Genomic DNA, 288,358 nt, shown 5'->3' with positions numbered 1-288,358 from the left:
ACCACCTAGCCAACATTAGCATTTTCCACCTAAAGTCAGCAACCCAAAAAAAGAAACGGCCCTTTTTCAGGACCTTGTCTTTCAAAGAGAATTCGTAAAAATCTAAACTTCACAGATCTTCATTGTAAAGGGTTTAAATACTGTTCCCATGCTTGTTTAATGAACCATAAACAATGAATGAACATGCACCTGTGGAACGGTCGTTATGACACTAACAGCTTACAGACAGTAGGCAATTAAGGTCACAATTATGAAAACTTAGGAGACTGAAGAGGCCTTTCTACTGACTGAAAAACACCAAAAGAAAGACATTCCTTAATAGGATGTCAGTGGGCGGAGCTGGGAGGGTCGTCAGCGAAATGGGATACACCTGGGTCCAGGTGTGTTCCGGATTTAAAAATACACCTTTTCCCCATTCAATGAGGAGACTCTCTCCATGCAGAAACACTGTTTGATTTTGGTTGTGGCATTTTTGTGGCTTGCTTTGGCATCTTGCAACACTCCTCATTATCACATCTATACACGCAACCACTCACTGACACTACTGATTACTGACTACACACACCATTGTTTATTTGTATATAGGTTAAAGGTTACCTCAGTTAATAAATATATCTTTGTTATTCCTTATCTCCACGTCTCCCTTTTTGTTACGGGCTTCAAGCCGGGTCGTGACACATATGAAATGTAACATGGAGTGTCCTGGCTTTACATTTACTATGTTATGTTTACTCCTGAGTCTAGGTTGCAGCAGTCACTTTGCCCCTACCTCAATTAGCATACTTTGTACCCTTGCACATCGACTGAGTACTTGTATTCCCTGTATAGCCATGTATAGCCATGTTATTTTTTCTTGCAATTTTTTCTTATTTTTTTTGCTATTTCTTATTCAATGTGTATTTACTCTCCCATGACAACAGTGTTTTTATCCCATGATATCCCATGACAACAGGATGCAGGACAGGGAGAGTACTGTAAACATTTATATCAAGCTAGCTAGTGAAATGTCAATGAATGTTTCATGTGTTTCGACCTGTCCCCAAATTAATATAGTTCAGAGTTCGTTTTGATATTTCAACCTATGTGTCTTGGATCACGTCTGGTGTGGATGTACAAAATCAACATGCGCACGTCTAGACAGCATGTACCCCTGCTCTAGAGTCTGCGCGGAATGGGCCAAACCACCACATCAAAGCCAACAGTTACAGCTCTGACGTAGCGTTCAGCCTGGGCGGTTCCTGTTCACTCGCCTCAGGTGAACTCATTGTTTGCATTCACAACACTCCCATTCCACTGAACCAGACGGAGCAGTGCTGCACATTATTATCATTTGTATTTGAGGATGAACATTGAGTATTTGTCCCTAATGGGCACTGTACATTTGACAGCACAATTCCTTTTTATTTGTATTGGATGTCGAGGGATTGTGTTAATGAATGCGTGCACTATGTAAGGTCATTCAAGCACACCTCAAATGAGGCAGACACCCCATCTCCTAATCTGCTCTTTGCAAAACTAGTGGGGCTTACAGCTCATGTTCAGGCCAGGGCTGAGGCTCAGACAAGGCCCAGAGTAGGACCCTGCGGATATGCCTGGAGAGTGAAAGGTTCTCACTGTTTGTGTGGCTGTCGAAAGGCCTAACAGGCAGCTACTACTAGAGGATAGACAGGATATACATTTTGGGAACAATTACTTATTTTACTATTGTTAATTGATGTTCTATAGTATGAAATGTACGGGATAGCACCACATCTGACAGCAAAGTGCTCTTTTACACACCAACTAGAATGTTGTTCTTTTCAAACCATTCCCATGAGAACACAGTGAAAACATTTGAAGCTTTGTACTAAATATATAAATATCCTTCCTCACAACACAGCCAAACTCCCTAAAAATACAAACATTCAGGAGGACACATTGAAGAAGTATGCAACAATGAAGAACAAACTGAGGATTTCTAGCACAAACACGGAAACTTAGGTCCGAGTGGCAACTCCAAAGCCCCTCCCAAGCCCTTTCATTCAGGAACATTCAGCATAAATAAATAATTTCAGGATAAACCAGAAAGACTGTCTATTCAGGAAACAACCACATATACTGTAGAGTGTGTTACTTTAGGAATTATCATTGTTCAAGATAACAATTAGCCATGTCCTTCCTACCATCTATTTTTAAACCCCTTTGAGGAAATCCAGACTGAATAACACTGAGAACTGCCTCACCCAGCAGAGAGGAACGTTTTTAGTCCTGAATTTTGTCAATATAGTATTTAGTCACAGGTGAATATATAGTGTTTATGTTTTTCAGCTGGCCAAGGAAGCATGCAAAGCTGTTTGATTCTTAATATTGCATCTTTGCTCACACAAAGCCACAAAGCCACACACACATGACATGGTCTTTGTCCTTCGTTGCTTTCCTTCCTTTTTTTGCTTTCTAAAGGGTCATTCTTATTTTGATCTTTTGAATGTCTTTTGCAAAACAGCAACATTGGTACTACTTTATGAATCCAACAAATACATAGTTAAAACGAGTCCAGTTTTTACTTGGTTTAAGTGGACTCCAGTGCGAATTTCATGAATGACACTATATGGATGTTGACCTTACAGTATGTTGTCTTTTTTTTCAGTAACGCATTCTTGCAGTGAATCTATCAGTCAATGAAAGATTCATTTTGAGAATTAGAACTCACTGGGCCCAACAAGCCATGCCCTCTATGTCAGTATGACCAAGATGAAATCTGTGGTCAGAAGCTGTTTGTAACATATGGACCAAGACACAAGTCCAAGGTCCTTAACCAAAGTATGAACAGCAACAGACAGATTTTTTTTATCTGATCAAACCAAATAAATGTTGCTCAAATTAACATTAACAGTTTTTCTTCCTATTAAAAGTAACCAATTTCAGCCTCCCGGGTGGCGCAGTGGTTAAGGGCGCTGTACTGCGCCAGCTGTGCCATCAGAGTCCCTGGGTTCTTGCCCAGGCTCTGTCGTAACCGGCCGCGACCGGGAGGTCGGTAGTTTCTGTTTGTCCTTTTGTCCTTTGGTAACCTCTCAGACTGTCCACCCACTGTCCATCCCCTAACATTGGCATTTCAAACACTTTGTGTCCTGCCAGAAGACCTCACACCTAGCTGACTCAACTTCACGGTGAAGGAAGTTTCTGATGAACTCCACCAACAACGTTGAGTAGAAACCAGGCTTTGTGGAATTCAGGTCTGACTACATCGATTCGACCAAGGTTAATACTTTTAAAAAAAATATATATATATATACATATATATATATATATATATATATATATATATATATATATATATATATATATATATATATATATATATATATATATATATATATATATATATATATATATATATATATATATATATATATATATATATATATATATATATATATATATATATGAAACACGTACCTCGTACCTATGTTTGTCCTCTGTAGCTGCATGCCTATCTTTGTTTGCTGAAATCAATACTTTTTCAATCACCAACTCGTTGCTCGTTTCTGTTTCTCGAAAATGGCAACTCAGCGAGAATGTGCATGTGCCTAGGTCTCCAAATGCTCATTGTCCAATCAAATCACACAATCTAAGCCTACGTCATCTGAGATTCAGTTGGCACATGCACATTCTGCAGATTTGCCATTTTTGGGAGTCTTTGAAGAATTGACCATGTGTGAATTGATATAGTCAGAGCTGAGTTCCACAAAGCCTGGTCTTTGCTCAACTCCATATGTGTGGTTCATCAGACACATTGTTCACCATGGAGTTGAGTTTAGTCAGATACCTCACACCCAGCTTTCACAAAGCTCCCAGCCAACACAGTGCCTCCTCTAGCTAAGCTGTCTTTACAGCCAAAGCCCAAAGGGCCATCTTTTACAGGCACAATGATTGATTGTTTGTCATGTACTGTGTAGTGGTAGTCCTCAGCTGCCATGCAACTTCAAACCTTAGTGTCGTGAAATAATATAATGTTGTGATGTTACTCAAACTGTTGATCATTTTCTTGATAGAATACAGAGCCCTGTCATGTCCATAATCATCATTACTTATTGTCATCATCATAATTACATTCATCATCATCCAGTTTGGTAGCTAACAACATTGCAGTAACATGTTGTTACATATAATTTAGTAATTGCGTTGTAATAGCATAGTGATAGCAGTTTTGATACATTGTATATTTACAGGCTCTATGACCTGGCCATGTAGCTGGACATTCAGTAGCAACCTTGACCCTCCATGCCAGACAAGATTACTGTCTGCAACACATTACCAGGTGAGAGCAGGAGCTTACTCTGGGGTAACCTGCAGAGCCAAAATAGATATGCTATGAGGACAGCACTACCCTCTGTGATATGTGACACATTTTTAGTTTGATGGGTGATGCACAGTGACCAACAGAAATGTCAAACTGACTGGCACGGTCAGAGTGGAATTCTGACTAGCAGAGCTCACAGTGAGTTCAGGCCAAATGTTTTTACCCGCCCATATCAACTTCTGTTACAGTTGTAACCTATACTAACCAGTCAAATCTGTCTGGTATTTACTATACATACAGGGCATTATTTCTGCTTTCATACCAAACAATTATCTTATTACAGGAATGCAATCCTTGTCCCTCATCATTGACTCTCTCCTATCAACACAGTGTAGGGCTGTACTTTGTTTCCGGATTCTTACGCTACCACAGAAATATTGTTTAATGAATTTCTCCAACTTTTCTTTTGTCACGCTGATCTCTTTGACACTCATTCAATAAAACATGCATCACTCATGCGTCACCCTTTAGCTACTGCGCTATAATACAAGGGACTGCAAAATCGAAGTTGAAAGATATTCACTTTAAAGTAACAAGTTCCATTAAACTAACAAGTTCCTAAAAGGCTCAAAGACACTTGAGGTTGAGCTGTCAGAGGCTGGGTCTCCGTGCTGTTGCTCTCATTTCTCTACTTCTCTCAGATGTGCAAATTACCTCCTACGTCCATTCTAATTTTTTCTCTGAGTCATGCAGTAGTGTAAACCTGGGCAGCCTCCGTCTCACTCTCTCTAAACCTGTCAACCCACAGAGGTTTAAATCTAACACTCGCTGACATTATATGGCTACAGAAGTGGTGCAGATTGGGGGTTGGAAAGGAATGCTAATTTGTACAGTGCCTTGTATTCATCCCCCTTGGTGTGTTTCCTATTTTGTTGCATTACAACCTGTAATTTAAGTGGATTTTTATTTGGATTTCATGTAATGGACATACACAAAATAGTCCAAATTGGTAAAGTGAAATGAAAAAAATTACTTGTTTCAAACAATAAAAATAAATAAAAAACGGAAAGTGGTGTGTGCATATGTATTCACCCCCTTTGCTATGAAGCACCTAAATAAGATCTGGTGCAACCAATTACCTTCAGAAGTCACATAATTAGTTAGATTGCACACAGGTGGACTTTATTTAAGTGTCACATGATCTGTCACATGATCTCGGTATATATACACCTGTTCTGAAAGGCCCCAGAGTCTGCAACACCACCAAGCAAGCGGCACCATGAAGACCAAGGAGCGCTCCAAACAGGTCAGGGACAAAGTTGTGGAGAAGTATCTAATATTAACTAGTACTATTATTCAGAAAAATCTTTTTTTTTAACTAGTAATATTTTTTGTTGTTATTGCCTTGGATTGAATTAGGACATATCATGATCAATAAATGTCTCAAGTTTTTAAAAATATATATTTTTGGGATGGGACTGCAATTTGCATCACTTCTGTAGAATCACCCATATACAGCACTTAGTGGGAATAGACGCAGACATTAAAATGACACTATAAGCCTGGATCAGATTGGTGTGGCATCATGTAAGAAATGCCATGTTAACTTTTTTCTTTGGGAAGTGTCTCAGGTTTCTTGTAAACTCTAGAGCAGTTTCGGAAACAGGTGGCCCGCGGGCCAAAACCAGCCTGAGAGTGATTTATTTTGGCCCCCAAAGTAAAAAATAAAATAAATATAAACATTTTAGTTTTGGGTAAAAAAAAAAAGACAGGAATTCAGTAACAACAAAAAATAATTTAGGAAATATGTTCCCAAGTATACCCACAAATAAAATAAGAGATATGTGATCGAGATCCACAGATGACGCAATCTCTATTGCACAACATACTGCCTTCATCCACCTGGACAAAACAAATACCTACAGAATGTAAGAATGCTGTTCATTGACTACAGCTCAGCATTCAACACCATAGTCCCCTCCAAGCTCAGGACCCTGGCACTGAACTTCTCCCTCTGCAACTGGATCCTGGACTTACTGGTGGGCCACCTGCAGGCAGTGAGGGTATAGGAAACAACACATCTGCCACACTGATAATCAACATGGATGCCCCTCAGGGGTGTGTGTGCTTAGTCCCCTCCTGTACATCCTGTTCACCCACGACTGCGTGGTCGCGCACGACTTCAAAACCATCATCAAGTTTGCGGATGACACAACGGTGGTAGGACTGATCACCAATGACGATGAGGCAGCCTATAGGGAGGTGGTCAGACCTGGCAGTGTGGTGCCAGGACAACAACCTCTCCCTCAGTGTCAGCAAGACAAAGGAGCAGATTGTGGACTACAGGATATGGAGGGGAAAGCATGCCCCCATCCACATCGATAGGCTATAGTGGAGCGGGCTGAGAAGTTCAAGTTGCTTGGTGTCAACATCGCTAAGGAATTAACATGGTCCACACACACCGACACAGTTGTGAAGAGGGCACAACACTGTCTCATCCCTCAGGAGGCTGAAAAATGTTGACATGGGCCGTCAGATCGTCAAAAAGTTCTACAGCTCCACGATTGAGAGCATCTTGACTGACGGCATCACTGCTTGGTATGACAAGTGTAAGGCACCTGACCGCAAGGCACTACAGAGGGTGGTGAGTACGGCCCAGTACATCACTGGACCGAGCTCCCTGCAATCCAGGACCTCAACCAGGCTGCGTCAAAGGAAGGCCCTAACGTTTTTCAAAGACTCCAGCCACCCAAGCCATAGACTGTTCTCTCTGCTATTGCATGGCAAGAGGTACCAGTGCACCAAGTCTGGAATCAACAGGACCCTGAAGAGCTTCTAATCCCAAGCCATAAGACTGCTAAACAAGACTGCTAAATAGATCATCAAATGGCTACCCGGACTACCTGCACTGACCATTTGTTTTCACTAACTCTCTTGCACAGACTCTATGCACACACACCAGACTATGCACACACACCGGACTATACCCACACACTCAAACATACTTACACTGACACCCTAACAAACAAACACACACAACATGCACCCTGACGCCACACATACTCACACACATGTTCACACTCACCACATACTGTATGCTGCTGCTACTTTTGCTTATCTATCCTGTTGCCTAGTCACTCAGCCTGATCTCAGACTAGATGTTACATAATAAATGTAATTAGTATGGTTACATAAGACAGAAGGTTAAGGCAAACACAAAAGTAGGGTGGATGGATTGGTGTATGATGTAAATGTCTAGCAACCCAAAGGTTGCGTGTTTGAATCTCATCACGGACTACTTTAGCTAATTAGCAACTTTGCAACTATTTACTACTTTTTAGCTACTTTGCAACTACTTAATGTTAGCTAATCCTAACCGTAACCCTTTAACCTAACTCCAATCCTAACCTTAAACTCTAGCCTAGCTAATGTTAACCACCTAGCCAACATTAGCATTTTCCACCTAAAGTCAGCAACCCAAAAAAAGAAACGGCCCTTTTTCAGGACCTTGTCTTTCAAAGAGAATTCGTAAAAATCTAAATAACTTCACAGATCTTCATTGTAAAGGGTTTAAATACTGTTCCCATGCTTGTTTAATGAACCATAAACAATGAATGAACATGCACCTGTGGAACGGTCGTTATGACACTAACAGCTTACAGACAGTAGGCAATTAAGGTCACAATTATGAAAACTTAGGAGACTGAAGAGGCCTTTCTACTGACTGAAAAACACCAAAAGAAAGACATTCCTTAATAGGATGTCAGTGGGCGGAGCTGGGAGGGTCGTCAGCGAAATGGGATACACCTGGGTCCAGGTGTGTTCCGGATTTAAAAATACACCTTTTCCCCATTCAATGAGGAGACTCTCTCCATGCAGAAACACTGTTTGATTTTGGTTGTGGCATTTTTGTGGCTTGCTTTGGCATCTTGCAACACTCCTCATTATCACATCTATACACGCAACCACTCACTGACACTACTGATTACTGACTACACACACCATTGTTTATTTGTATATAGGTTAAAGGTTACCTCAGTTAATAAATATATCTTTGTTATTCCTTATCTCCACGTCTCCCTTTTTGTTACGGGCTTCAAGCCGGGTCGTGACACATATGAAATGTAACATGGAGTGTCCTGGCTTTACATTTACTATGTTATGTTTACTCCTGAGTCTAGGTTGCAGCAGTCACTTTGCCCCTACCTCAATTAGCATACTTTGTACCCTTGCACATCGACTGAGTACTTGTATTCCCTGTATAGCCATGTATAGCCATGTTATTTTTTCTTGCAATTTTTTCTTATTTTTTTTGCTATTTCTTATTCAATGTGTATTTACTCTCCCATGACAACAGTGTTTTTATCCCATGATATCCCATGACAACAGGATGCAGGACAGGGAGAGTACTGTAAACATTTATATCAAGCTAGCTAGTGAAATGTCAATGAATGTTTCATGTGTTTCGACCTGTCCCCAAATTAATATAGTTCAGAGTTCGTTTTGATATTTCAACCTATGTGTCTTGGATCACGTCTGGTGTGGATGTACAAAATCAACATGCGCACGTCTAGACAGCATGTACCCCTGCTCTAGAGTCTGCGCGGAATGGGCCAAACCACCACATCAAAGCCAACAGTTACAGCTCTGACGTAGCGTTCAGCCTGGGCGGTTCCTGTTCACTCGCCTCAGGTGAACTCATTGTTTGCATTCACAACACTCCCATTCCACTGAACCAGACGGAGCAGTGCTGCACATTATTATCATTTGTATTTGAGGATGAACATTGAGTATTTGTCCCTAATGGGCACTGTACATTTGACAGCACAATTCCTTTTTATTTGTATTGGATGTCGAGGGATTGTGTTAATGAATGCGTGCACTATGTAAGGTCATTCAAGCACACCTCAAATGAGGCAGACACCCCATCTCCTAATCTGCTCTTTGCAAAACTAGTGGGGCTTACAGCTCATGTTCAGGCCAGGGCTGAGGCTCAGACAAGGCCCAGAGTAGGACCCTGCGGATATGCCTGGAGAGTGAAAGGTTCTCACTGTTTGTGTGGCTGTCGAAAGGCCTAACAGGCAGCTACTACTAGAGGATAGACAGGATATACATTTTGGGAACAATTACTTATTTTACTATTGTTAATTGATGTTCTATAGTATGAAATGTACGGGATAGCACCACATCTGACAGCAAAGTGCTCTTTTACACACCAACTAGAATGTTGTTCTTTTCAAACCATTCCCATGAGAACACAGTGAAAACATTTGAAGCTTTGTACTAAATATATAAATATCCTTCCTCACAACACAGCCAAACTCCCTAAAAATACAAACATTCAGGAGGACACATTGAAGAAGTATGCAACAATGAAGAACAAACTGAGGATTTCTAGCACAAACACGGAAACTTAGGTCCGAGTGGCAACTCCAAAGCCCCTCCCAAGCCCTTTCATTCAGGAACATTCAGGAACATTCAGCATAAATAAATAATTTGAGGATAAACCAGAAAGACTGTCTATTCAGGAAACAACCACATATATTGTAGAGTGTGTTACTTTAGGAATTATCATTGTTAAAGATAACAATTAGCCATGTCCTGCCTACCATCTATTTTTAAACCCCTTTGAGGAAATCCAGACTGAATAACACTGAGAACTGCCTCACCCAGCAGAGAGGAATGTTTTTAGTCCTGAATTTTGTCAATATAGTATTTAGTCACAGGTGAATATATAGTGTTTATGTTTTTCAGCTGGCCAAGGAAGCATGCAAAGCTGTTTGATTCTTATTATTGCATCTTTGCTCGCACAAATCCACAAAGCCACATGGTCTTTGTCCTTCGTTGCTTCCCTTCCTTTTTTTTGCTTTCTAAAGGGTCATTCTTATTTTGATCTTTTGAATGTCTTTTGCAAAACAGCAACATTGGTACTACTTTATGAATCCAACAAATACATAGTTAAAACGAGTCCAGTTTTTACTTGGTTTAAGTGGACTCCAGTGCGAGTTTCATGGATGACACTATATGGATGTTGACCTTACAGTATGTTGTCTTTTTTTTTCAGTAACGCATTCTTGCAGTGAATCTATCAGTCAATGAAAGATTCCTTTTGAGAATTAGAACTCACTGGGCCCAACAAGCCATGCCCTCTATGTCAGTATGACCAAGATGAAATCTGTGGTCAGAAGCTGTTTGTAACATATTGGCTCCCCCTTGTGGACCAAGACACAAGTCCAAGGTCCTTAACCAAAGTATGAACAGCAACAGACAGACTTATTTTATCTGACCAATCCAAAGACATGTTGCTCAAATTAACATTAACAGTTTTTCTTCCTATTAAAAGTAACCAATTTCCATGTAACTTTTGCCATACAGGAATAATAGTCACATCTGGATACATTATTTAATAGACGGTGACCTCTGAGTTCTTCTGGATTTGGGATGACGGTAGTACAATAAAGTAGTATAGCGTAGTGTAATAGTCTAGTGAAGTAGTATCTGTTTGTCCTTTGGTAACCTCTCAGACTGTCCACCCACTGTCCATCCCCTAACATTGGCATTTCAAACACTTTGTGTCCTGCTAGAAGACCTCACACCTAGCTGACTAAACTCAACTTCACGGTGAAGGAAGTTTCTGATGAACTCCACCAACAACGTTGAGTAGAAACCAGGCTTTGTGGAATTCAGGTCCGACTACATCGATTCGACCAAGGTTAATACTTTAAAAAAAATATATATATGAAACACGTACCTCGTACCTATGTTTGTCCTCTGTAGCTGCATGCCTATCTTTGTTTGCTGAAATCAATATTTTTTCAATCACCAACTCGTTGCTCATTTCTGTTTCTCGAAAATGGCAACTCAGCGAGAATGTGCATGTGCCTAGGTCTCCAAATGCTCATTGTCCAATCAAATCACACAATCTAAGCCTACGTCATCTGAGATTCAGTTGGCACATGCACATTCTGCAGATTTGCCATTTTTGGGAGTCTTTGAAGAATTGACCATGTGTGAATTGATATAGTCAGAGCTGAGTTCCACAAAGCCTGGTCTTTGCTCAACTCCATTGGTGTGGTTCATCAGACACATTGTTCACCATGGAGTTGAGTTTAGTCAGATACCTCACACCCAGCTTTCACAAAGCTCCCAGCCAACACAGTGCCTCCTCTAGCTAAGCTGTCTTTACAGCCAAAGCCCAAAGGGCCATCTTTTACAGGCACAATGATTGATTGTTTGTCATGTACTGTGTAGTGGTAGTCCTCAGCTGCCATGCAACTTCAAACCTTAGTGTCGTGAAATAATATAATGTTGTGATGTTACTCAAACTGTTGTTCATTTTCTTGATAGAATACAGAGCCCTGTCATGTCCATAATCATCATTACTTATTGTCATCATCATAATTACATTCATCATCATCCAGTTTGGTAGCTAACAACATTGCAGTAACATGTTGTTACATATAATTTAGTAATTGCGTTGTAATAGCATAGTGATAGCAGTTTTGATACATTGTATATTTACAGGCTCTATGACCTGGCCATGTAGCTGGACATTCAGTAGCAACCTTGACCCTCCATGCCAGACAAGATTACTGTCTGCAACACATTACCAGGTGAGAGCAGGAGCTTACTCTGGGGTAACCTGCAGAGCCAAAATAGATATGCTATGAGGACAGCACTACCCTCTGTGATATGTGACACATTTTTAGTTTGATGGGTGATGCACAGTGACCAACAGAAATGTCAAACTGACTGGCACGGTCAGAGTGGAATTCTGACTAGCAGAGCTCACAGTGAGTTCAGGCCAAATGTTTTTACCCGCCCATATCAACTTCTGTTACAGTTGTAACCTATACTAACCAGTCAAATCTGTCTGGTATTTACTATACATACAGGGCATTATTTCTGCTTTCATACCAAACAATTATCTTATTACAGGAATGCAATCCTTGTCCCTCATCATTGACTCTCTCCTATCAACACAGTGTAGGGCTGTACTTTGTTTCCGGATTCTTACGCTACCACAGAAATTTTGTTTAATGAATTTCTCCAACTTTTCTTTTGTCACGCTGATCTCTTTGACACTCATTCAATAAAACATGCATCACTCATGCGTCACCCTTTAGCTACTGCGCCATAATACAAGGGACTGCAAAATCGAAGTTGAAAGATATTCACTTTAAAGTAACAAGTTCCATTAAACTAACAAGTTCCTAAAAGTCTATCTACCCTATATTGGAATATAAGTAGCCAACATTGACAAAAGTCAAAGTATAAATGGCCTACCATTGCACATTGAAATAAGGAGGCTCTTACCTCAGTAACATATGGCCCCTTCATCAAGGCTGTTTTCTCGGTGGAGATGATCTGCATCTGTTTAACCCCATTGATAACAGTCATCCTCAAGAGTCTGTTACCATAACAATAAATACAACAGAAAGACCATCTGTTATAGGAGAATACAGAAACAGACTTCTGAATCTATGATCCTGGTGGCAAAAGAGAGACAAAGAGAGGAAAAAGAAAGTTAGCGACTGTCAGTCAGTCCCAGCCTTCCACAGATGACTCACTTATCTACACGAGTCCCTCTTTTTCTCCCCTCTTCTCATCACCTGACGCACTAATGCTATGATGCTGTTAGCTTTTCAGGGAGACCGCCAGCCCATCATGGGGTTTCAGCCATTTTCACTATATACAAGGCCATTCAGTGAACATGTGGCAGTAAGTATCTCAGGTTTATGAATTGAAATAACAACTAGGCCACCTCTCAAATCTGTGAGAGCAGACTGAAGATAGTGTGCCTCTGTGATGGTATCTTATGACTTCATAGCTCAAGCTATGAAGTCTTAAAATGCCATCTCTGAGGCACACTATCTTCAGACATTTTTATCACATTTTGTTTGTATTATGCTGATTTTTATTTCTGCTTTTGGTTGGTTATGTGTTCCATGTAGATTGAATGTAATCATTGTAGAGATAGGGTACCACATCCTGATTAATGCAGCTTATTTTTCCACCAGCAGGTGGCTGTATTATTTTGATTACAGAGAAGTGTGATACTTGCTGCAGCTCATTCCATATGCAATGAGTCCATTCTCTACGAACTCCTCACATCTGGTCAACAACAGTACCACAACACAGAATCTGTTTTATTTATAAATGTTTTATTATTATAACATGTTATTCCAACTCTTCTACTCACAACAGTATATATAAATACATCCATGTCGGCTTAGTTTCAGATCTAGGACGACAAAGATATTCCTATATACGGGTAGCAGTTGTTGTTCAGGGTTAACTGCCTCGCTCAAGGGCAGAACAGCAGATTTCTTTCACCTTGCCGGCTCAGGGTTTTGAACCAGAGACCTTTCGGTTACTGGCCCAACGCTCTTAACCGCTAGGCTACATGCCACTGAGGGAGCCATCATTAATATTTCATTATGATTCTCATGAATAATACACACTCCATTATTGTTCATGATATGGTGTAAACATGAGTTTTGAGACTCACTCTAGTCAACCAGAATGGTGTATTGAACACACCTCATCATGGTTCATTTGAGATACTGTATTCTATTGCATTATCCTGCTGCCTGACTTTTCAGCTCATAATAACAGGTCTTTTGGGAATAACCAAGTTACTGGAATGTCCCGTCTATGAAGGTTCTGGGAGCTGGGTATCAAGGGGCTATGAAAGAGCAGATAATTAACTCATGGTCCAACCAAATAAGTCATATTCTGATAAATGATTCAGCATTTGCAAGCCAATGAATACACTTCATCCTCGTGTTACAGGAAACACAATAGGGTCTCCCTGAAACATTAGCAATTCATCTAGTCTATGTCCATATTATTATCATAGGTCAACATTTTGCCTCAGCCCCATGATTCAAAGTTGGTGAATAAGGCTTTGATGTATTTTTAAGAAAGGTAGAAAATGACATCTTTAGAACATTTTAGATTTTTAAGAAATAGCCTGTCTGTCCCTTGGAGATGTAACACACAAGCACAATGATCATGTACAATACTTGCTGTTCTGAAGCTGACTGTAATACATGTTACTTTTAGCAGTAGCTGGCATGAGGGAGGGTGATGAATATAACATTAGATTCAGAAATGTTGTTTGGGTTAATGAGAGAAAAATTATGGAGAATCTGGCAACTGTTCAAGCTCACTGAGGCTTTAAATAGGTGTCTGCCTGTACACAGCCCCCTGAGGTCAAGGATAAGGTTCTGTGCCACACATGCCCCATAATGAGGTTTCCCAAAATAAATGACATTTTATGGCACCATATGGACCATTACATCTGTGACCAATCAACATTGCCCCAGAGCCACAGAGCCTAGTGCATTTTCATGCACTGTATTTATGATAGCCCTGACATTTGAATACATTTGCATGCATTGCAGCCCCTACCCTCTGACATATAACATGGGGTTCCAACCCTTCCCCCACCCCTGAATTCTACCTTGGACTAGTATTGCCATAATTTAGTGGAAGACAATAACAGTTCGCATGTAATTGTGGTTTTATATGATCATTTTGAAAATGCCAATTTTGACTTATTTTTTTCAGAATTGATGCTGACCTCAGATGAGATATTTAACAATGCAACTTTCTTTTTTGCTCTCCCTTCCTTTTTGATCATACGGTATTTGCAAACACTGCGCTGTCTACATAGCTACCAATTTAAAGGCATGAGCCAATAAAAACCGGACAAGGGTTAAATCCCTATGTGTTGCTATGGAGACCATGACAGGTTCCGTAGTACGGATTTGACAGGCGCATGGAAGGGTACCGGAGGGACCGGGTCTGAAAGGGAAGGGGGAGTGCCAAAGAGGTACACGTTCTGTCCATTGGGTGAATACATGTCACATGTTCTATTTCGGAACGCTAATGCATAGTTTTTTTTCCTCACACCCCTGTTCCTCCACTCTCGCTGGTTTATTCCAAGTGTATCGTATTCAACAATATCCAATAATGGTGTAGCTAGAATAGCAGGAAAGAAGCACGAAAGTATTTCCAAGCAGGGAAGTACAAGGCCTTCGTGGAAGGTATGGCAACAACATTTTATTTCGTTATGAAAGGCCGTTCATGGCCTCGGTCTTCTAGTTGTACTTCTGCGGTCAATGACCGTGTTAGTCTGAGCATGTGCATGCTAGTCGTGAGGGACCTTTTTTGAGCTGACAGCAACCTTCCGTGTCTGACTGACAGAGCTGGCTGGCTAGCTACTAGCTAGACAAGAGGAACTTCAGTGCATGCGTGCAATAAACAGGAACACACATCAGTTAGAAGGCCTACACGGAACTATTTTGTGGATTAGATTAAAAAATGAATTGGTTTTTAAAAACAGATGCAAGGATGAGTTAGCTGGTGCTCAGCTCTTGCATGCTCATTTGCATGGGCTGCACACCTACGAACACAGCGCTTCCCTCCCTGGACACTTTTGGGGGGGATAGGTCGGTGCCTTTTGAGACCGTGTCCCTTGAGTCACAAGGTCGCGAGGGGGAAGGGTTGGTTATTTTGACAAGTGCAGCATGTCTGAACTAGAGGCCTTAACGGGTCCAAAACGTTGGACCCGTTGCGAAATGGACCTGGGGCTTTCCCATCTGGACTCCATATGCATAAATGTATAATTTGTTAATATAGAGACCCGTTCCTGAACGGACCCAAGGACTACCAGACCTGGTCAGAGCCGTTTCGATCCAAGTGAGGGAAGCAGCAGAAAAGTCAATTTTGAAGATGGTTTATTAACTGGAGTTGTTAAAGCATGAGGCAGAGCAAGGTGGCGCTCTTAGCAGGGGCTGTGCTGTGTGTAGGCTACTGTGAGTGTGAGCAAGTGACACTGGGAGGAGAGAGGGAGCGAAGGTAACAAACCAAGCCAACTTGCGCCATAGTAGACTAATAGCTGCCTTAGCTAGGTTATGTGTCATCCAATATGATTAACATTACTACTGGCCTTGCCTGCATGAAACCGGGAGAAGCGAGTTAAGCTAGCTAGCTAGGCTAATTGAGGCTGCATGCGCATTCTCGTTTTACAGTTACAAACCACATCTCCATTCAGAATATAAAGTAGCAGCCTACCTGTTGGCTCTTGGTCATTGTAGCCTATCCTTCTTTAATTAACTGATTAGATATCTTCTAACTTTTGCCCCACATGGAGGCTCTATGACTGTAGCCTATTGCTGCTTTGGTAACTTATGATTGACCAACAACAAGCAGCAGCATAAATTATTTTCTTTCCTTCTTGCAGAAGTCATGTTCGGATCTGTATTGGTACTTCCGGACAAGTCAGTTAAAATTACACATTCCCGTGACCGGTGACAATCAGATCTGACCCGTGACATTATTTCAAATTCTGGATCCAGACCCTTATGGGTCTTGAGTGTTTGGGTACAGGTGGATCTGTGTAGACCTCTAGTCTGAATGTTCATTGTTGTAACAGGCTAGTTATAGTGTCCTTGGCTCTTTCAGTGACCCAAATGAGACCAACAAGGTAGGCTACATGACTACCCGACAACTCCGTTCAATGTGTATGTTTGTGTATGTGCATATTACATACTGTGCCTTCAGAAAGCATTCATACCCTTTGACTTATTCCACTTTTTTTTTTTACAGCCTGAAATCAAAATGGACTAAATATATTTTCTCACCCATTAACACACTATATTTGCATGTTACATATTTTTGTATTTATTCTTACAGCTCTGTCAAGTTGCTTGTGATCATTGCTAGATAGCCATTTTCATGTCTTGCCATAGATTTTCTAGATGATTTGAAGTCAAAACTGTAACTAGTAACTCAGGGAAATTAAATGTCTTGGTAAGCAATTCCAGTGTATATTTGGCCTTGTGTTTTAAGTAATTGTCCTGCAGAAAGGTGATTTTTTTTTTTTTTTTTTTTTTTTTTTTTTCCCAATGTCTGTTGGAAAGCAGACTGAAACAGTTTTTCCTCTAGGATTTTGCCTGTGCTTAGCTCTATTCTGTTTCTTTTTATCATAAATAACTCCATAGTCCTTGCCAAGCATACCCATAACATGATGCAGCCACTGCTATGCTTGAAAATATGAAGTGGGACTCATTGATGTGTTTGATTTTCCACGAACATAACACTTTGTATTCAGGACCTAATGTTAATTTCTTTATTTTCATTTAGTGCCATATTGCAAACAGGGTGCATGTTTTACTTTTTTCTGTACAGGCTTCCTTTTCACTTTGTCATTTAGGTTAGTATTGTGGAGTAACTACAATTTTGTTGATCCATCCTCAGCTTTCTCTTATCACAGCCATTAAACTCTGTAACTGTTTTTAAAGTCACCATTGGCCTCATGGTGAAATCCCTGTGCGGTATCCTTCATCTTCGGCAAATGAGTGAGGAAGGATGCCTGTGTCTTTGTAGTGACTGAATCTAGGCCTATTCATACACCATCCAAAGTGTAATCAACAACTTCACCACACTTAAAGGGATATTCAATGTCTGCTTTTTAATTTTATTTTGACCCATCTAACAATGGATGCTCTTCTTTACGAGGCATTGAAAAACCTCCCTGGTCTTTGTGTTTGAAATTCACGACTCAACTGAGGGACCTTTACAGATAATTGTATGTGTGGGGTACAGAGATGAGGTAGCCGTGAGAAAATTATTTTTAACACTACTATTGCACACAGTCCATGCAATTTGTGACTTGTTAATCCAATTTTTACTCCTGAACTTATTTAGGCTTGCCATAACAAAGGGGTTGAATACTTATTGCCTCAAGACATTTCAGATTTTCATTTTTTATTCATTTGTAAACATTTCGAAAAACATAATTCCACTTTGACGTTATGGGTTATTGTGTGTATGCCAGTGACAAAATATTTAATTAGTTTAAAATTCAGGCTGTAGCACAACAACATTTGGAAAAAGGTGTAAATACTTTCTGAAGGCACTATACCAATAGTCACTATGTTAGCTGTCAAACTGGAGAAAAGTATGCTCTATTACAGTGAAGCGCCTAGAATTTCCTCTAGGCTTTTGAGGTTAATTGTACTGGGACTCTCTTTTATTGCTCAGTATGACTGAACATTATTATGGATAGAGTATCTCCCCTTGGACCCCAGGCCACAGTGCTCTGGGAGAATCATTCGGAGTAGTGTGTTCAAATAGTACATTCTCAATTTACAGTCATACCCATCATAGTGTGCGTTAGTGGCAGGTTGGCATTTATTGAGATGACTCATACTGGAAGCAGCTCTGCAGTGGTCACTAGCTGGCACAGCCACAGTCAAAATCAGATTTGAACCTTATCCCTAACCTTAACCACACGCCTAACCTGAAATTAAGACCAAAAAGCACATTTTTGTTTCTATTAATTTCTACGATATAACCAATTTAGCATTTGCAGCTTGCTCATCCAGTGGAAACTGCTCAGTTCTGCCTCAAGGGCAAGACTCATGACAAAAAAACTTCTGTGTGTGTGATTCTCAACACACTCATATTACCCAACCTAAGCCAAGGCACTGATTCAATTTCATTCAAGGCTTCTGAAAGACTTTTGAAAGATGCAAATCTATGCTGTTGGAATAAAGTAGCATTATTTTATGGTTTAGATCCTAATCTGTAAATAAGCAGGAGGGGGCACTGACCTTAACCCTTGGCTTGCCCCTGTCCCACCATAATGCCTCATCAAATATTTGTATTTATTTACCTCCTTATGGCGAGCTAATCCTTTCCCCACAGAGATCATCATTTTGGGGCGGCAGGTAGCCTAGTGGTTGGGGCAGTAACTGAAATGTTGCTGGATCGAATCCCAGAGCTGACAAGGTGAAAATCAGTCGTTCTGCCCCTGAACAAGGCAGTTAACCCATTGTTCCCCAGTAGGCCGTCATTGTAAATAAGAATTTGTTCTTAACTGACTTGCCTAGTTAAATAAAGAAAAATAAAAAATAAAATCCCCCACAGGGAAGAGACCTGGTCATGGGGGGGATTGGTTTCTGCAGACTTTAGCTGTATGAACCCACCAGCCCAGGCCTCTTGTCTTCTACCAGGGAATACCAATTAAGCCTAGCTCTCCACTGCATCCCAGGGAACGAGGGATAATTAAAGACTGTTGCTGTCATGGCAGTCTGGGCCCCTTTGTGGATGGACGCTTGGCGTTAGTTTGAACCAGGAGTGTCAGTGAGTGTCTGCTGGCTTGTAACTGAAAAGTAATATTTTTTTCATCCACGACTAAACAAGATTAGTTGTTGATTTCACTTTATTGACTGAAACTAGAGTTAGTTCAAAGTAAGAAGTGAGACAGTTCATGTCTAAGGGCAGGCTAGCCTATATTTACCATTATGACACTGAGGTGTCACAGCACATTGTGTCCCAGCGCAAACATTTCTTAAAACATTGAGAATGGTATCAGAGCAGAACATCCAGCCAAGGGTTTTGGAAGACCTTGGGAGACCCTGACTATCATGACAAAACAAGGGCATAGCAGGCCAGTCACCCAGCTGCATCGAAGATAGTTTACTGGTAAGGAGTCAAGTCAGTCAACATCTGGTTTTGCCAGTCTTGTCTAGTCCTCCAAGGGGCAGGCTGGCCCACAGCTGGCATAGACATGCTAAATGTCTTCTGATGAGGCCAGGGCTTTCAATACTCTGTGCTCACTACCAGTGATCATGCCTGACCTATTTCTCCCTTTGTAGGGGAATGGTTCTTTTGAGATTGATTCATAGAATAGTGTCTGGGTTGACGCATATTACTAATCTGCGGCTTTGGGAGTGCTGTTTGATACAGGTATTTATAGAGTGAAGTAAATGAGGAATGTTCGGTATGGGATGAGATACTGTGGTTTGTTATTTAGGTTTACAGGGGAGTCAGCAGGATTTTAACACGTAACAATTAGGCTAAAGGCATCAGCATGTTTCAGTTCGGGAACAAGTGTGCTCTCATACTCTCTTAAAAGACCTTCGCTTGAAGTACCGCAATAGTATGGTTTGTTCGTTTTGAGACGCCTTAGTCAGTATACACTTCCTCAAAATAGTCTGAATTAATCTAAGAAACAGATTTCTTGAGTTATTAATTTTGATGTTTTTGCCCGGGGACCTTAGTCGTGCAGTATTTCACAATTAAAAATGTGCATGAAAACAAGACTTCTCTCGTTGAATGACACCAAACACTTTATTGAAAATTCCTTACTGTTGACCAATCACTGACGAAAGGACATAGACTTCGGCTCTGGACTTAGGCTTTCCTCCAGAAAAAATGTGTGCCCGAAAAAAAAAAAAAACTCTTCCGAATTGTTTTGTCTGGAAAGCATGCTGACGCCTTAAGTGGCATTCTATATTAAGATGTAGAGAAGAACAGAGAGAGCAGGCAGGTCCCTTGGGGTACATCTGGTGTGGGTGTTGTAGTATGCCCCACACTGCCTTAGGGAATGGGCCACGTGTGGCGGAGTGTCAACACTCACACACATACGCACAAGACACCACTGCCATGCATCCAGTACACACACCTGGAAGGGGGCCAGACTCTCTTTGTACTACTCAGCTGTGTAAGACAAGTCTATCAGAGGCAGACGGCTCAATTACACCTCAGTCCTTTCGGGCCTCTGGATCAAGGGAGACTTTCTCGCTCTCGTTACACACTCCAACAAATGTAGTACACTGACTGTCATTTTGGACAGTACTCATTGACCATTCTACAACCTCAAGGGATGGCCTACATTCGATTTCCATGGAGTGAACAAAATCGACAGCATGAACTTAAATTGTAAGTTTATTAGCATTCTCACAAATCAATTTCGTACTTCAGAATCTCTTAAGAACCACACGATGGCATTTCAACATTTAATTACTACAACATTCTACATTCTACAACTAAATTAATTCATAATGATCAATAAGAATTCAGTCGATGACCCGTGGATTCTATGAGATGCCACCAAAGGTTTTATAAAAAGGAATGTCACTGCATTTGCATCTGGGTTGAATAAATCACAATGAAAGAAGATATTTGAAATGTTAACTGTTCTCAGCACACTTTTCAGACCAGGTAGCTGTTACTTTTTCCAAAGTCAAGACATAACTTTAATTTATTGATAAAACCAAGCAGAATTTGCCATCCATTTGGGTTAGATTCAACCATTACTTCCATGGTAATCGTTTGCCATTTACTGGCCAACAAGCTATGCAGTAATGATTAGCTGATATAGCAACTATTGAATCAGTAATTCCCGTTTCAATCGGAACCCAAATGAATCAATCAAAGATTCTACTGGTTCTTCAAAGAACTGTAAACCTCTGATTGTAAATCCACATCAAGCCAGACAAAGTCCTTTCTAAAAAAAATTAAGAACCACTTATCTCAGAGGAAGCCACCTTGCTGGGAGCCCAAATCTCTCTCAATAAATTTAAAAGGGCATTGGATACCATAAATAAAGGCAAATCACCTGGCTGGGACGGTATTCCTCCTGAGATCTATTTAACATTTTGGAATCTGTTATGTTCACTATTGCTCAAAATTATTAGCTGAGCCATTCACGAAGGGTTCATTTGTGAGCGATGTGAATACAGCAATAATTTTGCTTTTATTTTTTAAAAAAAATGTAAGGATGCCACCTAGTGTGATCACCATCACCCACTCACTGTCTTTTGATAAACACACATTGAACTGTTTTCCAAAATGTTGTCCCATCTAGAGACTTTCTTACCCAAATTTATCCACAAGGTTCAAAGCGGGTTTGTTAAAAAGCGTTCATCCTCAGATAACCTCAGACTGTTACATATCTTAGAAGCTTCATCAGAAACAACAGCTCCTTAGGCTGTATTATCCCTCCAATGCAGAAAAAGCTTTTGATAAACTAGTATGGTCATATCACTGGTCTGTCTTTAAAGACATGGGAATTGACTTTAAAATATACTGATCACTTCATATACATAGACAATATTTTATTATATCCAGACAATGTATCTCAATTGCTTCCAAAAACAATGAAGATCGTAGATATATTTCAGCTTCATCTCAAGTTATAAAATGAGTCTAACCAAATCAGCCGTACTGCCTCAAGACCCCGATTGAGGCCTTTCCCATTTTAAATATTTGGGAGTAGATATATTTCCTCCTTTTAGATGAAACCATTGCCAGAAACCTTTTAACATAAGCTCAAATCAGTTTAATCTGACCTCTGTAGATGGAATAATATCCTAGTTTCTTTAACTGGTACAAATATCAGCAAAATTAATATATTGCCACGGCTACATTTCTGTAGTTCAATGCTTCCCATGGTTCCCCCTTCTGGCTATTGGGATGAAATTCATAGTGCTGTTTCAAAATATTCTGTCTGGACAATCGGCAGACTAAGTTCAAATAATTGTATTTAACATTCGTGACAGACGGGATGTATGTTTCTGTCAATGGAAAAAAGTGTGACGATGCTTTCAAAGCAAGGGATAGCCTCAGCACGTCGGGGCTAGCTAATAGGTAGAGAGCATGTTGTAGTTCTCATACTATACTGAACAAAAATATAAACGTAACATGCAATGATTTCAAAGATTTTTAGTGAGTTACCGTTCATATAAGGAAATCAGTCAATTTAAATACATTCATTAGGCCCTAATCTATGGATTAGAGGTCGACCGATTATGATTTTTCAACGCCGATACTGATTGTAGGATAAAAAAAAAGCGGATACCGATTAATCAGCTTTATTTATTTATTTATTTATTTATAATAATGACAATTACAACAATACGGAATGAACACTTATTTTAACATAATATAATACATCAATAAAATCAATTTGCCTCAAATAAATAATGAAACATGTTCAATTTGGTTTAAATAATGCAAAAAAAAAGTTTGAGAAGAAAGTAAATGTTCAATATGTGCCATGTAAAAAAAGCTAACGTTTAAGTTCCTTGCTCAGAACATGAGAACATATGAATGCTGGTGGTTCCTTTTAACATGAGTCTTCAATATTCCCAGGTAAGAAGTTATAGGTTGTAGTTATTATAGGAATTATAGAACTATTTCTCTCAATACCACTTGTATGTCATATACAGTGCCTTGCGAAAGTATTCGGCCCCCTTGAACTTTGCGACCTTTTGCCACATTTCAGGCTTCAAACATAAAGATATAAAACTGTATTTTTTTGTGAAGAATCAACAACAAGTGGGACACAATCATGAAGTGGAACTACATTTATTGGATATTTCAAACTTTTTTAACAAATCAAAAACTGAAAAACTGGGCGTGCAAAATTATTCAGCCCCTTTACTTTCAGTGCAGCAAACTCTCTCCAGAAGTTCAGTGAGGATCTCTGAATGATCTAATGCTGACCTAAATGACTAATGATGATAAATACAATCCACTTGTGTGTAATCAAGTCTCCGTATAAATGCACCTGCACTGTGATAGTCTCAGAGGTCCGTTAAAAGCGCAGAGAGCATCATGAAGAACAAGGAACACACCAGGCAGGTCCGAGATACTGTTGTGAAGAAGTTTAAAGCCGGATTTGGATACAAAAATATTTCCCAAGCTTTAAACATCCCAAGGAGCACTGTGCAAGCAATAATATTGAAATGGAAGGAGTATCAGACCACTGCAAATCTACCAAGACCTGGCCGTCCCTCTAAACTTTCAGCTCATACAAGGAGAAGACTGATCAGAGATGCAGCCAAGAGGCCCATGATCACTCTGGATGAACTGCAGAGATCTACAGCTGAGGTGGGAGACTCTGTCCATAGGACAACAATCAGTCGTATATTGCACAAATCTGGCCTTTATGGAAGAGTGGCAAGAAGAAAGCCATTTCTTAAAGATATCCATAAAAAGTGTCGGTTAAAGTTTGCCACAAGCCACCTGGGAGACACACCAAACATGTGGAAGAAGGTGCCCTGGTCAGATGAAACCAAAATTGAACTTTTTGGCAACAATGCAAAATGTTATGTTTGGCGTAAAAGCAACACAGCTCATCGCCCTGAACACACCATCCCCACTGTCAAACATGGTGCATCATGGTTTGGGCCTGCTTTTCTTCAGCAGGGACAGGGAAGATGGTTAAAATTGATGGGAAGATGGATGGAGCCAAATACAGGACCATTCTGGAAGAAAACCTGATGGAGTCTGCAAAAGACCTGAGACTGGGACGGAGATTTGTCTTCCAACAAGACAATGATCCAAAACATAAAATCTACAATGGAATGGTTCAAAAATAAACATATCCAGGTGTTAGAATGGCCAAGTCAAAGTCCAGACCTGAATCCAATCGAGAATCTGTGGAAAGAACTGAAAACTGCTGTTCACAAATGCTCTCCATCCAACCTCACTGAGCTCGAGCTGTTTTGCAAGGAGGAATGGGAAAAAATTTCAGTCTCTCGATGTGCAAAACTGATAGAGACATACCCCAAGCGACTTACAGCTGTAATCGCAGCAAAAGGTGGCGCTACAAAGTATTAACTTAAGGGGGCTGAATAATTTTGAATTTTGAAAATTTGAAATATCCAATAAATGTCGTTCCACTTCATGATTGTGTCCCACTTGTTGTTGATTCTTCACAAAAAAATACAGTTTTATATCTTTATGTTTGAAGCCTGAAATGTGGCAAAAGGTCGCAAAGTTCAAGGGGGCCGAATACTTTCGCAAGGCACTGTACCTTTGACTATTGGATGTTCTTATAGGCACTTTAGTATTGCCAGTGTAACAGTATAGCTTCCGTCCCTCTCCTCGCCCCTACCTGGGCTCGAAGCAGGGGCACATCGACAACAGCCACCCTCAAAGCATCGTTACCCATCACTCCACAAAAGCCGCGGCCCTTGCAGAACAATGGGAACAACTACTTCAAGGTCTCAGAGCGAGTGATGTCACCGATTGAAATGCTATTAGCGCGCACCCTGCTAGCTAGCTAGCCATTTCACATCGGTTACACCAACCTAATCTCGGGAGTTGATAGGCTTGAAGTCATAAACAGTTTAATGCTTGAAGCACAGCAAAGAGCTGCTGGCAAATGCACGAAAGTTCTGTTTGAATGAATGCCTACGAGCCTGCTGCTGCCTACCACCGCTCAGTCAGACTGCTCTATCAAATATCAAATCATATACTTAATTATAACATAATAACACACAGAAATACGAGCCATAGTTTCCGGATTTGACCATATTAATGACCTATCATTTCGAAAACAAAACGTGTATTCTGTGAAATACGGAACCGTTCCGTATTTTATCTAACGGGTGGCAGCCCTAAGTCTAAATATTGCTGTTACATTGCACATCCTTCAATGTTATGTCATAATTATGTACAATTCTGGCAAATTAATTATGGTCTTTGCTAGGAAGAAGTTGTCTTCACACAGTTCGCCATGAGCCAGGCGACCCAAACTGCTGCATATACCCTGACTCTGCTTGTGTGGAGCGCAAGAGACGTGACACAATTTCCCTAGTTAAAAGAAATTCATGTTAGCAGGCAATATTAACTAAATATGCAGGTTTAAAAAATATTTACTTGTGTATTGATTTTTAAGAAAGGCGTTGATGTTTATGGTTAGGTACACATTGGTGCAACGACAGTGCTTTTTTTTCGTGAATGTGCTTCTTAAATCATCATCATCACCCGTTTGGCGAAGTAGGCTGTGATTCGATGAGAAATTAACAGGCACCGCATCGATTATATGCAACGCAGGACAAGGTGGATAAACTTGTAATATCATCATCCATGTGTTAACTAGTGATTTGTTAGATTCTTTTTTTTTATAAGAAGTTTAATGCTAGCTAGCAATTTACCTTGGCCTCTTGCTGTACTCGCATAACAGGTAGTCAGCCTGCCACGCAGTCTCCTCGCGGAGTGCAATGTAATTGCCCATAATCGGTGTCCAAAAATGCAGATTATCGATTGTTATGAAAACTTGAAATCGGCCATTCTGATTCATCGGTTGACCTCTACTATGGATTTTACATGACTGTAAATGCAGATATGCATCTGTTGGTCACATATACCTTTTAAAAAAAGGTGTGGGCGTGGATCAGAGAACCAACATTTGCCTCATGTAGCGTGACAAATCTCCTTCGCATACGCTATTGATTGTGGCCTGTGGAATGTTGTCCTACTCCTCTTCAATGCCTGTATGAAGTTGCTGGATATTGCCGGGAACTGGAACACACTGTTATACACGTCAAACCAGAGCATCCCAAACATGCTCAATGGGTGACATGTCTAGTGAGTATGCAGGCCACGGAAGAACTGGGACATTTTCAGCTTCCAGGAATTGTGTACAGATCCTTGAGACATGGGGTGTTATCATGCTGAAACATGAGGTGATGGCGGCGTATGAATGGCACGACAATGGGCCTCAGTATCTCTGTGCATTCAAATTGCCATAGATTAAAATGCAATTGTTTCGTTGTTCGTAGTTTATGCCTGCCCATACCATAACCCCACCGCCACCATGGGGAACTCTATTCACAACGTCGACATCAGCAACCGCTCGCCCACGCGACGCCATACACTTCTGCGGTTGGATCTACTACCAATTTCTCTACAACGACCCTGCAGGTGGCTTATGGTAGAGCAATTAACATTCTATTCTCTGGCAACAGCTCTGGTGGACATTCTTGCAGTCAGCATGCCAATTGCACGCTCCCTCAACTTGACATGTGGCATTGTGTTGTGACAAAACTGCACATTTTAGTGGCATTTTATTGTCCCCAGCACAAGGGGCATCTGTGTAATGATAATGCTGTTTAATCAGCTTCTTGATATGCCACACTAGTCAGGTGGATGGATTATCTTGGCAAAGGAGAAATGCTCACTAACAGGGATGTAAACAAATTTCTCCACAAAATTTAAGCAACACTTTTTGTGCGCATGGAACATTTCTGGGATCTATATCAGCTCATGAAACATGGGACCAACACTTTAAATGTTGTGTTTATATTTTTGTTTAGTTTAGTTTGCGGTCTTTCCAGCTTCAGTTTGACGTGATTGTGTTAGAAGTGTAGTTGGCTAGCTCCTATGAACAGTGTCCTGACAAAGCACAGTCGACCTCTAAATTGTGCATCATTATCTCAAATCAAATTTTATTTGTCACATACACATAGTTAGCCGATGTTAATGCGAGTGTAGTGAAATGCTTGTGCTTCTAGTTCCGACAATGCAGTAATAACCAACGAGTAATCTAACCTAACATTTTCGTCATCAGCTACCTTATACACACAAGTGCAAAGGGATGAAGAATATGTACATAAAGATATATGAATGAGTGATGGTACAGAACGGCATAGGCAAGATGCAGTAGGTGGTATAGAGTACAGTATATACATATGAGATGAGTAATGTAGGGTATGTAAACATTATATTAAGTTTCATTGTTTAAAGTGGCTAGTGATACATTTTTTACATGTATGGCAGCAGCCACTCAATGTTAGTGGTGGCTATTTAACAGTCTGATGGCCTTGAGATAGAAGCTGCTTTTCAGTCTCTCTGTCCCAGCTTTGATGCACATGTACTGACCTTGCCTTCTGGATAATAGCGAGGTGAACAGGCAGTGGCTTGGGTGGTTGTTGTCCTTGATGATCTTTATGGCCTTCCTGTGACATCGGGTGGTGTAGGTGTCCTGGAGGGCAGGTAGTTTGCCCCCGGTGATGCGTTGTGTAGACCGCACTACCCTCTGGAGAACCTTACGGTTGTGGGCGGAGCAGTTGCCGTACCAGGCGGTGATACAGCCCGACAGGATGCTCCCGATTGTGCATCTGTACCAGTTTGTGTGCTTTTGGTGACAAGACGAAATTCTTCAGCCTCCTGAGGTTGGCGCTGCCGCGCCTTCTTCACCACACTGTCTGTGTGGGTGGACCAATTCAGTTTGTCTGTGATGTGTATGCCGAGGAACTTAACTTTCTACCCTCTCCACTACTGTCCCATCGATGTGGATAGGGGGGTGCTCCCTCTGCTGTTTCCTGAAGTCCACGATCATCTCCTTTTGTTTTGTTGACGTTAAGTGTGAGGTTATTTTCCTGACACCACACTCCGAGGGCCCTCACCACCTCCCTGTATGCTGTCTCGTTGTTGTTGGTAATCAAGCCTACCACTGTAGTGTCGTCTGCAAACTCATTGGATGTATTATGTATCTAAGTAAATGTCACTACAAAACAGATTAAGCAAATGCAACTGCTTTGCTGTTATTCTGGCTGCAATGTTTGACTTGACTGTGTTATCCGTAGTTGGCTGGCTAGCTAGCAAGGGATAAGAACTTTGCCAGCATGGCAATGGAACATTTAGAACAAACGTCTGGGTCGCCTCCATAGATGCGACACAGTCATTCGGTCTTTCTGTTCTGTGTCTCTGGCAACCTAACCAATATAATGGACGACCAGCCGGCTTGGGTAGCAACCCTAGATTTGTGTCGGGACTATATCTTGTGGAAGGATGAAATAGTATGAATAAATTGATCAAAATTTTTATATGAAAATATGTCAATTATTTGAATATGTTTGTAACCTGTTGTATAAAACTGTTAATGCCCTTGAAGCCAGTGTTTGCCGGCCCGAGACTATCCCTGCGCCAATATACCCTCAACTCTGGCTTCTCTGGCATTATCACTTAAATATGGGATGCATTTCAAACTGTGATACGTTTTTGATGCACAAGGAATAAGCCTGGATGTGCATCAAAAGCATATCACAGTTTGAAATCTTCATCCAGGCTTATTCCTTCTAAATTAGGCCCACGAGATCATTGTTAGATATTTTGGAGGATGAATATTCTGCAGTACCCTAGATACAGGAACTGTGAAAGGAATTGGTTCATGCCAAAGCTGTCCCACAGAAGAAGAAAAAAAACGAATATGCCTTCTAAATATAGATGAGTGTTTTTTCCTTTTAGAGCCCCAGAAGAGCGTCTTGGAATAAGAAATGGGCATATTGAGTTGTGGACCACACCATTAACTCCACACCTTTTTAACTCAATATGCCCATTTCTTATTCCAAGAGGCTCTTATGTGACTTGGGATGGCCAAGAGACAGGAGGTCCAGACAAACAGTGGTAGGGAGGGTTTGTGGGGTAGGCTAGACGCCAGCCTTTCTCAGAGGACATGTTTGTTTTCCAATACAAACAAGCCACACCATGGTCATCCCAAGCCCTGGGCTGTCTGTCAGACATTGCATGAAAACAGATCTGACTCATGACAGCCTTCCCGACCCATCCCAGTCCCCAAGCTCATTTTCCTTGCTTTGGAACTCAAGGTTCATGCTTTCTCCTCCACCGGCAGGCAGCTAGGCTAATCTATATGCTAATGAGAAGATTATAATCAATAAAAGCTATGCCTGCCAGGCCCCAATCAATACGTTACGGCAGCAAACCACTGAACTGTTTGCATTTCATACAGCCAGGCATGTTATAAGGTGTGATGGTCATTGGTGTTTTTAATGTGGTGCCATCATCAAGCAGCTGATTACACATGTCCGTCTATTATTCTATAGGCAATGCATAGGCCATAGTATTTTTTTTATATAGTGACGTTTGAATTCCACTGAAACCAAAAACCAATTTTAATTTTGCTCATATCTATAGTCCTCTTCAATTATCTTTTCAATTAATGTGCGCTATAATGAAATGCCTCTTTATAATTGTGTGGCTCTTTTTCATGTTTCTGTCAGATTATCATTTAGATAATTAATTTGAGAAATATCCTCAAATCTTTCAAACAGACCATAATACCCAATAATATTGCATATTTTTTTTCCAGTTCCTATTAGCTTATTTGCTAGAGGATTCCCATGACTAGCATATATGATCCTATCCTGAATGTTTGTGGTGTGTGTGTGTGTAGACTATAATAATTAATGATTATAGACTGTTATAACCCATGTCCTAATGCAATAATAACAGATGGAATCAAATTTTCTGTAATAAAAAAACAAAAAATATATTTAAATAGATACTATACATTTACAGATTGGGTTTTGTACTTACCCAATATGGTTTTGATGCTGGTTAGAATATTATGTGGCTGAGGCTTCATGCTACCAAATTCAGTATTCTGGCAGGGGGAGGGTAGAGGGTGAAATCATTACCACCATCTATATTAGAGGGGGTGCATGCGACCAATCGGCATGCTGCACTGCATGGGGATTCCATAGGCACCCTGTTGGTTGTCGCTAGGATACCACATAATCAGGAGGAAGGCAGGGGATAGGTTGGTGGGCTGTGTCTGTGTTGATGCTGGGATGGGGAACAGAGCAGAGTGTTCGTAGGGGATAGAGAGAGAGGCTGAGGTTTGGTTGGCTCCAACACACAGACACAGTCAGACAAAGAGGAGCAGCATCCTACAGGACCAGGGTCCCGGGGGATGGGGCATCACACTCCCGCAGCGCGCTGGGGGGGCCAGAGGAGGTAGGAGCATCATGGGCTTTGTCTCTGTGGCACCCCTCTTTCTATTATAACCATAAGCCTTGCTGTAAAGCCATTAATGTACATATCCTATGCTCGCTTCCTATATTGATCATGGTTTTTGACTGTGTTTTGCGGAATATTTTTATTGTGTGTCATTAAAAATTGGCTAGAGCTCGTTACATGATGGGGGCTCTTGTCCTTGCTGCACTCTTTGCTCTGTATAGACAGCCTGTCTGTCTTTAAAGCTCTTGTCCTCTGAACTATATGCAGATCTTCAGACATCAGACAGATGGTTATTTTAGTCTTGGAATGACGAGCAATCCCATGAATCAAATATAATTTATTTATGTTAATACTGGATGTAGGGGTTTGTGGGCCATGGATTTGTAACATCTTGGTGTGTAGGGGCTTGGTTTATGATACGATACTGCCCACTCCTAGTTTAGCCCCGTGCTCTAATCAACCCATTGCAGAATTCCTGCTGCCTGGCAGCCGAGCAGGTCGAGTGGGGGTTCCATGACTGATGGATGAGTGATTCCTCTTGGAGAGATGGGGGCAGCAGCGTTGCCAGAGGGGAATCCCTCCCTGCCTAAACAGGCTTTAAGACCCAGGCTGTTCCTGTGGAATGCTTCACCATGATGAGGAGGACAAGGCTTTGTTCGAACTAAAATCACTGTGTAACCAGACTAGATGTCAGGCATACATTTCTCACTGGGGCAGGCAAGTTAATTATAGGGGGGACATCCAGATGTGAAGTAATACTCTCAATGATTGGAATTATTGGCAGGAAAAGGCTTTTGTATTGTAGCTTATAGCCATGGATAACCAGTAAACATATGGCACCTATTAGCTAGTCCAGTTCTGCGTGTGGTAGTACACACTACCAAACTTTACGGGGGAACAAGGTGAGGTTTGTCTTCACTGGATGGTTCTTAACCTACCGTGCAATGTAGGCCTAGGCTGTATCATATGACACCTTGCCTTAACCCACTGAAAATATAATTAAGAGGGGAGAGGAAATAGCTTAGGAATTGCTGCATAGCTACTACAGACCTTTTTAATTACTTCCATCGCAACCCTACCCCAACCACTCACACAGTCAAAATCCACAATCCATTCCAAACACTCAACCTGAGCCCTATGCCCCCTCTCTTCCTCCAAGCTCCCTTAACCCCTCAGCTGTTCTGCTCTCTCAGCCACTCCATCTCATCTGCCCAGTGTACTCTGAACCTCACGTCCTCTGCTAATGGAACAGTATGGCACTAGGGGGACAGTCAGTCACTGGGATGCTTCTGCTGCTCTAGAGTCCACTACTAATCTGATAATTGTCACCTGTTGGAGACAGAAAGGGTTCAGTAGCCAAACGCCTAATATGAGCCTCATAGTAGACAGTTTCAGTATCGGTGTACTTTAACTTTGTTGAAGTCATTATCACACCAGCTGTGATAAGATACTTTTATTTAACTTAAATGTGTCACTGGAATTCATTGTCTTTCAGAATGTACTCTTCTCCCCTTATTTGACATCATGCTCACCATTAGACATGTTGAAGAAAGTGAGTTGTTGCTATGGTAATCTGAGAATGGTGGGGAAAGTTTATTTAAAAAGGCCCCTGAAACTCAATTCCTTTTCTCGGTTATGTATTTCAATGCAAAATCAAACAAAGCTGAATGGCTTCGTTCACTAGAGAGCTCACGCATAGTGTGATGGGGCCTGTGATGATGTGGACTGCATCTAGGCCTAGCTAAAGTATTGGGTGACATTATATATTTTTTGTCTCTGTACTCCAGCACTTTGTATTTTAAATGCTACAATGACTGAGGTTAAAGTCCGCACTATCAACTTTAATTTGAGGGTATTTTCAATCATATTGGGTGAACCATTTAGAAATTACAGCAGTTTGTGTACGTAGTCCCCTCCATTTTATGGGACCAGAAATATTGGCACATTCACTTCTATATGTGTATTAATGGTGGTGGAAGATTGTTTTATTAAGGCAGTATGCTAGGGCTGTCCCCAACTAAAAAAAATATTGGTCGAACAAGAGTCATCTGTTCCTTCGACTGGTTGAAACATGTATTTTTACATATATAGACACACCCCATGTGTTTTAATAAAATCAACTATATGTAGGCTATTGTCGGATGCTTTAAGCACACTGTAATTTAAATAATCAAGACACACAAATGACTCGAGCCAGAGAAGGCCTAACCAGAAGGGGAAAAAAAGCTTGTTCCCGAACAAACCACCTCCCACTGCTGTTGGCCTTCGCAGATTCTATCATTACGCTTCCGAAGTTGATGGTCGTAGGCTACACCAGGGTTCGGCAACCTTTTTCATTTGGAGTGACAATTTATCTTAACATTTGTACCAATCCACGTGCCAGTTATGATTTTCATATGCACCTTTTCATGGAACAGTTAATTTATTTTATAATAGTCTTCTCTCAATAGATGTCATTTTTATTAATCACGTGACAAATTATCTAAATGAAAATTATACAAATCAAAAAGTAACTTCTATTGCCATTGCCAACTATGTTATGTACTAATACATTAAGCCTACAAATAAACATTGCAGCCTGCAGGTAGAAAATATTCTGATTTAAAAAAATTTAAAAAAGATATGTATTTAAAAATCATGTTGGCTATGCCTCTCCTGTCTGCAAGGAACTCAAAACATTGTGTCAACTTAGTGCAAGCTTGAGGCTGGGCCAACAAATTTGCAACATCGTATAAAATATTCTGGGTTCTCAGTTTCCAGAGCCAGTGAGCTCCAGACAGACACAGCTGTAGACTATTTGTGCAAGGGATAAGAAGTAATCATGTAGGCCTATTTTATGAGTTTTTTTTCCCTTTCACATCGAGTGGTTATCAAAAGGGAGAGTGCTGTAAAGATTTTTCCAAGTGGGCTAAATTGAGGATCTATTGTCATTCTCAATGGATGTAAAAACAGGCTTTGTTTACTTTCTGTTTTGAGGTAAAGAAAAAATTACTTTGAGAAGCTCCACAGCTCATTAGTTGAGTTAAGACAATCAGAAATACTATCAGATCCCCAAATGGGCACATGTATAAGCCTAAGCTTACTCAACATTGACAGGAGCACTCTAAACAAAACACAATTTAATAAACTGACAACCTGTAAATGGAATGAAATAAACCAAAACTTGTTCATCACAAGTGTAGCTTAGGTTGTGCGAACAATATGTCCACTCCAATATGTTGAATGCATTAACAGAAGTTACAGTAGCCGAACAAACATTGTAAATCAAATCAAACTTTATTTGTCACATGCGCCGAATACAACAGGTGTTGTACCTTACCGTGAAATGCTTACTTACAAGCCCTTAACCAATAATGCATTTCAAGAAAGAGTTAAGAAAATATTTACCAAATAAACTAAAGTAAAAAATTATAAAAAGTAACACAATAAAATAACAAACGAGGCTATATGCAGGGGGTACCGGTACCGAGTCAATGTGCAGGGGTACAGATTAGTCAAGGTCATTTGTACATGTAGGTAGGGGTAAAGTGACTATGCATAGATAGTAATCGGCGAGTAGCAGCAGTGTAAAAATAAATGGGGGGGTTTGGGGTTGTCAATGTAAATAGTCTGGGTGGCAATTGTATTAATTATTCAGCAGTCTTATGGTTTGGGGTAGAAGCTGTTAAGGAGCCTTTTGGTCTTAGACCGCTTGAGGAAGCAGAGAGAACAGTCTGACTTGGGTGACTGGTGTCGTTGACAATTTTCAAATCAAATTTTGTTGGTCACATATTGGTCTGCTAATCAGCAGATGTTATTGCGGGTGTAGCGAAATGCTTGTGCTTCTAGCTCCGCCAGTGCAGTAATATCTAACAAATTACGCTACACACACATCTAAGTAGGAATGAATAAAGACTATATACATATGGATGATCAACGTCAGAGCAGAGCTTACTAAGATGCCATAGAATAGTATAGAATACAGTGTATACATATGAGATGAGTAATGCCAGATATGTAAACATTATTAAAGTGACTAGTGTTCCATTCCTTAAAGTGGCCAGTGATTCCTAGTCTATTCCTATAGGCAGCAGCCTCTAATGTGCTAGTGATGTCTGTTTATAGCAGTCTGATGGCCTTGAGATGAAACACATTTTGGGGGTTTCCTCTGACACCGCAGATTATATAGGTCCTGGATGGCATGAAGCTTGGCCCCAGTGACGTACTGGGCCGTACGCAATACCCTCTGTAGCTCCTTACGGTCAGATGCCGAGCAGTTGTCATACCAGGCGGTGATGAAACCGGTCCGGATGCTCTCGATGGTGCAGCTGTATAACATTTTGTGGCTCTGGCGACCCATGACAAGTATTTTCAGTCTCCTGAGGGGGTCAATGTGTTGTCGTGCCCTCTTCACGACTGTCTGGACCATGATATTTCATTGGTGATGGGGACACCAAGAAACTTAACTCTCAACCCGCTCCACTACATCGATTTTAATGGGGGCCTGTTCGGCCCATCTTTTCCTGTAGTCTACGATCAGCTCCTTTGTCTTGCTCACATTGAGGGAGAGGTTGTTGTCCTGGCACCACACTGTCAGGTCTCTGACATCCTCCCTATAGGCTGTCTCATCATTGTTGGTAATCAGGCCTACCACTGTTGTGTTGTAAGCAAACTTAATGATGGTGTTGGTGTCGTGTTTGGCCACGCAGTTGTGGGTGAACAGGGAGTACAGGAGCGGACTAAGCACACACCCCTGAGGGGCACCTGTGTTGAGGATTAGTGTGGCAGATGTGTTGTTGCTTACCTTAACCACCTGGGGGTGGCCCGTCAGGAAGTCCAGGATCCAGTTGCAGAGAGAGGTGTTTAGTCCCAGGGTCCTTAGCTTAGTGATTAGCTTTGTGGGCACTATGGAGTTGAATGCTGAGCTGTAGTCAATGAACAGCATTCTCACATACAGTGAGGCAAAAAAGTATTTAGTCAGCCACCAATTGTGCAAGTTCTCCCACTTAAAAAGATGAGAGGCCTGTAATTTTCATCATAGGTAAACCATGACAGACAAAATGAGGAAAAAAATCCAAAAAATCACATTGTAGGATTTTTTATGAATTTATTTGCAAATTATGGTGGAAAATAAGTATATGGTCACCTACCAACAAGCAAGGCTCTCACAGACCTGTAACTTCTTTAAGAGGCTCCTCTGTCCTCCACTCGTTACCTGTATTAATGGCACCTGTTTGAACTTGTTATCAGTATAAAAGACACCTGTCCACAACCTCAAACAGTCACACTCCAAATTCCACTATGGCCAAGACCAAAGAGCTGTCAAAGGACACCAGAAACAAAATTGTAGACCTGCACCAGGCTGGGAAGACTGAATCTGCAATAGGTAAGCAGCTTGGTTTGAAGAAATCAACTGTGGGAGCAATTATTAGGAAATGGAAGACATACAAGACCACTGATAATCTCCCTCGATCTGGGACTCCACGCAAGATCTCACCCCGTGGGGTCAAAATGATCACAAGAACGGTGAGCAAATCTCCCAGAACCACACGGGGGGGACCTAGTGAATGACCTGCAGAGAGCTGGGACCAAAGTAACAAAGCCTACCATCAGTAACACACTACGCCGCCAGGGACTCAAATCATGCAGTGCCAGACGTGTCCCCCTGCTTAAGCCAGTACATGTCCAGGCCCGTCTGAAGTTTGCTAGAGAGCATTTGGATGATCCAGAAGAAGAGTGGGAGAATGTCATATGGTCAGATGAAACCAAAAATATAACTTTTTGGTAAAAACTCAACTCGTGTTTGGAGGACAAAGAATGCTGAGTTGCATCCAAAGAACACCAAACCTACTGTGAAGCATGGGGGTGGAAACATCATGATTTGGGGCTGTTTTTCTGCAAAGGGACCAGGACGACTGATCCGTGTAAAGGAAAGAATGAATGGGGCCATGTATCGTGAGATTTTGAGTGAAAACCTCCTTCCATCAGCAAGGGTATTGAAGATGAAACGTGACTGGGTCTTTCAGAATGACAATGATCCCAAACACACTGCCCGGGCAATGAAGGAGTGGCTTCGTAAGAAGCATTTCAAGGTTCTGGAGTGGCCTAGTCTCCAGATCTCAACCCCATATAAAATCTTTGGAGGGAGTTGAAAGTCTGTGTTGCCCAGCAACAGCCCCAAAACATCACTGCTCTAGAGGAGATCTGCATGGAGGAACGGGCCAAAATACCATTTGCAAATAAATTAATTAAAAAATCCTACAATGTGATTTTCTGGATTTTATTTTCTTCTAATTTTGTCTGTCATAGTTGAAGTGTACCTGTGATGAAAATTACAGGCCTCATCTTTTTAAGTGGGAGAACTTGCACAATTGGTGGCTGACTAAATACTTTTTTGCCCCACTGTAGGTGTTCCTTTTGTCCAGGTGATAAAGGGCAGTGTGGAGTGCAATTGAGATTGCTTCATCTGGATCTGTTGGGGCGGTATGCGAATTGGAGTGGGTCTAGGGTATCCGGGATAATGCTGTTGATGTGAGCCATGACCAGCCTTTCAAAGCACTTCATGGCTACTGACGTGAGTGCTACGTGGCGGTAATCATTTAGGCGGGTTACCTTAGTCCCTGTGCCCAACAACACTATGGTGGTCTGCTTTAAACATGTAGGTATTTCAGACTCTGTCAGGGAGAAGTTGAAAATGTCAGTGAAGGCACTAGCCAGTTGGTCCGCGCATGCTCTGAGTACACATCCTGGTAATCCGTCTGTCCCCGCGGCTTTGTGAATGTTGACCGGTTTAAAGGTCTTGCTCACATCGTCTACCGAGAGCGTTATCACACAGTCGTCCAGAACATTTGGTACTTTCATGCATGCTTCAGTGTTGCTTGCCTCGAAGAAGGCATAAGCATTTAGCTTGTTTGGTAGGCTCACGTCACTGGGCAGCTCGCAGCTAGGTTTCCCTGTTGTAGTCCGTAATAGTTTTCACACCCTGCCACATCCGACGAGCATCAGAGCCGGTGTCGATTAGAAATTATGGGACTTAACGGTAAATGTAGTACTGATGATACTGGTGTGCCATCCCCGCGGCCTCCGCAATGGATTAGTACACCGAGACAGCAAGACATGAAATAATTATTATTTAAATATTTTTGCAACTGCTCGACTAAAAAATGTTTGGTCAACCAAACAATCGTCCGGTCGACTAAATGGGGTCAGCCCTACAGTATGCATATTTTCCCAGTTTCTTTCCACCAACGAGAGATTTAAATCGAGTTAAGGAGGAAACTGACGTCTTTCTCGGTGCAAATCATAATCCATGGTTCGTTTGTTTTAGCATTTATCAGCATTTTATAGTTTACACATTTCTGGCTCACTACAATTCAGTAGAAAACACATGGCAGTTACCAAGCTACATTCATTGGAAAATATGTTTACATCCAAATATTATTAGCATTTTGCCATTGCATTTCTTAATTGTTAAGCACGTTTGTTACTTCCCGGTTCTACTGATGTTTTCCTGCACTCTGCCAAACGGCGTCCTTGCAGAGGAACACACTATTATTGATTGGCATGACATCATTGGGGAAGACCATTTGGCCTAATATTTTATTATTATTATTATTAATGTTATTATTATGGTATGTGTATTTGAAAATATGAATCCAGTAAATATTTACTGGAAACGCATAGAGAATTCCTGTTCACCCTATGCATCATGCCAATAGGGTTAACCCACTTTGTGGGAATTGTAACGTGGCTGAAATAGAGATGATCGCCACACTGCCCCTTCCCAATGGGAAGGCACGCCCTCGTGCTTCAACTACTCAGCCCCCTCACACGTCCAGGCTGTGCGTTCAGGTGCATCATGCAAATAGGGTTAACCCACTTGGTGGAAATTGTAATGTGGCTCATATAGCGAGGATCGCTACTATGTCTATGCCCAGTGTCTATGCCCAGTGTCTGTGCTCAATTATGTGTCCCATGTTAGCACAAGTGCTGAAATGAGACAAGTACAGTATGTATACATGCAACATTTTGCATCATCTTAGGAAAGTCATGTCATTCTTATACAGGCTTATAGGCTTTAGGGTTGCTTCATGAAGTTACACTGAATAGGCTAACACAGTGACTGCACATGACATGGTTGGACATGGCCCAATATGTCTGAGCCCTATGGCTGCATTGTAACTCTCCTGTTTTGTAGGTTCAGGAGAGCTTGTCCAAAGGGCAGCAGGGGAAGGGCCAAACGAGGAGAGGGCACCATGGACAGTGAACATGTGCCTCCAGCCTCCAGTGCCAGCAGCACTGGGACCACTGCCTCCAGCACAAGTACCACCAGCAGCAGCAGTGCGGGGAGGCAGGCTGTGCCTCACATCTCTGTGTACAGCGGGATTCCTGACAGGCAGACGGTTCAGGTAAACTTCAGGGTAAAAAGAAACATGCCAGTCCAGTGTGACACACACATTCACATGTTTTGCATGAACTGTCTTCCCATTGCATTCCCTGCAATAATACAATTCTTGTCATTACCCTACTGCCATCTGCTGGTAAAACATGCATGTACCGTAAACTGCCCAGTATTGCACTTAGCTCACTATAGAATTTTGGAACGCTATGGAATGCTCATAATAAATGACTGTGCAATTTTATAATTTTATCTCATTGCATGATGCCAGTGTACTACATCGAATAAACAATCTGTCAATACTATTGACAGCTGATCAGTGTTGCTATGTTTCCACGTTCCAGGCTCGGTCATCTGCTATTTGACCCTTGACTGATGTGAAACCCAGCCTGAATTAGACTGTCAGCGTTTTGAAGGGTGACAAACTGGTCTTAGGTCTCTTCTATCCTTTACCCTTTCTCTCATCTGCATGCTCTCCTCTGCCCTTAGCAAGAGAACTAGCAGCATTGTCACTACTTGCCTACTCAACATAGTGGACTCCTGGTCCTTTGGGCTCAATAAGAGAAGTGAATGGAGGTTTCCATCACAATCACCACCCTCTCTGCCCCCTGGAGGCTTAGGTCAGAGAACCTCTATTAGGCCATGTGCCCTGGGTCAATCCCTTTCTCCTGTTGCCTTAGCAACTGTGGTGAGGTTGTCAGTCAATTTGAGTCATGAATAAAGGATGTGCTCAGGGACCGAATGACTTGGCATTGGATGAGAGAATGCATTGGTGAGCCTACTCTCCCTAACAGGAGGAACACATTTCCACCCAAGGAATCTCTCTACCTGCTTTTAATGGATGTGTAAAAACAATGTAAATGGGAATTTATTTTACAACCCTGTAAGTCCCCTTTTAAAGCCTGTTGTTGAGAATATTACCCCAACCGCTAACCTGTTTCTTTCTCCCTGTGTACTGAAGGTGATCCAGCAGGCGTTGCACCGGCAGCCCAACACGGCTGCGCAGTACCTGCAACAGATGTACGCAGCGCAGCAGCAGCACCTCATGCTGCAGACAGCAGCACTCCAGCAGCAGCACCTGAGCAATGCACAGCTCCAGAACCTGGCCGCCGTACAGCAGGTGAGCAGCGGAGACGTAGGGAACTGTTAAACTAGGGAATGAAACAGGCCTCCAACAAGGTTGTGGGCTAGTGTTAGGGTTTTGACAAAGATGAGAGATGAGGCCAGTGCTGGGGTTTGGTTGGTCAATCAAACAGTTATCTTCAGATGAAGAGGAATTTAAGTGTTGACCCCTACATATTCCCTTAACGGTTCTCACCTGTCATGTCACAGGCCAGTATTGCGGCAGGAAGGCAGAGCTCCACCCAAAATGCCACTTCGTCCCAGCAAACAGGATCATCCCAGACCACAGTGAGTGCAGTGAGTCATGTCTAGTAACTAAGGGGTTGGGTTCCAAGATGTGTAGTGTTTTTGTTGGTGAAGTTTTTTAATCCTTCCTGTCTTCCCTGTCCTGTCCCCAGATTAACCTGACCACGTCCCCGGCTGCAGCCCAGCTGATCAGTAGAGCCCAGAGTGTCAGCTCTGCACCCGCCGGCAGCATCTCCCAGCAGGCCGTAATCCTGGGAAGCCCGTCCAGCCCCACCACCCTCACTGCCAGTCAGGCTCATATGTACCTGCGTGCACAGATGGTAAGCCCCCAGAAGCATGCCGACTGGCACACACACTAGCTGGCTCAGCCGCACTTCTGGAGGCTTTGTGTGATGAAGGGCAGTGTTGGGGAGTAGTGAACTATATTTTGCAGTAGCTTGGTGGTAGTTGAACTAAATTCAAATCTTGGTAGTGTTTTATTTTGCGATGTAGCTAACTACTGAAACTACACACCACATAAAATAGGGGTGAATTAGGCAAGGATTTCCTTTTTTTCGACATCAGACCTGCCTAGTTCTCACTTGAAACAGTTTTTGTGTTTAATAGGCTAAATTACACATTCTGTTAACATCTGACTCCAGAACACAGGAGGTTGGTGGCACCTTAATTGGTAAGGAAGGGCTCTTGGTAGATGAATCAGTGGAATGGTATCAAATACATCAAACGCATGGTTTGATGCCATTCCATTTGCGCCGTTCCAGCCATTATTATGAGCAGTCCTCCCCTCAGCAGCCTCTACTCCTCCAGAGTGATCTGTTCTTCCAATTTTTTTGTCTATGATATTTAGTTATGGTAATTTATCATGAAGTAGTGACCTTTAGTTAAGTACACTTATATTTCTCTTAAGGGTAGCTTTAGTGTTGCTTACCTTCTTCCAATGTGAAGTAATTGGTAGCTTAATAAACTATATATTTTCAGATAAGCTTCCCCAACACTGAAGTGTGTGCTGTTTGTGTCGCCACTGTTTATTTTTATTTTTTACATTTTATTTCACCTTTTATTTAACCAGGTAGGCAAGTTGAGAACAAGTTCTCATTTACAATTGCGACCTGGCCAAGATAAAGCAAAGCAGTTCGACACATATAACAACACAGAGTTACACATGGAGTAAAACAAACATAGTCAATAATACAGTAGAAAAATAAGTCTATATACGATGTGAGCAAATGAAGTGAGATAAGGGAGGTAAAGGCAATAAATAGACCATGGTGGCAAAGTAAATACAATATAGCAATTAAACACTGGGATGGTATATTTGACAGTAGATGAGTGTGCCAAGTAGAAATACTGGGGTGCAAAGGAGCTAAATAAATAAATAAATAAATAAATAAATACATTAGGGGAAAGGTAGTTGGATGGGCTATGTACAGGTGCTGTGATCTGTGAGCTTCTCTGACAGCTGGTGCTTAAAGCTAGTGAGGGAGATAAGTGTTTCCAGTTTCAGAGATTTTTGTAGTTCGTTCCAGTCAATGGCAGCAGAGAACTGGAAGGAGAGGGTGGATGCTGCTATGGTGACCAGCGAGCAGAGATAAGGTGGGACTTTACCTAGCAGGGTCTTGTAGATGACCTGGAGCCAGTGGGTTTGGCGACGAGTATGAAGCGAGGGCCAGCCAACGAGAGCGTACAGGTCGCAGTGGTGGGTAGTATATGGGGCTTTGGTGACAAAACGGATGGCACTGTGATAGACTGCAACAATTTGTTGAGTAGGGTGTTGGAGGCTATTTTGTAAATGACATCACCGAAGTCGAGGATTGGTAAGATGGTCAGTTTTACGAGGGTATGTTTGGCAGCATGGGTGAAGGATGCTTTGTTTGCGAAATAGGAAGCCAATTCTAGATTTAACTTTGGATTGGAGATGTTTGATGTGAGTCTGGAAGGAGAGTTTACAGTCTAACCAGACACCTAGGTATTTGTAGTTGTCCACATATTCTAAGTCAGAACCGTCCAGAGTAGTGATGCTGGACAGGCTGGCAGGTGTAGGCAGCAATCGGTTGAAGAGCATGCATTTTTAGTTTTAAGTTTTTTAAGAGCAGTTGGAGGCCACAGAAGGAGAGTTGTATGGCATTGAAGCTCGTCTGGAGGGTTATTAACAGTGTCCAAAGAAGGGCCAGAAGTATACAGAATGGTGTCGTCTGCATAGAAGTGGATCAGAGACTCACCAGCAGCAAGAGCGACATCATTGATGTATACAGAGAAGAGAGTTGGCCCAAGAATTTAACCCTGTGGCACCCCCATAGACTGGCAGAGGCCCGGACAACAGGCCCTCAGATTTGACACACTGAACTCTGTCGGAGAAGTAGTTGGTAAACCAGGCGAGGCAATCATTTGAGAAACCAAGGCTGTTGAGTCTGCCGATAAGAGTGCGGTGATTGACCAGATTGCATAGCGGAGAAGGTACGGTGGGATTCAAAATGGTCGGTGATCTGTTTGTTAACTTCGCTTTAGAAGACCTTAGAAAGGCAGGGTAGGATAGATATAGGTCTGTAGCCGTTTGGGTCAAGAGTGTCCCCCCCTTTAAAGAGGGGGATGACCGCAGCTGCTTTCCAATCTTTGGGAATCTCAGATGACAAGGAAGAGCGGTTGGATAGGCTAGTAATAGGTGTTGCCACAATTTCGGCAGATAATTTTAGAAAGAAAGGGTCCAGATTGTCTAGCCCGGCTGATTTGTGGGGGTCCAGATTTTGTAGCTCTTTCAGAACATTAGCTGACTGGATTTGGGAGAAGGAGAAATGGGGAAGGCTTGGGCGAGTTGCTGTGGGGGGTGCAGTGCTGTTGACCGGGGTAGGGGTAGCCAGGTGTAAAGCATGGCCGGCCATGGAAAAATGCTTATTGAAATTCTCAATTATAGTGGATTTATCGGTGGGGACAGTTTCCTATCCTTAGTGCAGTGGGCAGCTGGGAGGAGGTGCTCTTATTCTCCATGGACTTTACAATGTCCCAGAACTTTTTTGAGTTTGTGTTGCAGGAAGCAAATTTCTGCTTGAAATAGCTAGCCTTGGCTTTTCTAACTGCCTGTGTCTATTGGTTTCTAACTTCCCTGAAAAGTTGCATTTCATGGGGGCTGTTTGATGCTAATGCAGAACGCCACAGGATGTTTTTGTGTTGGTTAAGGTCAGTCAGGTCTGGAGAGAATTGTGCATGAGCCTGCTGGAAGGAGTGTGAAGAAGTGTTGTCCTGCATGTCAAACTGAATCAGTTCAGTCTGATTAGATTACATTTTATTCCCTTAAAGATTTGTTGACGCACTATGCATAGTAAGAGTGAGCTTGAGAGAGTGTGAGAAAGCAACAGAGGAAGATCAGCTGTTTACAGTATAATTTATCTCTACCCAAAACCATGGAGAGATTATTTACATATACTGTATGTTGGTGTGATTTCATTTTTTTTTTCAGGCACAGCAAAGTAACCTTGTGCAAGTAGCTAGGAGCCTAGGCCGTGCTGTTCCGTTGTCCCCCCAGCTCATCTTCACACCTACGGCCACAGTGGCTGCAGTCCAGTCTGAGAGCTCCACGCGGTCCTCTGGACAACAGTCCTCCTCACAGGTACACTATTATTATCTCAACTCTATAGGCTAATGCCATACACACATCGCTGCTGTAGTAACCTGGAGCAGCACTAGAGGGCATAGATGATCAACACAAGTCACCATAATTCAAACGAGGGGTATAGCCAAGGGTTAAAGTTATCCGTTCACTGCGACAGACTTCCATCATGATGATGCATGAGTTTATTTTTTGGGATGAGGGTGGGGGGGGTTAAACAATCCTGGCCACACTTGAACGTCTAAAACTAGATAGAAAGTATGTAGAAATGCTAATGGACCTATATATTTTAAAATCAAATTTTTCTGGCCCGTAAATCTTTTGTTGACTAACAAATCGGTCAAAAAATAAATCTGTGCGGCCCTCCATTGAACTTCGAAAAATCCAGATGTGGCCCTCGAGCCATAGTTTGCCCATTGATTTGACATTGACTTAAGGTTCATTCATGGGATTTTTTGTTGTTGCTTTAACCCCTAGCTGTAGAAAATGCATTAGGTTTACAGTAATGCTGTGATACCTCATTTAATCTAAAATGTATTTCTCACTAATTCTGCAGATGGCCTGTGGGTGGACCCTTGACTGTGGTGCTCCCCACCTCTTCTGCCCTAGGCCATGTCTCATTGCCTCCGGGACCTGACCTCTGTGTCTTTTCAGGTCCAGAACCTGGCTATCCGTAGCCAGCAAGGGGCGACCACGTCCTCCTCTCAGACACACAGCTTGCAGGCCCTCAGCCTAAAGCAGAGCCCTATCTCCATCCAGCCCTCTCCCCTGATTAAGAACCCCATCCAGGGGAGCCAGGGCGCTGGGGGGAAAGGCAGTCGGCCCGACGGTGCCTTGGACGGGAGCAAGAAGGGAGAGAGCATAGTGACGGAGGTGCACGCTATAAACATGAGTCGCAGTGTCACGGCTGTTAGTGGACAGCCTCTCAGCACTCCAGGTATGTATCCAACCCTAATGTTAGCTAGCTTTTACAGACACAGGCTAGACTCCTATATTAGGATTTCATGAAATTGACACCATTGCACCCTTGGACAATTAGGTGTGTTTGCTCAAATGATGGAGAGTATTAGGATCAGTACTGGCTATTGTGATAAGGGATGGGTTTTTCTCCACTCTATGATGATGCTGAATATTCTGCCCCTGTGACTGAGCAATTTAGTCTGGAACATTAATCATGCCTCCAGTAGCCTGACAACGGTGCATTCCTCATGCCTCTTCTGGAACACAACTACATTTCAACAACTCTGTGTTTGTCAGGGATATAGTATCTTCAACCTAGCTTCCTTTTCCCCTGAACCGGATAGGAGGCCCCCGCTCAGGCGCTTCTTTTACGCTTCTATGTTTGGTTACATTTCAACCAGTCAAATTATGTTACCAGTGTTGCTACTTCCTGAGTTTCCTGCTTATGGAAACCTGACCCTATGTTTACAGTAAGCTAAGAATAGAGTTGTAAAAGTCTACTAGTTATTTTTGATTGATTTCTCTACTGTATGCAGGGGTTGTCACCGATGGATTTCAGTCATTTAGATTATTTTTTTTATAAATGTTTTTTTTATAAGGACTAGAATTTCAAAATGAACCTCTTTCCCCACAAGCATGATGGCCATGACTTTTTTTATTTATTATGTTTTTTACATGAAATGGGAGGTTAACTTGGCCCCCCGCAGACAATTGAGTTTCAGTCATGGGATTTATTTTTTATTTTTTTAAACCCTGTGTTCGTGGCATGTTGAGGCCTGTAGCGACCACACTGTATTCACTACTACAGGGGAGAACATGGGCTCTGCCTCCGGAATAGTCAAGCTGGTTTTTCAATGAGAAGCCATGGAGGGCTCTGTGCCACAGTTGTCTTTCTAGACCACTTATTGTGTGGTCAGCAGCTGGATGGTTTTGTCACAGAGAATGGCTGCATCTATGCCAGCAGTTGAACAGAATAACTCTGACTGTCTGCGAGTGTGTGTGTGCGTTGTGTGTGTGTGTGTGTGCTAAGCACTGCATGGCTTGTGTGTTGTGCCAGACTTGATGGATAAGCTGCGCATGCGACTGCACAACTGTGTCTTTGTCTCGCTTTAAGTAATGGATTCAGATGAAATGAAAGGGAGGAGGTATCTGAAAACCTGACTACATAATAGTGTAAATGTACATGCCCTGGTAGTGGCCATGGGGGACAGACAGGTGTGCCCTGGACATGTGAGAAGCACTCTGTCAGTTCAGAGGATTACACTAGGGGGAGATGGAGTAGCAGCTGCGGTGGCTGACTGGGTTTATGGTTGGATAGGGGCTCCCACTGATCCTATGTGCACTGTCATCTACTGGGTCATAAATGATGCATGTTGATTCAGTCATTTTGAAGAAGGAAATACTTGAATGAAACAATTCTAATCAACACCTCAATAATAGGCTACATAACAAATGGCTCATGTAGTTTTATTTTCGACATCTGAGAGAACACTGCCACAGGAATAGGCCTAGTTAATTGTCTATTTTCGTACTGTGTAGTAATTGAGCCTCCAAGAGAAGGAGAGAGCAGATCTTGTGGGAGCAGCCGTGTGTCTGCTTCTCCTACCACAGACTGGCTGATTTTTCCTCGAATGGAGATTGGCTGGAAGCAGCTGTTCCGCAGTTGGGTTCATTGTGTACTTTAGTCTTTTCTTCACCACCTCCTTGACAGAGAAGCTATCCCAGCACCCTCCCTACTACTAAACCTACAGCACAGTACCAAAGACCACCTTGCAGACTTAGTCTCATTCTATGCCCCTGCTAACTGCACAGTTGTGTTCTGTTTTCTCATTTTTTTCCAAACTTGGCGTGCAGTTCCGTAAGCCTAAAAGGATCTCCCCATTCCGTTACATTATCAAGCTATTGTATGGTTCCATGTGTACATACATAGTAGCTCCATTGCAAGTACTTAAAACACACAACGTATTGATATGTTTGGTGTAGTTTTTATTCTCAAGCTATATGTAACTGCCAAAATAAAGGAAACGCCAACATAGGGTCTTAATAGGGCATTGGGCCACGATGAGCCGACACCTTCAATGCACCTTGGCATAGGTTCTACAAGTGTCAAACTCAATTTGAGGGATGAGACATCATTCTTCTATGAGAAATTCCGTAATTTGGTGTTTTGTTGATGGTGGTGGTGGTGGAAAACAGTGTCTCAGGCACCGCTCCAGAATCTCCCATAAGTGTTAATTTGGGTTAAGATCTGGTGACTGAGATACACCCTTTAAAACTCTCTATGCTCCTTTGAGACCCCTCTTTCAAAGTCACAGAGATCTCTTCTTCTGATCATGGTAGCCAAAATATGTACAAGGCCCGCTATGACCTCCGTAGAGTCATCAAACGAGCAAAAGGACAATATAAGATTAAGGTGGAATCATTGCACAGGCTCCGACGCCCATCGCATGTGGCAGAGGCTACAGTTACAGATTACTGAACTGTGATCTGCCCAACGATGCCTCTCTACCAGACTAACTCGATTTGTTTTATGCATGTTTCGACAACAACATCGAGCCGGGTGTGAGGGCTGTCACCAACCCAGAGGATTGGGTGATCTCGCTCTCCGAGGCTGACGTGAGAAGGGTCTTTAATCAGGTCGAAACCTCCCAGGCCGCGGGCCCCGCCGGTATTCCAGGGCGCATTCTCAGAGCATACACAGAATAGCAAGCAGGCATATTCAAGGTCCTTGTCCCAGTCTGTAATCCCCTAATTTTAAGATGACCACAATCCTCCCTGTTTAAGAACTCTAAGGCTTAATTCCACAACGACTACCACCCTGGAGCACTCACTTCTATAATCATTAAGTGCTTTGACAGGCTGGTTGTTTCACACTTGCATACCGCCCCAACAGATCCATAGGTGACTCAATCTCAATTGCTCTCCACACTGCCCTCAACCACCTAGATAAGAAGTATACCTATGTAAGAATGCTGATCATTGACAGCTCAGTGTTCAACACCATTGTCCCCTCCAAGCTCAGGACTCTGGGTCTGAACATCTCCCTCTGTAACTGGATCTTGGAGTTCCTGATGGGCCGACCCCAGGTGGTGAGGGTAGGCAACATCACCTCCGCCATGCTGACCCATAACACAGGGGCCCCACAGGGGTGTGTGCTTAGTACTCCCTGTTCACCCACAACTGTGTGGCGACGCACAACTCCAACACTATCAAGTTTGCTGACCACATGACAGTGGTAGTCCTGATCACCCGCAACGATGAGTCCACATACAGGGAGGAGGTCGGTGACCTGGCAGTGTGGTACCTGAGCAACAACATCTGCCTCAATGTCAGCATGACCAATGAGCTGATCTTGGACTACAGGAAACAGGGGGAGGCACACCCCCATCCACATTTGCAGGGGAGCAGGTCGAGAGCTTCAAGTTCCTCTGTGTCCATATCACTAAAGACTTAAAATGGTCCAAACACACGCACAGTCGTGAAGAAGGAGCGGCAGTGCCTCTTGCCCCTCAGGAGGTTGAAAAAGTTTGGCATGGGCCCTCAAAAGGTTCTACAGCTGTACAATTGAGACCACATTAACTGGGTGCAGCGCTGCTTGGTATGTCAATATCACTGCCCTCGATTGCATGGCGCAACAGAGGGTTGTGCGGACAGCCCAGTACATCACTGGCATCCAGGACCTCTATATCAGGCGGTGTGAAAAGAATGCCCGGAAAATCGTCATACTCCAACCAACCAAGCCATAGACTATTTTCTCTTCTGCCGCACTGCAAGAGGTACTGGTGCATCAAGTCTTACACCAACACGCTCTTGAACAGCTTCTATCCCCAAGCAATACAGCTGATAAATAGCTAACAAAATAGCTACACAGACTGTTTGAGAAAACGTATGTATTTTATTGACTTTTTATTTCCGTCTTTACACTGTCTCTATGCACACTCACACACACTGTCACTCCATCTCACACACACACACACTCACTCAATCCGTTATTTGCGCACTCACACATAATATGCACATTTACAGTGCATTCGTAACGTATTCCAACCCCTTAACATTTTCCATGTTTTGTTACATTACAGCCTTGTTCTAAAATGTATTAAATTACTTTTTTCCCTCATCAGTCTACACACAATGCCCCATAATGACAAAGCAAAAACAGGTTTAGACCTTTTTGCAAATGTTTTACAAATAAAATAACTGAAAGGCCCTTTTACGTTAGCAGCAATTACAGCCTCGGGTCTTCTTAGCTATGACGCTACAAGCTTGGCACACCTGTATTTTGGGAGTTTCTCCCATTCTTCTCTGCAGATCCTCTCAAGCTATATCAGGTTGGATGAGGAGCATCTCTGCACAACTATTTTCAGATCTCTCCAGAGATGTTCGATCGGGTTCAAGTCTGGGCTCTGGCTGGGCCACTCAGGGATATTGAGACTTGTTCCGACGCCACAATCATTCCTGGCTGTGTGCTTATGGTCGTTGTCCTGTTAGGTGAACCTTCGCCCCAGTCTGAGGTCCTGAGAGCTCTGGAGCAGGTTTTCATCAAAGTTCTCTCTGTACTTTGATATGTTCTTCTTTCCCTCGATCCTGACTAGTCTCCCTGTCCCTGCTGCTGAAAAACATCCCCACAGCATGATGCTGCCACCACCATGCTTCTCCGTATGGATGGTGGTAGGTTTCCTCCAGACGTGACGCTTGGTATTCAGACCAAAGAGTTCAATCTTGGTTTCATCCGACCAGAGAATCTTGTTTCTCATGGTCTGAGAGTCTTTAGGTGCCTTTTTAGCAAACTCCAAATGGACTGTCATGTGCCTTTTTACTGAGGAGTGGCTAGCGTCTGGCCACTCTAGCATAAAGGCCTGATTGGTGGAGTGCTGCTGAGATGGTTGTCCTTCTGGAAGGTTTTCCCATCTCCACAGAGCAACTCTGGAGGCCACTGTGTTCTTGGGGACCTTCAATACTGCAGAATATTTTGTTTTTGTCTCTGAGCTCTACAGACATTTCCACCAACCTCATTGCTTGTTTTCTACTCTGACATGCACTGTCAACTGTGGGACCTTATATAGACAGGTGTGGGCCTTACCAAATCATGTCCAATCAATTTAATTTACCACAGGTGGACTCCAAGTTGTAGAAACATCTCAAGGATGATCAATGGAAACAGGATGCACCGGAGCTCAATTTTGAGTGTCATAGCAAAGGGTCTGAATACTTATGTAAATATGGTATTATTTTTATTTTTTTAAACTTCAAACTGTTTTTCGCTTTGTCATTATGAGGTGTTGTGTGTAGATTGAAGGGGGGAAAAAATATTTTAATCAATTTTAGAATAAGGCTGTAATGTAAAAAATAAATTGCAAAAAGGAAGGGGTCTGAATACTTTCCATATGCACTCTACCTGTTTGTTATGAAGTGATTTACAGTGATGTGTGGGTGAGGTTTCTAAACTAAAGCAGCAATAGTAGATTGCAGAAACTCCGGTGTTTTCCAGTCTGCTATTGAAACCCCATAGGGAATGTGCACTGAGTCCTTTCCTCTAGACATTCTGAAACAACACACAGGTATGGGGGAGTGGTTGCTTAGTGAGGCCTTAATCCAAAAGCCTTGAGGGACAAAAGGCATTTAAATTAATCCCCCTTCCTCTCCTTCCAAGACTTTTCTCTGTTACTCATTACAGTGCTTGAGAAAGCTGTCGAGCAGGACTGAGTTTTGTTGCTTGTATCCGGTGTGCAGTCGTTCGGAAATCCACTCATCTGTTCACACAAGTGCTAGGCCTATCTGCTGAATTGATAGCCGTTATTATACAGCCTCTTTTACATTTATCCTTAGTGAGGGCTGGGTGGTAGGTAGATCTTTTACTATGTTATCATGTAATTGAGAGTATCCGTCAAAGGCTTTTATCATGCTACTTTCTGAGAGATGTCAGTCTTCACCCTGTACTTAGTGAAACTATAGCTAACCACATGCTGTGGGTTTCATAGAGTTTTGCCACGTGAAAATCAAGCACTTTCCAGAAGATCCTGTGGTATAAATGACTAATGACATGCAACTCTGCCGGATGGAAACGTCTCTATTTTCACAGCAGGGTAGACTGTGGTTACCGCGAAACAGAGAAACATTCATACCAGATGGAGCCTATCCCACACAAAATATACTAAAAGAGGGGGGGGGGGCAGGGAGGAACCCTAATATCTTTGGCATCAATCCTTCATAATCAAAAGAGATCCACGAAGGTTAATGTTAGACTCCTCAGACACTGTTAGTTTACTAAGATCATCTGAGCGAAGCTACTGTAAGACCCTAGGGCTTACACCTGAGACAAACAGGTTAACAGCTCCTAGGAGAGATGATTCATGAGAACCTCCTAGGTAATGATGAGGGCCAGATCCAACCTCATTGTTTCCTTGGGAGAGTTGTTTGGGAGTGTTTGGGCAACTGAAGGCTTGGGGGATTGACTCACAGATGACTACATACAGCATGTCATGGAGCATTGGCTTCTTCTTATTTCCCTCTGGCTTTCCTCCTGCATATGTTTGGCCCAAGGCTACTCTATGACTGTTGCTGTGTAGAGCCCATTTCACTGAATGACAGTACAATACATGAATGATGAGTTGTGTCCCTGGGTTCTGGGAAGTTAAGTCCTCAGGTTGTAATTTTGTCAGCAGAAGCCCTGTCAGGTGATGACAGACCCTTTGGAGACATTAGTGAGTAATGGCTGGTCAAACCCTCGACAATGGTTTAAGGCAAGTCTGCCTTGTGCTTTTCGACAAGGTCTTTTGACAACAAAAGCAAATAAATGAATTCCTTTTTAGAGGTCCACTATTCGGGTTTTTTTTTTTTGTGGGAAGAGTCGATTTTCCTTTTGTGTACATGTACTGACTTAACTATAAGATTTTTTTATGTAATAAAATCCTCGATTCTTGTTCCAGCATACACCCAGATCCAGCCCCACTCCCTGGTCCAGCAGCACAAACAGCAGCAGTTTGTGATCCAGCAGACCCAGGCTTCCCAGAGGACCCAGGGCCAGCTACTGCAAACTGCCTCCATCCAGCCACACCTGCAGACTACCTCTCTGGTCCCCCATTCTCCCAGCCAGCCAGGCCCTATCCCTGTGCTGCCCAAACCCACCTCTCACCACCAACCCACTACACCCAGTCAGCAGGCAACCATCTTTCACTCAACCATCAGCCCACATGCTCTCCACTCCAACCTGAGCCAAGCCAAAGCCCAGCCAGTACAACTCACAGCCATTAACCTCCAGATACAACCAGCGCCCTCACAGGTTAGTACACAGCAGTCACAACAAGAATTATGGAAATGGGAGAGGATTACTCTGTAACAATGTGTCAGTATGCCTAAAATATATAATTAGTCAAATATGTTTCACTAAACTCTCTCTCCCTTCTCTCTATATTCAATTACGTACTCTCAGGCTTCCCGATTGGTCCAGGACAGTAAAGGGCAGGACAAGCCCACGTCATTGGTGGTCAGAGAGCGCTGCCCAACTACCAGAGTACAGCAGCAGTGTACCCCATCTGCCCAGTCTCCACCACAAGCCACCAAGCCAACAGAGCAGCCAAAGACTGACCCGGTCACACCCATCAGCCAACCACAAGGTAGCAGGACATTTGGTTTTAATGATTCATGTTAACAAGCTTGTATCACCCCATCTCTTAGTTATATTTCCTAGAGACAGGACTGGGGGTGGTCTATTGTTATCATATTTACAACCAATTACAACTTTGGAAAGCCAGATCAAACATAAGCCGCTCTGCCATGTACTGCTCTCCGGGGGCCTAATTTATCAAAGGTGTGTGCACAAGAAAGACTCTTTCAACCTTGCGTGTGCCAGTTTTCCCGCAGGTTGGTATTTATCCATTTAGAACTTGACGGTAAAGTGTGCGTATCTCACATACAGCTCAGACCAATGCGTACGCACAACTTCTAGTGGTTGATCAATTCTATTGCAAGAAAATATTGTTCTTCTGGGGAAATGTTTTGTTTGATGCACAGGAATTATAATGGTAGGCTAATAAAGACTTTTGAAACGTGATGATAAAACCGATGCATTTGATGTTGGTAAGGAGATCACATAGCAGTATACAGCCTAATATGGTTCTTTGACTTTTATTGTATAGGCCTATGGGTCATAATCATATTTTCTAACATGACTGGTTTATTCCCGCTACTCAACAATTATTAGCCTACCATTTATCCATTGCTCATTCAATAGATGTCGTGAGGTGCGTACTGGCGTCAGAGAAGTCAGGCGCAGGAGAGCGAAAACTGATTTACAACGGTGTCGTTTAATATGCATTTACCACCGTTAACGTCTTTGGGATAGGGGGCAGCATTTTCACTTTTGGATGAATAGCGTGCCCAGAGTGAACTGCCTCATACTCAGTTCCAGATGCTAATATATGCATATTATTATTAGTATTGGATAGAAAACACTCTGAAGTTTCTACAACTATTTGAATGATGTCTGTGAGTATAACAGAACTCATATGGCAGGCAAAAACCCAAACAGGAAGTGGGAAATCTGAGGTTTGTAGTTTTTGAACTCAGCCCCTATCGAATACACAGTGGGATATGGGTTATTTTGCACTTCCTAAGGCTTCCACTAGATGTCAACCGTCTTTAGAACATGGTTTCAGGCTTCTACTGTGAGGTGGGAGAAAATGAGAGATGTTTGACTAAGGGGTCTGGCAGCAGCCTCGTTCTCAGTCACGCGTTCACATGAGAGGTATCTCCGGTTGGAACATTATTGAACATTTATGATAAAAACATCCTAAAGATTGATTCTATGCATAGTTTGACATGTTTCTTCGACCTGTAATAACTTTTGTAACTTTTCATCCGACTGGACCTGAACAAGTGTTTGGATGTGTTTACCAAACGCCCTAACAAAAGAAGCTATTTGGACATAAATTATGGACATTATCGAACAAAACAAACATTTATGGTGAAACTGCGGTTCCTGGGAGTGCATTCCGATGAAGATCATCAAAGGTAAGTGAATATTTATAATGCTATATTTTTGACTAATGTTGACTGCGCAACATGGCGGATATTTCTTTTGGCTGGTTTGGGCTCTGAGAGCCGTACTCAGATTATGCTTTTTCCGTAAAGTTTTTTAGAAATCTGACACAGAGGTTGCATTAAAGAGAAGTGTATCTAAAGTTCCATGCATAACACTTTAATTTTCTAAAACATTTATAATGAGTATTTCTGTGAACTCATGTGGCTTTCTGCACAATTACCGCATGTTTTAGAACTACTGAACGTAACGCGCCAATGTAAAATTTGATTTTTTGATATAAATATGCACTTTATCGAACAAAACATACATGTATTGTGTAACATGAAGTCCTATGTGTATCAAGATCATCAAAGGTTAGCGATTAATTTTATCTCTATTTGTGCTTTTTGTGACTCCTCTCTTTGGCTGGAAAAATGGCTGGGTTTTTCTGTGGCATGGTGGTGACCTAACATAATTGTTTGTATAGCTTTCTCTGTAAAGCATTTTTAAAATCAGACACTGTGGCTGGATTAATGATAATTTTATCTTTAAAATGGTGCCTAATACTTGTATGTTTGAGAAATTTGATTTATGAAATTTCTGTTGATTTGTATTTGGTGCCCTCCAATTTCATTGGCTCTTTGCGAGGTGTTCAGTCCTAGGCAGGTTAACAGAACAATACAATAAATGGGTCAAACAAAACCGGGTAAATACCAGCATACCGTGCATAAGCACTACAAGAAACAATTACCGACAAGGACATGAGGGGGAACAGAGGGTTATATCCACAACATGTCATTGATGGAATTGGAACCAGGTGTGATGGAAGACAAGACAAAGCCAATGAAAAATGAAAAGTGTATCAGCGATGGCTAGGTCGGTGACTCCGAACGCCGCCCGAACAAGGAGAGGAACCAACTTTGGCAGAAGTTGTGACAGTACCACCCCCCCCCCCCCCCCCCCCCCCCCCCTGACATGCAGCTCCAGCAGCGTGTCGACACCAGCCTCGGGGACGACCCGGAGGGCGAGGCGCAGGGCGATCCGGGCGAAGACGGTGGAACTCCTGCAGCATTGAAGGGTCCAACACGTTCTCGCCCGGAACCCAGCACCTCTCCTCCGGACCGTACCCCTCCCACGCCACGAGATCCTGAAGGCCCCTCGCCCGACGCCTCAAATCCAGTATGGAGCGGACGGAGTACGCCGCCCCCCCCCCCCCCCCCCCCCCCCCCCCCCCCCCCCCTCCGATGTCTAGAGGGGGCAGAGAAAGCTCCCGCACCTCAGACTCCTGGAGCGGGCCAGCCTGAGGAGAGACACATGGAACGAGGGGTTAATACGGTAATTGGTTGGAAGCTGTAACCTATAACAAACCTCGTTCACTCTCCTCAGGACTTTAAATGGCTGCACAAACCACGGACCCAGCTTCCGGCAGGGCAGGCGGAGGGGCAGGTTTCAGCAGGCGTCACGGCCTGCTGAAGGTGAACACGGACAGCTTCCCATATCTCCTCCACGCACCTGAACCAGTCGTCCACCGCAGGAACCTCGATCTGACTCTGATGCCAAGGCACCAGAACCGGCTGGTACCCCAGTACGCACTGGAAGGGAGAGAGGTTAGTGGAGGAGTGGCGAAGCGAGTTCTGTGCCATCTCGGCCCAGGATACGAACACCGCCCACTCCCCCGGCCGGTCCTGGCAATAGGGCCGCAGAATCCTGCCCACATCCTGGTTCGTTCTCTCCACCTGCCCATTAATCTTGGGGTGAAACCCTGAAGTAAGGCTGATCGAGACCCCCAGATGTTCCATGAACGCTTTCCAGACCCTAGACGTGAACTGGGGACCTTGATCAGACACTACAGTGCCTTGCGAAAGTATTCGGCCCCCTTGAACTTTGCGACCTTTTGCCACATTTCAGGCTTCAAACATAAAGATATAAAACTGTATTTTTTTGTGAAGAATCAACAACAAGTGGGACACAATCATGAAGTGGAACGACATTTATTGGATATTTCAAACTTTTTTAACAAATCAAAAACTGAAAAATTGGGCGTGCAAAATTATTCAGCCCCCTTAAGTTAATACTTTGTAGCGCCACCTTTTGCTGCGATTACAGCTGTAAGTCGCTTGGGGTATGTCTCTATCAGTTTTGCACATCGAGAGACTGACATTTTTTCCCATTCCTCCTTGCAAAACAGCTCGAGCTCAGTGAGGTTGGATGGAGAGCATTTGTGAACAGCAGTTTTCAGTTCTTTCCACAGATTCTCGATTGGATTCAGGTCTGGACTTTGACTTGGCCATTCTAACACCTGGATATGTTTATTTTTGAACCATTCCATTGTAGATTTTGCTTTATGTTTTGGATCATTGTCTTGTTGGAAGACAAATCTCCGTCCCAGTCTCAGGTCTTTTGCAGACTCCATTAGGTTTTCTTCCAGAATGGTCCTGTATTTGGCTCCATCCATCTTCCCATCAATTTTAACCATCTTCCCTGTCCCTGCTGAAGAAAAGCAGGCCCAAACCATGATGCTGCCACCACCATGTTTGACAGTGGGTATTTTATTTATTTTTATTTATTTTACCTTTATTTAACCAGGCAAGTCAGTTAAGAACAAATTCTTATTTTCAATGACGGCCTGGGAACAGTGAGTTAACTGCCTGTTCAGGGGCAGAACGACAGATTTGTACCTTGAGGGGTTTGAACGCTCTAACCACTAGGCTACCCTGCCGCCCCGGGTATGGTGTGTTCAGGGTGATGAGCTGTGCTGCTTTTACGCCAAACATAACGTTTTGCATTGTTGCCAAAAAGTTCAATTTTGGTTTCATCTGACCAGAGCACCTTCTTCCACATGTTTGGTGTGTCTCCCAGGTGGCTTGTGGCAAACTTTAAACAACACTTTTTATGGATATCTTTAAGAAATGGCTTTCTTCTTGCCACTCTTCCATAAAGGCCAGATTTGTGCAATATACGACTGATTGTTGTCCTATGGACAGAGTCTCCCACCTCAGCTGTAGATCTCTGCAGTTCATCCAGAGTGATCATGGGCCTCTTGGCTGCATCTTTGATCAGTCTTCTCCTTGTATGAGCTGAAAGTTTAGAGGGACGGACAGATCTTGGTAGATTTGCAGTGGTCTGATACTCCTTCCATTTCAATATTATCGCTTGCACAGTGCTCCTTGGGATGTTTAAAGCTTGGGAAATCTTTTTGTATCCAAATCCGGCTTTAAACTTCTTCACAACAGTATCTCGGACCTGCCTGGTGTGTTCCTTGTTCTTCATGATGCTCTCTGCGCTTTTAACGGACCTCTGAGACTATCACAGTGCAGGTGCATTTATACGGAGACTTGATTACACACAGGTGGATTGTACTTATCATCATTAGTCATTTAGGTCAACATTGGATCATTCAGAGATCCTCACTGAACCTCTGGAGAGAGTTTGCTGCACTGAAAGTAAAGGGGCTGAATAATTTTGCACGCCCAATTTTTCAGTTTTTGATTTGTTAAAAAAGTTTGAAATATCCAATAAATGTCGTTCCACTTCATGATTGTGTCCCACTTGTTGTTGATTCTTCACAAAAAAATACAGTTTTATATCTTTATGTTTGAAGCCTGAAATGTGGCAAAAGGTCGCAAAGTTCAAGGGGGCCGAATACTTTCGCAAGGCACTGTATATCCTCAGGCACCCTGTAGGGCCGGAAGACGTGTGTAAACAAGGCCTCCGCAGTCTGTAGGGCCGTAGGGAGACCGGGTAGAGGGAGGAGACGACAGGACTTCGAGAAACGATCCACAACGACCAGAATCGCGGTGTTTCCTGTGAGGGTGGCAGATCAGTCAGAAAATCCACCGACAGGTACGACCAAGGCCACTGTGGAACGGGTAAGTGGTGTAGCTTACCTCTGGGTAGGTGCCTAGGAGCCTTACACTGGGCGCACACCAAGCAGGAGAAACATAACCCTCACGTCCTTAGCCAAGGTATGCCACCATTACCTCACGCTCAAATAGCTCACTGTCCGACCGATCCCAGGATGACCAGAGGGTGACATGTAAATAGACTGGTAGCCTATTTAAAATATTTGATGGTATGGGTAGGCTACAGTATTGCTGTGTGGTAGGCTGTGATGTAGCTCTCCTATTTAAACTCAGAGCCTATACCAAGACAGGAGATAAAACTGTTGATTTCACAAAATATTGAACCATAATTAGAATTTTGCATAGAAGTGTGGGCTGTAGCATTTAGTCTACTTTTAAATTGTTCAAATGGACAATCTTGCGTAATGCTCAGCCAGTGTTTGTTTGGGACTCGCTGTATAAGCAACAGGCATTTTTAGTCAGAAAAAGTCCCTGTAAACATTCTGCCCACACCTCTACAGAAATGTGATCAAATTTGCCTTTGTACTTTCTTTTAGAAACTGACATGGACCAGTTCCAACATTTCCGAATCATACAGCAAATGAGGGCATTTTTGTTACCATAAAAGGGGAATGGAGGGAGTTTTCCAGCCGGGGTTGTAGCGCTTGTTCACGACTCTGATTTATCAATGTAAAAATATGTATACAGTACCAGTCAACTTTGGACACCTACTCATTCTACATTGTAGAATAATAGTGAAGACATCAAAACAATTAAATAACACATGGAATTTTTTATTTCACCTTCATTTAACCAGGTAAGCTAGTTGAGAACAAGTTCTCATTTACAACTGCGACTTGGCCAAGATAAAGCAAAGCAGTGCGACAGAAACAACAACCCAGCTACACATGGAATAAACAAGCGTACAGTTGATAACACAATAGAAAAAAAAGAAAGTCTATATACAGTGTGTGCAGATGGCATGAGGTAAGGCAATAAATAGGCTATAGTAGCAAAGTAATTACAATTTAGCAAATTAACACTGAAGTGATAGATGAGCAGATGATGGTATGTAAATAGTGATACTGGTGTGCAAAAGAGCAGCAAAGTAAATAAAAACAATATGGGGATTAGGTAGGTAGATTGGGTGGGATATTTACAGATGGACTATGTACAGCTGCAGCGATCGGTTAGCTGCTCAGATGGCTGATGTTTTAAAATTAGTGAGGGAAATGTAAGTCTCCTGCTTCAGCGATTTTTGCAATTTGTTCCAGTCGCATGCAGCAGAGAACTGTAAGGAAAAGCCGGCCAAAGGAGGTGTTGGCTTTGGGGATGACCAGTGAGGTATACCTGCTGGAGCGCGTGCTACTTGTTGTTATCGTGACCAGTGACCTGAGATAAGGCGGAGCTTTACCTAGCATAGACTTATAGATGACCTGGAGCCAGCGGGTCTGGCGACGAATATGTAGCAAGGGCCAGACGACTAGAGCATACAGGTCACAGTGGTTGGTGGTATAAGGCGCTATGGTAACAAAACAGATGGCACTGTGATAGACTACATCCAATTTGCTGAGTAGAGTATTGGAAGCTATTTTGTAGATGACATCGCCGAAGTCAAGGATCGGTAGGATAGTCAGTTTTACTAGGGTAAGTTTGGCGGCGTGAGTGAAAGAGGCTTTGTTGCGGAATAGAAAGCCGATTCTAGTTTAGATTTTTGATGAGTGTGGAAGGAGAGTTTACAGTCTAGCCAGACACCTAGGTATTTGTAGTTGTCCAAGTATTCTAGATCAGAACCGTCCAGAGTAGTGATCCTAGTCGGGCGGGCGGGTGCGAGCAGCGAACGGTTGAAAAGCATGCATTTGGTTTTGCTAATGTTTAAGAGCAGTTGGAGGCCACAGAAGGAGTGTTGTATGGCATTGAAGCTCGTTTGGAGGTTTGTTAGCACAGTGTCCAAAGAAGGGCCAGATGTATACGACGGACAAACAAGCTAAGTGTCAATATAGAGACAAAGTAGAATCGCAATTCAACGGCTCAGACACGAGGTATGTGGCAGGGTCTACAGTCAATCACGGATTACAAAAAGAAAACCAGCCCCATCACGGACCAGGATGTCTTGCTCCCAGGCAGACTAAATAACTTTTTTGCCCGCTTTGAGGACAATACAGTGCCACTGACACGGCCCGCAACCAAAACATGCGGACTCTCCTTCACTGCAGCCGAGGTGAGTAAAACATTTAAACGTGTTAACCCTCGCAAGGCTGCAGGCCCAGACGGCATCCTCAGCCGCGCCCTCAGAGCATGCGCAGACCAGCTGGCTGGTGTGTTTACGGACATATTCAATCAATACTTATCCCAGTCTGCTTCAATACTTATCCCACATGCTTCAAGAGGGCCACCATTGTTCCTGTTCCCAAGAAAGCTAAGGTAACTGAGCTAAACGACTACCGCCCCGTAGCACTCACTTCCGTCATCATGAAGTGCTTTGAGAGACTAGTCAAGGACCATATCACCTCCACTCTACCTGACACCCTAGACCCACTCCAATTTGCTTACCGCCCAAATAGGTCCACAGACGATGCAATCTCAACCACACTGCACAAGAGGAATACCTATGTGAGAATGCTGTTCATCGACTACAGCTCGGCATTTAACACCATAGTGCCCTCCAAGCTCGTGATCAAGCTCGAGACCCTGGGTCTCGACCCCGCCCTGTGCAACTGGGTACTGGACTTCCTGACGGGCCGCCCCCAGGTGGTGAGGGTAGGTAACAACATCTCTACCCCGCTAATCCTCAACACTGGGGCCCCACAAGGGTGCATTCTGAGCCCTCTCCTGTACTCCCTGTTCACCCACGACTGCGTGGCCACGCACGCCTCCAACTCAATCATCAAGTTTGCGGACGACACTACAGTGGTAGGCTTGATTACCAACAACGACGAGACAGCCTACAGGGAGGAGGTGAGGGCCCTCGGAGTGTGGTGTCAGGAAAATAACCTCACACTCAACGTCAACAAAACTAAGGAGATGATTGTGGACTTCAGGAAACAGCAGAGGGAACACCTCCCTATCCACATCGATGGGACAGTAGTGGAGAGAGTAGTAAGTTTTAAGTTCCTCGGTGTACACATCAGACAAACTGAATTGGTCCACCCACACAGACAGCATCGTGAAGAAGGCGCAGCAGCGCCTCTTCAACCTCAGGAGGCTGAAGAAATTCGGCTTGTGACCAAAATCACTCACAAACTTCTACAGATGCACAATCGAGAGCATCCTGTCGGGCTGTATCACCGCCTGGTAAGGCAACTGCTCCGCCCACAACCACAAGGCTCTCCAGAGGGTAGTGAGGTCTGCACAACTCATCACCGGGGGCAAACTACCTGCCCTCCAGGACACCTACACCACCCGATGTCACAGGAAGGCCATAAAGATCATCAAGGACAACAACCACCCGAGCCACTGCTTGTTCACCCCGCTAGCATCCAGAAGGCGAGGTCAGTACAGGTGCATCAAAGCTGGGACCGAGAGACAGAAGCTGTTTTTCAGTCTCAAGGCCATCAGACTGTTAAACAGCCACCACTAACATTGAGTGGCTGCTGCCAACACACTGACTCAACTCCAGCCACTATAATAATGGGAATTGATGGGAATTTATGTAAAATATATCACTAGCCACTTTAAACAATGCTACTTAATATAATGTTTACATACCCTACATTATTCTTATCATATGTATACGTATATACTGTACTCTACATCTACTGCATCTTTATGTAATACATGTATCACTAGCCACTTTAAACTATGCCACTTTGTTTACATACCCTACATTATTCTTATCATATGTATACGTATATACTGTACTCTACATCTACTGCATCTTTATGTAATACATGTATCACTAGCCACTTTAAACTATGCCACTTTGTTTACATACCCTACATTACTCATCTCATATGTATATACTGTACTCGATACCATCTACTGCATCTTGCCTATGCCGCTCTGTACCATCACTCATTCATATATCTTTATGTACATATTCTTTATCCCTTTACACTTGTGTGTATAAGGTAGTAGTTTTGGAATTGTTAGTTAGATTACTCGTTGATTATTACTGCATTGTGTCTGGCTATCAGAAGTAGAAGCACAAGCATTTCGCTACACTCGCATTAACATCTGCTAACCATGCGTATGTGACAAATAGCCATGAGGAAAGCGTGGCCAGCTGTAGAGAAATGCTAATTGAAATTTTTTGATTATCATGGATTTATCGTAATGACTGTCATCTAGCCTCAGTGCAGTGGGCAGCTGGGAGGAGGTGCTTTTGTTCTCCATTGACTTTAGTGTCCCGAAACTGTTTTGGGTTAGAACTACAGGATGCAAATTTCTGTTTGAAAAGCTAGCCTTTGCTTTCCTGACTGACTGTGTATATTGGTTCCTGACTTCCCTGAACAGTTGCATATTGCGGGACTATTTGATGCCATTGCAGTCCACCACAGGATGTTTTTGTGCTGGTCAAGGACAGTCAGGTCTGGAGTGAACCAAGGGCTATATCTCTTCTTAGTTTTATATTTTTTGAAAGGGGCATGCTTATTTAAAATGGTGAGGAAATTACTTTTAATAAACGACCAGGCATCCTCGACTGACGGGGTGAGGTCATTATCCTTCCAGGATACCTGGGCCAGGTCGATTAGAAAGGCCTGCTCGCAGAAGTGTTTTACTTCTGCGAGCAGGACAGTGATGAGGGGTGGTCGTTTGACCGCGGACCCATAGCGGATGCAGGCAATGAGACAGTGATTGCTGAGATCCTGATTTGAAAATAGCAGAGGTGTATTTGGAGGGTGATTTGGTCAGGATAATATCTATGAGGGTGCCCATGTTTACGGATTTAGGGTTGTACCTGGTGGTTTCTTTGATAATTTGTGTCAGATTGAGGGCATCTAGCTTAGATTGTAGGACTGCTGGGGTATTAAGCATATCCCAGTTTGTCACCTAACAGAACGAACTCTGAAGATAGATTGCCCCCCAATCAATTCACATATGGTGTCCAGGGCACAGCTGGGAGCTGAGGGGGGTCTATAACAGGTGGGAACAGTGAGAGACTTATTTATGGAGAGATTAATTTTAAACATTAGAAGCTTGACATGTTTGGGCATAGACCTGGAAAGTATGACAGAACTTTGCAAGCTATCTCTGCAGTAGATTGCAACTCCTCCCCCTTTGGCAGTTCTATCTTGACGGAAAATGTTGTAGTAGGGGATGGAAATCTCAGAATTGTTGGTGGCCTTCCTAAGCCAGGATTCAGAAACGGCAAGGACATCAGGGTTGGCGGAGTGTGCTAAAGCAGTGAGTAAAACAAACTTAGGGAGGAAGCTTCTGATGTTAACATGCATGAAACCAAGGCTCTTTCGATTACAGAAGTCGACAAATGAGAGTGCCTGGGGACACGCAGGGCCTGGGTTAGCCTCCACATCACCCGAGGAACAGAGGAGGAATAGGATGAGGGTACAGCTAAAGGCTTGCAAAACTGGTCGTCCAGTGCGTTGGGAACAGAGAATAAAAGGAGGTATAGTGGAGGTTAACCCAGGCACTGAGTGATGATAAGAGAGGTTGCATCTCTGGACACGCTGGTTATACTGGGTGAGGTCACCGCATGTGTGGGAGGTGGGACAAAGGTATCTAAGGCATGTACAGTGAGACTAGGGGTGCCGCAGTAAACTAAAACAATGATAATTATCCTAAACAATAGTATACAAGGCATATTGACATTTGAGAGAGACATAAAGCGAGGCATAAAGCAATCACAGGTGTTGATTGGGAAAGCTAGCTAAGTCAACAACGAGTGAGACAACAACCACTAATCAGGGAAGACTACAACAGGTAAAATGGCAATGAATGGGCAGAGAGGGTCGGTTAACTACATACAGGGCCTGAGTTCGGGGCTAGTGCCAACAGGTAAACAAAGTGGAGTACCGTGATAGTCCAGCTGGCATCAGCTAAGTAGCCAAGTGATCATAGGGTCCAGTGTACAGCAATAGATGAAACAGGGAAGCCGCTAGGTAGTTGTTACTAAGCTAGCACACGGAAGACACGCCGTTTAAAGTTAGCAGTCCGGGGTAAGTAGAAGCGTCTGCTCCGTCGTCCGGCTAAGGCCGGACAGCTGATGGAATTACGTCTGCGGACCAGTCGTGTTGGTACGGAGGGGCACCGTGTTGACGAAGGGACCGGGCCAGATGGCGAAAGAGGTATTGTAGTTGTGATAATTTTGTTTGCTAGCCGGGAGATGCGCCTGGCTCAGGGCTAGCTTCGGGGCTAGCTAGCTGTGATGATCAATGGTCCAGGGTTTACGGCAGGAATCTGGCGTTGTAGTGGAGAAAAACAGTCCAAGGCTGGCAGGTATTATCCAGGCTAAAAAAAACGGCTGGTACCTGAGCAGAGGGTAAAGGCCGCTAGCAGTGTTTTAACAATGACTAAATAGCTAGTAACTTAGCTAATTAGCTGGCTACCTTCTGATGAAAGTTTTTGCTATAGGGTCTAAAAAAATAGCGGATCCTTGTCAGATTGAGAGAGGCGGGTTACTGGAAGGTATATTTAATTTAAAAATGGGATTGAAAAATAAATTGGAATATATACAAAAAAGACAAATGCAAAAAGTAAACGAGAGGACAACAAACCGCATCTGCACTGCTACGCCATCTTGGATTATATGTATAATCGTGCAATAACCAAAAAAGTGTTGCAAATCAAAATATATTTTAGATTCTTCAAAGTAGCCACCCTTTGCCTTGATGACAGCTTTCCACACTCATACTGTATGTTCCATGGGATAAATCCCAATAATGTTTTGCACCAGAAAATCCTAGAATCTAGACGTAACCGACCGCCTTGATTCGGTCTTATGTAGCAACATTTGAAAGTTGATAAACCTGTAACTTCACTTTTGAGAAAATGGCCTTGAACGTGTTGGTACCTACTGGAGAGCTCTTCTTTTGTCTACACCCATTCAGCATCGTTCACACCCTTTTAAGTTTTAGCCCCCACCAATACTCAGATTATTTTACTCAACCTGGTAGAGCTGGTAAAGGTTTTTTCATGTTATCCGGAGCGTCAGTGACTGTACTTCTTGCAACAATTGAATTACGCTTTTTCTGCCAACATTTACTGACACCGGTCATATTCAACGGGTGTTGAGTGTTTGTAAATTCACCAGTTATTCTATGCTGTGGCACACAAGATTGCTCTGAAATCGAACACACCGAAATGGTTACTTGCATAGTGGCAAGCTAGCTAAACAATGAACCATAATCACAACTCATGACGTTACTACCCTGCATGAATCTGCAGGTAGCTAACCAACCAGGTTCAATGTTAGCTAGCTAACATTAGGCTATAACTGGCCAAGCAAGTGGTTCTGAGATATGAATAATAAGATCATACAGGTAATGTTAGTTAGCGAGCCAGCCAGCTAACGTTAGCTAGCTAATAGTACACTAACTTGAAATGAAACCACTTTCTGTCAAAATTAGAAACGTGTAATATCTGAAAATGTAGCTAGCTAGGCTATCTTACCCGTATATATCATGGATGTATGCGTCTCCTGTTGGATGCCATGGTTGCCCTTAGTTTGAAGATGTAATCAGGAGACGGTTGTTTTCTCCATCTCCTTAGCTATCATACTCAAATTCCACTGATTTCACAACCCGGTCCTCCATAAAGTGGAGAGCAACACTTGTGCAGTTTTACTACGTGGTGAAAAAAAATTAAAGCTGTGTTAAACAGGATTACCTAGATATACTGACCAGCTCAAATGGACAGACGCCTGCTATATGGCAGACCAATCCAAACTCGTCTCTCGGCATGTCCAGCCCACTCATTCTCAGCCAATCATGACTAGCGGGAAGGTTCCTGCTTTTTCTGTTGCTAAACCAACTATGCTTGTAATTTAACAATTTTATTCGTATATACAGATGGTATACACGTTTGTTATTAAGACACATGAAAGTTCACATGTTCGAGAAGGCATTTCTGCCACAAAAAAACACATTTTGATGAAAAAACATTTTTTAAGTTCAAACGGCTCTCCTGTGACGTAGTGACCCGCGATATACGCCTAGTTTCCTGAAACGGGTCACATATGCCCTAATTTAGTAAGACATTTACACACAGTTGATAAATTATGCACCAGGTTTGGAGGCAGATCTGTTCTTAATGTTTGTCAGCTGTGCTCGTGGCTTTGGTCAGGGATGAGGAATCTTGTCCGGTTATCCCCAATGGAACCATTGAGGAGCAGTGGACACGGTGTTCCTGTCGGGGAGAGTTAAATGTCAAATTTGTTATGGACAAAAATATTGTGCTTTAATCTTTTAGTCAAATGGAAAATGTGTTTTATGATGGTAGTAGTCTTAAACTTTCGCTCATTCAAAATGCTGAACATGCAGATCATATTAAAAGGTTCCGTTTTTATTGCTACTGTTCTTGTAAAAGTGAAATATGTAAAGCCACAAGGCTCTTTTTTTTATGACTAGTGCTTGGGTGTGAATGCATAGTCGAGGTGCTCCGCTTGCCACTGAGGTTCAAAATAAACAGACCGTCATCTTTGATGTCTAAAAATAGAGGCAGGACCTCTGGCTCTCTGCTTGGACCAGATTGCAACACATTCAGAGCCTACTGTGTGGTTGAACATAACCCAAAGTTGCAGAATATAGCCAACTGCTCCTGGTATTTATTATGCTTACTTAAACCATATTTTGTGCAGTATCCTGTAGTATGTTTCCTTATAAAGAGAATGAAGGTTTCTTTTGGTTTGCAATTGTGGAATGTTATGCTACATTGGGTCACAGGACCTGCATTTGTATAAAGACTAAAGAGTGGTTCCTGTGTGTCAGTAGTTGCTCAGATAGACTTGAGCCCTGTGAATTAGCAGGGCTGAGATTATTCACATGAGAAGAACCAGAAATGTCTGTCGACATAAGTGAAGTGTTTTTATTTTCATGTGTCTAATTGTTAGAGTATAAGTGCAGAGTACATGTCTATGGAGGAAAAAGAGAGGGCGGTACCTTTTTGAAGTATTTAATTATTCTGCTCTGCCCGCCTCTCACCACTGGTGCAGGGCTCGATCGAGCGAGTGTCTCTGTTCTGTATTGCGTGCTTTGTAGTACAGTTATTGCTTTGAAAGAGAGAGGCAGGCCATAGCGCGTGCTTGTGTATTGAATCGGATAAAAGCACAAGTGAAGCGGCAGGAAGAATTTAGGTGAGCCAATTCTTATTTCCCTTTTGAAATGGAACAGTTGTTGAACTTTATCAGTACTTTTAAGGGTTTTAACATTTTTGCAAACAGCCACGGAAGTGTTTGTTGTTTTCATGCATAGGTTACTACTTCATTACGGTAGCCATAAGTATTTTTGTGGCGGCCGTTTTCGTATTTTGATATCCTGATATATTTTCATCAGTAACTAATGTGTATCTAGTGAGTTAAATTATAAACGCTTGGTAATGGAAGTGGGCCCCTTACACAGGATTTGACAGGTGGATGATCGATATAATTATTTACATTAGTACTTGAATGACTAGAGAAGACAACAGTAGTACACACCGTGAAATAATATTGTAGCTCAATTAGTGACATGAATACATTCTAAAACATTGAGTACAAATGTGGGCCACATCATTGAATGATGCAATGCGTTATCTGCTCCTTTTTAATTTGTAATTGGCAGGAGTCACTACTACCAACAGGGTGAATGCTGCACCTGGGACTCCACCTCCAGCCATGACCTCGGGAAATGAGAACGAGGCGCCCACTCTGACAGGGAGCATCCCACAGAATGGGGAGAACAAGCCACCCCAGGCTATCGTCAAGCCCCAGGTCCTCACCCACGTCATTGAGGGCTTTGTCATCCAGGAGGGAGCTGAACCCTTCCCTGTAAGTGCCTTCTCCCATGGTACTCCTTAGCAGCTAGGAGTAAACAACATGCCACTATCTCAAGAGTGATTTCCCACAGGGGCATATTCCTAATAGCAACAAACACAAACAATCCTGCAACGTCACTCTCTGTGCTAAGCAATGACAAAGGGCAATGTCTTACTATTGTTTGCCTTGGTCATAAATTCTAATAGCCTTCTGTAGTCCAAAATATTGTTCCATACAGAGATGTCTGTGAAAGAAGGCACACAGATGTTAAGACCACAATTAAGTGTTATTTTTGAGAGAGGTGGGGCGCAAAATGTTGATACACACTTGAGTGACTGTGCCTATTTGACTTATCAATTAACAACTCCCTGTTTCCTAGTGGATGTTTGCTGCACAGGCTTTATTATAGCTTATGGACACAGCATTGTTAGTTTGCCATTGTATTGCTGTCATAGGGGTGGCAGGGTAGCCTAGTGGTGTTGGACTGGTAACCGGAAGGTTGCAAGTTCAAATCCCCGAGCTGACAAGGTACAAATCTGTCGTTCTGCCCCTGAACAGGCAGTTAACCCACTAGGCCGTCATTGAAAATAAGAATTTGTTCTTAACTGACTTGCCTAGTAAAAATAAATAAATAGCTTGGAAAGAGTGCTATTAAGCCATCACATGTTGTCTTCCCCAGATTGAGCGGTTGCCTGTGATGATGGACAGCCCAAAGAAGCTGCATGAGCAGCTCTCCTCTGACCCCGACAAGACTCCTGTTAGTAACCCCACCAACACCACAGACTCTGAGACAGAGGAGCTGACCACTCAAGGTAAGGGACGTCGTGATTAAAGCCATCTTATTTGGCAAGCAACACATTTACTTTCTAAGTGCTACAGCTCCATAACGTAAGCTTTCATGGAATTATTTTGATTTGTCCACAGAATTAAAAGACCAAGAGGATTCAGATTCTCCCAAACTGAGCTGTGAATTCTGTGGCTGGGTGGACTTTGCCTACAAATTCAAGGGGTCAAAACGGTTTTGTTCCATGGTGTGTGCAAAAAGGTAATTCACATTTGGGGTACCATTTCTAATCAATCAAATGTATTCATAAAGCCCTTTTGAGCTGTGAATTCTGTGGCTGGGTGGACTTTGCCTACAAATTCAAGGGGTCAAAACGGTTTTGTTCCATGGTGTGTGCAAAAAGGTAATTCACATTTGGGGTACCATTTCTAATCAATCAAATGTATTCATAAAGCCCTTTTTACAAAGAGCAGATGTCACAGTGCTTATACAGAAACCCAGCCTAAAAACCCCAAACTGCAAGAAATGCAGATAGATGTAGAATGTTTAGATCCTTTCAGTGGATTAAATCCATCATGGTCAGAGCTCCTCAGCAGTGTTGCTTTGAGATGTGGGATGGGAGTGGACATAACTATTATCCTTGTTGTGGAACAGGTATAATGTTGGTTGCAGGAAGCGGATAGGCCTTTTCCATCCAGAAAGGAGCAAAACATCCAACCGCTGGCACAGAAGGTCACACAACAGCGGCCACCAAAGTATCGATTCTAAGAAGCAGGTAGGATAATCTCCTACTTCTCCACTGACATCACAGGTCCTCTGTGAACAAACATGCTCCCCTCAGTGACACCAGAGCTGACTCATGGGTTTTGTGTTTCAGAAGCTGTCCCCTATGCCTCAGCAGACCCAGGGGGGTTCAGTGTCCTCCCCAATTCCCTCCCAACCCAGCCAGGAAGAGTCCAGCCCCTGCTCTGACATGTCCAGCTATGAGGAGCCTCCGTCGCCCCTGTCAGCAGCCAGCTCAGGGCCCCCAGCACCCCAGGCGGTGTCACTCCTGGCAGGGAGAGGCTCGGACCAGGAGTCCCCCCGGAGCCGAGAGCTGCCTCTCCTCACTCAGCACTTCCTGCCCAACGACCCCACCAAGTGGAATGTGGAGGAAGTATACAAGTTCATTCTCTCCCTTCCAGGTAAGTCTCATAAATACAGTATTTAGCTTAGGCCTACACCATAACTATATTCTTCTGTAGGCATGATGATGTGATGATGATAGTAAGCTTATTTCCCCTCTGGGGATCAGTAACATTTATTAATTCCTCAGTGGATTGTCTTATGTAGACAGTGTTCATGCTTGTCTTTGACGTTAGATCATTTATTTAATGGGTTCGCTGTGGCTTGTTCCTAGGCTGCCAGGAGATAGCAGATGAGTTCCGCACTCAGGAGATAGATGGGCAGGCCATGCTCCTACTGAAAGAGGACCACCTTATGAGTGCCATGAACATTAAACTGGGCCCTGCACTTAAGATCTACGCAAGCATCAACATGCTCAAAGACTCTTAGCCATGATGGATCGATATGGTGCTGATGTGTGTGCATTTGTGTGTATGTCTGTGTGCGTGTTAGTCTGTGTTTGGTGGGAAGGAGTCATACTCTGGGACAAGATTAAACATGTCGCCATCGCACTGATGACTACCTTACCTCTGCACTACCATTTTTCATCCCACCTTTGGATTGGCTCCTTCATGGTACATTTATCCATGGCCTGCAGACAGGTGGACAACTGATCATTCCATTGGTTGTCAAGGAGAAGTTTCCAGGGAAATACTTTAATGGACTGACTGCGTTAGAGTAATGGCACAAATAGTGCTAAAAGCACTGCAAGGATATATTTGAGCTTGTAGGAAAAGATGTGAAAATGTGGGTATATCTGCATTACTTTCTTCTGAAGTATAATTGTGATTTTTAATTATCATTGTGGTATGTTTTATTTTGGTGCTGATCTGATGTTATTGACAGCCGTACGTGTACAGTATGTTTGTCAGGGAACAAATGAAAGCCAGTCACCAGTTTGAGTCTTATACAACAGATGCTTAGCTCCATTTCATAATGATCAGCAACTATACACTGCATGGCATTTCACTGTGCTCAGAGCAGTTTACGCTGTTACTTTGTGACATTGATACTTTCTCTGTACATTTTACGGGCTTAGAGAGACGATCTTCTTTCCAAATGCGATTTACCAAGATGCCATGCCTTTATTTATTCCTGGGTCAGATTTCACATCCTGTGAGGTCTTCTATGACTGTAGGGTTGACCCATGCTATCTATGGGTTGACCACAAGGCTGAAAAGATGCTTAACTCAATGAACTCACTGTGGATGTTCACCATCATACCTCTTTTATTCCACTAGCACTTAAAATGATTGGTTCTCTTCTCCATAGTTTAAATTAATACAACCAACATTACTTGATTGGGTTTGAAATTCAAATATTTGGTTTGGTGAGTTGTCAAGATCTGTCTAAAGCTACCTTTAAGGAATTTGCTTTTAAGTTATCCATAATGTTTTATATAAAAATTTTTAAGTATTTTGAAATATGCAAACATGTAAATATCATGGCTTGGGGAAGGTGTCTTTTTAGTGTTTTTATAAAAAAAATATTGTATGCTTGTCATGTGATGAATGGTCAATTGTGTTTTTAATTGTTTGAGATGATGCGTTGTCAAATGCCTGTATTTATCGAAGTACTGAATTTGTTACACAACATTTTTCAATGATAAATCTGCAACATAATCAGTTGTATGTTTTTATTTTTGTGTTAAAATCTATATTTGCTTGAGTTTGATATTATGGCATGTCGGTACAGTAGCAAGACCAGTAGCTTCACTGATCGCACATAGTCCTTTGGGTGGATTGCAGTTGTCTCCAGAACTCCGAAAGATCCTCCTTCCTTCCTGCTGTCTTGTATCATTATTACATGGGACATGTATTAGTGTAAGTACATGGTAACACATTTATCTGAATTATATTGTCACAAATGTAGCCTGTCCTCTAGTGGTGCTTAAAGGGTAGTGATTGTACAACAATTGAAGTACAGTGGGTTTGAATATTGAATAGGTTGGTGTATTGAATACGTTAATAGTGGCTGCTTTCAATTATAATATATGCGATTGAATAGTTAGGATATGTGGCAGACAAACGTCACCATTCAGTGCGCGGGAAGAATTGATCAGTGATTTGGGATTATTTTAGTCCCTAGTGTTATGATTGGTGAATCATTTCCTATCACTCAAAAAGTGATGTGTGGTCTGGGGTTTTGCTTTTAGGCTTAGCCATAGTCACTTCTAAACTCAGCAAAAACAGCAACTTTTTCAGGACCCTGTCTTTCAAAGATATTTTGTAAAAATCCAAATAACTTCACAGATCTTCATTGTAATGGGTTTAAATACAGTTTCCCATGCTTGTTCAAAGAACCATAATTAATGAACATGCACCTGTGGAACGGTTGTTAAGACACTAACAGATTACAGACGGTAGGCAATTAAGGTCACAGTTATGAAAACTTAGGACACTAAAGAGGCCTTTCTACTGACTCTGAAAAACACCAAAAGAAAGACGCCCAGGGTCCCTGCTCATCTGCGTGAATGTGCCTTAGGCATGCTGCAAGGAGGCATGAGGACTGCAGATGTGGCCAGGGCAAGAAATTGCAATGTCCATACTGAGACACCGAAGACAGCGCTACAGGGAGACAGGACGGACAGCTGATTGCCCTTGCAGTGGCAAATCACGTGTAACAACACCTGCACAGGATCGGTATATCCGAACATCACACCTGTGGGACAGGTACAGGATGGCAACAACAACTGCCCGAGTTAAACCAGGAATACACAATCCCTCCATCAGTGCTCAAACTGTCTGCAATAGGCTGAGAGGTTGGACTGAGGGCTTGTAGGCCTGTTGAAAGGCAGGTCCTCACCAGACATCACCGGCAACAACGTTGCCTATGGGCACAAACCACCGTCGCTGTGCCAGACAGGACTGGCAAAAAGCGCTCATCGCTGACAAGTCGGGGTTTTGTCTCAACAGGGGGATGGTCGGATTCACGTTTATCGTCGAAGGAATGAGCGTTACACCGAGGCCTGTACTCTGGAGCGGGATCGATTTGGAGGTGGAGGGTCCGTCATGGTCTTGGGCGTTGTCACAGGCTATCTCAACGCTGTGCGTTACAGGGAAGACGACATCCTCATGTGGTACCCTTCTTGCAGGCTCATCCTGACATGACCCTCCAGCATGACAATGCCACCAGCCATACAGCTCGTTCTGTGCGTGATTTCCTGCAAGACAGCAATGTCAGTGTTCTGCCATGGCCAGCGAAGAGCCCTGGATCTCAATCCCATTGAGCATGTCTGTGACCTGTTGGATCGGAGGGTGAGGGCTGTGCCCCCCCCACCCACCCCCCACCCCCAGAAATGTCAGGGAACTTGCAGGTGCCTTGGTGGAAGAGTGGGGTAACATCTCAAAGCAAGAACTGGCAAGTCTGGTGCAGTCCATGAGGAGATGCACTGCAGTACTTAATGCAGCTGGTGGCCACACTAGATACTGACTGTTACTTTTGATTTTGACCCCCCCTCCATTGTTTCAGGGACTCATTATTCCATTTCTGTTAGTCACGTCTGTGGAACCTGTTCAGTTTCTATCTCAGTTGTTGAATCTTGTCATGTTCATGCAAATATTTACACATGTTAAGTTTGCTGAAATTAAACACAGTTGACAGTGAGAGGACATTTCTTTTTTTGCTGAATTTACATGCATAGAAGCTTCCAGGTTTTTTCAAGGGTACAGAGTTTGTAAGTTGCATTTTCTCCCTAATTTGAAACATTTGTTTCTCCATTGAATAATGTATTTTAGCCTACCTTAGTTAGCCATATGAAAATAATGCATTTAAAAAATGCATCAGTTTTTTCATATTTTCTGTTCTAAATGTCTGCTAGTCGGGGAATATGACTTTGTACACTCCTTTGCCAGTCCCTGGGCTAGTCTTTGTGACGAAGAGATGCAATTAACTCTCATAGAATATATTGTCTGCCAGCTCCGTCAAACTCTCATGCAAGGAATATGCCTCAAGACAAAATCAAATACCTTAAGAATAACATTTTCCATTGTACTATTTAATTTCAGGTATATTTTGCTTTTAATTGGAATAAATAAACATCACATAATCATTGACAAACTATACTCTGTCCACAAATACATGGGCATAGCATTATTATGCTGGTACAGTAGTGCTACATTTGATGAATGTACTCTCGCGTTGACTCTCCTAGATCCTTACAGTAACAACATGATTATCTCAAATAGACCTAAATCAATAAAAATTGTCATTACTGGCCCAACATTAATTGTCTATACTCTGCAGATTACAGTACCTACTTGAAGTAAGGAGTGGAGGTAAAGACAGTCAGTGTGAGGCCAGGGAGGAGATTTCAGACTGAACTTTAGAGATAGGAGTGAGAGACAGGCCCTGCCATGCCCAGTTGAGACAGACAGCTAGTGTAAGGTTATCCTTTATCTGTTACTTTGTATTCAGGTGAGGTTGTAGAAGGCAGCAGACCTTATCAAACAGTCACTCCTAGACCCGCTGCTTGTGTCTCTGTTAGTCTCTCTGTCTCTAGTCTACACACGCAGACACTCACATTGGCTGCTCCACTTCAACTCACAGCTTGGTGTCCGGAAACTTGAACGCTGGAGTGAGCTACACAAGGAAAACACTGGTGTTAAAAAAGACAGAAACATGCACAGCCAAATCATGCCACCACATTGTGTCTGCTTAAAATAGCTTCTGCTCTCTAAAATGTAAGGCATTTATATGCACCCAAACCAGAGCAGGTTGAATGTGTCTTCATGATTTCAACATATAACAGGGAGGAACATACTTAGTGCACAAGAAATGACAATGCTGGAGAATGTAAATGAGATGAGGTGCTGTATTTGTGTTATAATAATGGATAAAGTAAAACAAAAGGCAAATGATATGAAAAAACTAAACAGACACTGCTACATATGTACACTTCAATGGGCCAAGTGCATCAGAGGACGAAACACAAATACTGCCACATGCATCAGTGGTAGCTACAGTATCTGTCAGAACAGAACAACGATGAGACACAGCTACAGTATCACACAGAGACTGTCAAGTCTTAACACTCATTCTCCAGTCAGCCATCCTGTGCCATTTGGAGAGAGGCTAAGCATAACATATCCTGCAGCAGGGGACACAGAATGAGGACAGCGGACAGAGACAGAACAGGCCATCCTCACAGGAGGACACAACACAAGGCAACACAGCACACAAAATAGGTTAAGCAAAACACAAGTAGATAATACCAACAGATAGCTCCTGTAGACCTACAGTATTAGACACAGCGAAAGGAAAAACAAGAATGCAGTTTCAAATATATTTTCAACCCAAAGTAAATTTGCATAATAAAACCATATCTAATTACATTTAGATCCCTCAAATTTAAAGTTCAAACTATGAGTAAGCCTGAATCCTTGGCACTGTTGTTCATTTTCTAGTGACACATTTTACCTCATGCTGAATCAGTGGCATCAGGAGTCCGGCAACACAACCTGCCTTGCCTCATATAAAAAGATTTAAGCAATGTTATTGGGAATATCTTATACCTTTCACAATGAATTGGCAAATTAAATTATTGCCATCAAATGTACCTTCATGAGGTGTTTTGGCAACTTGTCATGAATTTGTATTTGCATTATTTTACTATGGCAATACATTGTGGTGTTGCTACGATTTCCCTTGGTTTCTCTCAGTAAATACATTTCAGGAATCCCAGTTATTTTTAAAAGCATTCATTATTAATAATTGTTAAACAAAATACATACCGTATAATTTTTGAAACAAACAAAAAAGGTTTTAAAGGGGATAGTGCCATGTTTTAACACAGTGTTCTCTGATGAGCCGCCGAACAGTCTCTCTTGGTAATAAAATGACTGGTGAGGCACCATGCACACTGTGGAGCTACAGAGCATCATGTACATTATTATCTAGACAAACCTGTACCATTACAACACCTTCACTGCAGCTCAGCCAAAGTGTTCATGTGTTGTCAACTCAAAAGTGTTGTAAGTATTTTAAACCACGAAAGATGCGTGCAGCAGTCAGCAAGTGTGGAGAATGTGTGATGGTGGCAAGGATGCTCAATTGATTACGTTTAGATTTAAACTGATAGATTGCCAGATTGAAGTAAGGCTACTACTGTTCTTGGCAGAGTGATGGAAGAGTTGTCCTGTCCATTTGTGTACAGAATCACACAGGAAATTGAGGTTCAGTTTTTGATCCATTATACATGGAAAGGGAAGATTCCTTGACGATCCATCATTGTACGATTAAAAATGCATAGAAAAAAGTTTGATTGTTTTTTGTCTTATAGATTTCTGTCCTTCATGCATCCCAGGCTAGATATGTCTCCTCACAGTGGTAGATGCCTGGTAAGACAGGACAAGCTACAGATAGGGAAAGAAATATATTAAACTTGAGTGGGAAAAAGTGAAATACAAAAATAAACACATTAAAAAGATGAGAAAAATTGTTAATCCCTTTGGGAAGGGGATAAAATATTGTTTATGACTGAGGAGGTTGTTTGGGAAGGATAGGCTGAGTTTGGGACATGATAATGTTCTTTATTCCACTCTGCATGGGACCAAAACTCTGTGGATAATAGCCCAAGAGCAGTACTCCTTTGGTATTAGATAAAGAGGAACTTATGAAGGTTTGCAATTTTCTTGATCACATTGGCAGTACAGCCAATGCAAATCATGTTACTGTCAGGTAAAAAATACAACAGGTAGCTCAACAGAAAAAAAAGTCAGGATTGTTTCGACTGAAGGGAGTCACTTGGAAAAAGAATAGCATGACAGGAAGAGGACAAAAAAGCCACAATCTCTTCAATGATGATAAACGTAATAGGGGTGGATGCAGATGAGTAGTTGGGGGGAGGAGGAGGAGGCAATTTGGTTGAGAGAACAGGGCCATTGTAGGTTCACACCAGGTCCATCCACAAGTCAAGGGGCCCCATCAGCGGCTGCAGCAGTATCAGGAGGAGTAGGGTAACGGGCTGCCTAGGGGTGAGAACAGGACAGGAGAGAGGGCTGCAGGGATGTGTGATGTCAGAGCAGTGCAAGGTTTGTGTAGGTCAGAGCAGGGCAGAGGAGAAGGGGCAGCCCAGAGGGATGCTACCATCACAGTGAGAAGGCACAGGGCTCATGAGACAGAGAGAGAGGGCGGTGGAGGTCAGGGGGCAAACTGGGTGCTAGGATAGGGTGAGGTCGGTGCAGGGGATCCAGCCTCAGAATATGGTGGTCTCGTACTTGGTGCTGACAGGGCGCTTGTTGGAGTCTCTCTGGTTGAAGAGCCAGGTGGCGCTGCCCAGGGATTGCATGTCTGCGTCCATCTCCAGAGGGTCAATCTGCCGGGGGGAGGGGGGACGAGAGACGGGCGTAAGACTGCAGGAGTGGTGGAGGCCATTGCACACTCAAGTCCTCAGCCCACGTGCAAGTGGATTAAAGGCACAGTCCAGTGATATTGGAATCACAGACACCAGGGCTCAATCCACAACATAGAGATGTCTGATAGCAAAACAGGCTGCTGGAGACCTAACAGACCACACACAGTCCCATCTGTCTCTTAATCTGGGTTTTAAATGAAGTGAAAACGTGAAAACACCATAAGGATCCAAACATGCGCTCATAACATGCTCTCACCCAAACAAAAGTCTCTGTTAACACATGAGCAGCCATACACACGTTATAGCTGTTCCATGTGAATAAATTAATTTCAATTAGTAGTCCTGTATATCTAATTACATGAAACACCACTGATACACCCCAAATTAAGAACATTGTGGCAATGAAAGACTCGGGTGTACAAGGCCATCATTCAATTATAGCTGTCCAATATAAGACTCATCAGAATGCAAAAGCTTAGTGATATAGGAGGATTAACACTCAATAGGCCACCTAAAGCATGTTGCTATTTATACTGATCACACAGCTATGCAATTAAAGCACTAGATCATTAGCAGCAGAACTGCAAAGCTATGAATCTTCCATAGATGGTTAAGTCTAAGCTAAGGTATAGCCTACTTATCCTCAGGCAAGAATAATGAGAAAGAGCTTCTTATCAGCTCAAATGGAATGACTATGAGAATATGGCAGAAATTCAGTGTAGGCTATGCCATATCAAAAGGGCAAATATTGTGTGGCTAGATGAAGTGCCTGGAAGCAAACCAAAAAGTGGACATGGAATGATGAGAGAGTTAGAGGCACGTCAGGTAGGTAAGCAGATGGATGATGAAGGATAGCGGAAAGGAGGAGAGAGCAGGACCTGGACTCCAGGGCTAACAGAGTGCAACGGGAGGAAGGAGGGGCGGTGGGTAGTACACGTGTGACAGTAACAGCAGCGGCATTCTAGCAGAGGGGCACCCTGGGAAACAGGAGGACCAAGAAGACAAGAACAAAGAAATGTTAAACAGGGAAATAGAAAGACAGAGCATTTATAGTGGCACTGAACTGACCATAGTGGTGGAAGATATAAAATCTAGGTAATTTATCACAACCTATTAGGTGTAGACAAATAATATTATAAAGATTTATCACAGAAAAAAATGTATACTTGACAGCAGCTGGCATAGCAGGGCTTTATCACATCTGTCAACTAGACTGGACTGTACTAGCAAGGCTCCTCCCATATCTAGACACAGCCAGTACAGCACAGTACAAAGTGATCAACTGCACAGTGATTTATGACTTCTTTAGACTAGTTCAGAATCTGGATCATCAGCATTTGTGGGTTCATTTACAGGCTCAAAATGGCCAGAAACAAATAACTTTCTTCTCAAACTCGTCAGTCTATTCTTGTTTTGAGAATTGAAGGCTATTCCATGCGGGAAATTGCCAAGAAATTGAAGATCTCGTACAACGCTGTGTACTACTCCCTTCACAGAACAGAGCAAATGGTCTCTAACCAGAATAGAGAGAGTGGGAGGCCCCAGTGCACAACTGAGCAAGAGGACAAGTACATTAGGATGTCTAGTTTGAGAAACAGACGCCTCACAAGTCCTCAACTGGCAGCTTCATTAAATAGTACCCGCAAAACACCAGTCTCAACTTTATAAGAATTTTTTGAAGATAAATACACAATGCAGAGGACGAGAGGACTAAAATCTAGAGTATTAATGCTCAATAGAGAATTGTAAGTACGAGTTGGGTTTCAGTTCAACAGCTGTTTAGAATCTGTGGAATGTCACTCCTGAACTCAGAGCTACGTGTGCTACGTTCTGTACATTGAGTCTGGAGCAGGATACTGGTTATTTGGCCATTGGCCCAGTTGTACTGCAAGGACTTCTAATTGGTCAACCCCAGGCTAGGTGGGGGGTTGTAAATGGCATCATGTTCCTTTGTTATGTGGAGAAAAGCTGAGGACAGGGGAGACTGAACATCTACCTCCCAGCATAACATCTATGATTTGTCCTTATCAAATAAACACGTTTTTCTCCCCTTGATTTGCTTTGTAGTTTGTGTTATTGAAGAATAACATCAACTGCAAACAACATCAACAGTGAAGAGGTGACTCCGTTAGCTGGCCTTCTAGGCAGAGTTCCTCTGTCCAGTGTGTGTGTTATTTTTTCCATCTTAATTTTTTCTTTTGATTGGCCAGTCTGAGATATGTTTTTTTCTTTGTAACTCCGCCTAGAAGGCCAGAGTCGCCTCTTCATTGTTGGCGTTGAGACTGGTGTTTTGTAGAAACTATTTAATAAAGCTGGCAGTTGATAACTTGTGAGGCGTCTGTTTCTTAAACTAGACACTAATGTGCATGTCCTCTTGCTCAGTTGTGCACCTGGGCCTCCCACTCCTCTTTTTATTCTGGTTAGAGCCAGTTTGCGCTGTTCTGTGAAGGGAGTAGTACACAGCGTTTTGCGAGATCTTTAGTTTCTTGGCAATTTCTCGCATGGAATAGCCTTCATTTCTCAGAACAATAATAGACTGGCGGGTTTCAGAAGAAAGTTATTTGTTTCTGGACATTTTGACCCTGTAATCGAACCCATAAATGCTGATGATCCAGATACTCAACTAGTCTAAAGACGGCCAGTTTTATTGCTTCTTTAATCAGCACAACAGTTTTCAGCTGTGCTAACATAATTGCAAAAGGGTTTTATAATGATCAATTAGCCTTTTAAAATGGTAAACTTGGATTAGCTAACACAAGAGTGATGGTTGCTGATAATGGGCCTCTGTACGCCTATGTAGATATTCCATAAAAAATCTGCAGTTTCCAGCTACAATAGTCATTTACAACATTAACAATGTCTACACTGTATTTCTGATCAATTCTATGTTATTTTAATGGACAAAAAAATTGCTTTTCTTTCAAAAACAAGGACATTTCTAAGTTACCCCAAACTTTTGAACGGTAGTGTACATCGGACCAAAATAGTGCATAACTGGCAAAAATGAAAGGACATCGAAAAAAATGACAGGTCATCTCACAATTGTAAAATGAATCTACATTAAAAGCTTCAAATGGAGTTGTCTTGTTCTAGATGTTCCTAGAATTCCACTGCCTAAAAGTAGATAATAAATACTGCCAACCCTGTACATTATGCAGCGAACTGATTACCTCATTATGTTTATAGCAGATAATAAAGCATAGTGATTTGCGTGGACGCATAAACATGTTGAGCAGTGTGCATGCACGGTCCAGACGGTCCAGCTTTCTCAGGTGACTGTGATCACTGAGTGTTCATTATCCAGGGTCCTGAAAGGCCAATACATCCATAAATGGCCCAGGGCATACGTAAACATTTATGTAACATTCTCAATCAATATCCTGGGAATCAGTGGAGGGGCCGGGTGACCAGCAGAGAGACGCACAGTTCCCCCTCTCTCTCTCCATTTACAGATTATATTATATCCTGCCTGTTAGCAAAAAATAAGACTATTCACTCATCAAGTTTTGCATACTGTATTGCTGCAGGAAAATCTACTCCGATCTGAGTGACTCAGAGTTGGGGAGGTGAGATTGGTAGCAAAGTAATGAGTCATCATTTTCATCGCACTATAAATCTTCCTTTTTTTTATAGTGTGATCAGTGGTTTAAAATCCGGAGGAACATTTGTTCACGAGGACTGTGTGTTATCTGATTGTGCATATTTATGCATACATGCCTACGCATGTACACATACATACGTAACTGAAAAAAATAAAGAAAACACTTGAGTAAATGAGGGATACAAAGTACAGTGCCTTGCGAAAGTATTCGGCCCCCTTGAACTTTGGGACCTTTTGCCACATTTCAGGCTTCAAACATAAAGATATAAAACTGTATTTTTTTGTGAAGATTCAACAAGTGGGACACAATCATGAAGTGGAACGACATTTATTGGATATTTCAAACTTTTTTAACAAATCAAAAACTGAAAAATTGGGCGTGCAAAATTATTCAGCCCCTTTACTTTCAGTGCAGCAAACTCTCTTGAGAAGTTCAGTGAGGATCTCTGAATGATCCAATATTGGCCTAAATGACTAATGATGATAAATACAATCCACCTGTGTGTAATCAAGTCTCCGTATAAATGCAGCTGCACTGTGATAGTCTCAGAGGTCCGTTAAAAGCGCAGAGAACATCATGAAGAACAAGGAACACACCAGGCAGGTCCGAGATACTGTTGTGAAGAAGTTTAAAGCCGGATTTGGATACAAAAATATTTCCCAAGCTTTAAACATCCCAAGGAGCACTGTGCAGGCGATAATATTGAAATGGAAGGAGTATCAGACCACTGCAAATCTACCAAGACCTGGCCGTCCCTCTAAACTTTCAGCTCATACAAGGAGAAGACTGATCAGAGATGCAGCCAATAGGCCCATGATCACTCTGGATGAACTGCAGAGATCTACAGCTGAGGTGGGAGACTCTGTCCATAGGACAACAATCAGTCGTATATTGCACAAATCTGGCCTTTATGGAAGAGTGGCAAGAAGAAAGCCATTTCTTAAAGATATCCATAAAAAGTGTCGTTTAAAGTTTGCCACAAGCCACCTGGGAGACACACCAAACATGTGGAAGAAGGTGCTCTGGTCAGATGAAACCAAAATTGAACTTTTTGGCAACAATGCAAAACGTTATGTTTGGCGTAAAAGCAACACAGCTGAACACACCATTCCCACTGTCAAACATGGTGGTGGCAGTATCATGGTTTGGGCCTGCTTTTCTTCAGCAGGGACAGGGAAGATGGTTAAAATTGATGGGAAGATGGATGGAGCCAAATACAGGACCATTCTGGAAGAAAACCTGATGGAGTCTGCAAAAGACCTGCGACTGGGACGGAGATTTGTCTTCCAACAAGACAATGATCCAAAACATAAAGCAAAATCTACAATGGAATGGTTCAAAAATAAACATATCCAGGTGTTAGAATGGCCAAGTCAAAGTCCAGACCTGAATCCAATCGAGAATCTGTGGAAAGAACTGAAAACTGCTGTTCAAAAATGCTCTCCATCCAACCTCACTGAGCTCGAGCTGTTTTGCAAGGAGTAATGGGAAAAAAATTCAGTCTCTCGATGTGCAAAACTGATAGAGACATACCCCAAGCGACTTACAGCTGTAATCGCAGCAAAAGGTGGCGCTACAAAGTATTAACTTAAGGGGGCTGAATAATTTTGCACGCCCAATTTTTCAGTTTTTGATTTGTTAAAAAAGTTTGAAATATCCAATAAATGTCGTTCCACTTCATGATTGTGTCCCACTTGTTGTTGATTCTTCACAAAAAAATACAGTTTTATATCTTTATGTTTGAAGCCTGAAATGTGGCAAAAGGTTGCAAAGTTCAAGGGGGCCGAATACTTTCGCAAGGCACTGTATATTGAAAGCAGATGCTTCCACACAGGTGTGGTTCCTGAGATATTTAGGCAATTAACATCCCATCATGCTTAGTGTCATTTATAAAAACGCCCAGTTGCCCATTATTTTGGCTACCATGGCTGGAAGAAGAGATCACAGTGACTTTGAAAGAGGTCTTAAAAGAGCATAAGGGGTTTAAAGTGTGTGTGTGTGTGTGTGTCTGTGTGTGTGTGTGTGTGTGTGTGTGTGTGTGTGTGTGTGTGTGTGTGTGTGTGTGTGTGTGTGCGTGCGTGCGTATCTCAGTTACCAGATCTCAATTCAATTGAACACTTATGGGAGATTCTGGAGCGGTGCCTGAGACAGCGTTTTCCACCACCATCAACAAAACACCAAATTATGGAATTTCTTGTGGAAGAATGGTGCCGTATCCCTCCAATACAGTTCCAGACACTTGTAGAATCTTTGCCAAGGAGCATTAAAGCAGTTCTGCTGGATTGTGGTGGCCCAACACCCTATTAAGACATTTTATGTTGGTGTTTCCTTTATTTTGACAGTTACCTGTACATACTGTATACCCAAACACAGTATGCATATCATTTAGAAACACACACAGTACATTTTTTGTTCATGCTCAGTGTGTGGTACTCACTGTTGATCTCCTCATGCTGCTCCATTGTTGTGACGTGGGCCGGCTGGATTTGGTCTCAATGACCTCTGACCCCAGAGACGGTGGGGGGACTGGGACATACTGCCTGGCCTTGGTCTGGAGAGCCAGCTGATAGGCCACCTCAAATGCCTGTCCCAGTGTCAGGATGATCTCATAAGTCTGAGTCTGTACCGAGGGAGAGAGTAAAGAATGAATAGACAGTTGCAGTAGTGACTGACAGCTACTTTGAATGAGGCACAATCTGCATTTTTATCATTGCGTTGTCAATCATAGCAGTGGAACTAAGTTAATCTAGTATTTAATTAGATAATCAAGATGTAGCTGTGTCATGTGCCAGGAATGTTTGGCACATGGCTTATAAAAGAGACTAATCAAGATATTATGTTACTTCCATGACAGCAGGTTCATTACCTTAATCAAGACATTAAGGCAATTTAATTAATCAAGAAGCTGCATGCAGTTTTGTCAATCAAGTTTTTCCTTTCAAGATTTTTTTATGATATGATGTGGCATTTAGAAACAAATTAATACAAATCAGAGTACTTTAGAAGGTGGGAAATGGGGGATTGTATTTTGGCATAGCCTTATGGAATAATTGATTGAGGGATTTGGGCTGGTGTCATCATTGTGTTCCTCACCACTTCCACAGTGCTGAAGACATGGCAGAAGTGGTGGCCACTCTTACTGTCCTTGGTGATGTAGGCGAAGGTGCAGAGGTCATCGGGGTCCTGGGCCGCACAGGAGATGTTCCTGATCTCATGCTCGGCTACTATTGTCTGGTAAGAGGACAAAAGAACAGAGGAGCAACAGGAACAAAACCATCGACCAGTAACAACCACTGACTTCATCCGAACCAACAGTGCTATCTTTATTGCAGGGGAAATAATATGAGAACGCGAGAGAGAAAAATAATGCAGTTGAGCTCATCATGCATTTCTCATTGCCAACAGGCTCCCATTACCTTAGTGGCGGCATCAATGAACTTGACCCCTTTATAAGTGATGGAGAGGATGACAACAGGACCCTTTTTTGAATGGTCCTTTGACTTCTACAAGTAGAAAGAAAATGGTGAGGGGATCCATATTGATACGGAGTGCTAGAATAGAGTGATTGAGTATTGATCTGTAGTATGACAGTCAGACTTACCCTAATTTTAGCACAGGCTTCTTGAGTGGACTCAATCCCCCTTAGATCCCTGATAATCATTGATCCCATATACTGGAAAATAAGCAAAAAACAGGCTATTATCTCTGAACTCAGTGGGTACAGATGTCAATTCAATGTATATTCCAAGTTGGTTCAAAGAAATGACGTGGAAACAACGTTGATTCAACCAGTTTGTGCCCAGTGGGAACTATCAATTCTTGAATAATCAGCGATTATCAAACACGGATTGAGGACTTTTCTAGTGGCCGAGATTCAAGGGGACTTCCATTGACACAACACGACAGGAGATTGACCATTGACATTACTTACACTGGCCTCATACCCGCAAGACTCTAAGATAAGTTTCTCAGGCTGGTGATGCCAAGCAGAGACCGTGGTGTACGTGGCAGACTGGCTCGGCGGCCGGAGGGTCAAACGGGGTTCCCTTTGTCGGTCACTCTGCCTGTCCTAGAAAGACAGATAGACATGGATTGATGCTGTACTGTACAAATATTTTATGGCAGAACATTTAGTCACAAAATATTACAGGATTCTAAAACTAAAAAGATGCTGTAACACTTTGACTGATCAAAAGTTGTCTGGATGTCCTTTGGATGGTGGACCATTCTTGATACACAAAGGAAACTGTTGAGTGTGAAAAACCCAGCAGCTTTGCAGCTCTTAACACAAACTGGTGCACATGGTACCTACTACCATACCCCGTTCAAAGGCACTCACATGTTTTGTCTTGTCCATTCACCCTCTGAATGGCACACATGCACTATCCATGTCTCAAATGTCTCAAGGCTTAAAAATCCTTCTTTAACCCGTCTCCTCCCCTTTATCTACACTGGGATCATAGCTTTCACCTGGTCAGTGTATGTCATGGAAAGAGCAGGTGTTCTTAATGTGTTATATACTCAGTGCATATTTAATACAAGCATGGAATGACTTCAATAATCTTAAACACATAACAACTTCTGTTTCAGATCACCCCAGCAGCAGGTAGCTCTCTTTATAACATGATTATCCCAAGCACACCACAGAGACACATACTGTATTTCTGTTACTTCATGAGGTACAGGTAAAGACAGCGTTTTGGCAGGAGGACTAACGTGGGAGCGGGGTCTCTCGCTGTAGGAGCGCAGGGACACGCTACAATCCTGGTCCATGGCTCTCCTCCTCCTGCCTCCCTCTCCCAAGGGCAAGAGCATGTCCATGGAGCGACTGGTGGAAGGGTCCATCTGACTCAGAGGAGAGGTCCCTGTCTGGGACAACAGGTCCTGAAACTGCCACGTACAGATTGATTGATCATATTGATGACTGATTGGATGTGAAAGATAAGAAAACTTAGTGACACAACACAAATTTCAATAAGATATTAGAGCATTATGTAATGGCATACAGTACAAATGAGATCCCAGCTAGCACATAATGTTCCGAGAACCATATGTTTCTTAGAGCTTGATTGTTCTATGGTTATTTTGCATACTACCTTCCCACAACTTTCTGAGAATGGTGCAGGATAGTTGCTTGGCTTTAAAACATTCTTAGCACATTTAAGGAACTTGACAAAAAATATATATTTTCTTGGTATTTCATTAACAGAACGTTTCCTAAAAGTTCAAACATGGTTACATTTAATCGCTCCGACATTTTATGGTTGCTAAAATTCTAAGAATTTGCCTAATTTCAGTTTATGTGACAAACATAGTGAGAAAATAGTATAGTGAGAAAATCATTGTACTATCTAAAGTGCTGTGATATATCCATAACCAAAAATGTTGTACTTTCAGCTGTTTGAAGCTGGTGTACAAAACCTAAAGTAGCAGACACAAAACAAAACTAAAAAACAGGAGGCGTAGAGATAGTGCACATAGAACATATCTACTCATTTTTAAACTTGCTTTCAATGAGAATGACAGATCTATAACTCACATTTCGATATGGATATTGTCGGGTCGCCCAAAAAGTTACATATTGTAGCTTCAATTTCAATTTTGGTAATGTTCTAGGAATGTTCTCCAACTGGTTTGACATTGGGAATGTTTAAATAAAGTCCAGAGAACATTAAGAAACAACATTCTTCTGTGGGAATTTCAGTACTTCAGCATAACGTTTTTTACAGGTTTCCACATGGTTCTATTTAAAGTCATGTTCTCAAACTGTTTCGAGAACGTTATGAAAACTTTCCATAAAAAACACAATAAACCTTAGTAACATTCAGAGAACATTCTAAGAATGTTATTACAAACATACATTTAATTCTCAGAACGCAAACAATTATTATTATGAGTCGTCCTCACTTCAGCAGCCTCCACCGATTCTGTTCTTAGCATCAACTAAACTCTCTATCTTGTTAACTGTGTTGACTGTGTTCAGGTGTACGGCCTCGACAACTAATTGATCACACCTCATCTTAATGAGTGCTTGTTTCCTTTGAAAAAGGATCTGTTTTAATATACTAAAAGGAGCAGATTTGTATGTGTAATAAAACATGGCATGCTAGCTCCATCCTGGTGGTGCAGTGGACTAATTCCATGCATAGAGAGCAGAAGATTATAGGTTTGAAGCTCACTGACGCTGTGTCACAATTCAAAATAAATATGTTTGCATGATTAATGCCTAAGGAAATTAATTTCTATCTGTAGTTGGATTTTTTTTAAAGTTAATACAAAATAAGCTAGCAGTGTTATTAACAGTCTTATTGAAACATTCAGTAGTAGTTTTAAGGAAGTTATTAAAAAAAAACTAAAAATAATCATTTTAGTTCTCAGAGATTTAATAAAACTTCCCAGAAAAACTTTCAAAGAACCAGGTTAAAACGTTCTCTGAACCTCCCTGCAACCTAAAAATAAATGTTCCCTTCCGTTTTACCGGTCAGGAAACTTATGGCTTCGTTTCCAGATCCAGTGGGAAACCAAAAACGTATGTTCCCACAACTTCCAAGGAACCAAATGTGCTAGCTGGGATTATTGTTCAAATGTAAGACACTGATTACTCTTACTAACCCTGATCTGTGAGAGACGGTGAGAGATCTGTGATTTGGTCGGGGCCTCCTCATAGGGCCGCTCTGCCAGAGACGCTATGATTCTCTTCCTGTGGCCCAGGGGGCTGATTTTCAACACCTGCAGAGACGTGCACAGATAAGACACAATGGTAACTACTAGACCGTACATAGGACTACGTTCATATGAACAACACGGACACTAATATTGACAAACAAGTACAAACCAACAAATATGAATAGAAATACACATTATACACTCACACTGACTGTTTATAGTGAGTCTGACACCTATGCTGGCACTCGACAAGCAAACAGAATGGACTCTCCTCAATTATTCAGCTCAAATCTGTTTTGCCTTAAGCTCAGCACAGTGCTGTCTCTTCCCTGAGGCACTACATAATTCACTAACAAAACATTGGCCTCACATTGACAATCTCCAGCTCCCATAGATTCTTCACACAGTCCAAGGTACGGTAGCCACTGGACAGGAAGTTAGGCAGGTACTCCTGGAGGCCTAGCACATCCAACCAGGTGGACAGAGAGGTGCTGCCATCACAGCCCAGGGCTTTCACCTACAAAGAGGGACAGAAAGGAGATCAAATTACATTCAAAGAAAAGCAGGATTTCACAATTTCTTTCAAGATTTTAAAACCGTACACAATGTCAAAAGGCTTGTTCACATGATTTCTATTGCCAAACATAGCTGCAGACTAGATCAAAGCTACTTTACAATACATTATCATGATTGAAAATACTGTGCACAAACATAGATAATGCACACTCCTTGACACCTTGATGGACGGTGGCTTCTTAGACAGGGATGAATCGTCAACCCGGCACAAGGTTGCAGGCAGTGCCCTGGACTGATGATAACTACTGTACCTTGGGCAAGCTGCGTGCTGCACGGATGATCTTCTTTCTGTGGCCAGGGTCAGTGATTCCCATATCTCTAAGATCCGTGTCCTCCATCACGTTACTGCCCTACAAAAGCATCAACGCACGCATGCACACGCATAAGTTAATTACACAAGTACCACAAACTGCAGACACTTCCCAAAGTCCACAGTATACTGAAACACGTATAAATCCCTTAAGATAACTATTAACATAGACATTACAACATCTCCTACACTCTATAGGTCCCTATATGCAATCAATAATACAAACACACACAGACACACACACACACAAACACAAATGAACACACAAGTAAAAGCACACACACACTTATTTATGTCCTCAGACAAACAAGAATTGGAGGACATTGGAGTCAAATAAATTGTGCATGCCAAAGGTAATCAATCTATTTTAATGAAAAACCACCAAGGGAAAAGCAATCAAAACTGCAGCAGCTTTTACATCTGAGCTGCAATGTTGCATTACATTTGCTATGAGGGAAATGTTTAGGACTACGCACCTGTGTGTGTGTGTGTGTGTGTGTGTGTGTGTGTGTGTGTGTGTGTGTGTGTGTGTGTGTGTGTGTGTGTGTGTGTGTGTGTGTGTGTGTGTGTGTGTGTGTGTGTGTGTAAACAGCTGTGGTGTTGGAGACAAGGAATGAGGATTTCACTGCATATAATTGTGAATACAGTAAGTCAACTTAACATTTTCCATTTTCCTTAATGATTGACAACAATAAATGTGCACCATTTGTTTTACGTAGTTCTCCATAAGAGGCACAAGCTTCGTCATCTAATTTGGGTTTATAGGGGGGAATAAAGATACAAGGAGACCCTTAAAAATGTGTAGCTCAGCATTTTCCCAGTGGACTGCCGCAGATTGATTCTTCCTGGCCAAGAATGTTAAAATGGAGCTAGTCTTTTCTAAATATGGCATCACTGCTTGTTTCTGGAGCACAATGCAGCAGTAACAGTCACAAGGTATGACAGTAGGAAATTACACACTGATTATCTCTAGAACAAGGATCAAACTAATGCAGTGACTGACTTCAGGAATAGCCTGAAATAGATATTTCAACTAAAGTGATTGTTGGATGTTCCAGGAGGTCCAATGGGAGCTTGTCATTTATACTTCATCAGGAAAATATGATTAAGTAATGAATATCTATTTTTATCCATATCTATAACTGCTTATTACATAACTGCGATACATACAGTCTACAGTCTACTTCATCACAAAGGAGGAAGGTGTCATGAAATGAGGAGGCTCTAAAAATATATGTATTTTATGATTTGCGATGTAAAAAGCACCAAAAGCCCCGTAAGGGAAAAACGATAGGCCATACTAAAGACACGAGAGACCCATTTATGGTTGATGGAAGCAACAAAAAATTATTATCAACTTGTAAAAATTAGGAAAATGGGGACACAGCGGTTTATTATTTATGATCCCTCAAAAGCTGCACTTGGAGCAATCATCCCATGCTGAGACAAATCCCTACAGAGTGTATGTGAGCCTGTGTTCTCTGATGGTAGTCATACTGTATCTACATTGATAGGTCTGAAGGGTAGTCTAACTCTGATTTCTCAGTAATGAAGAATTTGTTCTAAGACACCCTTGCCTTTGGGGTCAGCAGGAAAATTGGGCATATAAAAGAGAGAGAAGATTTGATTTCTCTCCTATTTTATTAATGAAGATGACATCTTTATATTTGCATCTTTCAGGTCAGTTGTTCACCAACTAATGTGCATCTCTGGCACAGTCACCACTACATTTGCTCCTCATGGCTTCATGATATTGTATTTCTATGTGATTTATAAATTCATTTGATGATAGGGTTGAACAATATCTCACAGAGTATGTCAACTATTCTCAAAAACGATTCAGGGCAAAACACAGCACACCACCTCTCCTGATCCAGAATTAGCCCACCAAGTAAATAAAATAATTAACACATCAGCTCTGCAGTGATACAAATAATTTGGCAGACAGACAGTTCAATAGGACACCATTGAACCTTTACAACATCTCTCTGACTGCTCTGACCTTTTCAGACACAACCTACAAGTCCTTGTAAGTATCTGAGGGTAATATGTCCTGCAGGGAGCTCATCAATTATCTGCTTGGTGCTTCTACATCTCAGACACATTAGTCAAGAGATTAACATTAACATCACAATGCTAATGACCCATTATCCTCATCCTATTATTACCCTATTAAAGAGATTCTCCGGTTCTTTTGTATGGTTTTTAGCCAGTAGTTCTTAGAGTAGGCCTTACGGTCCCCGAGAATTTTACTCTCTTTTACTCTCTGTTCCGAACGTACTAGACGACCAGTTCTTATAGCCGTTAGCCGTACACTTATCCTACTCCTCCTCTGTTCCTCTGGTGATGTAGAGGTTAATCCAGGCCTTGCAGTGCCTAGCTCAACTCCCATTCCCCAGGTGCTCTCATTTGTTGACTTCTGTAACCGTAAAAGCCTTGGTTTCATGCATGTTAACATTAGAAGCTTCCTCCCTAAGTTTGTTTTATTCACTGCTTTAGTACACTCTGCGAACCCGGATGTCCTAGCCGTGTCTGAATCCTGGTTTAGGAAGGCCACCAAAATCCCAGAAATGTCCATCCCTTACTATAACATTTTCAGAAAAGATAGAACTGCCAAAGGGGGCAGAGTTGCAATCTACTGCATAGATAGCCTGCAAAGTTCTGTCATACTATCCAGGTCTGTTCCCAAACAATTTGAGCTTCTACTTTTAAAAATCCAGCTTTCCAGAAACAAGTCTCTCACCGTTGCCGTTTGCTATAGACCACCTTCTGCCCCAAACTGTGCCCTGGACACCATATGTGAATTGATTTCCCCCCATCTATCTTCAGAGCTCGTGCTGTTAGGTGACCTAAACTGGGACATGCTTAACACCCCGGTCATCCTACAATCTAAGCTTGATTCCCTCAATCTCACACAAATTATCAAGGAATCTACCAAGTACAACCCCAAATCCGTAAACACGGGCACCCTCATAGATATCATCCTAACCAACCTGCCCTCCAAATTCACCTCTGCTGCCTTCAACTTGGTTCTCAGAGATCACTACCTCATTGCCTGTGTCCGTAATGGGTCTGCGGTCAAACGACCACCCCTCATTACTGTCAAACGCTCCCTAGAACACTTCAGCGAGCAGGCCTTTCTAATCGACCTGGCCCGGATATCCTGGAAGGATATTGACCTCTTTTCGTCAGTAAAGGATGCCTGGTTGTTCTTTAAAAGTAATTTCCTCACCATCTCAAATAAGCATGCCCCAATCAAAAAACGTAGAACCAGGAACAGATATAGCCCTTGGTTCACCCCAGACAAAAACACCCTGTGGCATACTGCATTAGCATCGAATAGCCCCCGTGATATGCAACTCTTCAGGGAAGTTAGGAACCAATATACACAGGCAGTAACGAAAGCAAATGCTAGCTTTTTCAAACAGAAATGTGCATCCTGTAGCACAAACTCAAAAAAAATCTGGGACAATGTAAAGTCCATGGAGAATAAGAGCACCTCATCCCAGCTGCCCACTGAACTGAGGCTAGGAAACACTGTCACCACCGAGAAATCCACGATAATTGAGAATTTCAATAAGCATTTTTCTATAGCTGGCCATGCTTTCCACCTGGCTACCCCTACCCCGGTCAACAGCCCTACACCCCCCACAGCAACTTGCCCAAGCCTCCCCATTTCTCCTTTAACCAAATCCAGATAGCTGATGTTCTGAAAGAGTTGAAAAATCTGGACCCCTATAAATCAGCCGGGCTAGACAATCTGGACCCTTTCTTTCTAAAAAAGTATCTGCCGCAATTGTTGCAACCCCTATTACTAGCCTTCAACCTCTCTTTCGTGTCGTCTGACATCCCCAAAGATTGGAAAGCTGCCACGGTCATCCCCCTCTTCAAAGGGGGGGACACTGTAGACCCAAACTGCTACAGACCTATATCTATCCTACCCTGCCTTTCTAAGGTCTTCGAATGCCAAGTTAACAAACAGATCACCGACCATTTCGAATCCCACCGTACCTTCTCAGCTATGCAATCTGTTTTCCGAGCTAGTCATGGATGCACCTCAGCCACGTTCAAGGTCCTAAATGATATCATAACTGCCATCAATGAGAGACAATACGGTGCAGCTGTATTCATCGACCTGGGCATTGACCCGGCCAAGGCTTTCGACTCTGTCAATCACCATATTTCTTATTGGTAGACTCAACAGCCTTGGTTTCTCAAATGACTGCCTTGCCTGATTCATCAACTACTTCTCAGAAAGAGTTCAGTGTGTGAAATCTGTTGTCCGAACCTCTGGTCGTCTCTATGGTGGTGCCACAGGGTTCAATTCTCAGGCCGACTCTTTTCTCTGTATACATTAATGCTGTCGCTCTTGCTGCTGGTGATTCTCTGATCCACCTCTACGCAGACTACACCATTCTGTATACCTCTGGCCCTTCTTTGGACACTGTTTTAACTAACCTCCAGGCGAGCTTCAATGTCATACAACTCTCCTTCCGTGGCCTCCAACTGCTCTTAAATGCAAGTAAAACTAAATGCATGCTCTTCAACTGATCGCTTCCCGCACCTGCCCACCCATCCAGCATCACTACTCTGGACGGTCCTGACTTAGAATATGTGGACAACTACAAATACCTAGGTGTCTGGCTAGACTGTAAACTCTCCTTCCAGACTCACATTAAGCATCTCCAATCAAAAATTAAATCTAGAATCGGCTTCCTATTTCGCAACAAAGCTTCCTTCACTCATGCTGCCAAACATACCCTCGTAAAACTGACCATCCTACCGATCCTTGACTCCGGCGATGTCATCTATAAAATAGCCTCCAACACTCTACTCAGCAAACTGGTTGTAGTCTATCACAGTGCCGTCCATTTTGTCACCAAAGCACCATATACTACCCACCATTGCGACCTGTACGCTCTCGTTGGCTGGCCCTCACTTCATACTCGTCGCCAAACCCACTGGCTACAGGTTATCTACAGGTCTCTGCTAGGCAAAGCCCCACCCTATCTCAGCTCCCTGGTCATCATAGCAGCACCCACTCGTAGCACACGCTCCAGCAGGTATATGTCACTGGTCACCCCCAAAGCCAATTCCTCCTTTGGTCGCCTTTCCTTCCAGTTCTCTGCTGCCACTGACTGGAACGAAGTGCAAAAATCACTGAAGCAGGGGATTCCCATCTCCCTCACTAGCTTTAAGAACCAGCTGTCAGAGCAGCTCACAGATCACTGCACCTGTTCATAGCCCGTCTGTATACAGCCCATCTATCTCCCTCATTCCCATACTGTATTTATTTATTTTGCACCTTTTGCACCACAGCATCTCTACTTGCACATCCATCTTTTGCACATCTACCATTCCAGTGTTTTAATTGCCATATTGTAATTACTTCGCCACTATGGCCTATTTATTGCCTTAACTTCCTTATTTGACCTTATTTGCACTCACAGTATATAGACTTTGTATTCTTTTTTAAATTATTTATTATTGACTGTATGTTTTGTTCATTCCATGTGTAACTCTGTGTTGTTGTCTGTGTCAAACTGCTTTGCTTTATCTTGGCCAGGTCACAGTTGCAAATGAGAACTTGTTCTCAACTAGCTTACCTTGTTAAATAAAGGTGAAATAAAAAATATGAAAATAAAAAATCCTGCAGCAACAGGAAATGTGAATTTTTATGTGGATTATAATGAATTGACATTTTTGTAGGGATTGAAAAAAAAATGTGTGTATCAAATCTGTGTAAATTGTGTAAATTACAAACTTTAGATGGCTTTTTAAACCTCAAATACACTACATGTTTGCATTTCCTGCAAAGCAGGAACATACTCAGCAACAAAAGAGTGATCAAATTAAGATCCTGCATCTGTAAGAAGCACAAGGGATGTCATAATTATGTAACTTCCTGGTTGAAAACTGTTTTTCTGGCTGAAGTGGCATCAGTTAAAGATTTTTCAGGACTACAAAAATGTCATTTTTAAAAATCAGTATACAATTTGACCACGACATCACAATAGACAGTCACTACAGCATGAAGTCTCTACATCAAAAATGATTCATGCCTCTGAAAAAAAGGAATCTTAACTTTGCCACAATATATCTCATAGAATTGCAGTTGACGTTAGCAGAAATTGAAGTAATATCCATACTGTGGCCTCAACAGAGCCACTTGTCGTATCTGCTGATGATTGGGTGAGCTATACTCTGTATGCTATCTGGCTGGGCCAGCATGGGGGTTGAGGTTATAGAACATAAATCAGCCTACCAAGATAGGTGGGATGGTCGTGACTGGGATTTTACTGTAAATGAGATGGCATGTTAATAGGTTTTGTTGTGCCATAGAAGGGAGATGGAAACTGGGAGAGAGAGAATAAGATGGATAGAGAAAGTGAAGAGGGAGAAAATGAGATGGAGAGAGATGGAAAGTAGAAAATATCTTAGACATGTTGACTCACCATGTAGCGTAGGTCGTCGAAGCCATTAAGCAGCAGCTTGCTCTCATACTGTGGCAGCCCCACATGCTCCAGCCACTCTCCCACGGGCTGGTCCAGGGCTTTGCTGCAGGCCCCATCTGCCGAGAGAGGGAAGCGCTTCAGCAGGGAAAATCCCTTCAGCCGGTAGCAGCGGCACTCCGAGGACGAGACATGACATTGCCACATCATCCTCGGCCAGCACAGCCGAGTGCAGGAGCACCAACAGGGCAGAGGAGACAGGGTCCAGGCTGTGGGAGGGCAGCTCCCACAGAGCAGGAGGGGCCCGGCTACTCTTACACTGGAGATATAGTGGTGGAACCAGCCCGCCGTGATATACTGTACACCCACTGTCGTTACTGTGAGTGTCAATGTCAGGCAAGGGTAGAGGTAGAGTTGGATATGTAGACCCTTTGAATATTGATCACCACGTTCAATTTATTGAGCCAATCTGGCATCTTCCATAAAAATCTTTAGCTAATTACTGACATGAAAATTGATCCCTTTGGTAGGTACATCCTTGACTACAAAAAAAGTGTTTGTGACTTTGCCTATGCCTAAAAATGTGTCAATATTTCCAGTACACGAAGTACTAAACAAAATAACTTTCAATGCCACACAAAAATTATACAGTATTACTGGATATCACACTCCACATTGTGTCCTCTGTCCTGGTTAAACCCTCATCATAATCCTTAAAACAGATTATATTCCACTAAGGTATGATAAACCACAGTAAATTACAGCTCCCAGAGTACACTTTGTAGCACTTGGTCACCTCTGTGTCAGTCCCATGGCTTTAGTGGACAACCTGTCTGAGAGCTCTGATGTGGCTCATTGAATAAAGGTAGAACCATGATAAAGTAAGCTATTAATGTAATCTGGATCATGATATTCTCTATAGGATTATTTTCTTACTCCACAAACGGAATGAGAGTCCGATCTCATACACCAAACCTTGTGGCTCCCGACTGTTGATGAAAAACTGATGGAATCAATTCAGAATTCAATTACCAGCCCATTGATAAAACTCCAGCCGACTGCCCACCTGCTTGCCTGTGAAAAGAGGCTCTATGTCCTTGGTGTTCCCAGAGATCCTGGTGGTAAACCTGGTGCTTCCCAGCATATAGACACTCCTCTGGAGGCTGGCTCATTCAGAGAACATTCTTATATCTCACACCAGTAAATCCAAGCTCAGCTCCAACAGAGCGCAGGTGAGCCTCTTGACTCTTGGCTGAGATTTCCACAGGACCACCTTGGTTCAGTTTGCCCCCTCCCCATCCGATAAGCCCCCTCCACCCACCTGGCTCTCCCCCTCTGTGGGTACAGCTAGCTTCAGAAGCCCCTGTGCTCTGGGCAGAGGTTTGCTGCATCCCCTGTCTGATGCACGTACTGTCACAAAGAAGCTGCTCTCGGCTCACACGCTCTCCAAACTGCTTCCCTCACAGGGCATAACGTCCTGATGCTGGATACTCACGAGCCCAGAAAGCAGCCTCAACCGTGCCCTTCCTGCATGCACAACAGTCAGTCTTGATGCTCATCCCCTTTCCCAAATTCCTCAAGATTTCTCTTACCCTGTCCCTCTTGCTCTCTCTCTTCTGCTCTCTTTCTTGCTCTCTATCACAATCCCTCATTCACATAGTCTCAGTGCACTGCAGGGCTGCCGTATGTTGCCTAATAGAGCAGGGTACAGCTCCACGTATCAGCTCTCTCTCTGTTCCTTCCTCTACCTCTCTCTAGCTCACACTCTCACTATATCAATCCCCTCCCTCTCTCTCTACCTCACAGTCTCTCGCTCGCTCGCTCTCTCTAACCCTCCCTCTCCCTCTACTCATAGCCTCTCTCCTCTTGCTCACAGCCACTCTTACCATCCTTCTCCCTCTACCACAGTCTATGACTCTCTACTTTACCTCGACCATACAGTCTTTCTCTCTTCCCACCCTCTGCACTGATTAGAATTGCACAGAGGCCCTCTGATCTTGCTAGTGCAGAAAGGACACCACCATCAGAGGCAGGGAACAGATCTGGGAGCCCCAGATCACAGACCTCTGTACGGAATAAATATGGTATGTAGGTTTTTCCCCTTCTCCCATTCTAAACTCAGCAGAAAAAGAAGCATTCTCTCACTGTCAACTGTGTTTAATTTCAGCAAACTTAACATATGTGAATATTTGTATGAACATAACAAGTTTCAACAACTGAGACATAAACTGAACAAGTTCCACAGACATGTGGCTAACAGAAATGGAATAAGGTGTCCCTGAACAAAGGGGGGGTCAAAATCAAAAGTAACAGTCAGTATCTGGTGTGGCCACCAGCTGCTTTAAGTACTGCAGTGCATCTCCTTCTCATGGACTGCACCAGATTTGCCAGATCTTGCTGTGAGATGTTACCCCACTCTTCCACCAAGGCACCTGCAAGTTCCCGGACATTTCTTGGGGGGAATGGCCCAAGCCCTCACCCTCCGATCCATCAGGTCCCAGACGTGCTCAATGGGATTGAGATCCGGGCTCTTCGCTGGCCATGGCAGAACAGTGACATTCCTGTCTTGCAGCAAATCACGCACAGAACGAGCAGTATGGCTGGTGTCATTGTCATGCTGGATGGTCATGTTAGGATGAGCCTGCAGGAAGGGTACCACATGAGGGAGGAGGATGTTTTCCCTGTAACGCACAGCATTGAGGTTACCAGCAATGACAACAAGCTCAGTCCGATGATGCTGTGACACACCGCCCCAGACCGTGACGGACCCTCCAGCTCCAAATCGATCCCACTCCAGAGTACAGGCCTCGGTGTAACTCTCATTCCTTCGACGATAAACGCGAATCCGACCATCATCCCTAGTGAGACAAAACCGTGACTCGTCAGTGAAGAGCACTTTTTGCCAGGTCTATCTGGTCCAGCGACGGTGGGTTTATGTCCATAAGCGACGTTGTTGCCTGTGATGTCTGGTGAGGACCTGCCTTACAACAGGCCTACACCCCTCAGTCCAGCCTCTCTCAGCCTATTGCGAACAGTTTGAGCACTGATGGAGGGATTGTGCGTTCCTGGTGTACCTCGGGCAGTTGTTGTTGCCATCCTGTACCTGTCCTGCAGGTGTGATGTTCGGATGTACCGATCCTGTGCAGGTGTTGTTACATGTGGTCTGCCACTGTGAGGACGATCAGCTGTCCGTCCTGTCTCCCTGTAACACTGCATCTCACAGTACGGACATAGCAATTTATCGCCCTAGCCACATCTGCAGTCCTCAGGCCTCCTTGCAGCATGCCTAAGGCACATTCACGCAGATGAGCAGGGACCCTGGGCATCTTTATTTTGGTGTTTTTCAGAGTCAGTAGAAAGGCCTCTTTAGTGTCCTAAGTTTTCACAACTGTGACCTTATTTCCCTACCATCTGTAAGCTGTTAGTGTCTTAACGACCGTTCCACAGGTGCATGTTCATTAATTGTTTATGGTTCATTGAACAAGCATGGGAAACAGTGTTTAAACCCTTTACAATGAAGATCTGTGAAGTTATTTGGAATTTTACGAATTATCTTTGAAAGATATGGTCCTGAAAAAGGGACGTTTCTTTTTTTGCTGAGTTTACATGGACAGTGATTTTGAAGCTTGGCTTCCCAGTGCTTAACAAGGGATATTAAAACAAAGACCATTTTCAAGCGCTAGCTTATTAGCAGCTGGCTTTAACTCATTTACATTTCTCTTTGATGATAGGACTTGGGGGCAACACATATTCAAGTCAGTGCAGAGCTCACTCACACATGCACACACACACCTGCGCACACACTCGCACGGACGCACACACGCATACACACAGTGCTTTAACAGAGTGACTCTCATATTGTCAAACATAGTGACTCTCAAGTCCTTGTCATTCGATACCCCCCATTCTACAAGATGACAGGAGAGACATATTCCATTAACTTCTGTTTTCATGTTAGCACATATCACAAATAAAACAGTTGATGCATGACGTTTACAGGTCAGATTACTGCTGGAATCATACAGTGAAATGCAACAGGATGATACAAATGAGCACACAGACATCTATTGACATATGTCCAAATAGGCATTAGCACCCACCTACGCAGGGCTGCTTACTGCTTCCATCACTGGTGTTATCTGGATGCAGCTGCAGGCATAGAGTAATTATTCAGGCTTTCAGTCTGCCTGTGAACACCTCACACATCACATCCCCAGCCAGCTGGCCAGAGGAGAAGTGATGGTTACAGAAGCAAAGTGAGGAGCAATCGATTGAGCTCCTGCCGTAATTGGCCAGCTGTGACCCAATTGCTGTGCCTTAACGATCAGGTAAAGGTCAGGGCCCATATTCACAAAACCTTCTTCTTCACTGCAATATTTTCCTTAACTATAGACTTAGAAAGTTGAGAAAAGTTTATATTCCTCAAAAAGGTTATTGGAAATGTTCTTGCATTATTTCTTATGTTTCTCCTTAATAAGCAAAATGTTCGGAAGAAATTAGATTATTGAAAAGAAAGCTCTTGGATTTGCTCTTGGAAATGTTTTTAAATCCAAGATAGCTAAACCCTTGTCATAAACTCAGGGCAGTGAGAAAATAAGCGAATGAAAGCAATTGTTCAATTCACTCACAAACTTCATCTGAAAGTTTCAGTATTAATATTTGAAACTCAAGAGCATGTTTTAGAATTGTAATCTCAGAACGAAATATGCTAACATGATTGCCATTGCTAGCTAAAAAGCTAGCTAAATTGGTTGCCTAGCGAGAATCATCTTAAGAAGATATTTAAGAAGTTTGTAAGAAGATATTTGCGAGGTTCGTAAGAAAATCATGAAATCTTAAGATATTGTGGAGGAATTGCACTTACAAACTATCTTATGAACTGCCTATTTTTCTTCTTATGTTTTTGCCTAAGAAGTGTTTTGTGAATCTTGGCCCTGTCTTTGTGGCCACACATCCAAGCGAGCAAGAGCTAACGCTTATAATTCATAATCAAGAACAGACAGCCCTTCTATTAGACACACTCTGAGATAGAGAGAAAGGGAGGGGGAGAGAAAAGGAGAAGACAGAAAAGAGACACACAGAAGAAGATGAATAGTGAAGGTGATGAAATGTGCATGTGGGGGAGAGAAGATGGTAATGAAAAATAGGAAAGATTGGAGAACACTCATTATGTTTCAGTCAGACCCCTCTCCTTTCCCCCTTCCCCCCAAGCTTCACCCATGTCAGCTCCTTTACTATATCACTCAAACAATGCCTGTATAAAATATCAGCCCTCACCACCCAATTACAGCCATTCATTTGGGACGACAACCCCTCCCAGGGACCAGCGGGCCTAATTACTGACTGACAGAGGGTCACTCCATCGCTCCTGTTACTGTTAGGGGGAACTGGGTCACCAGCTCAGCCTGGTAAATGGGTCTTGACATCCAGTTTGGGCTAGTGTGCTTTTGCATATGGAAAGAGAAAGCTACCTAGGTCTAGACTTGGCTCAGAGGGAAACCAGACAGACCTATTTAGGGAGAGGTAAACGCTCTACTGCCTAGATGAAGCACTGTCTATTTTATCAGCGTGAGAGGAATGTTTGCTCCCTGTCAACACATCAACAACTCCGCGAAATGAGCCGCAGAGTTGAATTAATTCACGGGAACGGAAGACGGACTCTATTCCTTTGAACGTCAGAAGAATGGCATACACAAACTGAGCTGCAGGATGTCTCCTGTGTGTTGTTAGGAAAGCTCTCTCTCTCTTTCCCTGCTCCCTTTTAAGCTCATTTACTCAATGCTCATGTAACAGACAATTGAAGCACCTTCAAACCACAAATGCAAACAGCACAATGCTTAAGCGTTCAAAATGCCACATGGAATTGCAGGGATGTTTCTGGAAGGGCAACTTGGCACAGCAGTCTCATATTAAAAAATCGTATAGTTTAGAATTAATTAGCACAACTTGGCTCCAGGCCATCCCTGGGAAATGATCTATGGAGAGAGGGGGATGGGAGGAATGGGAGAGAGGGATGGAAGGAATGTGGGAAAATTGAGCAATTTTACAATGGTGGGATAAGGGAGGGTAGAAGAGTGACAATTTGTCTTCTCCCTCCCTCACTCATTCTCTCCCCCTCTCTCCCTGGATCCAATTCCAATGACAGTGTAATAAGCCTGAGTACAATCAGGAGATAAAATCAGCAAGCTATGACTCAGCTAAATCTGTGACAGGCTCCTGCTAAGTCCTCTGTATGACAAATGTAAATACAGAACTAGTCTAGTAGCACCATCTATATCAACAAACACATCAATTACCGTATTTTCCAGCCACATTACGTAGAGAACAATAACCTCAGGTTTGAAAAGAAAAGGAAATAAAAATAATATCCAGAGGTATCGAGTAATTGGGATACAATACATATTTTTAAGTGAAGGAGAGGAAAAACTAAATTGGTGAGTTTTATGACTAATGATAATAAATGATGTGTCAAGGATAATTTATGGACGTTATGACTGAGGCCTGTTCGGTGTAATGGGCACACATCGTCAGAGGGAGGCAGCTGTGCTGTATGATGTCATGAAAAAGACCACAGCACAGTCAGCCTGCAGTGGGTAGCTAGCTATTTCTGCAAATTAATTCACAAGATAATGTACATTAGGCCCACCTACAATACATGTTACAACATTACGCCTAAAGAGTGTCATTATCAATATGAGTTTGACAAAAAATCCTCAAAGCAAAATGACCCATAATTCACTGAGGTACATAGTCTTATAGAGGGATCTAAGGGAGGCTGTTGTGCAAGGGAGATACCATATATCAAGTTGGGAATGTAATCTAAACAAATTCAGCCATTGCCAGTTGGCTTCCCCCTGAGCACAGCCTGAAGGACAGACTCGATGAAGCAGAGCATCAATTCAGCCACTATTGAGACACAGCACAGGAAAAATGACAGTCAAGTGAGTTTTAAATTAGATTTATTTTAAAGTGGAAATACACTTCACCCCACGAAAAACCAATACAGATGACATAAGTCGTAAGAAGCATTTCAAGGACCTGGAGTGGCCTAGCCAGTCTCCAGAGCTCAACCCCATAGAAAATCTTTGGAGGGAGTTGAAAGTCCGTGTTGCCCAGCAACAGCCCCAAAACATCACTGCTCTAGAGGAGATCTGCATGGAGGAATGGGCCAAAATACCAGCAACAGTGTGTGAAATCCTTGTGAAGACTTACAGAAAATGTTCGACCTCTGTCATTGCCAACAAAGGGTATATAACAAAGTATTGAGATAAACTTTTGTTATTGACCAAATACTTATTTTCCACCATAATTTGCAAATAAATTCATTAAAAATCCTACAATGTGATTTTCTGGATTTTTTTTCTCATTTTGTCTGTCATGGTTGAAGTGTACCTATGATGAAAATTACAGGCCTCTCATCTTTTTAAGTGGGAGAACTTGCACAATTGGTGGCTGACTAAATACTTCTTTGCCCCACTGTATATATATATATATTCTTCATTTCCTTTTTTTCAAGTTCTGGATTTTCACACACTGCGGCCAATCCACCAATCATTGTGATCTTAACTCCAACCCTCCGATGTCCACAGATGAACCCATCTCTCCCAATTTAATGCAATGTTGCTATTTCCTTTTGCAATACATCCCTCCATTTTACTGTGATGTCTTACGATGGTCCTGAACCTCCCTATTTGTATTTTTTTTTACAGATGTTGCCCTGAAAATAAATACTTTAACCAAGAGTATAATGATATTTCCCATTGACTGATCGTGTTTTTCAGATCCCATAAGGAATACAGTTTGCAGGTCCATCTGGACCCTGATATTATGGCATAACAACCAGTCCTGGACCTGACTCCAAAAGCAAGCTACCGATGGACAGTATCAGAAAATATGCTCTGCTTCCGCATGGCAGAGTCTGCACAAGGCTGACTGTTCAATGCCCCATATTTTGAGCATTCTTTTTGGAGTAAGTATTTTATATAATAGCTCAAATTGAAACGAACAGATTTATGAATCAATTGTTGTTTTATATATCAGTTCATAGACCCGATGTCAACTTGAATTTTATACGACATTGGTGTAAAACATTTTGACTTTAAGTAAAACTGATACATTTTCAATTTATATTAATAATTTTAAGCATTTTATGACTTTTAATGGGTGGCAGAAAGACTAATTCTTTAATTTCTTCTTTAAGTAATTGTCTCTTCCAATTTGTGGAATAGCCGCGATGAGTTGGTTAGAATTTTGTCTTATACCTTCATACACTGTTGTTAGTTAATTGTGTGACATCATTTTACCGGCCTTGTTTACAATGTTCTTCATAAATATTATAGCCTTCTTGTACATTTTTTCCCAATATATACAATACCGTTCAAAAGTTTCAGGGTCACTTAGAAATGTCCTTGTTTTTGAAAAAAATCTGAATTTTTGTTGATTAAAATAACATCAAATTGATCAGAAATACAGTGTAGAAATTGTCAATGTTGTAAATTACTATTGTACCTAGAAACGGCAGATATTTTATGGAATATCTACATAGGCGTACAGAGGCCCATTATCAGCAACCATCACTCCTGTGTTCCAATGGCACGTTGTGTTAGCTACTCCAAGTTTATAATTTTAAAAGGCTAATTGATCATTAGTAAACCCTTTTGCAGTTATGTTAGCACAGCTGAAAACTGCTGTTATGATTAAAGAAGCAATAAAACTGGCTCAAAACGGCCAGAAATAAAGACCTTTCTTCTGAAAGAATGGTGTTTGCAGTTACTATTTAATGAAGCTATTAGCTGTTATCTGTTTCTCAAACTAGACAATCTAATGTACTTGTCCTCTTGCTCAGTTGTGCACCTGGGCATCCCACTCCTCTTTCTATTCTGGTTCAGTTTGTGCTGTTCCGTGAAGGGACTAGTACACAGCGTAGTAAGAGATCTTCAGTTTCTTGGCAATTTTTCGCAGCCTTCATTTCTCAGAACAATAATAGACTGACTAGACTGATGAGTTTCCGTAGAAAGTTCTTTGTTTCTGGCCATTTTGAGCCTGTAATCGAACCCACATATGCTTATGCTCCAGATACTCAACTAGTCTAAAGAAGGCCAGTTTTATTACTTCTTGAATCAGCACAACAGTTTTCATCTGTGCTAACATAATTGCAAAAGGGTTTACTAATGATCAATTAGCCTTTTAAAATAATAAACTTGGATTAGCTAACACAACGTGCCATTGGAACACAGGAGTGATGGTTGCTGATAATGGGCCTCTGTACGCCTATGTAGATAGTCCATAAAACATCTGCAGTTTCCAGCTACAATAGTCATTTACAACATTAACAATGTCTACACTGTATTTCTGATCAATTTGATGTTATTTTAATTGACAAAAAATGTGCTTTTCTTTAAAAAAACAAGGACATTTCTAAGTGACCCCAAACTTTTGAACAGTAGTGTATATATTTTTCTATCAGTACATTGGTGTTTAGCCATATTATTAGCTGTAATATTAGATATACCTTTTCTGGAGGATGAAATTGAAATTGTACCCAACTCTGTATGACATATTTTTAAAAGGACGATACTTTAAACAGGGATCCATTGTCAATCCACCTAAAATGTAAAGTTTTCATCTGCAAAAAGGCAAAGAGCCCAATCTTAAACAATGGATGGGCCTCTCTCCAGTTTGGATTTAGATATAATTTTGGTACAATGGAGGCTTTATGAGAGAGATTTAAAGCCTTCAAAACTCATTTTCATTATGTAAATATGCTCGTTTAACTTCATCTGGTTTGCCATTCCAAATAAGTGAAAGATTTTTGTTCTCGCATGGTTTGAAAAGGACTCTCCCGGAGTCATTAGAGCCATGAAGAAATATGTAAACTGTGATATCACTAGAAAATGAATCAGGGTAATCTTCATGTAAATGGATAGGTGTTTCCCTCACCACATTTTCAAGATTCTATCTATTTTGTAAAGTTTTCTATCAAAATGTATTGTTGCAACTTCGCTCAACTTTTCCAGGATATGTACACCAAGCATATCGACTTTACCATCCACCCATTTAATCGGGAGACCACATGGCAATTTAAATTTTGTGTCTTTTAGAGACCAAATCCTTAATATAGTACACTTATCATAGTTGGGCTTTAGTCCAGAGAAACTGGAGAAATGATCCAGTTCCTTAATGAGGCCCTTCAAGGTTGAAGATTGAGGACTCAAGAGAAAACTTGAATCATCGGAGTACATTGATACTTTTGTCTGTAATCCAAACATGTTTAGCCCTTTAATGTTATCATTAGCTAACAGTTCAATGGCCATAATAAATAGGTATGGCGACAGAGGGCATCCTTGTTTAAACTTCTTGACAATTCAAAGTTATCAAAGAAGTAACCATTATTTATTATTTTACATATAAGGTTGTTGTACATTACTTTAACACATTTTATTAAAGATTCTCCAAAGTAAAAAAATACAGGCACTTGTAAACAGATTCTAGACATACTGTATCAAAGGCTTCCTCAAAATCTGCCATAAAGATTATACTGTACCTGGTTTCCCTGCACTCTCATTGTCTTCCATTATTTCTAGTAGTTGTCTAATGTTGTCTCCAATTTATCTTCTTTTTAAGAATCCCGTCTGATCGTGATGAATTGTTGTACATAACTGGTAGGACCTTTTTTATTCTATGAGCAATAAGTTTTGCCAATAGTTTTGTATTGCAACATTGAAGGGGCCTCCAATTTTTTTATGAGATGGGGTCTTTGTATTGCCCCCCTGGCTCCTGCTTCAGTAGGAGAAAAAATCTGTCCCTCTGTTTGTGTGTCCGACAGTCTGCCATTTATATATGAGTAATTAAAACATGATAGTCATGGATATGTCAGTAGTTCATAAGAAGTTGTACATATCTCTATTGGACTGCAATCAAGACCAGGGGTTTTCCCCGTCTGATAGAAATCAATTGCCAACCATAGCACGTCATTTGCAATTAATACTTCACAACCATACTTTTTTTCTGTTGCAGATAGTTTAATCTATTTTTTGGGCGAGAAGGATATCACAAAACTCATCATCAAGTGAGGTTGAAGGAACTTGACAAAATAACAATTGTTTAAAAAATTGTACTTCCTCATTAAAACAAATCTCTGTTGGTGAGATAAAGATTTCTACATCGTTTGCGGAAAAAAATTATAGGATCTTTTTGGTTGTGTTTCTATATTGAAGGTTTAGAAAAAAACTTTTTTTGCAGTTCTCCATCCAATTTGCTCAGTATTTTTTATAAAGATGAAACCTTTCTTTCCTGAATAAGTTCCTCAAACTCGTTTTGTTTCAAATCTAGATTATTTAATGCTTATGTATTACATTTATCTACACCATCGACGTGTAATGTTAGATTTTCAATTTCTGTTGTAAGTCTTTTCTCCATTGACCGATAACATTTTTGTTTTTGGGATGAACGTTGAATTGAATGGCCTCTGAAGGCACACTTAAAGGCATCCCATATGATAAGTGGGTCCCCTGAACCTGTATTGTTCAACAAAAAGTATGTTATGAATTCCTTTGTTTTTGTTAAGAAAGTAGTGTCAGTCAATAATCCCTGGTTAAATTTCCAATATCCCTGTCCTCGTGGAAAGTTTGTCATTGTTACAGTTGAAGTTAGAAATTTACATACACCTTAACCAAATACATTTATACTCAGTTTTTCACAATTCCTGACATTTAATCAGAGTAAAAATTCCCTGTCTTAGGTCAGTTAGGATCACCACTTTAATTTTAAGAATGTGAAATGTCAGAATAATAGTAGAGAGAATGATTTATTTCAGCTTTTATTTATTTCATCACATTCCCAGTGGGTCAGAAGTTTACATACACTCAATTTGTATTTGGTAGCATTGCCTTTAAATTGTTTAACTTGGGTCAAACGTTTTGGGTAGCCTTCAACAAGCTTCCCACAATAAGTTGGGTGAATCTTGGCCAATTCCTCCTGACAGAGCTGGTGTAATTGAGTCAGGATTGTAGGCCTCCTTGCTTGCATAAGCTTTTTCAGTTCTGCCCACAAATTTTCTATAGGATTGAGGTCAGGGCTTTGTGATGGCCACTCCAATACCTTGACGTTGTTGTCCTTAAGCCATTTTGCCAGAACTTTGGAAGTATGCTTGGGGTCATTGTCCAAATGGAAGACCCATTTTCGACCAAGCTGATGTCTTGAGATGTTGCTTCAATATATGCAGATAATTTCCTGCCTCATGAAGCCATCAATTTTGTGACCAGTCCCTCCTGTAGCAAAGCACCCCCACAACATGATGCTGCTACCCCTGTTCTTCACGGTTGGGATGGTGTTCTTTGGCTTGCAAGCCTCCCCTTTTTCCACCAAACATAACCATGGTCATTATCGCCAAACAGTTATATTTTTGTTTCATCAGACCAGAGGACATTTCTCCAAAAAGTACGATCTTTGTCCCCAAGTGCAGTTGCAAACCATAGTCTGGCTTTTTTGTGGCTGTTTTGGAGCAGTGGCTTCTTCCTTGCTGATCGGCCTTTCAGGTTATGTCGACATAGGACTGATTTTACTGTGGATATAGATACTTTTGTACCCGTTTCCTCCAGCATCTTCATATGGTCCTTTGCTGTTGTTCTGGGATTGATTTGCACTTTTCGCACCAAAATACGTTCATCTCTAGGAGACAGAATGTGTCTCCTTCCTGAGCGGTATGATGGCTGTGTGTTCCCATGGTGTTTATACTTGCGTACTATTGTTTGCACAGTTGAATGTGGTACCTTCAAACATTTGGAAATTGTTGCCAAGGATGAACCAGACTTGTGGAGGTCTACAATGTTTTTTCTGAGGTCTTGACTGATTTATTTTGATTTTTCCATGATGTCATGCAAAGAGGCACTGAGTTTGAAGGTAGGCCTTGAAATACATCCACAGGTACACCTCCAATTGACTCAAATGATGTCAATTAGTCTAGAAGCTTCTAAAGCCATGCCATAATTTTCAGGGAATTGCCCAAGCTGTTTAAAGGCACAGTCAACTTAGTGTATGTAAACTTTTGACCCACTGGAATTGTGATACAGTGAATTATAAGTGAAATAATCTGTCTGTAAACAATTGTTGGAAAAATGACTTGTGTCATGCCCAAAGTAGATGTCCTAACCGACTTGCCAAAACTATTGTTTGTTAACATGAATTTGTGGAGGGTTTGAAAAACAAGTTTTAATGACTCCAACCTAAGTGTATGTAAACTTCCGACTTCAACTGTATATGGAGGGATATGTTGATGATCTGATCACATTCAATTCTTAAATCAATACCTTTTTCACTTTTGGCACCATAGAAAAGGATACCAGAAAATTATCAATCCGACTAGCTTGATTAAGTCTCCTCCAAGTATATCTTATGAGATCCGATTTTTTAAGCCTCCAAATAGCTGTCAATCCCAACGTATCCATAATTATCATAATCTCTTTGAGCGCTAGAGGGTGATAGTTGGTAGTATGATAGTCTTTATGGTCTATTTACGTACTTTAAAATGTGTTGTAGTCCCCTACAATAGTTATTTGTATCTTGGAAACTAATTTGATTATTATAAATATTTTGAATCGTCATTATTCGGTCCATATAGATTTATTAGCCATAACTTTTTATCTTCAAGTAGTACATTGAAAGCAATCCATCTTCCTTTTGGATCTAGTTTAACAGATTGCACCTCAAGATCTAGATTGTTTTTTATAAGAATTATATCACCTTTTGAATTCCTTAGCACCGTGACAGAAATAGATTTGACCATCCCACTTTTTTCCCAAGCCACTTCATCAGAATGTACGAAATGATACATTTCCTGTAGACAATAAATAACGTCATCCTTTTCCTTTAACCATGTAAAAACTGCTCTTCTTTCCCTATTATCACCAAACCATTGGAATTATAGCTTGCTATACTCAATTCACCAATTACCATGTTGGACTCTATTTGACAAACTTACCACTATCCTAGTCACCATTTTGAGATACTTATCCATACCTACCAGTGCCACCAGAATCAATACCTGTCTGTTATCCATGTAGCTGTACCATGATAGATGCCCTGCTAAACATACTGTAGCCCCAACTGGCTCTAAGAAGACCTCTAGTTATCCTACAATTTCCCTCCCCCAAAAACCTTCCCCTTCCCAAGTAGAGATGTCGTCCCTGTGACTGACAGACCACCCCCGTACACATAGATCCTAGGGTCCTTAAGAGGTTGGGACACTTGAAAAGAGAACAAAGTGCCACTTACAGAACAAAACCAGGTTAGTAGCCATAAGCATGTCTAACCTTTTCGCCTCGGTTATACTACATGTCATTATTTAATTTTTATACGCATACATTAATTCCTTCCCACAATTGAAAAATAATGATGTAGGCACTTCCTACAAAGGATTGTTATCTTTATCAAGGACAAGCAGTAGAAAATCAACATTTAGGCATGCAGAAATTATTTATTTTATATTACAGCTTGTGATTCCATCCTGTATGGTCCCTAACATCATTACTCTATAGAAACGTCTGTTTGATGCATACAAGCACACGCCCCATCCACACATACACATCTACACCTCTCCCCTTCCACCAATACCCCCACCTACACAGGCCCTCATGCACACACATACACAAACAGTTGTTTCATCCCCAGAGCCTAGCTCAAGAGTAGACTTGCTATGTGAATGCATATACCATTGTAGTTGTTTGAGAGGCGTACCAAAATTGAGCAGGGATGGGAAGATTTGATAAGCCAATGTATATTCCTGGCTGATGGAGATTGGATACCCCCCTTCCCCAAAACACACACTCACGCTGGTTCCTTGTGTAGACCCTTTTTCCCCGGCACCCCCTGTGCAGTCAGACCATTATGATGCTGTGCTGCCAAGGCCACAGTATTCTGCCCCCTCCCTGATTGTCAGAATGTGACCATCCCCCAAAGGGTCACAGCCAGTGTTGCCAGCAATGCCACTACCTTGGTGGGGTACTCCACCACAATTCCCACCGGCTATCATTTATGTCTTAGATAATAGGGTTGTTGGCTGTTAGTCGAAGACACATCGAAGACACATTCTACCTGTAATGAAGGTTAACCCTTTACCAGAACACTCTATCGCAAGGCTGACATACAGCTTACTGCAGCATTTACCTACATGAAGGTATTCAAGACAATACAAATAAATAACATTTACCTGGGGATATGCACTGCTTGTCATTGGACGATTCGATGCCTGCTCCAATCAGGTTCATTATCTTGTCAATCTGAGGAGGAGAAGCAGAACAAACCAGATATGGCTACCCTAAGATTCAACAATAGCACTATTAAACATATTCATCATTTCCATAACACAAATAAATGTAATATAGTATATTTTCAAAGTCTGTAACCTTATCCTTTACTGCTAACATTTCTTAAGACAGGCCAAGTCCTTGATTAATAAGCTTCAACATTTGCTCATATATCTTGTGTCTGTATGTTTACAGACAGTGTAATGTTGATTGAACATGGAGGCTGACTGAGGAGGAGGGCTGAAGACGGAGGAGGGTTGTTTAAGAGTAACATGCTGACCACACAGCTTGCGTGTGCGAGCATTGCAAAATAAATGTACACAAACATGTTATTCAATCATTTCTCCCACACTGCTCGCGTGCGTCAACAAGTGTCTACATAGCCAGGCGCTAAAATATAACTTGTTTCTATTTGTGACGCTTGACGCGCTGCAAGTCCCGCCTCACCCATCTCCTCATTGGTTTTTATGAGCATATTCCCACATGGGTGATTGAAAAATGTACTGAGGTCCACACTCCTGTTGATGGTGGTAATGCACCTTAAACTTGGTTGCCAACTGCCATACAAAGTCCAATGAAGAAGAAGAATCCTAAGGGAGAGATTACTAGAAACAAACTCGGTTTACCCTTTTATCTGTGAATTAATTGTTGGAGGAGAGGGCCATGTGCATTTCAGGTGAAATAACAACCCAATGTTTATATCCCAGGACAAATTAGCTAGCAACAGCAAGCTAGCTAGCTAAATTGCCATAAATGTTTAATGCTTTTCAACCTGCCACCAAGTTTATATACAGTGCCTTGCAAAAGTATTCGGCCCCCTTGAACTTTGCGACCTTTTGCCACATTTCAGGCTTCAAACATAAAGATATAAAACTGTATTTTTTTGTGAAGAATCAACAACAAGTGGGACACAATCATGAAGTGGAACAACATTTATTGGATATTTCAAACTTTTTTAACAAATCAAAAACTGAAAAATTGGGCGTGCAAAATTATTCAGCCCCTTTACTTTCAGTGCAGCAAACTCTCTCCGGAAGTTCAGTGAGGATCTCTGAATGATCCAATGTTGACCTAAATGACTAATGATGATAAATACAATCCACCTGTGTGTAATCAAGTCTCCGTATAAATGCACCTGCACTGTGATAGTCTCAGAGGTCCGTTAAAAGCGCAGAGAGCATCATGAAGAACAAGGAACACACCAGGCAGGTCCGAGATACTGTTGTGAAGAAGTTTAAAGCCGGATTTGGATACAAAAAGATTTCCCAAGCTTTAAACATCCCAAGGAGCACTGTGCAAGCGATAATATTGAAATGGAAGGAGTATCAGACCACTGCAAATCTACCAAGACCTGGCCGTCCCTCTAAACTTTCAGATCATACAAGGAGAAGACTGATCAGAGATGCAGCAAAGAGGCCCATGATCACTCTGGATGAACTGCAGAGATCTACAGCTGAGGTGGGAGACTCTGTCCATAGGACAACAATCAGTCGTGTATTGCACAAATCTGGCCTTTATGGAAGAGTGGCAAGAAGAAAGCCATTTCTTAAAGATATCCATAAAAAGTGTCGTTTAAAGTTTGCCACAAGCCACCTGGGAGACACACCAAACATGTGGAAGAAGGTGCTCTGGTCAGATGAAACCAAAATTGAACTTTTTGGCAACAATGCAAAACGTTATGTTTGGCGTAAAAGCAACACAGCTGAACACACCATCCCCACTGTCAAACATGGTGGTGGCAGCATCATGGTTTGGGCCTGCTTTTCTTCAGCAGGGACAGGGAAGATGGTTAAAATTGATGGGAAGATGGATGAAGCCAAATACAGGACCATTCTGGAAGAAAACCTGATGGAGTCTGCAAAAGACCTGAGACTGGGACGGAGATTTGTCTTCCAACAAGACAATGATCCAAAACATAAAGCAAAATCTACAATGGAATGGTTCAAAAATAAACATTTCCAGGTGTTAGAATGGCCAAGTCAAAGTCCAGACCTGAATCCAATCGAGAATCTGTGGAAAGAACTGAAAACTGCTGTTCACAAATGCTCTCCATCCAACCTCACTGAGCTCGAGCTGTTTTGCAAGGAGGAATGGGAAAAAATGTCAGTCTCTCGATGTGCAAAACTGATAGAGACATACCCCAAGCGACTTACAGCTGTAATCGCAGCAAAAGGTAGCGCTACAAAGTATTAACTTAAGGGGGCTGAATAATTTTGCACGCCCAATTTTTCAGTTTTTGATTTGTTAAAAAAGTTTGAAATATCCAATAAATGTCGTTCCACTTCATGATTGTGTCCCACTTGTTGTTGATTCTTCACAAAAAAATACAGTTTTATATCTTTATGTTTGAAGCCTGAAATGTGGCAAAAGGTCACAAAGTTCAAGGGGGCCGAATACTTTCGCAAGGCACTGTAGTTGGTTCAGAGTTAATTTTGATATTCCAACCTGCGTGCCCTGATCGTGTCTGGTGTGGGTGGACAAAATCATCATGCAGACGCATGTGCGCAAGTGGCCTGGTCAGCATTTACACAAAAATGTTGGTAGCATTTTAATGGTCATTCACACTCCCTCCACCACTCAGCAAAAACACAGCGGGGTAATAGGGTCACTCACAATTTAAAGCGTTTGAACCTTGTGTGCACGAAGCACATGGGAAAGTGGCAGGGCAAATAGATCTCTGCAAAATTACCTTTATGAGATTAAATAAGGCTCTCTGTCCCTTCTCTGAACAGAAAGGGAAAACATGCAGTATACAGAGAGAAACAACAAGTCTGCCTGGGGGTTAACACAGAACAATACAGCAGATTATGGACCTAAAACCTCTTCTCTCTTGGAAAAGAAAGGATCATAATGTATCTTAAAAGCAAAGTCAAGAAGAATATTGCAGTAATATTGCACAGTTTAGCCTTGTATTTTTGTGTGAGAACTAGTGTGACATTCTCCAGCACCCTTTCCTCTAGACAGACTGGGATTATGGGAAGAGAGATTCTCAGAGCCATGGAGGGAGCTAACTGTTCACTAACTGTTCAAGTGGTAGCTAATGCCATAATACAGTGCTATCCTGTGATTAAATCTGTATTGTATACAACTATAAGAGGATGAAAATCTGAATTTGCTTTCACTAATTACACTGGAGACAAATAAAGGGCTATTTAATGCAATATTTAGTATTTGAGAAGTCCTATGCACTTTGCTAGTGGCATAAACACTCAGGAAAAGCCTTGATTCATTTAGAAGTCAGACACGTGGGAAGCATGGCAGCTCCCTACAGCGATACAAACCTTACATATTCCACTTTGAATTAACCCAGTTACATTCTATATCACACACATACCAGCACCACATTGCCCATAGTGCATCTTATCTCGGCCCAAAAGCAGCTTTTTGAGGAATTCCATCTCACTACAATTAAAGAGGTATATTATTTCAGCCCGAGAGTAATAGAATTAAGGCTACATAACTGTCCCACATCATCACTCTTTCCAGATGTGCAGGACATCAGTAGAGAACAAATCGGTGGAAAATGTGTACAAAAAACTAGTCAGTGTAGCTATCATAACGCATAACATAATAGATGATTTTTCAAACTGAATTGTGAATTGTCTTACAGTAGAATGCACATATGCACTATTTTCCAGTAAGCTCTTGAGTGGCAAGCCTTTGATTAGTGTGACAATGAGTGGGAATAATCAAGTATGGTGACTAGAGGTCGACCAATTAATCGGAATGGCCGATTAAATAGGGCTGATTTCAAGTTTTCATAACAATCGGAAATGGGTATATTTGGGCGCCGATTTTGCAGATTCTTATTTTTTATTTTTTTAGACCTTTATTTAACTAGGCAAGTCAGTTAAGAACACATTCTTATTTTCAATGACGGCCTAGGAACGGTGGGTTAACTGCCTTGTTCAGGGGCAGAACGACATATTTTCACATTGTCAGCTCGGAGGAGCCAATCTTGCAACCTTATAGTTAACTAGTCCAACGTTCTAACCACCTGCCTCTCATTGTACGCCTGTTACTCGAATGCAGTAGAAGCCAAGGTAAGTTGCTAGCTAGCATTAAACTTATCTTATAAAAAACAATCAATCAATCAATCATAATCACTAGTTGGCCTCCCGGGTGGCGCAGTGGTTAAGGGCGCCGTACTGCAGCGCCAGCTTTGCCACCAGAGACTCTGGGTTTGCGGTAGGGAAATCCTTGTCTCATCGCGCACCAGCGACTCCTGTGGCGGGCTGGGCGCAGTGCGCGCTAACCAAGGTTGCCAGGTGCACGGTGTTTCCTCCGACACATTGGTGCGGCTGGGGGGCAGCCTGGCTCATTGTGAACTAATTTGCCAGAATTTTACGTAATTATGACATACATTGAAGGTTGTGCAATGTAACAAGAATATTTAGACTTATGGATGCCACCCGTTAGATAAAATACAGAACGGTTCCGTATTTCACTGAAAGAATAAACGTTTTGTTTTTGAAATGATAGTTTCCGGATTCGACCATATTAATGACCAAAGGCTCGTATTTCTGTGTTATGTTATAATTAAGTCTATGATTTGATAGAGCAGTCTGACTGAGCGATGTTAGGCAGCAGCAGGCTCGTAAGCATTCATTCAAACAGCACTTTCGTGCGTTTTTCCAGCAGCTCTTCGCAAGCACAGCTCTGTTTATGACTTCAAGCCTATCAGCCTAATGGCTGGTGTAACCGATGTGAAATGGCTAGCTAGTTAGCGGGGTGCGCGCTAATAGCGTTTCAACGTCACTCGCTCTGAGACTTGGAGTAGTTATTCCCCTTGCTCTGCAAGGGCCGCGGCTTTTGTGGAGAGATGGGTAACGCTGCTTCGAGTGTGGCTGTTTTCGATGTGTTCCTGGTTTGAGCCCAGGTTGGGGCGGGGAGAGGGACGGAAGCTATACTGTTACACTGGCAATACTATAGTGCCTATAAGAACATCCAATAGTCAAAGGTATATGAAATACAAATGGTATAGAGAGAAATAGTCCTATAAATACTATATTAACTACAACCTAAAACATCTTACCTTGGAATATTGAAGTCTCATGTTAAAAGGAACCACCAACTTTCATATGTTCTCATGTTCTGAGCAAGGAACTCAAACGTTAGCTTTTTTACATGGCACATATTGCACTTTTACTTCTCCAACACTTTGTTTTTGCATTATTTCAACCAAATTGAACATGTTTCATTATTTATTTGAGGCTAAATAGATTTTTATTGATGTATTATATTAAGTTAAAATAAGTGTTCATTCAGTATTGTTGTAATTGTCATTATTACAAATAAAAAACAAATAATCGGCCGATTAATCGCTATCGGCTTTTTTTGATCCTCCAATAATCGGTGTCGGTATCGGCGTTGAAAAATCATAATCGGTCGACCTCTAATGGTGACCACAAAGAAGTATATTACATTATAAATATTATAGCACAGTTATGAAGTCAAGGGCCTGTTGATGGACTCTGTTAAATCAATTGTGCTCTTCTTAAAAGTGATCAGACTGTATTCAGGTGGGATCTATATGCTAATCCTCTTAGTGGGCACTTCAATCTCTGCTGCTGTCACACTGTTCTGTTACCCACGTCAAGGACCCAGGGAGAAGACCTGTTGGGAAGCTTACCCTAACCAGGGCCTTTCATGGGTCTATCGCTCAGGATTAAATCTGTATAGTAATGTATAGTATCCACATTATTTTTTATGGGAATTCAACTAATTTAAGACAGTCAAGCCACAGCTATTAATTTAGCTGTCCCCATATGAACAAAAGTTAATTGGTTAATTATATACCCATCTGTGTAGATCATGACGAATCACTGTCAGCTATAAGCTTTGAGCTGGATAGCCATTAAACTACTTTACCAATTAGCAGTTAGGAGCCTGGACTGTAAATCCCTTTGCCAGATTGAATAGCAGCAGCTCTTTATGGAACTTTTCTCCTGCCTTTCTCAGTATCTAGGCACAATAAGAATGTGTGGTCCATAAGTATTGCCTTTTCACTGCAGGTACACTACAGTTCAAAAGTTTGAGGTCACTTAGAAATGTCCTTGTTTTTGAAAGAAAAGCATTTTTTTGTCCATTAAATCAAATTGATCAAGTTGATGTTATTTTAAATGGACAAAAAATGTGCTTTTCTTTAAAAAATAAGGACATTTCTAAGTGACCCCAAACTTTTTAAAGGTAGTGTGTATTACAAATGAACGGTGAAGTTTAGCCATCAGGAGGTAATATGAGGCAGGGGGTTAAGCCAGATTGGTATGTAACAGGATCACTAATGCAGGACAGGCCACAGTACAGACTAATAGACTGATGGTGGAACCAAGAGGGCACCTCAAAGACGGGAGTTTTTTTATGGATCTCATTGTCATGCCTGTTTCACCTATGGACTATGTTCACAGCTGAACTGCCCATTGGCTCCATGCCTAGATGACGAGAGGAGACGTTTAATCAGATGTTCAATCAAGCATATTTGCTCACATGCCCGACACAGCCTGCTCTCTGTCAGTCTGGCGCAGTGGGATGGGGACATCAGGTGGATGTGTTTCGCTGGGTGAGCCAATGCAGACCCAATCTGTCAGGTGAGTTTGTCAAACTAGATATTATAAATAGATCTCTGCCCCAGCTAGCCACATGAATTATGGAAGGACTTAAACCAGCATATGTGCTGAACATGTTAGTCTTTCCAAGCTGAAATTATTTTCAGCCAGCGCCCCAATAGACTAGAGCAATGTTAACACAATGAGGGAAATGGACGAGAGCATGCCACAACACACTTATATGCACGCACGAGCAAACACACACTACAACCACAATCATCTCTCTGATATAAAAAGCTAATTTGAAGTACTCTCACTAATTAATGAAGATATTCAAAGTATCACCAATGAATGGAGATGTTCAAAGCATTACTAATGAGTGGAGGTATGGAGATATGCAATCTTTAACATGTCTGGTTTGGACACTTGTTCCTTTAAAGAATTTAACAAATGTGCTCAAGATGTAAAGCTGTTGATAATTGATGTCATCAAACCTGTCATTAGCATACCGTGTGATGATCCCTTGCTTGCTAGAGTGCTTTCCCGCATGGAGGACCACTCTTATGCTTAAATGCCCTCAATATAACCCTTACATCAAATCAAATAATTGGGACAAGCATAGGGCAGGCTAATGACAAGAAATCACAAATATACCGGTAAATTACTTCAGACAATTATGAACAGTGTGTGTGTGTGTGTGTGTGTGTGTGTGTGTGTGTGTGTGTGTGTGTGTATGCGTAATAGACCCGGGCTCTGGACTGTCTGAGGGGGACGGGCCGTTGTTAAGCTCCTTATGAGTATGTCTGAGTAAGTATTTGTCCCTGCGTCCTCTCCCCCATCCTGCTCCAAATGAATCCCTAAAATCTACACGAGAAACAAACACACGGGGGCAGCTGCAAAACAGGATGCCCTTGAGAACAGGACACCCCACCCAGCAGGGCCTGAGTAAACAGTATTGTCAGGGAGCAGAGAGTAGAGGGGAGAGCAGAGAGAGGGCCGGGGAACTAGGGAATAACAGGGGGAATGGCCACGGGGGGAGACACTGCTAAGCCAAAAGAGGCAATAACCTCTATCTAGACTAGAGTTTAGCACAATGCATCTTTAGACCAGGATGGAATCTGTAAACATACAGTAAGCGCTGAGGCTGGGGCTCTGTCCTGTATTAGCCTTCCAGAGAGCAGGAGAAACAGTGGGAACAGGGGAGACCAGGCATGGGCTGACCTCTGGGAAGCAGTCTGGCTGTATCTGGAGTGACATTCCAAGCCCAATTAGCCTTTTGTGCCAGGGCTGCTATGGGGTATCGGTGGGAGTGATCAGGCCACTCATGCGTTCAGCACTTGCCTGCAGGCATTCTGCAGTGACTGTATAGGTAAAGTCAGTGCCACTGCTGCCCCTTCCCCTCCTGCCTCTCACTCTTCTTCCTTCCTCTCTTTATCCCTCATTACAATACTCCCCCTCCTTTCCCCCGAGCCCCTATAGGAGTTAAAAAGCTCAATTGGTAGCCGGTCTATGCATTAACTCTCCCAGTGCCAATCCCTGCCTCTTCTCCCACCCAGAGAGCCCAGAGTATTACCTCATCCCACTCTGAGGCGAAGGAGGGCGATCTCTCCATCCGTTTTTTCCCAGAGCTGCAGTTGGTCACAGACTCACAGTGGCCGTTCAGACCCCCATCCTCTTCACTCAGGGAAGACGCAAACAGGTCTGAGTCTGACTTGGAGAGGCTGCGGGTCAGCTTCAGGTCCACCGGAGCCCTCAGCCTGACTGGAGGTACAGACACGGCACCTGGTGACTCCCATGCCTTGGCCTTGGCAGTGTGGACAACCGTGGCATAGATGGGATCAGCGTCCAGGAGGGAGGCTGACATGACTGTTGAGCTGCCTGTGTGGCAGTGTTAGAAACTTAGCCTCCCTGTTCTCAGGCCTCAGGCAGCAGTTTCTCCTCCTTTTCCAGCAGCCACTGGTAAGAGTAGATAGTGCTATAAAACACTGTAGGATCCAGAAGTCTCAGTCTGTGCCGAATTGTTGTTTTCTGGGTGAATTCTGAGAAAAATCCAGACAGAAGGGATGATGTAAGAAACTGTGTGACAGAAAACCGCCTACTACATCCATTCCTGTTTAAAATATATAAAAACTATTCCTGTTTAAAACATGACATCTATTCCTGTTTAGGGAAAGGGAGTATGTAAAAGAGAGGCTTGCTGCTATGTGTGTCCATGGCTCAGATACAATCATCAGGCGCCACCCACTAGTGGTATCCGGCTGCCCTTCCCTCAGTGACTGCTGCCTCAAAGATAATTTTTTTAACGTTTTCCTTCCCCTCCCTGAATGTCTTTCGCTCTCTCTCTTCCTCATTTCTTATTCTTAACCAATATAGTATTATTCAAATTGATTTTTATCAAACATGGCTAGACAGACTATTCCCGACAGGACATACACAGAGTTTACAAAACATTAGGAACACTTTCCTAATATTGAGTTGCACCCCCTTTTGCCCTCAGAACAGCCTCAATTCGTCAGGGCATGGACTCTACAAGGTGTTGAAAGCAATCCACAGGGATGTTGGCCCATGTTGACTCCAATGCTTCCCAAATATGTGTCAAGGTGGCTGGATGTCCTTTGGGTGGTGGACCATTCCTGATACACACAGGAAACTGTTGAGCGAGAAAAACCCATCAGCGTTGCAGTCTTTTTGTCACCCTCTGAATGACACACATACTGTACACAATCCATGACTCAGTTGTGTCAAGGCTTAAAAATCCTTATTTAACCTGTCTCCTCCCCTTCGTCTACACTGATTAAAGTGGTTTAACAAGTGACATCAATAAGGGATCATAACTTTCACTTATATCCACCTGGTCAGTCTATGTCATGGTTCTTAATGTTTGTATTCTCAGTGTATTGGCTGAAAGTAGATACTAGAGTGAAAAAACAGGAGGAAAATCCCAAAACGTCTGTGATAAACACACACACACACACACACACACACACACACATTGGTTTTACTATACAAGTGCTCAAGAAAACATTTATTCCCATTCAAAATCTTATTTTCCCTAACCTCTAACCATAACCCTAACTCCTAACCCTAAACCTATCCCCTAACCCTAATTCGAACCCTAACCCTAAACCTAACCCCTAAGCCTAAAATAGCCTTGTCAGAATCTTCCTTGTTTTACTGTCCTTGTGAGGACTTTTGGAACCCAAAATGATAGTAAAGTTAGACCACACACACACACACACACACACCCATACACATACATACAGACACAGAGAGAAAGAGAGAAAGAAAAAAAGAAAGAAAATGATTCCAATAAGGCACTAGAATAGAATCAGATTCCACATTTTTCAAGAATCAAGCTGCTTTCTACTGTACTAGAAGGATGCTCTCTCTGTGCTTGTTATTCTAAAACTCATCAAAGTTAGTAAGTAATTTGACAATTAGTACTTCATTAAAAAACAGCTGCTTACAGGAACTGTAATAGCTTTCAAAAGACCATGTGAAATCCCCATTCATAAGCTTTCCCATACCTGCAAACTTTGTCTGGACTGTATCCTGAGAGGAGCTGCCGTCCCGTTCTTCGCCTGTACTCTGACTCCCTATCGGAGGACTTAGTCTGTCCTGTCCTGATTCGTGGTGGGGATCTAAGGCCTGGCCTAATTCAGACTGACAGCTGGGGTGCCTGCCTGTTCAGAGGGAGGGTTGTCTGGGACGATTCCTCCACCACAATGTGTGCTGTACCACTGGGTCTTGGATAAGCCCCTGCATGAATTAGTAGAGTATATTTTCTAGTCATGATATTTGCTCCATTAGGCATTGCAATGGTTAAAATGGACAAACAGACTTGACTTGAGAAGAATGCTGTACAGATCCCACACACTCTCAAATGCTGAGCAGTCTATTCATTAAGGGTGGATTCTGACAAAGGGCTCTCTTTTAAGGCGTGCTTAGCATTCAGCAGTGCCCGCTGCTCTGCACTGTGTACGCCTGCCCTGTAGTGCTCTCAACCAGCCAAGTCCCTGGCCTGCCCACCTCTTCCCTTTGGGTAGGGCTGGTATGTAATGTCGTGGCCAAAAGTGTTGAGAATGACACAAATATTAATTTCTACAAAGTTTGCTGCTTCACTGTCTTAGATATTTTTGTCAGATGTTACTATGGAATACTGAAGTATAATTACAAGAATTTCATACATTTCCAAGGCTTTTATTGACAATTACATGAAGTTGAGGCAAAGAGTCAATATTTGCAGTGTTGACCCTTTATTGACAATTACATGAAGTTGATGTGTAACGGCATTCCTCCTCCTCTTCTGAGGAGGAGAAGCGAGAAGGATCGGAGGACCAATGCGCAGCGTGTGTCACGTTCTGACCATAGTTCTTTTGTGTTTTCCTTGTTTTAGTGTTGGTCAGGACGTGAGCTGGGTGGGCATTCTATGTTTTGTGTGTCTAGGTTGTTTTTCTGTGTTCGGCCTAGTATGGTTCTCAATCAGAGGCAGGTGTCGTTGGTTGTCTGTTTCACTGTTTGTTTGTGGGTGATTGTTTCCGTGTCTGTGTTTTACACCACACGGTACTGTTTTTGGTTTTCACATTTTTGTTTTTGTAAATTGAAGTGTTCAGTTTGGATTTATTATTAAATAAGATGAACACTCACCATGCCGCATATTGGTCTTCCGATCCTTCTCGCCTCTCCTCTTCAGACGAAGAGGAGGAAAACATTACAGCGTGTTAAGTGTCCATAACGTTTTATTTATCAACACAAACTGAACACTACAAAACAATAAACGTGAAACGAACGAAACCGAAACATTACCGTGTGGCAACAAACACCCACAACTCAAAAGTGAAACCCAGGCTACCTAAGTATGATTCTCAATCAGAGACAACTAACGACACCTGCCTCTGATTGAGAACTATACTAGGCCGAAACAGAAACCAAACGTAGAAAAACAAACATAAACTGCCCACCCCAACTCACGCCGTGACCATACTAAATAAAGACAAAACAAAGGAAATAAAGGTCAGAACGTGACATGATACAAAGAGTCAATATTTGCAGTGTTGACCCTTCTTTTTCAAGACCTCTGCAATCTGCCCTGGCATGCTGTCAATTAACTTCTGGGCCACATCCTGACAGATGGCAGCCCATTCTTGCATAATCAATGCTTGGAGTATGTCAGAATTTGTGAGTTTTGTTTGTCCACCTGCCTCTTGAGGATTGACCACAAGTTCTCAATAGGATTAAGGTCTGGGGAGTTTCCTGTCCATGGACCCAAAATATCAATGTTTTGTTCCCCGAGACACTTAGTTATCACTTTTTCCTTATGGCAAGGTGCTCCATCATGCTGGAACAAAGGCATTGTTCGTCAGCAAACTGTTCCTGGATGGTTGGGAGAAGTTGCTCTCGGAGGATGTGTTTGTACCATTCTTTATTCATGGCTGTGTTCTTAGGAAAAATTGTGAGTGTGCCCACTCCCTTGGCTGAGAAGCAACTCCACACGTGGTCTCAGGATGCTTTACTGTTGACATGACACAGGACTGAGGGTAGCGCTCACTGTCTTCTCCGGACAAGCTTTTTTTCTGGATGCCCCAAACAATCGGAAAGGGGATTCATCAGAGAAAATGACTTTACCCCAGTCCTCAGCAGTCCAATCCCTGTACCTTTTGCAGAATATCAGTCTGTCCCTGATGTTTTTCCTGGAGAGAAGTGGCTTCTTTGCTGCCCTTCTTGACACCAGGCCATCCTCCAAATGCCTTCACCTCACGGTGCGTGCAGATGCACTCACACCTGCCTGCTGCCATTCCTGAGCAAGCTCTGTACGTACTGGTGGTGCCCCGATTCCGCAGCTGAATCAACTTTAGGAGACGATCCTGGCGATTGCTGGACTTTCTTGGGTGCCCTGAAGCCTTCTTCACAACAATTTAACCGCTCTCCTTGAAGTTCTTGGTGATCCGATAAATGGTTTATTTAGTTGCAATCTTACTGGCAGCAATATCCTTAACTGTGAAGCCTTTTTTGTGCAAAGCAATGATGATGGCATGTGTTTCCTTGCAGGTTGCAGGTTGACAGACAGAGGAAGAACAATGTTTCCAAGCACCACCCTCCTTTTGAAGCTTCCAGTCTGTCATTCGAACTCAGTCAGCATGACAGAGTAATCTCCAGCCTTGTCCTCGTCAATGCTCACACCTGTGTTAACAAGAAAATCACTGACATGATGTCAGCTGGTCCTTTTGTGGCAGGGCTGAAATGCAGTGGAAATGTTTTATGGGGATTGAGTTCATTTGCATGGCAAAGAGGTACTTTGCAATTAATTGCAATTCACCTGATCACTCTTCATAACATTCTGGAGTAAATGCAAATTGCCATCATACAAACTGAGGCAGCAGACTCTGTGAAAATTCATATTTGGTTCATTCTCAAAACTTTTGGCCAAGACTGTAGAGTTGAAGTTGGAAGTTTACATGCACCAGTTTTTCACAATTCCTGACATTTAATCCTAGTAAAAAGTCCCTGTCATAAGTCAGTTAGCATCACCACTTTATTTTAAGAATGTGAAATGTCAGAATAATAGTAGAGAGAATGATTTATTTCAGCTTTTATTTATTTATTCACATTCCCAGTGGGTCAGAGGTTTACATACACTCAATTCGTATTTGGTAGCATTGCCTTTAAATTGTTTAACTTGGGTCAAATGTTTCGAGTAGCATTCCACAACCTTTCCACAATAAGTTGGGTGAATTTTAGCCCATTCATCCTGATAGAGCTGGTGTAACTGAGTCAGGTTTGTAGGCCTCCTTGCTCGCACACGCTTTTTCAGTTCTTCCCACAAGTGTTCTATAAGATTGAGGTCAGGGCTTTGTGATGGCCACTCCAATACCTTGACTTTGTTGATCTTAAGCCATTTTGCCACAACATTGGAAGTATGCTTGGGATCATTGTCCATTTGGAAGACCCATTTGAGACAGAATGCATCTCCTTCCTGAGCGGTATAATGGCTGCGTGGTCCCATGGTGTTTATAGTTGTGTACTTTTGTTTGTACAGATGAAAGTGGTACCTTCAGGCGTTTGGAAATTGCTCCCAAGGATGAAAAAGACTTGTGGAGGTCTCCAATGTTTTTCTGAGGTCTTGGCTGATTTATTTAGATTTTTCCCATGATGTCAAGCAAAGAGGCACTGAGTTTGAAGGTAGGCCTTGAAATGCATCCACAGGTACACCTCAAATTGACTCAAATGATGTCAATTAGCCTATAAGCTTCAAAAGCCATGACATCATTTTCTGGAATTTTCCAAGCCGTTTAAAGCCAACAGTCAACTTAGTGTATGTAAACTTCTGACCCGCTGGAATTGTGATACAGTGAATTATAAGTGAAATAATCTGTCTGTAAACAATTGTTGGAAAAATTACTTGTGTCATGCACAAAGTAGATGTCCTAACCGACTTGCCAAAACTATGGTTTGTTAACAAGATATTTGTGGAGTGGTTGAAAAACGAGTTTTAATGACTCCAACCTAAATGTATGTAAACTTCCGACTTCAACTGTACATGACACAAGGGATAACATTCTAGCCAGAGAGAGAGAGAGAGAGCACAATGCTCAGCACTGAACACAACCACCCTCTACAGTATACCATAACACACACTGGGGTCTGACAACTTCCGAATAATGACGGAAAGGTTCTGAATGTATAATAAATGTTTACAGAGATGTAATGATGCCTTACCGGTATATTAGAGGAACTACAACAAGAAGAAATACATCTGCTCCATCATCTGGCTGCAGAGCCCCAGGGCAGAGATGATGACTCATGAACACGGTCCTCCAACCAAGCAAAGCACTGTCAGCAAACACAGCAGCACCTTGTAGTAAACAGTTTGTTGTGTATGCTCTGACTCACAACTGCATTTTAGATTTTGGGGTTCCTAGGCATTTGGTCTCAAAGGTACTTTGCACCTATGTATCCCCAGGCCCTCAATTTACATTTTCATAACACGCAGAAATTCCATTACTTCCCTCGTGCTTGAAATCATTACTTCTCTCTGCAAACCTCGTGCTTTACATCATCTGGACAGGCCCCAGATGACCTGCATTCATTCTAAGAAGTGAAAGGGCGCCATTGTGTTATAAAGATATTCAAACAGAGATGTTGTTGCCTTCTGTGAATCAAGCTGTTTGGCTTGAATACAAATCTTAGAACCAAGCTAATTCATACTAGTTAAAAAAGGGGGGAAACAGGTAAAACACTGCCTGGTGCCTACCTCTCAGAGACGCCTTGTATAAAATGAAACCACACATTTCATTGCAATTTTTTAGAGGGTTATTATGCCTGTATGCTAAGGATGAGAAGTCCATCTTTTAGAATAATTAGAGAATTTCATGAACTCACATCAAGCCTCACTAGGGATTTGGAGAATTTGCCTGGGCCATGACACTGACTTTCAGCCTCTTAGAACTTAGAAGCTCTTACAAAGTCAACCTGTCACATGTACTGTTTCTCAGCACTTTCATTTATAGCCCTGAATGTGGTGCGGTTGAAAAGACATGTTCAAATGTGAAGCAGTAATTCAATTATAATCTGTAAGAGTTCTGTAGGCATATAATTACTGTTTGAACTGAAACACATTTTTCAAATCATGTTAAATGATTCAACATTGTAAGGAAAATAGTAGGCCTATTATCAATCGGGAAACAATATCAAATTACTCTAATCTACAGCATCTCAGACACACACAAAACATAAAAGATAATGGTAACTGACACTAAGACTATGAAGTCGGAGGTCAGCTCAGATACTCAACAAAAGACATCTACCAGCTCAGAGAGCTCATTCAAGATGGACAGGCAGTTCTGAAAGGCTCATAACCGTCACAAATGGAGCTGACCTCCCAGCAGAGGAATGTGAAGGAGAGCACGCATGGCTGACTGAAGACCCAGCACAGGACATCTATCAGTGTCCTTTCATCCCAGCGTAGAGATGAGAGACGACAACCCAACAGACCGAGACTGTATACCATGCCACAAATGTCTTTCCTCTACGAAAAGGGTCTGGTCACCTCTGAAAAACTTGTGAATATGTTCATAAACAAAGAGAAGTAAACTGTGGAACTGTGGAAGAGACATACAGTACTAGAGAAAATGATATCTGATATAAAGGTGGACACACACTGATCTTCACAAGGGTTTGTAAACCTTTGGTTTATTCCTCCATCCAGTCATCAGAACCTGATAGGGATCCTGTTTAAGGGCTTAACTGGACAGGTATTGGAAGCAATCTCTTTCATTCAAATTGTACAGTAAAGCCAGATGGCCCATCAGACTGGCATGCCTGGAAACTACACCAAATACTGTATCAGTCTCAGACAATGAGATTCATAGACACTATATTAGTCACACTAGCTACTTTAATTTTAATCGACTTGGATTCATGCACTGCTGTTATTGCTTCTGGCCAAATACTGATCTTTATTTTATTTAAACTTTATTTAAAATTGATTTAAAGGGCAAGTCAGTTAAGGACCAATTCTTATTTACAATAACGGCCTACCAAAAGGCAAACAGCCTCCTGCGGGGACGGGGGATGGGATTAAACATTTTACATTTTAAAATATATAAATATAGGACCAAACACACATCACGACAAGAGAGACAACACAACAATACATAAAGAGAGACCTAAGACAACAACATAGCAAGGCAGCAACACATGACAATACAGCATGGTAGCAACACAACATGACAACAACATGGTAGCAACACAACATGGTAGCAGCACAAAACATGGTACAAACATTATTGGGCACAGACAACAGCACAAAGGTCAAGCAGGTAGAGACAAAAATGCATCATGCAAAGCAGCCACAACTGTCAGTAAGAGTGTCCATAATTGAGTCTTTGAATGAAGAGATTGAGAGGGGTGCGTCACTTGAGTGGGTTGAGTCACTGATGTGATCTTCCTGTCTGGGTTGCCCCCCCCCCCCCCCCCCCCCTTGGGTTGTGCCGTGGCGGAGATCTTTGTGGGCTATACTCGGCCTTGTCTCAGGATGGTAAGTTGGTGGTTGAAGATATCCCTCTAGTGGTGTGGGGGCTGTGCTTTGGCAAAGTGGGTGGGGTTATATCCTTCCTGTTTGGCCCTGTCCGGGGGTGTCCTCGGATGGGGCCACAGTGTCTCCTGACCCCTCCTGTCTCAGCCTCCAGTATTTATGCTGCAGTAGTTTATGTGTCGGGGGGCTAGGGTCAGTTTGTTATATCTGGAGTACTTCTCCTGTCCTATTCGGTGTCCTGTGTGAATTTAAGTGTGCTCTCTCTAATTCTCTCTTTCTCTCTTTCTTTCTTTCTCTCTCTCGGAGGACCTGGGCCCTAGGACCATGCCTCAGGACTACCTGACATGATGACTCCTTGCTGTCCCCAGTCCACCTGGCCATGCTGCTGCTCCAGTTTCAACTGTTCTGCCTTATTATTATTGGACCATGCTGGTCATTTATGAACATTTGAACATCTTGGCCATGTTCTGTTATAATCTCCACCCGGCACAGCCAGAAGAGGACAGGCCACCCCACATAGCCTGGTTCCTCTCTAGGTTTCTTCCTAGGTTTTGGCCTTTATAGGGAGTTTTTCATAGCCACCGTGATTCTACACCTGCATTTCTTGCTGTTTGGGGTTTTAGGCTGGGTTTCTGTACAGCACTTTAAGATATCAGCTGATATACAAAGGGCTATATAAATACATTTGATTTGATTTTTTGATTTGAACTGTCCAGTTTGTAGAGTTAGCATGCAGCTCTTACAGCAAAATGGAATTCAAAGGGAATGAGAGGGATAAATACACTGGCTAGGGGGAGATCTTCGTGGGCTATACTCGGCCTTGTCTCAGGGTAGTAAGTTGGTGGTTGAAGATATCCTTCTAGTGGTGTGGGGGCTGCGCTTTGGCAAAGTGGGTAGGGTTATATCCTGCCTGGTTGGTCCTGTCCGGGGAAATCATCCCAACACGTCCTGTCTCAGCCACCAGTATTTATGCTGCAGTAGTTTATGTGTCGGGGGGCTAGGGTCAGCCTGTTATATCTGGAGTATTTCTCCTGACTTATACGGTGTCCTGTGTGAATTTAAGTTTGCTTCCTCTCTCTCTAATTCTCTCTTTCTTTCTCTCTTCTCTCGGAGGACCTGAGCCCTAGGACCATGCCTCAGGACTACCTGGCCTGATGACTCCTTGCTGTTCACAGTCCACCTGGTCATGCTGCTGCTCCAGTTTCAACTGTCCTACATTCGGCTATGGAACCTTGGCATGTTCACTGCACGTGCTACCTTGTCCCGGACCTGCTGTTTTCAACTCTCTCTACCGCACCTGTTGTCTCTAACTCTGAATGATTGGCTATGAAAATCCAACTGACATTTACTACTGAGGTGCTGACCTGTTGCACCCTCTAAAACCACTGTGATTATTATTATTTGACCCTGCTGGTCATCTATGAATGTTTGAACATCTTGGCCACTGTTATAATCTCACCCGGCACAGCCAGAAGAGGGCTTGCCACCCCTCAGTGCCTGGTTTCCTCTCTAGGTTTCTTCCTAGGCTCCTGCCATTCTAGGGAGTTTTACCTAGCCACCGCACTTCTACATCTGCATTGCTTGCTGTTTGGGGATTTAGGCTGGGTTTCTGTATAGCACTTTGTGACATCGGCTGATGTAAAATTGGGCTTTATAAATACATTCGATTGATTAGGTATAGTAAACATAAGGAACATCCTAACTTCCTAATATTGAGGGGCATGAACTCTACAAGGTGTCGAAAGTATTCCACAGGGATGCTGGCCCATGTTGACTCCAATGCTTTATACAGTCGTGTCAAGTTGGTTGGATGTCCATTGGGTTGTGGACCATTCTTGATACACGCAAGAATCTGTTGAGCGTGAAAAACCCAGCAGCGTTGCAGTTCTTGACACAAACCGGTGCACCTGGCACCTACTCCATACCCCATTCAAAGGCACTTAAATCTTTTGTCTTGCCCATTCACCCTCTGAATGGCACACATACACAATGCATGTCTCAATTGTCTCAAGGCTTAAAAATCCTTCTTTAACCTGTCTCCTCCCCTTCATCTACACTGAGTGAAATTGATTTAACATGTGACATCAATAAGGGATCATAGCTTTGATCTGGATTCACCTGGTCAGTCTATGACATAGAAAGAGCAGGTGTTCTTAATGTGTTGTATTCTCAGTGTATGCTATGTGAATGTATGACTGGGATTGTGTGTTTGTGTTTATGTGTGAAAGGGCCAGCAAAGAGTTTCCAGTGTAAATTCATGCTTGATTCTGTGCCCTATGAAAACAATACTAGGCACAGTTTCTTGTTTGTGGATTTCCCATTAGGAGCCAGTGATGACAATGGCTAGTGATTCCAGGGCTCTCCAACTCTGTTCCTGGAAAGCTATTCTGTAGGTTTTTGCTCTAACCCTAATCTAGCACACCTGATTCTAAAAATTAGCTGAAAACCTACAGAATGGTAGCTTTCCAGGAACAGGGTTGAAGATCCCTGGATTAAACACATTCCCTTTTATATTGCATTTGGCGCAGGATTTGAGGAACAACACCACAAAAATGAAAGAAATTTAAAACAGTGAAAAATGTCAAAAAAGAAAAAGCGAAACAAATCGGATTAACTATTCTCTTTGTTGTCCTGTCAAATGCTCTTCCTCTGAGCTTTTTTTCAGAACAAAGCCAGGTCCACCCTCAACACATTCTGCTGAAATCTATATTGAACAAACTGCACCGCACAATCCCAATTTAGTTTAGTGGTAGTTTCATTGGTGGTATATTTGAGATAGAGAGGACAGATCTAAATCCAGATAGAAGTAAAGAGAGATGGAGCAAAACCAGTGAGTGATAAAGCACAGTAATTAATCCATACATATTGCTGACGGTTGACGGCGAGGTCACTTTACAGTGATAGACGCCCTTGTCAACATGTCATTGATCAAGTGCCTGGAGGAGATATTAAAATGGTGATAATGATATTGGCCACCTTGCATCACTATCACTAAGGTGGCTGTTACATATTGCTGCAGAGATCCTCTCCCTTGCACAGCTCTAGAAAAGTAGTTTCACACATTTCTATGAGCGAAGTGCCTGTATTTTCAATTTCACTCCAAACGGGTATTGATTGACAGAGAAGTAGAAATGTACATGCTCTGTAGAACAGAGAATAAATGTCGCTTGACTGAGAATAAGTGTCAGTCATTGAACAGGGAAACTCAGGCAAAATCTCAGTCAAAAATGGTGTTAACGATGCTAATGTGACAGAGGGTTTGGAATTTCAGTAACAACCATCATAAAGAAGACTGTACCGTCAAGAGATGATGTGAAGGTACAGTATCCCTGTTGATCCATGCATGAGTGAGTAGGGAAAGGCTAACCAGATCCTCTCTAGTGCTTATGAAGAGAGGAGCTAGGAGACATTGAGAGCATGTGAACTGGGTCAGAGGGAAGAGGCCCAAATCCCACTGCACTCACACTCTAACCCCCACAGTCCCAGGCTAAAAAAAAAGGAGTATATGTGTGCGTGACTATGATCACAATCAATTGGATTGTGTGCTTGTCATTGTGGCCAATTCAATGCATTTCCGCTGAGGAAAACCCAAATGTGAAGTCATGAAAAGTCTTCAAATACAGGCCAAGTTCAAAAGGAAAGAATGCCTCAGAATAGATGGGGAAGAGAGCACAGGAGAGGAAGGATCAGGTTGAAAACTTAAAAACAGCCATTTCCTGGATTTGCTGGTAAGAATGTGATAAGAGTGAATAGGAAGTATCTGTGTGATGGCTCAGGCTGGCCATTTCGCAAGGCAGGAATTCACTCACAGGAAGAAACTCGTCATAGCTACTTGTATACAGAGAGGACAAAAAAACATATGGCACAATGTGATAAGGACCTTGATTTAAAAATCCAGATCCTTCCATATGATGTGAGTTCACATTTTATTCAGTTAAGTTGTTCAAAATAACAGTGACACTTTTGAATTGAGGACAGCAAAACACTTACAAAGAAAGCACTTACAATTGTATGAGAAGCAGGCTTGGGAGGTATACCATACATACCGTATACCGGGATGTTTTCGAATACCGACGGTATAATTTTCAATACCGTCAATTTTGTAACAAAAAAAGATTATGGTTTGGGGCGCAATAAAGCTAGGGGGTGCTTGCTACACCACTGCGTAAGCTAAACATCTAAGATGTGGCAAATAAACTATCTCCAGCTCAGGTCTTCAGCTATGCATTTGGTTTGCTAACTTGCTAGCTGAGTGGCTAGATGTCAAGATCAAGCTTCTTGGTTACAGTGATCAAGATCCCTGCTGCCTACATGAATTTAATTTCTTATATTTCGAAATAAATAGTGCCCCTTGGGTGCACTGACGGCAATACAGTATACAGTACCCCGGTATGGTACAGGAACTGTGTGAAGGTATGAAAATCTGGATACCGCCCATCCTAAAGAGAAGTCAATTACCCGACAATACATTTGCCTTTTGGATGCCCACTGGCTGTTTATAGCAATCACAGATCATTACACACTATTCTAGGCTTACAGATTCAATGAGAAGTATCAAAATTATAAATCATCATCATTATTCTTTACTGTGTTCATACCAACATAATATATCAACACATCCACAGCACTGGGCCTTTAAAGCGATAGATAGATAGATAGATAGATAGATAGATAGATAGATAGATAGATAGATAGATAGATAGATAGATAGATAGATAGATAGATAGATAGATAGAAAGAAAGAAAGAAAGAAAGCAAACCTGGCATCAGAAGTCAGAGGTGTTCAGAGAAGATAAAAGGGGACACCATACAGGACCTGAAGAACAGAGAGGAAACCATACAGGCCCTGAAGAACAGAGAGGGAAGAGGAAACCACACAAGCCCTGAAGGAGCAGCTACCCGGGGTCACTAACCCCAGCCCACTTCTGCCTGTTTTCCACCCACTCACCCCCACTAGCTCTCCAGGAGATCCCGCCCCACCCAATTCCTCTCCAACCAACACCAACCAGTCGCCTCCAGAAGATCCCTATCCAACCCTCCAGAAAATCCAACTCCAACAAATAACAACCTCCTTACCACCTCTGCAAGCTCAACCAATACTCCCTCCTAACCTCAGCTCAGCTCCAAGAACAAGCTGTGATTGGAGTCATTCTCTGTGACTCCAATGGCAAACATCTACGGGAAAGAGCAATTATGCTCCTCTCTATGGGACTCCCAATCACGGCCAGTTGTGATACAGCCTGGAATCAAACCAGGGTCTGTAGTGATGCCTCTAGCACTGAATTATAATCTACTACCTGGCATGGAGGTGAGAAAAACATGGTCCCCCATGACTTAGAGTGCCATCAAAGTAATTTCAAATGACACTAATAAGAGCAAAGACAATAATAATACACACTGGAACGAACGACTTAAGAACACGAGAGAATGTGTGGCCCCAGCCTTGGCAGAAGTAGCCATGGCTATATTTTATTTAATTTATTTTTATTTAACCTTTATTTAACTAGGCAAGTCAGTTAAGAACAATTATGCACCTCCCTATGGGACTCCCAATCACGGCCGGTTGTGATACAGCCTGGAATCAAACCAGGGTCTGTAGTGATGCCTCTAGCACTGAGATGCAATACCTTAGATCGCTGCGCCACTTGGAAGAATTATAATTTCATCACATTACCTGCGCTGCAATGTACCATTCAATATTATTTAAGAAAACAATGCAGAGCTCTAAAGAAAATGTGCACTAAGGGCGAATGTATTTTTGGCACACCGCAAAGACATCTACCCTAGACACATGCAAGACCACATCCACCAAAAGTCTTTGTAAGGGTGCTAAAGTACACAGACAATACGGGAAACTTTGTGCACTCTTGGTATTCTCTCAACCAGCTTTATGAGGTTGTCACCTGGAATGCATTTCAATTAAAAATATAAAATATGAAATATATTTAGGTGACTACCTCATGAAGCTGGTTTAAGAGAATGCCAAGAGTGTGCAAATTTGTCATAAAGGCAAAGGGTGGCTACTTTGAAGAAACTCAGATATAAAATATATTTTGATTTGTTTAACACTTTTTTGGTTACTACATGATTCCATATATGTAGAACGGCGCAGAAGGGGATGGCTGACGTTTTACGTGCTCCTAACCAATTGTGCTATGTTAGTTATTTTGCGTCGTTTGTAACTTATTTTTTAGCGTATTTTGTACACAATGTTGCTGCTACCGTCTCTTATGACCAAAAAGATCTTCTGGACATCAGAACAGCGATTACCCTCGGGAATGTGCCCAAATCCTGGTCATTTGGGTGAAGAATTCGTAGGCAAATTCTAAGAATTCGTAGGCGAGTGAGAACTCCCACTGCCATCTGTTCTATTGGCCAATGTGCAATCATTGGAAAATAAAATGGATGACCTACGATTAAGATTATACTACCAATGGGACATTAACAACTGTAATATCTTATATTTCAGAGTTGTGGCTGAACGACGACATGGATAATATAGCGCTGGCGGGATTTTCCATGCACCGGCAGGACAGAGAAGCTACGTCTGGTAAGACGAGGTGCGGGGGTGTGTGTCTATTTGTCGATAACAGCTGGTGCACGATGTCTATTATTAAAAACCTCTTGGCGCACCGATCTCTTTAGCGGGATCATTTTATTCAACATCCAGTGAATTGCAGAGTGCCAAATTCAAATTAAATTACTAAAAATATTTAATATTCATGAAATTACAAGTGGAATATACCAAAACACAGCTAAGCTTGTTGTTAATCCACCTGGCGTGTCAGATTTAAAAAAAGCTTTACGGTGAAAGAAAACCATGTGATTATGTGAGGACAGCTCTCAACAGACAAAACATTACAAACAGCTAGCAGCAAAGTAGATTGGTCACGAAAGTCAGAAAAGCAATAAAATGATTCGCTTACCTTTGATGATCTTCGTATGTTTGCACTCACGAGACTACCAGTTACACAATAAATGTTAGTTTTTTTCGATAAAGATTATTTTTATATCCAAAAACCTCCATTTGGTTGGCGCATTTTGTTTAGTAATCCATGACGGGCAGACGAAAATTCCAAATAGTATCCGTAAAGTTTGTAGAAACATGTCAAACGTTTTTTATATTCAATCCTCAGGTTGTTTTTACAATAAATAATTGATAATATTTAAACCGGAAGGTAGCCTTTTCAATAGAAGAGAGAGAGAAAAGGTCTCGCTCCAGGCGCTCGCGCATGCACAAATCTGGGGACACCTAGCTATCCACTGACGCGATGTGATCATTCTCGCTCATTTTTCTGAATAAAAGCCTGAAACTATGTCTAAAGACTGTTCACACCTTGTGGAAGCCATAGGGAAAGGAAAATGGTTGATATTCCTTTAAATGGAGGATAGGCTTGCAATGGAATAGAGAGGTTTCAAAAAAACAGCACTTCCTGGTTAGATTTTCCTCAGGTTTTCGCCTGCAATATCAGTTCTGTTATACTCACAGACAATATTTTTGACAGTTTTGGAAACTTTAGAGTGTTTTCTATCCTAATCTGCCAATTATATACATATTCTAGCTTCTGGGCCTGAGCAATAGGCAAGTTTTCTTTGGGCACGTTTTTCATCCAAACATCAAAATACTGCCCCCTAGTCTCAAGAGGTTTTTAAAGAAGTCTCAAGTTATTGCTCACCTGAGGTAGAGTATCTTATGATAAGCTGTAGACCACACTATCTACCAAGAGTTCTCTTCTATATTATTCGTAGCCATCTATTTACCACCACAAACCAATGCTGGCACTAAGAACACACTCAACCAAATGTTTAAGGCCATAAGCAAACAAGAACATGCTCATCCAGAAGTGGCGCTCCTAGTGACCGGGGACTTTAATGCAGGCAAACTTAAATCCGTTTCACCTCATTTCTACCAGCATGTCACATGTGCAACCAGAGGGAAAAAAACTCTAGACCACCTTTACTCCACACACAGAGATGGATACAAAGATCTCCCTTGCTTTCCATTTGGCAAATCTGACCATAATTCTATCCTCCTGATTCCTGCTTACAAGCAAAAACTAAAGCATGAAGTACCAGTGACTCGCTCATTACGGAAGTGGTCAGATGACGTGGATGCTACGATACAGGACTGTTTTGCTAGCACCTACTAGAATATGTTCCGGGATTCATAAAATGGCATTGAGGAGTATAACACCTCAGCCATCGGCTTCATCAATAAGTGCATCAACGACGTCGTCCCCACAGTGACCGTACGTACATATCCCAACCAGAAGCCATGGACTACAGGCAACATCCTCATCAAGCTAAAGGCTAGAGCTGCTGCATTCAAGGAGCGGGACACTAATCCGGACGCTTGTAAGCAATCCTGCTATGCCCTCCGACGAACCATCAAACACGCAAAGCATCAATACAGGATTATGATTGATTCCTACTACACCGACTCTGATGCTCGTCGGATGTGGCAAGATTAAAACTTTTACGGACTACAAAGGGAATCCCAGTGGCGAGCTGCTCAGTGACGCGAGCCTACCAGATGAGCTAAATGCCTTTTATGCTCGCTTCGAGGCAAGCAACACTGAAACATGCATGAGAGAACCAGCTGTTCTGGATGACTGTGTGATAATGCTTTCGGTAGCCGATGTGAGCTAGACCTTTAATACAAGTCAACATTCACAAAGCCACAGGGCCAGATGGATTACCAGGATGTGTACTCAAAGCATAAGTGGACCAACTAGCAAGTGACTTCAATTACATTTTCAACCTCTCCCTGAACGAGTCTGTAATACTTATTTCCTACATATTTCAAGTAGACTACCATAGTCCATGTACCCAAGGAAGCGAAGGTAACCTGCCTAAATGATTACCTCCCGTAGCACTCACATCGGTAGCCATGAAGTGCTTTGAAACGCTGGTCATGGCTCACATCAACAGCATCCTCCCGGATACCCACTCCAATTTGCAAACCGCCCCAACAGATCCACAGATGATGCAATCTCAATCGCACTCCACACTGCCCTTTCCCACCTGGACAAAAGGAACACCTATGTGAGAATGCTGTTCATTGACTGCAGCTCAGCATTCAACACTATAGTGCCCACAAAGTGCATCACTAAGCTAAGGACCCTGGGACTAAACACCTCCCTCTGCAACTGGATCCTGGACTATCTGACTGGCCACCCCCAGGTGGTAAGGATAGGCAACAATATGTCTTCTACACTGATCCTCAACACTGGGGCCCATCAGGGGTGTGTACGGCCCAGTACATCACTAGGGCCAAGCTTCATGCCATCCAGGACCTACACTAACGTTCAAAAGTTTGGGGTCACTTAGAAATGTCCTTGTTTTTGAAAGAAAAGCACATTTTTTGTCCATTTTAAAATAACATCAAATTGATCAGAAATACAATGTAGACATTGTTAATATTGTAAATTACTATTGTAGCTGGAAACGGCTTTTTAATTTGTTTTTAATATAATATCTACATAGACGTACAGAGGCCCATTATCAGCAACCATTACTCCTGTGTTCCAATGGCACTTTGTGTTAGCTAATCCAAGTTTGTCATTTTAAAAGGCTAATTGATCATTAGAAAACCCTTTTGCAATGATGTTAGCACAGCTGAAAACTGGCAGAGTTGCAAAGAAAAAGCCATATCTCAGACTGGCCAATTAAAATAAAAGATTAAGACGGGCAAAAGAACACAGACACTGGGCAATATGGCCTACAAATCCTGTTTACGTTTGTATTTTTTTTATTTTTTATTATTTAATGAAGGTTAACTAGGCAATGTGCAGCATAGAAAGACCTAGCAAAGTTGCAGTTGGCTCAAAACAAAGCAGCATGCCTTGCCCTTAACAGCACACATAGAACTAACATCAACAAACATGTTTTAAGAAACATTTGTGTGTTGAACATGCCTAACCACTTGTATAATCTATTTACGTACACTTCAAACAGACATGCATACCCCACTATACACACCACTATGGGTTTCTTCACTGTACCCAAACCATAGAGCCATGTCATCGTGGAATGCTCTGCTACCAGAGGTGACTCAGGCAAAAAGTAAGTTTAGCTTTAAAAAACAGATACAATATATTTATTCTTCACAGTGCGTCTTCTCTTTCTAAAGATCACATTTAGTGAAATAAATATATATATATATATATATATATATATATATATATATATATATATATATATATATATATATATAAAAATATATGTGTGCTATAAAAGCAAACTGTGAACCTATCCCTTTGACTTTTCTAAAAACAGGGCTGAGGTAGAAAATCAGATTCATTCAATTTTGACACTATGTTTAATAAGCCCATCTATAATACATGGAGATGCACAAACAAGGCAGAGGAGCAGGTGTAAGAGAATCACTTTCCCCATAACGTGGCACTGTCGGTGCACACGTCTATTCCATCAACTCCGAGAGAGGAGAGCTAGCAAAGTGCTGTTATCTCTTTACTGGGTGACATTGATTGTTCCCCCTTTGGTGATCAGATACTGTTTAAGCATTCTGATTTTGAATCAATTTTTTTTATTTTTTTTATTTTACCTTTATTTAACCAGGCAAGTCAGTTAAGAACAAATTCTTATTTTCAATGACGGCCTGGGAACAGTGGGTTAACTGCCTGTTCAGGGGCAGAACGACAGATTTGTACCTTGTCAGCTCGGGGGTTTGAACTCACAACCTTCCGGTTACTAGTCCAACGCTCTAACCACTAGGCTACCCTCAATGAGGGTGGAAGATGAGAAAAATCTGTTTTTAATGGCCCACTACTAATTTGATCTGCCTTAATCAAATCGACCTTGAAATGCTAAATGGATACAATACATGTCACGTTCTGACCTTTATTTCCTTTGTTTTGTCTTTATTTAGTATGGTCAGGGCGTGAGTTGGGGTGGGCAGTCTATGTTTGTGTTTCTATGTTTTTTCTATTTCTGTGTTTGCCCTGATATGGTTCTCAATCAGAGGCAGCTGTTTATCATTGTCCCTGATTGAGAACCATATTTAGGTGGCCTGGGTTTCACTGTTGGTTTGTGGGTGTTTGTTTCCATGTGAGTGTTTTTCTCCACACGGTACTGTTTCGGTTTGGTTTAGTTCACGTTATCGTTTATTATTTTGTAGTGTTCAGTGCTTTTCTTATTAAAATCGTTATGAACACTTACCACGCCGCATCTTGGTCCGATCCTTACTCCTCTTCAGACGAAGAGGAGGAAATCTGCTGTTACAATAAAAGTGGAAAGGCCTATAGGCATTGGACAGCTACGTGAAAGAGATCCTGCTGTAATCGAATGCCCAGCCCTATGTAAACTTCTGGACAAAATTGTGTTTGACCAGATACAATGCTATTTCACAGTAAACAAATTGCCAACAGACTTTCAGCACACATAACGGCACAGACACTTCACAAGCACGACACTTAAATAAATGACTCATGAACGGCTGAAAGAAAATGATGATAAAATGATTGTGAGGACTGTCTTGTTAGACTTCAGTGCAGCGTTTGACATTATCAATCATAGTCTGCTGCTGGAAAAATGTATGTGTTATGGCTTTACATTCCCTGCTATAATGTGGATAAAACGTTACTTGTCTAACAGAACACGTGTTCTTTAATGGAAGCCTCTCAAACATAATCCAGGTAGAAGCATGAATTCCCCAGGGTAGCAGTTTAGGCCCCTTGCTTTTTTTCAATCTTTACTAACGACATGCCACTGGCTTTGAGTAAGACCAGTGTATCTATTTATGCAGATGACTCAACACTATACACGTCAGCTTGTAATGAGTACGATGGGAGACAGAGTGCTGGTTTCAAGCGCAGGGTGCAGCAGGTGTTTCTTAGAAAAGGACCACAGGAGGAGGCAGGTAGCTGGATCCAGGGGCAGGCAGAAGGTCATACACAGGGACTCCAAAAGGGTAACAGTACAGGCTGGGAAATGGCTAATAACGTAGTCTGGGACATCGGGCAAGAGGTTGACAGGAAATCTGAGTACAGGCAAGGAATAGCCAAAAAAGCGTTGTTATTGAGGATGGCCAAAAAACTACTATACACGGGAGGACTAATATGTAAATAAACAGAGCTCCGAATAGAAAGTGTATCAAAACAAACAATACCTCACAATGATGGGGTGAAAAGAACTGAACTAAATAGTGTGTGTAAATGACATATAGGTGATCGGAATTCAGGTGATTGGGATCTGGAGCGTGAGGGGATCTATGTGTTTGAGAGTGTGGGCTGGAAAGTGAGCTGCGTTCATGGGATCGATGTGTTTGAGAGTGTGATTTGGAAGCAGATGTTACACAGCTATTACTGCAACTGAAATGACAAACACTGAAGAGCTGCAGTTAGTTTCGGAAAGGGTAGCAAGGAATAAGTTAGTCCTAAATATTTCCAAAACTAAAAGCATTGTACTTGGGAAAATTACAGTTGGCTCAGAACAGGGCAGCATGGCTGGCCCTTAAAAGTACACGGAGAGCTAACCTTAATGACATGCATGTCAATCTCTCATGGCTCTAAGTGGAAGAAATTGACTTCCTCGTTACTTGTTTTTGTAAGAGGTGCTGACAGGCTGTAGGTTCCGAGTTGTCTGTTTTAAAATACTAGCACACAGCTCAGACACGCATGCATACCCACAAGACATTCCACCAGAGGTCTCTTCACAGTCCCCAAGCCCAGAACAGACTATGGGAGGCGCACAGTACTACACAGAGCCATGACTACAGGTAACTGTTGCTTTTTAAATCTGATTCTACTGTTTGCAAGGAAAAATACACCTTATAGAACAGCTGGAACTGTGAAATAACACAAACATAGGCACATACACATGCATACAAACACGATACCATACGCGCTATACACACACGTACACATGATATTGCATTGTAGATATGTGGTAGCGGAGTATGGGCCTGAGGTCACACACTTAGTGTGTTGTGAATTCTGTAATGTTTTGTAATGTTTTTAAAATAGTTTAACTGCCTTAATTTTTCTGGTCCCCAGGAAGAGTAGCTGCGGCCTTGGCAGCAGCTAATGGGAATCCATAGTAAATACAAATACCAACTCACTGAATTACATTATTATATGAAGAATACCAGTATGTTGCATTCAAATGTGATTATATACACATTATAAACCGGCTTCAGAGTTCAGACAACTTCACATCCGTTTGTGTAATCCAGTAACACACACGAGAGGTCACACAACGCAGTGTGTGTGAGCGTCAAATGTAAGCTACGTGTTCTCCTCTCATGCTCTGTGTAGCCCTGGTGGCCCAGGGGAGACAGTTGCTGCAGGCTCATTGGCTGCTAATCCTGCCACTGTGAAAGAACAGCAAATCAAGAGGCCCTCCCCAAGGCCCAGGAAAATGGATATTGATCCCGGGCCATGACAAAATGGATTAAAGTAGTGCTGGTAGTAGCAGGGATGGAGAGGGAGGGATGGAGAAGGAGGGAGGGAGGGGGAGAGAGGTGGGGAAGAAGGGGGGTGTGGGGGGATTGGAGGGGTCTCTGCCAAGGCTTTGGCTGCCCATGTCTGGCAATGGTAGACAGCTCACTCCCTCTTCTCCATGTAATCAATACTATAATCAATCGTTCCCTCCAACTTTCTCCTGCATGAAAAAAGTCCCTTGAACACGCTCAGTCTCTATAACATTTGATTGAGACTGAGTGTGAAAGTGTGATGAAGGTATCGACTACATATTGGAGGGAGAAGATACATCACAGACACATTAGGGGAGACTTGACTAACACTGTGCCAACGTTAGTGGGTAAAGCTGGGTGGGAGAAGTCATTAACTAGCCTACAGTCACTAGTCTTCTTGTATGAGCAGTGATCTGTGCATGGAGTACTCCAGGGTCTTCACCCCTTTGTCTCATTCACACCCTTTTTGTTCATGGCTTGAAGAGAAGAGAGGGAGAAGGGTCTGAGTCTAGAGAGGATATCTAACAGAATACTTTCCCTGCATGTTCTAAGATGTAATATTCTGCATATTAATGTGTCCAATGCCATGACAGGAATATCAAAGAGTGGAGTGCTCAAGGGTAGCTCTGTCATACTTTTGGGCCCATAGCCTTATGGTTTGGCCCCTTAAATCTTTTATGGATGGTTTCCCAGGCACAACGATGGTCATATGACACAAAAATAGAGCTCTTTGGCCATGCACACCAACGGTGGGTTTGGCCTTCGAAAGAACAATGCTTACTGTATGCAGAAATTACCTCCTCTCTACTGTAAAAGATGATGTTGGATCTTTCATGTAATGGGGCACATTTTCTTCCAATGGTCCTGGGGCCCTATCATGAACTTTTACCAAGTACCAGGACATTTCAGCCAAAAACCTGGTTGCCTCTGCCAGAAGGCTGAAACTTGGCTGCAAGTGGATCTTCCAGCAAGACAATAACCCCAAGCACAAATCAATATCCACAAAGAAATGGTTAATTGACCACAAAAAAAAGAAAGATTATGATTAAGATCCCTCCCAATGTGTTCTCCAAAAACATTTTTGAAAAATGCTCAGTGTCATTATTCTTGCAAATGGAGTGTGCTGGAGTATTGAAAACAGGGGAGTTGATCCAATCATTTTGAGAAATTTGTTTGTTACTTTTTACCCCCTTTTCTCCCCAATTGGTAGTTAGTCTTGTCCCATCGCTGCAACTCCTGTACGGACTCGGGAGAGGTGAAGGTCGAGAGCCATGCATCCTCCGAAACATAACCCTGCTAAGCCGCAGTGTTTCTTGACACACTGCTTGCTTAACCCGGAAGCCAGCCGCACCAATTTGTCAGAGGAAACACTGTACAACTGGCAACCGAAGTCAGACTGCATGTGCCCAGGCTGCCACAAGTAGTCGCTAGAGTGCAATGGGACAAGGACATCCCAGCCGTCCAAATCCTCCCCTAATGACGCAGCCTGGGACACCGCCTGGGATCGAACCCTGTAGTGATGCTTCAAGCGCTGTGATGCACAGCCTTAGACCGCTGCGCCACTCGGGAGCCTTATTGAGATTTTCTATGTATTACTTGTTAAACAAAATCGATTTCTCTGAGCAATTGTATGAGTATAAAATATACTTTTCCAAAATGTGTTTTTTGCATACAATATAGCTCAGTATTTGTATTTATTTTATACAGGCTTTTTTGCTCGTTTTTATCAAGGTATCCAATAATTCTGGATCCCCACTGTATGTAAATGTACATTAAAATGCTGTCCATTTCAGTGAGTGAGGTTCAAATCCCTTTGAGGAAGAGAGTGCATCATGGGTCCTTAGATTGACAGTCAAGTACTCACTCCATGAGAACTATAAGGAAAAGTGATGTGGTTTTATTACTTCCTTTGATGCAAGAAAATAGTATACATTTTTAGGGAAATACTGCCATGCTAAATCCATAAAATATATATTTGCACACAATTGGTAGTCTAAGCCAATTTTGCCAGTTTTGTAGACAGATCAGTCATCCAAGAAATGTTAAGAAATTGAAGCTCATTTACTGCATTTCTATACATTTTAAAAACTCTCAAATGATATTAGTAGAACAAGAAAAACAAGCTAAAATAACCCCAACCATTATCACATTGGTTGCTGTATCTTAAATTCACCTCAGCCGATCTATAAACACATAGCCTATTAGCTATACAGTTAGCCGCTACACACGTTAATTCTACAGATTTTGCCATCACTTATGCCATGTTAATATGTTAGCTGAGTGAGAGTGGCTAACAAAATCAATTGGGGCCCCCTAGAGGTTAGGGCCCCTGGGCACTTGCCCAGTTGGTAATTTGGCCATGATTACTACAAGTTTAAATAGGTGGCTAGACTAATTTCCTAATGTATCAATAAATAAATAAATTGGGGACAAAATGGCGCCGTAGAGAGAACACTGTGTTTCAGCAAGCTCCCGTGGCATTCGTAAATTTATATTTTTACATGAATCTCCTAGCTTGAAAAAGTGGTAGAATTGGCTAAATAAGTTATCCTACAATGAGTCTTGACGGCTATTTCTCAAAAATCTCCGACAACATGCCCAACAGAACTACTAAGAACTCGACCAAAACCACCATCCATGTAGCTGTACAGGAGGAGCTAGCTAATGTTAGTGAAGCTAACACCATTGCGGATCCAGGCACAATGGACCTGGTGATTCAAAAGATGACTGATAACATTACTAAAGTGATCGATGTTAAGATAAGAACGGTCTTGTAAGCAATAGCAGGCCATTCAGCTGAACTACAGAGGGTTGTCAAACGTGTTGATGAGGCGGAAGGAAGAATTGCTACAGTGGAAACTTCAACTACATCTATGGACACTAAGATAAAAGCACTTGAGAAACAGGTGCGCGAAATGGCGGAGCACATTGACAACTTGGATAATCGAGGACGCAGATGCAGTATTAGTGTTGTGGGACTCCCGGAAAATTCTGAAGGGACACGTTCAGTAAAAATGTTGAGGAATGGATCCCTGGCTACCTACAAATGGACACTAAGGCTGGTCGTGTGAAGCTGGACAGAGCCCATTGCTCTCAAGCACCGATACCCGGTCCCAACCAGCGCCCACGGACAGTGGTTATAAAGTTCCACAACTTCACCGACAAGCAGCGCGTCATGGATGCGGCTAGAAACATCGGCTCTGATGGTAGTCAATGTAAAGGTCCAAAGGTCTCATTCTTCAATGATTATTCCACAGCGGTTGTACGAAGACGCAAAGCGTTTGATGAGGCGAAGGCTCGACTCAAGAGAATGAAGATGGACTACGCACTGCTGTACCCGGCCACGTTGAAGATTATGGTCAACGGATCGCCTAAAAAGCTCTATACACATGAAGAGGCTGTTGCGTTTATTGACTCTCTCGGGTAAATAACTTTAAGCTGCACCTCCGCAACATTGGATAACTTTTTTTATTTTTTATTTGAATCTGATCATGAAACAGTGGTGTGATTTCTCACGTGCTCCGGTTCAGTAATATTCGTATCTTTATTATTCTTCTTGCTAAAGTAACTCAGGCTGAGACATGTGTGAATCTATATCGGTGCCCCGGCTTGGTTTTAGGTGGAAGAGCCTCAATCTTCTATTGATTTTCATTTCCATATATTTAAAGGATGAGGCTATTGAGTGTCAATGCAGACACCAAATATGGTCTCCTCGCAAGTGAAAAGATCCGGATTCTTCTATTACGTCCAAGCCATGTATTTTGTATTCCACTGGTCAGACCTTAGGATTGGTCCATATATCACCATCTGAAGTGTCATTGATTTCTCCAGAGTCCTGGAAATTATAACTTTCATACACGTAATCAACCACATCCGTACAAAACTAACACAGTCACACAGGTGAAGGTAGCCCATAACACAGTAATCATAACATTTTTCCATCTTCCAAACACACTGTCAACCCAATTAGTCAGAGAAGTATCCACCCCTGAGTTTACTGCCAACTTGTGAACTAGGGTGTGTAAACCAGACAAGGCCTTGGTCACTGATCCATCCTAACTGTATATCCCCGGAGTCCAAATTACCTCCATACACTCCTCCTACCCTTTTCAGCCGGCAAACATCCAAGACTATTCTATTCTGCCAAACCATTCATTACCTCTCTGATATAATTGGTGAAGCGCTGTGGATTTTTAACAGATATAATTGATCCAATCCACATTCTCATTGAGAGTGGACCACCAAAAAATACTTGACTCTAATCCTGCCAGGATCTAATTTATAGCTTTGATCTCATCTGCCACCTTTGGAACCACAATGTTATTAATACAAACCCTATCATCAAAAGAACCAGTCGGAGTACTTCTTTTCTCTCGTTTAGTCAACATCATGTCATGGTGTTGAATGAGTGTGAAAGACATTCTCAAATGTACCAGTACACATACCTCTGTTCAATTAGCCAGTAATACTCGGGCCATCATGTCATTCTCCCACACAACCAACAGATGTGAGCCCTGGGCCTCCTTATCTTACTGAAATCCCCAGATCTCAACCAGCCTTTCAAATCACTCATTGGTCGCATCAGAAGTAACATTATCTGTCCTATTGCGGTACTGATTTTGCCCCACATATTTCCCAGGAGTACTATACTGAATCAAACAATAAACAGTCTCCCGTTGCCTCTGTGAAAGGAGGAAGCTCAGATTTCAGAGGAACATGTGGATATAAATAGTGCAAATCCATACAACTTATTATCTGGCTTTCCTGCTTCCATGAATAGCTTTACCATACAGGCTGTTCCCTTAGGTGAATAATTCCATTTCTGAACTATCCACACCGGCGCTTGGCTCTGGACAACTCCACAGTCAGTATCTGCTTTGTCAGGGACTCTGCTTGTATTCTACTGACTATAGAGCAATCAGCTGCTCTAACTTTTTCTACCTGTAATGCACTAGGTTATCAACTGAAACCCTTACTTTCACTACACTCCATCTCCTTCCATGCTGGGTATGTAGATTTATGTAGCCTCCTCACATGATGTGAGCTATAACTTGTTTCCATGAACTACACAGAGACTAGCATAGATTTCTTCCATAATAGCTACTCTTAGTCCTGAACTGCCAAGGAGTCAGAGACACCACTTGGTCTACATAGAACTCCACTGAGACATCCCTCCCTATCCTACTCTCACTTCCTGTTTATCCAGATCAAGTGATCTCTTATGCTTGGTTAATACTAATTTCTCCTTGTTTAACTATGTCAATATTACCCTCTGGCCTTCTCGGGTTCATGGTGTAGTAATAAGGTCTCCCAACCATACAGCTTAGGATGGACAGCTCACCTATAAAGCCCCACCCTCTTCCAGAAAACACATCATTAGCAAGAGTCAGACACATTTTCACTTCTATGAACAAGAACAGTAAGGAAAGGACAGGTAAGGTATTCTTCATTCGAGAGATGGCCCCCAGAATTCTGTTAATTCCAGTTCTCCTCTCGAACTCTGTTATTGTTCGACAGTGTCAAGGTGTCCCTCCCGCAGTGTGATATGAATCCGGGTAGTTCTTTCAGCTAGCTGTCACCAGGATTCCTTGGTATGGTCCCTCCAACAGGCCTCAGGGACTGGATTGAGTGACTTCACCTGTAATTCACCTGTAGTGCATAACATTTTGGACATACAGGTTTGGTTAACAAACAGTTTCTAATTTGTTCTATTATATCTTTAACTTCTATACCTACTTGTTAGCTATTTTTTATTTTTTTATCAGTTAATTATCCTGTAGGTCACATCCTATCCTAGAACACAATTTACCCATCCCCCCTTTGTTACCTGGCTCTGCCCAGGTAACAACCTTGCCTACTCTTAAACAATGACTTAGGCAAGATTAGTAAATTATCCTTATGTCTGACATTATCATGTAGGAGCCCCCTTTAATTTTCCACATGTCCAATTCTCCCTTGGGCGTCCATTCATGTCAATCCTGTACCAATTCTCTGTCAAGTTTCTTATCTACTTTAAGAAGTATCTGTGCTACTTATACATTTTCTTAAATATATATATTTACCGATTTAAACTGTAACCCTTTTCTCTCATATCTCTCAAATACCACTAAACTTCTAACTGCTTGACTTTATCTAAAATCATTGATTTTTGAAAAAACATGTCTATGGGTGGCAATCTCTAAAGTCCTTACATTTCCTTAATAAATCTATCTTAATCCTAACAATAATCCTAAATCATCACAGATGTCCTATATTCCTGTTAAATTTAATACTATTTAAAAAAACTCCTAATAGTCAAACAAAGTCAAAACAAATGCTAACCACATCAAAATCCTTCCTATACTAACAAGCTCTTTCCTTCAGGGATCTTCAGTATTTTATCTGACAATAACATTAATTGAATATATGTTGCAAAGTGTGGAATACCTTATCTACAGTAACTTATCACCCCTAAGAACTGAAACTTATTTTTCTATGTAATTCCCTGCCCTATTGGCTTAATCTATCTCCTATCCAAACCTCAATGTATCTTATCTTCCCCTATTTAATCTCAATGATAAATAGGATTTTTTTCTCTGTTATAATACCAAATCAATAATAGCCCATTCAAAAACTTCACAGCTAATGTTGTAAAACAGAATCCTGAACCACTTTTTCATTTGCGGTTCAAACAATAATTCTAACCCCAAACTAAAACTCAATTATAATTAATTTACCTTAAAACTAATAACCCAAATGACCACATTCATTATACAAATGACTCTCCCCTGAGGCTGATCAGACCTCAAAAGATAGCCATGATAAGGTCAATAGGTCATACCACCCTTTTATAGTCATGTTCCATACTACATTAGACATATTAAAGAACCCTTTATCCTTAAAATAAAAAAAAATCACTTGTGTAATTAAAACTCATAAAATAAAAACTCATAAAGTTCCATATGTGAGCGTGCCTTTTTAAAATACCTTTGCTATAAAACAAATAGTCCTAACAAATGTTTTACGTGCATATATTTACAAACCTTAATGATAATTCCCCTTTACCTCAAATCATTAATCATAAGTTTTAAACAACATCAATGTATATGTTTACTTAAATGAACATGCTACCCTTAGATACAATTAACCTGATAACATTATTATCCAATGTATTACTTTTTCCCTCTGCCGCAAATGTCGTACATTTCTCAGTGTAAGAAATCCGTAATTTAATTCCAGATATTTAATAAAAATGTAAACGTATTTTCCCATGGCTCCTTCAACTCACATATTTTAGACAACTTCCATCTGTCCCGGTATAAAGAATCCTACTTAAACACACCAGAACAAATGCTTAATTAAGTTAAATCAACTCCTAGAATAAACTATCATCAGTAACCAAATAAACAAACCACTTTTCTCAGCAAAAAACAAACTATACAAAGACTCACTACTATAATGCTTCAGATGACAAAATTACTCACATTTACGTCTCGATAAAACAAAACATCATCTGCATGTTCCTCAAGAAAAAACATCTTGCCCCTGTTACAGATGTCTACGTATCAGAGAGGAAAAGCTCAAATAACCAAATTCAACCTAGCTAGTTTCCCAAAACATATGCAATTGTTTTTTACTATAGAGGTTGCTTTTCAACATTAATACCCTAACCTGGTTCCACATAATGGAAACAGTGCTCAAATTCACTGGTGTTACATAAACAATCAAACCAGGAATCAATAACTATCAGAATCCATTACCATGATGTTTTACAATTCAGACATTCAGTCTCCCTTTCTCATAGCCTAATACAGTCCAAATCAACGCCACAAATCAATGATGCCCACCTAGCGAATCAGCTGCTAGTTTTTAGCATCTTTCCTGATGACTTACAAACTACTTTTAAAAATGTATTTTGACATTTTTATCAACTTCTGAAAAGAGACTCAAAACAATAATGCACGCGTTTTCCTTCTAAAAGACACAAACAATTTTCTCCGTTACCCCTAGTCACGACATAATTTCCGTGGCGACAAAAGTGCCTTGCGAGTGATGTCATCAACAAGCGCTCAACCTCGACCCGATCCGCAACGACTTTCAAAGAATTGTAAATAATTGTTGGCTGTCTGCAGCAACAGTAGTACGGGTTCGATAAACCAAACCTAATTTATCACATCTGTTGAATCCTGAATTAGAGTTTACAACATCAATCAACATCTCTCATCTCCCAATTCGCTAAATTTATAAGAACATTTCGATGGGCACAAATCTATCGTAATTGTTTCCCCGTTATTATTCAGAATTAATTTGATTTAAGTTACTGTCTCGTCTTTGATTTAGCATTTTAATTACGACTCTATTCCCAATACATTATTCAAACAGATCATTTAGTGAACAGACATCGTCTTGCATCAAAATTCGCTTCGTCCTTATTTTAAGTTGACTGAATGAGTCTTTCAATTTGAACCAAACAAACTATTTAAAACGTTCAGTTTATTATATCTTATACCAATACTAGTGACTATAACTTTCTCTGCAAAACAATTAGTTTAATTACAACCAAAAACTCATATATATATTTTTAGTTAATGCCTCGGCTGTGAACCGACCCCTGGACTGCAGTTTGTAAGACTGCTACGCTCACCACTATACCACCAACACTATGGAACTGACTGAGATTCTCCGCAAATTGACCCATTTTACAGTTGTCTGTATTTGTAACTCCGGCATCTGGACAACAGAAAATAGCCCAAATTTAAACGCCCAAAGTTTTCCCTCAGTTAGATTCTCATTAATCTCGCTCTCTTTGTATCTGACCCTTCTTTTTTTTTTTACCCGATTGTCGCCTCTGACCTTCCCCTCAGTTAAATTACAATATTGATGGTGACGTTTGCAGGGAGTGTTACACTCCCGGGCGAAATGTCCAATTTCGTTACAATTAAAACATTTTATATTTTTCTTTTGACTCACCTTATCCACTTTTCTCGACTTTATAACTCTCGTCTCCCGTTAGTTCCGGCACCTCCTTTGAGGAATTTCTACCCATCTTTAACCCTTACCGTTACTAGTAGCTATGGTATTTAATCACTTATCTATGCCTTACTATATTTAATTTTACCTTCTATGTGCGAGTATTTCTACGAATCTGCTATTTACCGTTACTTAGTTACTTTAGTTGCTTTTCTGTCTGACTATGTGTGTGTCTCTTTAATGATAATCAGTATGTATTTCTCCTTTCTGGAAACCTCATCTATAGATGACTTTTGATTGGACATTACATTTCACCCGTATACAATTATAAGCTCATGAACGTCCCATCTAACAATACGTCCTATATCCCTTCTTAACACCCTTCTGGCTTGCAAAACCAGGATTTATTAAGTTTTAGTTTAGTTTTGGTAGTGCACCTTACCACGAGTCATTTCAGACTCGTTTCCTTCCTTCCTATCGATTTTGGTTACACACAAAGTAGAAACCCATTGTATTTGTTCAAAATATTCAAGAAACTATCATTGATTAAATCCAAACTCCTTTAGCACATTCAATCAAAAATATCTTAAATAATTCCCAAATTCGAGAATAAAGACTATTTACCTTCGTCCTGTAGACTGCGAAAAGCAATGCCGGTTCGATTCCGTCACCTTCTCTGTCGCCCGTAGATATGTATACCCGCCTGTTATTATTAAACCTCAGCCTGAGGCCAGGTCTTTAAATAACTAGTCCAGACTCGTCCGTGCACGGTTTTCGGCTTTTCCCTTCGGATGACAGAGAAGTTTGTGGAATCCACTCGAAGGACCAATTGTTAGTGTAATTTAATTATGCCAATGTGCTTTCATCAATTGAAAGCCCTTAATCTATTTTATGAGAATTTCTAAGATTTCTTGTTTGCATAAAATAGACGCAGACCAGTCTTTCAATAATAGGTAATAGAATTTATTCTCGGAGCGCGCTCCCACTTAATCACGAGCAGCAGTTTATATACAGATCATGACGTCATTTCATTGCTTTAACAGAATCCCCTCCTCTCGACTGGGACAAAGTGAGGTGAAAAGTTCATTCTAACTTACTAACACACTCCCAGATAACTTTTGACCCCTCAACATTATCGATCACCACTGAACTGACAGTTTCTAATTAATAGAAAACTTAGGAATGCACTCACTGTCTTATCTAAAAACCCCAGAGCTAAGTTTCTGTAGGGTCAACCATAGGCTAACGACCTTATTTGTTTACACAGTCCCCAACCCATTCGTTTCTTCCTAGTTGGAATGGTGTTCATTAACTTTAATTACTCCTTGTCCGTGTCACACAATCCCTTCTCATGAACTCATTTTGTTAATCAGATATAATAAAACAGAGTATAAGTTTACTTAGTTACAATTCCATTTAAAATGATTTGTTCAGTCATTTAATCATAATTTCCCAACAGACGGACTGTTGGAAGAACAGACATTTTTCAGCCTTGACGTACAGGTCATGTTTGACGTACAGGTCATGTTTCAACAGTCGCCCAAGCACCCTGCGTACCAGGGACACATGTTTGGTGCGTGTAGCGGAGTATGTTAGCAATATATACACCACTACACCCTGCCAGTGCAGGTCCCTGAAAATCTCATCAACAAAGGGTTGGAAGACTGATGGAGCACTCATTAACCTGTACGGCATGACGAGGTACTCATAATGCCCAGAAGTGGTGTTAAATGCTGTCTTCCACTCATCTCCCGCCCGGATACGCACCAGGTTGTAATGACTCGGTCATACTGGCTATGAGCGGTAGCGGGTACCTGTATTTTACCGTGATCTTGTTTAAACTTCGATAATCAATACACGGGCGCAAACCTCCATCCTTCTTCTTCACAAAAAAGAAACTCGAGGAGACAGGTGAGATGGAAGGCCGAATGTATCCCTGTCCCAGAGATTTGGTGACATATGTCTCCATAGCCGCCGTCTCCTCCTGTGACAGAGGATACACGTGACTCCTGGGAAGTGCAATTTCTACCAAGAGATCTATCGCACAATCCCCCTGTCGATGGGGTGGTAATTGAGTCGCCTTTTTTTTACAGAAGGCTTACAGAAGGCGAGTGCCATTTCGGCATATTCGGGGGGGAATGTGCATGGTGGAGACCTGGTTTGGACTTTCCACCTTAGTGGCACCTAAGGAAACACCTACACCCCCCCCTGAGCACTGACGGGACTATCACTTGAGAGCCCTCTGTTGCCACAAAATAGTAGGATCATGCGAAGCCAACCAGGGAATCCCCAACACAACAGGGAACGCAGGAGAGTCGATGAGGAAGAGACTTAATTCGCTCCCTATGATTCTCCTGCGTTATCATAGTGAGCGGATCTGTGACCTCCCTAATTAGCCCCGACCCCAAAGGACGACTATCTAAGGCATGTATAGGGAAGGGAACATCAACAGACACAATAGGGATCCCTAATCTCATAGCAAAGGAATGGTCGATAAAGTTCCCAGCTGCGCCTGAATCTACTAGCGCCTTATGCTTGGAACGCGGGGAAAACTCTGGAAATTCGATCGACAACCACATGTGTACAACAGGGAGCTCTGGGTGAGTGTTGTGCCTACTTACCTGGGATGACCCACCAGCACTCCGCCTGCTACCTCTACCTCCTGGGGAATCCCCCCAGCACCGACCAGCAGTGTGCCCTCTGCGGCCAGAGTTGGTGCAGGGAATGATCCCCCCTCCGGTCCCCCTCGTTGCAGCGCCTCCCAACTCCATAGGCATTGGATCAGGAGCGCTGGGGGATGGAACTGACGGACCCCGATCAGGACGTCCGCAGGAGGCCAACAGGTTGTCCAACCGGATCGATAAGTCCACCAGCTGGTCCAGTGTAAGGGTGGTGTCCCTGCAAGCTAGCTCCCAACGAACATCCTCTCGTAAGCTACACCTGTAGTGATCGATCAGGGCCCGCTCATTCCATCCCGCGCCGGCCGCCAGAGTTCTAAAGACCAGCGCAAAATCTTGAGCGCTCCTCATCCCCTGACGTAGATGAAATAGGCATTCCCCCGCCCCTCTCCCCTCCGGGGGATGATTGGATACCGCCCGGAAACATAGTCATCCAACATCTGACCTTCCCTGCCCCAGATGGCGTTGGCCCATTCCAGGGCTTGACAGATGCCAGGTAGAGCTCCAGCTGGAGTAGGGACCCCTGACACCCGGCAGCTGTCCCATCATACGCCCTCGGGAGCGAGAGCTGAATCCCACCGGATCCTGATGACGGAGAGGCGGACATCACGGTAGGTAGTGGTGGAACCTGAGGAGACGACACAGGGTTCTCGGTCCATGGTTTGCAGCACGAGATCCATGGCTGTACCCAGGCTCTGCAGCATGGTCGCTGCTGAACGCGCTCCTCCATTTGAAGCGGAGGACTGGCTGTTCCTGCTGACCCCAAGTATTTTGGTGCGTGCTTCTATCTAGAGGATAGCGAAGGAGTCAGGCGCAGGACACAGGGAAGAGTAAAACCACTGTATTTACTCCATCCGAGAACGGAACAAAAATCCCGCTATAAAACAAATACAAAACAGGATACGAACTCCAACACAAGAAAGACAATCACGCACAAAACAGAAAGGGAAACCAGAGGGTTAAATAAGGAACATAATCATGAGATGGGAACCAGGTGTGTAAAACCGACAAAACAAAAGGAAAAATATAACATGGATCGGTGGCAGCTAGAACCGCCGAACAAGGAGAGGGAACAACTTCGGTGGAAGTCGTGACAGACATTTTTGTAGTGGTTGATACATTTTTCTTTAGGGCAAATCAAGTCTGACATTTTTTGTGTTTTTTTTTAACCCCGTTTTCATGGTATCCAATTGTTTTTAGTAGCTACTATCTTGTCTTACCGTACGGGCTCGGGAGAGACGAAGGTTGAAAGTCATGCGTCCTCCTATACACAACCCAACCAAGCCGCACTTCTTCTTAACACAGCGCGCATCCAACCCGGAAGCCAGCCGCACCAATGTGTTGGAGGAAACACCGTGCACCTGGCAACCTTGGTTAGCGCGCACTGCGCCCAGCCCGCCACTCGAGTTGCTGGTGTGCGATGAGACAAGGTTATCCCTACCGGCCAACCCCTCCCTAACCCGGACGACGCTAGGCCAATTGTGCATCGCCCTACGGACCTCCCGGTCACGGACAGTTACGACAGAGCCTGGGCGCGAACCCAGAGTCTCTGGTGGCACAGCTGGTGCTGCAGTACAGCGCCCTTAACCACTGCGACACCCGGGAGGCCCGAGTCTGACATTTTTTTCGAAGTCTTTTTAAAACTCAAATACACTACAAGTTTGCATTTCCTGCAATGGAAAATTCAACAGGAAAATTCTCAGTGACAAAAGAGTGATTTAAGATCCTATATTTGTACTATTTTAACTGTCAACAGTAAATAGGGACCCAGACTGAGTTCCTAACTATATACAGTACCACTCACATTTTCAGACACACCTACTCATTTTTCTTTATTTTTTATATTTTCTACATTGTAGAATAGTTGTGAAGACATCAAAACCATGAAATAACACATATGGAATCATGTAGTAACCCAAAAAGTGTTAAACAAATAAAAAAATATGTATTATTTGAGATTCTTCAAGCCACCCTTTGCATTGATGACAGCTTTGTATACTCTTGGCATTCTCTCAACCAGGTTCAAGATGAATGCTTTTCCAACAGTTTTGAAGGAGTTCTCACATATGCTGAGCACTTGTTGGCTGCTTTTCCTTCACTCTGCAGTCTGGTGCGGAAGGTAGCCTAGTGGATAGAGTGTTGGGCCAGTAACCAATAGGTTGCTGGATCAAATCCCTGAGCTGACAAAGTAAAAATCTGTTGTTCTGAGCAAGACAGTTAACCCACTGTTCCACGGGCGCCGAAGACGTGGATGTTGATTATGGCAGCCCCCCGCACCTCTCTGATTCAGAAGGGTTGGGTTAAATGCAGAAGACACAGACACAGTTGAATGCATTCAGTTGTACAACTGACTAGGTATCCCTCTTTCCCAAACCATCTCAATTGGGTGGAGGCCAGGTCATCACTCCATCAGTCTGCTGCTTGGTCAAATATCCCTTACACAGCCTGACAGCTTTGCACACTCTAGGCATTCTCTCAATCATCTTCACCTGGTATGCTTTTCCAACAGTCCTGAAGGAGTTCCCACATATGCTTAGCACTTGTTGGCTGCTTTTCCTTCAATCTGCAGTCCAACTCATTCCAAACCATCCCAATTGGGTTGAGGTCAGGTGATTGTGGAGGCCAGGTTCTTCTACACCTGCATTGCTTGCTGTTTGGGGTTTTAGAATGCATTCCAGGTGACTAAGCTGGTTGAGAGAATACAAATAATGTGCAAAGCTGTCAAGACAAAGAGTGGCTACTTTGAAGAATCTCACATAAAATATGTATCTCAATTTGTTTAAAATTTTGTTTTAGTTACTACATGATTCATATGTGTTATTTCATAGTTTTGATGTCTTCACTAGTATCCTACAATGTATAAAATAGTACAAATAAAGAAAACCCTTGAATTAATAGGCGTGTCCAAACTTTTGAATGGTACTGTAAGTATATAAAAAGTTGAGCTCCGGACCTCTGTGTCCTCATATGTACTGTAGTTACGGCCCAGGTCATGTTGCAGCAGTGTGTAGGCCACCGTGCTTCTACACCTGCATTGCTTGCTGCTTGGGGTTTAAGGCTGGGCATCTGTACAGCACTTTGTGACATCAGCTGATGTAAGAAGGGCTTTATAAATACATTTGATTGCAATTTGATTGATTTGTTGACTAGTGTAACCGTAAAAGCATTGGTTTCATGCATGTTAACATTAGAAGCCTCCTCCCAAAGTTTGTTTTATTCACTGCTTTAGCACACTCCACCAACCTGGATGTCCTAGCCGTGTCTGAATCCTGGCTTAGGAAGGCCACCAAAATCCCAGAAATGTCCATCCCTTACTATAACATTTTCAGAAAAGATAGAACTGCCAAAGGGGGCAGAGTTGCAATCTACTGCATAGATAGCCTGCAAAGTTATTTCATACTATCCAGGTCTGTGCCCAAACAATTTGAGTTTCTTCTTTAAAATCCACCTTTCCAGAAACAAGTCTCTCACCCTTGCTGCTTGCTATAGACCCCCTTCAGCCCCCAGCTGTGCCCTGGACACCATATGTGAATTGATCGCCCCCCGTCTATCTTCAGAGTTCATACTGTTAGGTGACTTAAACTGGGACTTGCTTAACACCCCGGCCGACCTACAATCTAAACTTGATGCCTTCAATCTCACACAAATTATCAAATCCATACAACCCAAAATCCGTAACCATGGGCACCCTCTTAGATATCATCCTGACCAACTTGCCCTCTAAATACAACTCTGCTGTCTTCAACCAGGATCTCTGCGATCACTGCCTCATTGCCTGCGTGGGTAAAGGGTCCGCGGGCAAACGACCACCCCTCATCACTGTCAAACTCTCCCTAAATCACTTCAGCAAAAAAAAATGTACCCCCTTTTTCTCCCCAATTTCATGGTATTCAATTGTTAATAGTTGCTGTCTTGTCTCATCGCTGCAACTCCCGTACGGACTTGTGAGAGGCGAAGGTCGAGAGCCATGTGTACTCCGAAACACAACCAAACCAAGCTGCACTGCTTCTTAACACAGCCCACATCCAACCCGGATGCCAGCCGCACCAATGTGTCGGAGGAAACACCGTACACCTAGCAACCTGGTCAGCGTGCACTACGCCCGGCCCGCCACAGGGATATCCCTGCCGGCCAAACATTCCCTAACCCGGACGACGCTAGGCCAATTGTGCGCCGCCCTGTGGGCCTCCCGGTCGCGGCCGGCTGCGATAGAACCAGAGTCTCTGGTGGCACAGCTAGCGATGCAGTGCCTTAGACCACTACGCCACCCGGGAGGCCTGCGAGCAGGCCTTTCTAATCGACCTGGCCTGGGTATCCTGGAAGGATATTGACCTCATCCCATCAGTAGAGGATGCCTGGTTGCTCTTCAAAAGTGCTCTCCTCTCCATCTTAAATAAGCATGCCCCGTTCAAAAAATGTAGAACTAAGAACAGATATAGCCCTTGGTTCACCCCAGACTTGACTGCCCTTGACCAGCACAAGAACATCCTGTGGCGTTCTGCATTAGCATCGAATAGCCCCCGCGATATGCAACTCTCCAGGGAAGTCCGTAACCAATATACTCAGTTAGGAAAGCTAAGGCTAGCTTTTTCAAACAGAAATTTGCTTCCTGTAGCACTAATTCCAAAAAGGTTTGGGACACTGTAAAGTGGAGAATAAGAGCACCTCCTCCCAGCTGCCCACTGCACTGAGGATAGGAAACACTGTCATCACCGATAAATCTATGATAATACATAATTACAATAAGCATTTTTCCACGGCTGGCCATGCTTTTCACCTGGCTACCCCTACCAGAGCCAACACCTCAGCACCCCCCCACCCCCCCTCGCTTCTCCTTCACCAAATCCGAACAGCTGATGTTCTGAAAGAGCTGAAAAATCTGGATCCCTACAAATCTGCTGGGGTAGACAATCTGGACCTTCTATTTATAAAATTATCCTCCAAAATTGTTGCAACCCCATTACTAGCCTGTTCAACCTCTCTTTTGCATCGTCTGAGATCCCCAAAGATTGGAAAGTTGCTACGGTCATCCCTGTCTTCAAATGGGGAGACACCTTAGACCCAAACTGATATAGACCTATTTCCATCTTGCCCTGCCTTTCTAAAATCTTTGAAAGCCAAGTTAATAAACAGATCACCGACCATTTCGAATCCCACCATACCTTCTCCACTATGCAATATGGTTTCCGAGCTGGTCATGGGTGCACCTCAGCGACACTCAAGCTCCCAAACAATATCATAACCGCCATCGATAAAGGACAGTACTGTGCAGCTGTCTTCATCGACCTGGCCAAGGCTTTCGACTCTGTCAATCACAGCATTCTTATCGGCAGACTCAATAACCTTGGCTTCTCAGATGACTGCCTCGCCTGGTTCACCAACTACTTCTCAGATAGAGTTCAGTGTGTCAAATCGGAGGGCATGTTGTCCGGACCTCTAGCAGTCTCTATGGGGGTGCCACAGGGCTCAATTCTCGGGCTGACTCTTTTCTCTGTATATATCAATGATGTCGCTCTTGCTGCTGGTGATTCTCTGATCCACCTCTATGCAGACGACACCATTCTGTATACATCTGGCTTTACTTTGGACACTGTGCTAATAAACGTGCTTCAACGCCATACAACACTCCTTCCGTGCCCTCCAACTGCTCTTAAATGCTAGTACAACTAAGTGCATGCTCTTCAACCGATTGCTGCCGCATCCTCCCGCCTGACTAGCATCACTACTCTGGACGGTCCTGATTTAGAATATGTGGACAACTACAAATACCTAGGTGTCTGGCTAGACTGTAAACTCTCCTTCCAGACTCACATTAAGCATCTCCAATCCAAAATTAAATCTAGTATCCGCTTCCTATTTCGCAACAAAGCCTCCTTCACTCATGCCGCCAAACATACCCTCGTAAAACTGACTATCCTACCGGTCCTTGACTTCAGCGATGTCATTTACAAAATAGCCCCCAACACTCTACTTAGCAAACTGGATGTAGTCTATCACAGTGCCATCCGTTTTGTCACCAAAGCCCCATATACTACCCAGCACTGCAACCTCTATGCTCTCGTCCTCTATGGCTGGCCCTCACTACATATCAGTCACCAAACCAACTGGCTCCAGTACATCTATAAGTCTATGCTAGGTAAAACCCAGAATTATCTCAGCTCACTGGTCACCATAGCAACACCCACCCGTAGCACGCTCTCCAGCAGGTATATTGCACTGGTCATCCCCAAAGCCAACACTTCCTTTGGCCGCCTTTCCTTCCAGTTCTCTGCTTCCAATGATTGGAACGAATTGCAAAAATATCTTATATCTCCTTCTCTAACTTAAAGCATCAGTTGTCAGAGCAGTTTAGCATCACTGTACCTGTACACAGCCAATCTGTAAATAGCACACCCGACTACCTCATCCCCATATTATTACTTATCCTCTTGCTCTTTTTCACCCCAGTATCTCTACTTACACATCATCATCTGCACATATATCACTCCAAAATAAATGCTAAATTGTAATTATTTTCGCCTCTATGGCCTATTTATTGCCTACCTCCCTACTCATCTACATTTGCACACACTGTACATAGATCTTTCAATGTTTCTTTTCTTTTGTGTTATGGACTGTTTGTTTGTGGAACTCTGTATTGTTTTTGTCACACTGCTATGCTTTATCTTGCTTGGCCAGGTCACAGTTGTAAATGAGAACTTGTTCTCAACTGGCCTACCTGGTTAAATAAAGGTGAAATAAATAAATAAATCAAATAAATCAATAATATTATAGGTGGAGCACATTGATAAGCTTAAGTAAATTAATGTAAAGATCAGAATATTCTACAGACCGTACTGATCTAGCACTATAGTCTAAATACACAGCAGCACTTTCTACTCCACCCATTCCATTCAATGCAATACACTATAGGCCTATAAATTACATACTGGTTTATAGAGACCAAACTATTATAGGTGCCGAAGTAAAAGTGGGGTTGGGATTACTCAGTAGGGTGTGCAGAATCTATATATGGTGTTATTTCACGGAGGACTGAGCTATAAATACCCAGAAACACATAATATTGGTCCCGATGCAATACACTGTAGACCTATACATTTCATATTGGCTTATATAGAAAAAAGTACTCCATGTGCCGATGTAAAAGTGGGTCAATAATCTAAGTAACATAACACAAAAATTCCCATAAAAATCCGTCAATTTAAACTAGATATATCAGGTCGCATCCACCGCTTCCACCTATGGTGGTCTACCGCATCTGCGGTGGAAGGTGGCTGAGCTACAGCGGTGTTTGTCACACCATGAGACATCCCGAAAACCGGTCTTCTCACAAAAACGTCTATTTGCTCTACGACCCCCACAAGTGGCACTGGACTCGTCTGAAGTCAATAACGCTGAAGTGCCAATTTCTGTTAACGGTCGGAACCGTTTGGGATTTTCCACTGTGGAAATGGGAGATAACTCTACAACCCCAACAAGTGTCACAGGACTCGTCTGAAGGTAACTCTCGACTGAAGGTTAAACTCTCCTCAATCAATAGGTTTTGTACCCAGTGATGCCAATTTAGCAATTTTGTTGCTAGATTTAGCAACTTTTCAGACTACCCTGGCAACTTTTTTTTCAAACAGCACCTAGCAACAAATTTAGCTACTTTTAAAAATGTATTTGGAACTTTTAGCAACTTTTTAAAAGTGACTCAAACGCTAAAATGCACGCATTTTCTCTCTAAATGACACAAAAACATATTTTTTTCTGTCAGTCACAACACACGTGCCTGGCTGCAAAAGTGCATTGTGAGTGACGTCAGCAGCAGGCGCTCAGCTCGTGCACAGGCAGCAGCAGTAGCACATGTTCGACGAGCGAAACCCAATGAATATAGTTGGTAAGGAATGTTTGATCTTGAACAGAACTTACAACATCAATCAACATGTCTCAATCAAAATTGTAGAGCCAGAAGTACAGAAAAGAGTGTGAGTCTGTACCTGAACAAATGTCAAATCATATTTTTTGCAGAAATGGCCAGTCAATTTGAGTAACGTTATTGTGTATTCTACGTAATTTAGCAACTTTTAGCAACACATCAACCTGCCACTAGCCACTTACTCTGAAAATTAGTTGGCAACACTGTTTGTACCTGAGCCTCATTTACATTCTATGTTTGTACCCTTTTGTTTAATTTCACTTTGTTGTCACTACCAATATAATGTATACATGTGTCACAGTCCCCTTTAAGACATAATCCATTTTGAAATTGATGTAATTGATCTCTACATGATTCTGAGTTGCATAGAATGGTAGCGGAGTCTACATCCTTTTTACAACACAATCAAAGTGATACCAAATTGCACAAATATCACATTATAGCATTGCACGTTTACTGTTATCGAGTAGGACGTGTTGGGTATATAGACCTCAGTCCCTCATGAAATAACACCATACATAGAGATTCTACAGACCCTACCCACTGGGCACAGACATCAATTCAACGTCTCTTTCACACTGGTTCAATGTAATTTCATTGAAAGGACGTGGAAACAACGTTGATTCAGCCAGTGTGTACCCAGTGGGATAGTGAATAATACCAACCCCACTTTTATTTTGGCACCTAGAATAGTTTATAAGCCTATATGTAATTGATATGCCTATATTGTATTACAGTGTATTACGTGGGGTACTTTTATTTAGGAAATGCCGTGACCCGGAACTACTTTTTTTTGTGCTGTTGATGAGACAGCTAGCTCCTGGTTCCACGTGCAGCAGAATTTTGTAATCGCATTGTCAGACCTATAGCACTGCAATGAAGCGTCCAGGTAAGTGTAGCTAAAGTCTTTACATTTGGCTTGAACATCGTTTTTTCTGTATTAATTACAATTAATGTAGTATTTGTTGTGGTTCAGTTGAATACATTTTCATTGCCAGTTAGACTGCCAATGCTGGCTATACAGCCATAACGTTAGCTCTCTAGCTAGCATTAGGTTGTTAGGAAGCCAACCCTGGCTAGAATTTCGTTAATGTTTTTCAGGGTTAAAGAAAGCAAGTAAACGCGTGTCTTGCTCCAAACGTTACAAAATACAGAAAAAGGTAAACATTGTGAATTGCACTCATTACTATCACCACTCTCTTTAAGGCGACTCCTAGCTGATGTCATGCATTGCTAACGTAAAAAAAAAAAAAAAACACTGTTAACGATAGGTAGCCAACGTTAACTCAGTTGGAGAGTGTCAAAATCAGATTGTATTGGTCGCATACAAATATTTAGATGTTATTGCGGGTGTAGCAAAAGCTTGTAAATTGCTTAGGAGATACATGGCAGCTTTGCCTCTATGTCGGCGCCATCTTGTTGTATGACAGATGTGCGTATATATGAAAGCGATTTTGTCTTGCCATGATTTCTAATCTAATTTGTTTGTTTTTAGGTCCGGGAACACAACAAAAAACTAAGAAAAGATGCAAAAAAGAAAGGAGTTGGCAAAAAAGTGAAAAAGGATATTGGAGTTCCCAACAAAGCACCATTCAAAGAGGATATTCTGAGGGAAGCGGAACAGAGGAGGTCAAAGGTGAGGCCATTAACTGTTTTTGGGATAACATCCAGGTACATGTGTGGGCTCATCAATTTAATATTTTAGGGGGCAAAATAATTAGGTCTATGATTAATTTGTTTTTACCTTCTCTCCAACCCAGCTTGAAGAAGAAAAGGAGAAAAATAAGCTTGCAAAGCAACAAGAACGGGCTCAGAAGAGGAAGAAGGAAAACTCTGCCAGCAGGGATGCAGACCCTAAAGCGAAGAAAGCTAGAAAGGTAAAGAAAATGGGTGCGTCAAAGATCATGCCCTCCGTGTAACTTAACACTATTTTAACTCCATAGGAGTTACCGTCACAGGAGGTCCTTGTGAAACAGATGGTGAAACAAAGTGACCCAAGGAATTCAAAGAAGCACCTTTGTTCAGAATTAAACAAGGTGAGATTATTACATCCACCTGTCTGTTGGCATTAAGTCCCAGTTAAGGAAAGGATAGCCCTTGTCTGGCTGAGTTGCTCTGCAAGACAGAAGCTATCATGAAAACATGCCCTACCTGAGTGTCCCAGTGAATCAATATTCATTAGGCTACTCTCATATTTACTCCAGGTGATCGATGCCTCTGACATCATCGTTGAAATCCTAGATGCAAGAGATCCCCTTGGCTGCAGATGCCCACAGCTAGAGGAAGCTGTGCTGAAGGGGGAAGGAAACAAGAAGCTACTATTCCTGTTGAACAAAATAGGTAATAACCTTATGGGATAACATTCTTTCATGTCAATTATATTTGAAGTTTAACTTCAAAAAGTAGTTCAACTTTAATACCGTAAATTACATTTTCCATCCTTCAGATCTTGTCCCTAAAGAGAATGTGGAGAAGTGGCTACAGTGTCTTCAGCTTGAGTTCCCTGCTGTGGCGTTCAAGGCATCCACACAACAACAGGACAAAACAGTGGTATGTAAATGCAGTACCAAATATTTGAATGTGTTTAATTTCACTGACTACTTGGGGGGGGGGGTTCCATATTGATGACCAGCTTCAGTCACCTGCGCAGAATGTAGAATATGGGCCATTACTGTGTAGACTATTAGAATATTTATAATTCATTCATTTATATGTTTATTTTTTGTTTATATTTAAACAGCAAGAGAAGAAGGCCAGGTTTGCAACTCTTAACGGAGTAGTAGACCAGACCAAAGGAGTGGCCTGTTATGGCAGCAGCAGTCTTCTCCAGCTCCTGGGGGACTATGCAAATGCAACAGGGAGAGAGGGCTCACTAAAAGTGGGCTTAGTCGGTAAGTAAATTACTCCCCTAACCATTACTCAAACATGAACAGCATCTTTTCCCTTGATTAGTATGGCTCTCAAGTGGTGTTTTTAAAGGGTTGTGGATGAGAAATGATGAGGATTTATGTGAACTACTGATGTCTGTGAAGACTAATAATCCAACTCTGATCTCATACATAGCAATCACAGTGCCCTGTTGGGTACCCTATGTCTGATCTCTTATTTGTGTTCTTTCAATTTATTTGATCAATTATATCATGACTGCAAGCGCAAATTAGCACGTTATGGCTGCTATATCAGGACCCCTTGACAATATGATTAATCTTTAAGGGTTTATCCTGCACAGTATAAATACCCGTAGTCTATGACTTCCACCTCTGATTCCCTCCTCTGTCCCCTCAGGGTTCCCAAATGTGGGGAAGAGCAGTCTGATCAACAGCCTGAAGGGGATGAGGGCCTGTAATGCAGGAGTCCAGAGAGGGATCACCAGGTGTGTGAAGCAGAACCATTTTAATAATTCATGATAGTGATGGGGTCCGTTTTATTCGCAGATGGTGAGGAGTTGTATGAAGCGTGATGAAGTTGAAGATCTCACAAAACCGTGGAGTATATATTCAATCCAACACTGAGCTTCATACACTTCATCTGGGTCTTGCCAATTAGGGCAAAACAGTCAAACACTTGGCTATGTCTGTTTTCCTCTATTTGCTCAATGCATGACTGTCATTTGAAGCTTCCCACCTAAAACACCTGATGTCTGACCCTTGCAGGTGCTTCCAAGACATCCACATATCTAAGAATGTCAAAATGATTGACAGCCCTGGGATAGTGGCAGCCCAGTCTAACCCAAAAGCTGCCATGGCGCTGAGGAGTCTCCAGGTGGAGGATAAGCAGGAGACTGTTCTAGAGGCCGTCAGGACCCTGCTCAAACAGTGCAACAAGCAACAGGTGAGACGGCGGAGATCCCTGCTACTCACTTGGGCTCCCGAGTGGCGCAGCAGTCTAAGGGACTGCATCTCAGTGCTAGAGGTGTCACTACTGACCCTGGTTCAATCCCGGGCTGTATCCCAACCGGCTGTGATATGGGAGTCCCATAGGGCGGTGCACAATTGGCCCAGCATCGTTAGGGTTTGGCCTGGGGTAGACTGTCATTGTAAATAAGAATTTGTTCTTAACGGACTTGCCTAGTTAAATAAAACTGGTGTAAGGACATTTTACTGCCAAGTTTAAGATCAAGGCCTAGCTCTTCTGAGCATACTGATAGGTAATCATGGACTTTGTCTTTCAGGTAATGCTTCAGTACAATGTTCCAGACTTTAGAAACTCCCTGGAGTTTTTATCCTTTTTTGCCAAGAAGCGTGGATTTTTACAGAAGGGTGGAGTCCCCAACACAGAACTGGCTGCCTCTACCTTCCTCAATGATTGGACAGGGTTAGTGTTGTCATCGTAACAATTTGTTACCCGTTTATATTCAGGCTAGCATGGGAAATGAGGATAATTAACGCAATTCTTGAATTTAAGTGAAGACTTCTAATCCAACTCTGATCCCACTGCTGAGCCAGGCGGAGTACCTTGCCTGGAAACTAGAATATTTATTTTATATACCAATAAATTATATATTTTCAGTGCAAAGCTGAGTTACCACTGCAAAGCCCCTGAGAAGCCAAGCCTTCCCCCATACCTCTCTGAAGACATTGTAAGAGAGATGCAGAAAGGGTGGGACTTGGACAAGTTGCGGAAAGGCAACGAGGAGACTCTAAGAAGTATGTTAATTCTATTAGAGAAAATACTAAATAGTTTAATTTTACAGTAATGAGTGTGTTGTGTGATGATGACTGACCCACTCTCCTCCCAGGTGTAAAGTTCCCAAACCAGGCCAGCAGCATTGTCCTCCTGTCTAAAGGCCCCACTGCCGGAGTGCTGAGTGACGTTGTTGAGGACAAACCTGCTCCAGAGCCCACTGAGGAAGATATGGAGGGTAGCTGTGAAAACAAAGAGGTAGCTGAACATTTTTAGCTTATGTTTTTAACCTGATGAATCAGATAAAAGTAGTCTGTGCTATCATGGAAATGAGGACAAAAACGCAAGTCTGATTTTAAAGTGAAGACTTCTAATCCAACTCTGATCCCCTGCTGAGCGAGTACCTCGCCTGTAATCAATAATCAAATGCATATTTTGGTAAACACCTAAACCACATATCTTTTCAGGGCAAAGCTGAGTTACTACTGCAATATCTTCCTCTTAATTTCAGGCTGGTGGGGTTAAAGAGGTGTCTGAGGAAGGGACTGCGGAAACAGATGAACCACAAATAAAGACACCACTCACAAGTAAATCAATAAAAAAGAAAACCAGCTTCATTCCTGTTACATGCCTAGTTAATGTAGAGTTAGTCTGTGTGGAAATGAGGACAATAACGCAAGTCTGAATTTCAAGTGAAGACTTCTAATCCAACTCTGATCCACTGCTGAGCCAGACGGAGTACCTTGCCTGGAATCTATAATGAAAGATCATTTGTATTTCAGGGCAACACTTAATTCCTGTTACATTCCCAAACAAGTGTTGTCAATGTCACTGAAGAAATTATTTATATTTTGCAGACAAACAAGCCAAGGTGGGGTTACAGGTTCCTGTCCCAGTCAACATTGACCTCTCCTCAGTCCACACAGATGACACCTATGACTTCAACACAGATTTTAAATGAACATCTGTCCTTTTTGTTTCTCAAGTCTTTTCCTTGTCACGTCTAAACTATACTGGCATCATCTGTTCTGTAAACCTGTGTGACGGAAAATCTTATTTTAGTGGCTTAAATAATCCTTGGTTCTTGGTAAAGATATGAGGGGGAGGTGACATGACCCTCTCCTAAGGACCATCTGGCAGAACACCCATAACATGTTCTATAGGTTAAGATAGATGTTGCTGGAACCAACCCAATGAACTATGCAACGTGTCGGTAACCAGGATGAGCTCTAACAGGACTGCCCTGAGAGTTCCTGACAGACGTGTACGATGATGCATCAAGTTTGTTAGAACCTCTCCAGTTTAATTATTTATTAACAGTGAAGATTGACTTATTTGTCCCTGTGTAGAATTTCCATGACAGGCTATTGGAATCAAGTGACTGTTTAAGGCCTCTGTGTGGATGTAACCTGTATAATGAGTTGGTAAATGGTTTGCCTTGAGTACAGGTCCATGTGAATTATTGTATATAGCCTCAAAACAAATAAATGTATCCATAATTTCCCAAGTGCTTTCATTCCAGTAATTGTTAAAATGGTGTTAACATAACCAAGACTCCAGGTAGTTGACTTGGTTTTATTAAGCTTCTTTTACAAAAGGATGACAATTTGAATAATCCTTTGTACAAAAATAAGCCCTGACTGACTTGTAACAGCTGTAAGCAATCACCACATTTTCAGGAGGCGTGTAGCGGTTGAGAATACTTTAAAATAAAAACCATAGCAGTCCCATGTGACTTGGTAGAGCATAGTGTGGTTTTGATTCCCACGGGCAACCAGTACGAGAATGTATGCACTCTAGATAAGTGTCAATGATGTAAATAAGCTATTCGACACGTATTGATACCATAGTGGTTTGTGTATACCATTATATCCATCCTTTGCTAAATGCAATCAAGAGAAAGGATAGTAGGCTTCAAGCTTGTTTATAACTATTTGTTGTGTAAAGTTTAGTGTTGTGGTAGTGATATACAAAAGAGTTAAAGTGCGAGACAACCAGCAGTAACAAAGATTGAATCATTTTGTCAGAACAAGGATCAAAGTAAAAGTCTAAGGAAAGAGGCAATCTTGGCAAATTGTTAGAGGGCTCGTTCCTGAACACAGGCACATGATTATCTTGTCTCATGAAGCTAAGCATAGAACCATTGGCGCATCTCAACAGTCTTATGTAGCTGCATTTGCATTGATGTGAAAAAAGACAGACCACTAAACTATTGAGATGTATCGTATGACACATCTGTAACATGCCGCTGTCTCTGCCTGAGATCTACATCATCACTGCATGGTAAACGGTAGACATATCACTGGAATGGGCTTGCATCACGTTAGGGTTCCTGAGAAGTCACTGGGAGGACAGACGGGTAGAGGCAGACTAGCTGTCGTCTGGTCACATCCCTGCTTTAGTCTACTTGTCCCCTGCATGTTTCCGAACTGGATGGAATTTACGCATGGGGTCCTGAATATACCACTTGTCCCAGACTTCGGTGAATGAAGAGGTCCTGGACCATGGTTTGTAATGTCCGTTCCAATGGAGGAGTTTGGCAGCTTTCACAAACTGGGGAGAGTAGCGGTTTCCAGCACCAGTAGCCCCTGAAAATAGAGCAATACTGAGTTTCTATGCAAACAGCTCGCTAGTTTATAGGACTATAAACTGTACAAGCCAATAAATTAGGCTGCCAGTCAGAAAGGGCAATGATGATACTGTAACAACCTTTGTTTGTACTTTATTATACAACATTGCATCACTAAGTGTGCCAGGGCTGTCTGCAGCTCATTGTTAGGGAAACATGGAGACAGACAGCAACCCCCCCCCCTGAACAGTTCCTCCTCAACTTCTCTTACCCCCGCACATGTGCTCTCTCTCCACTGCAAGTGCAAAAACATTGGTGTGAAAACAGCTGTTGGCTCAGTGGGGAAACTCGCTACAACATTATATGAAGTCTGATATGAAGGCTATCTAATCAAATACTATGGTCTGTCGAGAAATGTATAACAGTTCTTACCTAGGTGTCTGACGTGCCACATGGGGTCGATGCTGGAGTGGTGTTTGTAGAAGACAATGAGCAGGGGAGGTGTGGTAATACTCTCTGCCAGGGTCTTACTGTAGAGGTCCTCTCTGACAATGGAATAAAATTAAAGCAAATAAACTCAAACTGAGTGCTTTACAATAGTCTACAATCTGTGGGAGGTTTTTTTCATCTCTGGAGGGCTGTGGGAATTCTGACACTGGCTGTGTGGCCCTCCAGGTGACTTACTGTGCGTTGAGCTCCATCCAGTGTTCTAGTTGGTTGGTGATGTTCTGACGCTTCCACTCCGTCAGGTTGGCCACGATCACTCCGGGATTAAAGGAACACGTGTTAGCTCTCATGCCCAGCTTCTTGATGGCCTCTTTTTTAAAGTCCAGGAAGCCAATGTAATTGTTCTAAAGGAATACATACTTGAGAAGATTAAATCATTGCCAATATATGACACAAAGTACAAAAAAATAGGCTTTCACATCATTAGTTTTTATACAGAGGCTTTAAATCACTCTTTTTTTTTTTGGCCTACAGCTGGTGTTGTGTACCTGGTTCCCGGCCCCTCGAACGATGCCCTTTGCGGATGCAGAATCACAGTCGTCTGAGAACGCAGCTGCGTGACCAGACTTTAGGCTTGTGTCAAAAAGCTCTTGGATGTCCCCTGCAAACATGTTTACTTCTCATTCTTTATTCTCTTTCAGTTAAGAAATAATCTTACTGTGCAAAACATTATCATGTTCAGTTAAGAGCTACCTTGTACAATGATGTCATCATCCAAATAAATGGCCTTTTCTGCATCTGGTATGAATGCCGGCATGTAAAATCTGGCAAAGGTCAACTAAAACAAAACAAATAAAGCAAACGAGTAGTATTAATATTAACAGCAGTATGTATATTGTGTTATTTTTTAGTAACTTTTATTGTAAATAAGAATAGAATAAACAGTTCTCCCGAAATGGATGAAAATACCCTCAAATTTAAATAAAACTGTTTGTCACATACCATGTCACATACCATGAAATGCTTACTTATAAGCCCTTAACCAACAATAAGGTTCAAGAAAGAGTTACGAAAATATTTACCAAATAAACTAAAGTTAAAAATAATAATAATTAAAGATGAGTCTGCACTTAACCTCATAGTCATTGTATCATTTCAAATTCAAAATGCTAGACTACAGAGCCAAAATAAATTGTCACTGTCCCAATACTTTAGGAGCTCACTGTATTATCTATGAATATCAACATCTATAATAGATGTGGTCTGCCTCACCGGTTTCACAGAGTCAAGCTTCTGAGGATTTTTGGTAATCTTCCCATTGAGAAGTTGGGGCTCAAATATGATGATCTTGTGCTTGACATTGTTAAGCTGAGTCATCCACACTCTGGGGATTGAAATGGGCATTAAAAACGCTAACATCATTCAGCCTCAAACAAGTCTCTGTTGTGCTTTTTATTAACAGCATGGCAGAGGTAACATGTTAATCACTCACTTGAGGTGATCCACAGTGTCATTCATGGTCACAATGTTGAACACAATGTTGGCTTTGCTGTTGTGGTAGACACTGTTCATGGCAGCCACCACAGCTCCCAGTCTCTCCTCCGCAGCAGTAATGACCACTGGGATCTTCTCCCCAGTTCTCACAAGGTCTGGTCTGAGCTCAGGAGAAAACTCAGACTCAAATGGCAGGATCATACCTGGCACTGCATCTGTAAGAAGAACATTCAGTTCAGTTCAGTTTAGATCTGGGTGATCTGTAATGCAGTCAGTGGTATAAAGACCACACAATGCAGAACACTACACATATCCATCAGCACCCTAAATGTTGTATGAGAAAACAGAGTGTTTAAAAATTGCACCCACTACTAGATATGGAAACATTTACCTGGATTCTCACTTCTAAGGAAGTCATTGAGATTCAGGAGATTCCGTTGCACGATGATCAGAAATGCTACTGCCAGCAGCACAAGGATGGCCACATTTACTGAAAAATACAGAGCAGGGAGAAGAAAGGATGAGAACATCTTAAGAGACAGCCCTAAGGCCAGAGGATGGCGGTATTGAGTCATTTCATCTTGCATTGCTTTTGGACAGTAAGATGAAACGACTCAATATCGCCATCTGCTGGCCTTTGGACTTACTCTTTAGATGTTCTCATCTTACTGAAGAAAAGTGTTCCATACAGTTCAGTCACGGATCCCCTTCCTGACAACACTAATTATAGCACCATAGAAATAAAAACAAAAATATATTTTAAGCTCCTTGAATTGTTTGTCCCCTCATAAAGTAGCTTCTGTGCGAATTACATGTCACAAAAAATTATCCCAACACTTTCCTTGACTGCTGTAGGATGACTTGGACATGATTTGGCGTGAAAATGAAAAGAGGGTCCTCACAAATCACATTTCTATCCACAGGTTAAGAGAGTAAAATCATTCCATATAAAAAAAAATCACAACAGCTGTGATGGAAACAGTAATTTTCTTTACAATTTAAAAAAATGCCAACAGATCATTTGTTCGTTTGACAGTGGGATCTTTTTGTGTCTGTAAAATTAATTATGCGAGAAATGGCAGTGGAAACACCTTTATGCTCAAATATTAATATACTGTAACAACCATTATATCGAAGTAAACTTGGAGTGATGCAATGACATGGTGTGTAATCCTCCCACTATGACTCGGGAAACCATGCCGTTTATTAGGCTACAGATTAAATACATTATGATGAACTTCTCATGGTGGTGAAAGTGCACGGTGATCTTGATGCTCCTTTTCAATAAATATTGTCATTCTGGTGACATCATTGGTGGGAAAAAGTACTCAAACTTGAGTAAAAGTAAAGATACCTTAATAGAAAATGACTCCCAGTAAAAAAAATTTTTTTAAAAGAGTCACCTAGTAAAATACTACTTGAGTAAAAGTCTAAAAGTATTTGGTTTTAAATATACTTAAGTGTCACAAGTAAATGGAATTGCTAAAATGTACTTAAGTATCAAATGTAAAAGTATAAAACATTACAAATTCCTTATAGTAAGCAAACCAGAAGGCACCATTTTCCTATTCTTTTTTATTGACTTGGGGCGGCTGGTAGCTAGCTAGTGGTTAGAGCGTTGGGCCTGTAACTGAAAGGTTGCTGGATCGAATCCCCGAGCTGACAAGGTAAAAAATAATTTGTTCTGCCACTGAGCAAGGCAGTTAACCCACTGTTCCCTGGTAGGCTGTCATTGTAAATTCTATTTTTTTTCTTAACCAACTTGCCTAGTTAAATAAAAGGTAAAAAAAAAAAATACACAATTTACAAACGAAGCATTTGTGTTTAGTGAGTTCGCCAGATCAGAGACAGTAGGGATAACAAGAGGTGTTCTCTTGATAAGTGAGTGAATTGGATCATTTTCCTTTCAAAATATAACACACCTTTGTGTGTCAGGGAAAAAGTATGGAGTAAAGAAATACATTATTTTCTTTAGGAATGTAGTGAGGTAAAAGTCAAAGTTGACAAAAATATAAATAGTAAAGTACAGATAATCCCCCAAAAAATGACTTAAGTAGTACTTTAAAGTAGTTTTACACCACTGGGTGACGTGATTATCTTGAATCCAAGATGGCGTTAGCAGTCAAACGTCTGCCCTTCGTCTTGTCCCATGTATATATCATTTTATATATTTTTCTTTGCATATATTTTCTAAACCTCGACTTCAAAATACTCTCCTGCAACCCGCCTCACCCAATGTGGTGTGGATCTGTTTTTTCTAAATTATTTTTTATTTACCTCGGAACCGGAATTCCCCAACAGAAGCTAGCCAGCTCACTAGCTACTAGCTAGTAGTCAGCTAACCACCGCTAGCGGTCATCAGCTAACCTTTAGCTCAGAAACCTCTCGTCAGTTTGTACAATGCGATTCATAACGGACCTATTTTCTCTCCATATCCCTGGATTCCTACCGCAAGCTCTGAACCTTTTCACCTGGATCATCGCAGCTAGCTAGCTTCTTGCCCCTTCTTTTTCAAGACCTCTGCAATCCACCCTGGCATGCTGTCAATTAACTTCTGGGCCACATCCTGACTGATGGCAGCCCATTATTGCATAATCAATGCTTGGAGTTTGTCAGAATTTGTGGGTTTTTGTTTGTCCACCCGCCTCTTGATGATTGACCACAAGTTCAATGGGATTAAGGTCTGGGGAGTTTCCTGACCATGGACCCAAAATATCGATGCTTTGTTCCACTTATGGCAAGGTGCTCCATCATGCTGGAACAAAGGCATTGTTCGTCACCAAACTGTTCCTGGATGGTTGGGAGAAGTTACACTCGGAGGATGTGTTGGTACCATTCTTTATTCATGGCTGTGTTCTTAGGCAAAATTGTGCGTGAGCCCACTCCCTTGGCTGAGAAGCAACCCCACACATGAATGGTCTCAGGATGCTTTACTGTTGGCATGACACAGGACTGATGGTAGTGCTCACCTTGTCTTCTCCGGACAAGCTTTTTCCGGATGCCCCAAACAATCAGAAAGGGGATTCATCAGAGAAAATGACTTTACCCCAGTCCTCAGCTGTCCAATCCCTGTACCTTTTGCAGAATATCAGTCTGTCCCTGATGTTTTTCCTGGAGAGAAGTGGCTTCTTTGCAGCCCTTCTTGACACCAGGCCATCCTCCAAAAGTCTTCGCCTCATTGTGCGTGCAGATGCACTCACACCTGCCTGCTGCCATTCCAGAGCAAGCTCTGTACTGGTGGTGCCCCGATCCTGCAGCTGAATCAACTGTAGGAGACGGTCCTGGCGCTTCCTGGACTTTCTTGGGCGCCCTGAAGCCTTCTTCACAACAATTGAACCCCTCTCCTTGAAGTTCTTGATGATACGATAAATGGTTGATTTAGGTGCAATCTTACTGGCAGCAATATCCTTGCCTGTGAAGCAAGAATATTGTGCAAAGTAATGATGACGGCACGTGTTTCCTTGCAGGTAGCCATGGTTGACAGAGGAGAACAATGATTCCAAGCATCACCCTCTTTTTGAAGCTTCCAGTCTGTTATTCAAACTCAATAAGCATGACAGAGTGATCTCCAGCCTTGTCCTCGTCAAAACTAACACCTGTGTTAACAAGAGAACCACTAGTCCTTTTGTGGCAGGGCTGAAATGCAGTGGGAATGTTTTTGGGAAATTCAGTTCATTTGCATGGCAAAGAGGGACTTTGCAATTAATTGCAATTCATCTGATCACTCTTCAGACTTTGTGAAAATAAATATTTGTGTCATTCTCAAAACTTTTGGCCACGACTGTACATTTTGCCTTGAATCGAGTCTATCGTGGCCAGAAACCTGCTTCTTTTACTCTCTGTTCCAAACATTCTAGATCACCAGTTCTGATAGCCTTTAGCAGTACCCTTATCCTACTCCTCCTCTGTTCTTCTGGTGATGTAGAGGTTAATCCAGGCCCTGCAGTGCCTAGCTCCACTCCTACTTCCCAGGTGATCTCATTTGTTGACTTCTGTAACCGTAAAAGCCTTGGTTTCATGCATGTTAACATTAGAAGCTTACTCCCTAAGTTTGTTTTATCCACTGCTTTAGCACACTCTGCCAACCCGGATGTCCTAGCCGTGTCTGAATCCTGGCTTAGGAAGACCACCAGAAACCCTGACAGTTCCATCCCTAACTATAACATTTTCCAACAAGATAGAACTGCCAAAGGGGGTGGTGTTGCAATCTACTGCAGAGATAGCCTGCAGAGATCTGTCTTACTATCCAGGTCTGTACCCAAACAATTTGAGCTTCTACTTTTAAAAATCCACCTTTCCAGAAACAAGTCTCTCACCGTTGCCGCTTGCTATAGACCACCCTTTGCCCCCAGCTGTGCCTTGGGGGGCATTCAATTCACATTTGGTTTCCATCTATCTTCAGAGCTCGTGCTGCTAGGTGACCTAAACTGGGACATGCTTAACACCCCGGCCAAGCTTGATGCCCTCAATCTCACACAACATATCAATGAACCCACCAGGTACAACCCCAAATTCATAAATACGGGCACCTTCATAGATATTCCGAACCAACTTGCCCTTCAAAATACACCTCTGCTGTTTTCAACCAATCACTGTCTCATTGCCTGCATCCGTAATGGGTCTGCGGTCAAACGACCAACTCTCATCACTGTCAAACGCTCCCTAAAACACTTCAGCGAGCAGGCCTTTCTAATCGACCTGGCCCAGGTATCCTGGAAGGATATTGACCTCATCCCGTCAGTAGAGGATGCCTGGCTATTCTTTAAAAAGTGCCTTCCTCACCATCTTAAATAAGCATGCCCCATTCAAAAAAAAATAGAACCAGGAACAGATATAGCCCTTGGTTCTCTCCAGAACTGACTGCCTTTGACCAGCACAAAAACAAACTGTGGCGTTCTGCATTAGCATCGAAAAGCCCCCGTGATATGCAACTTTCAGGGAAGATAGGAACCAATACACACAGGCAGTTAGGAAAGCTAAGGCTTAATTACTTCGCCACCATGGCCTATTTTTTTGCCTTACCTCCCTTATCCTACCTCATTTGCACACTGTATATATACTTTTTCTACTGTATTATTGACTGTATGTTTGTTTATTCCATGTGTAACTCTGTGTTGTTGTATGTGTCGAACTGCTTTGCTTGATCTTTGCCAGGTCGCAGTTGTAAATGAGAACTTGTTCTCAACTAGCCTTCCTGGTTAAATAAAAGGTGAAAAAAAAAAAAATTAGACGCTTGACAAATAAAAATATTCTCGCTCTTATCCATAATAATCTCATCATGTATACTAGTTTACCCGCACAGCATACCTGCACTGTATCTGAGAGATGATGGCTAGAGCGCATGTACCAAGACCAAAGTAGGCACAATTACTATTTAATTCAACAGTTTGTGACAAGTTGAAAATGCGATGACAAGTATTTTATTTATTTTTTTACTCCTCTTTTTCTCCCCAATTTTGCCATATCCAAATTGGTAGTTGCAGTCTTGTCTCATCGCTGCAACTCCCTTACGGACTCGGGAGAGGCGAAAGTCCAGAGCTGTGAGTCCTCCGGAAAAAAAACTGCCAAGCCGTACAATGCACACTTAACCCGGAAGCCAGCCGCACCAATGTGTCGGAGGAAACACCATACACCTGGCGACCATGTCAGCGTGCATGCGCCCGGCCCGCAACACAAGAGTCGCTTGAGCACGATGGGACAAGGACATCTCTGCCGGCAAAACCCTCCCCTAACCCGGAAGACGCTGGGACAATTTTGCGTCTCCTCACGGGTCTCCCAGTCGCGACACAGCCTGGTATCAAACCAGGATCTGTAGTAACACAGCCAGCACTGCCTTAAACTGCTGTGCTACTCGAGAGGCCCTCGGTACATGAAAACGTAAGCAATTTTTTTTTTTTATATTCGCATGAAAATGTGTCACCAATTGGATGGAAACCTTGTTACTGTGAGGATGTTAATAGTAAGATGTGCAATGACATTTTGTTTCAACATTTGATTTATTTACTTCGGAAAAGCGTCCCTTTTCTAAAAGTGACATTTAATTAAATAACTAAAATAGTGTAGACTGCAGGCACTTATTTCCATTCATAGTTTGCTTGCCTAAGCATGACCATCATACACGCCAAATTTTACCAAACATGGCTTTTTTTCTTCTTCAGTAAATGGACTGTGTGGGGGGGCTAGTTACCCCACATTGTTGCAAATGTATGTAATGTAACAACACTGACCTCTCCGTAATGACATCGCGTCGTCATCTGCTGCTCTCCTTGTTAACCTGCACAGAAAGTAAACGAAGTAATGAAGCAGAATATGTAATAATGAGCCATACAGAAAACGAAGTACTTTGATTTATAACGGAGAATTTACCACCGTCTCACAAATAAGCACATGAAGAAATGGGATGGATCTGCTATGAATAAACCAAGTCAAATTCGTTTTAAAATAATATATAAACACATGCATCCTACTCACAGACATAAAAAAAAAATCACATCAAAAGCCAAAGTGCCAACTCAACATCAACAAGTCTGTCGCCCGTGAATGGTTGTCGCTAGTTAATACAGCCACAAAGTCATAAACTCCGCCCATTTCTACCATTTCTCTTCTTAAAATATTTTAAACCTAACCCAAACCTTAACCACATTGCTAACCTTATGCCTAACCATAACCACAAATGAAGACCAAAAAGCTCATTTTAGTTTTATGATTTTTTATAGGCAATTTTGACTTTGTATATGTGCTATCTAGTGGAAAACCCCGTTCCATTGAATGGCCGGTAAAGATAGTTGCCTACGTATTTGCCTGTATTTAAATCGCGAAGTCTAACGTAGAACAATGATACATTCCAAAGGAGTTCACTGTCACATCAGTTTAACGTTGAATTTGATCAGTATTTAGATATTTGTATGTCGTATATGAAGTGGGATTGCTTGATAAACGGACGAGAAGCACAGTGTGAAGCTTCACAAACTTCGCGCTTCAATCAGGGGAGAACGACTGCCCCCCCACCCCATTAAAGGCAACCGCATTACTGCAGGTTACAACAGGCATTGTTCGCAGAAAAGAGGATCCCGGTTATAGTGAATGGACAAATGTCGATCTTCGTGGTTAGTCTTTGTGTAAATATATATTTTTAAACCAATCATGCTACCAATAATTGCTTCTAATAAACCAGATGTATGTCTTTGAACCGATTATTTTAAAATCCACACGTTCTGCTCGCTTGAGTTAGAATACCTCTTTAGAGTTTAATATATTTTTCGTGTCTATTTACCACGACAAACCATTGCTGGCACTAAGACCACAGTCAACAAGCTGTTTAAGGGTCATAAGCAAATAAGAAAATGCTCCTAGTGACCGGTGATTTTAATGCAGGGACTCTAATCCCATTCATTGCATTGAACGGATGTGGGTGGAGCTATGTCTACATATGGGTGTTCATTAAAAAAAATAACTGACAAAAACTCTGAAAGCCTTGAGGCCGATACGTCAAGCTTAATAAAGAGCAGTGATACTAGAAAATAAATAAATATAGATAAAAAATGCTTAATTATTATTTTTCTTATCTAATGCAGGGAAACAGAAATCGTTTAAACTAATTTCTACCAGCATGTCACATGTGCAACAAGGAGACAAAACTCTAAATCCACACACAGGAATGCATAAAAAGCTCTCTTTTTTAAACCTTTATTCAACTAGGCAAGTCAGTTAAGAACAAATTCTTATTTTCAATGACGGCCTAGGAACAGTGGGTTAACTGTCTGTTCAGGGGCAGAACGACAGATTTGTACCTTGTCAGCTTGGGGATTTGAACCTTTTGGTTGCTAGTCCACCGCTCTTAACAAGTAGGCTACCCTGCCGCCCCAACTCTGTCCTGATTCCTGCTTACAAGTAAAAACTCAAAAAGGAAGTACTGTAGTAACAGTGACTTGCTAAATAAGGAAATGGGCCGATGAAACGGTTGCTAAGCCACAGGACTGTTTTGCTAGCACAGACAGGAATGTTTCAGGATTCATCCGATGGCATTGCGGAGTTTACCACATCAGTCACCGGCTTCATTAATAAGTGCATCAATGATGTTGTCCCCACAGTGACCGTATATATCCCAACCAGAAGCCATGGATTACAGGCAACATCCGCACTGAGCTAAAGGCTAGAGCTGCCGCTTTTAAGGAGCGGGACACTAATCCGGATGCTTACATAGGACTCCTGCTACGACCTCCGACGGGCCATCAAACAGGCAAAGCATCAATAGAGGACTAAGTTAAAATCCTAACACGCTGGCTCTGACGATCGTCGGATGTGGCAGGACTTGAAAACTCACAGATTACAAAGCGAAACCCAGTCACCAGCTGCACACTGACAGGAGCCTACCAAATAAGCTAAATGCCTTCAGTGCTCACTTTGAGGCAAGCAACACCGAACAATGCATGAGAGCACCAGTTGTTCCGGTTGACTGTGTAATCATGCTGTCCGTAGCTGATATGAGTAAGAATTTAAACAGGTTAAAATTCACAGAGCCAGATGGATTACCAGAACGCGTACTCAGAGCATGCGCTGACCAGCTGCCAAGTGTCTTCACTGACATTTTCAACCTCTCCCTGACCCCGTCTGTATCCACCACGCTGACCCAATCCACCACGCTGACCCTCAACATGGGCTGCCTCTGGGGTGTGTGATTAGTCCTCTCCTGTACTCCCTGTTCACCCATGACAACGTGGCCACGGACGACTCCAACACCATCATTAAGGCTGTTGACTAAACAGTATGGTGGAAGGACAACAACCTCTCCCTCAATATCAGCAAGACAAGGAGCTGATCGTGGACTACAATCAACAAAGGCAGAACACACCTCAATTATCTTCCCCCTCAGGATGCTGAAAAGATTTGGCATGGGCCCACATACCTTAAAAAATGTTGACATGTGCACCATTGAGAGCCTCTTGACTGGCTGCATCAACGCTTGGTATGGCACCTGCTTTACATTCGACCGCAAGGTGCTTCAGAAGTTAGTGCTTACGACCCAGTATATCACTGGGGCTGAGCTCACTGCCATTCAGGCGGTGTCAGAGGAAGTCCCTAAAAATGGTCAAAGACTCCAAACCCCCAAGTCAGACTGTTCTCTCTGCTACCTCACGGTAAACATAAATACCTTATTTAAATAAGTATTCAGACCCTTCGCTATGAGACTCAAAATTGAGCTCAGGTGCATCATGTTTCCATTGATCATCCTTGAGAGTCCACCTGTGGTAAAATCAATTGATTGGACATGATTTGGAAAGGCACACACCTGTTTATATAAGGTCTGACAGTTGACAGTGCATGTCAGGGGGAAAAACAAGCCATGAGGCCGAAGGAATTGTCCATAGAGTTTTGATACAGGATTGGGTCGAGGCACAGATCTGGGGAAGGGTACCAAAAGATTTCTGCAGCATTGAAGGTCCCCAAGAACACAGTGGCCTCATGGTGTCATTCTTAAATAGAAGATGTTTGGAACCACCAAGACTCTTCCTAGAGCTGGCCGCGGCCAAACTGAACAATCGGGGGAGAAGTGCCTTTGTCAGGGAGGTGACCAAGAACCCAATGGTCACTCTCACACAGCTCCAGAGTTCCTCTGTAGAGATGGGAGAACCTTCCAGAAGGACAACCATCTCTGCAGCACTCCACTAATCAGGCCTTTATGCTAGAGTGGCCAGATGGAAGCCACTCCTCAGTAAAAGACACATGACATCCTGCTTGGAGTTTGCCAAAAGGCACCAATAGACAAGATCTTCTGGTCTGATGAAACCAATATTGAACTCCTTTCCCTGAATGACAAGTGTCACGCCTGCAGGAAACTTGGCACCATCCTTATGGGAAGCATGGTGTTGGCAGCATCATGCTGTGGGGATGTTTTTCAGTGGCAGGGACTGCGAGACTAGTCAAGATCAAGGGAAAGATGAAAGGAGCAAAGTACAGAGAGATCCTTGATGAAAACCTGCTCCAGAGTGCTCAGGACCTCAGACTGGGGTGAAGGTTCACCTTCCAACAGGACAACGACCCTAAGCACACAGCCAAGACAATGCAGCAATGGCTTAGGGACAAGTCTCTGAATGTCCTTGCATGGCCCAGCAAGAGCCTGGACTTGAACCCGATCGAATATCTCTGGAGAGACCTGTAATATTCATATGTGTAAACCTACTGAATTGTAATTGGATGCATTTTACCTTCGTATCATATTGTGCTATGATTGGTTAATAGCACCCAGGTGGTGAGGTTATCTTCAGTTGATCATGGTATGAGACACGTGAACATGCCAGTTATAGCTAGCTAATAAAGAGCTACATTTAGAAATATCCTGTTGTACTGCATTTTATTATTTTGTACAAAGCGTGCAAATCAAGACATGGTGTCAGAGTAAAAGGACTAAAAGATGGATTTTGCTGGAGTTCCTTCACCTCGAATGGACTGAGAGTCTACAAACCTACCCGATGCATGGTGTAAGTTCAAACAGCATGTGGCGCTAATGTTCACGGGTCCTCTGAAGGAAACAGGAGAAGAGGAAAAGTGCAACTACCTGCTCCTCTGGATCGGTGAAAAAGGGAGAGATATTTACAACACATCGACACTTACCGAGGCTGAATCAAAGGTACTGAAAACATACTATGATCGTTTTGAAGCATATGTTGTGCCGAAGACCAATAGGAATTTCATTAGGTACAAATTCCATGAGAAAGTATAGGGAGCTAGCGAATCGTTTGAACAGTTTGTGACTGAGCTGCATCTGCTTGTGAAAGACTGTGATTATGCAAACAAGGATGATATGGTCAGGGACCGTATTGTATTTGGAATACACGAGTGAGAGAGTGAGAGAGAAACTTTTGAATGTTGGGTCTGAGCTAACGCTGGACAAAGCTATCGACATAGCCATATCTCACGAGCTAGCACAGGTTTAGATGAAAACCATTTCGGGCGAAAGCACGAGCACATCACGTGAACAAGCAGTCCACACAGTCAGGTAGACATCAAAGCACACCTCTAGTGCCCAGAGAGCGTGCTTCAGAACGAGAGACAGAACTCAAAAACAGAGCAACATTGACGCAAAACTCCCCAAAACATGTGGATATTGAGGATACAAAGTGCATGAACAGTGAAATTGCCCAGCTAAAGGCAAACAGTGTACTAAATGTGGAAATGGAATCACTTTGTAAAAGTGTGCAGAGCTTACCGTGGAAAAATAGTACACTCAGTGAGTGAAGATGAAATGTCAATCAAAGAATCAAATACTGATGAACTGTTTATTGATTCAGTGACAGAAAAATCAAATATCAGAGACAGTCCCTTTGCTGACATTGAGATAGGAAAACAAGGCACAGAGCTAAAGTTCAAACTAGACACTGGTGTGCAAGTAAACATTATTCCTCTGAATAAGTACTGCAGCTTGACATCTGAGTGCGAGCTACAGCCCATCACGTACAGACTGACTGGTTATGATGGTAAACAGCTCGCAGTAAAAGACACATGCACTTTCAAATGCAAATATAAGGGAAGTGACATGATGTTGGACTTTTACATTGTTGACACTTGAGCACCTGCAGTGCTAGGTCTTAAAGCATGTTTAGACATGGACCTCATTGTCACGTTCTGACCTTGATTTCCGTTGTTTTGTATTTATTTGGTATGGTCAGGGCGTGAGTTGGGTGGGCAGTCTGTTTGTTTTTCTATGTTTTGGGGCATTTCTATGTTTTCGGCCTAGTATGGTTCTCAATCAGAGGCAGGTGTCATTAGTTGTCTCTGATTGAGAATCATACTTAGGTAGCCTGGGTTGCACTGTTTGTTTGTGGGTGATTGTCTATGTTGATGGCTTGTTTCAGCACAGGTCTCATTTTGTAGCTTCACGGTCGAATTTGGTTTATTGTTTTTGTTACTCGTTTGTATAGTGTTCAGTCTTTCTTGATTAAAGATTTACCATGGACACTTACCACGCCGCATTTTGGTCTTCCGATCCATCTCGCCTCTCCTCTTCAGATGAAGAGGAGGACGACCGTGACAGACATCAAGCTAGTTTTATCAGTGACAGCACCAGTAGAGACAGAATATATAATGGAGGAGTTTGCTGATGTTTTTACAGGAATAGGATTATTCCCAGGAGAATGTACCATTCACCTTGTCCCAGACAAGACCCTGTGGTCTACCCACGAGAAAGATTCCCCTTGCTCTCCGTGCCCGTCTGAAGAAAGAGTTGGATTCCATGGAGCAATCTGACATAGTCACCAAGGTTACAGAACCGACAGATTGGGTAAACGTGTTAGTGGTGGTGGAGAAACCACGCACAGGCAAGCTTAGAGTATGTCTTGACCCAAGAGACTTGAACAAGGCTATCAAACCCCCCTTTTACCCTTTAACAAAGCTAAATGGCATCACACACAAGCTAGCAGGAGCACGCTACTTCAGTGTCATGAAAGCCAGGGCAAGCTACTGGGCTATCAAGCTCACAGAAGAGTCATCTAAGCTCACAATGTTCAACACACTGTTTTGACGCTACAGGTCTTGTTGCCTGCCGTTTGGGATTGCCACAGTCCAAGACGAGTTTCAGTGAAAGATCGACGAAGTGTACGAAGGCCTCGACAGAGTTGTGTCAATTGTGGATGACATCCTTGTGTATGGTCAAACCAAGGAGTAACACGACAGAAACCTCTGTGCGATGCTGCAAAGGTCCCGCGAGAGAGGAATTCGGCTCAACCCCGAGAAGAGCACAGTCGGCGCTACAGAGGTCAGCTACTTCGGACATCTTCTCACAGCGAATGGAATCAAGCCAGATCCACAGAAGATCTCAGCCATAAAATAAATGGATCCACCAAAGAACCCTGCAGAGCTGGAAACAGTGCTTGGCATGGTCAACTACTTAACCAAGTTCGCAACCTCTCCAATGCTAATGCACCTCTGCGTCAGCTGCTAAAGCAGTCCAGTGAGTTCCTCTGGGACAAGCAACACAACATTGCTTTCCAGAGACTGAAATACTTGATCACGAGAGAACCAGGACCAGTCCTTGCCTACTATGACCCCAACAAAGAGCTCAGACTCCAAGTGGATGCGTCGAAGAATGGACTAGGTGCAGTACTACTGCAAGAAGGAAAGCCCATCGGCTACGCTTCCAAATCTTTCACAGACCGTGAAATCAACAACGCTCAAATCGAAAAGCAGCTGTACGCCATTCTGTTTGGATGTAAGCGTTTCCATCTTTACATATAGACGACAAGTCATTGTGGAATCCAACCACAAGCCTTGCGAGTCAATCATGAGGAATCCACTAGCCGCAGCCTCTCCAAGGCTACAGATCCTTCAACTACAAAAATACAACTTCACAATCACTCACCGTCCAGGCAAAGACATCCCTGTCGCAGACACACTCTCCAGGAAGTTTCTTACCTACAAGGACAGCAGCCTCAGACATTCAAGTGCACACTGTGTACAACAGCTTACCAGTTAGTGACATGAAACTGAAGGGGAGCCGAGCAGAAACAGAAAAGGACTCACAACTCACACAGCTGAGGAAAGTCATACAGGATGGATGGCCTGAGGAGAGGAGAAAATCCCCTTCGAGTGTCTCAGAGTTCTGGAACCATTGTGATGAACTATCACATATCAACTGAATAATTTTCAAAGGAGAGAAAATCATAATTTCTGCCAGTTTCAGAGAAGAGATTTTGACAAAGATCCATGCTGGACACATGGGCATGGAAAAGTGCAAACAGAGAGCACTGGACGTTTTATTTTGGCCTACAATGTGCAAACAAATAGTGGACATTGCTGGTAAAATCTTGCCTGTCTTGAACGACGCCCCTCAAACACCAAAGAGCTAATGTTACCTTACTGTAACCCAGACAGATCCCTGGCAGGTCATGGCAACCGATCTGTTCACCCAGGACAACAAGGACTACAACGTAACAGTGGACTACTACAGCAGATAATTCAAACTCGACAAGCTTCACAGCAACACATCTGCAGCTGTGATACACAAGCTGAATGCAATCTTTGCCAGGAATGGCATTGTAGAGACTTTAATATCTGACAATGGCCCCTCTTACAAATCAAATGAGTTTGAATCCTTCACAAAAGCATGGGAGTTCACACGTCACCACAAGCCCACATTACCCTGAATGTAATGGCTTTCTGAAAAATCTGTGCAGATTGCCAAATCACTCATGGACAACGCAAAAGCAGACAAGAGAGACCCCTACCTCAGTCTCCTTGAATACCACAACACTCCAGTTGACAACTTCAAATCACCAGCGCAGCTGTTGATGAGCCGCAGTCTTCGCTCAATCCTTCCCAGCACCAACCAGCAGCTGCAACCTGAGGTCGTCAGCTAAAAGGAAATGCATGAAAAACGTGCACAGAGACATCAACAACAAAAGCGATACTGCGACAGGTCAGCGAGACCACTGCCACCACTGAACGACAGAGAGTCAGTTACAATCCAGGAGCATGGCCACTGAAAGCCAGCAGTCGTCATACAGCCAGCTGACACTGAATGTTCATATCGCGTCCTCACTGCAGAAGGAGCAGTGTACCGCCGCAATCGTCGTCACCTACTGAACACAAAAGAACAATACACTGACAAGATTAACTGTTCCCCTGAAAGAGAATGTGATGGACTAAAACACAAACACAGCACAACATACACCATTCTTACCTGCAACACCACAAGAACTGTTGACTGACACAGAAGCATGCTCAGCATCATATCACACAAGGTCAGGAAGAGAGGTCAAGCCCAGAGCTGTCCTAGACCTGTGAAATGTCAAAGGGTGTATGCAGATCACTGCCCTAAAAGAGTTCCAGACTGTAAACTTGTTATTGAAAAGTTGACTTGAAGTGCTTTGGTATTGTATTTGTTTGAAATGTTAAGATGTCATTGCTAAAGTGAAAGTTGAGTTTCTGAGAAACCTTTGTTCTAAAAGTAACAGTATGCTGAATCCTTGTTTCAGAGTCTGTTATGTTGATTCAGTTGGTACAGTATAAATGGTTACTTACCCTGAGAGCATGTATTCAATTGTACAAAGCGTGCAAAACAAGACAAGACCTGACAATAGCTGTGCAGCAACACTCCCCATCCAACCTGACAGAGCTTGAGATGATCTGCAGCGAAGAATGGAAGAAACTCCCCAAATACAGGTGATCCAATCTTGTAGCATCATACCCAAGAAGACTCGAGGCTGTAATCGCTGCCAAAGATGTTTTAACAAAGTACTGAGTAAATGGTCTGAATACTTATGTAAATGTGATATTTCTGTTTTTGTATTTTTAATAAATATGCAAACATTTCTAAAATCCTGTTTTTGGTTCGTTATTATGGGGTATTGTGTGTGTAGATTGATGAGAAAAAAAACCCAAATTGAATCAATTTTACAATAAGGCTGTAAAGTAACAACATGTGGAAAAAGTCAAGGGGTCTGAATACTTTCTGAATGCACTGTAGCTCTATTCTTGTGTATTTTATTTTATTCCTTATCTTAGTATTTTATTTTAAAACTCTGCATTGTTGGGAAGGGGTAGTAAGCAAGCATGTTAATGTAAAGTATTCACCAGTTGTACTCAGCGCTTGTGACAAATAAAATTGGATTTAGATTTGAATGGTGTCACTTGATCGAATACTTTCCCCTTTCCTTTTACAGTCTATGGCTCAAAACAGCAATGTATCATGGTTAAATTGTGACTGACTGACTGATCTACAAATAACAATTAGTAATTATTTATCATGCAAGTTGAGTTTTAGATCAGTCAATCGGCAGTCGCCTGCGGTCATGTTGATGCTCTCTAATACGGCCGTTGGCTTGAATGCATCAACAGTCCTTCGAAATACTACGTATGCTTTTTGAAACCGGAAGTCTAACCAGACAAATTGTATGCAGTTTTACTTTAAACTGATTAGCTATCGGACGTAGAAAGATGTTGTCAATATTTAACTCCATTCCAACACACATGGTAAGAATTTGAACTATTACTGAATTCAAAGACTGTTGCAAATAGCTACAAATAAAAAATAATGAGTAGATTAATCAAAGGCTAGCTAACGTTTGCTACAATTTCAAGCAGTTGCAGTAAGCTAGCTAGGGAGCAATAACGTATAAATTAGTTCGAACCGAAATTCGATGCAAAAATAATATTGAACATTGTTAAGAGTATAATAATTAAATAACTATTCATCCAACCATAAATCCATGTCATATTATTGGAATCAAACATTGATCAATGTTTGGATGCTAGCCAGCTAGATGCCCATATGGCACATCATTGCACCGCAAGATAGATCCCCTGTGTTATTGTGCATGCCCTAGAGTTCGAACCAAATGTATAAATGCATCCCCAATCACAAAGCCTATAATAATACTACTCTTCAAGGCACCACTTTTGATGAACCTTCTTGATCTGTCTTGATTATTGATTGACACGTCAGATATTAGTTTTCCAGTTGTGATGTAACAATCTACCAGTCTTTCCTCAAAAATGATAAACTTTGCAAATGGCTTGGTGATGTTTTAGGATTATAAAGGACAAAAGCTGGCGGAGCAGATCTTCCAAGGAATCATACTTGCCTCAGCGGTGAGTGGCCTGACAAACATGCCTATTAAAATGTACTTTTCAGTGTGTTGTTTTTACACTAGGTTTAACCCTAGCCGTTGATCATGACTCCCAGTTCCATTTGTTTAGGGTTCCCACATGGCCATATTTCCCATCCTGGTCTCATAGACTAGACGTAACATAGTAAACGTAAATCCGAGACACTCATGAGTATGATATGTTACGTTTGGTATGGTTACACAAGACAGATGGTTACTTATGGAAAAATAACGTGAACATCTAGCAACCCAAAGGTTGAATCTCATCAGACAACTTTAGTATTTTAGCTAATTAGCTACTTTTCAACTATACTGAAGAAAAATAAACAACAGTTAACGATTTTACTGAGTTACATTTCTTAAGGAAATCAGTCAATTTAAATAAATTAATAAGGCGCTAATCAATAGATTTCACATGACATGTAGGCCCACCCACTTAGGAACCAGGCCCAGCCAATCAGAATGAGTTTTTCCCCACGAAAGGGTTTTATTACAGACAGAAATAGTTGTCATTTTCATCAGCTGTCCGGGTAGCTGGTCTCAGACGATCCCGTAGGTAAAGAAGCCGGATGTGGAGGTCCTAGCCTGGCATGGTTACACAAGGTCTGTGGTTGTGAGGCCGATTGGACGTCTCTAAAACATAATGGTAGAGAAATTAACATAAAATTGTATGGCAACAGGTCGGGTGGACATTCCTGCCGTCAGCATGCCAATTGCATGCTTCCTCAACTTGAGACATCTGTGGCGTTGTCTGCACATTTTAGGATGGCCTTTTATTGTCCCCAGTACAAGGTGCACCTGTGTAATGATCATGCTGTTTAATCAGCTTCTCAATATGCTACACCTGTAAGGTGGATGGATTATCTTGGCAAAGGATTAAATGCTCACTAACAGGGATGTAAACAAAAACATTTGAGAGATGCTTTTTGTGCGTATGGAACATTTCTGGGATCTTTTATTTCAGCTCATGACACCGGCACTTTACATGTTGCGTTAATATTTTTGTTCGGTTTTCTTACTACTTTTTAGCTAATTTACAACTACTTAGCATGTTAGCTAACACTATCCCTTTAACCTAACTCATAAACTTAACCTTAAAACCAACACCTAGCTAACGTTAGCCACCTAGCTAGAATTTGTAACAAGTTCTTACAAATTTGTAACATTGTACTTTTTGCAAATTCTTAACATATGAATACTGATGGAGATCCACAAATTAATACACACCATACGAAATGTAACATATAAATCTCAATTGGGTTCTCAGATTTACATACAGAATAATACGAAATGCTCTGAGACCAGGTTGCATTTCCATTCGAGTTTATCTAAGACAGAGTGAACTAACTACCTGTACTAATTAGCCATCTGTCTCTGAACACCTGTTTGTAATGGAAGATGAACGTCACAAAAAAATACTGTCGGCTGCAGCTGTGTTAAAACAGTGTAGAGTAAGTGTGTATCCTCCATTTTTTAAAATGATTTGAAAGTAGAGGGATTTATGTTTCTAGAACCAAATTGACAATCGATTCACGTTTATATGTATTTGGCTGTTTTGGCTTCCAAAGCCAGTTAGTCTTTAAACAGAACATGTAATATCTTGGAATGGAAGGTGTAACATTAGGCTCCTTTAGTCCATTATTAGGCTAACCCCTTGCATTACCCTCCAGGTGATCGGATTCGCTTATGGCCTCATCATTGAACAGTTTGGGTGGACTGTGTACATAGTGTTAGGAGGTTTTGCTGTGTCTTGTTTGGTGAGTTAAGTTTCATTCCATTGTCCCTGAATATGTGTACTTGATGTTGTGCCAAGCAGAAAATGTTGCACCTGTGCAAAGAGTGCACCCACAGACCCACCTTGACTCAGGTTTATTCAAAATGTATACTCTGTAGTCATTACATTCTCATCTGCAATGTAAAACATTTTACGGGACTAACCCTCTTCTCATCAACATCTCGCCCTTATCCCATGTCTCCTCGCCTCTCCCCTTCTCAGCTGACCCTGCCCCCCTGGCCCATGTACAGACAGAACCCCCTCTCCTGGCAGCCAGCCCTACCAGAGACTACAGGAGAAACCCTTCAAAAGCCTCAGGAGAATCTGAAGAAGAAGAAGCACAAGTAGATCATGACTGTTTGTACCAGTTTGCCCAAGACACGTTTTGTGACTGAAAATAACCCTATGTCTGTACAATAAATCCTTGTTTAAAGGAACCCTTTGTTACAGGGTATTATGCCAAACAGTGGTGGAATGTCAATGTACAATAAACAGATTTGCTACTGTGGATACTTTGTAGACTGCACTCATGTTATCATCCCAACGGTTTAATAATGTGGATATAAGAATCTATGTAATGTAAGGATAAATAAAGAACTTTAAATGATTTTATAAAGTCAAACAAAGGGGATGGAAATATCTACAATACAGTACTTCTACATCCTGCAACTTATATACAATCAGGAAATTAAGAATTTCCTATGTGTTTATAGGTACATTTATTATTGCACTAGTTTGCATTATAAATATTTCATTACAATAATCAATCTACCTGACAGGTAGAAAAACGGTAACAGAAGACTCATTGCATATTGTAACCTTAATGGAAAATTAGATTATGTATTTATATTTAAAGTGAGGTTTTAAAATAGTCTACATTAATTTATACATAGAATATGGAGATGCGATTGTCTATACAAAAGTATTGCATTGTTCATTAGCTGAACTTAACCCTTGAACGAAACATCCTCAAAGAACTTTAGCTGCCGCACCATCAGCGCATATGACTGGTACTTGTCCTCTCCCATCTGCTCCCGAAGACACCGCTGTGTGTGGAGAAAGAATAAAACTGAGATTACAGCCATGTCTAGCTGGAAGCACGATCATGGATGTCATTTTGAATCTTAACCTCTCGTTTGTCCTCGTCATCGTCCTCCATTATGTCCAGGACTCTGTCCAACAGCTTCACCCCCAGTCCCTTCACCACATCTGTTCTCAGGTGCTCAATGGCTCTGCGGACCTTCGCCGGTCCAGATGTGGTGCCTTTTAAGAGGAGAGTTGAATACAATTTTTGTTTTGAATCCACTTCAAAACAAGAAATAAATTGATTTCTCAGTGATAAACCAGTCACCAGGGCAATATTGCATTGAAACACACATTGATTCTGCTAAGGATGCTCAGGGAGACTGTTTTGGCTGAGACTGACCGTTGGGTAATTCACTGAAGTGGAACTCCTGCTCCTCTCTAGCTTTCCCATGCAGCACCAGTGTGTCCCTGTACTTCCTGTTCAACTTAAACTCAGCCAGTGGAGTAGAGCCAGATCTACCACCACCATCCAGTTCACTAACAGCATCTCTGCCATCCATTCGCAATGTATGGGCCATCCTCTGAACCAGGTCCTGCAAATCACTGGATTCACTCTTTCTGCAATAAAAAAAAAATGTGTCAGATTTAAATGCGCATATCACCAGCAACACTTAAAGGGCTTTGTGCTTATATGGGTGGGGGGGGGTGGCACTGGTCCCAAAGAGCCAGAACAAGTTGTTTTTACCCCTCTTTGCAGTCCCTCTCAGAGTGATCAGTTGAGCTGGTGGAGGAGCTGTATTCATCGTCGTCAGACGGTCGCCCCAGCAACCTGTCCTGCTAGAGAAGAATACACCACTGTCATAGACTGAAGCCAATTATACACTGATTTAATTTACTGTAACAGTAAGACAATGGAGATCAACCTATAGTTAGTTACCTTGTTTGTTTCCTTGCCCATGTCAGATACAGAGAGAGTGACAGTGGGGTTCTGGAACTCTGGCTGCTTATTATGTAACGAGGCAACCTCATTCGACGCCCTTCTTACTGTATTGACAACCGCAGGAAAGAAGAATACTACAGTGAGCAATACAAAGCATAGCTACCGCTTTATTGTTTAATATGACAAAATGGCCCTTGCCAATTCTGTCTGGTCCTATGGTCATACGATATATTGAGAACACAGCAGAGGAGTGAACCTGGTTGGCTTGGGTTCTCCTGGGACTGCCTCAGTCTTCTCCTCTCCCTGGCTGAAAGAGGACGCTCCTGGAAGCAGTAGAGATATTAAACTTTACCTGCCTATGTAATTACCATCTAAATACATGGGCATTAAACTTATTGTAAGTTGGAACAACTTTATTTCAACAAAAAGGAAATATAATTGACAATATACAATTAGCAGTATACACTGAGTATACCAAACATTAGGAACACCTTCATAATATTGAGTTGCACCCCTCCCTTTTACCCTCAGAACAGCCTCAATTAGTCGGGAGCATGGACTCTACAAGGTGTTAAAAGCGTTCCATAGTGATGCTGGCCCATGACTCCAATGCCTCCCACAGTTGTATCAAGTTGGCTGGATGTCTTCTGGGTGGTGGACCATTCTTGATACACGGTGAAAACTTTTTTTTTTGCAGTTCTCGACACAAACAGGTGCGCCTGGAACCTACTACCATACCCCATTCAAAGGCACTTAAATATTTTGTCTTGCCCATTCACCCTCAAATGGCACACATGCACAATCCATGCCTCAACGGTTTCAAGGCTTTAAAAAAATCATTCTTTAACCGGTCTCCTCCCCTTCACCTACGCTGATTGAAGTGGATTTAACAGGATCATAGCTTTCACCTGGTCAGTTTATGTGATGGAAAGAGGTGTCCTTAATGTTCTGTACACTCAGTGTATATTCCAAGACCTCAACCCTATGTTTGAGCAGTAGCTGTTTAGTGCATTGACCTCACTTGTGTCAGTGGAATGTTGCTGTCCTTTGAGGAGTTAATGGTTGTGGAAGAGTTTGTTGTGGTAGCCCTCTTCTTCTCTGTGTTTGCCCTGCTCCTCTTCTTCTCCTCCACTACCATTGCATCAACAGGAGGAGGCGGTAGAGGTCTAGGACCTGTCACTTTACACTGGGAAAGAACAAGCAAAGGTTGAAGAGCCTTTAGGTTCCAAAGCACTTTGACAGCTCAAAGCCATGATAAAGTCCCCCAGTCACTGTCCTCACCTTGTCCGGATCACTCTGTATCCACCTCCTGTCCTTCTGCCTGCATTGCCGGGAGACAAATGGCTCAGAGGAGGAAGGCGTACACAGAGGGAGCGTGTCCTGCTCTGGGACTGGAGAGAGGTGCTCCATGTGACAGGGTTCCTACATACACAGATAAAACATAACTAGCATCAATGACCTCTAAAGGATGTGCTATATGGAGTGTGGTAGCCTACAGAATAAACAAATTCCCACAATATGAGAACAAACTGGTTCTTACCAGTGTTATAACAGGAGGAAGGGTCTCTAGGAGCTTTTCTGTGGATTCCAAGCTCTCCTTTAAAGACAAGACAATAACACAGAGGCTTACAACTACAACTCATTCACAGAATTTACTAATGTATGTGCACTGTGTGTAGCACAGCGCACATACTTACTCTGACATCTGCAGGATGTTTTTGTGTGGGATCCTCCTTCAGAAGATTCATGGTGTCATCTTTGTTATCGATATTTACTTCAAAAGTCTGTCCAGTGGATTCCACTTTGAATTCCCCTGCAGACCTTGATTCAGGCAAGCTGGTGGAAACATTCAGACTTACGGTCTGTTCAGGTGCAGGGCTCTCAATGACCACATCTTTGAGTAGCTCTGTTGTGTCATCCTTATCGTCCATGTTCACAGTTTTCTCTACAGAGGTTCTGACTCCGTCTCTGTGATTCAAAGCGCACTGCATTAGAGGTCCATTGGCGGTCCTCCTCTCCTCTACCCTACAACTGACACCTGATAGCACCCTGCGAGGGGCAGGCCGAGGGTGGGAGGGATCCCCTCTCTGGGCCCTTCTCTCCTCTTCCTGTGGCTGGATATCAATGTCAATGTTACTGATGGTTGCTAAGGATGCACCAGTGGTGTTGAGAATGTCTGATGCAGGGAATTTGGGTGTTAGATATGTCTTGGGTGGGGCGTCTTTTATGATTCCATTGTATCCATTACGCCTTTGTGAGTTCATCTCCTATGAATGAGAACAGAAATAGAACAAACACACCACAATGAAAACAATTAAGACACTTGTGCAACTTGATGAGCATATTTTTTACTTTATGGCCTGTATCTCTCACTGTCTCTCTCTCTCAAACAAAAATATAACCACAACATACAACAATTTTAATGAGTTACAGTTCATATAAGGAAATCAGTCAATTGAAATAAAGTCATTAGGCCCTAATCTATGGATTTCACATGACTGGGCAGGGGTGCAGCCATGGGTGGGCCTTCGAGGGCATAGGCCCATCCACTGGGGAGCCAGGCCCAGCCAATCAGAAAGAGTATTTCCCCACAAAATGGCTTTATTACAGACAGAAATATTCCTCAGTTTCATCAGATGTCGGTGTTGCTAGTCTCAGTCAATCCTGCAGGTGAAGAAGCTGGATGTGGGGTCCTGGGCTGCCGTGGTCTGCGGTTGTGAGGCGGGTTGGACATACTACAAAATTCTCCAAAACAACATTGGAGGCGGCTTATGGTAGAGAAATGAACATTCAATTCTCTGGCAACAGCTCTGGTGGACATTTCTGCAGTCAGCATGAAAAATGCACGCTCCCTCAAAACTTGAGACATCTGTGGCATTGTGTTGTGTGACAAAACTGCACATATTAGAGTGGCTTTTTGTCCACAGCACAAGATGCACCTGTGTGATGATAACACACACACACATACAGTGGGACAAAAACGTATTTAGTCAGCCACCAACTGTGCAAGTTCTCCCACTTAAAAAAAGATGAGAGAGGCCTGTAATTTCCAGCTGTCTGGTCTTGGCCATTGTGAAGAGGTTGGGGTCTGTTTGATTGAGTGTGTGGACAGGTGTGTTTTATACAGGTAACGAGTTCAAACAGGTGCAGTTAATACAGGTAATGAGTGGAGAACAGGAGGGCTTCTTAAAGAAAAACTAACAGGTCTGTGAGAGCCGGAATTCTTACTGGTTGGTAGGTGATCAAATACTTATTGCATGCAATAAAATGCAAATTAATTACTTAAAAATCATACAATGTGATTTTCTGGATTTTTGTTTTAGATTCCGTCTCCCACAGTTGAAGTATGACATATGATAAAAATTACAGACGTCTACATGCTTTGTAAGTGGGGAGAACAAGTATTTGATACAATGCCGATTTTGCAGGTTTTCCTACTTACAAAGCATGTAGGCGTCTGTAATTTATATATATATATATATACAGTGCCTTGCGAAAGTATTCGGCCCCCTTGAACTTTGCGACCTTTTGCCACATTTCAGGCTTCAAACATAAAGATATAAAACTGTATTTTTTTGTGAAGAATCAACAACAAGTGGGACACAATCATGAAGTGGAACGACATTTATTGGATATTTCAAACTTTTTTAACAAATCAAAAACTGAAAAATTGGGCGTGCAAAATTATTCAGCCCCTTTACTTTCAGTGCAGCAAACTCTCTCCAGAAGTTCAGTGAGGATCTCTGAATGATCCAATGTTGACCTAAATGACTAATGATGATAAATACAATCCACCTGTGTGTAATCAAGTCTCCGTATAAATGCACCTGCACTGTGATAGTCTCAGAGGTCCGTTAAAAGCGCAGAGAGCATCATGAAGAATAAGGAACACACCAGGCAGGTTTGAGATACTGTTGTGAAGAAGTTTAATGCCGGATTTGGATACAAAAAGATTTCCCAAGCTTTAAACATCCCAAGGAGCACTGTGCAAGCGATAATATTGAAATGGAAGGAGTATCAGACCACTGCAAATCTACCAAGACCTGGCCGTCCCTCTAAACTTTCAGCTCACACAAGGAGAAGACTGATCAGAGATGCAGCCAAGAGGCCCATGATCACTCTGGATGAACTGCAGATATCTACAGCTGGGGTGGGAGACTCTGTCCATAGGACAACAATCAGTCGTATATTGCACAAATCTGGCCTTTATGGAAGAGTGGCAAGAAGAAAGCCATTTCTTAAAGATATCCATAAAAAGTGTCGTTTAAAGTTTGCCACAAGCCACCTGGGAGACACACCAAACATGTGGAAGAAGGTGCTCTGGTCAGATGAAACCAAAATTGAACTTTTTGGCAACAATGCAAAACGTTATGTTTGGCGTAAAAGCAACACAGCTCATCACCCTGAACACACCATCCCCCACTGTCAAACATGGTGGTGGCAGCATCATGGTTTGGGCCTGCTTTTCTTCAGCAGGGACAGGGAAGATGGTTAAAATTGATGGGAAGACGGATGGAGCCAAATACAGGACCATTCTGGAAGAAAACCTGATGGAGTCTGCAAAAGACCTGAGACTGGGACGGAGATTTGCCTTCCAACAAGACAATGATCCAAAACATAAAGCAAAATCTACAATGGAATGGTTCAATAATAAACATATCCAGGTGTTAGAATGGCCAAGTCAAAGTCCAGACATGAATCCAATCGAGAATCTGTGGAAAGAACTGAAAACTGCTGTTCACAAATGCTCTCCATCCAACCTCACTGAGCTCGAGCTGTTTTGCAAGGAGGAATGGGAAAAAATTTCAGTCTCTCGATGTGCAAAACTGATAGAGACATACCCCAAGCGACTTACAGCTGTAATCGCAGCAAAAGGTGGCGCTACAAAGTATTAACTTAAGGGGGCTGAATAATTTTGCACGCCCAATTTTTCAGTTTTTGATTTGTTAAAAAAGTTTGAAATATCCAATAAATGTCGTTCCACTTCATGATTGTGTCCCACTTGTTGTTGATTCTTCACAACAAAATACAGTTTTATATCTTTATGTTTGAAGCCTGAAATGTGGCAAAAGGTCGCAAAGTTCAAGGGGGCCGAATACTTTCGCAAGGCACTGTATATATATATATATATATATATATATATATATATATATATATATATATATATTTTCCCAGAGTATTTTAGTGCTGTTCTGTTAGCTGTTCACTCTCACCCCTTTCCCTTTGGTGTTTAGGTCTGGCTGGGGACATTGAGGAGGGGGCTCGGGCCTGGGCTTAGACGAAACCATAGACGCTGCGCTGGGTCTTCTGCTACTACCACCAACAGCTTTCTTTATGGACTTGGCAGTTTTCCTAGAGTGATTTGAACAAACAAGATATCCAAGATGACATCAATCCTACACATTTACTAAATATTTGTTCAACATATAAAGAAGCGAGAGAGAAAGAAAGCGTTAGCCAGGTACTACAACAAATGAAGCCACCTACTCTTTGGTGGCCTCTAAAAACATTGCGATTTGTCGTTTGATGTAGGGCTGACGTAGGATATGTTTGACATCAGGTCTGTCCTCTGGTCTCTTACACAGCATGCTCTTTATCAGCTCTCCCAGCTGAGGGTCATACTTATTCGGCATCTGAGGCAACTGGATGACAGGAAAATAGATCAATGAATCTAGTAGCAAACAAATATTCTCATCATGACCAATGTTCCCTCTAACTTTTAACATTCTGAAAATTGTGTGCAATTTCTGTTGCGCTTTTACTGTGAAGACTGAGTCTGTATCAGCTTTAAGTTACAGTTATAACAGTGGCCACGTAGGATACTGTGGCTAATTGATCATAATGTAGGCCTATTAGAGTGGCCCACCATTAAAAAAAACTATGGACAAAATGCATTACATAACATTTTAACATAGCTGTTCTATCAATCAGCCTACAGGAGCAGCCAATGGGTGGTGTGGAATGTAGGCCTACACTGAACAAGATATTAACCGGTTTCTCCACTTGTCCTCCAGACAAGGAGGCGACTGAAAATGTGTTGTTTGATGCAAGAAACCACTTTACAACAAAAAACAAAACTTTATTATTCCCATACCTTTATTACAGAGAATCAGACAAATTATGCTACCCTCTGCCTATTGGCTACTTAGCTTATTCAAGACTGTCTCAAAATACAACACTACCCCTTTAACACAAAAAAAGGCTATTTACCTGAGTCACTTTTCAAAGATGGCTAGAAGTGTACACATTTTGTGCTCTTGTAGAAAGCAACCACTCCCCCATTGAGGACTAGAAATGTGCTATATCTGGGATAATAACTCACTTACTAGCAAAGCATATGAACAGATGTGCATACGTGGCTACATGCAACTCTCACTGATCTCAAAACAAGCGCAACTACTCACGACCACTCATGCTGTAAACACAATCCAGTTCAAAGTGAATGGCACAGATCCATATATGGCAATGATCTATTTGCATATAGGTCTACTGCAGCTCTGACTGGTTATGCTGCATTGGTCTGTGTAGAGTATGGGCCTGAGTCCTGCCTGTCAATGCAATAGAATCCTACTCCAATGCGTTCTGCCAACAAGAAAGTCTCTTGCATAGTTAGTTTTGCATACTAAGTCTTGCATAGATCATTTTGTTTCGGTATGTTGCATTGAAAGTGGCTAATATTGCGTTGATTAGATCACAATTCCCACAGTAGAGGGAAGCGTTGATAGTGTTAACCAAAGGGGGAAACTAGAAAGTTCAATCTTGTGTTTCCCTGCGCAGGCTGATATTTCTTTCGCATGGCATTCCTGGGGAGCGCACAACTTAGAGGGAACACTGATCATGACTACTCATTTGGGAAAAGACGTAAGGGACTGACTGACCTTTCCCTCTACAATGCGGTACACCAGTGAGTTCATGTCCTTGGCATTGAAGGCATGTTTCAGGGTGGACATCTCATACACACAGCAGCCCAGTGCCCACACGTCAGACTGGGGAGAAAAGGAGGCTTGAAGTTTGCAAATAAAAGGGCCTAGTGCACACAACAGCAATCTCCTCCGATTGTGTCTGGCTCAATAGAACTGCTGCTCTAAACAGTGATGATCTCAAGTATTGATCTACTAAGTATACCGTACCTTGTGGTTGTAGGGTTTGTTGGAGAACAGCTCCGGGCTCATATAGTATGGTGTTCCTATGAGGGTGCTGGCCATGTCATTCTGATTCTCCAGAACACGGGCGATGCCAAGGTCCCCCACTTTGATGATGTTAGTCTTGGTCAGAAAGATATTCTGGGTCTTCAGGTCCCGATGCAAGATACACTTCTCATGTAGATACTACATACAATTCAACAGAGAAAAAAGTCAGATGTTGTCACTGACTCTCCTGTACATAAGCCTCAGCCTCTGCCAAAACGAATGGAAAGAGGAAGAGTAGATGTTGCAGCATATCAATCAATTGTTATACAATCTCAGCTATGATTTGATGCACTTCAATGTACCTGAAGGGCCATAGCTATCTGGACGAACCACTCCACCACCTGCCTTTCAGGTAGGAGTTCCCCCTTCTGTTGCTTGAGTCTATGGTAGAGGTCGCCTCCCTCGCAGAAGCCCATGACGATGTAGAGCTGGCAGTCTTCTCCTTCCCACGACTCCCTGTATGTCACGATGTTTGGGTGTCGTAGTTGCGAGAGAAGCTGAGCCTCTTGTTCCGCGGCTCGCCGCTCACGTTTCGAGGACGTGGTCAAGTTCAACTTCTTTATGACATACTAAGGAAAACAGGAGAAACGAGTTCGACTTCTCGTAACATATTTCACTCTGCAAACGTTCTGTCTAGACGCATGTGGCCAACGTTCTGTCTAGACAGAATGTTCACAACATTTGCCGCAGTTCTTTATTTCTAAATGGTAAACGTATCTACCTTATTTGTAGATACGATCGGCAGTAATATGAACGTTGGTTAGCTTGCTAGTTGCTAACTTGTGATATCGAGGATTCAGGGAAGGGAATAACTTACATGTGTCCGAGTCAAACAAACCTATTATAACGTTTTTCAAACCATGTTTTGAAGTGGATTGTTGTATTCTTACCTGCTTACGGTCGGTTTTGTGTTTCACCAGATTCACCTCTCCATAACTCCCCTTTCCAACAACTCTGATAAACATGTAATTATTCATGACTTCAAATCGTACAGTCTAACTGTTACCCCAAATTCAAAGGGTATAATCTAGTTAACTAATTGAAGACACGGCTGTGAATATCTCCCATTTTCTGCACACTATAAATTCAGATTTCTAACTTATTTAGCGCAGGGTACAAGACGCTTTTAAAACACAGGAAATCATCACTGGCTTTTTCGTCACTAGGCAACTGGCACTTGAAAGTTGACGTTGGTTAGAGGGGTGTACGAACCCGTAAACAAACGCCCCCATTTATCCCATAGCCCCATCTAGGGTAGAAAAAGAGCATGAGCTGTTTGTTATAAATGTTGTTGCAGTTGTTGTATGGTGTTCCCCGGACATAGCATAAATATTTTTTTTATTGTCTGTCTGCCTTTCACACATCACAGATTACATCGATTTCCAGAAAATGTTTAATTTCAAATAGTGTTGTTTATAATCATCCCAATCTGTATTCAATAGCCTACATTTAGTCCCTATAATGTAATTGACGGATGCATGCATGAATGAATGTGGATTTGACAGAGGGATGGAAAATATTGAGTAATTGATGGCTAAGGTAACTCCACTAGAGGGCAGATGATACTAACAAAGTTGGTAGTGCAAGGAGTTTGTTTGATTGAATTCTAATTCATGTTGCCTATTCCTCTCACACTGTCCTTGACAGTGTGTAAGTCTATAGTGGCAATAATGAGAGAGCATATTGAATACAATTCCAGAGGGAATGAAGTAGCCTACTTGTGTATGACTTGTCATCATTGTAACACAATTATTTGTTGGATTTTTAGTAGGCTTTACTTTCTTTTATGTTTTTATTGTTTATCTCGATAGCCTATTACTAACACTTTGACCAAACGATTAGGCTGGGACAATTTACCCTGTCCGTAGGCCTTGGATAGAGAAGACCTTAAGCAGAATGTTAAAAAACAAAACAATAATGAAGCAGCATGCTTACCGTTGTGCCAAAAACAGGTTATTCATTGATGTTGGAGCCCCTTGTGTTTGCCACTCCCTCCGCCCATTGCCCTGACGTCATGAGAGTGCTGTTGGAGGTGTCGAATCCAGTTTTTCCGCGAGCGACCCGAGTCCAACATTGGTGAAACAGTAAGAAAGGAACAACCTTTGAAATCGTACAAATCACAGGTAAGAATCTCTGTTATGTTGATTAGAACATTGTGTGGACATTATTATAATGACTGGCATAATTCAAATGTATAATTCAGATGTAGTCGCTATATGGAAAAATGCCCTGAATGCGAGAATAGTTTACGTTTCTGGTCTGCCTGATTGACAATAAAAAACCTAGTTGAAATGTTAAACCATAGCCTAAATAGTTTATTGCTTTTATAACTATAGTTTCGTACTAGTTTAAATGAATAATGTATTGAAAGTAATTGTTTCGCAGCTGGTTGACTTCTCAGACTGAAACAAGCTACGAGACAGACAGTGCCCCATCATGTGGAACGTTCATTCATATTAATATTCAGGCTAGTGTTTAACATATAGCCCAAATACTAAGGAGTTGCGGGCATATTGGTTTATGGTACTAAGCATATTTTTCAGTAGAGATCAGAGGCCACCGATGGAGTGTGTGCAAACCAATAGAAAGAGTATAAATTGATAGTAGTGTTTAATTTTCCAACAAAGTTATCATTGACATTTTAGAGTGTAGGTCCTCATAAAGGTGTTATAACTTATTGTAACCATTTTCCCATTTTAGTGTCTTACTAATCTAGAATGCTTGAGGTATTTTTGTCTTCTGCTTGCATTCTCTCTCTCTCCTTCGAGCGCTCATAATTTATACAGTCTATTACACACACACACACACACATGCACACACACATACATCCTCGCTCACGTTCCATGAGCCAGCTCGGAAGGAGAACGCGGCTTATCAATTCAAAAGCTCATTTTGAAAGGGATTTGCTTAGTGTCATAGACTCCGGTGTCCCTGATGAGCTTGTGGTTCAGATCAAGATGTTATCATGACAAGGAGAATGTTATATTTGTGAGTGGACAGTGAGATGTTACTGTAACACAGAGACACTGTGATGTTGCAGCTCTCAATGTGGAGGTATCAGTTAGGCTAGCCTACATGCTCTTGACCTTTTGTCATAGGGTGTAAACAGTTTTTTTTTGGGGGGGGGAGCATGGTCTTTTTTCTATTACAGGATATTGGATGACTGCCATTCATATTCCATTCACCCACCTCAATGTGAAATTGATAGGTTTAGGATACTACATGATACTAAAATGTTACCTATACCCATCATGAGGTTGCTACAACCTAGCCTAAAATAAAATAAGCATTTTATTAATCAAGGTAAAAGCCAGTGACACATTCAATACCGCCTTGCACTCTCTTGCCTTCATCTATCTGATTTAGGGTGTAATCAGTAGTCCAAACAGTTGCAAACGAGAGTTTCTTTTGGACAAATTAAGGTATGCTTATCCCCGTTTCGTTTGCTTACATGTAAGAAAAGTTTTTCAACAGAATAGGTCGTAATGAATACACCCCTGATCACCCACACACACAGTTCATTTTCATAGCAGCCACATACAAACATCATGATTACTTTGTTTGTTGTATAATTCCTTCTCACATCTACGCGCTCTCCTCCTCTCACATTTTCCCTTCGCTTGTGGACTTCAGTGCAAGCGGACGTGATTGGGAGTCCCATAGGGCGGCATACAACTAGGCCCATTGTTGTCTGGGTTAGGGTTTGGCCGGGGTAGGCCGTCATTGTAAATACACATTTGTTGTTAACCGACTTGCCTAGTTAAATATAAGTTAAATTAAAAAAATAACAGCTGTCTGTGACCAGGCTAAAAAACATTCTAAGCAAAACCTTCATACCATAACTTCTAACCGGTACTCACAGCCTACACCATTGTCACCATATTAGCTAATATCATAGTCAACATAGCTACTAGATCTAAATGCATTAGTAAACCTGCTACAATTATGCAGTACAGTGTACAGCAAGCAGTTTAGTAGTTACACTGGAATTCCCTGGTGGCAATAAATTAATACAACTAAATCTTACCTTGACTTGGAAGAGTTCCAGCTAGCTAACAATCCCTCTCTGTTTGAGCCGGGTGTTTGAGTAGGATTAACTAGCTAGCTGCATTCGCAAGCTAAGTAAGTGAAAGTGAAAGTGAAAAAAACTAAAACTAAATATAATTAACTCTCTATCTCTCTCTTGCTTCTCGTTCATTTTTGAATAAATAATTTGTTAAAAACTGTTCAACTATTGTCTTTCTCTCTCTTTGAGTCAACTACTCTCCACATTTTATGCAATGCTAGCTAGCTGTAGGTTATTCTTTCAGTGATTCTCTGATCATTTGATTGGGTGGACAATATGTCAGTTTATGCCGCAAGAGCTCTGAAAGATTGGAGGACATCCTCCGGAAGTCGTCAAAAATACTTTGTCAGTCTATGGAAGGGGGTGAGAACCATTAGCCTCCTAGGTTTTGTAGCCTCAACAGCACACTCTGGGGTAGCACCATTGTTTAGCCGTAGGACAGCTAGTTTCTGTCTTCCTCTGGCTACACCATGGTGCGACCCCAGAGTGTGCTGTTGAGGCTACTGTAGACCTTCATTGCAAAACAGTGTTTTAATCCATTATTTGGTGACATGAATATATTTAGTATAGTTTAATCTGAACAGGATAAACCATTTTTTATTTTAATGAAATTCACTGAGGATGGTCCCCCCCTTCCTCCTCTGAGGAGCCCCCACTGGGTGTAAAGTTATATCAATAGACCAAACATATGAAGGTGTTTTCACTAAAGTGGATAAAAGCGACTGGGGATACACCATGGATTTTCTCAAGGCTTGTCTGGAGTTGCTATGTTAGGCCAGATTGATTGTGAAAACGTATAGCATGTTTATTGCCGTAAAAAATTTGAAGGATTTTTATAATTTACAATTTTTATAATTTATTGTAATGTTTTTCACCAGATTTGCTTTATTTTTGTTACTTTGTGTAACCTCAATTGCCAATGTTCCTCCATGCACCTGTCCCTATTCTCTGTTGGGGGCCAATGTCATGTGACCTCTGCTCTGATTGGTCCACGGATTCACACACACACACACACACACACACACGCACACACACACACACACACACACACACACACACACACACACACACACACACACACACACACACACACACACACACACACACACACACACACAGCTGGGTGGTGGAGCTGGTCTGTGCCCAATGTCCTTTGGCATTCTGATCCACTAGTGAGCCTTTATTGATATGGCAACTAAACACACATCATTTATGTAAAGTGTGTAATCAGGAAAGGATCAGTAGTGGAGTGATGACTTTATACAATAAAGAGCAATAAGCTGGAAAATCTGTAAACATAGATTGTACTCAGTGATGAGGTTCAGATAAATTAGTTTGCATTGCATGTTACTGAAGGCTTATTAAGCAAGAGAGCTTATGAGTGCGCTGAAGATGAGCCAATGGGTGATGAGCCAATGGGCCTTTCTACTTTGTGTGTGTGTGTGTGTGTGTGTGTGTGTGAGAGGTCGACCGATTATTGGAGGACCAAAAAAGCCGATACCGATTAATCGCAGATTAATTTTTTAAATTTTATTTGTAATAATGACAATTACAACATTACTGAATGAACACTTACTTTAACTTAATATAATACATCAATAAAATCAATTTAGCCTCAAATAAATAATGAAACATGTTCAATTTGGTTTAAATAATGCAAAAACAAAGTATTGGAGAAGAAAGTAAAAGTGCAATATGTGCCATGTAAGAAAGCTAACGTTTAAGTTCCTTGCTCAGAACATGAGAACATATGAAAGCTGGTGATATTCCCAGGTAAGAAGTGTTAGGTTGTAGTTATTATAGGAATTATAGGACTATTTCTCTCTATACCATTTGTATTTAATATACCTTTGACTATTGGATGTTCTTATAGGCACATTAGTATTGCCAGTGTAACAGTATAGCTTCCGTCCCTCTCCTCGCCCCTACCTGGGCTCGAACCAGGAACACAACGACAACAGCCACCATCGAAGCAGCGTTACCCACTACTCAAAGTCTCAGAGCGAGTGACGTTTGAAATGCTATTAGCCCGCACCCCGCTAACTAGCTAGCCATTTCACATCACATCGTTATACCAGCCTAATCTCGAGAGTTGATAGGCTTGAAGTCATAAACAGCAGAGCTGCTGGCAAAATGCAGAAATGTGCTGTTTGAATGAATGCTTATGAGTCTGCTGGTGCCTACCATCGCTCAGTCAGACTGGTCTATAAAATCATAGACTTAATTATAACATAATAACACACAGAAATGTGAGCCTTAGGTCATTAATATGATTCAGATGTCTTTGTAGGTAGTTAACTTTGTCTGTGACACATAGCCCTTAAACTTCGCGGTTGTGTTTGTATTGTTTATTGTTTTTGTCGGCGTCATCCTAATAAAAGGAATATGTACACTCACCACGCTGCGCTTTGGTCTACTTCATTCGACGGCCGTGACACACGAGCCCTGAATTAATTAGATTATTGCTGACTGTTTGAAATGCAGTCTATTTTACCTTGAATTGTACAGAAAAGCTTATTTAGAGAATAAAAAAAATAATAATGTAGATATGATTTTTAGGCCACATTGTCTAGCCCTACCTCTGCACCTGTGTCAATTAAGGGCACATAACACCGGCACTCAGAGATCATACTGTATATGGCTACTTTCCTTCATCTGCTCTGATCTATAATAACTGAACATGAGAAGAGGAGAGCGTAGAAGCCACTAGACCTAGGATGGGCAACTTTGAATGGGATAGGGGCCACAAAAAAATGGAAGTCATCATGAGGGCCCCCCCCAGCAAAACATTTTAGTTGTCCCTATTGACAGCGGATAGAAACGTCAGTTTTATAGTTAATTTTGTGCAATTCTACACATTTTGCCATGGGTTGTAGAGAAAATGTTGCTGTTTTAGAGCAAGTTTGCTACAATTCTACACATTTTGCCAGGGGGCAGAGAGAAGATTTTGCAATTTTATAACTCATTTCATGCAATTCTACTCATTTTGCCATGGGGCGGAGCGGAAAAATGAGTTCTCTTACAGCTAATTTCCTGCAATTCTACACATTTGGACTGACATAAAGACTGCTGATGCACAACAACATTTCGAAATTGCACCGTGTGTATTCTAACTCGCAACAGTAAGTTGAGACCCTGACTGAGTTCCTAAAATGTGTCTAAAAATGTTTTAGGGGGGAAATTAGTTGCCCATCCCTGCACTAGACTATTAAGATGCAGGACATGCTACCAGACCAGAAAGGCCCAGAAGACTTCCTGTGTTACTAACATGAATAACTAACAGGGCTCTCTCTCTGTCACACATTTGACTAGACTTCCTCTTACTGCTTCCCCAAGCAGATTGCTTTGCATGCTGGTCTATGATGCCTACTTCTTATTTCTGTTCCTTTCATTTATATAGCCTTCACTGGCGGGCAAAATTATTTAAAGCAAATACAGTGCCAGTCAAAAGTTTGGACACACCTATGTAACGGATGTGAAACGGCTAGCTTAGTTAGCGGTGTGTGCTAAATAGCGTTTCAATCAGTGACGTCACTTGCTCTGAGACCTTGAAGTAGTTGTTCCCCTTGCTCTGCAAGGGCCGCAGCTTTTGTGGAGCGATGGGTAACGACGCTTCGTAGGTGTCAGTTGTTGTGTGCAGAAGGTCCCTGGTTTGCGCCCGGGTATGGGCGAGGGGTCGGTTTAAACTTATACTGTTACAACCTATACTGTTAAAGGTTTTTTACATTGTATAATTATAGTGAAGACAAACTATGAAATAACACAAATGTTATTAAACAAATCAAAATATGTGTTATATTTTAGATTCTTCAAAGTAGCCACCCTTTACCTTGATGACAGCTTTGCACACTCTTGGCATTCTCTCAATCAGCTTCACCTGGAATATTTTTCCAACATTCTTGAAGGAGTTCCCACATATGCTGAGCACTTGTTAGCTGCTTTTCCTTCACTGCTTGTCCAACTCATCCTAAACCATCTCAATTGGGTTGAGGTCGGGTGATTGTTGAGGCAGGTCATCCGATGCAGCACTCCATCACTCTCCTTCTTGGTCAAATAGCCCTTACACAGCCTGAAATTGTGTTGGGTCATTGTCCTGTTGAAAAAACAAATGATAGTACCACTAAGCGCAAACCAGATGGGATGGCTTTTCACTGCAGAATTCTGTGGTAGCCATGCTGGTTAAGTGTGCCTTGAATTATAAACAAATCACTGACAGTGTCACCAGCAAAGCACCCCCATACAATCACACCTCCTCCTCTATGCTTCACGGTGGGAACCACACATGCGGAGATAATCCGTTCAACTACTATGCATCTCACAAAGACACAGCGGTTGGACTGTCGTTTCTCTTTGTTTGTTTGAGTTGTTCTTGCCATAACATGGACTTGGTATTTTACCAAATAGAGCTATCTTCTGTATACCACCCCTACCTTGTTACAACACAATTGATTGGAAGTCACATCTGTTCATTGAAATGGATTCCAGGTGACCTCCTCATGAAGCTGGTTGAGAGAATGCCAAGAGTGTGCAAAGCTGTCATCAAGGCAAAGGGTGGCTACTTTGAAGAATCTCAAATATAAAATATATTTTGATTTGTTTACCACTTTTTTGGTTACTACATGATGCCATATGTGTCATTTCATAGTTTGTATGTCTTCACTATTAATGTACAATTTAGGAAATAGTAAAAATAGGGGAAAACCTTGGATGAGTAGGTGTGTCCAACCGTTTTACTGGTACTGTATACAAAAATATCTGTTGATTAACCATTTACAAATGGTGATAAACCTTATTCAAACCTCTTCAATGTTCCTCTTTTATAAATCGCATCCTGTCATGTTAAAGGGAATATTCAAGTATTTTCAGTGAGGATGTGATGCCTTCCTCACTCTCACATCCTCACTTGCAGAATTACACACAGCTCCTCTGTAATTCCATCACTGGTCATAGTCTCACAAGTAACCAATAGAGTTGGGACCAATTACATTACCAACATGAGTTGGAATTTAGAACAGATAACTCTGGTAACCACCTATTTTTTTACTGGGACTTTCCTGGCTGTGACATTGGCCAGAGTTGTGACTAAAGGCCAAGGCACGGCCCTAAGGTGTCTGTTGATGTGCCCACCTCTGTGTGTGCGTTCACCACGCATTGACACCATGCACCGACACCAATGTGACTAAAATAAACACTACTTCAGCTGACATTAGCCATTAGACCTGGTGCAATTTGGTTCTGCAGATACCAGCATACCTCTCTGGGGTTTCCATGGAGACATGCAAGAAGCCAACTTCAGACGAGGAAGGAAAGGCACCTCCGAACAAACCTCTGTCTGTCTGTCTGTCTGTCTGTGTGTGCGCGTGTGCACCTAGCAGCATTGTCATTAGCTGCTGGTGGGGGCTGGTCATGATAAGAAAGAGGCAGACATTACGTTTCCTAAGGGTTTCATGGGGTGGCACTGATAACGCCATGCAGCAGTCACCTTCTGTACCCCATCACATCTACGTGGGTTTAGCACATGTCGTGAGACTCCCTGTTTATACGAGCAACAGGGTTGGGGAGTAACTGATTACATATAATCAGTTACATGTAATCGGATTACAAGAAACTAACTGTAATCGGTTACGTTACCAGCAACAATATTGTAATCAGATTATAGATACTTTTGAAAATGATGATGATTACAGTTAGTACTTGAATTACTGTTAAATTAAGAAATTATTTTAGCAGAAAAAATACATTTTCTCAATTACATTGAATTCAGCATTGAAAAAAGGCACAAGTTTAAGTTTGTTTTTTTCCACGTCAGCGAGTCTGACCACAAGTCAGAGACCACTATGATGAGGGGAAAAACTCACTAGACAAATACTTAACCACCATATTCAGGAGCCTGATATGTAATCATACCAGGCTACTGAATTGGCAGATAAAAACCAAAACAATGTAATATATAATCCTGCATGGCATGCTCAGACTGACAGGGCTTATTCTCACTGAATAGAGTTATTAGGATGACATTTTACATAATCGGTTAAATAGTGCCATCAGAGTATTCATACCCCTTGATTTATTCCACTTTTTGTGAGTTCAAAATGGATTAAATTCACGAGGAGTTGATATGTTGAGCTGTTCTATATGGAAGCCAATTCCAAAAATAAAATACAGTGCCTTGCGAAAGTATTCGGCCCCCTTGAACTTTGCGACCTTTTGCCACATTTCAGGCTTCAAACATAAAGATATAAAACTGTCTTTTTTTGTGAAGAATCAACAACAAGTGGGACACAATCATGAAGTGGAACGACATTTATTGGATATTTCAAACTTTTTTAACAAATCAAAAACTGAAAAAATTGGGCGTGCAAAATTATTCAGCCCCCTTAAGTTAATACTTTGTAGCGCCACCTTTTTCTGCGATTACAGCTGTAAGTCGCTTGGGGTATGTCTCTATCAGTTTTGCACATCGAGAGACTGAAATGTTTTCCCATTCCTCCTTGCAAAACAGCTCGAGCTCAGTGAGGTTGGATGGAGAGCATTTGTGAACAGCAGTTTTCAGTTCTTTCCACAGATTCTCAATTGGATTCAGGTCTGGACTTTGACTTGGCCATTCTAACACCTGGATATGTTTATTTTTGAACCATTCCATTGTAGATTTTGCTTTATGTTTTGGATCATTGTCTTGTTGGAAGACAAATCTCCGTCCCAGTCTCAGGTCTTTTGCAGACTCCATCAGGTTTTCTTCCAGAATGGTCCTGTATTTGGCTCCATCCATCTTCCCATCAATTTTAACCATCTTCCCTGTCCCTGCTGAAGAAAAGCAGGCCCAAACCATGATGCTGCCACCACCATGTTTGACAGTGGGGGATGGTGTGTTCAGCTGTGTTGCTTTTACGCCAAACATAACGTTTTGCATTGTTGCCAAAAAGTTCAATTTTGGTTTCATCTGACCAGAGCACCTTCTTCCACATGTTTGGTGTGTCTCCCAGGTGGCTTGTGGCAAACTTTATATGACACTTTTTACGGATATCTTTAAGAAATGGCTTTCTTCTTGCCACTCTTCCATAAAGGCCAGATTTGTGCAATATACTTGATTGTTGTCCTATGGACAGAGTCTCCCACCTCAGCTGTAGATCTCTGCAGTTCATCCAGAGTGATCATGGGCCTCTTGGCTGCATCTCTGATCAGTCTTCTCCTTGTATGAGCTGAAAGTTTAGAGGGACGGCCAGGTCTTGGTAGATTTGCAGTGGTCTGATACTCCTTCCATTTCAATATTATCGCTTGCACAGTGCTCCTTGGGATGTTTAAAGCTTGGGAAATCTTTTTGTATCCAAATCCGGCTTTAAACTTCTTCACAACAGTATCTCGGACCTGCCTGGTGTGTTCCTTGTTCTTCATGATGCTCTCTGCGCTTTAAACGGACCTCTGAGACTATCACAGTGCAGGTGCATTTATACGGAGACTTGATTACACACAGGTGGATTATATTTATCATCATTAGTCATTTAGGTCAACATTGGATAACTCAGAGATCCTCACTGAACTTCTGGAGAGAGTTTGCTGCACTGAAAGTAAAGGGGCTGAATAATTTTGCACGCCCAATTTTTCAGTTTTTGATTTGTTAAAAAAGTTTGAAATATCCAATAAATGTCGTTCCACTTCATGATTGTGTCCCATTTGTTGTTGATTCTTCACAAAAAAATACAGTTTTATATCTTTATGTTTGAAGCCTGAAATGTGGCAAAAGGTCGCAAAGTTCAAGGGGGCCGAATACTTTCGCAAGGCACTGTACATAGACAGTAGATCATACATATAGGTTATGTTTCTTCATTTATAGCATGGTGTGGCGATTTCCGTCTATCCACATTGCAGCGATCAGCACAGCAGGGCCGCCGGCAAACATGTGGCGAGCTGACATTTGTACCAGCGCTTCTAAAAAATATTGACAGAAACATTTTCAAAAGGGATAAGTACTGTTGTTTAGAATGATTTGATTCCTAATTTTCTTGACAGGACTTTATTGTTGTTTTCATCCTACCTAGGCCCAGGAGTTTTTTCAGAAGATTTTTTTATGGTCCCATGATAGCCCATATCAAAAAATATTTACAGCAGATTCTTTCCTATGTCATACCCCGAGTTTAACCTGATTAGGTTAGCCTACCAGATCAGGAAAAACTTGGCCCCAGGAAACCCACCACTCTCGGTCCTGTAGTGCCACCCTGGGGAGAATCCAGGCAGACCGTGGTACTACAGGCATTGTTAGCAGAAAGCAGGATCCCCATTATAGTGAATGGAAAAATGGCGATCTTCCTGGCCAATCTTCGTGTCAATAAAACATTTTTGTTTGTTGAAGAAATGTCATTGTTTCCTATACACCAGATATATTTCCTTTAACTGATTATTTAAAAGAAGATACACAAAAGAAGTTATAAGGATAATTAAGTTATCCAGCAGCAGCTTGGTCTTTGGCTACTTTCGCTTTCTCTAGATCTGACGGGGCACTGCCTGTGGTGGAAGGTCTGGACCTATCGCCGGGAGCAGCGGGCATACGCTATCCTGCTTCTTGTGGGCCCGTGAAACGCTCAACAAATTGTGTAAGGGGTGGGAATTGGCAGATTTCTCAATTTGCTTCTCCGGACGTTGTATTGGGCAGTTTAATGGTGAGAAATGTCTCAGTACCTGGAGCAAAAACACTGTGCTATCCAGGAGCACGAGTACATGACATCAATAAGCTGCTCCCAAACATTTTAAACCAACATCAGGAAATTGAGTGTATCTGACTTGCCTTGTTATATATATTAAATATAAAATATATAAAACAATAAAATAAAAATCATAGTTCATGAAAAGATTTGCCATGGGTCCTCAGATCCTCAAAAAATTGCTTGGCCTACAGAGGGTAGTGCGTATGCCCAGTACATCACTGGGGCCAAGCTTCCTGCCATCCAGGAACTCTATACCAGGCGGGGTCAGAGGAATGCCCTAAAAGTTGTCAAAGACTCCAGCCACACGACAAGCGGTACCGGAGTGCCAATTCTAGATCCAAAAGGCTTCTTAACAGCTTCTACCCCCAAGCCATAAGACTCCTGAACAGCTAATCAAATGGCTGCCCGGACTATTTGCATATTCCCCCTACCCTCATTTTTACGCTACTGCTACTCTGTTTAATTATCCAGGCATAGTCACTTTAACTCTACCTACTGTACATGTACATATTACCTCACTTACCTTGATTAACCTGTGCCCCCGCTCATTGACTCTGTTCCGGTACCCTCTGTACATAGCCTCGCTATTGTTATTTTATTGTTGCTCCTTAATTATTTGTTATTTTTTAAAATTGTATTTATTTATTTTTACTTCAGTTTATTTTAGTAAATATTTTCTTAACACCTTTTTTTTCCCTAAAACTGCATTGTTGGTTAACGGCGTGTAAGAATGCATTTTTACTGTTGTATTCGGCGCATGTGACAAGTAACATTTGATTTGATTCAATGACGTTATGAAGGGCAGCTCAGAACAGCTGAAGACGGATTTTAAAGAAGTGATTGGGTCTCTACTTGACACCAACAATAATAACATCTGGCCCTCTGCCCTCTCAAAATCGTGGCATTGAGAAGTTCAGCAGACTTTTAGCCCTCCATAACTGGCTATGACACTATTGCAGCTCTGTGGGTGTAACATTTATTGACAGTATTGATACCTTCTGGAAACAAAGCTATTATAAGGAGGATGGGATCCACCCAAGTCATTTGGGTTCCTGGATTCTTTCACAGCATTCTTTATAAGGCTGCGTTGAGACAATGACCTATCAATGACTCAAGCCCAATATATTTAATCCCAACCATTGTGTTGCTGAGATGTCATAATGCTTCAGCAGATGTACATTATCCCAGGGGCACTGGAAAAGACAATGCAAGTAACCTAATTGATATCCCTTTTACTGCCCTGAATTCCTCTGCTGATCTTACAGCTAGCTATTGTATGCAGTAATCATGTGCCTATGAACCAGAGTTATACTGTTAGCACTGAGGAGGTGTGCCCTAGCAAGAAGTCCACTGTTTGCAGCTCACCCTGCACTAACATACAGTGCATTCGGACAGTGTTGAGAGCCCTTGACTTTTTCCACACTCCTTAGTAAAGGGCACATGAATGCCCGCTTAGAGTTTGCCAAAAGGCACCTAAAGACTCTCAGACCGTGAGAAACAATATTCTCTGGTCTGATGATACCAAGATTGAACTATTTTGCTTGAATGACAACGCATCACGTCTGGAGGAAACCTGGCACTATCCCTACGGTGAAGCATGGTGGTGGCAGCATCATGCTGTTGGGATGTTTTTCAGCGGCAGGGATTGGGAGACTAATCAGAATCGAGGGAAAGATGAACGGAACAAAGTACAGAGATATTCTTGATGAAAACCTGCTCCAGAGCTCTCAGGACCTCAGACTGGGGCGAAGGTTCACCTTTCAACAGGACAACGACCCTAAGCACACAGCCAAGACAATGCAGGAGTGGCTTCGGGACAAGTCTCTGAATGTCCTTGGGTGGCCCAGCCAGATCCTGGACTTTAACCCTATCGAACATCTCTGGAGAGACCTGAAAATAGCTGTGCAGCGACGCTCCCCATCCAACCTGACAGAGCTTGAGAGGATCTGCAGAGAAGAATGGGGGAAACTCCCCAAATACAGGTGTGCCAAGCTTGTAGCATCATACCCAAGAAGACTCCAGGCTGTAATCGGTGACAAAGGTGCTTCTACAAAGTACTGAGTAAACTGTCTGAATATTTATGTAAATGCAATATTTCTATTTTCTTTTAAATACATTTGCTGAAATAAAAAAAGTAAATGTTGCTTTGTCATTATTGGGTATTGTGTGTAGACTGTAAATATATATCCACTGTAAATTACCTGAGCATGTCTACCTCTGCTAAGTTTCCCAGTAAAGCAATAAAAACAATCAAGCATCCCAGAAAAGTGCTAAAATAACCAGACGAAGCTGGGCCTATTGTGCACTGTCCTATGGGACTCCCAATCACGGCCGGTTGTGATACAGCCTGGATTCAAACCAGGGTGTCTGTAGTGACGCCTCTATTACTGAGATGCAGTGGCTTAGACCGCTGCGCCACTCAGGAGCCCAGATAATTCAGTGGTAGCAATACATGGTTATAAGATCTACAGAAAATACAGAAATGCCAACGGTGGAGGTGTGGCCTTCTATATTCAGAACCACATTTCTGTAAAGCTTAGAGAGGATTGTCACGCCCTGACCTGAGATATCTCTGTTTTCTTTATATTTTGGTTAGGTCAGGGTAAGACGGGTGGGTACGCTAGTTTTTGTATAGACTAGGGGTTTTGTATTGTCTAGGGCTTTGTAGGTCTAGGTGATTTGCATGTTTATGGTGGCCTGATATGGTTCCCAATCAGAGGAAGCTGTTTATCGTTGTCTCTGATTGGGAATCATATTTAGGTAGCCATTTCCCTTTTGTGTTTGTGGGATCTTGTCTATGTGTAGTTGCATGTCAGCAATCATTTGTATAGCCTCATGTATTGTTATTTTGTTAGTTTGTTCAGTGCTTCATTCTTTAAATAAATAAGAATGTACGCATACCATGCTGCGCCTTGGTCCGATCCTTATATCGAACGTGACAAGAATCTCATGTTAAATATTGTTGAATCAATATGGCTACAGGTTCATCTGCCTCACCTAAAACCCATTCTGGCTTTAGCTGAGGCACATGAATGAAATCATCAACATGTATTGATCACATCATTACTAATGCTGCAGAAATTAGCTTGAAAGCAGTATCCAAATCCATCAGATGTAGTGATCACAATATAGTTGCCATATCTAGGAAAACCGAAGTTCCAAAGGCTGGGCCTAATATACTGTATAAGAGGTCATACAATGTTTTGTAGTGATTCCTATGTTATTGATGTAAGTAATATTTGTTGGTCTGTGGTGTGTAATGAGAAGCAACCAGATGCTGCACTTGACACATTTATGCAATTTCTCATCCCAGTTACTGATAACCATGTACCCATTAAGAAATTGACTGTAAAAATGGTTTAATCCCCTGGATTGATGAGGAATTGAAAAATGGTATGGTTGAGAGGGGTGAAATGGTAAATAGGTCTGGCTATACAACTGATTGGCAAATGTACCGCAAATTGAAAAATCATGTGACTAAACTGAATAAAAAGAAGAAGAAACTACACTATGAAACAAAGATAAATGAAATAAAGAATGATAGTAAAAACTTTGGAGCACCTTAAATGACATTTTGGGCAAGAAGGCAAACTCCGCTCCATCATTCATTGAATCAGATGGCTCCTTACTCACAAAAAATATTGCCAACTGCTTTAATGATTTTTTAATTGGCAAGACTAGCAAATGTAGGCATGACATGCCAGCAACAGACACATGTATACAAACACACAATACGCACTATACACACACACATACACATGGATTTTGTGTTGTAGATATGTGGTAGTAGAGTAGGGCCCTGAGGGCACACACTTAATGTGTTGTGAAATCTGTGTTGTGCAATCTGTTCTGAATATATTGTAATGTTTTTAAAATTGTATAACTGCCCTAATTTAGCTGGAACCCAGGAAGAGAATAAGGATCCATAATAAATACAAATACAAATGGCAGCCTGCAGTACCCCGGTCAACCTTAAATTTGAGTTACTCAATGAGACGGGGCAGCACTGGGCTAGCCTGCAACTTCACTTCCTGGAGTAGCAAAAACTGCGCATGTTATGTTTCCATGAGACGCTGTCTTAACCGATTTCATTTGGCCAATGCATTCTTGATTCTTCACATTGGAATGAATCGTGTTGCGTGATCAATGGATTTGTTCATTCATATATAGTCATTGGTGCTATGTCTGCTATGTCAAATTAAAAAACATAAAACAAGTATACAGTGCCTTCAGAAAGTATTCATACCCCTTGACTTATTCCACATTTTGTTGTTCCAGCCTTAATTCAAAATGTATTCAATATATATTTTTCTCACCCATCTACACACAATACCACATAATGACAAAGTGAAAACCTGTTTTTATTTAATTTTTCAAATGTATTGCAAATTAAATACAGATATATATTTTACACAAGTATTCACACCCCTCAGTCAATCCATGTTAGAATCACCTTTGGCAGTGATTACATCTGTGAGTCTTTTGGGGTACGTTTCTAAGAGCTTTGCACACCTGGATTGTAAAACATTAACACATTATTATTTTTTCAATTATTCAAGCTCTTTAAAGTTGGTTGTTGATCATTGCCAGACAGACATTTTCAAGTCGTGCCATAGATTTTCAAGTTAAAATTGTAACTAGGCACTCAGGAACATCCAATGTTGTCTTGGTAAGCAACTCCAGTGTATATTTGGCCTTGTGTTTTAGGTTATTGTCCCGCTGAAAGGTGAATTTTTCTCCCAGTGTCTGTTGGAAAGCAGACTGAACTAGGTTTTCCTCTAGGATTTTGCCTGTGCTCAGTTTCTTTTTATCTTAAAAAACTCCCTAGTCCTTGCCGGAGACAAGCATACACATAACATCATGCAGCCACCACCATGCTTGAAAATATGAAGAGTGGTACTCAGTGATGTGTTGTGTTGGATTTGTCCCAAACATAACTTTGTATTCAGGACGTAAAGTGAATTTCTTTGCCACATTTTTTTGCAGTTTTACTTAAGTGCGTTATTGCAAACAGGATGCATGTTTTGTAATATTTGTATTCTGTACAGGCTTCCCTGTTTTCACTCTGTTGTTAAGGTTAGTATTGTGGAGTAACTACAATGTTGTTGATCAATCATCAGTTTTTCCTTTCACAGCCATTAAACTCTTAACTGTTTTTTGAAAGTCACCATTGGCCTAATGGGGAAATCCTTGAGTGGTTTCCTTCCTTCCTCTCCTGCAACTGAGGTAGGAAGGATGCCTGTATCTTTATAGTAACTGGGTGTATTAATACACCATCCAAAGTGTAATAAATAACTTCACCATGCTCAAAGGGATTTTCAATGTCTGCATTTTTTTTTAACCCATCTACCAATAGGTGCACTTTTTCGCGAGGCTTTGTAAAACCTCCCTGGTCTTTTTGGTTGAATCTGTGTTTGAAATTCGATGCTCGACTGAGGGACCTTAGAGAAAGTTGTATGTGTGGTGTACAGAGATGAGGTAGTCTTAAACAAATAATGTTAAACACTATTATTGTACACAGAGTTACTCCATGCAACTTGTTATGTGACTTAAGCACATTTTTACTCCTGAACTTATTTAGGCTTGCCATTACAAAGGGGTTGAATAATTATTGACTCAAAACATTTCAGATTTTCATTTGTAATTTATTTGTTCACATTATGGGGTATTGTGTGTAGGCCAGTGATACAAAATCTCAGTCAAGGGTTGTGAATACTTTCTGAAGGCACTGTATAAGGAAAATCTCTATACATTTCAGCTGTTTCAAAAACTTTGCTGTGCATTTACTGTTAATACTGTATGAGTGTTGAGCTCAATGACACAACTCTGTTTACACTGCCCTGCTCGGAGGGGGGCAACTGTCGGGCGAGTATTGTGCGCGATCCCCAGAGGTAGCGCTCGGTACGTGATCGTTTTGCAAGTTTGCCCAACAGTACTGTCTCGAGAATCTATACCTCTCGAAAATACATTGTGAAAATGTTCTTAGACAGTGCCAACAGAACAGGCTTCAGGCAGTCTGTGTTTTGGTGATAGCAGAGAAGTTAATCTGAGAATAGTGGAGTAAGCTCTGATATAACATTTTTGTCAAAATGGTCTGGTGGGATTTGGAATGTGATAACAATAGCCCACTTGCAGCTAGGGGAGGGATTCTCTAAAACACATTGTATAATGTTTGACCTGGTTGTTTTATTGGTTGATTCATAACCACATCTACTGCCGTTTAAAAGTCTGCATTGTTATGGACCTGCAAAACTATTCTGTCGGATAATAAGTGTTACACCATAACACTTTAACACTCTTAGTTAAAAAAAGCCACTTGCAACTGAGAGTGCGAGTGAGTATGTCAACTATAGTTACAAAAGTTACTAATTTTTGGTGCACAGACTGGTAAGAATAGCAATAAGAGATGTTGAAGGGAAGCTTAAATTGTGTTCATTCAGGATTATGAGGTAAAGAAAGAACAGGACTGACCGCAAACCCTCGTCACCTGAAGCAATTTGTAGAAGTTTTTGCATTCTTGGTGACATTCTAATGGTTTTAAGTGTCTGACAGCTCACTTTATCAGACTTAGTTTCCAGGTAAGTCTAAACCATTTGTGTGTCAATCAAAAGGTGCCAAAAGATGTACAGTCCAGTTACATTTTTAGTCATCCATTATCTCTTTGACTTGTACATTTTTTTTGTGTGTAATGACGAAGCTATTCTGTTATCATCAAAAACAAGAACCCTTATTCTTTCAATTACAATTAATACCTAGACAAATATTTGGGTACACAACTATCCAGAAAGAGTTTTTGTCTGACCAGTTTTTCCCCCATGTTGAACAGTGAGTGATTTAAGTTTCCCTCCTCTTCTCCAGTATTGTATCCAACCACCAGAAAAGAAAGATGCCTTTGGGTGACGATGGACATTCTTGGAAGAAGAAAACGTCAGATGTTAAGGAGAATTTCGACTTCAAGGAGATCCTGGGGACGTAAGTGTTGAAATCATATCTCACTAAAGGACCATTCTGTTGTTGAGGATATAGTGTAATAGTTAATATACAGTATAACTAGCATGCATGGGTCTGAGCCTTTTGCTATCTCTCTGCTCATTAAAACACCATAAAGAGTTCACACGGAACGCTTAGCAGTGTTATTCAGATTCAGGCTACAGCATTATTAATACAGAGGGACATTTGCATGCGTTTTCTGTACCTCTACATTTGCATGTTTAACACTGACTGACGACCTCTTTAGGTATATTGGTCATGTTTAATGCAGGCGTGTGGGCAGAAAGTTGCTAATAGAGTCTAAAGTTTGAGTGATTGGGGGATATTCTCTTCAGTGAGCAGTGAGCTCAGATCAGGACTCTACCTTGACGACATGCTCATGATTGGTTATTATGAATGCTGAGGTCTACTAGCCTATTGAAGAAAATTCCCCCATGGTTTTAGATTACACTGTTGAGGTGTTTGTGTGTGTGTCTAGGCTCTCGTGTCCTTAGTACGAGTCGGTCTGGTCCAGTTGATAATGTATTCTAACATCAGAACCTGCCTTGCTCTGAGCAGTACTTTGATGTGTTACATGTATTTTCACTGAATTATAAATGGCCCGGGGGGATTTTGCACTTTTGCTTTTCATATTTAGCTTTTTGTTGTTGTTGTATTTTCCAGAGTGTGTTGTGTTTCATGTCTGTATGTGATTTGAGTGGAAAGGACATCACTGGCGTTCTAGGTATTCTGGGCCACATCAAGTATGAAAGTGCAAGCTAAAATACTGTACATTGTCAGAGATGTAAAATTTTTATAGAGCTGACATAAGCTGTGCTATTTTGACATGTTCCCTGATGGGTGAGAACATTCTTCAGTGATGTTGTTTCCCTGCTCAGTGTGTGTGTGTGTCGACGTGTAAGCTGACCCTTGACCCAGGAAGCAGTTAGCAGAGGGACTTTGGTGCCCTTTCCCTGACTTGGAGAGAGAGAGAGAGAGAGAGGAACCAAAAACTACAGGCCATTGCTAAAGAGGAATGAGAGGTTGAGCGAGACTGAATGCCTAACATATACGAGGAGCAGACAGAGAAAAGACAGGAAACATGCAATCAGGGGACTAGCTGTAGCTCCATACAATCCGGTGTTCAGAGAGACATCCCGTGCTTGGTCAGTGCCAGTTGTAGCGTGAAGTCTGTCCTTTCAACAGCTCTGTGTTTAGGTTCGAGGGGGTCGGCCTTCTACACTAAAGTGTTGACTAATCCAGTGGACAGGGCCTTTCATTTAGCCCCGAATGGTGATGGGTGGCTCTGTTTCTCCCATCAACAGTGATGGAGAATATTGTGGGGAGAGTGTTTGTGGGTCTGTCTGCGTGTATCTGATCTAAAGAGGGTTTAATACCTGCAATGTTTTTTCCTGATTCTAAATCTAATTGATGTAAAAGAGTGGGATGTACACAGAGAGCTAATATTAATAATATGCATGTCAATCTCTCCTGCTCAAAGTGGAGGAGAGATTGACTTCATCAAGTCCAAAACAGACTATGTAAGGCGCACAGTACTACATGGAACTCTATTCCACATCAAGTAACTCATGCAAGCAGTAAAATTTGATTTAAAAAACCGATACAAAAAATACCTCATGGAACAGCGGGACTGTGAAGCAACATAGGCACAGACATATGCACTATACACACACGAACACATGGATTTTGTACTGTATACAATTGAAGTCGGAAGTTTACATACACCTTAGCCAAATACATTTAAACTCAGTTTATCACAATTCCTGACGTTTAATCCTAGTATAAATTCCCTGTTTTAGGTCAGTTAAGATCGCCAATTTATTTTAAAAATGTGAAATGTCAGAATAATAGTAGAGAGAATTATTTATTTAATATTTTATTTATTTCATATTTCTTTCAAGAGTAGCAGCTAATGGGGATTCCTAATAAATACATATTCAAACAGGCAGTAAGACGCTTGTGAGGAACTGTATTGCGATGAAGTTTAATAAAGTGTGTGTGCTCATCCCCCTCCTCTACTCCCTGTTCACCCATGGCTGCGTGGCCAAGCACGCCTCCAAATCAATCATCAACTTTGCAGATGACACAACAGTAGTTGGCTTGATTACCTACAACGATGAGACAGCCTACAGGGAGGAGGTGAGGGCTCTGGGAGTGTGGTGCCAGGAAAATAACCTCTCACTCAACGTCAACAAAACTAAGGAGATGATCGTGGACTTCAGGAAACAGCTGAGGAAGCACCTCCCTATCCACATTGATGGGACCGCAGTGGGAAAGGAGAAAGCTTCAAGTTCCTCGGAGTATACATCACTGACAAACTGAAATGGTCCACCAACATAGATAGTGTGGTGAAAACACCTAAAACCCTCAGAAACTTTTACAGATGCACATTTGAGAGCCTCCTGTCGGGCTGTATCACCGCCTGGTATGGCAACTGCACCGCAAAACTCTCCAGAGGGTGGTGCGGTCTGCCCAACGCATCACCGGGGGCAAACTTCAAGCCCTCCTGGACACCTACAGCACCCGATGCTATAGGAAGGCCAAACAGATCATCAACGACATCAACCACCCGAGCCACTGCCTGTTCACCCCGCTATCATCCAGAAGGTGAGGTCAGTACAGGTGCATCAAAGCTGGACCGAGAGACTGAAAACAGCTTCTATCTCAAGGCCTTCTATCTCAAGACCGCTAAACAGCCATCACTAGCACATCAGAGGCAGCTGCCTATAGACATAGATTAGAAATCACTGGCCACTTTTAGAAATGGATCACTAGCCACTTTAATAATCTTTAAGTATCTAGCATTACTCATATCATATGTATAAACTGTACTCCACACTATTCTATTATATTTTAGTCGCTTTTAAATTGTGTTTACATATTGCATCCCCCATTTCATATGTATATACTGTATTGTATTCTATACTACACCACTGACTGTTAAACAGCCATCTCCAGCACATCAGAGGCTGCTGCTTATAGACATAGATTAGGAATCACTAGCCACTTTAATCATGTCTCCGTATCTTGCATTACTCATCTCATATGTATAAACTGTACTCTATACTATACTACGGTATCTTAGTCACTTTAATTGTGTGTACATTTTGCATCGCCAATCTCATATGTGTATACTGTATTCTACACTATGCCACTGTATCTTAGTCCAATGCTGCTCTGACATATATGTATATATATTCTTTATCCATTCCTTACTTAGATATACGTTTATTTTGGGTGTTTGTTGTGAAACTGTTAGATATTACTTGTTAGATATCACTGCACTGTCGGAGCTAGAAACACAAGCATTTTGCTACACCCGCAATAAGATCTGCTAAACACGTGCATGTGACCAATAAAGCCTGTCTTCAGACTGCTGAATAATCTGTGTTCTGATCTCTTCTTGGTGCCTGGATAATGGAATCAGTCTAAACCTATTATCCAGTTGAGCTGTTTAAAAGGCTTTGGTGTACAGTCCTGCACGTTTCAACATGGCATTTGAAGCAATGTCACTTGGGAATGTGTTAAAAAAATTCTATGCATTTTGCTATGGATAATGCTGTGTTCTTTTCCTCAAATATAATAACTAAATGAATACTGCTAAATTCATTGTTTTGGGAATTTTCAAAAGGCCAGCATCCCGGAGTTGCCTCTTCACTGTTGATGTTGAGACTGGTGTTTTGCGGGTACTATTTAATGATGCTGCCATTTGAGGACTTGTGAGGCGTCTGTTTCTCAAACTAGACACTTTAATGTACTTGTCCTCTTGCTCAGTTGCGCACCGGGGATTCTCACTCCTCTTTCTATTCTGGTTAGAGGCAGTTTGCGCTGTTCTGTGAACGGAGTAGTACACAGTGTTGTTTGAGATTTTCAGTTTCTTGGCAATTTCTTAGCCTCAATTAGCCTTTTAAAATGATAAACTTGGATTAGCTAACACAACGTGCCATTGGAACACAATGTAGATATTCCTTAAAAATCTGCCGTTTCCAGCTACAATAGTAATTTACAATATTAACAATGTCTAAACAGTGATGTTATTTTAATGGGATTTTTTTGTTGCTTTTCTTTAAAAAAACAGGACATTTTTAAGTGACCCAAAATGTTTTAATGGTAGTGTGTATATATAATCTATAATATATAAACCTACTCATTCAAGGGTTTTTCTTCATTTTTACTATTTTCTACATTGTAGAATAATCAAAACTATGAAATAGCACATATGGAATCATGTAGTAGCCAAAAAATGGTTAACCAAATCAAAATATTTTTTATATTGGAAATTCAAAGTAGCCACCCTTTGCCTTGTGACAGCTTTGCACACTCTTGGCATTCTCTAAACCAGCTTCATGAGGAAGTCACCTGGAATGCATTTCAATTGACAGGTGTGCCTTGTTAAAAGTTAATTTGTGGAATTGATTTCCTTCTTAATGTGTTTGAGCCAAGCAGTTGTACTGTGACAAGGTAGGGGTGGTATACAGAAGATAGCCCTATTTGGTAAAAGACCAAGTCCATATTATGGCAAGAAAAGCTCCAGTAAGCAAAGAGAAATTACAGTCATTACTAAAAGACATGAAGGTCAGTCAATCCTGAAAATGTCAAGAACTTTGAAAGATTCTTCACGTGCAGTCGCAAAAACAGTCAAGCTTTATGATGAAACTGGATCTCATGATGACCGACACAGGAAGGAAGACCCAGAGTTACCTCTGCTGCAGAGGATAAGTTCATTAGAGTTACCAGCCTCAGAAATTGCATCCCAAATAAATGCTTCACTGAGTTCAAGTAACAGACACATCTCATCATTTACTGTTCAGAGGAGACTGTGTGAATCAGGCCCTCATGGTCAAATTGCTGCAAAGAAACCACTACTAAAGGACACCAATAATAAGAAGAGACTTGGTTGGGCCAAGAATCACGAGCAAAGGACATTAGACCTGAGGGAATCTGTCCTTTGGTCTGATGATCTCCACATGTGTGGTTCCCACCATGAAGCATGGAGGAGGAGGTGTGATGGTGTTGGGATGCTTTGCTAGTGACGCTGTCTGGGATTTATTTACAATTCAAGGCAGACTTAACCAGCATGGCTACCACAGCATTCTGCAGCGATACACCATCCCATCTGGTTTGCGCTTAGTGGGACTATAATTTGTTTTTCAACAGAACAATGACCCAACATACCTCCAGGCTGTGTAAGGGCTATTTGACCAAGAAGGAGAGTGATGGAGTGCTGCATCAGATAACCTGGCCTCCACAATCACGTGACCTCAACCCAATTGAGATGGTTTGGGATGAGTTGGACCGCAGAGTGAAGGAAAAGCAGCCGACAAGTGCTCAGAGTATGTGGGAACTCCTTCATTCCAGGTGAAGCTGGTTGAGAGAATGCCAAGAGTGTGCAAAGCTGTCATCAAGGTAAAGGGTGGCTACTTTGAAGAATTGAAAATCTGAAATATTATTTTATTTGTTTATTACTTTTTTGGTTACTACATGATTCCATATGTGTTATTTCATAGTTCTGATATCTTCACTATTATTATACAATGAAGAAAAGAGTAAAAACGAAGAAAAACCCTTGAATGAGTAGGTGTGTCCAAACTTTTGACTGGCACTGTATCTTTTTTTTACTCTCCTCTGTTTACAATGGCAGAACAATTCCTGGTGTTATCTCTACACTGCTAGTCTCTTATTTGACACTATTTGCATCCTTTACATTCATAGCTTCTGTTAGTTCTAGCTTGAGCCTACTCTATTTTGTGTGAAGTGTCATGTTTTTTGTGAATCACAAAGAAACCAGGAGGATATTATCTATATTTTATTATTAAAGAATGTCCTTTGCCATGCAGTTTCTATTCTAAATATCAGGTAAATGTTTTCCAAATAAAGGATAACAATATGAGTATTTCCTCGTATGTTTATTTTATTTTATTTATTTCACCTTTATTTAACCAAGTAGTTAAGTTGAGAACAAGTTCTCATTTACAATTGCGACCTGGCCAAGATAAAGCAAAGCAGTTCGACACATACAACGACACAGAGTTACACATGGAGTAAAACAAACATACAGTCAATAATACAGTAGAAACAAGTCTATAAACGATGTGAGCAAATGAGGTGAGATAAGGGAGGTAAAGGCAAAAAAAAGGCCATGGTGGCAAAGTAAATACAATATAGCAAGTAAAACACTGGAATAGTAGATTTGCAGTGGAAGAATGTGCAAAGTAGAAATAAAAATAATGGGGTGCAAAGGAGCAAAATAAATAAATAAAATAAAATAAATACAGTAGGGAAAGAGGTAGTTGTTTGGGCTAAATTATAGGTGGGCTATGTACAGGTGCAGTAATCTGTGAGCTGCTCTGACAGCTGGTGCTTAGAGCTAGTAAGGGAGATAATTGTTTCCAGTTTCAGAGATTTTTGTAGTTTGTTCCAGTCATTGGCAGCAGAGAACTGGAAGGAGAGGCGGCCAAAGAAAGAATTGGTTTTGGGGGTGACCAGAGAGATATACCTGCTGGAGCGCGTGCTACAGGTGGGTGATGCTATGGTGACCAGCGAGCTGAGATAAGGGGGGACTTTACCTAGCAGGGTCTTGTAGATGACATGGAGCCAGTGGGTTTGGCGACGAGTATGAAGCGAGGGCCAGCCAACGAGAGCGTACAGGTCGCAATGGTGGGTAGTATATGGGGCTTTGGTGACAAAACGGATTGCACTGTGATAGACTGCATCCAATTTGTTGAGTAGGGTATTGGAGGCTATTTTGTAAATGACATCGCCGAAGTCGAGGATTGGTAGGATGGTCAGTTTTACCAGGGTATGTTTGGCAGCACGAGTGAAGGATGCTTTGTTGCGAAATAGGAAGCCAATTCTACATTTAACTTTGGATTGGAGATGTTTGATGTGGGTCTGGAACGAGAGTTTACAGTCTAACCAGACACCTAGGTATTTGTAGTTGTCCACGTATTCTAAGTCAGAGCCGTCCAGAGTAGTGATGTTGGACAGGCGGGCAGGTGCAGGCAGCGATCGGTTGAAGAGCATGCATTTAGTTTGACTTGTATTTAAGAGCAATTGGAGGCCACGGAAGGAGAGTTGTATGGCATTGAAGCTTGCCTGGAGGGTTAGTTAACACAGTGTCCAAAGAAGGGCCAGAAGTATACAGAATGGTGTCGTCTGCGTAGAGGTGGATCAGAGAATCACCAGCAGCAAGAGCGACATCATTGATGTATACAGAAAAGAGAGTCGGTCCAAGAATTGAACCCTGTGGCACCCCCATAGAGACTGCCAGAGGTCCGAACAGCAGACCCTCCGATTTGACACACTGAACTCTATCAGAGAAGTAGTTGGTGAACCAGGCGAGGCAATCATTTGAGAAACCAAGGCTGTCGAGTCTGCCGATGAGGATGTGGTGATTGACAGGGTCGAAAGGCTTGGCCAGATCAATGAATACGGCTGCACAGTAATGTTTCTTATCGATGGCGGTTAAGATATCGTTTAGGACCTTGAGCGTGGCTGAGGTGCACCCATGACCAGCTCTGAAACCAGATTGCATAGCAGAGAAGGTATGGTGAGATTCGAAATGGTCGGTAATCTGTTTGATGACTTGACTTTCGAAGACCTTAGAAAGGCAGGGTAGGATAGATATAGGTCTGTAGCAGTTTTGGTCAAGAGTGTCCCCCCACCTTTGAAGAGGGGGATGACCGCAGTTGCTTTCCAATCTTTGGGAATCTCAGACGACACGAAAGAGAGGTTGAACAGGCTAGTAATAGGGGTGGCAATAGTTTCTGCAGATAATTTTTTAGAAAGAAAGGGTTCAGATTGTCTTGATTGAGATTGATTTGTAGGGGTCCAGATTTTGCAGCTCTTTCAGAACATCAGCTGACTGGATTTGGGAGAAGGAGAAATGGGGAAGGCTTGGGCAAGTTGCTGTGGGGGGTGCAGTGCTGTTGACCGGGGTAGGGGGTAGCCAGGTGTAAAGCATGGCCGGCCGTAGAAAAATGCTTATTGAAATTCTCAATTATAGTGGATTTATCAGTGGTGACAGTTTTTCCCCTCTTCAGTGCAGTGGGCAGCTGGGAGGAGGTGTTCTTATTCTCCATGGACTTTACAGTGTCCCAGAACTTTTTTGAGTTAGTGTTGCAGGAAGCAAATTTCTGCTTGAAAAAGCTAGCCTTGGCTTTTCTAACTGCCTGTGTATAATGGTTTCTAGCTTCCCTGAAAAGCTGCATATCACGGGGGCTGTTCAATGCTAATGCAGAACGCCATAGGATGTTTTTGTGTTGGTTAAGGTCAGTCAGGTCTGGGGAGAACCAAGGGCTATATCTGTTCCTGGTTCTAAATTTCTTGAATGGGGCATGCTAATTTAAGATGGTTAGGAAGGCATTTAATAAAATAACCAGGCATCCTTTACTGACGGGATGAGATCAATATCCATCCAGGATACCCCGGCCAGGTCGATTAGAAAGGCCTGCTCGCTGAAGTGTTTCAGGGAGCGTTTGACAGTGATGAGTGGAGGTCGTTTGACTGCTGACCCATTACGGATGCAGGCAATGAGGCAGTGATCGCTGAGGTCTTGGTTGAAGACAGCAGAGGTGTATTTAGAGGGCAAGTTGGTTAGGATGTTAACCATGAGGGTGCCCGTGTTTACGGCTTTGGGGAGGTACCTGGTAGGTTCATTGATAATTTGTGTGAGATTGAGGGCATCAAGCTTAGATTGTAGGATGGCTGAGGTGTTAAGCATGTTCCAGTTTAGGTCGCCTAGCAGCACGAGCTCTGAAGATAGATGGGGGGCAATCAGTTCACATATGGTGTCCAGAGCACAGCTGGGGGCAGAGGGTGGTCTATAGCAGGCAGCACCGTTGCAGCAACGGTGAGAGACTTGTTTTTAGAGAGGTGGATTTTTAAAAGTAGAAGTTCAAATTGTTTGGGTACAGACCTGGATAGTAGGACAGAACTCTGCAGGCTATCTTTGCAGTAGATTGCAACATCCCCCCCCCCTTTGGCAGTTATATCTTGTCTGAAAATGTTGTAGTTTGGGATGAAAATTTCAGAATTTTTGGTGGTCTTCCTAAGCCAGGATTCAGACACAGCTAGAACATCCGGGTTGGCAGAGTGTGCTAAAGCAGTGAATAAAACAAACTTAGGCTGGAGGCCTAAGGAGGCCTAATGTTAACATGCATGAAACCAAGGCTATTACGGTTACAGAATTCATCAAAAGAGAGCGCCTGGGGAATAGGAGTGCAGCTAGGCACTGCAGGGCCTGGATTCACCTCTCCATCACCAGAGGAAAATAGGAGTAGGATAAGGGTACGGCTAAAAGCAATGAGAATTGGTCGTCTAGAACGTCTGGAACAGAGAGTAAAAGGAGGTTTTTGGGGGCGATAAAATAGCTTCAAGGTATAATGTACAGACAAAGGAATGGTAGGATGTGAATACAGTGGAGCTAAACCTAGGTATTGAGTGATGATGAGAGAGATATTGTCTCTAGAAAAATAATTGAAACTAGGAGATGTCATCGCATGTGTGGGTGGTGGAACTAATAGGTTGGATAAGGTATAGTGAGCAGGACTAGAGGCTCTACAGTGAAATAAGCCAATAAATACTAAACCAGAACAGCAATGGACAAGGCATATTGACATTAAGGAGAGGCATGCTTAGTCGAGTGATCAAAAGGGTCCAGTGAGTAGTGAGGTTGGTTGGGGTCACGGCGATTCAGACAGCTAGCCGGGCCATCGTTAGCAAGCTAGCATAGGATGGAGGTCTGTTTTTAGCCACCTCGTGCGTTTCCGTCGGTAGGATTAGTGGGGTTCCGTGTGGTAGAGGGGATCAATCCAATTCGCAAAAAAAATAATTACACACATATATATATATAAATAAAAAAAATAGATCTAGTTATAGAGGCCCAAGAAAAAAAAGAAAAAAATGTCTGGTGACAGTGCAAATATACTGGAATGGTAAAGCCTTATTGATACATTAGCACTGAGCGATGAACTGTTCCAATGAAACAGGGTGTTTACATAAGGTGCACTGACATTAGACATACATTATTTGAATTTTCCATTAAGTACACACTTGATCCCTGTTAATGAGGATTTAAACATCATCCATAACACAGTTTACCTAATGTATCCCAATGACACCTTGTGTTCCCGATGGTCCTATGTTGGTGCCGGTATAAGTATTTGATTGGGATATTTCTACCACAGTGCTTGTCTCATTCCTATCATCGTGATGTTGGTCAAACATTTTGGGTAAACCCCCTTTTCTCTTTACTTCAGTTGTTACACATTTTTTAGATAAAGTTGTGTATGTGACGAGTATGTTCAGGTTTCCTTTCCTCCATATCCCCTGGTCTGCCGATGTGGTTGTCCGCCTGTTTATGGAAAGATCACCAGCTCACCAGGATGTCAGCTAAGAGTTCCCTGTTGGCTGGTTGTCTTAGCAACAGGAGGAGACACTTTCCATATGGACTCTAACAATCACTATGGAAACAAAGTTTGTATTTGCTATTAATAATCCTGGTGTGTGATTGTGTGAGCATTGTGAGGGGTGGTGAAGTCCCCTCATTGTATACACTGTTGAATGTCTCTGCTAGGAGCAAAGCTGAATTCCTGGAGACTCCCTCTTTGACGTTCTTTCACAAATAGGCCTTATAAGGGATGTGTGTGTGTGCGTGCGTGTGTGTGACTCCCCTCCCACCCTCCACCCCCTCATGCCATCCCTTTGTAGCAGAAATTCTCTGATCATGGCCTCAGTTTGTGTCCTCGGCTGTGTTTTGATCTTATTCAGCCCCACTCCACAACACAATAGCTGACTGATCAATCTGCCCTTAACAAGTTCAATGAATGGATGTATCTGTTATTTTTCTCATTCATAGTAATGAAGCACTCTAATGACAAAACATTTAAATAATTGAAATTCTAATTCAGGCCATTGTCTACCACCTACCCACTGATGTATTCTGTCACACAGAGGGAGGCTGATGAGGCTTATTGGGGAGAACAGCTTCCTTGCTACTCACTGTCTTGGTCCACATTGAAACAGGTACTGATGTGCCTCTGATAGGATGTATTGAGTCCCATTAAGTGAATATTTGTTAGTACTGGTAATGAATGTGACTTAATGTGGAGAGTTTGTAAAGGTGACTTTGAAAAATGCCTTTTCAATGATAAACTGTGTTTGTGTGTGTGTGTGTGTGTGTGTGTGTGTGTGTGTGTTAATCTGTGTTGTTGTGTGTATGTGTGAGTGTCCTGCTGCTGCCGCCTGTGTTTCTGTAATTTAAACAGATCTGGTTAAATGATGCACACACAGTTAACATCACTACAACTAGGACTGGACGATATGGCCTAAAAATCATATCTCAATTTGTTTTTAAACGTATTGCCGATTCACAATATATATACTGATAAAACAACAATTGTATAACAACCCTTATTTATATATATATATATATATATATATATATTTATATATATATATATATATATATATATATATATATATATAAATATATATATATATATATATATAAATAAGGGTTGTTATACAATTAAAGGTCAAATACACTGCATTTCAAATAGTCAGCAATAATCTAATGAATTCAGGATTTGTGAAGTTATACCTAGTCTAAATAAAAGTATAAGACCAGCTAATAATGTCATTTTTATATCGAAATAGTTTAACCTACTGTTTTTGTTGCAATAATCACTGATCTGTAGTGCGTATGGCCCAGTACATCACTGGGGCCAAGCTTCCTGCCATCCAGGACCTCTATACCAGGCGGTGTCATAGGAAGGCTCTAAAAATGTCAAAGACAGCCACTCTAGTCATAGACTGTTCTCTCTGCTACAGCACGGCAAGCGGTACCAGAACACCAAGTTTAGGTCCAAAAGGCTCCTTACCAGCTTCTACCCCCAAGCTATAAGACTGCTAAATAGTTAATCAAATGGCTACCCAAATCACTTTATCTCTACCTACAGTGGTTTCTCCTTTAAAAATCCCGCATGAGGGAGCGTAATCATCGCCTGACACTAATTAGCATAATGCAACGGACATAAATATTAATAGAAAATATTCCTATTCATGAAAATCACAAATGAAATATATTGAGACACAGTTTATCGTTTTGTTAATCACCCTGTCATCTCAGATTTTCAAAATATGCTTTACAGCCAAAGCTAGACAAGCATTTGTGTAAGTTTATCGATAGCATAGCATTTTGTCCAGCTAGCAGCAGGTAACTTGGTCACGGAAATCAGAAAAGCAATCAAATTAAATTGTTTACCTTTGATGAGCTTCGGATGTTTTCACTCACGAGACTCCCAGTTAGATAGCCAATGTTCCTTTTTTCCAAAAATAATATTTTTGTAGGCGAAATAGCTCCGTTTGTTCTTCACGTTTGGCTGAGAAATTGCCCGGAAATTGCAGTCACGAAAACGGCAAAAAATATTCCAAATTAGCTCCATAATATCGACAGAAACATGGCAAACGCTGTTTATAATCAAGCCTCAAGGTGTTTTTCAAATATCTATTCGATAACATATCCATCAGGACAATTAGTTTTTCAGTAGGACCGATTGGAGTAATGGCTAGCCCTGTATTTTACACGAGAACACTCTGGGAGCATCAGGTGACCACTTGCGCAATGTAGCCGCTTACGGGTATTCTTCAACATAAATGCGTAAAACTACGTCACAATGCTGTAGACACCTTTGGGAATACGGAGAAAGAGTAATCTGGTTGACGCATAGGAACGCAGCGCTTTCAAAACATGAGGCACTTCCGGATTGGATTTTTCTCAGGCTTTCGCCTGCAACATCAGTTCTGTTATACTCACAGACAATATTTTTTACAGTTTTGGAAACTTTAGAGTGTTTTCTATCCTAAGCTGTCAATTATATGCATATTCTAGCATCTTGTCCGGGAATATTTTTTTTCCAAAAATGAAAATACGGCCCCCTAGTCACAACAGGTTAAGCCTTGTTTTTTTATTCTAACACGGTCAGTCATCATAATCATCAGGAGGTGAAATGCAAAACTGACCTTGGATCCTTAACTCTGTGACTACTACATCTATATCTGTATTTCAATGTAAAGCATCTCTTACATAATAATTCCTGTTGAACCGACCAAGTGACCTTTCACCTAAGATCATGCTGTGCCCTCTGTATCTGCCAGTTCAGATGCGGGAGGGGTTCACCAACACAGCTGATATAACCTAGAGGATTTAGGGAGAAGGGGGAGAGGGATGAAGTGAAGGAGAGAAACGGTTATTGTGTGCGTGAGTGGTCTCACCTGGTGTCCACACTAAGTGGCTACAGAGTACTTTATGCTGAAAAACAGACACGAGGACAAACAATAGAAGATAATGTCAATAGAAGATACTGTATGTGACGCAGACACCTATCAGAGTGTACGTGAAACATTTAAATATAGAGGGCTATGTGTCTCACCACTTGGTTTTTGCAAGGCTAACCCCCAGGGAAATCATGACTTGGCAGCAACAGATAGCCCAGTGAAAATGGCTGTGTTTATGTGGTGTAAATCTGAAAATTAGCAGCTGACATCTTAAGGGTTTTTTAATTAATACATGTGAGACAGGTTCCATGTACAACAAAACAGGCAGAGAGGAAGAGAGAAAAACACAGAACAGTTTAATTACCTCTGGTTATGGAGACTTTTGCCAGCAATAAAGTGTCCATGGCCTGTTCCTTGGACAGTGAACATCTGGCAATATCTACATTTTCGACCCCATATGACGTGGCCTGCAAGATAGTTAGATTAATTTAACTTAAAATGGTGAGAACAGGCGTTCGTAGCTGAATGCTTTTGGTTAGCTTGAGAATAATAATTGCATGATTTATCATTCCACGGTATGTATGTATGTAATGTCGTAGAATGTTATGAACCAACACTGAATCGTAGGAGCTAACTACTAGCAATGTAAAAGTTGGACGGAAGAACGCCCAGTGCTGCCTACCTGAGATGTCATCATCACACAGTCCTTCTTTGTAGGTGTCCGCTATGACTTCCTTTGTGTCGGAAAAAAGTTGCTTTCAGAACAATTATTTTTGATTGAATTTAAAAAAAAGTTTTGCTCTTGACAATTAGACAAATGTACCTCCATAGTATATAACAATTTGCCTGTGAATAACCACACCCATACAAACGTGCTACTGTATGCAAAATTCTTGACGCACAACCAAAGATGCTGCCATATCCTGCCAGCATGCCCTGAGCCACTCAAGCGCAGAATGATGACGTGTGGAAGAGGGAAAGGAACGAGATGGGAACAACAACAATTTGTTGCAAGTTGGGGAGGGGGGCTAATAGCTGAACAATAGGACTATTCAACCTTTACTAAAGAATAGTCTATTAGCCGAGCTAGCTGTGAAAACCCCCCCTCCTATCACAGACCAGATTTGCCCTAACGACCAAGGGGTAGCTTGCTACTCAATGTAATAAAGTAATGCCTTTTCAAATAAGTTACCTTTCACGTTATGTTGGCTGACAATTTGTTAGCTATTTTTTCCTTACAAACCATATAGCATATAATTACAGCAGTATGTACCGGTATGTTAGCTAGCTACCTAATGTTAGTAGTTATACATCTAACTACCCAACGTTTATTGACTTGATTATTCCCGTCATTCTTAGCTTAGGTAAATGGTATAGTTGTTGTGTGTTCTCAATGGACTTGCACTCAATGGGTGCTTTCGTAAATTCGCTCTGGTTATCTACACCGATTTCAGAGCATTCTCATCTGAGTGTGCCAGAGCGCAGAATAATTCATTTACAAGCGCTCATCACCCATTGAATATTGCCGTTGTCAGTAAACGTTGGCAAAAAAGCGTAATTAAATTGTTTTCAGCAGCACAGTTACAGTCACCAACTCGCTGGTTAACACGAAAACTGCCTTACCAGCTCTGCTAGTGCGAGTTAAATGGTCAGACTGGTCTCATTTGTGTCTGGAAGTAGCTAGCAAGCTAGCCAACGTTAGCTTGGGTGCTTGACTGCCGATGTAAGGCCAGAATGCTCAAATCAACCCAACTCTTCGGCCCGAACGTCCAGTGTGCGGCCCGAGAGCGAAACGGTCTGAATTTACAAACTGACAATGCTCTGAATTTATGAGTGTCACGTTGTACAGCTCCATATTTTCTGTTCCGTCCTAACGGAAACCCAGAGGGTTTTTAATTTCTCATGGAATAGAAACACCATAATATTAATAAAGTTAATTTTGTTTGGACACACCTACTCATTCCAGGAATTTTCTTTATTTTTTCTATTTTCTACATTGTAGAAAAATAGTGAAGACATCACAACTATGAAATAACACCGGTCTCCCGTGTTTCTGTAGTACAGACATGGCCTGCTCTCTATGTTTTCTACAGTATGTATTGTAGACTGCACAGTCGCCCAATAAACTAATACACATTTCGTTAACTTCTTGATGCGCCCATCCCGTTAGCGGGATCATTTTCATCAGCATCCGAATTGAATGCCCTGAGTGCAGGGCGCCAAATTCGAATGAAATTACTAAAAATATTTAATTTTCATAAAATTACAAGTGCAATATAGCAAAACACAGCTTAGCTTGTTGTTAATCCACCTGGTGTGTCAGATTTCAGATTTTCAAGCTTTTCGGCGAAAGCATACCAAACGTTTATGTAAGGACATCTCTCTCAGTAGACAAAATATTACAAACAGCTGGCAGCCAAGTAGATTGGTCACGTAAGTCAGAAAAGCAATAGAATTAATCGCTTACCTTTGATGATCTTCGGATGTTTGCACTCACGAGACTCCCAGTTACACAATAAATGTTCCTTTTGTTCCATAAAGATTATTTTTATATTCAAAATACCTCCATTTGGTTGGCGCATTATGTTCAGAAATCCAAAGGCTCAAGCGGTCACGACATCGCAGACGAAAATTTCAAATAGTATCCGTAATGTTCGTAGAAACATGTCAAACGTTTTTATAATCAATCCTCAGGTTGTTTTTACAATATATAATCAATAATATTTCAACCGGGACTGTACCTTCTTCAATAGGAGAGAGATGTCCGCTCCAAACTGTATCTCATGCAAAACGCTGCTGGCACCCAGCCATACAATGACGCGACGTGATCTTTCTCGTTCATTTTTTCAAAATAAAAGCCAGAAACTATGTCTAAAGACTGTTCACACCATGGGGAAGCCATAGGAAAAGGAATCTGGTTGATATCCCTTTAAATGGAGCGAAGGCAGGCTATGGAACAGAGAGCTTTCAGGAAAAACAACACTTCCGGGTTGGATTTTCCTCAGGTTTTCACCTGCAATATCAGTTCTGTTATACTCACAGACAATATTTGGACAGTTTTGGAAACTTTAGAGTGTTTTCTATCATAATCTGACAATTATATGCATATTCTAGATTCTGGGCCTGAGAAATAGGCAGTTTCATTTGGGTACGTTTTTCATCCAAACATCAAAATACTGCCCCCTACACTCAAGAGGTTAATAAAATTAATGATTAAAAAATACTCTTTCAAAATGCAGATGTTGATTTAGTTATGTATCCATAATGAATTACTATGGGAATAAATATCACTGATTTACAGAAATATTGGAACAAAGATGTTTAATGAAGGCAAACAATTTAGAATCCTCCAATAATGTAGCCTACTCCCGACCATCACGTTGTACAGCACCATATTTTCCATTCCATCCTAACGGAAACCCTGAGGGTTTCATTTTCCTCTGAATAGAAACACCATAATATTAACCAAATTAATTAAGCCACATTTCTTAAAATCAATCCCATATACTATGTTATTACAAAAACTGTTTTAAATTCTCTGGTAATGCCCATTTGGAATACTATCAAATGCTTCTCAAAGATGCCCTCTGGTTGTCAAACTAGCAATAACAGAAAAAATGGCAGACTATTAAATTATGTGCCACAGAATGCTGCTGTAGCACGCAAGGTGTGCCGCAGTATGACACAACTTTTAAAGGAGGAACGACTGTACATGTACATATTACCTCACCTCAACTGACCTGTACCCCCGCACATTGACTCGTTACTGGTACCCCCTGTATATAGACTAGAGGTCGAGCGATTAATCGGAATGGCCGATTAATTAGGGCCGATTTCAAGTTTTCATAACAATTTTTGGGCGCCGATTTCCAATTATTAAAAAATATATATACATATTATTATTATTTTTAATACCTTTTATTTAACTAGGCAAGTCAGTTTAAGAACACATTCTTATTTTCAATGACTGCCTAGGAACTGTGGGGTAACTGCCTTGTTCAGGGGCAGAACGACAGATTTTCACCTTGTCAGCTCAGGGGTTCCAATCTTGCAAACGCACAGTTAACTAGTCCAACGCTCTAACCATTGCACTCCACGAGTAGCCTGCCTGTTACACGAATGTAGTAGAAGCCAAGGTAAATTGCTAGCTAGCATTAAACTTATCTTATAAAAAACAATCAATCATAATCACTAGTTATAACTACTAATCCAGTTTAGCAGGCAATATTAACCAGGTGAAATTGTGTAATTTCTCTTGCGTTCATTGCACGCAGAGTCAGGGTATATGCAACAGTTTGGGCTGCCTGGCCCATTGCGAACTAATTTGCCAGTATTTAACGTAATTATGACATACATTGAAGGTTGTGCAATGTAACAAGAATATTTAGACGGAGGGATGCCACCTGTTAGATAAAATACAGAACGGTTCCGTATTTCACTGAAATAATAAACATTTTGTTTGCGAAAAGATAGTTTCCGGATTCGATCATATTAATGACCAAAGGCTCGTATTTCTGTGTGTTATTATGTTATAATTAAGTCTGATTTGATAGAGCAGTCTGATTGAGCCGCAGCAGGCCCGTAATCATTCATTCAAACAGCACATTAGTGCGTTTTGCCAGCAGCTCTTCGCAAGCACAGCGCTGTTTATGACTTCAAGCCTATCAGCCTAATTGCTGGTGTAACCAATGTGAAATGGCTAGCTAGTTAGCTGGGTGTGCGCTAATACTGTTTCAAACGTCATTCACTTTTAGATTTGAAGTAGTTATTCCCCTTGTGCTGCAAGGGCCGCGGCTTTTGTGGAGCGATGGGTAACGATGCTTCAAGTGTGGCTGTTGTCGATGTGTTCCTGGTTCGAGCCCAGGTAGGGGCGAGGAGGGGGACGGAAGCTATACTGTTACACTGGCAATACTATAGTGCCTATAAGAACATCCTATAGTCAAAGGTATATGAAATACAAATGGTATAGAGAGAAATAGTCCTATAAATACTATATTAACTACAACCTAAAACCTCTTACCTTGAAATATTGAAGTCTCATGTTAAAAGGAACCACCAACTTTCATATGTTCTCATATCCTGAGCAAGGAACTTAAACGTTAGCTTTTTTACATGGCACACATTTTTACATGGCACATATTACTTTCTTCTCCAACATTTTGTTTTTGCATTATTTAAACCAAATTGAACAGGTTTCATTATTTATTTGAGGCTAAGTTGATTTTATTGATGTTTTATATTAAGTTAAAATAAGTGTTAATTCAGTATTGTTGTAATTGTCATTATTACAAAAAAAATTATAATAATAAATCGTCCGATTAATCGGCATCGGTATCGGCGTTGAAAAAAATCATAATCGGTCGACCTCTAATATAGACACATTATTGTTATTTTATAGCGTTACTTTATTTCTTAATGTAGTTTATTTTATTTTAGATACATTTGTTTTGCAACTATTTTCTTACTTTAAATTCTGCATTGTTGGACATCTAATGACTAACTTATTGTAGCAGGCATTAGGCTATAGAAAATGAACACAGGTCTCATCAACAATCTCTCAAGCCAACGTCCTAGTAATTAGCCAGCTAATCTTTATATATGAAGTTTAGCCAACTGGAATCTTTTTGCCAACTAACTAGGTTGAACAGTTGAATTGTTATGAACACATCCTTCTGTCTGTCTCCAATTGTTTGAAAAGCTTGTTAGCCTGTCCACTTTGTTCAGATGTTGAAATCAAGTGGCTTACCTTATTTCTCAGAATGAGACTTTTAGTTGCCAATTCCTTATATAAATTGTGTTTTATGCTTATTGCACATTTATAAAACACAGACTGGACCGCTAGCATAACAGTCTTTGGCTAAAATGCTGCTAGTGGTACCCCAATGACACGAGCGGCAAACTGAGCATTAATATTCCAGAACCAATGTTCATTGATACTCTCGTTTTGGTAGTGTCTGCTCTGCACGCAATTTGAGTAGCTGAGACATAAAAAGTGTATCGTTTGAAAAAGTATATTCTCCTCTATTACAGTAAAATAAGGTCCCAATGTGTTTTGGTGTTCCATATCGACCGATTATGTTGGACTTAACCTCAAATGCAAATAGCCAGTTGAAACCGCTTGTCAGAGAGCAAGATGCGATCTCTCAACTATGTTGGCGTGAGAGGCAGGGAGAGAGGCTTAGTGTGTTTAAACCATAGAGGAAGAGGCAAAGCGTTAAAATCTGTCTGAAATAAGCCCTATGCGTTTCTATGGGCTTATTTTGGACCTTGTCGCTTGCGTACTTGCCTTTGGGACAACGCCTCCCATTGTTAGGGCTGAGACGTGCATCTCTTCATTATATACAGATATCTGGTGTAAATGGGAAGTTGCACATAGCACAGAAGGCGCAAAGGAGAACAAGCGGAAAAAGACGCTCATGAAAATTTAAATAACCAAAACTCGATTCTTGTGATACAGGCATTTGAAATATCGTGCAAAAACAAATATTCTAATTCATTCGCTATGTTGCCCTGACAGACTGACTTTATGTTGGGTGAGTGTTATCCTGAAATAGACATGCACACTAAAAATAACTGAAAATGTTTAGACCCCTCAGGCAATTTCTAAAGAGGAATATTTGAGTGATCCATGAGCAAATATGATTAATTGATCGCCATTTTAATTTTTTGGCAGAATGTCTTGGTTGATTATATGGTATTTTAATAGCTGTGTATCTTTCAATGTTGTTACTTTCTGATGACACAGTGACCTATAGCCTGTCAGCTGCTTTACTGTTTATCAGTATATTGTTCACACGGGACATGGTCCACAAATTACATAGCACTCCCTAACCAGCCTCATTCTCCACCCATAATGTATTGTGTAGTAGTGGTTCTCTTTTAAACGTTCCCAGCTGTGTTCAGGGAACAGGCGGATCCTGGGTGTCTGTTCCCACACTCTCAGTGACCTCTCTGGGTAGACTCTGGGGTTTCTCAACAAACTGTATACTGTACAACTGCCTTTGCCAGTGCCATTTTTACTTCTAAATGGCCTAGTAAAACATAGAAAGGACAGTCCGGGCCCTGGCAGTAAACCCAGGCTTATGAAGGGAAAATATTTCACAGCACTTCAATACAGCTATTCTGTACAATACCAGAATGCCTGGCAAAATGGAGAGAAGGGGAGCAGGAAACGGAGCGTGAGGGAAGGAGAGGGGGAAGCGAAGAGGAGACGGGGAGGTAGGGAAAGCACTGGAATAGTTTAAAATCAATAAAGCTGGGATTGTTTGAGAGTGAGCTGTGTGTGTGTGTGTGTGTGTGTGTGTGTGTGTGTGTGTGTGTGTGTGTGTGTGTGAGAGTGAGATAGGCTCTGAGAAAAGCCTGAAAACACCAGGTCAGCACATGCAGTGGGCCTGTTATGGATACAAAGAGACATGGGGACATTGTCTCCGCAATACCTTTACAATGCAGTCTGCATCTTAAAAAATACAAATGTTTGTTTTGCTTTGTTGCAGTTGGTTGAGGTTTATGTCCATACCTATTTTTGATTTCAAAATGAGAAAAATGCTGCCTCGACAGAATCCATCTGGTCTTAGTCAGAGCCAGAGCAGCTGGCCCTCTGGACCACTTCAGCAGGCCGCTTCAGAGCTGGGAGGCTTCAGAATGATGGATCACCCACCTCTTTGAAACAGGGAAACTCTGTGTTCCTCACCACCTGTCTTTCTGAGATGTCCTACATTGTTCTTATCTCTTCATCTTTGGAGCATGAAGTGTGTTGAAGCTTTGTAAAGTATCCTAGCCTCAACTCCAGTTGATTTGTGATGGCTGTACTGAAGGTTCTCGTAAACTTTGATGTTTGGAGGATGCAAAGTGTCCCTCTGGTTCTGTCTAGAACGTCAGACTCTTCCATGTAGGGCGCATGATCGGATATGTCTGTCTCATTTTCTCCGGAGGATATCAATGATGTTTACTCTCCAAAAGACATGTTAATCTTATTCAATGGGGCTCCAGTTTGGGGGAGTGAAGATCCCACCTGGTGTTGTCCTATGATATGCAGTATAGTTAACCTCTAAGCATCTTGTGCTTTACCTGCTTCAACAGTACAACAGTACTCCATAATGAGAGGCCTCCTCACTGGAGTGGACTGCTTTGAGAGAGAGAGAGAGAGAGAGAGAGAGAGAGAGAGAGAATGAAAAGGGTTATTGTATATGGACTACAAGGTTCCTGTTTCATTGATAAGCTCTTATGAATGGAGACAGAGGCTCCTATAGCTGTACTGTATAGATTATTTTTTACCGTAAAACTATTCTATTTACTATAGACGTTTCATATGTAGTTGTACTCTATCTCCATGGAGGTAGTCTAGGTGAGTCTGGAGAGGCAAGGGAGAAGATGTCACTCCCAGCATGTAAAACACAGGGAGATGTCCCACTCAATCAATTATTCAGCCTCACCCTCGCTCCCCTCTACCCATCCATACTAACCTAATGTAGCAGGTGTAGAAAGACACCTGAGCGGAGTTTTCACATCCGTTTTTCAGGGGAAGCTACTGTATCCCTGAAAAATGGATGTTAGCGTTTTCTTGCAACTCCACATAGACTAGTCCATACTCTGTTAGCCTCCCTCTATATACAGTATAATTCAGAAAATGCTCAGATCCCTTCACTTTTTCCACATTTTGTTACGTTACAGGCTTATTCTAAAACGGATTAAATCAGTGTTTTCCCTCATCAAGCTACACACAATACCCCATAATGACAAAGCGAAAACAGGTTTTTAGAAACATCTGCAAATATATTAAAAATAAAAAACGACTTACATAAGTATTCAGACCCTTTGCTATGAGACACGAGATTGAGATCAGGTGCATCCTGTTTCCATTGATCATCCTTGAGATGTTTCTAGAACTTGATTGGAGTCCACCTGTGGTAAATTAAGTTGATTGGATATGATTTGGAAAGTCACTCACCTGTCTACCCACAGGGAGGTGAGTGAAAATCGTTTTGTTTGATGCAAGAAACCACTTCATGAAATAACAAGCACCATTATTCCCATACCATTGTTATAGAGAATCAGAGAAATTATGCTACCCTGTGCAAATTGGCTACGTAGCTTAGTCAAGCCTGTCTCAAAATACAACACTACCCCTTTAAGACTTTTACCTGACTGGCTTTTCAAAGATGTCTAGAAATGTACACATTTTGTGCTCTTGTAAGATGCAGTCCCTCCCATATTGCTGACTACAAATTATCTACAGTATAACTGGGCTAATAACTCACTAACTAGCAAAGTATATGAACAAAATGTTTACATGTGGCCACATGCAGCTCTCGCTTTGATCTCAAAACAAGCACATCTACTCATGACCACAGCTGTAATCACAGTCCAGATCAAAGTAAATGGCGCAGATCCATATTTGGCGATGTTCTATTTGCATATAGGCCTACTGCAGCTCTGATTGGTTATGCTGTACTGGCCTGTGTAGAGTATGGGCTGAGTTGTGTGTTTCAATGCAATAGAATCCTACTCCGATGCGTTCTGCCTACAACAAAATCTCTTGCATAGTTGGTTTTGTTTCGGTATGTTTCATTAAAAGTGGCTAATATTGCATTGATTCCATCACAATTGCCACAGTAAAGGGAAACGTTGATAGTGTTCACTCAACTTTGTGGAGTTTTCCCTGTTAAATTCAACCTCCTGCTTCTCTCTGTGGGCTTATACAGTATTTCTTCTGCGCAGCAGCACGGGCACAGTTTAGAGGGAACATTGTCCATGAGTTTATTGCTAAAATCCCTAACTATCCCTTTAAAGAAAACAATGCACAAATGCAAAACAACAACAAACATTTCAGCTTCGACTTTTTCTCATTGTTGTTGACTGCGTCACATTTGATTTACAGATGATTAACATTAGATTTGTTTAAATTACATTTTTTTTATTTCACCTTTATTTAACCAGGTAGGCCAGTTTAGAACAAGTTCTCATTTACAACTGCGACCTGGCCAAGATAAAGCAAAGCATTGTGACAAAAACCACACAGAGTTACACATGGAATAAACAAACGTACAGTCAGTAACACAATAGAAAAATCTGTATACAGTGTGTGCAGATGAAGTAGGTAAGGCAATAAATAGGCCAATAGTGGTGAAGTAATTACATTTTAGAAATTTACACTGGAGTGATGTATGTGCAGATGAGGATGTGCAAGTAGAAATACTGGTGTGCAAAAGAGCAGAAAAACAAAAACAAATATGGGGATGAGGTTGGTAGGATGGGCTATTTACAGATGGGCTGTGTACAGCTGCAGCGATTGGTAAGCTGCTCTGCCAGCTGACGCTTAAAGTTATATACTGTGGCTAATATGCAATATACTGTATATAGAGAGAAAGGGAGTTTGACAGAAGGGTAGAAAATAGACTAAGAAGGGTGATAAAAATAGTCACTTGTGAAGGTGAGAGAGGGATGTGCTGAAAGGTAGGAGAGAGTTGGATGAGGGAGAGACAATGAGATAAACACACAGAGGACAGAGGGAAAACTAGAATCAGAGAGAGGAGAAATGAGGAGTGTAGATACCTGGGTTGTTTACTCTGGCCCTAGGCAGCTCCTCCTGTTAGCAACATGTTTTGGTAACAGGAGGATTCTGAGGGATAGATCTGCACATGCACACTGTAGTGACTGCATGGGCCCTGTTGTTGTGGCTTCAGAGAATCAGTAATGACACCATTGCATGCAAGCAGCGGGTTAAGTTTACGTTAAATAAAAAGGTCATGTCAATCGGTCATCTGTCCAGTGAGAGGAAACTAGTACCAATTTAGCCTCACCATATAAAAGGAGGAATAGAAATATCAACGTTTGTCTCAGCTAGCTCAATGCCAGTCTGTCTCATTTATTTTTAAGTATTAGGCTTTAATGTAATTTTAACATGCCTGTTTAAATACTACAGCTGAGGAATTCAAGTCACAGTGCATTTTGAGCCTATTAACTTGATTCTGCAACTCCTCCAGAGTTTGTACCAGGATGTAATCATTCTGTGAGCTCATCAGTTACTAATGGGCCTACCTCCACCACCATAGATCTCTCTTTACTTTGATGTCCAGCAGCGATAGCATGGGAAGGATCAGTCAAGAGAACACAGTGTCTTGAGGAATTCTTTGTGTTCTGACTAACTGCCCCCTCAGTGACTCTTTATGCTTTTCTTTAATAAATAAGCTGGTATGGTGGCTCTGCTGTTTTTTTTCTGTGTGTAATTGGCTGTTCCCCAGATTGAGTCACAGGGATAACAGTCCCATTCTAGGTCTCCAGCTGGTTGCGGTCAGCAACATATGACCAGACCGCCCACCTCTGTTTCGGCGGCCTCACTTTCTGTCCATTATCACTGTGGTAACTGGATCCTGGAGATGGAAGGTTGTAGAGGGGATGGTGTGCGTGTGTTTGTGTGGGGTGGGGTGGGGTGGGGTGATTTCATCAGACCAGAGAATTTTGTTTCTCATGGTCTGAGAGTCCTTTAGGTGCATTTAGGCAAACTCCAAGCAGGCTGTCATGTGCCTTTTAATGAAGAGTGGCTTCCATCTGGCCACTCTACCATAAATACCTGATTGGTGGAGTGCTGCAGAGATGGTTGTCCTTCTGGAAGTTGTTCCCATCTCCACAGAGGAACTCTGGAGGTCTGTCAGAGTGACCATAGGTTCTTGGTCACCTCCCTGACCAAGAACTGCCCTTCTCCCTCGATTGCTCAGTTTGGCTATGCGGCCAGCTCTAGAAAGAGTCTTGGTGGTTCCAAACCTCTTCCATTTAAGAATGATAGAGGCCACGGTGTTCCTGTGGGCTTTCAATGCTGCATAAATGTTTTGGTATCCTTCCCCAGATCTGTGCCTCGTCACAGTCCTGTCTTGGAGCTCTACGGACAATTCCCTCGACCTCATGGCTTGGTTTTTGCTCTGACATGCATGGTCAATTGTGGGACCTTATGTAGACAGGTGTGTGCCTTTCCAAATAATTTCCTGTAACAAAATGTGGAAAAAGGGAAGGGGTCTGCGCTTGTGTGTGCAGAGAGAGAGAGAGAGAGAGCAAGAGAGAGCGAGAGAGAGACAGTCACTCAATCACCAGATGGTGCCACAAATTATTGGAAAAGTAGTATGGGTTGCACCTCCGTCACTCAGTCGCGTCATTGCCATTGTTTTCAACGTTTCCACAGACAGCACAGCCACATTGATGTCCAGAAGTAGAATAGGGACGAATCAATGTTGAGAGAAAACGTAGCTAGACTGTTGTTTTACTATTAAACTCAATGCTGCTATTGTTTTACATTTAGTAAAGCAGCTTGTGTTTCTTAACCAAGCAAAGTGTAGCTAGCTAGAAGGCTGATGGTGACTGGTTAGCTACGGGGAAGCAAGAAAGCTCTCTGGCGATGTGTATAATCTGAGGCGGAGCCAGAGCGGAGCATGTCTGCCTACACTCCTCTCTTGCTACCCCACAGCTCACCAGCTGATGCAGGCTGTGTGGCGGGTGTGGCGCGTCCATCCCACTGCTGAAACAGAACTGTTCTGCACATTTGTGCTGGTTATATTAATTTTACTTATCACTGAAAGCTCTCAATCTCTCTGAAAACTCTTATCCAGCACTTAATAGTCAGATTTTAGCCACAGAGAAAATGTAGTCTTGTTTTATTCAACTGAAATTAAAATCATTTTCGTTTAGTTAGTTTTTTCTGCGTCTATTTAGTCAGCTATTGTCTCATCAATTAAAGTCTCTTCTTTCCACTGAAAAATAGGTGTTTGACGAATGCTTTAGCCATTATTTTTGTTGATGAAATTAACACTAGGAGAGACCTGCACATGCACACTGCAGTGACTGTATGGGCCCTGTTGTTGTGGCTTGTGGCTTCAGAGAATCACTAATGACAGCATTGCATGCAAGCATTGGGTCATGTTTAGGTTAAATAAAAAGGTCAGGTCATCTGTCCTGTGAGAGGCAACCAGTACCAATTTAGCCTCACCATATGAAAGGAGGAATGGAAATATACATTTTTGTCTCAGCTAGCTCAATGTCCTTCTGTCTCATTTATTTTTAAATATTAGGCTTTAATGTAATTTTAACGTATTGTTTAATACTACAGCTGGGGAATTCAATTATTTTGAGCTTTTTAACTTGTTTCTATGAGACTGGTCCCCTAACTCCATGCTAACAATTCCCCCAGAGTCTGTACCAGGATGTACAGTGGCTATCAAAATTATTCACCACACTTGTCATTTTTCCTATTTTGTTGCCTTACAACCTGGAATTAAAATAGATTTTTGGGGGGTTTGTATCATTTGATTTACACAACATGCCGACCACTTTGAAGATACAACATATTTTTTATTGTGAAACAAAGACCAAAATACTGAAAACTTGAGTGTGCATAACTCTTCACCCCCCAAAGTCAATACCGCCATCCATCAGTCCTTCAATTCTTACCAGTTTCCCAGTCCCTGCCGATGAAAAACATCCCCACAGCATGATGCTGCCACCACCATGCTTCACTGTGGGGATGGTACTCTCGGGGTGATGGGAGGTGTTGGGTTTGGATCAGACATAGCATTTTCCTTGGTGGCCGAAAAGCTCAATTTTAGTCTCATCTGACCAGAGTACCTTCTTTCATATGTTTGGGGAGTCTCCCACATCCCTTTTGGCGAACACCAAACGTGTTTGTTTAAAGAAAAAAATAAGCAATGGCTTTTTTTTCTGGCCACTCTTCCGTAAAGCCCAGCTCTGTGGAATGGACGGCTTAAAGGGGTTGTATGGACAGATACTCCAATCTCCGCTGTGGAGCTTTGCAGCTCTTTCAGGGTTATCTTTGGTCTCTTTGTTGCGTCTCTGATTAATGCCCTCCTTGCCTGGTCTGTGAGTTTTTGTGGGCGGCACTCTCTTGGCAGGTTTGTTGTGGTGCCATATTCTTTCAGTTTTTTTACAATGGATTTAATGGTGCTCTGTGGGATGTTCAAAGTTTCTGATATTTTTTATAACCCAACCCTGATCTGTACTTCTCCACAACTTTGTCCGTGACCTGTTTGGAGAGCTCCTTGGTCTTCATGGTGCCTCTTGCTTGGTGGTGCCCCTTGCTTAGTGGTGTTGTGGATTCTGGGGCCTTTCAGAACAGGTGTATATATACTGAGATCATGTGACAAATCATGTGACACTTAGATTGCACACAGGTGGACTTTATTTAACACATTTTGTGACTTCTGAAGGTAATTGTTCACACCAGACACAATTTAGGGGTTCATAGCAAAGAATACATACAGTTGAAGTTTTTGAAATTTTTCAAAATTCCTGACATTTAATCCTAGTAATAATTCCCTGTTTTAGGCCAGTTAGGATCACCACTTCATTTTAAGAATGTGAAATGTAAGATAATAGTAGAGAGAATGATTTATTTATGCTTTTCTTTCTTTCATCACATTCCCAGTGGGTCAGAAGTTTACATACACTCAATTAGTATTTGGTAGCATTGCCTTTAAATTGTTTAACTTGGGTCAAGCATTTCGGGTAGCCTTCCACAAGCTTCTCACAATAATTTGGGTGAATGTTGGCCCATTCGTCCTGACAGAACTGGTGTAACTGAGTCATTTTTGTAGGCCTCCTTGCTCGCACAGGCTTTTTCAGTTCTGCCTACACATTTTCTATAGGATTGAGGTCAAGACCTTGTGATGGCCACTCCAATACCTTGACTTTGTTGTCCTTAAGCCATTTTTCCACAACTTTGGAAGTATGCTTCTATGTTGTCCATATAGAAGACCCATTTGCGACCAAGCTTTAACTTCCTGACTTATGTCTTAAGATGTTGCTTCAATATATCCACCAAATTTTCCTGCCTCATGATTCCATCAATTTTGTGAAGTGCACCAGTCCCTCCTGCAGACCCCCACTACATGATGCTGCCACCCCCGTGCTTCACGTTGGGATGGTGTTCTTTGGCTTGCAAGCCTCCCCCTTTTCCCTCCAAACATAACGATGGTCATTATGGCCAAACAATTCTATTTTTGTTTCATCAGACCAGAGAACATTTCTCCAAAATGTACCATCTTTGTCCCAAAGTGCAGTTGCAAACCGTAGTCTTGGAGCAGTGGTTTCTTCCTGGCTAAGCTGCCTTTCAGGTTATGTGGATATAGGACTCGTTTTACTGTGGATATAGATACTTGAGTACCTGTTTCCTCCAGCATCTTCACAAGGTCCTTTGCTGTTGTTCTGGGATTGATTAGCACTTTTCGCACCAAAGTATGTTAATCTCTAGGAGACAGAACGTGTCTCCTTCCTGAGCGGTATGGCGGCTGCATAGTCCCATGGTGTTTATACAGATGATCGTGGTACCTTCAGGTGTTTGGAAATTGCTTCCACGGATGAACCAGACTTGTGGAGGTCTACAATTATTTTTCTGTTGTCTTGGCTGATTTCTTTTGATTTTCCCATGATGTCAAGCAAAGAGGCATTGAGTTTGAAGGTAGACCTTGAAATACATCCACAGGTACAGTTACACCTCCAGTTGACTCAAATTCAGCTTCTATAGCCATGCCATCATTTTCTGGAATTTTCCAACCTGTTTAAAGGCACAGATAACTGAGTGTAGGTAAACTTCTGACCCACTGGAATTGTGATACAGTGAATTATAAGTGAAATAATCTGTCTGTAAAATATTTTTAGAAAAATGACTTGTGTCATGCACAAAGTAGATGTCCTAACCGACTTGCATAAACTCTAGTTTGTTAACAAGAAATTTGTGGCGTGGTTGAAAAATGAGTTTTAATATCTCCAACCTAAGTGTATGTAAACTTCTGACTTCAACTGTACATGTGGGTAGAGTGACTTATGCATAGATAATAACAGAGAATAGCAGCAGCTTAGACTTTTGTTAATCACCCTGTCGTCTCAGATTTTGAAATTATGCTTTACAGCGAAAGCAATACAAGCGTTTGTGTAAGTTTATCGATAGCCTAGCATAACATTATGTACACGCATCAAGAAGCTTGGTCACGAAAATCAGAAAAGCAATCAAATTAACCGTTTACCTTTGATGATCTTCGGATGTTTTAACTCACGAGACTCCCTGTTAGATAGCAAATGTTCCTTTTGTTCCATAAATATATTTTTATTTCCAAATACCTCCGTTAGTTTGGTGCGTTATGCCCAGGAATCCACCGGAAATAGCGGTCACGACAACGCAGACAAAAATTCCAAATTATATCCATAATGTCGACAGAAACATGGCAAACGTTTTTTATAATCAATCCTCAAGGTGTTTTTCAAAATCTATTCGATAATATATCAACCGGGACAGTTGGCTTTTCACTAGGACCGGGAGGAACAATGGCCGACTCTCTCTTTTGCTCAAAAATCACTCTGAGAGCCCCCACCTGACCACTTACGTAATGTGGTCGTTCACGCTCATTTGTCAAAATAAAGGCCTAAAACTATGTCTAAAGGCTGTAGACACCTTAGGGAAGCCATAGAAAAAGGAATCTGGTTGATATCCCTTTCAATGGTCAATAGGGATGCATAGGAACACAGAGCTTTCAAAATAAGAGTCACTTCCTGATTGGATTTTTCTCAGGCTTTCGCTTGCAATATCAGTTCTGTTATACTCACAGACAATATTTTTACAGTTTTGGAAACTTTAGGTTGTTTTCTATCCTAAGCTGTCAATTATATGCATATTCTATCATCTGGTCCTGAGAAATAGGCCGTTAACTTTGGGAACGTTATTTTTCTAAAAATAAAAATAGTGCCCCCTAGCTTCATGAGGTTTAATGCGAGAGTAGTGAAATGCTTGTGCTTCTAGTTCCGACCATGCAGTAATATCTAACAAGTAATCTAACAATTTCACAACAACTACCTTATACACACAAGTGTAAAGGAATGAATTAGAATATGTACATAAAAATATATGGATGAGCGATGGCCGAACGGCATAGGCAAGATGCAGTAGATGGTATAGAGTACAGTATATACATATGAGATGAGTATGTAAACATTATATAAAGTGGCATTGTTTAAAGTGACTAGTGATACATTTATTACATCCAATTTTTAGTTATAAAAGTGTCTAGAGATGAGTCAGTATGTCCTGTACTCAATATTGGTGATGGCTGTTTAACATTCTGATGACCTTGAGATAGAAGCTGTTTTTCAGTCTCTCTGTCCCAGCTTTGATTCACCTGTACTGACCTCACCTTCTGGATGATAGAGGGGTGAACAAGCAGTGGTTCGGGTGGTTGTTGTCCTTGATGATCTTTTTGGCCTTGCTGTGACATCGGGTTGTGTAGGTATCCTGGAGGGCAGGTAGTGTGCCCCAGATGATGCGTTGTGCAGACCTCACTACCTTCTGGAGAGCCTTACGGTTATGGGCGGAGCAGTTGCCGTACCAGGCGGTGATACAGCCCGACAGGATGCTCTTGATTGTGCATCTGTAAAAGTTTGCTGCGCCTTCTTCACCACAGTGTCTGTGTGGGTGGACCATTTCAGTTTGTCCATGATGTGTACGCCGAAGAACTTAAAACTTTCCACCTTCTCCACTACTGTCCCGTCGATGTGGATAGGGGGCTGCTCCCTATCCATGTGGGTAGGGGGCTGCTGTTTCCTGAAGTCCACGATAATCTCCTTTGTTTTGTTGACATTGAGTGTGAGGTTATTTTCCTGACACCACACTCCGACGGCCCTCACCTCCTCCCTGTAAGCCATCTCGTTGTTGTTAGTAATCAAGCCTACCACTGTAGTGTTGTCTGCAAACTTGGTGATTGAGTTGGAGTCGTGCATGGCATAGGCAGTCATGGGTGAACAGGGAATACAGGAGAGGGCACCAGTGAGAACGCACCCTTGTGGGTCCCCAATGTTGAGGATCAGCGGGGTGGAGATGTTGTTTCCTACCCTCACCCCCTGGGGGCTGCCCGTCAGGAAGTCCAGGACCCAGTTGCACAGGGCGTGGTTGAGACCCAGGGTCTCGAGCTTAATGACGAGTTTGGAGGGTACTATGAGGTTAAATGCTGAGCTGTAGTCAATGAACAGCATTCTTACATAGGCATTCCTCTTGTCCAGATGGGTTAGGGCAGTGTGATTGCGCCGGTAAGCAAATTGGAGTGGGTCTAGGGTGTCAGGTAGGGTGGAGGTGATATGGTCCTTGACTAGTCTCTCAAAGCAATTCATGATGACGGAAGTGAGTGCTACGGGGCGATTGTCGTTTAGCTCAGTTACCTTAGCTTTCTTGGGAACAGGAGCAATGGTGGCCCTCTTGAAGCATGTGGGAACAGCAGACTGGGATAAATATTGATTGAATATGTCTGTAAACACACCAGCCAGCTGGTCTGCGCATGCTCGGAGGATGCGGCTAGGGATGCCGTCTGGGCCAGAAGCCTTGTGAGAGTTAACACGTTTAAATGTTTTACTCACATTGGCTGGAGTGAAGGAGAGCCCGCCGGTTTTGGTAGCGGGCCGTGTCGGTGGCACTGTATTGTCCTCAAAGCCAGCAAAGAAGTTGTTTAGTCTGTCTGGGAGCAAGACATTGTGGTCTACGACGGGGCTGGTTTTATTTTTGTAGTCCGTGATTGACTGTAGACCCTGCCACATAGTTCTCGTGTCTGAGCCATTGAATTGCGGCTCTACTTTGTCTCTATACTGACGCTTAGCTTGTTCGATTGCCTTGCGGAGGGAATAGCTACACTGTTTGAATTCGGTCATGTTTTCGGTCGCCTTGCCCTGATTAAAAGCTATGGTTCACGCTTTTGAAGTTTGCGCGAATCCAGCCATCAATCCTTTTCTGGTTGGGGAAGGTTTTAATAGTTGCTGTGGGTACAACATCACCGATGCACTTGCTAATAAACTCGCTCACCGAATCAGCGTATTCATCAATGTTATTGTCCGACGCTATGCGGAACATATCCCAGTCCACGTGATCGAAGCAATCTTGAAGCGTGGAATCCGATTGGTCGGACCAGCATTGAACAGACCTGAGCACGGGCGTTTCCTGTTTTAGTTTCTGTCTATAGGCTGGGAGCAACAAAATGGAGTCGTGGTCAGATTTTCCGAAAGGAGGGCGGGGGAGGGCTTTGTATGAGTCGCGGAAGTTAGAATAACAGTTATCCAGGGTTTTGCCAGCCCGGGTCGCGCATTCGATATACTGATCAAATTTAGGGAGCCTTGTTAAAATCCCCAGTTACAATAAATGCAGCCTCAGGATATGTGGTTTCTAGTTTACATAGAATCCAATGAAGTTCTTTCAGGGCCATCGATGTGTCTCCTTGGGGGGATATACACGACTGTGATTATAATCGAAGACAATTCTCTTGGTAGATAATGCGGTCGGCATTTGATTGTAAGGATTGTAAGGAACAAAAGGATTTGAGTTCCTGTATGTGGTTATGATCACACCACGTCATAAGGCATACACCCCTGCCCTTCTTCTTACCAGAGAGATGTTTGTTTCTGTCGGCGCAATTCGTGAAGAAACCAGGTGGCTCTACCGACTCTGATAACGTATCCCAAGTGACCCATGTTTCCGTGAAACAAAGAATGTTACAATCTCTGATGTCTCTCTGGAAGGAAATCCTTGCTCGGATTTGTCTACCTTGTTGTCAAGAGACTGGACATTGGCGAGTAGTGTACTCTGGAGCGGTGCGCGATGTGCCCGTCTACGGAGCCTGACCAGAAGACCGCTCCCTATGCCCCTTCTGCGGCGCCGTTGTTTTGGGTCGCTGGCTTGGATCTGATCCATTGTCCTGGGTGGTGGACCAAACAGGAACCGCTTCGGGAAAGTCGTATTCCTGGTCGTAATGTTGGTGAGTTGACATTGCTCTTATATCCAATAGTTCCTCCTGGCTGTATGTAATAAAACGTAAGATTTCCTGGGGTAACAATGTAAGAAGTAATACATAACGGAAACTAAAACATATTGTAACGAGGGTTACTACAGTTTGCGTTACTGTAATTACTGGTAACTGTTTCCTGTTAGCCAAAACTATGTAAGGATGTACTGCGTAATATCCGGTTTGTTATAGTTTTGTATGGTGTACACTCAAGTTGGCTTGTCAGGCTGGTCAAGATATTCCCGCTCTGTCTGAGCTAGAGTGTGCCTACAACTGTAATCAATAAGTACAGAGATTGAACTGTGAGTTCGGAAATCTTACCTGTTGTCGTGCGTGGTCCATGTCTCTGAGTATCTTATATCTATGAGAGAGGTCTATTCTTAAGCTAGCAAGTCTAGCTGTGCCTATCTCCTTCATGTGTGGATTAGAAGATATCTCCAGTAATAACTAAAAGTATGACAATATCCCTCTTCTTTTTTTTCTTCTTTTTTTCTTTTTTGAATTCTACCCCTTTTTTTCTCCCCAATTTCGTGGTAATCCAATTGTTTTGTTTTTAGTAGCTACTATCTTGTCTCATCGCTACAACTCCCGTATGGGCTCGGGAGAGACGAAGGTTGAAAGTTATGCGTCCTCCGATACACAACCCAACCAAGCCGCACTGCTTCTTAACACAGCGCGCATCCAACCCGGAAGCCAGCCGCACCAATGTGTCGGAGGAAACATCGTGCACCTGGCAACCTTGGTTAGCGCGCACTGCGCCCGGCCCGCCACAGGAGAGACAAGGACATCCCTACCGGCCAAGCCCTCCCTAACCCAGACGATGCTAGGCCTTCTGAAGAAGGCTCATGCCTTAACTTGATCAGCCTTTTCTCTAATAACACATCTTTAGTTTTAGCCCAGTCTTCTGGGGCTGGCACAAATGTAAGCATTTCAGTCAGCCTAGGTTTACTTTCAGAGACAGAAGCAGGGGAAGAGAAGAAACCACTTTGATCAGTCTGGCGGAGGGGTGGAGGATAGGATCGAGGGATGAGGAGAAGAGCGGAGGAAGGAGAGAAAGCAGGGGAATGAGTGCGGTCTCTTTAATGAGCTAACCAGGACCATTGTTTCTGTCAGGCAGGTGTACATGTTATCAGAGGTGCTGAGGGAGGTTTGGCATGTCCACCTCAGTAGGGCTATAGCATTGGTGCCAGACAGTGGGTTTCTGGTCTGTCGTCACTGGCTTATGCAGGAACAGACTGGCGCCCCAGGCTAGCTGAGAGCTAACCCTGAGGGGGATTAGTAGCACACAGAGAACTGTCATCCTCGCTATATGTAACAGGCTGTCACTCATACTGATAAACACAGCTCTATCAAGGCTCTCTTATCCTATCTTTTGTAGTCACGGCTGTCATTTCTTCATATCTAATTTTCTCAAAGTAGAGCTGAGGACACAAGCTCCCGGCTGCTGAATTATGAAACATAACGTGGTGATTTTTTGTTGTTGTAAGAAACGATTGCTACGAATGGCATGGTGGAGAGGGTGTGGTCTGCCAGGTGGTGTTGTCTTGGACATGGAGGTCCTGAGTAGTCCTCTAACTGTGTGGTACCTCTGAACCAGATGGCTCTCTGTGGGCCTGGCTGACCTTTCATTTGCCTTGCTTCATTTGGCTCATATATTCTTGTTTCAAACCTGCTTGGCCAAGAGTCTTAGTTGTACAGATGGCTCAGTTGGTGAATGGTGCAGACAACACCAGGCCCATGTTCAGCAGGAAGGAAATAAGAGCAAATGCCCAAGATGGTGAATTCCTATCGCAGTTCCCCTTACTAATGGGGAGCTCTGTGTCTGCTTCCCAGAATCTTAAACACTAGCAGAGACTGCTCTTATCTTAGCCTGGTACTACTTCATTTGACCTTTATTTCTGTCTCAAGACCACACTCGTTAGTGTGTGTGTGGATGGGTGTTTGCCTGTGTGTGTGTGTGTTTGTTTTGTATCCGTGTACACTTTTTCTATGTGCGTGTGTAAGAGAGTGTGTTAAGCTTTGAATTCCTTTGATGCACAGCAGTCATTAAAATCATAGAGAGAGAGAGAGAGAGAAGGGAGAGAGACCAAACCACACTCACAGGGGGGTTGCTGTTAGCGACGGAAGCTAAGCAACACCAAGTCTTTATTTTAAGCTCTATTAGCAGACAGAGAAAATGTTCTCTGACACTACTCTGCTGCCAGCCACGTAGAGATTAAATGGCTTAATTATTATAATGTTAATTTTGTTTCCATGTAAATCAAATACCCTTTGCTTGTCAGTGTTAATGTGTCATAAGAACAGATAGGAGAAGTGTTTCAACTTCCCCCGTTTTGATAAAGACAATGCTCTGTGCACATTCTGTCCAGTACATCCTGTTTTAGTGTATTTTGCTTCTTTGTATTGTTTGCTTGATTCAGTGACTGTTTTATTGGTACATAATAACCTTTCTATTGGTTGGTAATAAGGTATTGTATGACATGATGACTGTGTGATGACTTGGAAAGATACTATGCAACTCTCTTAGTTCTGAACCTGTAGTTTGCATATAGATTATAGCCTTTACAAATAGTAGGCTATAGTTTGCATGTAGCGTATAGGCATGGACATGAATACAGATAGAGTTGTTTGCATAATGGTTGTGAAGCGTTTACTTTTACACGCACTGTACCATGGCTGTATATAGTATACTGTGTGCATTAGAGCTGGTGTGTATGTTCTGCATACCTACAGTAGTGAAGGGGTGCTAGCTCTACACTGCAAAAAGTGAAATCTAAGCATGCCTGAATATCTTATATTAAGTGATAATTTCCTTAAAATGTGTGTGTTTTTCCAGTTTTTCTTACGAAGCTACATTTTCTAATGTCATTGGCAGATATGTGTGCTTATTTTAACCTAGCATAGGCTTAAGTAATTTCTTATTTTAAGATATTTTACCTTAATCATCTTATTAATATACAATATCCTGAAAACTATCTTGAAATAAGATAAATTTAACATTTAAGTGAATTATGACTCATTATACAATGGGTGGGTCTAGTCCCGAATGCTGATGGGTTAAAACCGCATTCCAGCCGGTGTCTATTCCACAAGTTACCACCGGCTAACTTGTGGAGGGCCGCCAGGGTGCTGTAATCCCAAATGAAATTGCGGTAGATGTTTGCAAAACCAAGAAACTGCTGCAGCTGCACCCTGGATGTTCGTTGAGGCCAATCCACCACTGCTTTCACCTTTCCAGGATCCATCTACCTTTCCAGGATCCATCTGAAGATTGCCCTCAGCAATGACATATCCCAGAAAGGTGGTAGAAGAGCAGTGGAACTCACTTCTCGGCTTTCACAAACAATTGGTTCTCCAGGAGGCCCTGAAGGACCTGTCTGACATGGAGTACATGTTCTTGGGCAGATCGGGGAAAAAAACAGGATGCCGTCCAGGTAGGCGAACACAAACCGGTTTCGCATGCCTCGAAGCACATCATTGACCAAAGCCTGGAAGACAGTGGGGGCGTTGGTGAGTTCAAATGGCATGACCTGGTACTCATAATGTCTTCCTTGCGTATCCAAACCAGGTGGTAGGCATTCCAAAGGTCCAACTTGGAAAACATGGTAGCCCCCTGGAGAGGTTCAAACGCAGAGCAGAGAAAAGGTAGGGGGGTTTTGACAGTGATATTGTTAAGTCTCCGGTAGTCAATACACTAGCGCAGGGTCTTGTCCTTCTTCTCCACAAAGAAAAACCCTGCGCCGGCAGGAGATGCAGACGGACGGACGGCCCCAGTGGCCAGAGACTCTTCCATGTACTTCTCCATAGTAATGGTCTCTGGTCTGGACAGAGAGTACAACCGACCCCGAGGTGGTGTAGTACCTGGGAGAAGATCAATGGCACAATCATAATTGTGATTACTGTATGCCTCGCTGTATGTCTCTCTCAAATGTCAATATGCCTTGTATACTGTTGTGCAGGTTAGTTATCATTGTTTTAGTTTACAATGGAGCCCCTAGTTCCACTCTTTATACCCCTGATACCTCCTTTGTCCCACCCCCCACACATGCGGTGACCTCACCCATTACAACCAGCATGTCCAGAGATACAACCTCTCTCATCATCACCCAGTGCCTGGGCTTACCTCCGCTGTGCCCGCACCCCACCATACCCCTGTTTGCGCATTATGCCCTGAATATATTCTACCATGCCCAGAAACCTGCTCCTCTTATTCTCTGTCCCCAACGCCCTAGGCGACCAGTTTTGATAGCCTTCAGCCGCACCCTCATACTACTCCTTCTCTGTTCCGCGGGTGATGTGGAGGTAAACCCAGGCCCTGCATGTCCCCAGGCACCCTCATTTGTTGACTTCTGTGATCGAAAAAGCCTTGGTTTCATGCATGTCAACATCAGAAGCCTCCTCCCTAAGTTTGTCTTACTCACTGCTCTAGCACACTCTGCTAACCCTGATGTCCTTGCCGTGTCTGAATCCTGGCTCAGGAAGGCCACCAAAAATTCTGAGATTTCCATACCCAACTATAACATCTTCCGTCAAGATAGAACTGCCAAAGGGGGAGGAGTTGCAGTCTACTGCAGAGATAGCCTGCAAAGTAATGTCATACTTTCCAGGTCCATACCCAAACAGTTCGAACTACTAATTTTGAAAATTACTCTCTCCAGAAATAAGTCTCTCACTGTTGCCGCCTGCTACCGACCCCCCTCAGCTCCCAGCTGTGCCCTGGACACCATTTGTGAATTGATCGCCCCCCATCTAGCTTCAGAGTTTGTTCTGTTAGGTGACCTAAACTGGGATATGCTTAACACCCCGGCAGTCCTACAATCTAAGCTAGATGCCCTCAATCTCACTCAAATCATCAAGGAACCCACCAGGTACAACCCTAACTCTGTAAACAAGGGCACCCTCATTGACGTCATCCTGACCAACTGGCCCTCCAAATACACCTCCGCTGTCTTCAACCAGGATCTCAGCGATCACTGCCTCATTGCCTGTATCCGCTACGGAGCCGCAGTCAAACGACCACCCCTCATCACTGTCAAACGCTCCCTAAAACACTTCTGTGAGCAGGCCTTTCTAATCGACCTGGCCCGGGTATCCTGGAAGGACATTGACCTCATCCCGTCAGTTGAGGATGCCTGGTCTTTCTTTAAAAGTAACTTCCTCACCATTTTAGATAAGCATGCTCCGTTCAAAAAATGCAGAACTAAGAACAGATATAGCCCCTGGTTCACTCCAGACCTGACTGCCCTCGACCAGCACAAAAACATCCTGTGGCGGACTGCACTAACATCGAATAGTCCCCGCGATATGCAACTGTTCAGGGAAGTCAGGAACCAATACACACAGTCAGTCAGGAAAGCTAAAGCCAACTTCTTCAGGCAGAAGTTTGCATCCTGTAGCTCCAACTCCAAAAAGTTCTGGGACACTGTGAAGTCCATGGAGAACAAGAGCACCTCCTCCCAGCTGCCCACTGCACTGAGGCTAGGTAACACGGTCACCACCGATAAATCCATGATTAACGAAAACTTCAACAAGCATTTCTCAACGGCTGGCCATGCCTTCCGCCTGGCTACTCCAACCTCGGCCAACAGCTCCCCCCCCCCCCCCCGCAGCTACTCGCCCAAGCCTCTCCAGGTTCTCCTTTACCCAAATCCAGATAGCAGATGTTCTGAAAGAGCTGCAAAACCTGGACCCGTACAAATCAGCTGGGCTTGACAATCTGGACCCTCTATTCCTGACCTATCCGCCGCCATTGTCGCAACCCCTATTACCAGCCTGTTCAACCTCTCTTTCATATCGTCTGAGATCCCCAAGGATTGGAAAGCTGCCGCAGTCATCCCCCTCTTCAAAGGGGGCGACACCCTGGACCCAAACTGTTACAGACCTATATCCATCCTGCCCTGCCTATCTAAGGTCTTCGAAAGCCAAGTCAACAAACAGGTCACTGACCATCTTGAATCCCACCGTACCTTCTCCGCTGTGCAATCTGGTTTCCGAGCCGGTCACGGGTGTACCTCAGCCACGCTCAAGGTACTAAACGATATCATAACCGCCATCGATAAAAGACAGTACTGTGCAGCCGTCTTCATAGACCTTGCCAAGGCTTTCGACTCTGTCAATCACCATATTCTTATCGGCAGACTCAGTAGCCTCGGTTTTTCGGATGACTGCCTTGCCTGGTTCACCAATTACTTTGCAGACAGAGTTCAGTGTGTCAAATCGGAGGGCATGCTGTCCGGTCCTCTGGCAGTCTCTATGGGGGTGCCACAGGGTTCAATTCTCGGGCCGACTCTTTTCTCTGTATATATCAATGATGTTTCTCATGCTGCGGGCGATTCCCTGATCCACCTCTACGCAGACGACACCATTCTATATACTTCCGGCCCGTCCTTGGACACTGTGCTATCTAACCTCCAAACGAGCTTCAATGCCATACAGCACTCCTTCCGTGGCCTCCAACTGCTCTTAAACGCTAGTAAAACCAAATGCATGCTGTTCAACCGTTCGCTGCCTGCACCCGCACGCCTGACCAGCATCACCACCCTGGATGGTTCCGACCTTGAATATGTGGACACCTATAAGTACCTAGGTGTCTGGCTAGACTCTAAACTCTCCTTCCAGACCCATATCAAACATCTCCAATCGAAAATCAAATCAAGAGTCGGCTTTCTATTCCGCAACAAAGCCTCCTTCACTCACGCCGCCAAACTTACCCTAGTAAAACTGACTATCCTACCGATCCTCGACTTCGGCGATGTCATCTACAAAATTGCTTCCAACACTCTACTCAGCAAACTGGATGCAGTTTATCACAGTGCCATCCGTTTTGTCACTAAAGCACCTTATACCACCCACCACTGCGACTTGTATGCTCTAGTCGGCTGGCCCTCGCTACATATTTGTCGCCAGACCCACTGGCTCCAGGTCATCTACAAGTCCATGCTAGGTAAAGCGCTCCAGCAGGTGTATCTCACTGATCATCCCTAAAGCCAACACCTCATTTGGCCGCCTTTCGTTCCAGTTCTCTGCTGCCTGTGACTGGAACGAATTGCAAAAATCGCTGAAGTTGGAGACTTTTATCTCCCTCACCAACTTCAAACATCTGCTATCTGAGCAGCTAACCGATCGCTGCAGCTGTACATAGTCTGTTGGTAAATAGCCCACCATTTTCACCTACCTCATCCCCATACTGTTTTTATTTATTTATTTTTCTGCTCTTTTGCACACCAATATCTCTACCTGTACATAACCATCTGATCATTTATCACTCCAGTGTTAATCTGCATAATTGTAATTATTTGCCTACCTTCTCATGCCTTTTTGCACACAATGTATATATAGACTCCCCTTTTTTCTACTGTGTTATTGACTTGTTAATTGTTTACTCCATGTGTAACTCTGTGTTGTCTGTTCACACTGCTATGCCTTATCTTGGCCAGGTCGCAGTTGTAAATGAGAACTTGTTCTCAACTAGCCTACCTGGTTAAATAAAGGTGAAATAAAAAAATAAAAAAAAAATAAGGATGGTGCGAGGGAAGGGAAGTAGCACATGCCTTGCTAAACACTTCCAGGAGGTCATGGTATTCCGTGGGGAAAACAAAGACATCCACAGTCTTGCTAACCTCCTGATAAAGATGACTAGGGGAAGGCAGTGGGAATGGCAAAATGGGCTCCAACCCAGGATGGAGCTTGTGGTCCAGTCAATCACAGGATTGTGCTTTTGGAGACAGGAAAATCCCAAAACAACCGGAACATGGGGAGATGCAATGAGGAGGAACTGTATGGTCTCACTGTGGTTACAAGAAACCCGTAATTGAACGGGAAGAGTACTATGGGTGAATGCCCCTATAGAGCAGCCGTCCAGTGCCCTATCATCCATGGGGACAGAGAGGGGCTGAGAGGGAATACCAAGCTCCGAAGCAATAGTGGCATCCATCAAACTTTCATCAGCCCAAGAATCAATGAGCACTCGGAGAGACTTAGATTGGTCTCCCCACAGCACAAGCACAAAAAAAGGGTGTGCGGGTGATGGGAATTAGAGAACTCCCAGTCTGACTCACTGTAGAACTGGTACCCACTAGAGACAAGGATTTCCTAATAGGGCAGGTAAAATAAATAATAATAATAATAAAATAAAATGTCCTGCCCCTCCACAGTACAGACAACAGTTATTATTCATCCTCTGTGAGTACTCCCAAACGGATAGCCTAGTCCTTCCCAACTGATTAGACTCAGGAGTATCCAACTCACCCGTCATAGATTCACGAGAGAGAGCTCAGGTGGCTTCAACTCCTCTCGGAAGAGCTGCCTTTGGAAACTTCCGGATTCCATTGGAGGTGAACGCGCCAGGAGCTCGGGAGCACGAGTGTGCCCGAGACCAGAACTCCTCTCACACTTTCGTTCCTTTAAGCGTCCATCCAGATACCGGAGACTCAAAAACCTTTCTCACCTCTGCCATAAATTCCTCCAAATGATGGCAAATGGCAGATTGGTGTTCCCAAACTGCCGTAGCCCAGGAGAGCGCCCTTCCTGTCATTAGCGTAATTATATACGCTATCTTTGATCGGTCTGAAGAAAACTAAGATAGCTGTGGCTCAAAAATAAGCGAGCACTTAGAAATAAAACCCTGGCAGGTACCAGGATTCCCTGAATATCGCTCTGGAGGAGGTAAGCGGGGTTCACGGGGAGACGGGATAGGCTGTACCAACTCACCACAAATAGGGAAAAAATTACTGGGTTTTTCCAGAGGTGACTGACAGTCTCTGAGCTAACTCCCTGATTTTCTCCATAATAGCCTTTAACCCATGGTCATGGCATTCCGTCAAGGAACTGAGCCCTTCCAAAAGGCCCTGTAGAAACTCCTGATGCCTCCCAATGGTGGTTCCCTGCAGGGTGCTGGTCCAAGTCTGCTGGGACTGTCATGGCCAGTTCGTACTATCACGACACAAGGCGAGACCCAGATGCAGACACTGGAGGCAGATGGTTGGAGTCTTACAATATATTAATATTTATTAATCCAATATGGAAAGGCAAGAGAATGGTTGTGGACAAGCAAAAGGGACAAAACCAATTAAGAGTCCAGAAGGTACCAAAGGGCAGAATCAAGGTCAGTGCAGGCAGGCGGGAAAGTAGTCCAGAGTCAGGCTGGAGTCAAGACTTGGAAGAATAACAAAAAGAGAATAGCAAAAGGAGTACGGGAAAAACATGCTGGTTGACTTGACTAACATACAAGATGACAGGAAACACAGGGATAAATACACTCGGGAAAATAAGCGACACCTGGAGGGGGTGGAGACAATCACAGGAACAGGTGAAACAGATCAGGGCGTGACAGTGTTAGAGGACAATACTTTTTCACTGGGACTAAAGCTTCAATAAAATTGGCTTTGAGTGTACTTTTTACTCCCTCTCCTAGGGACCCTGCCTGGCTATTCTTATGTAAAAGTTTTTGTTTCAAACAGTGATGATCTTAAGGCTCTGTCTGCTTGGATAGTGTCTATGTGAGTGTATCTCAGAGGAGGCTCTGTCTGCTGGTATTAGTAGTATGCTGAGACAGTTTAGTGTTGAATAGCATCAGGGCCAGGCGTCTTCCCGGACTTGTTTCTCTTGGTGATGATAAGAACATCCTGTTAGGATCAGCTCAGTAAACACACCCACAACTCTGCTCTGCTCCATCTCAGCCAAGGCCCACAGCACGTCACTGAACCAAAACCACTTGCTCTGTTCTTATGAATTAGTCATCATACTGCATAGAATAGTTTTCTTAACATCCCTCAGGATTTTCTGCTTTAATCAGAGCGATCGATGTTGTTTGGTTATGAAATACTTATAGATGATGAAATCTTTCTAGATGTTTTTTTCTAAGGCATCGTTATCAGTCATACATCCAAATGTACTGTTTAGACTAGATCATGTTTACTGTCTGTAATTACGTATCTTCTGAGTAAACAGAACACATTGACACATGAGAGGGTGTGGTACTGTCAATAGAGCTGGCTAATCCTGAAACAGTCTGGCAAGCTTATGAGATCATCATTATCATTATCATCATCCATTATCGTCATTATCACTGGTCTTTTTTTTTTTGCCCTCTCTGCCATTTCTAGTCTGGTCCCTCCTGGTGGCTTCATAGTTCAGAATGGCAACTGGTAACCTCCCACCCCCTGATGCAGGGCTAGATTTGGGCCCAGAATCTAAATGATCCGTTTAGAACAGTGCTTCCTAAGTGGTGGGCTGTGGCCAGTCCCCTTGGGTTGCAGCTGGGTTCCGTTTCCACAGTAGTTAGATCAGTGGTTCCCAAACTTTTTCCATCATTGGGGAACATCCTCACTCTCTCTCTCTCACTTTCTCTCTCTCTCACTTTCTCTCTTTCTCACTTTCTCTCTCTCTCACTTTCTCTCTCTCTCACTTTCTCTCTCTCTTTCTCTTTCACTCTGCCACTCTCCCTGTCATTCTTCATTGTGTCTATCTCTCATGAGTTGACCTATGGTGTTTCCCAGATGATGCATCAGCATCATGGCAAAAGCCTCCTGGGTCACGGCCAACTGTGGCTTTAGAATCTGGCCAGAAATAAAGTTAATTTTATCTAGTGAGACTAGAAAATTGTTTTATTTGGGTAAAATTGCAAAAAACGGTTTTGTAACCCCTGCTTGTTGAGACAAGATTGCGAGGTTTTCCAGATCTTGCTCCACTGACTTCAGAATGGGTACTGGAGCACTGATAATATACCTGTACATAGTAATGCCAACCAATATCCTCCCAGGCAAATGTCTAGTTTCCTCAGTATTCATTTAGAGGAGAAATTGGACAATGGACTCCAACTGTAGAGCTGGCTTCTTTCTGGTTCATAACCTTTTACAATGACTTTTTCCTCTGTTTTCTTTTGGAGGGATGGCCTGGATTACTAATTAAAATGGTTGCTGAGAAAAATGATGTGAATAAGATGTGATTGGCGGTTTGTGATGTCTTTGGCTGACCTGTCTTTGTGTTTCAGGGGGGCTTTCTCTGAGGTGGTCCTAGCGGAAGAGAAGAGGACACAGAAACTGGTGGCCATCAAATGCATCCCTAAGAAAGCCCTGGAAGGCAAAGAGAACAGCATAGAAAATGAGATCGCTGTCCTGCACAAGTGAGTGATGAACACACACACATTTACACGCCCTTGTTGCTTATTGATGTTAGGGGAGCAAGTGATTTAACTCTGAGACAGATAGTGACTACAGTTGCAGTAATGACAGTCTGGTTAAAATACCTCCCTTTAAAACTGCGGAATTACGGACTAAGCCGGAAACTATGAAACTAGAGGGGCTTAAGCTATTTATAGTGCTCTTGTTACCTGGGTTACATGAGACACAGAGGCCTAGTGAATATACAGGCATATTTCTAGAGCTGAGAATGTGGGGATGAGAGAGAGATTGTGAGGGAGAGATAGAAAGAGAAAGAAAGAAAGAGATAGACAGAAAGAGAGAGAGAGATACAGAGAGAGACCTTAAACTCCTAAAAGCCAAATTAAGCCAGAATTGTAACATTTTCATTGCAGATCACCTCATTCTTCTAGTAGTGACACAGCCTCCTACTCTTCCCATTAGTGTATTCCCATGAGGTCATGAACTGTCACAGAAACCTGAAGTGAGATTCTGAACTCTGTCTGTCTGTTTACCCAATTACTCAAGGCAAGATGGCTGCCTCTTAATGACGGTGTAAAACATCTGTTAGAGGACATCACTACTGCACCCATGAAACAACTTGTCTGACAACTCAAAATGAATTCTTCCTCTGCTCTATGTTCGCTACATACTTCAGTCCGAGGCTGCCATCGTTGAAGTCGTTTGTGGTGACGTCAAAATTAGGGGTGTTATACAAAACAAAGTCATCAGCGATCGGATCATCTCTAACCAATCAGAGTATCAAAGCCATTGACGAATTTTCAAAATGCCGCTTTGTGTTCTGGCTCTGGCCCATCCATCAGTTTCTGGGACCAATCAGAATGGTTAGAATGTGTTTGCGTTCTAGAAATCGTTGGGGAGGTACTCAGACCACTCAGTACTCCAGACTCATAGCGGAGAAGAAACTAAAGTCTGTGGGCGTGGCATAGCGTTTGGCTGGAGTGAGGATTTTGGGTAGTAAGGCAATGAAACAAGACAAAGCTGCTGAGTCACCCAGAGTTGCATCAGACAGCACAAAGTAAAAAACAGTGTAGAATATAGTGGGTAGTTGGTATCAGTGGGAAGGGTTGTGGATAGTCATCTGTTAACAGTCTGTAATCAACCCCAAGCCCCTACAAACCTCTTCATGGTCCCGCATAGATCTGTAACATCACATGGCAAAGTGTTAATCAAGTTTATACAAATAAGAGGGACAGTTTCTTACTTCTTACTGAGAGAGAGAGAGAGAGATAAGGATAACCCTTTATAGCTGTTGAAGGGGCTGTGCCGCTAACTTCCCTTACTCTACTATAGTTTAGCCTACAGTACTGTACTGCATGTATCCCCCCAGAGTCCTGCACAAAACCATTAGTCAGCCCCTGCATGGAGCAATTCATTACCTCTGCTCACTCTCTCAACTCAATGAAACACTTTACAGAGACCATAATGAAATTGAAAGGCTTTTATAATCTCCCTCTTGTCTCAGTTGGATCCCTGCCAATGATAATGTGTTGTGATTTTCCCCAGGCAGCAATGTTTCAGACAGGGCATAGGAACACACGTGACACAAAATTGATACTGCGGTGCGGTTCCATTTTTGTTTTGGCCTCTCTCCGAGCCGTGCCAGTGTGACAAGTGTCTGTCATCACTGGGGTGCCTGCCATCTCAAATTGTAGTGACACAGATGGATGGACTATCAGTAGCTTAAGGGGAAAGTGTATTCTACCTGCGCTGTGCCATGATACTTTGGTGTAGAGAGAGAGACACCTATTGATAGAGGAGCTACTCTGTTGTAGTCATAGGAGGATTTGGCCTTGTGTTGGAGCATTGCTAGCTTTCTACCCCAATTCATGGCTCCTATACTCAAGCTGAGCTCAAACCAAAGATTGAAAAATGACAGTAAAGAAGATTGTGAGGAGTGTCTGAGTGAGAGAGAGTGAGTGAGTGAGTGAGTAGTGAGTGTGTATGTGTGTGTGCGTGTCTGGGGTGTGCGTGTAGGTAAACAGTCTTTCTCAGTCTTTGAGTGTAAGGTGAAGTGTTTTAGGTGGGCAGCATGGGGATGATGGAAGAAAGCCACCTCCAGAGCCGTGACTCACCTGCTCAGTGTTCTGTTCTGTCTCCACGCCAATGACTCTCAGGGGGGCGTCAGAATACACTGCTCAGCCAATTAGAGAGACGCCTGCCACCACACAGTCAACACTGGCAACACAACTCTAGCTCCAGCTTAAACTAATATTAGTGATAATTAGTATCATACATATTGTAATCTCTCGTCGACGGACTGTGTAACCAGAAATGGTACCGTAGAGCTGTCATGATACAATGGAAGATGTGAGATAACGGGCAGCATTAGTTCCGGTGCTTTGGACAAATCATGATTTCGCAGGTGTTAGCATCTTTCGAATTTCCGAAAGTGAGGGGACATTTGGCCTACAGATTTGTCATAACTTGCAGAGAGAGGGTGGAGCTCTTCTTTCCTTCTTTTAACATGGACCCAGAACTTAATCAACCATCTGACCAATTACATGAGACTTTAGCTCTGGGTTAACCAAGATTATATATTACCGAGATTAAGATTAAGTGCTCCCTATGATGTTTATTTAGATACAGAATTAATGAGAATGATCTCAGAGAAAATCACAGAATGCTATGTTTAACGATCATACGGTGTCAGACAGTTCTGTATTTCTAATGGTAATGTACAATGTTTGTGATTTTGACTCTCTTTTTCTCTCTTTCTCTCTCTCTATCTCTCCCTCTCTAGGTTAAAACATGCCAACATTGTCTCCCTGGAGGACATCTTTGAGAGTAAATCTCACCTCTACCTGGTTATGCAGCTGTGAGTGATCATCCTGCTGGCTTTATGACCTGCCTCTATATTTTCTCTCTCTTTCTGTTCTCCTTCTACCCATGTTACCCCTTTCTGTCCCTCAACCAAGTCACTCTCTGCCTTGTGAAGAGGCAGCCTTCAGTTTGCAAACTTTCAAGATTATTCCTCTGCAATGTATGTGTGTTTGCGTGTGTGTATTAGACTCCCTGCCTGCGCTGTCTCCCACCCGTTCTCCAATAATTACTCTGAGCTCAGGGGCCTTTCTGTTGACTGATCCCAACAGAAGTCAAGTCACAGATTGCCCCCCACCCACCCACCCACCCACCCACACACACACACACACACACACACACACACACACACACACACACAGAAGAGAAGGAGTGGTATGTGAGAGAGATAGAGATTGCTTTTACTGTTGAAAACAGTGGGTAGTGAGATGAAGGGGGGGGGGGGTTGTGTTCACTTTAGCAACACTGCTGTAAGGGCATTCAGATTTAACCAAAGAACAGTTGGGGGTTCGCACAAATAAAAATCCCCTTTATCCCTCTCTTTCTTCCCCCCCTTCCTTCCCTCCTCTTTCTCTCAGTCCCTCTCTCTCTCTCTCTCTCTCTCTCTCTCTCTCTCTGTGAGGCAGCATGACATGGCTTTAGCTTGTTGTTAGATCTGATACACAGAGAGCAGTGGTGGGTTCATCTAGGAAGAAGCAATGCCTCCATCTAGTGGTGATGTAGGCATATAGCAGGAAGTTAAATGGACATACTTTAGCAGGTGTACGTCAGACGCCTTCCTCCTCTCTGTCCAGGGTGTCTGGTGGGGAGCTGTTTGACAGGATAGTGGAGAAGGGCTTTTACACAGAGAAAGATGCCAGCAAGCTCATCCAGCAGATCCTGGACGCTGTCAAATACCTCCATGACATGGGCATCGTACACCGCGACCTGAAGGTGAGCCTGGATTAGGGGTCAAGGGTCAGGTGGTGTGTATGACAGTGAAAGAGGAGATTTCAGTGTTTAGCACTGGAGTCATTTACCTACTTCATTCTGTCCAATGACTGAATAGTCACAATACTGGATGTATGATAGCCACTCTATAAGATGAAGACACCAGGTGTGCTATGAAAATTGCAACTTTGAATTTCAACCATTTTACTATTTTGCGATTAGTGTATTACAAATTACTAGAGGTTTAAGGGTGACCTTATAGTATGGAACATGTTTGTTGCCTAGGCACATGATGCATTTGTCCCAATCATTCTTTAGTGCCTTTTAAATTAGATTAATTATCTTTACTCCTCTAATGAGATAATTTGTTTACAGGCAGTTCAGCAGCGTGTAAACTGATTAATCATTAGTTTGAATAACAAATTATTTCCCCAGTTTGTTTGTGTCTGTTTATAAAATGTTAGTGAACAATAAAGTTGATTGAATGCTCTGTCTTCTTTTCCAGCCGGAGAACCTTCTGTACTACAGTATGGAAGAGGACTCTAAGATCATGATCAGTGACTTTGGCCTGTCGAAGATTGAGGGATCTGGAAGTGTCATGTCCACAGCCTGCGGAACACCAGGATACGTTGGTAAGGAGGACTGGTACTGATCAGTACATGCCTTTGTGTGTGTCTGTCTTTGTTTCAAGAGCATGATTTCTATGATTTAGGGCTCTTTTCTATCCGTATTGCGGAAATCCAGCATTTTAGCATGGTTTAAATGAAAAGGCATTGTTCCCGCGTTAGCGGAGACTTCACTCACTGTAAACGGTTCAATAGGAAATGACCTTTACATTTATAGCGCTACAATCGCTTCAGCAATACAGATTGAAAAGAGCCTTCTGTTTTGAGAGCAAGCGCACACCCAGTGATCATGTCAGGCTAGATGTGTAATGATGCTGATGAAAACACTGCTCTCTTATCGTTGGAAGCCCCTGAAGTATTGGCCCAGAAACCATACAGCAAGGCGGTGGACTGTTGGTCAATCGGTGTCATCGCCTACATCCTGTGAGTCATGGGGTTGGACTGGCTCTTTCACTTTAGTCTTTCACCTACCAGTCTTACTGTGTTACCCTAGTTTCCACTTCATTATTTTCAACAATCAATTCATTCCCTAACTCTCACATGATGCCTTTGTGCTCTTATTCTTACGCAGTTTGTGTGGATACCCGCCGTTCTATGACGAGAACGACGCCAAGCTTTTTGAGCAGATTATGAAGGCTGAATATGAGTTTGACTCTCCTTACTGGGACGATATCTCTGACTCAGGTCCAGTAGACCTATGTTGTCATTATTAGTTCTGTTTGTCAGCAGTTTCATATTATTGTAAATTACTTACATTGGTCTGGGGTTTGTTATGGTTTGAGTGTTCCTGCCAAGCTGTCAGTGTGTGTGATGGGATTAACCATAATACACTCACTGGCCATAGAACAATCACTGAGGCCCTGTGAGATCACCATTACATAGAGCTCTGGGGGTCATGGTACAGTACATAGTCCTGTGGGGAGTTTCTGAAGTCAGGCCAAAGGCACATGGCCAGTTTATGTATTTTACTGTCAAGTCAGTCTGGACAGTGTTTCTGCTGCAGTGAAGCTCCTTTTACTGTAGTAGCCTAGGAGTCTTTTTCTGCATCAGCTACCTTTTTATTCTGTGTAAGTAGCATCAGTAGATATATCTAATGTATGTTTTAAAAAAAACATTGCCTTTGAGTTAAATATATGACTTTTCATTCTGTGTTTTCAGCCAAAGACTTCATAGTCCACTTGATGGAGAAGGACCCCAGGATACGCTACACATGTGACCAGGCTCTGCAGCACCCCTGGTAGTGAACACCATCTTCTCCGTCACAAAACACACACACACACACACACACACAAAACGCGACTTTATCATGTCGAGAATAATCGACTAAATGTGTACTTTTGCCAAGTGTTCACCTGTTCTTGTGACAACCAGCAGAAGTTGTCCCCTCATGTCTTTCTCTGTCCCTCAGGATCGCTGGTGACACCGCTCTAGATAAGAACATCCATGAGTCTGTCAGTGCTCAGATAAGGAAGAACTTTGCCAAGAGCAAGTGGAGGGTGAGTTACTTTTGTTGGTCCACGTCAAAATGCAAATACATTTTTGCTGGTGTTGTTACGGTGCGTGAATGAGGACCCAAAAGCGAATCAACTTAAACAGAGCTTCTTTAATTACCAAACATAGGTAGGCTCCGATGGACCGGCAGATTCCGACAGGACAGGACAAGGTTACAGCAAACATGACGGCAGTCTGGTTCAGGCATGAATGACACAAACAAACAAGAATCCGACAAGGACAGGAGCAGAAACAGAGAGAGATATAGGGACCTAATCAGAGGGAAAAAAGGGAACAGGTGGGGAACGGGGTGAATGGGTAGTTAGAGGAGACAAGGGACAGCTGGGGGAAAGCGGGGGAGAAAAGGTAACCTAACACGACCAGCAGAGGGAGACAGGGTGAAGGGAAAGGACAGAGACAAGACAACATGACAGTACATGACAGTACCCCCCCACTCACCGAGCGCCTCCTGGCGCACTCGAGGAGGAAACCTGGCGGCAACGGAGGAAATCATCAATCAGCGCACGGTCCAGCACGTCCCGAGAGGGAACCCAACTCCTCTCCTCAGGACCGTACCCCTCCCAGTCAACTAGGTACTGATGACCACGGCCCCGAGGACGCATGTCCAAGATTTTACGGACCCTGTAGATAGGTGCGCCCTCGACAAGGATGGGGGAGGGGGGGGGAAGACGAGCGGGGGCGCGAAGAACGGGCTTAACACAGGAGACATGGAAGACCGGGTGGACGCGACGAAGATATCGCGGAAGAAGAAGTCGCACTGCGACAGGATTAATGACCTGAGAGATACGGAATGGACCAATGAACCGCGGGGTCAACTTGCGAGAAGCCGTCTTAAGGGGAAGGTTCTGAGTGGAGAGCCAAACTCTCTGACCGCGACAATATCTAGGGCTCTTCGTTCTACGCTTATTAGCAGCTCTCACAGTCTGCGCCCTATAACGGCAAAGTGCAGACCTGACCCTCTTCCAGGTGCGCTCGCAACGTTGGACAAAAGCCTGAGCGGAGGGGACGCTGGACTCGGCGAACTGAGATGAGAACAACGGAGGCTGGTACCCGAGGCTACTCTGAAAAGGAGATAGCCCGGTCGCAGACGAAGGAAGCGAGTTGTGGGCGTATTCTGCCCAGGGGAGCTGTTCTGACCAAGACGCAGGGTTGCGAAAAGAAAGACTGCGTAAGATGCGACCAATAGTCTGATTGGCCCGTTCTGCTTGACCGTTAGACTGGGGGTGAAAGCCGGAAGAGAGACTGACGGAAGCCCCAATCAAACGGCAAAACTCCCTCCAAAATTGAGACGTGAATTGCGGACCTCTGTCCGAAACGACGTCTGACGGAAGGCCATGAATTCTGAAAACATTCTCGATGATGATTTGTGCCGTCTCTTTAGCAGAAGGAAGCTTAGCAAGGGGAATGAAATGAGCCGCCTTAGAGAACCTATCGACAACCGTAAGAATAACAGTCTTCCCCGCTGACGAAGGCAGTCCGGTGACAAAATCTAAGGCGATGTGAGACCACGGTCGAGAGGGAATAGGAAGCGGCCTGAGACGGCCGGCAGGAGGAGAGTTACCGGACTTAGTCTGCGCGCAGACCGAACAAGCAGCCACGAAACGACGCGTGTCATGCTCCCGGGTGGGCCACCAGAAACGCTGGCGAATGGAAGCAAGCGTACCCCGAACGCCAGGGTGGCCGGCTAACTTGGCAGAGTGAGCCCACTGAAGAACGGCCAGACGAGTAGGAACGGGAACGAAAAGAAGGTTCCTAGGACAAGCGCGCGGCGACGGAGTTTGAGTGAGTGCTTGCTTTACCTGCCTCTCAATTCCCCAGACAGTCAACCCGACAACACGCCCCTCAGGGAGAATCCCCTCGGGGTCAGTGGAGGCTACTGAAGAACTGAAGAGACGAGACAAAGCATCAGGCTTGGTGTTCTTAGAGCCCGGACGATAAGAAATCACGAACTCGAAACGAGCGAAAAACAGCGCCCAACGCGCCTGACGCGCATTAAGTCGTTTGGCAGAACGGATGTACTCAAGGTTCCTATGGTCAGTCCAAACGACAAAAGGAACGGTCGCCCCCTCCAACCACTGTCGCCATTCGCCTAGGGCTAACCGGATGGCGAGCAGTTCGCGGTTACCCACATCATAGTTACGTTCCGACGGCGACAGGCGATGAGAAAAATACGCGCATGGGTGGACCTTGTCGTCAGAGAGGGAGCGCTGAGAAAGGATGGCTCCCACTCCCACCTCTGACGCGTCAACCTCGACAACGAACTGTCTAGAGACGTCAGGTGTAACAAGGATAGGAGCGGATGTAAAACGATTCTTGAGGAGATCAAAAGCTCCCTGGGCGGAAACGGACCACTTAAAGCACGTCTTGACAGAAGTAAGGGCTGTGAGAGGAGCTGCCACCTGACCGAAATTACGGATGAAACGACGATAGAAGTTCGCGAAGCCGAGAAAGCGCTGCAGCTCGACGCGTGACTTAGGGACGGGCCAATCAATGACAGCTTGGACCTTAGCGGGATCCATCTTAATGCCTTCAGCGGAAATAACAGAACCGAGAAATGTGACGGAGGAGGCATGAAAAGTGCACTTCTCAGCCTTCACAAAAAGACAATTCTCTAAAAGGCGCTGGAGGACACGTCGAACGTGCTGAACATGAATCTGGAGTGACGGTGAAAAAATCAGGATATCGTCAAGGTAAACGAAAACAAAGATGTTCAGCATGTCTCTCAGGACATCATTGACTAATGCCTGAAAGACAGCTGGAGCGTTAGCGAGGCCGAAAGGAAGAACCCGGTATTCAAAGTGCCCTAACGGAGTGTTAAACGCCGTCTTCCACTCGTCCCCCTCCCTGATGCGCACGAGATGGTAAGCGTTACGAAGGTCCAACTTAGTGAAAAACCTGGCTCCCTGCAGGATCTCGAAGGCTGAAGACATAAGAGGAAGCGGATAACGATTCTTCACTGTTATGTCATTCAGCCCTCGATAATCTATGCAGGGGCGCAGAGACCCGTCCTTCTTCTTGACAAAAAAAAACCCCGCTCCGGCGGGAGAGGAGGAGGGGACTATGGTACCGGCGTCAAGAGCTACAGACAAATAATCTTCGAGAGCCTTACGTTCGGGAGCCGACAGAGAGTATAGTCTACCCCGGGGGGGGGTGGTTCCCGGAAGGAGATCAATACTACAATCATACGACCGGTGTGGAGGAAGAGAGGTGGCCCTGGACCGACTGAACACCGTGCGCAGATCGTGATATTCCTCCGGCACCCCTGTCAAATCACCAGGCTCCTCCTGTGAAGAAGAGACAGAGGAAACAGGAGGGATAGCAGACATTAAACATTTCACATGACAAGAGACGTTCCAGGAGAGGATAGAATTACTAGACCAATTAATGGAAGGATTATGACAAACTAGCCAGGGATGGCCCAAAACAACAGGTGTAAAAGGTGAACGAAAAATTAAAAAAGAAATGGTTTCACTATGATTACCAGAAACAGTGAGGGTTAAAGGTAGCGTCTCACGCTGAATCCTGGGGAGAGGACTACCATCCAGGGCGAACAAGGCCGTGGGCTCCTTTAACTGTCTGAGAGGAATGTCATGTTCCCGAGCCCAGGTCTCGTCCATAAAACAGCCCTCCGCCCCAGAGTCTATTAAGGCACTGCAGGAAGCTGACGAACCGGTCCAGCGTAGATGGACCGACAAGGTAGTGCAGGATCTTGAAGGAGAGACAGGAGTAGTAGCGCTCACCAGTAGCCCTCCGCTTACTGACGAGCTCTGGCCTTTTACTGGACATGAAGTGACAAAATGACCAGCGGAACCGCAATAGAGACAGAGGCGGTTGGTGATTCTCCGTTCCCTCTCCTTAGTCGAGATGCGGATACCTCCCAGCTGCATGGGCTCAGCACCCGAGCCGGCAGAGGAAGATGGTAGTGATGCGGAGAGGGAGGCGACGGAGAGCGCGAGCTCCTTTCCACGAGCTCGGTGACGAAGATCAACCCGTCGCTCAATGCGAATAGCGAGTTCAATCAAGGAATCCACGCTGGAAGGAACCTCCCGGGAGAGAATCTCATCCTTTACCTCTGCGCGGAAACCCTCCAGAAGACGAGCGAGCAAGGCCGGCTCGTTCCAGCCACTGGAGACAGCAAGAGTGCGAAACTCAATAGAGTAGTCTGTTATGGATCGATTGCCTTGACATAGGGAAGACAGGGCCCTGGAAGCCTCCTCCCCAAAAACAGATCGATCAAAAACCTGTATCATCTCCTCCTTAAAGTCTTGATACTGGTTAGTACACTCAGCCCTTGCCTCCCAGATTGCCGTGCCCCACTCACGAGCCCGTCCAATAAGGAGAGATATGACGTAGGCGACACGAGCAGTGCTCCTGGAGTAAGTGTTGGGCTGGAGAGAAAACACAATATCACACTGGGTGAGGAACGAGCGGCATTCAGTGGGCTCCCCAGAGTAACACGGCGGGTTATTGATTCTGGGCTCCGGAGATTCGAAAGCCCTGGAAGTGGCCGGTGGATCGAGGCGGAGATGGTGAACCTGTTCTGTGAGGTTGGAGACTTGGGTGGCCAGGGTCTCAACGGCATGTCGAGCAGCAGACAATTCCTGCTTGTGTCTGCCTAGCATCGCTCCCTGGATCTCGACGGCTGAGTGGAGAGGATCCGAAGTCGCTGGGTCCATTCTTGGTCGGATTCTTCTGTTACGGTGCGTGAATGAGGACCCAAAAGCGAATCAACTTAAACAGAGCTTCTTTAATTACCAAACATAGGTAGGCTCCGATGGACCGGCAGATTCCGACAGGACAGGACAAGGTTACAGCAAACATGACGGCAGTCTGGTTCAGGCATGAATGACACAAACAAACAAGAATCCGACAAGGACAGGAGCAGAAACAGAGAGAGATATAGGGACCTAATCAGAGGGAAAAAAGGGAACAGGTGGGGAACGGGGTGAATGGGTAGTTAGAGGAGACAAGGGACAGCTGGGGGAAAGCGGGGGAGAAAAGGTAACCTAACACGACCAGCAGAGGGAGACAGGGTGAAGGGAAAGGACAGAGACAAGACAACATGACAGTACATGACAGGTGTGCTGTGTTTAGTATATTAGTAGAATACTAAAGATCCTGCAGTATTCAGCGGACTATTATTAAGTCAGTAAAGTTGTTATGGCGTTTATCATGTATCACTTTTCAAAATTCTGATCTTAATTTAAATGTTCTGCCCTGCAGCAAGCGTTTAATGCCACGGCGGTGGTGCGTCATATGAGGCGTCTGCAGCTGGGCACCAGTCAGGAGGCCGCCAGTCAGACCACCCTGCCCAGCCCTCTCAGAGCCCACCTGCTGCTGTCTGAGGCCACAGAAACAGAGGACACCACTGGTCAGTGGGTCAAAGCACCGCCACGCCACACAAGTTAGGACTATTCAAGTGGAGCAAAACTTATTCAAATCTGTGGAGACACGACTTGATATTGTGAAAAATACTTAATTTTGCTGTTCTGTTTTGTTCATTCATCCCCAGTGGGTCTTGTTGCTAGGTACAGTATGTTTCCAGAAAATAACCAGTCCCTTTCACAGTGTATTAGGCTCAGGATTACGCACGTCTCAAAACACTGTCCCACTCAGTAACACTTTGATATGTAATCCTTGCCTAGTGTCCAGGCTGAAAAAGGCTAATAAGAGGCAGATTTATAGTGTAGAAGAGTTTTCAGATCTATGTGTGGTGATCCTCTCTCTCTCTCTCTCTCTCTCTCTCTCTCTCTCTCTCTCTCTCTCTCTCTCTCTCTCTCTCTCTCTCTCTCTCTTTCTGTGTTCCAGAGTCTCCGTGTGAGGGGGGCTGCTCCCAGAGTGCTGATGGGGGGGCGGAGCGCGACCACCTCTCCAACTGCACCTACCGCTGCCATCCAACCAGCCGGGTCTGATCCCTGCACACGCAGGCCACGCGAGGCCAACCAATGACTTTCCCATTTACCTCTGGAGACCAGAGAACTCCCTTGTCTGGCCAGAAATACAGAGTTGTTCCAGCAACCCGCCACCAGGAGGGGCAGGCAGGTTATGAATCCAGGGTGGGGAGGAGGGACTCGATGTCAACAGAGGAGGTCATTTGAACGAATTGGGTGAGAGTGGAGGATGAGATGAGAGGGTAGAAGAAAGGAAAGGAGGAGAACATTGAGAAAGAGAGGTGTGGTGCCCAGAATAATCCTGGCTCATATATTTTGGAAGCAGGACAGAGCTTGGACAGGGTTTTACTCATCCTTTTAAAATGTGCGTCTGCTTTTTATATCTCTGCATTCATGTGCATGGTGTTTTCTATCTTCATTGTCTTTCCACTTTGACAGAATCCATGGATGATTTCTGCATGATGAGGTGACAGGTCCCCTTGCATGTTGGCGGCAGGTGTTTTATAGCGTGAAGAGTCTATTGCAAAATCGTGTATGGTGGTAATCATTATGTTATAGTTCCTGTACTGCAGATACACATCTTTATGACCTTAATGATGTTAGTCCTTCAGCATTACATTTGTATGGCTTTGTTGTATCTTAATATTATTTTTATATATAAATGTAGCCCTAGAAGCATTCACCTAATACCACATCTGGATAATCAATGTGAGAATACTCCATCCATTGGGCTAGTATACAGTAGACCCAGCATTTAGCTAGATCTGTTCTTTCTTCTTTTTTTTATCAGCATGGTTGTGTTTCACAACTGTAAGTTTGAGGTTGTGCTCCCACCACAGGCTTGTAACAGAATAAGGCTTTCTGATTTTAACAAATTCAGCACAGGGACTTCTTCTCTATGCTGCCTTTAGAACAGTGTCAAATGTTTCTTTTCTGGTGGCTTTTAGAAATCTGAAGATACGTCTCTATATCTCTGCACAGTTGAAGGAGCATTAGCAGCTATTTAATTTCTATCGTTGTATGTTTGTATATATTTCAATGTGGCAATTCTATCGTTAAATACAGACTTTCACCTCGGTCCAGATCTGTCCAGATCGCTTTTCCAGTTGAGAAGTGTAATACCCTGGAGATAGACTTACATACATAGCCATTCCTCTTAGTACTAGTTAATACTTCATTTTTTCAAGCCTTTGTATCTGTACAGAGAGAACTTGAATTAAAGAATGTAAATATACATGTCATTGTCTCACCTCATCATTTCTTCTCTCTCACTCATCATAATTAAGCAATAAGGCACAAGGGGGTGTGGTATGTGGCCAATATACCGCGGCTATGGGCTGTTCTTATGCACGACGCAACGTGGAGTGCCTGGATACAGCCCTTAGCCGTGGTATATTGGCCATACAGTATACCACAAACCCCCGAGGTGCCTTATTGCTTACCAAGGTAATTAGAGTAGTAAAAATAAACTTTTTGTCATACACATGATATACGGTCTGATATACCATAGCTGTCAGCCAATCAGCATTCAGGGCTTGAACCACCCAGTTTATAAGGTCATTTAGAACATACTTTTGGTTACCTAAAAGAGAATGCAGGATTTTATATCAAAGAATTTCACTTTACTCATTTGTTATTGTTCCTTTGTTTTTTCAACAGTTCAGTTTACATTCAATCTATCATCGTCATACATTTACTGTACTCAAATTAGCTGCCATATAATGCTCGCACTTTTAATAAACACATACTGACTTGATTGAATTCTCTGATGAGAAGGGTATAATGTGTTTAAATGACCAGTCCAGTCCAGTGGGTTGTAGCTCCTACTGTAAGTAAGATTTAGGACTTTTTCACGTTCATTTCAATAGCCAAGTGAACAAGACTTGGATGTGTGGCGACATGAGACTAGAGGGTAGAGGGACATCCTCTCTGTCCTCACTCTAGCTAGTCCAACACACAGGCATTGACTCTACAGACCTACTTGCCATAGCCTGCATTGCATTCAAAGCTAAATGATTGACACAAATTTGCCTTGACGTTCACTGTTTCAGTGGCTTTTCTGTAGTGTGTTGGTTCTAACTTCTGATCAATGGCTCTGCTGTTCCGCTTGTTGATATTGAGCTGTCACAACATAGACCTTTTGATTGAGTCTTGCTCTCAATGTTGTGTACCCAATGGTCTACTCTGCACAATGCCCCGTCAGTTATTTTTTTAAAGAGACATTCATTAAACTAAGAGTAGTGCCATTTTCATTAAGGAATGACTTTCAAGTCAAATTAGTACAGTGTTAATGGCTAATCACTAAAAAGGTGCCAACATTTGGTTTCATGAGCTGAGACTGACATGTTGGAAACCAATGAGACTGACTACATGTTGAGGTCTTCCAGATACAGTGGAGGACAGGGACTGATCTCTTTCTGCTCAGTGATGTTCTGAAAATTAAAAGAGAGGCTAACTTCTCCAACTCTAGCTTTCCCCCGGAATGTATCGTTTGATTCTATGATTGTTTCCTTTGTTAAACTACGGTAATAGTAAGTGCCATTTGTAAAAGACATTTAACAATTTTAACTGTAGCCTGTCCAATTGCTGAGTGATGTGATCAAAATGTGTGAGAGAGAATAAAACATGTATTGTGCAAACACTGCACAAGCTACACACATTAAAATACTTCTTTTTTTTCTGTATACAGTACAGTGAAATTAGGAATCTTCATACCAACAGATGTTTTATTTTAGATATGTCAAATTGGATGCTTGACATGTGGACACAGACAAGGGCAGTGCAAGTTGTCATATCTTCAAGTGTGACTAACAGTAACAATTGTGAGTCATTCTTTAAAATGTATTATTGGCTTTATCTTCTATTTGAGCTCCACTAATTTGTTTGGATAGTGAAGTTGTTTGTGGTAGAGTGAAAATGTCCCTAGAGTGTGTGAGGGTAGAGTGTCCGAACAAGGGGGGGGGGCAGATTGGAGGAGGCAGGTAACCCTCTATGTCCACTGCCCAGGGCTTTAACCAATTTATTCTGATTAGAGAGAAATAAAAGAGAGAGGGAGACTGAGAGAGGAGAAGGAGGGGTAGAGAGAGATGAAGGAATAGAAACAGACAGTTCTAGAGGATAGAGTTAGGCATAGTTTAGTAGTTTCTTGTAGCCGAATAGTAGATGAAGACTAGAGGTATTTTAGAGAGGACGCTATTGTCACATTTGCACATCACAAGAAGGCATTCTAGCCTTACCTCAAGTGGTAAACGTTCTGTATTCAAAATGTATATGAAGGGCTTCACTGTACCTAAATAGGTGATGGTTATTTGATAGCTGATGTTGATTTGATGAGTTTACACATTGACATTTGCTTACTCCAAATTAACAATCTGAACAAGTCCTTTGATAAGAAAAGTGTATTTAGTTATATTTTCTGTTCTTTCTGTTTTTTATTGGAAGTAAATTATATAAATGAAAATGTGTATGCATAGTGAAGTATATAATATAGTATTTTCTTTTGTAAAAGCTACTATACTAATGCATGGATGCAATGCATCGTGAGCTATTGAATATTAACTGCGGAGTATTGTTAAGTATCAAAGCTAATTATTTGTACTGTACTTTGAACTGATTTGTAAACTGATGGTATATTAAAACTACTCTGTCTATGCATTGTCTGTCTAACTGTGTCCTGCTTTACAGCTTATTGGTCCTTAAAGTCCAACTTGATACGCAGGCTGTGTCCTAAAAGTCTGATATGATGCTGTCGTTGCAGACAAAGTGCACCAGGATAGTGAATTCATTCAAGTTTCACTCACTGTCACGACTTCCGCCGAAATCGGTCCCTCTCCTGGTTCGGGCGGCGTTCGACGTCACCGGCCTTCTAGCCTTCGCCGATCCACCTTTCATTTTCCATTGGTTTCGTCTCGTCTTCCCTCACACCTGGTTTCAATTCCATCAGTTACATGTTGTGTATTTAACCCTCTGTTACCCCCATGTCCCTGTCCGGAATTGTTTCTTGTAGTGCTTGTGTACGTTATGCTGGTGGATACTGGGTTTTGTTTGACCCATTCATTGATTATTCTGTTTACGGTGGTTTTTATGTTTATGGAACGACACCGTTGTAAATCAGTTTTCGCTCTCCTGCGCCTGACTTCTCTGCCAGTACGCACTCCGTTATTATATATTTTTCCTTTGCTGTTTGGATGTTCAGGTTTCCTGCATAACTACCAGCCATGTAACTTTCCCTCAGATGTTAGTGATTTATACCCCACTAACCTCAGCCTTCTGAAACACATCTCTCTTCCCCTTTAAAGGGATGGGGAGACTTGGTGGCTTGGATTAAAACCCTAGATTAATGTCAACTGGGAAGCTGAATCCGAAGTACAGAGGGATGATGAGAGTAAGGAGAGAAGAAGGAAGGAGAGTTAGGGGGAGTGGTGTGACTCAGCAAAATCAAGTGATAATTCAACAAATCAATTTAATTTCAGATAATGCAAACTGCTCAATGGCCCCCTAGGGAAGGGAGAACCTTGGGTAGAACCAGAGAGTGGGATCCCATCCACTCTCTGTGTGGTCTCACCCTAACCCTACATCTCTGCGTAACAATCATTACCTCTCTGAATCTTTTCACTCTCTCACCTTCATCATCGTTCTGCCACTGAACAAGGCAGTTAACTGTTCCTAGGCAGTCATTGAAAATAAGAATTTGTTCTTAACTCACTTGCCTAGTTAAATAAAAGGTTAAAAAATTAATACAAATCGACATCGTCCCACTCTCTATTTTCAATCAGTAAAGTTTCCTGGCAATACCACCATAATTCCTTCCCTGTGAGTTATCTTCTGAGACTGCCAGACTCCTTCTGTCTATCTGCAGTAGTCTTCTCCTGCCTCATCTCACCACAGCCTCATTTACCCAGCATTCCTCCTGTCTGGGAGAGAGAGAGAGAGAGAGAGAGAGATCGACAACAAGAGAGACTGAGAGGAAGAGAGAAACAGAGGCCACCTCACCTGCCCTAGTTCCAACCTGACCAATAGGGACAATAAAAGTAAAGCTCCTAAGCCCTTGCTAGGACTCTCTCCGATCCCTCCATTGGTCTTTAATACATTGTACCCTCAGCATTAACCCTAGCCATAAACCTAACTCTTACCCTAGCTTCATGTCCACATCCTAACCCTAACCCTCAACTACAACCCTAACCCCCACAATAGGGCTGCCCCACCTCCCAGTTCCCCATTTAACATGTGGATATATCCAGTTAAGACTTCCTCTTGAATCTTCTACTGTTCAGACAGGATCTCACGGTTGGGGTTTTGGAGTGACACAATCAATTTGAAAGCCCTCAGCTCCCTCCCTTGTTCTTTCGTTAGTAGAGTCCTAAAACCTTTTCTAACAGGGAATACTTTATCACCATAGTGTAAGCCCATGGGAAATGTGTTTGGTTTCACCTGCTGACCTGATGGACTGAAGATTTGACCTGATAATTTGACCTTGGACCTCATATAAACTCTGACCAATGACCACTCATTCATAGCCATGGGAAGTAGTGTTGCTGATAAATAATGTTATTTTTCTCTCACAAAATTTGCTCATTAGGCCTTTATTGCTTCTATATTTAACTGTTACTATTCAATATCCAAGGTTATCTTTGCAACGGGTATCGTCCTCTTCGTCTGAGGAGGAGTAAGGATCGGACCAAAACGCAGAGTGGTAAGTGTCCATTATGTTTAATACGAAAAACAACAGAACACTAGAACAAAACAAAATAACGTGCATCAACGAAACAGTTCCGTGTGGCGACAAACACTGAATCGGAAAACAAACACCCACAAACCAAAAGTGAAACCCGGGCTACCTAAGTATGATTCTCAATCAGAGACAACTAACGACACCTGCCTCTGATTGAGAACCATACCGAACACAGAAACCAAACATAGAAAAACAAACAGACTGCCCACCCCAACTCACGCCCTGACCATACTAAAACAAAGAATAAAATAACAGAACTATGGTCAGAACGTGACAATCTTGCTCAGAGTATGTCAAAGGCCTGAGCCTGGAGTGTATCGGAATATATTATATGTTTCATGGTGTGCACACACACACACACACACACACACACACACACACCCCATGTCCTTCTAACTGCCCATACGCCTGTCGTCAGCACCACATTGGGTCTCTGTCTGCCAGCGGTGCCGGGAGTTACATGTGCCCCCTGTGTCCATCTACACTTGGGGACTGAAAGTGCCTGGGCACTGGTTCTATATTTTTATCTCTACCACCATAACTGTAATCCTAAATGACCCTAGATATGCAAATGTGTAGTTACTTCACTGACCCATCAATCAAATATCTTATGCTTATTTTATAGAGGTTGGTCAGAGCGCAGTCACGCCTCCTCAGTTCCCCAGAGGGTACTATGAAGTCGCCACGGGGTGTGACAAGTGTGTGTTCACAGGGCCGTCGAACAGGTCAAGGTCATGTTTTCAAATCAAGTCAAATCAAATTGTATTGGTCACATACACATGTTATTGTGTGTCTAGTGAAATGCTTGTGCTTCTAGCTCCTACAGTGCATTAATATCTAACAAGTATTATCTAACAAATATCACCACATACTGTATACCCAATACACACAAATCTAAGTAGGAATGAATTAAGACTATATACATATGGACGAGCGATGTCAGAGCGGAACGGACTAAGATACAGTAGAATAGTATAGAAAACAGTATATACAGATGAGATGGGTTCCTGGTCTGAAACCTGCAATGTTATGCTCTGCAAGGTGCCAGAGCAACAGTGAAAAAGGCTGGCTTGTGAACGGAAAACATTTCTCATTAATAAATGTGCCTCTTAATTTTTCTATAGACAAAAAAATATTAAATTGGCCTAGATACTGTCAGCAGTCCGATGTTGGATACAAAATAAATCCAGAACCTTTACAAGTAGGTTTCTGAAAGGAGAATAGGGAGTTGGGAAAATGTGTGAACTGTCTCTCTGTCGGTCTATCTGCCTGCCCGTCTGCCTGTCTGTTATGATGAGTATGTCTGTCAGTCTACACATTTATCTTTCAACCTGCTTACATTCTAGTCTATCTGTCTGCAGGCGGATGTTTGCTGGTAAACCTAACAGAAAACATCTATCAAACTACTTGTTGCAGTCAAAACAGATGGATGAGAGAGAGAGTGAGCGCAGGAGAATGGGTTATTTTTCCACTTTCAGGGGTCTATGTCCCATCAGAGTGGATCAAACCCTGCCAGACACTTGACACATGCTATTTGTATTACTGACAGGTTTGAAACCCTACTCTTTATGAAAACTGGAATTATTACAAAACTCTCACATACACAGGCAAACAGACAGCCCAGAGCTCCCAAGTGAGTGTCAGAAATAGAGGGGAAAAATTGAGGTTATGAAGAGAGCATGGAAAGAGAGGGTTAGAAAGAGAATTATGAATGAGTGTTTTTTTCCGTACCCGTAGTCTTTAGAATGCAATTCTTCTCAGAATGCTTCCATTGGAACAATGGATGAAAGGACCAGAGAGAGAATGGAATTTCAGGGCCATGGGTCGTTTGAGTTCCTCGGGGCAATGTGTACACAGACAGGAACACTTTCTCATTGATTGGACAAGCTGGGTTACACACACATATACATACAATATGCACACACACACCCGCACACAAAAACACATTTAGCTGTCATGCAAATACCTTTTAAAATGTGCACATTTAGTATAGTGTAAATCAACAGCAAATGACAAATATAATTAGTTATAATACTTTAGTCTTGACATGATGTTTCCTCTGTGACAAACACGTTAGACAGTAACAAACATTCTCTGTCGTTTACAGTCACATCCATCTTAATTTACGATATCTGTGTTTACATAACCCTAGCCCACACAGAATCCTTCCATTACCTTGTCTTCACATTGTTCTGTGTCTACAGGCCATTCAGACCTTTTTTCATGGGGAGCTTTTACTGGTGATGTAGAGAGAGGAAAGGGAGAGTTTCCCAGAACCGAACCGATCAGCGCTCACAAAGGCAGGCCAGACAGACGACCTACTGTTTGTGAGAGCGTGCATTGTGTGAGTGAGTGAGTGAGTGAGTGAGTGTGTGTGTCTGTGAGGTGCTCTGGGTTTAAGGCCTGGGATGGGAAATGTGGTGCTGCTGCCAACCGTCCTGTGAAGGAGAATTTATGTGGCGTTCAGGTCTCATAAATACACAGACATTTTGGGAGAGCTACAGAGGAGGAGGTGCATGAACGAGCAAATAGTGTATGTGTGTGTGTGTGTGTTTAGAATACGCAGAAGGTTTCTCAGTGTTTCTCTAGGACTTTTCTAAATTCTGTGATCTAAATAGATCCGTGTTGAAGTGGTTGTTTTAATCATTCTACCATGCTTCCTGTGTTTCAATGTGCCAGTTGGCCGGGTATTTATCACAAATTACAAATCTGTAACAGTCTGAAGATAAAGTTGAATAGGCATTGTAGATGAATAGATTTCATTGATGAACCAATACCAATGGGAAATAATTAATATGGCATAATGTCCCTGAACAGGACGGAAGAGGTAACTATAGTTCACACTGGACATGACCACATTTTACAAGATCAGGTGCTGATGCTGATGTCAACATACAAGCTTGGGCATGCTCCGCCCAGAATCCTGAATCCTTTTCCAGGGTCCCATCCAGAATGACTCATGCTTATCCTAGTAGCAACAGCGGGATAACACGTTTGGTGTGTACACATTGATGCTTCATGGCAGACAACAACACCTTTTTAAGGATTGCTTTCTCTCCATGTCTGTTACAAGGAGACAGTTACAAGGATTCAAAGTTCTGGTAATGTCTGTTCCTCCCAAAGGTCTGGTCAGAGAGCAGTGTGTCAAATGTGCTGACCATCTCTTCCTGCCATCCATCATACACTATCTCTTTCTGTCAATGTTTCTCTCACTTTCTCTTCTTTCCCTTGCTTGCTGTGTTGCTCTCTCGCTTTCTCTTTTCTGTCTCTTTCTCTTCCTCTCTATGTATCTGAACCTGCTGACCTGGTTTGGGAGGGAGAGAGGGAGGGAGGAAGGGAGAGAGTAGGAGGAAGGGGGGCGAGGGAGGGTTGGGAATGAGCACATGGTCAGGAGTTCAATGTGTCCGGTCAGAGTCCCATGTCTCCTCTCTGACTCTTTGGATGAAGCTGCTCTGGCCTCCGGGTCCACAGTCCACAGTCCAGCAGACAGGGAGATCTGATTCTCATTACCTCACCAGCCTGGCCAGGATGAATGACAGTTGGCTGACACTGGGCTGAGAAACAGAGATCAGCATGTGAACCCTTCTTCCTCCCACCTCCCCACAGATGTGTTTGAAGCCCTGTATGAATTATATCATCCTGAAATAGGCTGATCAGGTTCCCCCTAAGCAGCCATGTCCCAACAGCAGTTGGGGAAAATAAACTATATATAGCCACATTCTGAACGTCACCCTTAAATTCCAAGGAAGTGTGCCCTTACAAAAAACACATGTTAAATTTGCTGTTTTACATGCTGAGCTTACATTTCACAAGTGAAACATGTTAACACCACCATTTCACATGTGAGGAGAATTGCAGTTTCACATGTTAAAATCAAATTTGCGGGATCACATGCAAGAAAACTCCACATGTGAAAATATGTGTAATTGCAAGTTCACATGTAGGGTTGAAATAATGTTATTTTCCGCACGTGAAAATATGGTGTTAAGATGTTGCAGTACCAATGTTTCCACTGGTGGAACTAGGGTGACCACATCTTAAAAGCCCAAATGTGGACAAGGGAATCATTTTGCAGGACATTTGCGAAGCAGTGGATAGAAAAACCGTGGAATTATCCATATACCTTTGATGTGGAAATGCCCCATTCACTTCCATACATTTTAGGTACCGGGTTACCTCCAGACGAGTCCCGTGACATTTGGGGGTTGTAGCGCAAAACAGAGAACACCATTGAGTTCATGAGAGTCTCATCAATAACAGTACAGTATGAAGATAGGCAGAAACTGTTCTCCAATAGAAATCCCAGATCACACTTGTCATGGCGACGTTGGCTAGCTGAGTGCATGCGCAGAAACACGTCATCGTGTCTAACGGTCGTCTTGTGCCAAACTGCATGCACATGTGTAGGCCATCAGAGCAAAGGCACTACTTCGACATAAAGTTGTTTTTGACGAAAATTAAAATGTGTGGGTTTGTCACTTTCATGAGGTTGGAGTAATAACATGTTCAACTACTTAAGACATTGGCTCGAATCTAGGTTGTGCCTTTAGATTTCAAGAAAATTAACAACCCAGCCAGGTCTGCTTGGTCTATTTCGCAAATGTTTCCGGAATTCTCGAGATGTTGGGTTTAGAAACTGTGGTCTCGTCTTTCCATAGAAGGGTCATATTAGTGTGTAGCCCAAATGGTTTCAGACGCTACAGACAGAAGATGGCTCATCAGTGGTACCGACCTCAGACAATGTTCTACCACCTCCCACCGCAGATGCGGAAGACCGATATAGCAAAACAAAATATTGCTAGGAAATCATTTTGAAATGCGAGAACAAATTAATTGTACATGGATGCAAAAAAGGTTCTTAGTGATTTTATTATAAGGTTAGTAAATAAAATGCCTCCCTCTTTCCTGCAATGTTCCCTATTTTTGGTTATGTTTTCCTGGCCTTTGCTTTTGCTACTGTTTTTTAACAGTTACAAGTTTTGGCACATTCATTCCAGCAACATATCACCCTGCATCCCACTGTGGATTTGTCTCTGAAGCTAAGCAGGATTGGTCCTGATTGGTCCTTGGATGGGAGACCAGATGTAGCTGGAAGTGGTGCAAAAAAACAAACATCTAAAAACCAAATGTGATTTGTTCACAGGTGTATGAAAAGCAAGTGTTTTTTTTCAGTTTTTTTAAGGGTTGCCTCATTGACGGTCATTTTGTAGCGTAGAGACATCAGAGCAATGATACTCATTACTAATCCTTACATCTAATCTTTCATTTCATGGCCATGATGGAATAACTGAGATTGTGACTGAAGCCTAAATTGTAGACCATGAGCAATCGTAACCTAGGTAGATAGATACCTGACCTTTCTGCATTCAACTAATCTATTGCCCTAGCAAGACAACGTCACATTGGCTTAAGTCAACTCAAAACATACGGACACCCCCAACTACAATCATGGTAACATTAGGAATTCTCCAGTTTGTTATTCTTTCGTCATGAAGAATCATAGGCAATCCTAAACATTATTCAGGGATAAGAGGGTGAATGACCTGAACTTGTGTTTTGTTTGATTGCGTTCTTGATCATGCATAGGAGGATTCTATGCCTCTTGTGCAGTGTGTAATGATTGATAAGATATTGTAACAGCAACAATGAGTTTGTTTTGAATACACCAGGCCTGAGATACACAGCTTTAGTGGTTGATGAGGTGTCGAGGAAGGCCCAGAGGAAAAGAAGGATCTGGCATCGAGCTGAACATTAATAATCAGGAACGACACTGTCCAACATCAATCAAGAAAGGCTTTCTGGTCCATGCCGTGAAAACACGAGCCACACAATCTCTCACAAGCTCTTTAAACAACTGGGGCGTAAAATATGGGAACGTTAACCTAATTTGTCCCTAGTCAGCGAATAGATATAAAACACAATTACGCACTGCTAACAGCAAACACATGAAGTCATATGCTGCTTATGTTGTGGCCCAGACAAGAAAAGAAAACAGAGAGCAGTAAAAGCGAGGGAAGAGAGAGGGAGAGAAGAGAGTGGATGGAAGGCGGTCAGTGTTAGGAGAAGGCAGAGTTAATCATGTCATGATGGGACTGTTTGATAATTTTCCAAATGGTAGCAATCAGAGACTTAAAAGAGGTAACTCTTGCACTCTTGCAGTAAACTAACTCTGACACACATTAACGGGTACATGTGGAAACCAAACTATATGTCGTTGAAGTAATTGCTACAATACAGACAATAAACTAGAAGTAAGTACTATCTCGATCAAAGCCTTAACTCATCACCATCAAGTTCTTTCCATCATTGTACATAAGCTCCTCCACAGCAGCCAGTGGCTTTGTTTAGATCTCCCCACAGACAACACTCCTTAATGTGAGGGATGGTGTCACGTTCTGACCTTTATTTCTGTTGTTTTTGTCATTATTTAGTATGGTCAGGGCGTGAGTTGGGGTGGGCAGTCTATGTATGTTTTTCTATGATTTTGGGATTTCTATGTTTCGGCCTAGTATGGTTCTCAATCAGAGGCAGGTGTCATTAGTTGTCTCTGATTGAGAATCATACTTAGGTAGCCTGGGTTGCACTGTTTGTTTGTGGGTGATTGTCTATGTTAGTTGCTTGTGTCAGCACAGGTCTCATTTATAGCTTCACGGTCGTTATTTGTTTATTGTTTTTGTATTCAGTGTTCAGTACTTTCTTTAATTAAATATTCATCATGAACACATACCAACCCGCATTTTGGTCCTCCGATCCTTCTCGCCTCTCCTCTTCAGATGAAGAGGAGGACGACCGTGACAGATGGTGGCTGCAGATCAGAGAAACTCTTGGGAAATCTTCTGTGTCATCTTAAGTTCAGATGGAAACACAACAGAAATCTCTTAAATCTTATTGGCTCAAGTTAATGTTAGGGATCCTTTTGTGCAAGTGACCACTGCTAACTAAAGAAACAAACAAACAAACAATACCCCAAACAAACTCAATTTCAAGTACATTTACAAACAAATAAAAACAAATAAATGTAAAAGGCCAATACTGCTCAATATCTTCAACATCCAATGCTGAGATGTAAAACAACCACATTCACATTACAGACCAGTCATCTGTATACAAAGCATAACTCTCTCTGTCTCCTCTTCCTGACAAAGGGCTGTTGTGACCTGGCACTGGACCATCCCTTCATTAGGAGAGTGTTGTGCTTAGCTCTGCCTGCAGCTCACCATTTAACATGCAGCCAGCTTAGCTTTTCTTGGCAGTGCACTGCTTTAATTATCTACAGGAGAGAGGATGGCAGCCTGAAGGTGTACAGTTATGTCAAAGTCAAATAACACGTAGACACACTGACACACAGACACACACACAGACAGACAGACATGCACATATGGTGGACAAAGCCTCACACATTCTTATATCCTGTTTGTGATCAACTAGCTACATTACTCAGGAGAGCATCCACTGAATGAAATGCTGAAGTCTTACTTCTTATTGACCTACATGTCTCTTTGTCTGGTAAAAATGCCCAGGATCCTTCTGTTTGTACAGCTTGATGTCATAGCCAGTGAAAATATTGCAAATTTCCCTCCATGTTTATATTAACTTCCTCCACCTGGTTCCAGCTCATTATCCCCTGCTTTTCTTTGCAATCATTTCGTTGTGGCGCTCCTCTATAGTTTAGCATACATTTACTCTTAACAGTAAGGCTAAATGTAGAGCCTTGGAAAGCAAGGGAAGCAGGGAAATCAAAGGAAAGCAAGGGAATTTCACATGTGCTGTACATACAGTAAACCTTCACAAAACAACATACACAAGACAAATATACAATCCAAGCAGAATCGGATCAATAAAGATTTTGGATTTTAATTTGATCATCCTGTTGCAGGATAACTTTCCTGCAATGCAGGACATTTTACATTTGTTGTGTATTTGAGGTTTAACAAGGGTTCTGAAGTTTGTAATTTCCACTTTGAATTTTCAGACTTGATTTTCCCTTACGAAAAATGTAATTTAATTATAATCCGCATAATAATTCAATTTTCCTCCTGTGGCAGGATTATTTTCCTGCTATAGCAAACTTGCAAAAATTAAGATCCTACATCTGTAGTGTATACATTCCCCATGCTGACTGTATATACTGTAGGCCTTTTTGGTGGTAATCTGGCAGGTGTTATTTAAAACGAGAAGGGATGAGCACTGAGAAAACAACCGCATGTGTCATTTTCCTCTGCAGGACTGAACTGAGCTGACCTCTGCTGCTCCCTCCCTCCATGCCAATAACCATCACAGTGTATTTTACTGCTGTGTGCTGGGCATACCAAAACCAATGTGTTCTGAGACTGTGTGTGAGACTGGTGTGTGTCATCGGCAAACTTTGAGGGTGTGTACTTTGTTCGAGTTCTCAATGACTGTCCCAGATGTGAGCGTGTGTTTCTCTTTGTGTGCGTGATATCCTCATGCGAAGGCACTGAAACTGTCTCCACTGTCTGATTTGTTTAGTCAGGAGAGAGCACCAGTATCCTACTCTGTAAAGAGAGATACAGCTCAGGTCAGAGCAGCTTTTGTCTCAGCCTGATGGGTATTGCTCTTTTCTTCTCCTTTTAGGAGGCCTGTTATTGTAATCATCGTCTGACAGAGAACTATAGGAATGACAGCAGCCTCAGAGGAAAAATACATACTTCCCTGCTCCTTATTGAAGCAGACAAGTAATGATGGAAATCACCTACAGTAGTCCTCACTGAAAGACACTCAGCTGGAAAAGCACTAAGATACAGACAAAGGCATGCATGCACTTCAAATCTGAGCTGAGCGTGTCAGGGTTAGTGTTACCATAATATACATTTGCTTAGATTAAAACCAATGATGCTTCATGAGCATGTCTGTATGTAACAACTGACACTGTCAAACTGCACTGTTGCCAAAGCAATTATAAATATCTTCAAGAGGTGATGTATCACAGGTTCAACCATTACACAATGAAACATGTATCATACAACTTTGGAGCTGTACAAGCTGCTTGCCAGTGCGCCTGAAGGAATGTAGGAAAATCACACTGGTGTGCCAGAGACTGGGGTTTTATTGTAGGGTGAGTGATTAAAAACCTAAAGGAACTGGAATTCCTGTGCATAAAAGGAAGTGTTGGCTCCTATGGTACATATTTGAGTTATTACCAACAGAAGCAGATGTGACCTAGACCAGAGACTGTTCATGTTCACATGGTAGATGTCTCTTAGGTTGGATGAATATAATATTTATTATATTGAGTTATATACTTCATTCTGTATGACATAACCAGTAAGTAAGATTTATCTTTGAAGATATGGATGCCTGTTGGAGCAAAGATAATTGTATATGGGGTAAAGCGCTTTGAACTTCGTGGTGTAGGTGAAGAGCTTGTTTATGTCCCAAATGGCACCCTATTACCTACGTTGTGCACTACTTTTGACCAGAGCTTTATGGTCCCTTTTCAAAATGAGTGCACTACATAGAGAAACGGGTGCCATTTGGGATGCACCCCTGGTGTTTCCTTCAGTGCTTCAGTGTCACAATTTCTCCTATTAACTAGACAGTCAATTTGATCAATGACACCAACCATCTTTTAAACCACTTAGCGGAATTTAGAAACCATGAACAGCATTCTAAACTGTAATTGTCTGCATTTGTTTTTTTTTTTTTTGGGGGGGGGGTTGGTTGAGCCAGTTGAGAGGAATCTTATTGACCAGACACTATTTGCCAACAAAATAATTAATCTGTATAATATCTCCAAATCCGCATCCCAAATAGCACCCTATTCCATTCATAGTGCACTACTTTTGATCAGAGGAAATATACATACTTCCCTGCTCCTTATTGAAACAGACACAGACAAGCAATGATGGAAATCACCTACAGTAGTCCTCACTGAAAGACACTCAGCTGGAAAAGCACTAAGATACAGACAAAGGCATGCATGCACTTCAAATCTGAGCTGAGCTTGTCAGGGTTAGTGTTACCATAATATACATTTGAGTAGATTCAAACCAATGATGCTTCATTAGCATGTCTGTATATACTGTAACAACTGACACTGCCAAACTGCACTGTTGCCAAAGCGATTCATATAATATCTTCAGGAAGTGATATATCACAGGTTCAACCATTACACAATGAAACATGTATCATGCAGGGACCCATAGTGCTTTGGTCGAAAGTAGTGCACTTTATAGGGAACAGGGTGCCATCTCATTTTCTTCAATCATTTGTTTTTCTCAACTGTCTAATAACACAAGAGACCTGAGACAAATGACAGGAGGAAACAGGAGAGGGAGAGAGAGAGATACAAAAATATACATAGAAGTGATACAAAGATGGTTTGAGAACCTAATGAGATTCTCACGAACTGTATGTGTATGGAATTGTATATTGCATGAAATTATACCAGGATTCAATCCGATCATGGGCTATAGGCATTGCAGTTTTCAAAGACAATTTCCGATTGAGCCAACATATACAGCGTTTACCATGAATGGGAACATTTCTTTAAAAACCTTCATGCCAATAACCTGAGATCGGATTGAAACCCAACCTAGCTATTTGACATAGATAATTAATGCTACATTTCCAAGAGAGGACTGACAGAAATCCCCTTACCGTGTATTATACCAGTAATCAGAATACTCCAACATTTAAATTATATGAAAAAGTTTACGAAGAGACATACAGTGTGGCA

The 288,358-nt window shown here is 42.3% G+C and overlaps 7 protein-coding genes, 1 long non-coding RNA gene and 5 other non-coding genes across 29 annotated transcripts; 9 read left to right on the top strand and 4 right to left on the bottom strand.

Moving 5' to 3' along the window:
* The first annotated feature begins 15,181 nt into the window (after positions 1–15,181).
* On the top strand, positions 15,182–71,284 carry LOC110527983 (polyhomeotic-like protein 2). 5 transcript variants are annotated; one of them, XM_021609659.2, is made up of 15 exons: positions 15,182–15,333; positions 38,811–39,033; positions 39,973–40,131; positions 40,344–40,430; positions 40,532–40,699; positions 43,831–43,980; positions 44,635–44,917; positions 51,870–52,222; positions 52,373–52,556; positions 67,521–67,726; positions 68,394–68,526; positions 68,639–68,759; positions 69,153–69,273; positions 69,376–69,682; positions 69,898–71,284. In XM_021609659.2, exons 2-15 carry the CDS (start codon positions 38,869–38,871, stop codon positions 70,050–70,052), a joined length of 2,592 nt encoding a protein of 863 aa, XP_021465334.2. In that variant the 5' UTR covers positions 15,182–15,333; positions 38,811–38,868; the 3' UTR covers positions 70,053–71,284. The 5 variants fall into 5 exon arrangements, with proteins under 5 accessions (XP_021465334.2, XP_021465333.2, XP_021465332.2 ...); XM_021609658.2 differs by lacking the exon at positions 15,182–15,333 and adding an exon at positions 30,414–30,631 and having other exon boundaries at positions 38,811–39,021; positions 40,344–40,421; XM_021609657.2 differs by lacking the exon at positions 15,182–15,333 and adding an exon at positions 30,414–30,631 and having other exon boundaries at positions 38,811–39,021.
* Positions 71,285–73,658: 2,374 nt separating this feature from the next.
* Positions 73,659–120,350, bottom strand: LOC110527982 (ankyrin repeat and SAM domain-containing protein 1A). 6 transcript variants are annotated; one of them, XM_021609648.2, is made up of 16 exons: positions 119,997–120,350; positions 118,043–118,508; positions 109,828–109,897; positions 94,626–94,741; positions 88,112–88,210; positions 87,655–87,801; positions 87,231–87,347; positions 85,335–85,508; positions 84,550–84,687; positions 84,220–84,291; positions 84,035–84,121; positions 83,712–83,849; positions 83,056–83,238; positions 77,895–77,993; positions 76,880–76,977; positions 73,659–74,243 (listed from the first exon to the last, which is right to left on the bottom strand). In XM_021609648.2, exons 2-16 carry the CDS (start codon positions 118,331–118,333, stop codon positions 74,165–74,167), a joined length of 1,908 nt encoding a protein of 635 aa, XP_021465323.1. In that variant the 5' UTR covers positions 118,334–118,508; positions 119,997–120,350; the 3' UTR covers positions 73,659–74,164. The 6 variants fall into 6 exon arrangements, with proteins under 6 accessions (XP_021465323.1, XP_036839384.1, XP_021465326.1 ...); XM_036983489.1 differs by lacking the exon at positions 119,997–120,350 and having other exon boundaries at positions 118,043–118,967; XM_021609651.2 differs by lacking the exons at positions 76,880–76,977; positions 119,997–120,350 and having other exon boundaries at positions 118,043–118,966.
* Positions 120,351–143,387: 23,037 nt separating this feature from the next.
* LOC118965296 lies at positions 143,388–148,339 on the bottom strand. The gene is made up of 2 exons (XR_005052601.1): positions 147,401–148,339; positions 143,388–145,586 (listed from the first exon to the last, which is right to left on the bottom strand). It is a non-coding gene; the product is annotated as an uncharacterized LOC118965296 (long non-coding RNA).
* Positions 148,340–160,107: 11,768 nt separating this feature from the next.
* On the top strand, positions 160,108–165,610 carry gnl3 (guanine nucleotide binding protein-like 3 (nucleolar)). 2 transcript variants are annotated; one of them, XM_021609641.2, is made up of 15 exons: positions 160,114–160,374; positions 160,587–160,645; positions 160,981–161,121; positions 161,246–161,362; positions 161,429–161,521; positions 161,690–161,825; positions 161,932–162,035; positions 162,226–162,376; positions 162,771–162,858; positions 163,139–163,316; positions 163,657–163,799; positions 163,995–164,131; positions 164,224–164,366; positions 164,620–164,695; positions 164,966–165,610. In XM_021609641.2, exons 1-15 carry the CDS (start codon positions 160,362–160,364, stop codon positions 165,067–165,069), a joined length of 1,683 nt encoding a protein of 560 aa, XP_021465316.1. In that variant the 5' UTR covers positions 160,114–160,361; the 3' UTR covers positions 165,070–165,610. The 2 variants fall into 2 exon arrangements, with proteins under 2 accessions (XP_021465317.1, XP_021465316.1); XM_021609642.2 differs by lacking the exon at positions 161,429–161,521 and having other exon boundaries at positions 160,108–160,374.
* Positions 162,475–162,549, top strand: LOC118965418. The gene has a single exon (XR_005052744.1). It is a non-coding gene; the product is annotated as a small nucleolar RNA SNORD19 (small nucleolar RNA).
* LOC118965422 lies at positions 162,932–163,007 on the top strand. Its single transcript, XR_005052748.1, has one exon. It is a non-coding gene; the product is annotated as a small nucleolar RNA SNORD69 (small nucleolar RNA).
* Positions 163,852–163,926, top strand: LOC118965420. Its single transcript, XR_005052746.1, has one exon. It is a non-coding gene; the product is annotated as a small nucleolar RNA SNORD19 (small nucleolar RNA).
* Positions 164,433–164,506, top strand: LOC118965421. Its single transcript, XR_005052747.1, has one exon. It is a non-coding gene; the product is annotated as a small nucleolar RNA SNORD19 (small nucleolar RNA).
* LOC118965419 lies at positions 164,764–164,839 on the top strand. Its single transcript, XR_005052745.1, has one exon. It is a non-coding gene; the product is annotated as a small nucleolar RNA SNORD19 (small nucleolar RNA).
* A 57-nt stretch (positions 165,611–165,667) lies between the features above and the next one.
* LOC110527981 (glycosyltransferase 8 domain-containing protein 1) lies at positions 165,668–175,236 on the bottom strand. 4 transcript variants are annotated; one of them, XM_021609647.2, is made up of 10 exons: positions 175,090–175,234; positions 174,846–174,892; positions 169,010–169,108; positions 168,617–168,833; positions 168,397–168,508; positions 167,878–167,962; positions 167,673–167,785; positions 167,362–167,528; positions 167,110–167,222; positions 165,668–166,696 (listed from the first exon to the last, which is right to left on the bottom strand). In XM_021609647.2, the coding sequence occupies exons 2-10, from the start codon at positions 174,859–174,861 to the stop codon at positions 166,512–166,514; spliced, it is 1,107 nt and encodes a 368-aa protein (XP_021465322.1). In that variant the 5' UTR covers positions 174,862–174,892; positions 175,090–175,234; the 3' UTR covers positions 165,668–166,511. The 4 variants fall into 4 exon arrangements, with proteins under 4 accessions (XP_021465322.1, XP_036839383.1, XP_021465319.1 ...); XM_036983488.1 differs by having other exon boundaries at positions 165,669–166,696; positions 167,673–167,800; positions 175,090–175,236; XM_021609644.2 differs by having other exon boundaries at positions 165,669–166,696; positions 167,673–167,800; positions 174,985–175,107.
* Positions 175,237–184,494: 9,258 nt separating this feature from the next.
* Positions 184,495–187,499, top strand: spcs1 (signal peptidase complex subunit 1 homolog (S. cerevisiae)). The gene is given in 4 exon segments (NM_001165223.2): positions 184,495–184,584; positions 185,143–185,202; positions 186,890–186,976; positions 187,216–187,499. Coding segments are annotated over 4 exon segments (309 nt in total). The 5' UTR covers positions 184,495–184,548; the 3' UTR covers positions 187,342–187,499.
* On the bottom strand, positions 187,215–197,317 carry LOC110527979 (serine/threonine-protein kinase Nek4). Of its 4 annotated transcripts, none has more exons than XM_021609639.2 (16): positions 197,040–197,317; positions 196,452–196,718; positions 196,090–196,287; positions 195,838–195,945; positions 194,447–194,601; positions 194,173–194,311; positions 190,657–191,226; positions 190,500–190,556; positions 190,241–190,381; positions 189,981–190,145; positions 189,216–189,282; positions 188,957–189,063; positions 188,765–188,856; positions 188,420–188,637; positions 188,123–188,256; positions 187,215–188,039 (listed from the first exon to the last, which is right to left on the bottom strand). In XM_021609639.2, the coding sequence occupies exons 1-16, from the start codon at positions 197,124–197,126 to the stop codon at positions 187,941–187,943; spliced, it is 2,604 nt and encodes an 867-aa protein (XP_021465314.2). In that variant the 5' UTR covers positions 197,127–197,317; the 3' UTR covers positions 187,215–187,940. The 4 variants fall into 4 exon arrangements, with proteins under 4 accessions (XP_021465314.2, XP_021465315.2, XP_036839382.1 ...); XM_021609640.2 differs by having other exon boundaries at positions 188,765–188,853; XM_036983487.1 differs by having other exon boundaries at positions 190,819–191,226.
* An 878-nt stretch (positions 197,318–198,195) lies between these two features.
* On the top strand, positions 198,196–273,162 carry camk1b (calcium/calmodulin-dependent protein kinase Ib). Its single transcript, NM_001124638.1, is given in 12 exon segments — positions 198,196–198,272; positions 215,773–215,886; positions 259,981–260,112; positions 262,893–262,967; positions 263,764–263,902; positions 264,405–264,531; positions 264,873–264,948; positions 265,097–265,209; positions 265,684–265,762; positions 265,934–266,021; positions 271,261–271,408; positions 271,846–273,162. Coding segments are annotated over 11 exon segments (1,167 nt in total). The 5' UTR covers positions 198,196–198,272; positions 215,773–215,800; the 3' UTR covers positions 271,950–273,162.
* Positions 273,163–288,358: the final 15,196 nt, after the last annotated feature.

The sequence above is a fragment of the Oncorhynchus mykiss genome, chromosome 7 (assembly GCF_013265735.2).
Source record: "Oncorhynchus mykiss isolate Arlee chromosome 7, USDA_OmykA_1.1, whole genome shotgun sequence".
Taxonomy (NCBI): domain Eukaryota; kingdom Metazoa; phylum Chordata; class Actinopteri; order Salmoniformes; family Salmonidae; genus Oncorhynchus; species Oncorhynchus mykiss.
Note: the sequence above shows the minus strand (reverse complement) of the source record. Positions and strands in the feature narration are given on the sequence as shown.

Coding starts and splice junctions, on each gene's coding strand:
- LOC110527983 (XM_021609654.2), top strand. CDS start 30,588: ATGGGGCATCACACTCCCGCAGCGCGCTGGGGGGGCCAGAGGAG. Junction 40,132..40,343: donor ACCTGGCCGCCGTACAGCAG/GTGAGCAGCGGA, acceptor GTCATGTCACAG/GCCAGTATTGCGGCAGGAAG. Junction 44,918..51,869: donor ACAGCCTCTCAGCACTCCAG/GTATGTATCCAA, acceptor TTCTTGTTCCAG/CATACACCCAGATCCAGCCC.
- LOC110527982 (XM_021609648.2), bottom strand. CDS start 118,333: ATGTCAGCCTCCCTCCTGGACGCTGATCCCATCTATGCCACGGTTGTC. Junction 87,348..87,654: donor GGGAGCTGGAGATTGTCAAT/GTGAGGCCAATG, acceptor ACGTCTCTGCAG/GTGTTGAAAATCAGCCCCCT. Junction 83,850..84,034: donor TCATTGATGCCGCCACTAAG/GTAATGGGAGCC, acceptor TCCTCTTACCAG/ACAATAGTAGCCGAGCATGA.
- gnl3 (XM_021609641.2), top strand. Junction 161,826..161,931: donor ATTCCTGTTGAACAAAATAG/GTAATAACCTTA, acceptor TCCATCCTTCAG/ATCTTGTCCCTAAAGAGAAT. Junction 162,377..162,770: donor ACTAAAAGTGGGCTTAGTCG/GTAAGTAAATTA, acceptor CTGTCCCCTCAG/GGTTCCCAAATGTGGGGAAG.
- LOC110527981 (XM_021609644.2), bottom strand. CDS start 175,007: ATGTGCTTATTTGTGAGACGGTG. Junction 169,109..174,845: donor CGCGATGTCATTACGGAGAG/GTCAGTGTTGTT, acceptor TGTATTTTTCAG/TAAATGTGGCCATCCTTGTG. Junction 167,529..167,672: donor TTCGAGGGGCCGGGAACCAG/GTACACAACACC, acceptor GTATTCCTTTAG/AACAATTACATTGGCTTCCT.
- LOC110527979 (XM_021609639.2), bottom strand. CDS start 197,126: ATGAATAATTACATGTTTATCAGAGTTGTTGGAAAGGGGAGTTATGGA. Junction 190,557..190,656: donor AACATCCTGCAGATGTCAGA/GTAAGTATGTGC, acceptor TTGTCTTTAAAG/GAGAGCTTGGAATCCACAGA. Junction 190,382..190,499: donor TTCCTCCTGTTATAACACTG/GTAAGAACCAGT, acceptor CTGTGTATGTAG/GAACCCTGTCACATGGAGCA.